The 243,793-nt window shown below is 43.6% G+C and overlaps 9 protein-coding genes and 1 non-coding gene across 26 annotated transcripts in view; 6 read left to right on the forward strand and 4 right to left on the reverse strand.

Moving 5' to 3' along the window:
* P2RY4 (pyrimidinergic receptor P2Y4) overlaps nucleotides 1-40 on the reverse strand; it is a 2,040-nt gene extending 2,000 nt beyond the window's left edge. The window contains exon 1 of the mRNA XM_063804211.1: nucleotides 1-40. This exon is cut by the window's left edge and continues 2,000 nt beyond it. The gene's annotated coding sequence lies outside the window, so the exon portion shown is untranslated.
* Nucleotides 41-9,230: 9,190 nt separating this feature from the next.
* ARR3 (arrestin 3) lies at nucleotides 9,231-21,677 on the forward strand. Its single transcript, XM_054676481.1, has 16 exons — nucleotides 9,231-9,238; nucleotides 9,507-9,537; nucleotides 9,688-9,748; nucleotides 9,945-9,989; nucleotides 15,887-16,122; nucleotides 16,274-16,333; nucleotides 16,510-16,577; nucleotides 17,235-17,370; nucleotides 17,557-17,641; nucleotides 17,907-17,979; nucleotides 18,345-18,482; nucleotides 20,037-20,120; nucleotides 20,396-20,419; nucleotides 20,603-20,655; nucleotides 20,936-20,945; nucleotides 21,513-21,677. The coding sequence occupies exons 1-16, from the start codon at nucleotides 9,231-9,233 to the stop codon at nucleotides 21,601-21,603; spliced, it is 1,203 nt and encodes a 400-aa protein (XP_054532456.1). The 3' UTR covers nucleotides 21,604-21,677.
* A 281-nt stretch (nucleotides 21,678-21,958) lies between these two features.
* On the forward strand, nucleotides 21,959-24,376 carry RAB41 (RAB41, member RAS oncogene family). Its single transcript, XM_054676443.2, is given in 7 exon segments — nucleotides 21,959-22,178; nucleotides 22,370-22,428; nucleotides 22,639-22,692; nucleotides 23,105-23,210; nucleotides 23,350-23,461; nucleotides 23,787-23,880; nucleotides 24,104-24,376. Coding segments are annotated over 7 exon segments (726 nt in total). The 5' UTR covers nucleotides 21,959-22,054; the 3' UTR covers nucleotides 24,281-24,376.
* A 2,056-nt stretch (nucleotides 24,377-26,432) lies between these two features.
* Nucleotides 26,433-29,876, reverse strand: PDZD11 (PDZ domain containing 11). 2 transcript variants are annotated; one of them, XM_016943597.3, is made up of 8 exons: nucleotides 29,704-29,790; nucleotides 29,363-29,434; nucleotides 29,096-29,195; nucleotides 28,268-28,351; nucleotides 27,955-28,011; nucleotides 27,570-27,668; nucleotides 27,114-27,174; nucleotides 26,433-26,954 (listed from the first exon to the last, which is right to left on the reverse strand). In XM_016943597.3, exons 2-8 carry the CDS (start codon nucleotides 29,428-29,430, stop codon nucleotides 26,920-26,922), a joined length of 504 nt encoding a protein of 167 aa, XP_016799086.1. In that variant the 5' UTR covers nucleotides 29,431-29,434; nucleotides 29,704-29,790; the 3' UTR covers nucleotides 26,433-26,919. The 2 variants fall into 2 exon arrangements, with proteins under 2 accessions (XP_016799086.1, XP_001152839.2); XM_001152839.6 differs by lacking the exon at nucleotides 29,363-29,434 and having other exon boundaries at nucleotides 29,704-29,876.
* On the forward strand, nucleotides 29,828-158,829 carry KIF4A (kinesin family member 4A). Of its 3 annotated transcripts, none has more exons than XM_016943591.4 (31): nucleotides 29,828-29,994; nucleotides 30,282-30,422; nucleotides 30,535-30,649; nucleotides 36,826-37,016; nucleotides 38,943-39,032; nucleotides 41,732-41,898; nucleotides 42,136-42,230; nucleotides 68,405-68,521; nucleotides 69,157-69,332; nucleotides 72,631-72,692; nucleotides 80,806-80,938; nucleotides 82,709-82,767; nucleotides 82,883-82,988; nucleotides 91,232-91,288; nucleotides 92,254-92,439; nucleotides 112,719-112,822; nucleotides 113,772-113,916; nucleotides 114,668-114,778; nucleotides 125,200-125,283; nucleotides 125,766-125,879; nucleotides 134,214-134,369; nucleotides 134,492-134,592; nucleotides 140,679-140,808; nucleotides 141,980-142,150; nucleotides 142,830-142,937; nucleotides 143,947-144,024; nucleotides 144,378-144,473; nucleotides 145,012-145,194; nucleotides 155,887-156,003; nucleotides 157,665-157,787; nucleotides 158,066-158,829. In XM_016943591.4, the coding sequence occupies exons 2-31, from the start codon at nucleotides 30,303-30,305 to the stop codon at nucleotides 158,267-158,269; spliced, it is 3,699 nt and encodes a 1,232-aa protein (XP_016799080.2). In that variant the 5' UTR covers nucleotides 29,828-29,994; nucleotides 30,282-30,302; the 3' UTR covers nucleotides 158,270-158,829. The 3 variants fall into 3 exon arrangements, with proteins under 3 accessions (XP_016799080.2, XP_016799082.2, XP_016799081.2); XM_016943592.4 differs by having other exon boundaries at nucleotides 29,889-30,179; XM_016943593.4 differs by lacking the exon at nucleotides 144,378-144,473 and having other exon boundaries at nucleotides 29,842-29,994.
* On the reverse strand, nucleotides 100,024-101,013 carry LOC107971127 (trafficking protein particle complex subunit 2-like protein). Of its 2 annotated transcripts, none has more exons than XM_054676444.2 (2): nucleotides 100,796-101,013; nucleotides 100,024-100,272 (listed from the first exon to the last, which is right to left on the reverse strand). In XM_054676444.2, exons 1-2 carry the CDS (start codon nucleotides 101,011-101,013, stop codon nucleotides 100,086-100,088), a joined length of 405 nt encoding a protein of 134 aa, XP_054532419.1. In that variant the 3' UTR covers nucleotides 100,024-100,085. The 2 variants fall into 2 exon arrangements, with proteins under 2 accessions (XP_054532419.1, XP_054532420.1); XM_054676445.2 differs by having other exon boundaries at nucleotides 100,024-100,386; nucleotides 100,810-100,895.
* Nucleotides 158,830-161,295: 2,466 nt separating the features above from the next.
* On the forward strand, nucleotides 161,296-171,404 carry GDPD2 (glycerophosphodiester phosphodiesterase domain containing 2). Of its 4 annotated transcripts, XM_001153082.7 has the most exons (16): nucleotides 161,296-161,385; nucleotides 162,979-163,092; nucleotides 163,357-163,460; nucleotides 163,768-163,861; nucleotides 164,057-164,116; nucleotides 164,376-164,474; nucleotides 164,653-164,746; nucleotides 164,871-165,016; nucleotides 165,142-165,224; nucleotides 165,318-165,468; nucleotides 167,506-167,727; nucleotides 167,928-168,076; nucleotides 170,327-170,474; nucleotides 170,599-170,681; nucleotides 170,932-170,960; nucleotides 171,054-171,404. In XM_001153082.7, exons 2-16 carry the CDS (start codon nucleotides 162,988-162,990, stop codon nucleotides 171,104-171,106), a joined length of 1,620 nt encoding a protein of 539 aa, XP_001153082.1. In that variant the 5' UTR covers nucleotides 161,296-161,385; nucleotides 162,979-162,987; the 3' UTR covers nucleotides 171,107-171,404. The 4 variants fall into 4 exon arrangements, with proteins under 4 accessions (XP_001153082.1, XP_063660279.1, XP_063660280.1 ...); XM_063804209.1 differs by lacking the exon at nucleotides 162,979-163,092 and having other exon boundaries at nucleotides 161,297-161,385; XM_063804210.1 differs by lacking the exons at nucleotides 162,979-163,092; nucleotides 163,357-163,460 and having other exon boundaries at nucleotides 161,306-161,385.
* LOC101059407 (uncharacterized) lies at nucleotides 165,463-173,313 on the reverse strand. Its single transcript, XM_009439231.4, has 3 exons — nucleotides 172,699-173,313; nucleotides 171,875-172,268; nucleotides 165,463-165,917 (listed from the first exon to the last, which is right to left on the reverse strand). The coding sequence occupies exons 1-3, from the start codon at nucleotides 172,896-172,898 to the stop codon at nucleotides 165,912-165,914; spliced, it is 600 nt and encodes a 199-aa protein (XP_009437506.1). The 5' UTR covers nucleotides 172,899-173,313; the 3' UTR covers nucleotides 165,463-165,911.
* A 9,557-nt stretch (nucleotides 173,314-182,870) lies between these two features.
* DLG3 (discs large MAGUK scaffold protein 3) lies at nucleotides 182,871-243,524 on the forward strand. 10 transcript variants are annotated; one of them, XM_016943698.3, is made up of 20 exons: nucleotides 182,974-183,607; nucleotides 186,962-187,012; nucleotides 187,408-187,532; nucleotides 187,739-187,908; nucleotides 188,218-188,354; nucleotides 188,688-188,832; nucleotides 189,920-190,079; nucleotides 191,690-191,846; nucleotides 192,267-192,369; nucleotides 217,179-217,293; nucleotides 230,155-230,331; nucleotides 230,569-230,644; nucleotides 231,424-231,523; nucleotides 235,226-235,267; nucleotides 236,566-236,616; nucleotides 237,222-237,323; nucleotides 237,923-238,095; nucleotides 238,517-238,626; nucleotides 238,944-239,035; nucleotides 240,199-243,524. In XM_016943698.3, exons 1-20 carry the CDS (start codon nucleotides 183,251-183,253, stop codon nucleotides 240,303-240,305), a joined length of 2,550 nt encoding a protein of 849 aa, XP_016799187.3. In that variant the 5' UTR covers nucleotides 182,974-183,250; the 3' UTR covers nucleotides 240,306-243,524. The 10 variants fall into 10 exon arrangements, with proteins under 10 accessions (XP_016799190.3, XP_016799187.3, XP_016799189.3 ...); XM_016943700.4 differs by lacking the exon at nucleotides 231,424-231,523 and adding an exon at nucleotides 233,452-233,497 and having other exon boundaries at nucleotides 183,197-183,607; XM_016943701.4 differs by lacking the exons at nucleotides 231,424-231,523; nucleotides 235,226-235,267 and adding an exon at nucleotides 233,452-233,497 and having other exon boundaries at nucleotides 182,871-183,607.
* On the forward strand, nucleotides 188,928-189,071 carry LOC112207277 (U4 spliceosomal RNA). The gene has a single exon (XR_002941710.1). It is a non-coding gene; the product is annotated as a U4 spliceosomal RNA (small nuclear RNA).
* Nucleotides 243,525-243,793: the final 269 nt, after the last annotated feature.

Consider the following 243,793-nt stretch of genomic DNA (forward strand, 5'->3'; position numbering starts at 1 on the left):
CTACCTGGTCCCCTTGAAGCTGAGCTCAGCTGACTCTGTCACCCTTCCCCTTGGCAGCCAGAGGGCATATCCAAGGAGGTGGAGTTGGAGGTGGGGCCTGTCCCTCCTCCCACCTGGGAGATTAAAAGCGTTAGAAAGGCCCTTTACGATGACCTAGTCCAACCCACTCATTGTACAGATTGGGAAACTGGGGCCCAGCGAGATTACTATTTAACAGCTTTGAAATGACTGCAGGAGGGAGAACTGGAGGAAACATCCAAGTTTACTGATGAAGAGCCAGGCCCCTGGAGATAGATTACAGGGGGATCATACAAGTCTGTGTAAGTGAGCAGAAACATGGGAAACGAATTTTCACATGGGCAAGTGCAAGACAACACATTGAAAGATTTTAGAAAATCTAAACTACTGATATTTAATATAAATCTCATATGCATATAATTACAAAGAATGCTTATATAGCACTTACTATGTGACAGGCATTTTTCTAAGTGCTTTATACTTATTAATGACCCCATAGGCTCTCTATGAGCTAGATACTATTATTGTCTCTGCTTTGCTGATGAAAAAATGAAGGCACAGAAAGTTTAGGTGTCTTGCTAGTTAGTGGTAGAGTCAAGATTTGAACCAAGACAGGCCTGCCTTTGGATCAGGCTCTAGCATCCATAACTTAATTGCTATGCTTAAGTTGCCTCTCTAAGCCACTGGCTATGATCCAGGAAAGAATCAACAAATATTTATGGCAGACAGAGGCAGGCAGATCTCTTGAGCTCAGGAGTTCAAGACAAGCCTGGACAACGTGGCAAAACCCTGTCTCTACAAAAAATACAAAAAATTAGTCAGGCGTGGTGGCATGCACCTGATGTCCCAGCTACATGGGGGGCTGAGGCAGGAGGAGTGCTTGAACCTGGGACGTTGAGGCTGCAGTGAGCTGTGATCGCGCCACTGCACTCCAATCTGGGTGACAAAGTGAGACCCTGTCTCAAATATAAATAATTTTTTTAAAACCACGAATATTTACTGAGAGCCTACTTTTGCCTGGTCCAGTTCTAGTTACTGGTAGTTCCTTAGGAGTGGACAAAATAGAGAAAAACTCCCACCCTAATGGTGCTTACATACTACTGGAGGATAATAAAATTAATAAGTAAAATATGTAGATTGTGATCATCATTATGGAGAAAAATTAAAGAGGGAAGGAAAAGGGTAATAAAGAGGGAAGGAAAAGGATAATAGAGAGGGTTGTTGTTTTAAATATTAGGAATGAAACCAGGCACAGTGGCTCACACCTGTAATCCCAGTGCTTTGGGAGTCCGAGATAGGAGGATCACTTGAGCCCAGCAGTTTGAGGTTGCAGTGAACTATGGTCAGACCTCTGCACTCCAGCCTGAATGACAAAGCAAGACCCTGTCTATAAATAAATAAATAAATATTAAGGGTGACTTTTGAATAAAGGCCAGGTGTTGTGAGAAGGGGAAAAGTAAAAAATGAGGTCAGAGAGTTTGGCAGGGACCAGATCATGAAGGTCCTTGGAGGCCATTGTAAAGGACTCTGGTGAATGGGAAGGCACTTAGGGTTTAGAGAAGAGAGGTGTCATCTAACTTACATTTTAGAAGGCTCACTGGCCAGCTCTATATTGAGAATAGACTGCAGGGCTGGAGGTACAGGGGGAAGACCAGTCAAGAGGCTATTGCTGATAGAGATGATGGTAGCTTGGATCACAGTGGTGGAGATGATGAGAAGTGGTCAAATTCTGGATAGACTTTTTTAAGTAGGGACAGCAAGATTTACTGATGTGGGGTATAAGAGAAAGAAGAGTCAAAAATTACTCCAAAATGTCCGGCCTGAGCAACTGGAAGAATACAGTTACTGTTGACAGAGACAGGAGTGGGTTTAGGGGAAAGATTGGGAGTTCACTTTTCAGCCTGTAAATTTTGAGATGCCTATTATACATGTAAGAGGGGATGGCCAGGAGACAGTTCATGCCTCCTTAAGGATACCAGCCAATACATTTCCCATACAGACTCTACCCCTTTCTATACAGTACCCCTCGTCTCTCTTGATCACTCCCAGAGACTTGGTCTGAATATAGTGGAGAAGGTGCAGAGAGCAAGCCTAGATGTTTGAGAGCCTGGTGTAGGGAATTGCCAGCAGCTCAGGATCTGGGGCTCCTGAAGCCAACTAAGCCTCCGTAAGTATATGTTAGGCACTAGAGGCAAACCCGGTCTGGAGGACTCTGAGGATGAGGTAAGCAGTGCCTTTGGGGAGGGGTGAGCAGGCTGGAGCAGAATCCACTCTGCATGGAGCTGAGAAGCAATGGGGACTCTGAACTTACTTGATCCTCAGGTCCTGAGAATGTCACCCAGCTGGATCCTGGGAGTGAGAGGAGGAGGCGGACTTCTAGAATCTAGAATCTAGATCTCTCGGAAAGCCCAGAAACCCGGATGGGGAAACTGAAGATCCTTGCCCTGTGGCAGAGTAAGGGGTGGAATAAAAGGTAGCAGTGGAGGACACAGTCATAACCTGAGTCCTGGACAGCTGACTACTGTGACATTACATAAGAGGCCCAAGTTTTTGAAGCCAGACGGGCTGGTGTTTAAATCCTTGCTCTTCCACTTATTAGTTATGTGAGCCTGGGCGCCTCTTTGTAACTTCCATTCTTCACCAGTGAAATGGGAATAATAATAATACCAATCTTTTAGGGTTTCCTGAATATTGAATTGGTTAACAGGTGTGGAGCACTTTGTGAACCATAAAATGCTGCAAGTTTAGAAGGTGTTTTTTGTTACTGCTTTGCTCCCAGGAATGAACCTGGCCTCTGCAGAGGTGGACAAGCGTGTTTTGAAGTTTGGTGTACACCCAAGGAGAAGCACTACACTAGAGAAGCCCCAGCCTGAGCCAGCTTCCTGCTCCTACTGCTTCAGGCTGGTTTACCTCTGCTACACTTCTCCTGACTTAGCTCTGCTACGTTTCTGCATGTCCCGACACAGCTGCAGCTGCTGCTGCTGCCACCACTGCCGCCCAGTGGCTATTTCAGGAAAAGACCTCTCCCAACCCTCCCCAACCGGCACACCTGCCTGGCTTTTACTGTCCTCACCCAGGGCCAAGAGGAACGGAATGCAGCAGATCAGCCTCACTCTCTTCTGTGAAACTCTTCTTTACTTTTGTTCCTGTGACTTTGCTTTACTCCGGTTCTCCTCTTCCTCTGGATGTTCCTTCTGGCCCCTTCCCTGGCTCTTTTTTCCCCTACTTCCCCCACATGTGAGCCTTCCCCCAAAGATCCTCTCCTCCCCTCTCTCCTCTCCTCTCCTCTCCTCTCCTCTCCTCTCCTCTCTCTCCCTCTCCACCATCTCTCTCCCCCTACCCCCACCCTCTCTTCCCCTTCTCTCTTGGAACATCCACTCTCATGATTTCAACTATGACTCAGAGGTTATCAAAAATTGTAATGGCCAAGAGACTCCAGCATACAGATCTCTCTCTAATCAAAATGCATCTCTCCTTCTCTCACACTCTTATCACATTTGATTTCTACAGAGATGGCACATACCACAGGCAGCCTAGAATTATACTCATTTGTGTTTTTGGCCATCTCCTCCTGATCCTCCCACCCCCATACCAGAACCAGAGCTCCTTGAGAACATGTACCTCATTTTACCTCTGTCTTTCCCATAGCCTTCCAGGTAAAGTTATTATAACATATGTTCTAGATATTTCCTTTCAAATTATATTCTCTGCTGTCCCCCAAAAAATGCCTTCCAATTCAGAGTTAAGAAAACAAGTACCTTCCACATAGTACGTGTTCAATAATAGTTGTTGAGTGAATGAATGACTTAATTATAATTTGTTGAACTGAATGGTTCCCACATCTATAATCTAAGCCCTATATATGTTGTTTGCTATAGGACACACACACTTGGGTATCTCATTGATGTCTGGAATTTAGTATGCAGGAAAAGTTTACTATTTTTTCCCTGACAGAGATAAATAAGATGTACAAATACCATTATTGCTGACACCCTTCCATTGCCCTACTCCTCCAGTTTGTTCCAGTCCTCTCCCTGCTGGCCCTTCACATCTAATATTCGTAATTGTCTTGATGACAGTTTCTTTGCAAGGTTTGCTGTTTCCTTGGGGCTTTAAGAAGGAAAGGGGGAAGAGGCATGATTTCTAATCTCTTTCTCTGAGTTAGGAGGAAAGGAAGGAAGGAAGGGAGAGAAGGAGGGAAGGAGGGAGGGAGGGGGGAAAGGAGGAATAAAGGTAGGAAGGGAGGGAGAGGGAAGAAAATGAGGGAGGGAAGGTAAGTGATATAGTGGAAAAAATGCAGGCTTGGAGTCAGACAGACCTAGGGTTGAACTCTGGCTCCATCGCCTGCCGGCTATGACTATGGATAAGTCTTTCTGAACCTCCATTTCCTCATATGTAGAATGAGGATGCTAGCACCTAGCTTGTTGTGAGAAGACAATGAAGCAATGCATGTAAGGAACCCAGCAGAGTGCCCTCATTGTCGTTATTGAGAATTAAAGTATAGGTGTATTTGGAAGGTGTGAGGTCCACTCCAATTGGCTGAATTTTCTTTATGAAGTGAACAAATGGAATTACCTGCTGAGAGTAAGTGGAACACGAAAGTCACTCAATCTCAATGGAAAGGAGTAGTGATCTGAAGCCCTGGATGTCTAAACTTACTAATAAAATCATTGGGAAGTGACTGGCTTCACATAGTTGTACACAAGTTAACTTTGTCCATATGTATTCTCTGTAGTGTGCCCTTTTTGTCTTTCTACATGTCCAACTTTATCTCCAGCAAGGCTGTTAACAACCTTAGAGTGGAGACCAGGACTAGTTTGTTCAGCACCTAGGACAGCACAGGAAATCTGTTTCTGTGATTTAATCCATCTATCTCCGTTCCGTCCTCCCCCACTGAGCTAATGCCTCATCCACATCCCACTTGAATCTTTTGCTATGTTTTCAGTTGCAATAACAGAAAATCCCAACTTAGATGACTGTTTTTAAAAAAGGAAATATATTATCTTGCATATAAGTTCAGTAGTGGGTGGCTTTGGAGCTGATTAATTCAGCAGTTCAACAATGTCATTAAAAAATCCTGATTCTTTCCATCTTTCTGATTTGCAAACCTCAGCATGTTATTTAGCAACTTTCATGGTCACAAGGTGGCTATTGCCGGTCAGGCATTGTTTCCAGACATGGCAATATTCAATGGTAAAAGAGGAAGGCCTTTTCCTGTATGCTTATTTTTATCATTCAAGAAAACTTTCCCAGAATCTCTCCAGCATACCTCCTCTCACATCACAGTGGCCTGAATTTCACCATGCCTATAACTAGGCTGATCACTGGCAAGGGGGATAAAACGACCATGACTGGCATAGAGGAGCACAGACTCATGCGGAGGAGGATGAATTACCTTAAAAATGGGGATTCTTTCCACAAGGAGGAAGAGGGAGATGACTATTGAGTTGGTAAGCAATTCTGTCTGCTACAACCTTTTACTGAATAACCCACTCCTTCCTCATGCAGACATCTGATCATCATTTTCTAACTGGAAGGTCTGGTTGGGGATATTATCCGGGTGTACAGAATGAGGGTGGGTAAGGACCTAAAAATATTTCTTCCACCCATGTATTATAGGGGCCAGAAACTCCATTAGCTATGCATTCCTTTGCCTACTTACTGTTGCATCCTTGTAAAACGCAAGTATTCCAGGTCAAAGCAAAACTGGTGACAGTTCTCTTTGGGAAGCTACTAACTGGAAAGAGGCACAAAGAAATTTTCTGGGGGGATGGAAATGTTCTATATCTTAACCTGGGTGGTCGTTATATGCACGTTTACGCAGGTGTATTAGTTTCCTATGGATGCTGTAATAAATTACCACAGACTTGGTGACTTAAAACAATGCACAGTTCTTCTCTTACAGTTCTGGAGGTCAGAAGTCCAAAATCAGTTTCAATGGACCAAAATCAAGGTTTCAGCAGGGCCATGCCTGAGCAGGAACAGCCATCTTGCAGCCATGAGAGACTTTAGGGGAGAATCGATTTCTTTGTCTTTTCCAGCTTCTAGAGCTGTATTCCTTGCATTCCTTGGCTCATGGCCCCTTCCTCCGTCTTCAAAGCCAGCAGCCTAACATCTTGCTTCAGGCCTCATATTGCCTCCTATCTCAGAGTCAAAACTCTCTCTGCCCCTCTCTCATAAAGAGACTGGTGATTACATTAGGGCCCACCTGGATAATCCAGAATGATCTCCCTATTTCAAGATCCTTAATTTATTCACATCTGCAAAGTCTCTTTTTCATATAAGGTAATGTTCATCGGTTCCCAGGATTAAGACCTGACATCTTTGGGGGCATAATTCAGCTTGCTACAGTAGGTAAAAATTCATTGAGCTGCAGTTAAGATTTGTGAATTTTACCTCAGTCAAGAAATGCACAAACTTCTGGAAAAGAGCAATGATTTACATTCCATCATAATAATGAATTAAAGACCTAGCAGATCTACTCTTTTCCTACCAAGAGGCCCATGGATCTGAGTAGAAAGAGAAGATAAGCGGGATTGAGTACCTAAAAGGGAGGTAGGAGCCTCGAGTGTGGGTCTAAAGACAAAAACAGGCTGACCACTAGTCATTCTAGAGATCTGGGAAAGGTTTCCTGAATGATGAAAATAAGCATACAAGAAGAGAGGCCTTCCTTTCCTGCCATTGAATATTGCCATGTCTGGCATGAAAAGTAGATTCATTCTGACTTTTCGCCTTCCTCGCAGACACCAACCTTGGCATGTATACAAATCTTTCCTGTATGTCCAGCATCAGTTCCTATCCCACTGTGGTACCTGCAGAATCTGGGCTTCTTGCACTATCTGAAAGCCCCTGAGAAGGAGAGAGTTATAGTAACTAAACAACCAGGCCCTGAGGTGCATATTGGCTAGGAATGGCAGGGGCTGACACTGTGAACTGTGCAAAGAGAATATGGGACAGATGTCCAGGGCCCTCAGTGAGGGGCAGGAGTTAGGGAAGGCCCTGCCCAGCCCTCTGAGCCATAGCCATAGCCATCCTCTGAGGAATGGACACCCCATTGTGGGGGTTGGGGTTGAGGGCTGTGTCTATAGATAACTACTAATGTCCAGACTGCTGTAAGGGGAGGTGAAGGAGGTCAGAGTCCTGAAACCCCAGAGCTTGTAGATTCTGTCTCTACATTTTCTATGCCCGTGAAGCCTGAGCCTAGGCCCTGTGGGAAGGACAGTCAAGAAAGGAAGATTACTTTGTTGTTGCTGTTGTGGGGGTCCTGGCAGCTGAAGAGACAGAAATATCTCTAATTCCATGAGCGGTCATACGAGGCAAGAGAAGCTGCTTAGAGCATGGACTTAGTTAGTTTCAGGGATTGGACAGAGTCAAGAGCTGGGGTGAGGAGGTTTACCCTAGGTAGGGGTGACACAGATGTCAACCGCCTATTCCCTCCACATGCATGTCCTGCCAGAAGAACCTGTCCCTGGGCTGGGAATCTTATATTACCTTCCTCTCCAACGAGAAGAGAAGTTCAAGGCTCACAGACATGTGCATACACAGCTCAATGCACTCAGATCCCCCTCCACCACTCCTGCCCCCACTACCTACAGGAGATTGACTCCTGCTGTGCACATAAGCTGGGATAATCAGGGTTTCTAAACATCAGCTTCAAAAGTCCAATGTCCCAAAGTGGTGGGGGGCTGGGGACGAGGTACTCTTTCCCATACCCTTGGCTTTTGTGTGGCCTGGAGCCGCTGATATAGAGATTGGAGTGGGACACGAGGTATTCCTTTCAAAAACACAAAGGCCTATACTTTGAGCCCTCCCATTTCAATCCCCCACCATGCTTCACCTTTAAGACCTCCAACTCCACTTTGATCCCAGTTCTCAGGTTCAAGGCCTCACAAGGCCAAAATCCTGAAGTTACCCTTCTCAAACTCCCTTGCCTTTAACATCATCAGAATCAACCTCCTACCCCCACTCTGTCCCAGCAGCAATAGCCTGCTAATCTTTTAGCCACTAATCTTTTAGGCACTAATCTGCTTTCCAAACTCTTGGCACCTGAACTATTTATAGCAGTGTTTTATGCCCCCCCCCAAGAACCCTATTCTTTTCCGATGACCCCCACCAATCAAAACACTCAGAGGACTGTGGGTATAAGAGGCTGGGGAGGCAGGCATAGAAACCAGAGCTGGAGACTGATGTGAACTTCATCTCTCTCCCCAGGTAATATTCCAAAGCCCTCTACTTCTAGCCCATACTAAGCCCTATATCCCTTGCTCTTAGCATCCCTCTTAATATATCAGGCAGCAGTTGAGGGACACCCTTCCTGACATAGCCTATAGACATTCAGGCCTAGAGACCCTCCAAAGACCTCTGGAAGCTCCCCTAAGCTCACCCCCTGGGCCAGGCTCAGTAAGCATCAAAGGAAAGCACTAGAGAGACATCTCCCTCTCTCTAAGGATTCCCATCCAAAGGCCTAGCCCCTGGGGACCTGGATGGGGATAAGGATGGGAAAATCTAGGAAAGGCAATGAGAGGGATGAGTTGGTTCAAGGAGGACTTTCAACCTCCATAGAGACTTCTGTCACCAAAAACTGAGAGCATGAAGGCACCAACCCCTTCTCTCTCACACTTTTCTCCCTTCTTTGTTGAGAGTCAAGGGCATCATGAGGTGAACTCAGGTTCAGGATCCATTGCAGGAGCAGAAGGAGACAGAATCCATTGATTTGTCCATTCATTCATTCATTCATGTATCCAACAAACATGTCTTGGCACCTAGTGTGTGCCAGGGGATGTCTAGCCTCATACAGACCAAGAAACACATTTTTCTCACACTTTTCTGGATGGAAGCCTCTGTCCAGCCTCTTTCCAGAGAAGTTCCTTCTCTCTCAGGGTTCTCAAGAGTTCCCCAGCCATTCTAGGAAGTTTGGCCCTTTCTGGAGAATACATAGTATGGTTGGTCAATGATTTGTACAAAATAGGAAGGTTTTTTTCCCCTCTTGCCCAAGAAGGGCAAGAATATGGCTGAAGAAGTACCCTTGGCAGAAGGGAGAATAGGAGGTACTTGATGTGGGTGAGGTGTCTGTCTAAGGAGGAAAGGTTACATCACACTAGGTGTATATGGATGGTATGCTGGAGTGGGGTGAGAAGAATAGAAATGAAATGATTGAGCCTTTCTTCTTTCCCTTTTCCCAGAAAAGGCTCAACATCAACTATATAGCCAACATGTCCAAGTAAGAATTCCTTCTAATCCTCTGAACCTGTGAATTGCTCCCTACCCCAATCCAAGTATTTCCCTTTGGGGTAGGGGGATTTCCAATTTCTCCCTAACTTGTGTCCTTGGATTCTACCCCAATTATCCCTACCTTTGCCCCATCCTATGCTCCTGGAGCCTCTTCTCCTAATCCTAAGAATATTTCTTTTTCTCCCTAATTCCCTTATTTCCTCTTCCCTGCACTTCCAATCCCCCTCTCCATCCTCTTTCTGGTTTTCTCCTCATAGGGTGTTTAAGAAGACCAGCTCCAATGGGAAGGTGAGAGAACCTGGCCCAGCTGGGCAAATGAGAGGGCAAAAGGGATAGGTGGGTACATCCTTCAAGGTCTCAGGGGTCTGGGTTGGGGGCTTCAGGGGAATCCATTCAAAAATGATTGTGAGAATAACATGGGAAGTTGTTCCACAACAGCTCTCCATCTACCTGGGGAAACGGGACTTCGTGGACCATGTGGACACGGTGGAACCCATTGGTCAGTGAGTCCAAAAAAGGGAAGCCTGGGGAAAGAGGAATGGAAACTAGGGAGTAAAAGAAAGTCCAGGAAAGACCGTGCAGAAAAGGAGGCAAATTAAAGGGAAGAATAGGAAGAACCATTTCAGGGATCATCCTCTGTTTCATAGTCTGAGAGTTTTTCCTGACCAAAGTGCTGTCTGTCCTTCTCTCCACAGATGGTGTCGTCCTGGTTGATCCTGAGTACTTAAAAGGTCGAAAATGTAAGTGGAAATCCTTGTTGGTCTTTGTATGTTTCAGACAGGTAACCCGATGAGTGGATTGCACCAGAGTACAACAAAACCAGAAAGTGGCAGGAACTGCAAATGCCTTCTCTGGTGGAGGCTGACAACTGGGAATTCCAGCCCAGTGTGGCCAAATTTTCTAATTGTTAATGAGGAGCTGTAAATGAAGCTCAAAATAAGACTTTTAGAGGCCCAAAGTGTGAAAAGATTATGGTGCCCCCTTACCCAAATAATATTCAAAGTAAATATCTAAAGCATAAATTAAATTTTATTTTTCAAAATTACACAAAACTTACACTTGTGCTGAAATTAAAATAGCTTCTTTCAGAATTTCAGATTTTCTCTATTATTACTGGTGGTGCCCCTGCTTGGCTATTGATCTGGATCTTAGACTGCCTATAGAATGATCCAGTAAGTCAGAAATCCATATTTTAAGGCAAATTTCCTGATTTTCAAATGTCAGCAACTCACTAAAAGACTTTAGAAGCCTGGATAGATTATAAACTTTTTTTTTTTTTTCTGTTGGCTAGATGTGACTTTCAGGCTGCCATTTTGTAACCTCTGGTATACATCTTTCCATCTCCTCTTTTTGTGTAGGGAAACTGGCTGACCTTTTATTCAAGAAAAAAAAATCCCAAACAAAGAAACAAACAACAACCATAGGAAGTAACACTAAGAAACATTACTCTGGCAGCAGTATTACAGATCAAGATTATGCTGATTTTTTTTTTTTTTTTTGCTGCTTTTTTTCCTTTTAATTCTCACTATGGATTAACCCCACTGTGATCCAACTAGACTGAAAATTGGGTTTGATTTGAAAAAGGCTCTGAATGGGTTGATGAATACTAGTTCAGATGTAACTGTTAGATATTGGAGAATAAAGTAGCCTAAATCTCTCAGATTAAGCAGTGTAAATAAGCAATCAAATCGGTTTTAAGTATCAGAGGAACTTTGGGATAGACTCATAAATTAACCAACTTATTTAAGGTTCCCAAGAATTCTATATTTCTAAAACCTAAATCATTTTTTCACATTTCTACAAAATCTTCACAAGCTATGGAAAGAAATCTTTAGTTAAAAATATATGTTGTTCCAGGAAGAGATGCATTTTTCCTTTTATTCTAATCTTCTTTTATGTCCCCTTAGTAGAGTTTTATATTACTTTTCATTTAAGTTGTGCATATTTCTTGTTTATTCTTAGTTTTTCAATATGGTTTGTTACCTCTGTGAAGATTGTCTTGTTTGCATCATATTTTCTAATGTGTTTTTCTATCAAGGTACATTTGTGGATGTAAAATATGCTTACCCTATACTGTGGAGTGATAAAGGCCAGTGATAGGGCAGTATATGTGGTGGTGTGAACGAATTGTTGTTTAACAAAAATCTATCTGGAATCTCTCTCTGTATTATTTCTTACAACTGCATGTGACTCTACAATGATCTCAAAATACAAAGTTTAACTTCAAAAAGGCAATGAGAGAAAAGTAAAAAATACCTAAGATGGCCTTGTGTTCAATTATAGCAACAGACAAAGTTGAGAAGCACACATAACAGGTATTAACGGTAGTTATCTGTGGAACATGATATATTATGGTGGAGCTTTGATTTGTCTTTTTGTTTGTATTTTCTGATGTTCAGACAATTAACATATATTTTGTAGAATAAACACAACTATACATTAATAACTTTAGAATAGATACTGACTTTAAAAGAAAATAAAAACAAGCTATTTCCTAGCATGCAAAAAAAAGGACGATTCTAAACTGCTAGAGAGCCAATTAGAGCTTCAGTTGGGGGTAGGAGTTGCGTGATGCAGTTGATGTCTTAGTCTGCTGCCTTCCCAACACAGGAACAGAAAGCGATTCCAAGAACAAGTCATCTGATTAACGTCCTTACCTCAGGTGCTACTAGATCCCCTTCTGCCTCGCCCATCCTGACCTTTTTTCTGTCTCATTCCTCATCTTTTTCATTTCTTCTCTCACCCTGCCTCCTACCAGCCACCTCTGTTCCTCTCCTTTTTACTTTCTGTCTTTTTCCTTTCCTTTGTGCCTTATTTTCCTTTCTTTCTCTCTCCTTTCTCGCACTATAATTGGCCATAATTGAGAACCAAGGTGAATCTATTTGCTGTGTCTTTGAAAATTATTAGGTTTGTCTCCATTGTAGAAAAATTAGAAAACATAGATGAAGGAGAGACTGTGTAACCTTACCATCTTTAATCACTAATCTTTTGATCTTATTTATTCATATTTTCTGTGCAAACATATCTATATTTTCACTAAAAATGCTATACTAAAAATAATATTTTACATTTTTTAAACCTATGTCAATATACACAAATCTATAACATTTTAAGTTGCCTAGTACTATATCATATGGGGATACCACAACGCCCTGTAATGCACATCCTTTTCATACTTGTTCAATTATTTCTTTCTAAGTGCCTAGAAGACGAATTAATGGCCAAAAGGCATTCATACATTTTTAAAGCTTTCTATACCTATTGTCAAATTGCCCTCTAAAATGCTTATACCAATTAAATCTCACTCCTGCAGTGCATGAGGCTTCTCATATTGCCCCAGTCCTTATAAACACTGATATTATCAATACTTTCAGGCTTTGCTATATCTTTTGAATATAGGTTCATTTTTCTCATTCTCAATTTTAAAAGCAAATAATCTGGTGTTTGATGTTTTGAGTTCTTAAAAATACTAAAATAAGTTGCTTTCTACTCAAGTGCTGCTGTTGGTAGTTTTTTTTTTTTTCTTTGGGTCAGAGCCCCTGATAGAAATAAGGTTATCCATTCCTGTTCTACATCTTTCCTTGCCTCAACCTCTGTCACCCTGTACTTGGACAGGTATCCCTCTCTACTCCATTCTACATTCCATTAGCGCATTTCAGATGATTTCTATCTGCCTCTCACTTGATTTCTTTCAAATCTTAGATACCTGTTACAAAGTATGAGTTCAATTATAACTCTTCCATTTCTGTCAATATCATCATCATCATCATCATCATCATCCACATCTATAATTATTTTGAAGTTTCCGAAAGGATTCCTTTTTTTTTTTTTTTGAGATGGAGACTTGCTCTGTCGCCCAGGCTGGAGTGCAGTGGTGCGATGTCAGCTCACAGCAACCTCCACCTCCTGGGTTCAAGCGATTCTCCTGCCTCAGCCTCCTGAGTAGCTAGGATTACAGGTGCCCACCACCACGCCCGGTTAATTTTTGTGTTTTTAGTAAAGACAGGGTTTCACCATGTGGGCCAGGCTGGACTCGAACTCCTGACCTCAGCCTATCCACCCACCTGGGCCTCCCAAAGTGCTGGGATTACAGGCGTGAGCCACTGTGCCCGGCCTCCAAAGGGATTTTGAATACATCAGCTCCTCACAACCGTCCTATGAGTTAAGTTGAGCACCTATGAGCCTGAGCTTTGGAGTCAGACAGGCCTGGGTTGAAATCCTGAACCATTGCTTAATAGCTCTGAGCTCACTTTCTTTGCCTCTAAAGTGGAGATAATAATACTTCAGAGGGTTGTTTTGAGGTCTAAATGGCATATGTAGGGTTACTAGAGCAGTCCTATTATTGACAGGTGTAATAACTGAGACCCAGAGAAATCAAGGGATTTGTGCAAGTCCTATTCAAGTCCAGGTATTCTGACCCTAAATATTATTGTTTCTCTTTTTCATGATAAAATATTTATCAAGGCATACAGAATTATATAATGAATACCCTGTACTCATCACCAAGCTTTAAAAAGAATTACAGAAACAAACTAAAGCCTCCTGTGTGTCCTTCCCTGATCCAGTTTGCCTCCCTCCCTCTCTACTTAACCCTTCTCCTCTTTCTCTCCTCCCTCCCCAGATAACGACTACCCTGAATTTGGTGTTTATTATTCTCTTGATGGCTCCATACTTCTACTCCATATTTATGTGTCTATGATCAACTTTGATATTGTCCTACATGCTTTTAAACTTTATATAACCAGTAACATACTGTACCTATCATTCTGCAGCTAGATTTTTTGTTCAGTAGCTTTTTTTTTTTTTTTTTCTGAGACAGAGACTCACTCTGTCACCCCCACTGGAGGGCAGTGGTGCAATCTCAGCTCACTGCAACCTCCGCCTCCCGAGTTCAAGCGATTCTCCTGCCTCAGCCTCCTGAGTAGCTGGAATTACAGGTGTATGCCACCATGCCCAGCTAATTTTTGTATTTTAGTAGAGATGGGTTATCACCATGTTGGCCAGGCTGGTCTCGAACTCTTGTCCTCAAGCGATCTGCCCACCTAGGCCTCCCAAAGAGCTGGGATTACAGGCATGAGCTACCACGCCCAGCCTTGTTCAATAGCTTTTGAGATTTAACCTTGTTGGCACAGGTCTTAGTCTGTTTGTGCTGCTACAGCAAAATACCTGAGACTAGGTAATTTATAAAGAACAGATATTTATTTTCTCACAATTCTGAAAGCTGGGAAGTCCAAGATCAAGGCTCTAGCAGGTTCTGTTGTCTGATGACGGCTGCTCTCTGCTTCCAAGATGGTGCCTTATTGCTGCATCCTCCGGAGGGGAGAAACATTGTGTCCTCACATGGTGGAAGGTGGAAGGGCAAAAGGTCTCCTTTATAAGGGTCTTAATCCCATTCATAAAGGAATTCATGAACAAAGAAGCCCCATGATCTAATCACCTCTTAATGGCCATCTTAATACCATCACAATGACCATCAAGTTTCAACTCCTGAGTTATGGAGAGGCCACATACAAACCATAGGGCATTCTTTGAAGTTCTAGCTCATTTATTTTAACCTTGGTTTAGTATTCCATTATGTGAATATACCACAAATTTTTTATCCATTCTCCTGTTGATAGATTTTTAGATTATCTCCAGTTTTATGTTCTGACAAACGTTGATGCGATGGCCATTATCATATGTATCTCTCCTGAACAAAAGCTCCTTTAAAGTCAACTTATTAGGTCATACTCTACGAGCAGATTTAATTTTACTGGATAATCCCAAATAGTCTTCCAAATTGGTTGCATTAATACTCCCACCAGCAGTATGTAAGAACTCCTTTTGCTCCACATCTTCATCAACACGTAGTGTTGTCAGATTTAAAATTTTTTGACAATCTCACGGGTGTGAAATCTTATCTCGTTGTGGTTTTAATTTGCATTTATCTGATTACTCATGAGACTAAACATGTTTTCATATGTTATTGGCCATTCCTTCACATACTTTGCACACTTCTGCAAGGGCCTATTCACATTCTTTGCACAGTTTTATACTGGTATTATTGTTGATGTGTGGGAGTCCTTATATATTTTGGACTCTAAACTTCAGTGTGTTATATGTGTTGCAAAGATTTTCTCCCAGGCTTTCCATTTTTTTCTTTGTTTATAAAGACTTTGAATATAAAGAAGACTTTATAAAGACTTTTAACATAAATTTTACTGCAGTCAAATGTATTAAGAATCTTTTCATTTGTGCCCATAGCCTTCAATCTTTTTTTTTTTTTTTTTTTTTTTTTTTTGAGACAGAGTCTTGCTCTGTTGCCCAGGCTGGAGGGCAGTGACACGATCTCGGCTCACTGCAAGCTCCGCCTCCTGGGTTCACGCCATTCTCCTGCCTCAGCCTCCCAAGTAGCTGGGACTACAGGCGCCCACTACCACCAAGCCAGGCTAATACTTTGTATTTTTTTTTAGTAGAGACGGGGTTTCACTGTGTTAGCTAGGGTGGTTTCTATCCCCTGACCTCGTGATCCACCCACCTCGGCCTCCCAAAGTGCTGGGATTACAGGCGTGAGCCACCGCGCCCAGCCAGCCTTCGATCATATTACATCACCTCTCTGTGTCTTCTTGACCCAGTTAAGATTCCCCTTCCCACTCAGGCCTGACAGACCACTCTCTTCCTCCTATGCCTGCAGTGTTTGTCATGTTGACATGTGCCTTTCGCTATGGCCGTGATGACTTGGAAGTGATTGGTCTGACGTTCCGAAAAGATCTGTATGTGCAGACCCTGCAAGTGGTCCCAGCTGAATCCAGCAGCCCTCAGGGGCCCCTCACAGTCCTACAGGAGCGACTACTGCACAAGCTAGGGGACAATGCCTACCCCTTTACCCTGCAGGTACTGACCCCAAGCCCTGGGCAGGCAAGGTCTCCAGGGAAGATTAAGAGAGGAAGCTCAAGAAGGACAACAAGGGAGAGGGTTCCCCATTTCTTTTGTATTTGTTTGTATTCTTTTCTACTTCTTTTCTGATCTCCTTTTTGTCCCCTAGATGGTGACCAACCTGCCCTGTTCTGTGACACTGCAGCCAGGTCCTGAAGATGCAGGAAAGGTGAGGACTGGGTTCTAAGAAAGAGGGATAGGTAGTGCCAGGGAAGAGGAACAGTGGGACAGTCAAGACTGGAGAAATGGACAGCTAAGGAAAGAGGTCAGGCATTTTCTTATAGGCCCATGAGGAAGGGAGGACAGCACTGGAAATGAGCTCTCTTTGCCCTTGTCCCTTTACAGCCCTGTGGGATTGACTTTGAAGTGAAGAGTTTCTGTGCTGAAAACCCAGAGGAGACAGTCTCCAAGAGGTATTCTTTGGTTGTCCCCAAAAATCCCTGCCTCCAGCCTCTGCCAGGAAACAGATCCTGCTCTCAGGACAGAAATAGCCCCACTTCTAACCTCCACAGCATCATCGCCACCAGTGACACCCGGTTCTGAGTCCCCTCTGACTTACCTTCTTTGATCTAGGGCAGGGGTCAGCAAACTTTTCTGTAATGGGCCAAAAAAAGAAATATTTGGCTTTTTGAGCCCTATAGTCTCCGTTGCAACTACTCAACTCTGCCGTTGTAGTGCAATCGCAGCCACAGATAGTATAGAAATGAATGAGTGTGGCTGTGTGTCCAATAGAACTTTACTTATGGACACTGAAATTTGAATTTCATGTAAGGTCCACATGTCACAAAATAGCATTGTTCTTTGATTTATTTCAACCATTTACAAATGTAATATAACCATCCTCAGCTTGTGGGCCATAGGAAAACAGGCATCAGGCCAGATTTGGCCAGTGGGCCATAGTTTAATAACCTTTGGTCTACATACTTACATTAAGGGACTAGAGGAGTTCTCTGAGGGAGGCCTTCCCCTGCTCCCATTCTTAAGCAACAATTGGACTATGGGGGTGGCATGGGAGAGGTCTGTGGGTCTGAAAGGAGGACGCTCTGGCTAATCTCTTGGTCTCTGCTCAGAGACTATGTGCGGCTGGTTGTCCGGAAAGTACAATTTGCACCACCGGAGGCAGGCCCTGGCCCCTCAGCCCAGACCATCCGCCGCTTCCTTCTGTCAGCTCAGCCCCTACAACTCCAGGCCTGGATGGACAGGGAGGTTTGTGACCCCCACTTTTTGCCTCCCACCCCAGAACCCCTCTGATGCCCTTTCTTCACTGATTTCCTACTTGGGCAGGCAGAGATGGGAGCCAGGGTGGCAATAGCGCTAAGGAAGCAGGGGTTCTAGGTCTCCATCTGCGTATTCGTCCTCCAGCCTTGACACGGGTCCCCGCTCCTGCTTTAGGTTCACTACCACGGAGAACCCATCTCTGTCAATGTTTCTATCAACAACTGCACCAACAAGGTCATCAAAAAAATCAAGATTTCAGGTGAGTTTCTTTTCCCATCCCTGTGCACCTGGTCCCAAAGCCACAGGTCTTTTCCCAAAATTCTATCTCACTTACCTGTCTGCATTCATCTAGGCTTTCCCTCTAACATGGGCTTGTCAAAATGCATATCTTGTTTTGTCAATGAGCATGTCTCACTGTATCATGTATAGTGTGCCTATGTATAAGGTCACATCTAAGGACACTGAGCTGGGGTCTCAAGGATGACTGACTGATTATAATCATGTGCTTTTCCTGGCTTGTTCAGTTGACCAGATCACAGATGTTGTCCTGTATTCACTAGACAAGTACACCAAGACTGTGTTCATTCAGGAATTCACGTGAGCTGGTGCTGGGGCTAGGACCAGAGAGCCAAGGGGTGGGGTGGTGGGAAGAGGTCCAGGAGGCAGTTGAGGGGGTGGAGGGGGGGAGAAGAGTGGTGGAAGATTCCAGGGAGGGATTCCCAGGAGAACTAGATGGAGGGGATGCAACTTACCCCCAGGAGTCCCATCACGATGCTGAGCGAGGGCAGGGGCATAAGGATTTCCCACCAGAACTAATTTCTCCCAGTCTTCAGTTAAACATGTTACCTCTCTTGGATACTCCAGTAGGTTCTTGTATAATCTTGTACAAGATACTCTTGGGAGTAAAAGTATGCTTAGTCAGCAAGCCCAGCCTAAATTCTTCTCTTGTTCTTCTTTTGTAGGGAGACTGTAGCTGCTAATTCCAGCTTCTCCCAGAGCTTTGCAGTAACCCCAATCCTGGCTGCCAGCTGCCAGAAACGGGGCCTGGCACTGGATGGCAAACTTAAGCATGAAGATACCAACCTGGCCTCTAGCACAATGTAAGCTCAAATATAACTCTCAGCCTCCATTTCCTACCCCTCAACCATTCCACATGCTACATTTACAGCTCTGAGGTTTCATGTTCAGTAAAGCCTACCTGTTTTTTAAAGTGTCTCTAGGGCAGTGTTCAGAGACTCCTCCAGGCCTAAAGGCCTGCAGCAAGCTCAATAATGCCTGTGGGACCAACGGCAGGCTTAGGTCAGCGGCAGAAAAAAAAGGAAAACATGGAGAGGAAAACAATCCTTATGTTGTATAAGATTTCACAGTTCACAAAGGTCCGACATATGTACTATGCTATCTTTGTGAGAATCCCACTAAAGTAGCCTGGACAGGTGTTCTTATTCCCTTTTACACTTAAGGACCCTGAGGCTCAGAGAGAAGAAGGAACTCACTTAAAGTGGCATAGCTGATAAGTGGTAGATGTAGACAGGATTATATCACATGTCATCTGGCTCTGAATACTGTGATCTCTACAGAAGCTACTCTCTAGAAAAAATAAAGATGGAGTAGAAGACTAGGAGATGAGAAATGGAGGAAAAGGAGGACAAAAAAGGAAAATGATGCAACAGGAATTAATAGAATTCTAGGAAGTCATTCACTTGGTCCTGTGCCTTCGGAGGCCCTAGTGTTAGATGTGTCTTCCACCAAAAACCACCTGCCACCATCTGTCAAGTGTAATCCCTCCATCTCTCCATACGTCTTATCAATCAAGTAGCTATAGACTGTTATTGCTAGAAATACCCTTAGAAATCATCCAAACTGCATTATTTTATATGTAAGAGATCAGCAGCCCAGAGCAATGAAGAGATTTTCTCAAGCTCATGCAGCTTTCGCTGTCTTATTTTTCAATCAGTGGGTTTTTTACTGAACCCCTATTACATGCTCTTTCCTATGCTAAGCAATGTGGAGAATATAAAGAAGTTTAAGACAGTCTCTGCCTTCAGTCAATTTATGGCCTAGATGAGGAACAAAGAGAGATGCAAATACAACCCAACAGTTAAATGTTAGTACACGTGGTTCAGAGTAAATCGCAACAAAGTTAAAAGAAGCCAGGAGAGCTGGTGAGGGCTTCCTGGAGGAGGTAGAATGGGCTAGATCTTGAAGAATGTGAAGGATCTGGATACCAACAGAGGAAAAAAAGGAGCATTGTAGACTAGGGACACAGCATGGGCAAAGGCTAGAAGGTGGGAATCCACATGGCATGTTCTGATCGCGGAGAGAAGATGGGTCTGCTTAGGTTGTATCCCAGGAGTTAGGGGAGAAAAGGTTAGAGAGGCTAGATAGGGCAAGGTTGTTAGGGGTCTTGAAAGTCAGGCAGAGTAGTTGTTATATTCAAAAGGTAGGCTCTTGAGCAGAGAGTGACATGGTAAAAGTGAATGTCAGGAAGAGAAATGTGGTCTCAACGGGTAGGAAAGGTTAGAGCCTGGGAGATATTCTGGGATAAGACTAAACATAATAGGGTGTGGTGATAGGAATGCATGAGAAGAAACTGGGGACAGAATGAATTACTCTTCATGCCCCAAACACCCTAAAACGAATACTACAACCTCCAGTATTAGACCGGGAATGGACAAAGAGCTGCTGGGGATCCTGGTGTCCTACAAAGTCAGAGTCAACCTGATGGTGTCCTGTGGTGGGTAAGTGAGGGTTCTGGGTCTGTCTGGGCAGGGGCTGAAGAGTCAAGGGCTTTTCGCCTCTGTTTTTCTCCCAGTTAGATTGACCCAATCAAACCATTCCCCACCCTTTCTCCCAGGTTCCCAAACCTGTGAGCTCAGTGAGCAAGTCACTTTCCCTTCCAGAAACCCATTCTGTGGCTGGCTCATTAGGTCTTATGATCCCTCATCCCCTTGTGAAGCTAGGTTGCCCCTTCTCTATTTCCCGCTGCTAATTTTGGGTGTCATTCTACCCACAGCATCCTAGGAGACCTGACAGCCAGGTGAGAGACTGTGGGGTGGGGGGACTTGGGCAAGAAGAGGAGGACAAGGGGATAAGGAGAGCAAAATAATGATTGATTCTGGAGGGTCTGAGGGCATCCAAAGACTGGAAAACTAAGGGAGGGAGGTTCAGGGATTGGGCTTGTAGAGAGAGGAGACGTAACTCCACCTTGGGATCCTTGCAGCGATGTTGGTGTGGAGCTACCCTTGGTCCTGATCCATCCGAAGCCATCTCATGGTGAGTGACCAGGTGGAACTCACAGGGACGGCTGTCCTGAGGGCTGGGGTCCAAACCATTCTGATCTCATGAATTGGAGACTAGCAGTTTGCCTGGGGATGGAATAGCAATAGGTAGGCTGGGTGTCTAGGTTTTCAGGGGAAGTGTGTGTGTCGTGTGTGCTGGAGCAAAGGATTGGGAAGTTGGGGGTGGGGAAAGTAAAGATACTTCTTCAGGGAACCGAAGAGCCTCTAATCAGCTTCAGCTCCATTTTTTCCCTCCGTCTCCATGCTTGCTACAGAGGCCGCTAGGTAATGGAATACAAGATTGGGAAGCCCCATTCCCCTCTTCCCATTGCCACCCTCCATGTTATGACGATAGAAATGTGAAAATGCTTCCTTGGGGTGCTTTCAATACATGTGCAGTGGAAACATATGGCTTAGCTTCGTGTCACAGTTCGGTGCTTTTCATATGCCCTCCTTTCCCTTTCTGCATCCCCCCGCCCTCCACCTTCTGCTCTTGTTGGAATCATCCTTCCCCCTCATCCCCTTCCCATTTTTCTTTTTCCTTTTCCCCCACCCGCTCGCCCTTACTTCTTTCGTCTTTCATTCTTTGATACCTTCCCTCCTTCCCATCCCTCATCCTTATGTCCCTTTCAGTGCTCCTGGGGGACTTTTGTGCTGGGAAATTTGGGCGGGAATGAAAGGAAACAAGCCAGAGTGGCTGATGGAAAAGTGGGGACACCAAGAGGGGGCCGAGGAGCCTACCTGGGAAGCAGGGAGGGGATCACTTTTCTGGGATCAGGAAAAAAGAGTGGACACGGAGGACACCCAGAAAGGGGTTCCTAACCTTCCATTCTCTTCTGCTGCTTCTGCAAGCTCTGAGGACATAGTCATCGAGGAGTTTACGCGGAAAGGCGAGGAGGAGAGCCAGAAGGCTGTGGAGGCTGAGGGAGATGAGGGGAGCTGAGCACCTCGCTCTGGTGCCCGTCTGTGTGGGAGCCCCCACTGTAACACTCTAATAAATCAGTTTGTTCAGATGTGCCTAGCGATCTCTTGCCTATTTCCTCTTCCTGGAGGGTCACGGAACTACTGAGAACAATCTTCCCCACCTCCACCCCTTTGCTGTGATTACACTACACTTAGCCCGTGCTTTTCCCCATACGCTGACCCCAACTTCCCTCTGACACGGTCAGTAGCCATCCCTCTCTCCACCCCATGACCCCACTCGAGTGGTCATAGGATTGCGCTGAACACCAGGCGCAGTGCAAGCTGCCAGGAGGGGGCCGAGGGGGCGTGGCCATGCCCAGGCCTGGGTGTGAAGCCAATGGCCGTCAGCCGACGTCAGTAGAGCATGGCGTGAAGTCCGGCGGCTCAGGCTGAGCGTTGGAAGCCATTTTGGCTGCAACCTACCTGAAGCGATGTCTGCCTTTGGTCACGACGTGGCCTGGATGGAGGCCGGAGGCTTTGGTCTGGAGGCTGCCGAAAGAACGGAATACCAGTCTCTGTGCAAATCTAAACTCTTATTCCTGGGAGAGCAGAGCGGTGTGGGTCTGGGTTGGGCTTTGGGGACATGGAGGTGTAATTGGTATGAAATGGGGTGGGGCATTCTCTGGGGAACCGAGTTCCTCCTCGTTGGGAAAGATTGGAGTGGGAGGAGGAGGGAGGGCTCATAGAAACTTTGAGGGGAGAAAGGGCACTGAGGGCGACGATTGGCCTGCTTATCTCCCTCACAGTAGGGAAGACATCCATCATCAGCCGCTTCATGTACAACAGCTTCGGCTGCGCCTGCCAGGTAAGCCCACCACCGAGTCATATGGTACATTTTTGCCGCTCTTCTTGGCGGACTCACCTGGAGATTCTCCTCCTCAAAGTTATGTATTGTAAGCATTGGGAAGTGGAGCCAGGACAACTTCTTGAAGGGTCATTCTCCACTTTGGGTTCTAAGACTGCCTCATATTGGGAATAGAGGGAATGCTGGAGTGTATCTGATTTTCTTTTGCAGGCAACTGTTGGAATTGACTTCTTGTCTAAGACCATGTACTTGGAGGACCAAATAGTGAGTGTTAACTCTCATACCACTAACCCTACACTTCAACCCCTTAGGCCTATTCATCACAGTTGGGTAGCACCATCAAAAAAAACTGAAGCCTCTTCAAATTACCAAGCCCTATGATGTTTCTTGTTCTGTCTGCCTTCATCTAATCTCCAACTGTAACATAAAGTCCAAGAGACCTTGAATCCTTAAATCTGCTGTGCTCTAGGGTCTTCCTGAATCAAAACAGTATATTGAAATTGGTTGGACCTGTCCTAGGACTATAGGCCATTTGGTCTGAGGCTATAGCAGCCACTTCTCAGGGATCCAGTCTACCTGACCTTTTGTATTCTGCCTTTATTAGGTTTGAGCTTTTTTAAAAGGCTAGTTTCTTGTCTACCTTTCCCCCATCTTCTTCCTAAACATTTTTATGCAGGTTCAGCTGCAGCTATGGGACACAGCTGGCCAGGAGCGCTTTCACAGCCTAATTCCTAGCTACATTCGTGATTCAACTATTGCAGTGGTTGTCTATGACATTACAAGTGGGTGTTATGCAATGTTTTATTTGAAAAGGGGATTATAAAGGGATTGATAGGGAGATTGATAAAATTAGCAGAGAGGAAGTGTTCTCTCCAAATCTCTCCTAAATGTTTCAACGCTCTGGAACATATTCTCTTGCAGACATCAATTCTTTTAAGGAGACAGATAAGTGGGTAGAACACGTGTGAGCAGAAAGAGGTGACGATGTTGTCATCATGTTGTTGGGTAATAAGATTGATTTCGATAACAAAAGGTAAAGTATAACTACAACTTCTTCTGGCATACCTAAAATTCAGTCTCTATGGGGAGGGTCAACTGTCCTCTATTTACTTGGGGAGGAGTTACCTTAGTCCCCTCTGCCCCCTACCAGCACTGCAGGATGGGAAGGACAGGGGGGCGTCCCATCAGGGCACAAGGATATGTTGGGGGTATAGGAGAGAGTCCCCACCCTGTAGTCAGAAGGGTCATGGGTTTAAGGCTTCTAGGGTTCCTGGCCCTAGGTAAGCATCATTACACCTCAGAAGAATCTATCCATATCCAATAACTCTGGCCCTTTTCATCATTTCTGATTCGTCCAGACAAGTCACTGCAGAACAGGGTGAAGAAAAATCCAGAAACCTCAATGTGATGTTTATTGAGACCAGTGCCAAAACCGGTTACAACGTGAAAAAGGTAATACTTGTTTCTTTCTATGATACTTTAATTGTGCTCTGTCTGTAGCTACTACTACTGTTTACTCTTTTGGATAAGCTTGGCTTATCTTTTGTGGGATGGGGGTCAAGGTTCATCTCCCCATCATGTATCTCAAAGGCCCTGAATTATCCTAGCCTCTGAACCTGACCTTTTCCCCCCCCCCCTTTTTTTTTTTTTGGTCCCCATTCACACACACACACAGCTGTTCCGGCGTGTGGCTTCTGCCCTTCTTTCTACAAGGACTTCACCTCCACCAAAAGAGGGGAGTATCCTTTTTCCTAGCTTTGCTGGGGTAGGGAGTATACAAGTAGAGAAGGTAAGTTTCCTTGCTGAGTTGATGCCTGAGTGGTACGTAAGGGGAAAATGGGACTACCTTTAGCCCAAAGTAGTTCCTTCGTTTGCCTTTAGGTGAGAGGGATTGTAAGATCAGAATTCCTCTTCTACATCTCCTAGAAGCTGACCTTGGGTGTTAAGATTTGACTCCAGTCACCTCACTGTATTAGCTTCCTTGACACACACTTCAGCGGTTGAAATCGAACTGGAATCCTTCGAGGAGTCAGGCAACAGAAGCTATTGTTGACAGCTTAGGCTTTCTCTGCCTCATTTGATGGATTTCTTACATTTGGGCTTGCCATACCAGTTCTCCTCCCCACCTCGTTTTATGATACATGGCCACTTACTCTCTTCCAATTCCTAGGCTTGGGGTAAAAACAGAACCCCTGAAAGTGCTATCATTTTTTCCTGACCGCATCTCACAGCTACTGGGTGGAAGCTTCTTGCAGCACCTGGGAATTCTACCTTACCTTCTCCGACAGCTAAAAGACATCTGTAGAGAATACAGTTCTACAGCAGCTGACATACTTCAAAGGCCAATACAATTCATTCTCCACTGTTTGTTGTTGTTTACCTACACCCTCAATAAATGGTTCTTTAACCTAAGGCTGTTATTGCTTGTGCTTTCTCCACACTATACCTATATTTCCACAATGCAATTATCTCATGTTGGTGCCCTAACATACAACCAATCCAAGTATTTCAAACAAGAACCAATTTAAGGCAGGAGGGTTTTTGCCTCTTAGGCCCATGGCACCTGGCTGGGACTTTTTACCATGTTTTTCATACTTCTTAGATACAATGTTTTCAGACCTGTTAACCACAGGAAGAGTCTTGGACCTCAACATTCAGCCAAGTCACCCAACATGCCTTTATGGAAGTAACCAAGCTACTATTTTCTTTCTTTCGTGGCCAATGCGGGGCATGGGGTCAGCAAATAGGAGGATAGAACAGGATTTCCCAGGAAGCATAGGGACAGCTACATTAATTCTACCTCCAGCTCTGCTCTCAAGGGATGTTGCCACCTAACAATAGCAGTGAGGCTCTAGAAGAGGTATGCCAGTAGAGCTAGGGTGGGATATATAGGAAGAACCAGACCTTCCTCATACAGTATAGTACTACTATTTAGAACAATGTTTCCTACATTTGAAGACTTATTTACTTATTTCCTTTGCTTCTTTAAAAATCCAGATTTCCAGATTCCACCTCAGACTAACAGAATCATTGTCCAGTAGAAGGGCCTATAAATATATATTTAAGCTCCCCAGGATTCTTTCAAGGCAAATTTTGGGACTTCATCATAGGGGTACATCACCCCACACCACACTAGAAAACTTTTTTTTTTCTTTGAGACAGTCTCACTCTGTCACCCAGCCTGGAGTGCAGCGGCGCCATCTTGGCTTACTGCAACCTCCACCTCCAGGGTTCAAATGATCCTCCTGCCTCAGCCTCCCGAGTAGCTGGGACTACAGGTAGTGTCCCACCACACCTGTCTCATTTTTGTATTTTTAGTAGAGATGGGGTTGCACCTTGTTGGCCAGGCTGCTCTCGAACTCCTGGCCTCAAGCTATCCATCTGCCTTGGCCTCCCAAAGTGGTGAGATTACAGGCATGAGCCACCGCGCCCAGCCTCACACTAGAAAACTTTCAATTCCAAATGGGTATTTTAAACATGCCAGTGGCGATGGCATAGGCATGACTAGGAATCTTGTAATGGTGGATTGGTAACTAAAGATCTAGGAACATGGCAGAATGTTATTTGGGGCTGGGGTGAAGAAAAGGGAGAAGTCAGCAGTTAGCACTACTCAACTTACAAGTTGGAAACTGTGAACCAATTTCTTACTGCTGCCTCAGAAAAGAAATGCATCTAAGCCCCTTCCTTAGTTTATGTTCCAGATCAAAGAATGTGGGAAAGGAGAAGAGAGAATTATATTACTACTGTCCCCTGCAGAGAAATGTTCAAAGCTCCTAGGGGAACGGGCAGTTTCTTTCAGTGCCCCTCACTCTATGCCATTTCTTAGTTATACTGTGGTTAAAGTTCCTTGGCCTCGCTAATGTTCTGGTCAGACATCATAGGTAGTTGCGAGGAAGGTATAGTATTGCTCTGTTCCTTCCAGTGGCTCCTCTCTTTGGAAGAGCTTTTTCTTCCCTCGATAGCATTTTACATCCAATCGGTAACATTCAAAAGTCACACCAATATTTCTTCAGCATTGTGTTTTACTTTTTGGGAGAGAGGCTAGGAGGAGGAAGGGGTGAAAGCAGCGTCTCACTGGAGTCTCAAAAGTGTATGAATCCTCTGGTAGTGCAAGGATGGGATAAGATGGCCAGGGAAGTCAGATGGAAAATCCCCAAGATTCTTTTTGCTACTGATTTCTATAATTAAAATATGACATATGTAAGGGACTAGTGCATGATATTCAATAAATGTCAGTTGTCTTTCCTAACTAGGTTCCTCACAGGCTAGGTTATGCCTAGATATCATCATCCTCCTTTCAGGGAATGAAGCTCACCTAGAAAACTAGGGAACTAAAAGTGCAATATGGTTTGGGTAATGCAGTTGGTTAGCTGTCTCCCCATCCTCCCAACTCACTATTCCAGGGAGGGGCTGAAAATAGAAGTGGCTCCCCTGAAGTCTAGTTAGCATGTCATGACAGAGTCCACATGAAGGGCTGTGGGCTGCAACTTTCTAGTGCACAGTCCTCTCTTTTTGGCGATGATAATCTGAAGGAAAGAAGAAGAAAAGGAGGAACAGAGCAGGTTATCTTCACGCTTGAGCTCCTGATTCCCTATCCCCAACTTGTAGGGCCTCTAGTCATCAGTATTTAAAGAGTTCTTACTTAGGGCCCTGTCAGGAAAGTGAAAAAAGAAAGTGGCACTTACTGTAGGGAAAGAAGCGCACACGCATGCTGATTTCACGAGCTGTCTTCAGGATCTCAACAGCCTGGAAGGAACACAGCAGCTTGTACAAATGAAGAGATATGACCCAAGACAGAATCATAATAGGGGGAAAGGGATTTGCCACTCCAACCTGTGTGTCACTAATAGCTGCTTCCCTCCTGTACTTTCCCAGGAGAGGTGCTTACTTTCTCTCTCTCTTTTTGTTTGTTTGTTTGTTTGTTTTGAGACAGGGTCTTGCTGCATTGCCTGGGCTGGTCTTAAATTCCTGAGCTCAAGTGATCCTCCCGCCTCAGCCTCCTAAGTAGCTGGGATTACAGGCGTGTACCACAGTGCCCAGCAAAATGCTTTCTTATTAAGTTACAGATTAGGCTACTCCTGTCCAATCTGTCCTATTTGAGATGGCTTCTTGCAGCACCACAGCCCAAGTACTGTGCTCACCTTGCTGTGCTCAATATCTTGGAAATCCACATCATTCACAGCTAGAACTTGGTCCCCTTCCTGCAGTCCTGCTCTGTGTGCATCAGAGTCAGGAATCACCTGTTGGTAAAGAGAGAATACATGTGATTGGGATGCGATAATTTCAGAAGACTGTCAGTGAAATTCGGTGCTATTCAAATGTATGGTGCTATTGTTTTTCTGTGACAATGTATGCAGACAGATGGCCTGCCAAATGAAAAGTTTTAAGTGGGAAAGGGGGTGTCTCCATTATACCCCTTCTATGAATCCAGAGTCATCCTCTCAGCCCTTGGGACATTAGGGTTCTGCAATCTGTTAATTTAACAAAGGGAAGTAACGATCCATATTGCCTACTGGGCATAAATACCTTGGAGATGAAGATGCCTAGCTGGGAGGCCTTTCCTCCTCGGATGTTAAATCCCAACTGTAAGACAAGAGCACAGAATGGGGGCTCAATGGAGACCACAAACACAAGAACAACTAGTAGCATCATCGTACAATAGCTCAGCTTGTGTGTCCCTGAGAGGAAAGTCAGAAGTTGCAGAAGTGTTATCTCAGCTTTTCTGTCCACAAGAAGGAAAGTTGCCTCACATCTGCACCTGCTTTCCAATCCATCCCCCCAACACTGCCAATTTGTGGTATGGACGAATCTAGCCTGAAATAAGGTTTCATAAGTTCACCTGAGCTCCAGGAGGCTTCTTCAGTGTGATGGTTCGGGGCAGAAACTGGGTCAACTCATTGTTGTAGTCCGGGTGGTGTACCCTCTGCAAGACACAGCAACCCCAGAAATTTTACCAGTCTTACTTCACACCTACCTTCATCTGGAACACTAATGAATTACCCTGAAGTCAGGAAAAGGAAAGGTCATAGACTTAATTTAAGTAGAACAGATAACACAGACTAAATGAGTAGATGGATAGCACTGGGGCAGCCCAGTAGCTCCCCATTTCTTCACCTTTTTTTTTTTTTTTTTTTGAGATGGAGTTTTGCTCTTGTTGCCCAGGCTGGAGTGCAATGGCTCAATCTCGGCTCACTGCAACCTCTGCCTCCCAGGTTCAAGCAATTCTCCCGCCTCAGCCTCCCTAGTAGCTGGGATTACAGGCATGTGCCACCACGCCCGGCTAATTTTGTATTTTTAGTAGAGACGGGGTTTCTCCATGTTGGTCAGGCTGGTCTTGAACTCCCAACCTCAGGTGATCCGCCTGTTTCGGCCTCCCAAAGTGCTGGGATTACGGGCATGAGCCACCGCGCTGAACCTCTTAACAGTATGGAAATGAAGGCTCCAAATTTCCAGAATTAACCGGTGTGAACAGACCCTAGCAGGAGGCTTCCATAAAGAAGTTCCCAATGGGTCCTGTTGCTCAGAATCCAGCTTCTGGGTCCTCTGGCTACCAGTGCTAAGATTCACTCTCCGTTTTGCCTTCTAACCCTGCTATCCTACCTTTCATGCATCATCTCATGCCCACGGGGAAAAAAACCTCCTACTCTGGAATACAGATGGTTCCCACCTCATGAGGAGGAATCCATGCTGGAGGATTCTCATAGGCAGGCAAGAAAACCACTGGGTAGTCATCATAAGGAATCCGGCTGTCCATCTCGGGCAAGGCCCTGGAAGAGTGAATCAGAACAGACAAAAAGTGGTTCAAAAGGGAGAGCAGCCCAGCAAGTTTCAGACAGCAGCTCCAACCCATTCCAAGGCAGTCAGTCTACAGGCCCAGCCCATATCTAGGTGTTAAGGTTGGAGGAGAGAAGGAAGACAGAAGAAAACTCTTAACTTAGCTAAACATCTTCTGGATGCCAAGCAACCTGTCAGGTACTCTAGAAAGAGGACCTCATTTTTCATAATCCTGCAAAACAGATGTTACCGTCTCAAACCTGGAGAAGAGGAAATCAGGGTCGAGTCTAAAAAGATCTACTTTCGAAGCCCAAGGGAGTGTTAACTATCCGCAGGGACTCGGGGCAAGGCACCGCCCCACATTTCCTAGATGTGATTAGTAATGGTAGGGTCCTTAGATCGACCCTTCCTTCTTCACCTGACCAGCCACCTCCCACGTCCCCGCCCCACATTCTGCCTGAGACCCGCACTCTCAGCCGCATAAACGCCGCACCACCTCACCAGTGGGCAGTCCACAGCGACCTCAGACTCGGCTCACCGACAATTCAGTCTGGGAACCGGAAGCGGATGCTCCGCAGGGTCGAAAAGAGGCCGGGCCAGGGTGCAACGAGCTGACCCTCCCCTTCCCACCGCGCCGGCCTGCGCGCGCCGACGTGCGCGCTCCGCCCTCGGGCAGTCCGCACTGCAATTGGTTGGCGTCTCCGGGACGGATTTGAAACTTGGCGGTTAAAACTCCGGCTGGGACAGGGCGGCGGGAGGCCCAGGGAGAACGGGGAAGGGACATTTAGTTTGGTGAGTTACGGGGGCACACCTTAGCTCAGAACCTGTTTTTACCCAGTACCCTAGGGCTTTGGTTCTTTGTCGCCGTCCCCGTTGGAGTTTTTTCTTTGCCTTTCAGAAGCCCGTGCCCTCTCTTTAGAGTGCAGGGCTGACGGGCGGTCCAGCCCTGGCCAAGTCATGGAGCGTGAATCTCCCAAGTCAGTGTTCCCGCTGAGGAGGGTCGGAACCGGGGAGGACGCCCTCCCACCCCTGCTGACCTACTAACATTCATCAGCGAGCCTTCTTTTTCCCCCTCGCAGAGACGGTGCTGAGATAGGATCATGAAGGAAGAGGTGAAGGGAATTCCTGTAAGAGTGGCGCTGCGTTGTCGCCCTCTGGTCCCCAAAGAGATTAGCGAGGGCTGCCAGATGTGCCTTTCCTTCGTGCCCGGAGAGCCTCAGGTGCGTAGCAGAGTCCAGAGCCTGTGTCTGAACAGCTGGGGCCAAATGGTAACGAGGGGTGTGGTCTTGCCTTTCATTTTTAACCTTACGCCTTGTCCCGTGCCTTCTCTAGGTGGTGGTTGGTACAGATAAATCCTTCACCTACGATTTTGTATTTGATCCCTCTACTGAACAGGAAGAAGTCTTCAATACAGCAGTAGCGCCACTCATAAAAGGTGTATTTAAAGGTAAGGCGATTTGATTCCTCGAACATAACATATATTCCTTGAGCATATACTATGTGCCAAGCACTGTGCTTGGGCACTGCAAATACAGGAATCGATGAATCATGATTCCTGCCTTCAAGAAGCCCTTAGCCTAATAACATTTGTCAACGTCTCTGTACCCTTGAAGCTAGTTTTATTCTGTATTTGCTTTATGTGGTTCTGTTCATCTTTGACTTGTATATGTTTGTTTATCCTGGAACTTCATTAGATTATAAACTCTGTGGTGGTTGCTGATGGTGATAAGTGTGCCAACCTACTTGAGGCTCAGGCACTGCAAAGCTTGTTGAGGGATTCAGGTGATAAATAATATAGCTTCGAGGCCCTGAAGGAGTTCAAAGTCCAGGGATAGGAATGGAGATAGATGACTACATAAATAATTTTGAATATATAAAAATTTTTAAATTTTTTGTACCTATCTTTTAGAAGAAAAATTTTTCAAGTTAAAAATATACAACAGAGTCAGTCCTATGGAAGTAGTAGCTCTGCTCTCATACAAAGTGGTATGAAAAACAAAAGGATGGCTCTAACTCTGGGGAATTTGGGGTGAATTTCACAGAGTGGGAAAACTTTGAGATGGGTCTTGAATAAGGAGTATACTTCTTTTAGGTGGAGAAGGGGAGTGCCTAAAGCCTCTGAATACTATCACCAGTTAATAATCTTTATTGGGGAAGCTAAGTCTTTAATGCTGTTGAGGACCATAGCAGGGTTCTAAAGAAGGGAGCAGTGCCTGAGAGATGTCTAATTATTATTCTAATACAGTGGTTATTCAAGATTCAAAACAGAGGTTCATTTAAAAGAAGTAGAATCATGGCATGCTAGTGCCTTAAAGTTGAAAGAGACATTTGTATATCATCTAGTTTGTTTTTCATCCAAAGAAAAATGCGTTCTAACAATATCTGTTAGGTGAACTGCCAGTGTCTAAAATTTTTTTGACAGGGAACTCACTGACTCACAGGTAGTCCAGTTGAGATTTGGGTTTTGGACAAGTCTAATTATGTTATAAAGATCTTTATAATGAGATGAAATTTGCTTCCTGGTAATTTCTACCCAGTGATGTTAGTTCATTCCTTTAGAAGCCTTCTTCTAGGCAACAGCTATTCACATAATTTTTCACGTTTTTTTGTTTAATGATATGGCTCAAGGAACACTGAAATTTTTGTTTCAAAATTTTAAGATATTAATGCAATAATTTCAAACGTATAGAATGTTGCAAGAACAGCATAAAAAACATTTTTTCCCTGAACCATTTGAGATGAATCATTGGCCTGATAACCCCCCATACTTTAGTGTATATTTCCTACAAAAAAGGACTTTCTTGTAAGTTACCACAATACAACCATCAAAACAATAAAATTTGCACTGCTACATTACTACCATCTATTCCTGAAACCCCATTCAAGTTTCACCAATTGTCCCAGTAAATATTTTATGGCAAAAAGATCTAGTTCAAAATCACGTTTTATTTAGTTTTGCTGTCTCTTTAGTCTCCATTCTAAAACAGTTCTTTAGTCTTTTTTTGACTTTCATGAGTTTGACACTTTGAAGATTACAGGCCAGTTATTTTGTAAACCTTTTCTCAATATTGTTTTGTCTGGCATTTACTTATGATTAGATTCAGGTTGTGTATGTTTTAGCAGGAATATCACAGAAGTGGTGCTGTTTTCTTCTCACTGAAGCCTATTGGGCAGCACATGATTTTGATTTATTCTATTACTACTGATGTTCATTTTGATCATTTGATTAAGGTGTTAATCTGCTGGGCTTCTCCACTATAATCTTTTTCCTTTTTACATACAGTATTTGGAAAACCGTTAAGTGTTTCTACCTAATTCTGTTCAATTATCCCCGCCTTTCCTTTAGCCATTCCTGAAACAATATGCTTTTCAGACCCTTCACTATCTGGTCAGATTCCTCAGGCAATACCTCCACAGCTTAGTAAGAGCACCACAGTTCTACTTTTATATTCTTAACTTGGGAAACTGATAGAATTAAATTATGTTCTTTAAAGGCAACATAAAGTAGAAAGTGATTCCAATATACATGTGTTTGCTTAACATTACCCTTGGTTGCAGAAACAAAGCCAATATTTTTTATAGTCAGCTCAACAGCACCCTCTTGTACTCTGAACTCCTGGTACCACAGAGCCCTAAGTATTTTGTAAAAACTACTAAAACCTCATTTCCCAAGTTATTGCTATCTGCACATATCTGTGGTATTGAATTATGGAATGTTATTCTCTTGCCCCATAGTCATGCCAGCTGATACCAGCGATCTATTACAGTGAAAATCTCAATTTAGCATCTTCTTATGATCCTTCATTTAGACCAACAAGTTTTTTCAAAACTTCAAAGTTTTCATTTAGATTAAAACGTTGTTTCAAAGTTTAAAGGGTTTTTTCCTTCAGACTGCAAAATTATCTTGGTAAATAGCAGATAACAGCTTTGACATAAATATGATGATCATTTAACAGAGAAAGCTTGCTTTGTGTTCCTTGACAACATGTCTGCCACACTAATAAGGAACAGACTTCCCTAAGGTCATTATTTTTTTCACCTTGAAGTAAATTTGCATTTGTAGTTCCTTTTAGGTGCCATGCTTATAGTTTTAGAAGCTACTACTGTACGATTAAGTAGCAAGTTATAATTATGCATCAGTTAACGACAGGGATACCTTCTGAGAAGTGCATTATTAGGCGGTTTTGTCATTGTATGAACATCGTGGAGTGCATGTATACAAACCTAGATAGTATAGCCTCCTATACACCTGAGCCTACTGCTCCTAGGCTACAAACCTGCAAAACATGTTACTGTACTGAATACTGTAGGCGGTTGTAACATCATGGAAAATATTTGTGATCTAAGTATAGAAAAGGTGAGGTAAAAATACAATATGAAAGGTAAAAACTGATACACCCGTATAGGGCAATTACCGTGAATGGAGCTTGCAGGACTGGAAGTTGCTCTGAGTGAGTCAGTGATGAGTGGTGAGTGAATGTAAGGGCCTAAAACATTATTGTATACTACTGTAGACTTTATAAACACTGGATACTTAGCTTACACTAAATTTATTAAATATTGTGTCTTTCTTCAATCATAAATTAACCTTCGCTTATTATACGTTTTTTACTTTATAAACTTTAATTTTTTAAATCTTTTTGACTTTTTTGTAATAATACTTAGCTTAAAACACAAATACATTGCACAGCGGAATAAACATTTTCACTCTGCATCTTTATTCTGTAAGCTTTTTTCTTTTTAAAAAAATATTTTTTTTAACTTTTTAAACTTTTTGTTAAAAACTAAGACACAAACATACACATTAGCCCAGGCCCACCCAGGGCCAGGATCTTCAATATCACTGTCTTCCACCTCCACGTCTTGTCCTACTGGAAAGTCTTCAGGGACAATAACATCCATAGGGCTGTCATCTCCTATGACAACAATACTTTCTTCTGGAATACCTCCTGAAGGACCTGCCTGAGGCTGTTTTACAGTTAACTTTATTTATCATAAGTAGAAGGAGTATACTCTTAAAAATGATAAAAAGTATGGTATAGTATACTAAACACATAAACTAGTAACAATCATTTATTATTATGAAGCGTTACATACTGTACACAGTTGGATGTGCTGTACTTTTATATGACTAGCAGTGAAGTAGGTTTCTTTACCCCAGCATCAACACAAACATGTAACATGTTGCACTGCAATATTATAATGGCTAAGTCAATAAGCAACAGGAATTTTTCACCATCGTGTATACATTCCACATGATTGAAATGCTATTATATGGCACACGACTGTAACAATTGAAGTTAAAGTAAGAATAACCTGTCTATTGTCTAATTGTTTCTTTATAAAATCTTGCTACAGTTGTTTATCTTCCTCTAGCTTCAATCCAAACTTTGAATTTACGGGATAAAATGAAAATGCCCGCTGGGCATGGTCGCTCAAGCCTGTAATCTCAGCACTTTGGGAGGCTGAGGTGGGCAGATCATTTGAGGTCAGGAGTTCGAAACCAGCCTGGCCAATATGGCGAAACTCATCTCTACCAAAAAATACAAAAAAATTAGCTGGGCATAGTGGTGCGTGCCTGTAGTCCTAGCTACCCTGGAGGCTCAGGTGGGAGGATCGCTTGGGCCTGGGAGGCGAAGCCGTGATAGCACACACTGTGCTGCAGCCTGGGTGACAGAGTGAGACCTTGTCTCAAAAAACTGGGGAGGGGGAGTGCTGAGTAACTAGTAATCTGGATTATCTGACAAGAGAAAATATAAAAACTAATCTACAAAATAAACATTTTTACCAGAACTAAGCCCAAACAGAAATATACTTTTTTTTGAAACCGAATCTCCCTCGGTGGCCCAGGCTGAAGTGCAGTGGCGCGATCTCGGTTCACTGTAACCTCCGCCTCCTGGGTTCAAGCAATTCTCCTGCCTCAGCCTCCCAAGTAGCTGGGACCACAGGCGCCCACCATCACACCCAGCTAATTTTTGTGTTTTTAGTACAGATAAGGTTTTGCCATGTTGGCCAGGCTGGTTTCAAACTCTGACCTCAAGTGATCTGCCCGCCTCGGCCTCCCAAAGTGCTCGATTGCAGGCGTGAGCCACCGCGCCTGGCCAATAAACTCAAACAGAAACATATTTTATGGGTCTTTCTGCAAACAGTACTGATAACATAAGTGATAACGAAAAACACAGCCTCTGTTCAATAGTGCCTTCTATTTAATAATTTAAAAAATACAAACGGGGGAAAAGAAAACACAAAAAATTTACCATCCTATGGCTTGGTGTGGTGGCTCACGCCTGTAATACCAGCACTTTGGGAGGCCAAGATGGGCGGATCACAAGGTCAGGAGATCAAGACCATCCTGGCTAACACGGTGAAACCCTGTCTCTACTAAAAATTCAAAAAATTAGCTGGGCGTGGTGGCACGTGTCTGTAATCCCAGCTACTCGGGAGACTGAGGCAGGAGAATCGCTTGAACCCGGGAGGTGGAGGTTGTAGTTAGCCGAGATCGCGCCACTGCACTCCAGCCTGGGCGGCAGAGCGAGACTCCATCTCAAAAAAAAAAAAAAAAAATTTACCATCCTATTTCTCAGAGATAAACATCAAAATAATTAATAATTTATATACTTTTGATCTTTTCCTATCCATACACTCATATTTAACAATTATTTTTAAGCTGCTTTTTTCAGTTAACTATATTGTGAACATCTTTGAATAAATGATTCTTTTTTTTTTTTTGAGACAGGGTCTGCTCTGTCACCTAGGCTGGAGTGCAGTGGCTTGATCAAGGCTCACTGTAACCTCTGCCTTGCAGGCTCAGGTGATTCTCCTGCCTCAGCCTCCAAAGTAGCTGGGATTATAGGCACCTGCCACCATGCCCTGCTAATTTTTGTATTTTTAGTAGAGACGGGGTTTCACCATGTTGCCCAGTCTAATGTTAAACTCCTGAGCTAAAGCAATCTGCCTGCCTCGGCTTCCCAAAGTGCTGGGATTACAGGCATGAGTCACGGAACCTGGCTCATTAATGGATGATTCTTTATCAATTCTCAATAAAAGCAAAGGCATATATCACATTGAATTATGCTTAAATGATGATATTTCTGTAAGCAGCCTGATAATATGGTCCAAATGCATTCTGAGAGTTCAGATATGAAGTAGATGCTTTCATTGACTGTAAAAAGCAATGTTGTTTCCTTTTCAGATAAATACTGTTAATCAAGAAAATACATGCCAGAATCCTTTCTTTTTCTTTAATTTAATTTCTGTAATTTAAAATTGCTTAAGGTAGGAAGACAGAATTTTCAACCTCCAATGGCTTTTGACAGTGGCTTGGCCACCTTCATTTAGTCAGTCATATCTTTTAAGTGTTTGATTTCTTAGCTTCTAAGGGCTATCACTAGGGGGACACATTTTAGGGTTGAGTTTTGTTTTGTTTTTGTTTGTTTTTTGCTTATTTTGAGTAGTGCAAGGTCATGGTACCCACAGAACTTTTCTTTGTGTCTGCCATTCTTAAGAGACTGTATTAAGAGAGCAATCTCAGTTTTATTACAAATAATTGCTGAAGGAAATGGAGTATATTGATTAGATGAAAATATTTAAACACCACTATGCATGTGACGTCTATTTTGTCAGGATATAATGCAACGGTCCTGGCCTATGGGCAGACTGGCTCTGGAAAAACCTATTCGATGGGAGGTGCATATACTGCAGAGCAAGAGAATGAACCAACAGTTGGGGTTATTCCTAGGGTAATACAACTGCTCTTCAAAGAAATTGATAAAAAGAGTGACTTTGAATTTACTCTGAAAGTGTCTTACTTAGAGGTAAGCAATTTATGTTTAATTATTCTGAATTCGAAATTGTCTTTGGGTGGAGAAATAAATCCAAATCAGGTTTTTCCTGACATGACTCAAATTAGTAAGTTTCATTTTAATTAATTGATAGAGAAAACTTACTGACTCAGTTGGATCCGGCTCCCACCCAGTTCTTTCCTTGGTGTTAGAATAGTCTGTTTAATTTGATTGTTGGAGGAATTGACATTGCCATATAAAAGGTGATAGGAATTCTTTAATTCCAGTTTGGCCTCTGTTACTGATTACCTGTATAGTCTGCAGAAGAGTGTTTGATTTCCCTTTACTGTTTGAGACTTAAATGATAATGCTGTTGCCTCATGAAGAATGTTATAAAAACCAGCTGAAATATTGAGCTGTATAAGCGGTGATAGAGTGTGTTTATTAAACAGATATTTACTGAGAACCTACCATGTGCCAGGCCCAATTCTAGGCACTTGGGTATATGAGGTACTTGGTATATATCAGTGAACAAAACAAAAATTCTAGCCCTTATGGGAGTTTGTGTTCTAGTGTATATTAGTATAGTTGTAGACTGGCCAATTATATCTAACTTCATAACATCAAAAACACATCTTTAGGGAACTGATGGCTTCTGGGAAGCTAGCTACTTGATTCCATAGCAGTGATGTCTTATCCTTTAGGGGGTAATAATTAAACTTATATAATTTAAGCATGTGAACACTTAATCCTGAAGTTCAATCTCAACATGCTAACAGGTAAAGAGATGTAGAACTGGAAGACAGGGGATTACATCATTAAGATTAGCCTTCTTGGCCAGGCCCGGTGGTTCACGCCTGTAATCCCAGCACTTTGGGAGGCCAGGGCGGGAGGATCACTTCAACCCAGGGGTCCGAGACCAGCCTGGGCAACATAGTGAGACCTTGTCTCTACAAAAACTTTAAAGATTAGCCAGGTGAGGTGGTGCATGCCCGCAGTCCCAGCTGCTCAGGAGGCTGAGGTAGGGTGGAAGGATTGCTTGAGCCCCAGAGTGAGACCTTAAAGGCAATTTTTAATTCTATTTATTTATTTCTTTTGAGAAAGAGTCCCACTCTCTCACAGGCTGGAGTGCAGTGGCAAAATCATAGCTCACTGCAGCCTCCAGCTCCTGCTCAAGCGATCCTCCCACCCCACCTCAGCCTTCCAAGCAGCTGGGACTACAAGCGTGTGCCACTTCGCCTGGCTAATTTTAAAATTTTTGTAGAGACAGGGTCTCACTATGTTGCCCAGGCTGGTGACAGACCCCTGGGCTCAAGTGATCCTCCCATTTTGGCTTCCCAAAGTGCTGGGATTATAGGCGTGAGTGACTGTGCTCAGCTAGATTAGCCTTCTTGAGTCTCTTGATTAACCTAGTTGTGGCCAACATAATTGAATATCAAAATAACTCCAGATCCTGGTATGTTAACTAATAGCAATAGCAGTAATAGCAAACACATGTAGTGCTTAGATGTGCTAAACACTGTTCTAAGTACTTCAAATTCTGTTTCATATTGAAATATTAGCTGCCACTTCTTCCTTTTCCATCCACCCCCATCTATGTACCTGTTATTCACATTTTAACAAAATGGGTGAATGTAATGCTATTATGATGCCATCAAAGAACTGAATTTGCGTGGCCATGTAACTTTTCATGTGTCTGCTGTTCCTAAGAGACTGTCTTAAGAGAGCAATCTCAATTTTGCTACAAGTGATATGTGAATTCATTCTTATAAAACATCAAGTGATTACCTATAGGGTTATGGTCCTTTTCTTAATTCTACAGGTAATACATGTTCATTATGAACAAATGTTTAAATATAGAAAGTCACAAATAATTTTAAAAATTACCTATGATCTCACCACCCAGAGATTACCACTGTTAACATCTTGTTTTTGCCACTTTATTTTCAACAATATCAGATTTACAATGAAGAAATTTTGGATCTTCTATGCCCATCTCGTGAGAAAGCTCAAATAAATATACGAGAGGATCCTAAGGAAGGCATAAAGGTGTGTTTGTCTCTCATTTGATGTTATTAAAAAATTTTGGCAATTATAATACTAAAGTTCACATCCCTTTTATCTGCCACTGTGGTTTTAAATGACTACTATCATCTCAGTCAGGTTTTCTGTGGTCCTAAGTCCCTTTGTTAATCTAAAATTTCTAGGTGGGAGCTCTTGTGGGGAAGCAAGGAAAGACTCATGTTCAGTTTTATCACCTTCCTGTTACCTAGAGGAATGCCAATATCAATTAAATATTATTTACAGAGTTCTAAGGCTGAGCAGTCCAGTATGTTAGCTACTAGCCACAAGTGGCTATTTAAACTTAAATGAATTAAAATTGAATAAAATTTTAAAAATTCATTTCCTCAGGCACACTAGCCACATATGAAGTGCTCGATAGCTACATATGGCTAGTGGTAACCATGTTTGAGAGCACAGATAGATACAGAACATATCCATGTATTTTCTTCTGGGTCATTGTTAGCCAGCTACTAATGCATGGATATGATTGAACATATCTATATCCAATAGAAAATTCTGTTGGACAGCACTGTAATAGACATTTTGCTGGGCTTTGGGATGATATTTTTAAAATTGAAAAGTTAAACTATATATAATTTTTAAAACATGTAAGTATCATAGGAAGAAGAGATAGCTTATTTGAGAATCTTCTGTCAGATGGTATAGATGCAAGATGAGGAGCTAGAACTGAACAGAAAATGTGAGGCAAAATTGAGAGTTTCCTATGTGGGAGTGAGCCAAATCCAGAAGCCAGTGTTGAAAACAGGCAGAGCTTGAGTATTCAGGAGTGGGAAAATCAGAGGCTGGAGGTAGATGAGGCTAGGTAGTACTCTGGGAAAACTTGGAATAATATCTTCCTCCTGTTCTCCTTCCCTTCTTCTCTTGCACAAAGAAAAACAGAAAGTTGAAGATTTGGGGTACCAGTGAGGGACAGGTGCCTGTGCTCCTGATTTTTTTTTTCTGGGTCATTAAGTTGTTAGCCAGCTACTAATGCAAAGTTTAAAGGATCAGCCCTGATAAGCTTGGAATATGCAAAGATGATTTGGATAGTGAGGATAAGAAACCTGGACAAAATACATGCTATTATACTCAGCCAGCACTTGACCCTGTTTCAAGATCTTTTATATACCCCATGTTAAGGCAGGAATTAAGTCCTAAGAGTTGTTTGAGGTGAGATTTGCAATACAGAGAAGTATGAGTTCCTGACACAAATTGGTAAGGAAGAGTTTGTAAACACTCTTCAGATGGGATGGATAGGCTTTAAGTAAGTAGAGAAAATAAGGATATTCTTATGGTAAGGAATAGCTTTAGCAGGAAAGCAGAAAATATACACCTGAGGGTAATAAGACTACACAAGTCTGTCTGGATTAGAGGATTTGGGCTGGGAAGTAACAGGAGATATGTTAGGACCAGATTATGAAGCCGGGCTAAAGAGCTTAGTTTCTATCCCTGTGAACCATATATAAACTATGTAAAACTTCTGAGTGAGGGATTACTGTGGCTACTTTTACCAGGTTTTTATCTTATGTGTGTATCTCTCCAACTCTGTTACAAGTGGTATGTGAATTCATTCTTATAAGGAATTCACCCTAACCTGGAGGTCAGGGGAGTACTTTGAAATCTCTTTGTATCTTCGTTATCTAGCACAGGGCTTAGTAGGTTGGTGACATTTTAGGAAAACCAAACAGAAATGTATTGAAAAGGAGAAAGACTAGGATGAGGAAGACCAGTTGGGGAAACTGTTGCTTATTTTTTAGGTGTGAAGTAATATGGGCCTGAACTAGGCAAGTAGATGTGTAAAGGAAAAGGAAGTGATGGATTCAAAAGGAGAATGACTAGTAGTTGGTGATAGATGGGATATGGAGGAGTGGGAGAAGTTGAAGGTGATGTGAGTTTTTGAGAATATGAGACAAGATTAATAGAAATGGAGAAGTATTATAGTAGAGAGAATTAGTGTTTGTGGGAGGAAGATGAATTTGGTTTATAATTGACTGATTTCAAAGTGTAAGTGGTAAGGTAGATCATTAGAAATAAAAGACTAGAAATTAGGGCCACAGAAGTAAGTTTGGGAGCTATGAAGTAATAAAATTATAGCATATTGGAGCTAGAAAAGACTTCATAAGCATCTAGTCCAATCACCTCAGAGGCTCCAAGAGATTCAACTTGTATAAGTTCTCCAAGGTAAATACAGTACTAAGCCTGGGGTCCTGTTTTCCTGGCTTCCTAATCCAGTGGAAACTGTACCATGCTATTTCCTCTAGTGAAAATGAGGTTTAAAATGAATCAGAGGTACAGAGAGGAGCATGGGGTCAGATAGGGGTGAAAGTAACAAAGAGAAATGCCATCGCTGTTTGTGTTGTACTTGCTCTCCTTGGGACCAGAATTAACTTCACTTGGGGTTTCTTGGAAGGCACGTAGCCATTGCTACCCTAAAATCTTGAGATCTTTTCTAGCTCCAGTATTGGCTGGCACGCTTATTTCTGAAGTTCCTAAGGAAGATTGGAGACCTTAGTTTCCAGCTATCTTCACAGAGTTGCCAGTTAAAGCAGTTCTTATCACCATGACTGTTCTATTTGAGGTTCTACTAGACTATCAAGGCATTTTTTTAGACCACCAATCCCTATATTTCTGACCAAGCATTTGAAGTATAAATCATAAGGGAATTTTCTCTTTCTTGCAATTAGATTGTGGGACTCACTGAGAAGACTGTTTTGGTTGCCTTGGATACTGTTTCCTGTTTGGAGCAGGGCAACAACTCTAGGACTGTGGCCTCCACGGCTATGAACTCCCAGTCGTCCCGATCTCATGCCATCTTTACAATCTCCTTAGAGCAAAGAAAGAAAAGTGACAAGTAAGTTACAATTTAAAGAGTCAAGATTTTTAGTATTAGTTCTATTAAGGTTAAACATTAGGCCGCTTCTTCAATTGATTTGACAAATCATCAGACATCAGTATTGTGAGCACGAGTGACTAATGGAGCCATTTTGACTGACTTGAAAGAAAATGAGAGCTGACAGGTCAGCTTTGATATTCAGCTACTCTCAAGCTTGTGTACCATTCTCACTGTGTCTTCCTTTCATTATCACAGGAATAGCAGCTTTCGCTCCAAGCTGCATCTTGTAGACCTCGCTGGATCAGAAAGACAGAAGAAAACCAAGGCTGAAGGGGATCGTCTAAAAGAGGGTAAGAGAGTAATTAAGGTCACAGTTGTAGATTAAAAACTTCTAGTACTCTTGTTGGTATTGTTGGTGTTTTTGACTGGGATTTGAGATCACATTCTAACAGTAGCTACGATTCAGATTTGAGGCTGAGTTCAGAAATAGCGAAAAATTGTTTCTTTCCCTTGCTCTCATTCTCTAATTCAGGTATGAGATTTGGATCTGGCCCTTGGTTTGATTTCATCTGGTCCAGGCAAGTTTTAGTTTTAGTTTTGTTTTGTTTTGTTTTACCCCAACTATTTATAATTAAAATCAGTATCCTGATTCTGTCATTTTAAGTATTCACCATCCCTTCCAGATGTTGTCACATATAAACCTCAGCACAATTTCCATGCCTTCATTCAAGTTGTTGAATTTGAAAAGTGATGTAATTCCTAAGGCTAGAAGAACCCTGTGATGTAGGCTATTAGAAACTTTCTTCTAACATTATAGTGACCTGGTAATCTGCATGCCTTGGTAATGATCTTGAAGTGATTATTAATCTCTCTAACAAAAATTAACATCCAGCTCTATATCTCAATTTTGTTCTTAAGGATATCATAAAATAGTTCATCAGATGCCTTGCTAAATCCAGATACACCATATCTACTGTATTTCTCATAGCTACCAGCTTAGTAACAATACAAAAAAGAAATAAGGGATTTTAGCCTAAAGTGCTTTTTCTTGGTGAATTCAAGGTTGGCTTCTAGTGCTTATTCTTCTGTTTTCTAGGTTCTTGCATGCTGTCCCTCTAATAATCCACTCTAGACTTATATCAAACCCACTGTTTGGTAATTTATGGAATTAACTTTTATCCCTGTTTTGAAAATTGAAATTGCATCTGCCCAGTCTTCTAGAATGTCTTTCTCTGTGATTCGTCAAAGATCGTTGACATAGCTTCAGCAGTCTCGTTTGAAATTACTCTATGTTCCCTTAGCTATAATTCATCTGGTCCAAGATATTTGAACTCTTATTAAAGCAGTTGGGTTTACACTTACTACCTCTTTACTCATATTGGGCTTCATTTCTCTCTTGGGAACTGAGAAGGCAGAAGGAAAAATATTAATTGAGGAATTTTATTTCTGTCATTTATCATTATTATACTGTTGGCACTGAGTGCAGACCTGTTTCTTCCTCATTCAGCTTTTTGTTCTGAGTGTCATTCAAAGTACCCTTTTTGTTCTATGTTTGCACTTGAGATTTAGCTTTCCTAAGACTATTTTTAAAGGCTGTAATGCTTTCTTTATCTTCTTTTAGGTGTTCAGTTCCATGTTGTTTTATTTAACAGCTTTATTGAGATATAATTTACGTACTATAACATTACCTATTTAAACTGTACATATCAGTGGATTTTAGTATATTCACAGAGTTGTACAATCATCATCATAATCTAATTTTAGAACATTTTATCATCCCAAGGAGAAGCCCCATATTCATTAGCAGTCACTCCCCATTCCCACCCCTTTCCCTGGCCCTAGGCAACCACTTAACTTACATTTCTGTTTTTTTTATTATTTTATTTTATTTTATTAGTATTATTATTATTATACTTTAAGTTTTAGGGTACATGTGCACAATGTGCAGGTTAGTTACATATGTATACATGTGCCATGTTGGTGTGCTGCACCCATTAACTCGTTATTTAGCATTAGGTATATCTCCTAATGCTATCCCTCCCCACTCCCCCCACCCCACAACAGTCCGCAGAGTGTGATGTTCCCCTTCCTGTGTCCATGTGTTCTCATTGTGCAATTCCCACCTATGAGCGAGAACATGTGGTGTTTGGTTTTTTGTCCTTGCGATAGTTTACTGAGAATGATGATTTCCAATTTCATCCATGTCCCTACAAAGGACATGAACTCATCATTTTTTATGGCTGCATAGTATTCCATGGTGTATATGTGCCACATTTTCTTAATCCAGTCTATCATTGTTGGACATTTGGGTTGGTTCCAAGTCTTTGCTATTGTGAATAATGCTGCAATAAACATACGTGTGCATGTGTCTTTATAGCAGCATGATTTATAGTCCTTTGGGTATATACCCAGTAATGGGATGGCTGGGTCAAATGGTATTTCTAGTTCTAGATCCCTGAGGAATCGCCACACTGACTTCCACAATGGTTGAACTAGTTTACATTTCATATAAATGTAATCATATAATATATTGTCTTTTGTGACTGGCTTAGCCTAAGATTTTCAAGGTTCATCCATGTTGCATCATATATCAGTACTTCATTCCTTTTTTTTTTTGGGAGCGAGAGAGTCTCACTCTGTTGCCCAGGCTGGAGTGCAGTGGCATGATCTTGGCTCACTGCAACCTCCACCTTCCAGGTTCAGGCAGTTCTACTGCCTCAGCCTCCCATAGCTGGGGTTACAAGCATGTGCCACCATGCCTGGCTAATTTTTGTATTTTTTAGTAGAGATGGGGTTTCATTCACCATGTTGGCCAGGCTGGTCTTGAACTCCTGACCTCAAGTGATCCACCCACCTCGGCCTCCCAAAGTGCTGGGATTACAGGTTTGAGCCACCATACCCGGCCTCATTTCTTTCTATTGCTGAACAATATTCCATTGTATGGATATGCCACATTTTGGTTGTTCATTCATCAGTCATATCCAATTTTCTCTGTTATGAACTTCTGTGTGTAAATTTTCACGTGGACAAAGGTTTTCATTTATCTTGGGTATATACCTAGGAATGGAATTGCTAGGTCATATGGTAACTCTGTTTAACTTTTTTTTTAAAAGAATAAAAGATATAATTATATAATTAACATACCATAACACTCACCCTTTTAAAGTATACATTTCACTGATTTTTAGTATGTTCACAAGGAGTTGTATAACCATCACCGCAATAAATTTTAGAATATTTTCATCACCTCAAAAAGAAATCCATACCCATTAGCATTCACTCCTTATTTCCCCTCAATATATGTTCCTCACCTCTCATCCTAGGCAATAACCAATCCTCTGTCTCTGCAGATTTGCCTATTCTGGTCATTTCATATAAATGGAATTATACAATATGTGGTCTTTTGTGACTGGCTTCTTTCACATAGCATAATGTCAAAGTTCATCTATATTGTAGCATGTATCAGTACTTAATTCTGTTTTATTGCCAAACAATCTTCCATTGTATGGAAATACCATGTTTTTATTTATCCATTCATCCCTTGATGGACATTTGGGTTGTTTTCATTTTGGGTTATTATGAATAATGCTGCTATGAACATTTGTGTATGTTTTTCTGTAGACAAGTTTTCATTTCTCTTGAGTGTATACCTATGAGTGGAATTGCTGAATCATATGGTCACTCCATGTTTAACCTTTTGAAGAACTACCATCACACTGTTTTTCAAAGCAACGACATCATTTTATGTTCTCACCAGCAATATATAAGGGTTCCAGTATCTCCACACTTTCACTTGTTACTTATTTATTTTTCAAACTCCTGGGTGCCATCAGATTTGCTTGTTATTATGCCTTTTTAATTATAGCTATCCTAGTGGGTACGAAGTGGTATCTCATTGTGGTTTTTATTTATATTTCACTGATGGCTAATGATGTTGAACATCATTTCATGTTATATATCTTTTGGAAGAATGTCCTTTCATATCACATTTAGGCTTTGACCCATTTTGAGTTAATTTTTGCATATGATGTGAAGAGTGGTCCAGTTTCTTTTGCATCTGTATATGAGTTATCCCAGCATCGTTTGTTGAAAAGACTATCCTTTCCCCCATTGAATTGTCTTGGCATACTTGTCAAGAAGCAACTGGTCTCTATTCCTTTGATCTATATGCCTTACGCCTTATGTCTTCATTACTGTAGCTTTGTGGTAAGTTTTGAAATTGGGAAGTGTGAGTCCTCCAACTTCGTTCTTGTTCAAGATTGTATTGGCTATTCTGGGCCCCTTTCATTTCCATATGAACATTAGGTTCAACTTGTCAATTTCTGCAAAAAAGCCAGCTGGGATTTTATAGAGATTTCGCTGAATCTGTAGATCCACTTGGGAAGTATTGCCATCTTAACAATATTAAGTCTTTCAGTGTATGAACATCAGATGTCTTTCTTTTTCTTTTTCAAATTTTTTCAAATTTTTTATTTTTATCTGTACTTTATTTTATTTTTTGAGACAATCTCACTCTGTTGCCCAGGCTGGGGTGCAGTGGTGTGATCTCGGCTCACTGCAACCTCTGCTTCCCAGGTTCAAGCTATTCTCCTGCCTTAGCCTCCCAAGTAAGTAGCTGAGACTACAGGCACATGCCAGCACGCCTGGCTGATTTTTGTATTTTTAGTAGAGACGGGACTTCACCATGTTGGCCAGGCTGGTCTCAAACTCCTAACCTCAAGTGATCCACCCGCCTTGGCCTTCCAAAGTGCTGGGATTACAGGCATGAGCCACCGTGCCCGGCCTCTTTTTTTTTTTTTTTTTAGAGACAGGATCTTGCTCTGTTTCCCAGGTTGGAAAGCAATGGCTGCAGCCTAAACCTCCCAGGCTCAAGCAATCTTCCTACCTCAGCCTCCCAAGTAGCTGGGACTATAGGCATGTACCACCACTCTTGGTTGATTTTTAATTTTTTTTTGTAGAGACGGGTCTCACTTTCTTGCCCAGGCTGGTCTTGAATGCCTGGCCTCAAGCGATCTTCCTGCCTTTACCTCCCAAAGTGCTGGTTTATAGGCATGAGCGACTGTGCTTGGAGTATCTTTCTTTTTATTTAATTCTTTTTTAATATTTTTTGATAATTTTTTTTTAATTTTCAGAGTATAAGTTTTACACTTCTTTTGTTAAATTTATTCCTAAGTATTTTATCCTTTCCAATGCTATTGTAAATGCAACTTTCTTAATTTCATTTTCAATTTGTTTATTGAGTTTTGTAGATCTTGTATCTGCAAACTTGCAGAACTTATTAGTTCTAATAGCTTTTTAAATAGATGCTTTAGGATTTCTGTGTACAAGATCATGTCACCTGTGAATAGAGATACTTTTACTTCTTTCTTTCTAGTCTGGATGCCTTTACTTCTTTTTCTTGCCTGCTTGTCCTGACTAGAAGCGCCAGTATAATGGTGAATAAAAGTGGTGAGAATGAATGTTGTTATTTTGTTCCTGATCTTAAGGGAAAAGCATTCAGTCTTTGTTCTTCATAGGTGCCCTACCAGGTTGAGGAAGTTCCCTTGTACACCTAGTTTGTTAAGTGTTTTTATCATGAATGGGTATTTGTCAAATGCTTTTTTGTCATCTATTGATGTAATCACATGATCACATTATTTTTGTTCTTTAGTCTATTGATATGGTATACTGCATTAATTGATTTTTGAATGTTAAACCAACCTTGTATTCCTAGGATAAATCTCACTTGTTTTTGTTTGTTTAGTGACTTTCCTGGACTGATTCTGTAAACTGGATTCCCTGTAGTTTGCCATCACAGAAGTGTCTTCTCTGTTAATTTAGTGGTTACTTGATGACTGGTCTCAGTTACTTAAATGCCTTGAACCTATAAATCTTCCACCATTTGCCAAGAGTTTTGTGTCTGTGTTTGGGCATATGCCTTCAACACTCAGGCACTTTTACAACTCTGCCTTAGCCTTCGCTGCTTGAACAGAGTCTCAAAGTCAGCCAGAGATGCAAAATTTATGGCTTTTTAGGTCTTTCCTGAGCATGTAGACAGCCCTATACATTCAGACAACTTTCTAGACCTTCAGAAATATATCTGAACTTTTTAATCCCCACTCCCTCCTGTGGATACCTCATTTCCCAGACCTTTTAAGCTCTTGGCTAGGCTTTTGTTTAACCATGATTATTAAGTTTGGTGTTTATCTTTACCAGATGTTTTTCTGTGCATATGTGTATGTGTGCATATAGTAATATAGTTTTTATATACCTTTAAATATTTTGGCATTGCCTAATTTATTTATTTCCTTTTAACTATACAAGTAATACATGAATAGATTCTCATATAAAAATACAAACAATACAGATGAAGATAAAATCTACCTTGATTTACCACCCAGTCCTAATCCAGAGGTGAACACTTTCATCTGACTGGTGGGTATCATTCAAGATTTTTTCACGTACACATATATTTTTTATTGGTGTTGCTGTGTTTTTAAAGATAAATGTCATCATGCTACACATATTGTTTTTCAACTTGCTTTTATCTCTTCGTGATACAACTTAGATTTTTTGTTTTGTTTTGTTTTTTTTTAAGAGATGGAGTCTCGCTCTGTCACCCAGGCTGGAGTACAGTGGCACGATCTCGGCTCACTGCAACCTCCGCCTCCTGGGTTCAAGCAATTCTCCTGCCTCAGCCTCCTAAGTAGGTGGGACTACAGGCACATGCTGCCATGCATGACTAATTTTTTGTATTTTAGTAGAGATGGGGTTTCACCTTGTTGCCCAGGCTGGTCTCGAACTCCTGAGCTCAAGCAATCTGCCTGCCTCGGCCTCCCAAAGTGCTAGGATTACAGGCGTGAGCCACCACGCCAGGCCTGAGATCTTTTTTGTATCCCGTGTATGTAAGTCTACTTCATTTAAAAAACTGTTACATAGGATTCCACGGTATACAGTCTACCTTGTTTATTCCTATTTTGGTTGACATTTCAGTTTTCCAATTTCTGGCTATTGGAAATTGATGCCTCACTAGATAGCCTTGTACATGATAAACATGTGAGAGTATTCTCTGTTATGTACCTGAAAGAGGAATTGCTAGATTGAAGGGTATACACGTTTGAGTAAATACTATTAAATATTGCACACCAAAATGTCTGCCTCTTTATCCACTCTACCTACAAAATATGATGATGTTTCTCTATACTACTGACAATATTGGATATTATTGACCTTTTTAGTCTTGCCTGTCTTGAATATTGCATGTTATTGGCTATTTCTCTTTCCATTTCTATGAATTGCCTGTTCATACCATTTGCTTATTTTTTCTTCTTTCATGTTGTATTTTTCTTATTGATTTATAGGAGTTGTTTATATATTCTGGATATTAAGCCTTAGTTACATATATTGCATATGTTTTCCTCAGTCTCATTTTTTAACTTTATTGATCTTTTTCATTTGTGCCTTGTGTGTGTATTTCTTCTTACATATTTTTTCTATTTTTGAATGTGTAAAATTGGCTACTTAAGGAGCAATAGCTTTTTTTCTTTTTCAGCCTTATTGAGGTATAATAGACAAAAAAATTGTAAATGTTTAAAGTAGACAGTGCAATACTTTGATATATGCATAAATTGTGAAATGATTACCACAGTCAAGCTAATTAGCATATCAATCACCTCATGTAGTTATATTTTTCAATATGTTATTTCTTGAAGTAAAATTTATATACAATTGGCCTGGCACAGTGACTCATGCCTGTAATCCCAACACTTGGGGAGGTCGAGAAGGGCAGATCACTTGAGGCCAGGAGTTTGAGACCAGTCTGGCCAACATGGCAAACCCTGTGTCTACTAACATTCCAAAAATTAGCCGAGCGTGGTGGCGCACGCCTGTAGTCCCAGCTACTCTGGTGGCTGAGGCACGAGATTTGCTTGAACCTGCAAGGTGGAGGTTGCAGTGAGCCAAGATCACGCCACTGCACTCCAGGCTGGGTGACAGAGTGAGACTCTTTCTCAAAAGCAAACAAAAAAAATTTATATACAGTAAAATGCACATACCTTAAATGCTTAGTTTGTTGAGTTTTGCTAGTTATATACATTCATATATCTACCACCAAAAATATCATATAAAACAATTCCATCTTTCCAGAAACTTCCCTTGTGCCCCTTTCCAGTCAATCCCTCCTTCCCCCATTCCACTTCCAGCAACCACTTTCTGACTTCTGTCACCATAGATTAATTTTGCATGTTCTTAGACTTCATTACAGTGGGATCTCAAAATGGTTGTGTGTGTGTGTGTGTGTGTGTGTGTGTGTGTGTGTGTGTGTGTGTGTGTATGTGCCTGGATTCTTTTGCTCGACGTAGTGTTTTTTGAGATTTGTTCGTGTTCTTGCTTTGATTAGTGATTTTCCTTTGTATTGCTGAGTAGTATTCAATTCTATGATTATACCACTATTTGTTTTTCTATTCTCGTATTGTTGAGAATTTAGGTTATCTCAAATTTTTAGCTATTATGAATAAAGCTACCCTGAACATTTGTATACAGGTCTTTTTGTGAACATATGTTTCCATTTCACTTGGATAAATACCTAGGAATAGAAGAGGGCAAGCGTATGTTTAACTTTATGAGAAAGTGCCTAACAGTTCTCTAACATGGTTTGTATCATTTTACACCCCAGCAGTGTATGAGAGTTCCAGTTTTTTACGTTTTTTTGTATGCTCTGGTACAGTTGATATAACATGGAAATTATCTCTGAAGGTTTCTTGAAGATTTGATTTTCTATATCTTGAGCCAATTCTGGTCATTTATATTTTCTTAGAAGATTGTTCATTTTGGCCAGGCACAGAGGCTCACACCTATAATCTCAGCACTTTGGGAGGTCAAAGCAGGAAGATTGCTTGAGACCAGGAATTTGACAGCAGCCTGAGCAACATAGCGAGACCCCACCATCTCTACAAAAATAAAAAATAAAATAGCCAGGTGTGGTGGCATATACCTGTAGTCCTAGCTGAGGCAGGAGGATGGCTGGAGCCCAGGAGTTTGAGACTGTGGTGAGCTGTGATTGAGCCACTGCACTCCAGCCTAGGCCATAGAGTGGGACCATCTCTAAAAAAAAAAAAAAAAAAAGAAAAAAAAATATATATATACACCTAAAAATTAAATTAACAATAATACTAATGCCTTAAAATTACATATCTAGTCAGTGTTCAAATTTTTAATTGTCTTATAGATTTTATTTATTTGGATCAGGATACAAACAAGGTCCACACATTGTTATTGCTCAATAGGCCTTTTAAATGTCTTTTTTTTTTTTTTTTTTTAAAGACGGAGTGTCACTCTGTTGCCCAGGCTGGAGTGCAGTGGCATGATCTTGGCTAACTGCAGCCTCCGCCTCCCAGATTCAAGTGATTTTCCTGCCTCAGCCTCCCAAGTAGCTGGGATTACAGGCACACGCCACCACGTCCAGCTAATTTTTGCATTTTTAGTAGAGATGGGGTTTCACCATGTTGGCCAGGCTGATCTTGAACTCCGGATCTCAGGTGATTCGCCCACCTCAACCTCCCAAAGTGCTGGGATTATAGGCATGAGCCACTGCACCCAGCCAAGGCCTAAATGTCCTTTAATCTCTAGGTACCTCCTCCATCTCTCTTTACCCCTCAAGTCCCTGGAATTTGTTTATTGAAGAAATCAAGTTGTCTTGTAGAATTTCCCATAGTGTGAATTTTGCCAATTGCATGCCTATATAGTTTCACATGTTTCACTTTTATTCTCTATTTCCTATAAATTGGTAATTCGATCTAGAGGCTTAATCACATTCAAGATCAATTTTTTTCTTTTATTTGCACATACATAACTATGTCTCATTTATTTTCAGTTGTTCTTATCTAAAAAGATATATTTAAAGCTATACATCTCCTCTAAGTACCACTTCAATCTAATCTTATAATTTTGAGAAATAGTACTCTTATTGTTCATGTCTAAATAGGATATTTACTCTTTCATTTTCTCTCAAACCTAAAAGTTATTTAGAAGGTGCTTCTGTCTTTCCTTTTATTGTCAATTTCTAATGTATTGCATTATGTTCAACAAATGTATGTGATTTGTGTTTTTTGAAATTTGGCCTATACTTATTTGGTCTTTATTAATATTCTGTTTATATTTTTAAAAAGTGTATTTTCTCTTGGGTGTATAGTTCTATATATACCTATTAGATGAGCTTGTTACTTGTATTATTCAGATCCTCATGTTCTTTTTTTTTTACTTAATATGTTATTTTCTCACAGTATGACCAAGAATTTGTCCATTTCTCCTTGTATTTCTTTGTTTATATATTTTATACTTTGGAGCTATGTTGCCAACTGCATAAAATGTCATGACATACGTCTTCTTAGAGGATTATATCTATTTTGTCTAATTAGTATTTCTTCACCTACTTTCTCTTTGTTAGCCCTTACCTGGTATGTTTTCCATCCCTATCTTACAGAAACTTTGTAGCTTGACTTCATTAATTAATTTATCCATTCATTTATACCCAATCTGATGGTCTCTCTTTTTAATTTTTTTTTTCTTTTATTAAACTGCTTAGGGATGATGTTCTCTTTTAACAGGTAGTTTTACCCTCTATATTCGTGTGTGTGTTTGGACTTATTTCTGTCATATCACTGACTATTAGTCTATGGTCCTACTCCTGCTCCTGTACCACAACCAGATACCTTGACCATTGTCCCAGGGCTTCCTTCTGTTTTCCGAATCCACTACCTTCAAGTCTGTAGTACTCCTGCAGTTGCTGCCAACTTTTTATATCAGTTCTCTCCTGCATATTTTTTCTTATGTTGGTCTGATTCATCTGCTTTCAGTCTCTCAAGGATTTTGTGGTTTCTGATCCACCAGTGATGGATTCACAGGAAGTTGGTGGCTTTCCCACTTGGCAGCCTATTCAAAGACTTTTAGGGGCTCTAAAGGAATTTTACTCAATTGCGTTAGAGGGTTTTACATACACATTCTGGGTTGCCCATCTTAGCTTCAGAGCTTCAATTTCCTCATTTGTAAAATAGGATTTGAATATATTCTCCAATAGAGTTGTGGGAATTAAGTGAACTCATATTCGTAAAACATTTAATGCAATTCTTAGTAAATAGTAGTCTCTTCATAATTACCAATTCCATCATCTGTGTTTTTACTTGCTCTGAGTGTGGCTAATGAGGAATATAGGGGCTCTACTGATATTTATATACAATCTCAGCTGAACTAAGATCCCTATGAGCTTGCTAAGGTGCTTGTCAACATTTGAGGTAGATTTCGAGGGTGGAAGAAACTTTTAGGGATATGGCTTATACCAGTGGAATTAACTTTTCTTTGGCTACCAAACTGCCATTGTCAAAGGCAAGTCCTCCACTGTTAGAGGGAATCATTTTCTACTTATCAAGAACTAAGAAAGTTGCTAAACCCTCTGGAATATTTTCAGAAGGTGGATATGGCCCGGCAGAATATTGTTACATGTTGCATTACTGTGGATTGGGGGAAAGGAGATGTACCCAAGTGTCAGATTTGACTCGTGAGGCAAAGAAGTTTATGACAGAATCATAGTTGAGTCCTACATCAAGTGGCAGACGCGAAGAGTTGAAGGGAAGCTAGTGAGAAAACAGGAGATAGGTATATAGGAAGCAGACAGCAGATGGAAAGATTTTGGACATGTCAGATTTGGAGTACATATTAGAAAAATCCAGGAAGAAATGAGAAAGTCAGGACAAGAGCTTAGAAGCAACATCTGGGCTAGAGATAAATATTTGGAATCCATGGGTAGGAGAGTTGTGCAGAGAAAGACTGGACAATCAAAGAGCCACTAGTAAATATTAAATAATATTAGTAAATACTAAATATGAGCGAGGGGCACTCATATTTAAGGGCCAAGGGTAAATGAGTCAATAAGAGAAGCTGAAGAGACACTGGAGGATCATAGTATCTAGATAACCAAGGGTTTTTATAAACAAAAAGGACTGTCACCTGTGTCATATGCTTCAGTGTGATTACTGAGAAGAGGTAAATAGATTTGTCCGTTGAGGTTTTGGGTGATCTTTGTCAGAGCAGTGTCGGTCGAGTGGTAAGGAATTAGGACAGGTTGTATCAAACTAAGGGGTGAATTTAGCCACCATTCTAAATGTGGTGTTTATCCTTTCCATTAATTTCTTTATTCTTATATCCTTTAATGATATGTAGTGACATTTTGCATGTTTCTAAACTTAACGTAAGGGGTTTCATGGTATATGTGTCTTCTGAAACTGATTTTTTCCCTCAACATTATGTTCTTGAGATCAATTCATCTTGATAATATAGCTCTGTTCTAACAGGTTTTGTTAACTAGAGGCTTGAGTTTTCTTGGTATCAAATTGTATCAGTAAGAAGAAAGTTACCTCTGCCAATATTTATTCCTTTATTTAATTCTCTTATGTTTCTTAGCAATGAGAAAAATGTCAGCAGATATACCCTGGACTAGTAAAGTTGCTTTCCTCAGGGGAATCTAGTTTCTGATTTAAATCAGAATGGTTTTAATGTTTTATTATTTGGAATGATAATTGCTATTGGTGTTGGTAAATGGTATTTAATTCTTTTAGTTCTAAAGTCTTTTTTAAGTGCAAATTGTCTGTTTCATTCAGCAACTCTATTCATTAAAGTCCTGTTCTAAGTGTTCTGCATGTTCTTTTTGGCTTCTGGGTCCCTTTAGGTGTATTGTTATTTTCCTTGGTCTGCTCTCTGGGACTAAAGTCTAATGCTGGAGTATCTGAAGTCATAGCAGCCCAGTGAGTGGGAAAAGCACAGTGGTTTCTGCCCATGAGCTAGCAGGCGTATTGCCAGTCAGCTTGTCAAACCCATGAGGAGGCATCAGGAGGAGGCCTCTCTGTACTCTTGTTTCCTTGTGCTTTCTTAGTCTCAAGGTAGAGAAGACCCAACCCATCTCATTGTTTTCTTAGCATTTTCAGATGGCGAAACCTGGCACACTCACATAAGCAGTATTGACTTTCCCCCTAGGAGTTCAGAGTGTTATGGGCCAAGCCTTTGCCACAGACCATGTTTCCATCCTTGCACTTTGGCTCTGCTACACCACACTCTTAGCCCAGGGCTTTTCTCTGTTCCAGAGATGAAAAATTCTACATCACCCCTTACTCTCAGGTCTCAGACCCATCCTGCAACCTACTTTTTTGGCTGGCCCCAGCACCTACTTGGCTTAAGAACAGTCAGTGAATCAGGTTTGGGAATAGAGGCGATTTGGAATATTTTCAACTTACTATCTTCCCAAAATTCATGTACCTTTTAAAAATAGATGCTACCAAACTCCCATGAAGGAATGATGAGATTATTCATTTTCCTAAATTCTCTACTGAGTATTATTACCAATTTGATAAGTGAAAAATGGTATGTCACTTTCATTTCTGTAGTTATTAGTGAAGTTGAACATACTTTTATATTTATAGGCCATTTATATTCCTGATTAAATTACCTATTCAAAGTATTTCTCTTTAGTCAGTGTGAGTGCTGTACATTTTCTGTTAAGTTTATCCCTACTTTTTGTTGTGATTTTGAATATAAAACATATTTAGGCCACTGCCAGATAGATTATAAATAGATTACAGATGGATAATAGGTAGATTATTCAATTGAAGTATAATATACATATTACACATAAATATATATTACATATACATATTATGCATATATGTATATTGCATATACATATATGTGTATTACATACATATTATGTAATATAATGATATCAAGTCATCATTATACAGTTCAATGAATGTTCACAATATGAAATACATACATGTAAATAGCACCCAGGTGAAGAAACAATATTCTAAGCATCCCAGAAGTGCCACTTGTGCTCTCTTCTAGTCACTGTCTTCCCCAAAGAGTAACCACTGTCCAGACTTTTAGTCCTAGATTAGTTTTGTAGTATGGATTCCTTCATGTCTGACTTCTTTCACTCAATGTAAGATCTCCAGAGAAAATACAAGATGCCTAGATAAATTTGAATTTCAGATAAATGACATCATTTTGTATGGAATATACCTATATTAGAAATGATTTATCATCTATCTGAAATTCAGATTTAACTGGATGTTCTATATTTTTTTTCTTTTACCAAATCTGATAACCCTAACTCAACATTATGCTTGTGAGGATCATCCATAGTATTGCATGTAGTTGTAGTTTGTTTATTTTTCATTACTATATAGTATTCCACTGATGAATGTACCACAATTTATCCTCTTTACTGTTGGATGGGCATTTGGGTAATTTCCAGTTTGGAGTTGCTTTGAATAATGCTATGAATATTCTTGTACAGGTATTTTGGTGAATATACGTACCTAAATTCCTTTAATCCTGAATCCTCCTGTAACTACTGTCCTATCTCCTTCCCTTTAGACTCAGGCTTCTCAAAAAAGCTTACACTGCTTAGCAATACATGTGATTAACTCTTAGTTTCACTTCTTTGGTGAGACATAGCATACATACAGAACATTGCATAAGTTATGTCATGTATCTAGTTTAATAAATGATTATAAAGTAAGCATCTATATAACTACCACTCAGGTTGAAAACAAAACACTTCCAGCACCCATGCATACCCCTCCGAGATCATGATCCCCTTCCTTCTCTCTCCAGGTATCCATTCTTCTGACTTTTGTGATGTCAATTCCCTTGCCTTTTTTTTTTTTTTGAGACAGGGTCTCGCTCTGTTGCCCAGGCTGAGTGCAGTGGCACAATCACAGCTCACTACAGCCTCAACCTCCTGGACTCAAGCAATCCTCCCTCCTTAGCCTCCTGAGTAGCTGGGACCACAGGCACATGCCACAATTCCCAGCTAATTTTTAATTTTTTCTAGAGTTGGGATCTCCCTATGTTGCCCAGGCTGGTCTTTAATTCCTGGGCTCAAGCAGTCCTCCTGCCTTAGCCTCCCAAAGTGTTGGAATTACAGGCGTGAGCCACCACACCTGGCCCCCCTTGCTTGCTTTCTTTTCTTTTCTTTCTTTCTTTCTTTTTTTTTTTTTGAGATGGAGTCTCACTCCATTGCCCAGGCTGGAGTGCAGTGGCGTGATGTTGGGTCACTGCAACCTCTGCCTCCTGAGTTCAAGTGATTCTCCTGCCTCAGCCTCCCAAGTAGCTGGGTTTACAGGCATGTGCCACCACACCCAGCTAATTTTTCTATTTTTAGTAGAGATGGGGTTTCACCATGTTGACCAGGCTGGTCTTGAACTCCTGACCTCAGGTGATCTGCCTGCCTCGGCCTCCCAAAGTGCAGGGATTACCGGCATACACCACCATGCCCGGCCTCCCCTTGCTTTCTTGATAGCAATGCCACCTGTGTATATATCTCTAAATAGCATAATATAGTTTTGTCTACTTTTAAGCTTTATGTAAGTGGAATTATACTGTTTATAATCTGTTGTGCCTTCATTCTTCCATTTAAAATGATATTTGAGAGATTCATCTACTACATTACATACAGCTGTAGTTCATTTCTTTTCATTTTTGTATAGTAATCTATCATTTGTCTATACCACTATTCTTTCTACTTTTGATGGATATTCCATTTTTTTCCAGTTTTTGGCTATTGTCAACAACGCCCATATGAACCTTCTTGTTTGTGTATCCCAATGCATATGTATAAGAATTTTCTAGGATATGTACCTAGAAGTAGTATCACTGGGTTATAGAGTACATATATACCAAACTATCTTTCAAAGTTTGTTTCAATGTATGAGAGTCCTAATTGCTCTATATCCACTGTTTTGTGAGAATTTTAAATTTTTGCCAATATAGTAGATGTGGAGTGATACTTTGTTATGGTTTTAAGTTTCATTTCCTCAATTACTAATGGGGTTGATCACCTTTTCATATGTTTATCGACCATGTGTATTTTCAGTTAAATGCCTGTTCACGTCTTGCTCATTTTTCTATTAAATGTCTTTTTCCTACTGATTAAAAGTAATTCTTAATATACTATAGATTCTAGTTATTGGTCAGTTATATTTATTGCAAATCTCCCCACCCTGTGTGTTTTGCACATATCTTCTCCCTCCTTTCTGGCTTGTGTTTTTACTTTCTTTTTAATTTTGTGTCTTAAGAAATCCTTTAGGCCGGGTGTGGTGGCTCACGCCTGTAATCCCAGCACTTTGGGAGGGCGAGGCAGGCGGATCACGAGGTCAGGAGATGGAGACCCTCCTGGCTAACACGGTGAAACCCCGTCTCTACTAAAGATACAAAAATTAGTCTGGCGTGGTGGCGGGCGCCTGTAGTCCCAGCTACTCGGGAGGCTGAGGCAGGAGAATCACTTGAACCCGGGAGGCAGAGGTTGCATTGAGCCGGGATTGCACCACTGCATTCCAGCCTGGGCAACAGAGCGGGACTCCGTCTCAGAAAAAAGAAAGAAAGAAAGAAATCCTTTAGTACCTCAAGATCTTAACGATATTTTTTCTATATTATCTAATAAAGGCTTTACAGTTTTGCCTTTCACACTTAAGCCTTTAATCCACCTAGAACTGTTTTTTTTATACATGATATGATGCAGGGTCCAGTTTTGTTTTTCCATATAAATACCCATTTGTCCTAGTACTGCTTATTAAAAAGTCCGTTCTTTCCCTACTGATAAGCAGTGCCATTTCTTTCATATATTAAGTGCCCAAATATCCCTTAGTCTGTTTCTGAGTATTCTATTAAATCAAAATTAAATCTGAGTGTTTTTCCCTGTAGAAGTCTTATACATCTTTTGTTCTATTCTTAGGTAACTTGTATTTTGACAGTATTGCAAGTGATATTTTTAAAACTTTTTATTGAAGTATAATGTGGAAATAGAAAAGTAGACCTACCATAAATGTATAGCTTGCTGCATTTTCACTAACTGAACAAACCCATGTAACCAACATAAATAGAATCTTTAAAAATTATATTTTCTAACTTTGTTTTTTGTGTGTGGAAAATAAAATGTGTTCTTTAATATTGATTTTGTATCCTGCAACCTCATTCACTCTCTCAGCAGTCTGTCTTTACCCACCTTGCCAAAACCACTATGTAAGAGATATCCAGGGATATCTTAATTACCAGAACTAATTTTTTTTCAGTGCCCATCTTACCCAACCTCTCTGTGGCATTAACACTTGAAAATACTCTTTTTGAAACTCTTAATTTGGCTTGTAAAGCCTCACTGTCCTAGTTCTTTTCCTAGCTCAAACTGTTACTTTTCAATCACTTTTGCTTTTTCTTCTTGCTGATCCATTAATCTAATTGCACCCAGCATGATCTCCCCAATTAGGAATGAGTACCCATTACCTGCTGTTAGTTCTTCCTTAGCACCGTGGTAGAGATGCACCCACTTCCAGTCTGTTCCTGCCACCTCTACAAAGTCCATGCCCTCACCTGCACATCTGAACTGTAGCCTTCTAACTTTTTGACTCCTAGAAGGCATTCTATTCTAAATACCATAGCTAGGTTAATCTTAAAATACCCTTTGATCAAAGGGATACATGTACCGCTATGTTTATTGCAGCATTATTCACAATAGCAAAAATTTGGAATCAACCTAAGTGTTCAACAGATGAATGGATAAAGAAAATGGGGCATATATACACAGTGGAATACTATTGGGCCATAAAAAAGAATGAAATCCTGTCATTTGCAGCAACATAGATGGATATGGAGGCCATTATGTTAAGTAAAATAAGCCAGGCACAAAAAGACAAATATTGCATATTCTCATTCATATGTGGGAGCTAAAAACAAGGGTATAATGGACATAGAGAGTAGAATGATAGTTACCAGAGGCCAAGAAGGGTGTGGGGGTGGAGGCCGAGGGGAAGAAGAGAGAGGTTGATTAATGGGTATAAACATACAGTTAGATGGAATAAGTTCTAATGTTTGATAGCAGAGTAGGGTGATGAGTGAACAGCATTGTACTGTACATTTCAAAATAACTAGAAGGGAGGAATTGAAATGTTCCCAACACATAGAAATTATAAGTGCTCAAGGTGATGGATGCCCTAAATACCCTGACTTGATCATTACAATTTCTATGCATGTAACAAAATATCACCTGTATCCATAAATATGTACAAATATTGTGTATCAATAAAAATACATAAATAAATGAATTACATATGTAGCTTTAAAAATACCACCTTTTACATGGCATCTCACGTGAATAGAACTTTGAAGTAGCTGCTTACAAGATGAAGTCTAAAAAACATAGCCAAATCTTCCAGACCGTTTATACCCTGGTCCCAAGCCTACCTCCTCGACCATCTTTCACAGCTTCCCTACCCACACTCCATGCCAGCTGTCAGGTCCCCACAACATGCCCAGCTAATTCTGGTCTTTGCACACTTTCATCACAGCCATCTCCTCTTCTCCCAGAATGTAGTGTGTGCCCCCCAACACACAATCAAACCATCTACAACATAGCCACGTTTTAAGGCTCAACTTAAGTGTTGGGGTTTTCGACATTGCCTTTTTTAATCATGTTATCTTCTAATGTATTTTTTTCTCCTCTGAGATTTCTCTAGTACCACAGGACTACATTGTCATTTTCTGGTGCCTCTGTATTTCTAGCTTCATCTCCCACCATTTTCCCACAAACTACAAGGTTCCAGCCATAGCAGTCTACTCATTGTTTTTCCAAACAGTTCTGTTGTTTCAGATCTCTGTGCCATTACTCCTGTGTGTTTTCTGCTGGATTTTCTCCCCACTGCCTCAGAAACATGGTTCTGTCAAGTACTCCTGCTCCTCCTGTTTTAACTTCTGCCTCTCAACTGACTTTCTGCCTTCAGCATAGAAGCATACTAATTTTTCCCCAACTTAAAATAAACAAAATATTTCATCCTCCTCTTACTACTGCTCTCCTCCCTTTTCCTTTCATTCTGCATTTTTGTCACCCCTCCATCCTCCTCCCATTGAAACTATCCCTTTTGAAGTCAACCCATGACCTGAACAACTGAATCCATTAGGCTCTTTTCAGTCCTCCACTGACTTGGTAATTCTGCAGGTCTGACATCCTGCCCCTTCTTCTGGACAATCTCATTCCTCTTGACTCTGTGATGCTACCCTCTCCTGATTTTCCTCTCACTTTTCTGAAGACTCTTTCACAGGCTTCTCCTCTTCCACTCACCCCTATCTGAAACATAACCCAGGCTTTGTCCTGGGATATTTTCTTTCTCTTCCCACTGTTCATGCCCATCACCCTGTCACCCTCCCCACCAAAGTGGTTTCACCCACTTAGATGCTTATAATTCCTACCTGTATGCTGCCAATCCTAAACCTCTATCTCGAGCCCCTATATCATAAGTCATATTTAAGTATGTAAATATAGTTGACTGTGGGGAGTCTTATGGATGTCCCACATGTATCTCCCATTCCACATGTCCAAAACTGAGCCCCTCATTCCTCCCTGTTGCAGTTTTTTTTAATTTATTTTATTTTATTTATTTATTTTTTGAGACAGAGTCTCACTCTGTCACCCAGGCTGAAGTGCAGTGGCGCAATCTCGGCTCATTGCAAGCTCTGCCTCCTGGGTTCACACCATTCTCCTGCCTCAGCCTCCTGAGTACCTGGGACTACAGGCGCCCACCACCACGCCCAGCTAATTTTTTGTATTTTTAGTAGAGATGGGGTTTCACCGTGTTAGCCAGGATGATCTCGATCTCCTGACCTAGTGATCCACCCACCTCGGCCTCCCAAAGTGCTGGGATTACAGGCGTGAGCCACCGTGACTGGCTCCCTGTTGCTTTAAATGGGTCCCTCCATCACCTGCAGTGAATAATATCAATATCCACCCAGTCACCCAAGACAGAAACCAGGGCATTGTTCTATACTCTTTTTTTTTTTTTTTTTTAATCTGGCTCCTTTCCCCAATCTCATTAGTCACTGAGACCTGTCAGTCCTAACTTTTCATCTTTTACTTCACTCTCTTTTCTCTAACCCTACTACCACTATCTTATGTCAGGCCCTCATAATTTTTTTGATTATAGCAAGAACTGGTCTCCCTGTCTTCAGTTAGGTACCCTTTCAAGCCATTAACCAATCAGCAGCCAGAGTATTCTTCCTAAACTGTATCTCGCTGCTAAGAGCTCTTCCAGAGCTCCTCAGTTTGCACCATGCTGCCTCCTTAAGGCCTTTTTGCTCTAGCCATCCCTCCCTGGCTAGCTTTTCCTCTCCCCACTCTTTCCTTGCAATCTGCTTAGCCATACTGAGTGTGCCTCGTACTCTCTCATCTATGTGTCTTTCTGCATTCTGTTCTCTCTGCGAAATTGCCTTCCCTCTATCTTCATGTGGCTCATTCAAATTTGCGCTCAGTCCCAACTTCATCCCCTTAAAGAAACTTTGTTTGACCATCTCACTTCCCCCAAAGCGGATTAGGTACCCCTCATCTAGTGCTTACCTGTCTTCTACACTAACACTGCCCCAACCGTGTATTACAGTCATTTCCTTAACTACCTGACTCCCCCAGTAGACAGCAAGCCAATCAAAGGCAAGAACTGGGTCATATTCCTCTTTGAATCCCTAGGCCCCAGCATAGCACCTGACATGCCATAGGTCCTCACTGAATGCCTGAGTTCTTTCTCCCTTTTGGTCTGCCTGGCAACTCCTACTAATATTTCAATTCACAATTCATATGTTACCCACCTATGAAACCTCTGCTCTTAGTCAAGATCTTTCCATAAATTCATGCTCACATAGTGGGTTTTCTCTAACATTTATTGATAAAAATTTTCAAAGTTACTTCAAGTTGAAAGATTTTACAATACCCCTATACCTATAGTAAAATTAACATTTTACTATATTTGCTTTATCACAAATCTGTCCATCTATCCATTTGTCAGTCTATATCCATTTTAAAAACACATTTTTAAGTAAATTGCACAAATTAATATACTTCCTCCTAACTACTTCAGCTTGCATATCATTAACTGGCATTTATTTATTTTATTTTTTTGAGACCGAGTCTTGCTTTGTCGCCCAGGCTGGAGTGCAGTGGCGCAATCTTGACTCACTGCAACCTCCACCTACCGGGTTCAGGCGATTCTCCTGCCTCCCAAGTAGCTGGGACTTCAGATGTGCACCATCACGCCTGGCTAATTTTTGTATTTTTAGTAGAGACAGGGTCTCACCATGTTGACCAGGCTGGTTTTAAACTCCTGACCTCAGGTGATCTGCCTCGGCCTCCCAGAGTCCTGGGATTACAGGCATGAGCCACCATACCCGACCAATATTTATATTCTTAATATAAGATGTACAATGAAAAGCACAAATTTTAAGTGTGTATTAGCTGGGTTTTGACAAATGCATTTACCCAAAAGCCTGTAACCCAAAGCCTCATCAAGATAAAGTTACCTCTTTGTCATAGTGTTCTTTCTTTTCTTGTAATTATTTAATTATCTGTTTCCCCCATTAGGCTTTGAGTTCCTTAAAAGCAGAGACCATTTCTTATTTTCCTGCTACCTGTGCCCCGCACTGTGCCTTAACACAATAGGTATTCTATAACTGTTGTCTGGCTAGAAGAATAAATATGTACTTTATTCCTGGAATATTAGTATGCGACTTTATATATTCTCTTCTCTCACGTTTCACATCCAGAAGTTAGCTTAGTCATGTCATGTTTATGTCTTAAGTACTTCTGACTTCTACATCCTTCATTCCTTTTCCACTGCTGCAGTTCTCAGAGATCTGTCATCTGAGCCATTAAAATAACCTTCTAAATGGTTTCTTTCTTTTTTTCAAGGTTTTAAACTTTTTATTTGCACATTTTAAAAATTATGCATTCTAGTAAATAAAATCATTTGAAAAAAAAAAGAATGGTAAAGGGTTTTTTAAACACTAATTTTTTACTCCCAAGTCCACCTTCCAAATGACTAACAAAGTAATACTTATATTTATTTTTCTTGAGACAGGGTCTCACTCTGTCGCCTAGGCTGGAGTGCAGTGGTGTGATCACGGCTCACTGCAGCCTCAACCTCCTGGGCTGAAGCCATCCTCGCACCTCAGCCTCCCGAGTAACTGGAACTGCGAGTGTATGCCACTGTCCCCAGCAAATTTTTGTATTTTCTGTAGAGACAGGGTTTTGCAGTGTTGCCCAGGCTGGTCGTGAACTCCTGGACAAAGTAATACTTATAAAATCCGAAGTTGGTCATGTTTCCATCCTCTTTAAAACCTTTTATTTGTTTCCCGTTGTCTACAACAGATTTTAATCTGCCTTCTTTTAAAAGCATAGGAGCTTTTTAAAAAATAAAACCTTACAACAAATTCTAACATCTGAAATAGATTTAAAAACATTTTAAATTCATGTAAATTTATAAGTTCAAATGTATAACATTAAGTCAATATTAAAGCCATAAGAATATTATAGGTATGTTTATGATCACAATTTCTTTGTTTTTTTCTTAAGACAAAATCTCACTCTGTCCCCCAAGCTGGAGTGCAGTGGCACAATCTTGCCTCACTGCAGCCTTGACCTCCCAGGCTCAAGTGATTCTCCCACCCCAGCTTCCTGAGTAGCTGGGACTACAGGTGCACACCACCACGCCCAGCTAATTTTTGTATTTTAGGTAGAGGTAGGATTTTGCCATGTTGCCCACACTGGTCTAGAACTCCTGGGCTCAAGCAATCCACCCGCTTCGGCCCCCCAAAGTGCTGGGATTACAGGCATGAGCCACCATGCCTGGCCATTATTATTCTTTTTTTTAATTTCAATAGTTTCAGGGTATAGGTGGTTTTTGGTTACATAGATAAGTTCTTTAGTGGTGATTTCTGAGATTGTAGTGTGCCCATCACCTGAGGAGTGTATACTGTACCCAATATGTAGTCTTTTTTCCCTCACCCCCATCAAACCTCCCCCTGGCCTGAGTCCCCAAAGTCCATTATGTCATTCTTATGGCTCTGTGTCCTTGTAGATTATCCAAGTTTTTCTACTCCATTAATAATAACTTAAATATAGACAGCCCTTTACAAATCACATTTGATTTTTATCCCAGTCCCATTAGGTAAGATCGGTATTTTCCCTGTTTTATGGATAAAAGAAAGTTTCAGTGGCTAGTTCAATATTATACACATTGGTGAATGGCAGAGGCAGAATTTTAACTAAGATTCTCTCTCTCCTAATGAAGTGCCTTTCCTACTCTATCCCCTATCGCTGGTTGCCTCTATATGTTTTGTGATCCATTTCAGTAACAATCATTCCCTTTCTCTTTGACCAGGCAGACCATCTATCATACCATACTTCTGTTTTTCACCCTAATTTACTCAGCCATGCTACCTGCTTTAGGCCCATACATATTTTCTTCACACGTAGAGAAGGGTTTCCCAGCTGTGGCACCGTTAATATTTTGGATCAAATAATTGTTTACGGGGAAGGAGGCTGTCCTATGCATTGTAGGATGTTTTACAACATCTTTGGCCTTTACCCGATGAACGCCAGTGGCACACATACCCCACTCCTAAGTTGTGACAACCAGAATGTCTCCAGATATTGCCAAATGTCCCCTATGAAGCAGAATTGCCCCCAGTTGAGAACCACTGCATATAGATCTACATTTCTCTCCTACCTCATTTTTCTTTTTTCTTACAAATATGCTTTTATATTCCAGCTGTAAAACCCATTGTAATGTGCCTCCATGATAGCTGTGAAGTTATATTTCTCTTTTAAAGTTAAAATCTCTCCTTTATTATTTATTTGTTGCCATAGTGAACAAACACCCAAAGGTATTGAGTAGCATTTTTGACTCTCCTTACTTGATCTGTTCTCATTCTTACGGAGAAAACTACTTCATTTTTCTTCATAGCTGTCCTTAATCAGAACTTTTAAGTCTCTGCAAATATGTTCTTCCCCATCTTTGTGATATATATTCCATCTTTGGGAATCATTTATCATTTTAATGTCTTAACAGGAAATCAAATCCTGTTTTGTGGTGATTTATTTCAAGAGAAACATTCATGTCTCTTATCTCCTTTCTATTCTTGAGCCCCAACTCTAATTTGAAGAAGAAGAAAAAAAAAACGCCCACTTTATCCTTAAGTCTATGGTTCTTGCTTGGATCATTGCCATAGATTCTTCTCAGGGTTTGTCTGGAATTTTGTTTTGCTCCTATATGAAACTATAGATGGAAGTTTTGCTCAGCAGCTTTGAAAAACCTCAGCAGTCTCTCCTTTACATCTAGTTGAGATATGGGCCAATAAAATAGCACAATGTTTTGTTTGGCTAAAAAGAGAAGGAAAAGACAGGAATGGACTAACATAGGATTTAGTACAGGTATTAGCAGGCAGGTTTGATAAATCTCAGCAGGCTTTCCTTCATATCCTAGAGAGGATAAGCAGTACCCATTCCAGTTGGTAATAAGAGGAAAACAAAGGGATAATTGAGAAAATTATTTTTGTTTTAGATTAGGGAGATTTGAGCGTGGGTGTAGGCTGAAAAGAAGGAAATAGTGAAGGAAAAAAATAAGTGGAAGATCTAAGAGAGAGGGAGAAGATAAAGGATCAGGGTCCCAGAGGAAATGGAGGGAATAGAAACAGAGGCAGAAGGCAGGACCTTGAAAACAAAGGCAGCTATTTCCTCTGAAACAAGAGGAAGGATGAAGGAATAAGTAATAGCAAAAGAATGAATGTGAGGTGAGGAGAGGGGAGGTTGGGGAGCCCTTGTGGATAACTTTCATCTCTATAAAGTATTTGATGAAATCATCTACCAATAGAAAGTGAAGATAGATTTATATTCTTAAAAATGATGAGTCTGTATAATAGCTGCCATGGTGAATTAGATTAGTTAGATTAGAAGGTTAGTAAAGTAGGAATGAGGAAGAAAAGATGATCAATTGACCAAGGGTTCAGCTAAGGTTAGGTAGCATGTTTATAGTGGATCTCATCTGTTTGGTTATGCTGTTTCTTCAGTATTGTAGCCTACAAATAAACATACACGCACACAGTTGGTTTAACCTATGGTTGAGAATTGACATGGTGAGAATGGTAGAAGATCATATGTCCAGTGAGTTCTTAGGAAAACGTAATTGAAATTTTCAGCCATAGAGTTCAGAGTAAGAGTTGAAGGTCCAGAAGAGGCTGATCTACTGACAGTATTAGAAAGTGTCAGTAAATTGGTAGTCCAAAAAAAGGGTGAAGAACAGGATCCAAAGAAATGGAAGGATAGTAGGATGCAGTCAGGAATTTCGAGTTCAGGATCTCATAAATATAATTGTTTCATGTTCAAAAGATGGCTATATAAAAGGTAGAGTAGAGCTAACAATAATGATGCCATTTGTGCTGCTATAACAAAATACTTTAGACTGGGTAATTTAGAAACAATATAAATTTATTTCTTACAGTTCTGGAGACTGAGAAGTCCAGGGTCATGGTGCCAGTAGAATCAATGACTGGTGAGGACAGACATCCTGGCAGCCTCACATGGCAGATGGGGAAAAGGGATAAACGGTGTGTCCCCACATGGCAGAAGGGGCAGAAGGGCAAAAGCAACTAGCTAATTCTCTCCAGTCCTCTTATCAGGCACCAATCCCATCCATGAAGGTAGACATTTCATGGCCTAATGATCTCCTAAACGTCCCACCTCCTAATACTATTGCATTGGGGGCTAAGTTTCAAACGTGAATTTTGGAGGAGACGCAAACATTTAAACTATAGCATGATTTATTTATCATTTAACTTTGCTTCATATATAGTATCTTAATTAATTCCCTACCACAACCCAATAAGGTAGGTAGATTTGCCTCATTTTATAAAGGAACTTAACCCAAGATCATATAACTAGTCAGTGACAGAGCCAGGATTGTAAGCTGTCTATTTTAACACCAACTATGCACTTAACCATTATACTATATAGCTTTTCCACAGTAAGCCTAATAATGGGAAGTTAATTGCTTCAGCAGAACTTCAGAGGTTATTACAGTGTTTAAGAAGTAAACCTCAGAATTAACCAAAGTGGAAAATAATCTTTATCTTTTTTAAAGCTACAGTAGGAAAGGTATTTCACTATAGTATAATGAAAAGAGCATAGGACTTGACTAAAATCTTGAGATAGAATCTCAGGCCTACCATTTACTAGCTGTTTGACCTTAGGCAGGTCATTTAACCTCTGAGCTTCTTTCTTTATCTGTAAAATGAGAATGATAATAAAAATAATGATGATGATATGGTAAAAAAAAAAAAAAAAACCTGTTCATCCAATTTCACAGCATTAATTTAAAGATTATCATAATGGATATAAAAAGTAAATAACTATACAGATGGTTGTCATGGTGATAGTTATTTATCTATCTGCTTTGTTTCCATGGGAAAGGGCAAGAAGTGCCAGTGGACTCAATCATACATATCCAACATTTGGACCTTTGTCCTTTACTTAAAGAGGCACTCCAAAAAGTGAACAAGATTAAGAAGTTTTCTCAAGATTGATGACTCAATATTTTTATGGGGTCTTTATTTCTTTTCTCTTTCTCAGAAGAAACATAGGTATATGTTGGATGCATTACCAAGCAATTTAAATTTCATTTCCTGCTATTAGGTATTAATATTAACCGAGGCCTCCTATGCTTGGGAAATGTAATCAGTGCTCTTGGAGATGACAAAAAGGGTGGCTTTGTGCCCTACAGAGATTCCAAGTTGACTCGACTGCTTCAAGGTAAGCCCAAAGTGCCTCCAAAAATAAGAGAGTAACTCAAAATGATAGTGCTGAGACAGCAAAGATGAGATAGGTAAAAAGCCAGCTATTTGGACTATGACATACACAGTTGTCTAATTGATAAATACGAGAGAGTGCTGTTGGCAAGCAGGTTTCTAAGATAATGGAAAAATATCTTCATATATGACATTGAGAGCCAAGAAATCTGTAGTGCACCAACTGTACTTTGTACTTTACACCTGAAAGTGAATTTGGTTACTGTTTCTTTAATTATTAGTGCGGCTAAGCAGAATTCCCTGGAGAGTTAAAATCCACCTAGAGGGGGCATCCTAAGAATGTTTAATTCCACTAGTGGCTCCTAACTTACTTAGGCCAGGCCCCAGTTGTTTTAACCTGATTAACTGCTGAAATCACAATCCCTTTTGAGAAAGGGGACACATGCAATAGGATTTAAATGTATATTACATCAGAAATCTTAGATATCTATACATTTCCTATTATTTCAATATAAAAAACACTAAGAACTTTTTCTTATAGCTCTGAATTTTAAGTCACCAACCCGAATGGACGGCTTTGCTTATATCCTACTTGTTTGATTTCATTTCCTTTCGTTATTCTTTATTGTTCTTTTTCAGATTCTCTAGGAGGTAATAGCCATACTCTTATGATAGCCTGTGTGAGTCCTGCTGACTCCAATCTAGAGGAAACATTAAATACCCTTCGCTATGCTGACAGAGCAAGAAAAATCAAGAACAAACCTATTGTTAATATTGATCCCCAGACAGCTGAACTTAATCATCTAAAGCAACAGGTATAAGGGACTTAAAGTTTGATGGGAAAAATTACAAGTATGTGAGTGGAATGATAGAGCTTCTGTTTTCAGTTTCTTCTCTATCAGAAGTTTAGAGATGTTGGTTAGGCATTATTTTTGTTCGGGGACCTCTTAAAATAACTCCTATTAACGTGTTTGCTGTCCATTTAAGATTGGGGGTAGCATTGGAAAGTTCACTGATAAAGAAGAAGTGAGCAGTGAGAGATGAGATGAGAGGTGTAGACAGGGGCTAAATTCTGAAGTTCCTTATATGACTTGTTAAAGAATTTGGAATTCAACCTGAAAGCTATGAAGAGCCATTGAAGAGTTTTAAGTAGGAGGGTGATATGATAAAATGTGTGTTTTGGGGAGATCACTCTAGCAGGTATAGAGAAAATAGATTAGAAGTGGGCATGACTAGAAGAAGGAAAATAAATCACTGTGCAAAACAAAGAGAGTTCTAGAGAGAAGAAACATAGGTAGCAAAGTACAGTTGATTCTCGAACAATAGGAGTTTGGTCCAACAAAACACAGATCAAAAATACAGTATTTGCAGGATGAGAAACCCATGTGTAGACTTTTTATACATGTGGATTCTGCAGGGCTGACCGCAGGACTGGACTATGCATCTACATTTTTGTATACGCACAGGGTCCTGGAACCAATCCCCTGCATATACATAGGAACAGCTGTATAGTGGCCAGGAGCACTGACACTGCAATTAGCCCACCCATGTTCAAATCTTAGCTCTATAACTCACTGGCTATGTACCTTGGGCAAGTTCTCTGTGCCTTGGTATCCCTATCTGTACAGTAGAAATAATAATAATACCTTCTTCTTAGGGTTTTTGTGAGGGTTAAATGAGTTAATACATGTAAAGCACTTGGAACAGTACTTGGCTTATAGCAAGTGTTGGAAGGGTCTGAGATAGGACAGAAGTATAGTGCATTTGAAGAACTCAAAGAATGCCAGTGTGGCTAGAGTGTAGAAAGCAAGGAAAGAGTACAGGCTTACCTTAGGGATGTTGCAGGCTTGGTTCCAGACCACCACAGTAAAGCAAATATCGCAATAAAGTGAGTCACACAATTTTTTTTGTTTTCCAGTGCATAGAAAGTTATATTTACACTATACTGTAGTCTATTAAATGTGCAATACCATTATGTCTTAAAACAATGTACATACCTTAATTTAAAAATACTTTATTGCTAAAAAAAATGTTGACACAGAGACATGAAATGAGCATATGATGTTGGAAAAATGGTGCCAATAGCCTTGGTTAATGCAGGGTTGCCACAGATCTTCAATTTGTAAAAAAAAAAACCACAGTGTCTGTGAGGTGCAGTAAAGTGAAGCACAATAAACTGAGATGTGCCTGTATTCCAGGATGAGGCTAGAGGGAAAGCAGAGGACTGATCCAGGACTCATGGACAATATTAAAAAGGATTTTAAGCCAGGTAGTAACTTGATAATTTACATTTTTAAACAATGGCCTGGCTGCTGTATAGAAATGGATTATAGTAGAGCAAGAGTAGATTCATGGAGACCATTTAAGAAGGTACTGCAGTAGTCTAAGCGAGAGAGAATGATGGCTTGGACTTAGAGTGCTGGCAGTGGTGATAGAAAGAAGTAACCAATGAATTAGATAAAGGAATGACACCCAGATTTCTGGCATGTGGAACTGGATATTCACTGACCTGGGTTACACTGGAAAAGGACCAGGTTTGAGGATACCAGACAACTAAGTGGAAATATCAGGTAGATAGTTGAATATAAAAGTATAAAGTTCAGAAAGATCTGTGCTTGAGGTAAATTTGGAAGTCACCAGTTTCAGGTAATAGAAACCAGAGGCAGAGATGAGACATTCAGAAGAGAATATAAGGAGAATGTAAGTAAGAAAACTCCTACTGAGCTTTGGGGGACTTTACCATTTAAAGGACAAGTGGAACAAAGATGAACCAAGAAAGAGACTTAGAAGATCAGTTAGAAGAATAGAAGGAAAAGCAGGAAAATGTGTCTTGTAAGCCAAATGCTACCAGTCAGTCAGTCAAGTAAAATGAAGACTGGAAAATGCTCACTGGATTTGGTGACATGCAGCTCATTTGTAACTTGGGCAAGTTATTTCATTGGAACGATGTAGGCAGTCATATTGGAGTAAGTTGAGGAGCAACCGAGTGGCGAGCGAAAGGAAATGGAGGCAATTGGTGTATTATTCTCTCAAACTTTGTGAAAAAAGAGAAAAATAGGGCAAGAGAGATAGGAAGTGGGGTTGGGGAGGATGCATTTGTTTTTAAGATGGGAGAGACTTGAACATACTTTAATCTTAATAGGAAGGATCTTATAGAAAGGGAGAAATTGAAAATATAGAAGAGAGAAGGGATAACGGTGTAAGATTCATAAGATGGCAAGAAGAGTGGGAATCCAAAGCACATGCAAGGAGACCAGTCTTGGGAGGCAGAACAGCTCCCCTTGTGTCGTAGGAGGGAATGGGAGAGGATGCTTATACTTGCGCTCTGGTTTAAGATCCATCTCCATGAAGCCTCCCTTTGACTATTTAGGTTTTTGTTAATTTGCTTATTCTGTCTTGTATTATTTCCTACTATTTTAGACTTCAGGCTTATATTTCTTCACTAGATTGTAAACTTGAGAGTAGGGGTCATATTTTATTTTTATATGTCCGTACATTGTCTAGCCCAGTGCTGAGACTGATTTTCAAAAATAGGTACTCAAGGCCAGGAGCAGTGGCTTACATGTGTAAGCCCCGCACTTTGGGAGGACGAGGTAGGTGGATCAATTGAGGTCAGCAATTCAAGACCAGGCTGGCCAACATGGTGAAACCCTGTCTCTACAAAAAATACAAAAATTAGCTGGGTGTGGTGGCGGGCGCCTGTAGTCCCAGCTACTTGGGAGGCTGAGGCAGGAGAATCACTTGAACCTGGGAGGCAGAAGTGCCACTGCACTCCACCCTGGGCGACAGAGCAAGACTCTGTCTCCAAAAAAAAAAAAAAGAAAAGAAAAGAAAAAAGAAAAATAGGTGCTCAGTAAAAACTCATTAAGATGTAGATAAAATGGACAACTCATCTTCTACTTAATAGTTGTTCATGTAATGCTGATTTTCCTGTTATCATTGGATCATCAACTATGTATGATGCCTTTGGTAGTATCTAAGGTATGCTATCTGCCTTAGATTTCATAGACATTTAGTAAAATTACTTTATTGCTAATTGTGTTAATTTTACTGCCAAGGGTTAAGTAGCATTTGGTTGGTGACTAGCTGATTATTTTTCTTTGCTTCTCCCAGGTACAACAGCTACAAGTCTTGTTGCTACAGGCCCATGGAGGTACCCTGCCTGGATCTATAACGTAAGAGTCATAGATTAATTTGAATTGTGTATTCTAGTAGAGGCTACTTTTCCTAATAATAGTTTTTCCCTGGTTTCTGCTAGCACTTGGTGTCACGGTAAGGATCTTACCAATTTTGCTGACTATTTAGGACTTAGTTATGTTTGAAGCAGCCTAATGTAACAGAAGGAGCATGGGTTCTGGCCTCAGAAATTTATTAATTGGAATTCTATTGTGAGGAAGAGCTGTCTCTTCTTCTCCATTTGTTTATTTGACATTTAGTTATATTTGTATAGATTCATGGGTATTTATTTTATTCTATGGGTTAACATCCAGTACTATTATTTGTTTTATTGCTCAAATTGTTCCTGCTTTGTCCATTAGGAGCTCCTTCAGGTTGGCTCTTCTCAAGTTTTTGATCATTTCTACAAGAGGTTCCAAACTCATCTTGTATTTTCCCTACCCCAGTTCTGGAATCAACCATGTCTCCAAGGAACCCTAGTTCCTTTCTTTTTTTGTCGATGGAAAATTGTGTTTAGAAACCAAGATTTGGGTACTAGCGCCAGCTGTGTTTATTGTTACCAGAGTTTTACTGCTTCTAAGCACTCTGAGCAGGTAGAGCTCAGAAATATCTACCTGTGTAGTAACGTACACATACACTTTCATCTATATTTTTGTATATATCTATCTGCATATATATTACAAACCATGAGTTTATACTGACACCTCTGATACCATTCCAATGTGACAGGGTTCATTTTGGCTTTCCCCCTTTCCTTATTTGTAACTTCTTTCTCCAACAGTAAGAAACCCAGCTCTCATCTGCAATCTATTTATTTACTTGTTCAGTTCTACTATACACATAAAGTAGTTTCAGAATTGTTAGCCTATATCCCTGTGGGAAACACTTTCTATGAAATAGATTACAGCATTTATGTACAGTTCTTTTTATCTTTAGGCATAGAGTATCTAAGCAAGATAATGTTTCCCACAGTTACTGTTTGTATTCCCTTTTAGGCACTCTCCCCCTAAATCTTAATTACTTTTGTTTGTTTATATTTTAGGTATGTGAAACATAATGGATCTAAGAGTCAGAGTTACACAAAAAGATATACTCAGAGCAGAGAAATGCAAATTAAAACCCCAATGAGATATCACCTCATGCCCATTAGGATGGCTACTGTTAAATAAATAAATAGATAAATAACTGAAAATAAAAGGTGTTGGCAAGGATGTGAAGATATAGAGAAATTGGAACCCTTGTACACTGTTGGTGAGATTGTAAAATGATGTAACTACTGTGGAAAACAGCATGGAGGTTCCTAAAGAAATTAAAACTAGACTAGACTTACCATATGATCCAGCAATCCCACTTCTGTTTATATATCCAAAATAATTAAAGCAAGGTCTCAAAGAGATGTCTTCACGACCATGTTCATAGTGGCACTATTCACTATAGTTAAGAGGTAGAATAACCCAAATGTCTATCAACGTATGACCTGATAAACAAAATGTGGTATATACATGCAACAGAATATCATTCAGCCTTAAAAAGGAAGGTAATCCTGTCACTTGCTACAACATGGGTGGACATTGAAGATATGCTAAGTGAACTAAGCCAGTCACAAAAAGACAAATACTGTATGATTCCACTTATGTGAGGTATCTAACGTAGTCAAATTCATAGAAACAAAGTAGAATGGTGGTTGCCGGGGACTGGGGGATAGGTGGGAAAGGGAAGTTGTTTAATGGGTATAGAATTTTAGTTTTGCAAGATGAAAACATTCTGGAGATCTGTTTCACAGCAAGCAATGTGAATATACTTAACACTAGTGAACAACACACTTAAAGGTGATTAAGATGGTAAGTTTTATGTTTATATGTTTCCCATGATTTTCCAATTTGTATTTGTATAAATTTATGGGATATAAGTGCAATTTTATTATATGGATGTGTTGTGTAGTGGTGAAGTCTGGGCTTTTAGTGTATCCATCACCTGAATAATGTACATTGTAACAACTTAGAAAGTTAAATACTGGATGTTCTCACTTACAAGTGGGAGCCAAATAATGTGTTCACATGGACCTAGAGTGTGGAACAATTGACATTGGCAACTAGGAAGCGTAGGAAGTTTGAGGGGAGTGGGTGGTGAGAAACTACTTAATGCATACATGTACCACAATTTTTTTCAAAAAGGAAAAAGGATATACTCAGTGAGGTAAATGTCATTCCCTCTCCATCCCTGCAACTCTGTTCCCATTCCTATTTCCCACCCTTATTTCTACCTGTTTTCTACCATTATTCTCGCTACCCCTGTATTTAACCCATCTCTTTAGTTTCTGGTTTAGCCTTCTTGTATTTCTTTTGTACAAATGAACAGATACCTGTGTATTTTATTATATCACCTTTTTTTCTCATATGAATGGTTGGGTACTGTACGTAATGATTGTATACTCTTTGTAGCTTTGCTTTGTTCAGTATTTCCTGGAAATCATTTCTTACCAGTTCAGAGAAGTCTTCCACATTCTTTTTTGCAGGTGCATAGTACTTTTATTGTGGACATGTGCCATACATATCAATTCACCCCCCTTCCTATGTATGCACATTTAAGTTGTTTCCAATGTTTTGCAATTAAAAACATGCTGCAGTGAATAACCTGTGTGTATATATTTTTGTATTGTCAGAGGTTTATCTTAAGGGTAAATTTCTAGAAGTGGGATTGCTGGGACAAAAGGTAAGTACATTTCTACCTTTATAAGGTATTGCCATATTTGCCTCCAGAAGAGATGTACCAGTTTGCATTCCTACCAGCAGTGTATGAGAAAGCCTGTTTCCCCACAGCCTCACTAATGGAATGTATTGTCATACTTTTTCAATTGTTGGCAGTCTGATAGGTGAGAAATGCTATCTCAGTGTTGTTTTACTTTGTATTTCTTGTATTATGGGTGAATTTGAGCATTTTTTCATATGTTTAAGGGCCACTTTTATCCCTTTTGCTGGTGAATTGTCCATGTCTTTTCTCATTTTTCTATTGGGTTTTTTGGTCCTTTGGCCTCTTTTTAAAAATAAATTGTGGTAAAATATACATAACATAAAATTTACCATTTTAATTATTTTAAGTGTACAATTCAATGGCTTTAAATTCATTCACAATGTTGTGCAGCCATCACCACCATCCACCTCCAAAATTTTTTTCATCTTGCAGAACTGAAACTCTATACCCACTAAACAATAACTCCTCATTTCCTCTCTCCTCAGTCCCTGGCAACCACTATTCTGCTTTCAGTATGAATTTGACTACTCTAGGTACCTCGTATGAATGGAATCATACAGTATTTGTCTTTTCGTGACTAACTTGTTTCATTTAGCATAATGTCTTCAAGGTTCATCCATGTTGTAGCATGTGTCACAATTTCCTTTGATTTTAAGATTGAATAATATTTCATTGTATTTTGTGTATCCATTCATCCATTGATGGACACTTGGACTGCTTCTGTCTTTTGGCTATTGTGAATGATGCTGCTATAAGCATGGGTGTACAGCTAGGTGTGGTGGTGCATGCCGAAGTCCCAGCAACTCAGTAGGATGAGGCAGGAGGATTGCTTGAACCTAGGAGTTCAAGGCTGTAGTGTGCTAAAATAGCACCTGTGAATAGCCACTGCGCTTCAGCCTGTGCAACATAGTAATATTCCGTCTCTTTAAAAACAAACAAACAAAAAAACATGGGCCAGGCGTGGTGGCTCATGCCTGTAATCCTAGCACTTTGGGAAGCGAAGGTGGGCAGATCGCTTGAGCCCAGGAGTTTAAGACTAGCCTGGGCAACATGGCGAAACCCTGTCTCTACAAAAAATACAAAATTAGCTAGGTATGATGGTGTGCACCTGTAGTCCCAGCTACTTGGGAGGCTGAGTTGGGAGGATCACCTGAGCCCAGGGAGGTTGAGGCTACAGTGAGCTATGATCATACCACGCACTCTAGTCTAGGCAACAGAGTGAGACCCTGTCTCAAAACAAACAAACAAACAAAAAACACACACAAAACAAGCAACAACAACAAAAAAACTATGGATGTACAAATGTCTGATCATATCCCTGCTTTCAATTCATTTGGGTATATACCTAGAAGTAAATAGCTAGATCATATGGTAGTTCTGTTTTTAATTTTTAAATCAAACCACCATACTGTTTTCCATAGTGGCTGTACCATTTTACATCTCCACCAGCCATGCACAAAAGTTCCAGTTTTTCCACACCCTCACCAATGTATTTCTTTTATAACAGCAACCCTAAGTTTGGCCCTTATTTTTGACAATTCTTTATATATTCGTGATATTAGCCCTTTGTCTGTGGTGTGTGTTACAGATAATTTCTCTGAATTTATCAGTTGTCTTTTACTTTTATGATTTTTTGTCATACAAAATGTTATGATTTTTATGTAGTGAAGCTTATTAATTTTTTTATTGCCTCTGGATTTTTTCAGCAGCTTTATTGAGCTAAAATTTACGTACCATAAAATTCAGTCATTTTATGTGTACCATTCAATGATTTTTAGTAAATTTACAGAGTTGTACAACTATCACCACAATTCAGGTTTAGAACATGTCCATCACCCCAAAAAGTTTCCTCATGCCCATTTGCCATCACTCTCATTCCCACTCCCAGACCAAGGCAACCACTAATCTCTTTTCTGCCTTTATAGATTTGCCTATTATAGACATTTCGTATACATGGAATCATAGAGGATGTAGTCTTTTTTTGTCTGGCTTCTTTCACTTATGTTTTGTGGTTCATCCATGTTATAGCACGTGTTAGCACTTCCCTTTTCTTGCGTAATAGTACTCCATTGTCTAGATAGGCCGTATTTGTCCATCCATTTACCAGTTGATGGAGGTTTGGGTTGTTTCCACTTTTTGGCTTTCATAAATACTGCTGCTGCAAACATTCACTTGCAAGTTTTCATATGGACATGGGTTTTCATGGGGTAAATGCCTGGGTATAGAATTGGTGGGTCATATGTTTAACTTTTTACGAAACTGCCAAACTGTTTTCCAAAGTGGCTATATCATTTACATTCTCTCCATGCTTCTGGATTCATAGTTAGAAAGGCTTTCTCCACACCAGGGTTAAAAGAGGAATTCAGCCGGGCGCGGTGGCTCATGCCTGTAACCCCAGCACTTTGGGAGGCCGAGGTGGGCGGATCACAAGGTCAGGAGATCAAGACAATCCTGCCTAACACGGTGAAACCTCGTCTCTACTAAAAATAGAAAAAATTAGCTGGGTGTGGTGGCGGGCATCTGTAGTCCCAGCTACTTGGGAGGCTGAGGCAGGAGAATGGCATGAACCTGGGAGGCAGAGCTTGCAGTGAGCCAAGACCACGCCACTGCACTCCAGCCTGGGTGACAGAGCGAGACTCCATCTCAAAAAAAAAAAAAAAAGAAAGAAAAAGAGGAATTCACCCATGTTTTCTTCTAGTAATAATGTCGTTTTATGTTTTACATTTCATTTTGGCATTTGGTATTTATTCTTATGTATGATGTGAGCATACTTTCAATATTTTTGTTTTCAATTATTCATTTTTTTCTGATTATAAAAGTGACTAATTGCTTCTAGTAGAACATTTAGAGAAGGATAGAGAATAAAACTTAAAGTTGCTATAATTTCACCACCCAGAGATGACTACCTCTTTCTTCCTAATTTTCCCCCTTTAGATAATTTAGTCTGGGTTTCCTGATTACATTTTATTCTCACTATACTCATTTAGAAGCAATTGACCCATCTTCCTTTCCTTTCAGTTTAGCACAAAAAGTTCCAGACTTCTGATTGTCTAGAATGTGCTAAAGGAAATAGTTTCAGCTGCAAAAGTAATAGATTCTAAGAAACAGTTGATGAATCAAACAATTAAACTTAATTGTTCAATATTTTACAGAGAAATAAAGATGCTCCTTTTCACAAGAATGTATATTTATATTTTTAGAGACATTTTATAAGGCTTGTTAACAAAAAGTACATTTTACATATATGAATGTTTTCACTTTTTGTCCTTAGATTATGTTCTTTTGTTTTTTAACATGTCATTGAAGCTTTTGTATTTATTTTCTGTGAGTGTCGGTCAATTTGCACATGCTCAGTTTACTTGAATTCCTAGCCTTGGCAATTAAATAGCATGTGAAAACATTGGTTTTCTGTTATATTTTCTTTTTCAGTCTGATTTTTGCCTGGCCCTAGTCCTGTTTTTGCTTTACTTTTAAAGATTTTACCCATTACGTGGCTGTCCTATATCACGTGGTCCTATAATATATCTATAATCTTGCCAGGAACTCTTTTTTTTCCTTATTACTGTGAGAGCTTTTATATCCAGGATTCTCTGCATTCATATAGTACCTATCTCTGTAGTCAGCATGGTAGTTAAGAGCATGGACTCTGAAACTAGACTGCTGAGCTCAAATTTCAGCTTCACATTACCTACTAGCTGTGTGGCTATAGGTTATTTAACTTCTTTGTGCCTCAGTTTCCCTAGTTATAAAATGAGGATAACAGTAGAACTTACCTCATAGGGGCTACTGGGAGAACTTAAAAAATTTAATGTATGTAAAGTATTTAGAATAGAGCCTAGCCCATAATGCTATGGAAGAATTAACTATTATTAATTATAGTGGTATTTAAATATTCAAGCATTTGCCTCAAATTACAATGAAGAACCTACTTCTATGTGCTAAATTTTCCTTGGAAAAATCAACAGTTAAACTTAAATATGATTTTCCCATTTAGAGAAATCCTGGAAATTTTTTAGGGAAATAAAAAACTATCGAGTTAAAAGTATCATTACTTTGAAGCTTGTCAGCTTACATGAATGACACATGGAAGTTTTCAGTTTAATAAAGAAATAACGAAATAACACTTAAATTTACTAATAGTTTTTTTTATAATCTGCATTTTAATTGAACATTCCTTCATAAGAGTCTTAGTAAATGCTCAACAGTGTAATATGAGACCTTATTGTGTGGCCTTCCTATTAACTTTTAATAAAGTGCCTTCTAAGATCTTCTATAAAAATTGATGGAGGTCTTAAGATGGGTGAGAGGGCATCTACTCTATTCCTGAAGTCCTTTTCTATCCTTTATTGAGATTGAGAACAGCTGTTCCCTGTCCTTTATTTTTCTGTTTTTCATAGCCTTGACAACTATTCATTTTTCCCCTCAGTCTTCTTCAGATCAAATCTTCATATTTCTTCTGATCTTTTTTTAACCAGTCCTGTTTTCCAGTCTTTTGAACATTTCATCCCAGTGGATTAAAACAAAAAACAGCCCTACTTCGTATTGGTCTGCTTTACTAGTCTGGAACTGATATCAAGTGATATGTATACATCCCAAAGTTTCTTACCTATATGTATTCCTTCAAGCTATTTCTGACCCTCCCTTTTCCTCGTATTTGAAATGGACACCATTGTTGTCATGACTCACTCTAAGTAATTTAAAATTAATAGACAAATGAACAAGAGGCTATGGGTCATAAGTTCCAAGCAAAGCAAGCATTTAGAAGGGAGCACTTATTTATAAAGAATTGTGAAATGTTTTCTGAGTGGCCGCTGGTCATCATTTCAACTTTTTGACTTCTCAAATGCTGTTTCCCTAAACTTTACAATAAATGGGAAATATATTTATGTTGATTAGGTTGAATTTTGACCCTGAGCAGTGTCACTTCTACCTCCCCCATCCTCTCCCTTCTCTACTTCCCTAATCTTTAATTAGGGATTGAGGGTGGGAAGAAAAGGGACAGAACATGTATTTTAGCTCCAGTTAGCTATAACTTCATACCTACAGGACACAAACAGAAAAGATCCTAGCCAAGAGCCAAGATAGAGGTTAGTCATTCCTGTTGCAACCATATCTGGCTCTGAATTATTACCTTTCTCCAAACCACTGAAGTACTTCAGAGATGTGTTTATTGTACATCCAATATTCTACCTGACTAGGAGGATAGATTGGGTTGGACACACTTTTCCCAGACTTTTGTGGTATAATTTTGACCTAATCCCCCTACCTATCCAAAAGGCCTATGGGATATATTTTTATCCACCTTTGATAAAGATATTATCAATCAGATATTTTTCTAATATGTTATTTACTTTGTTTTAGTGTGGAACCATCAGAGAATCTACAATCCCTGATGGAGAAGAATCAGTCCCTGGTAGAGGAGAATGAAAAATTAAGTCGTGGTCTGAGCGAGGCAGCTGGTCAGACAGCCCAGATGTTGGAGAGGATCATTTTGGTAAGCCCCCAAGAATAAACTACTAGCAATCTGAACATTTACTAGCTTTAGTTTCCAGAATATTTAACATGCATCTCATTATGAGAGACAGGTTATATTGAAAGAAATGTATTTGTATTACCATATCCTCCAGGGAGCCCCTCTGGGGTAAATATGTGGGCTTATAATCAAACATACAGAAAAGTTAAAAGAATTGTACAGTGAACACCTATGTATCTACCACAAAGAATCTACATAAATCCCATTTTAAAATAGATTCATTTAAAAATACCAGAAAGTAAAGAACCAAGTACCTCTGTCACCTTAAATCCTGCCTAATCTTTATCCATAATACCAAGTAACCATTCCTTCTCCAAGATTTTAGTTATTTTCCATCTCTCTTCCCCTAATGTTGTCACATTTCATATCCCATACTAACAGCTGCCATGGTGAGATACAACAGCTGGGAAATTAATTTTAATTCATTTTCCATGTGATTGATTTCCAAATAGTGGATCACTATATAACTGATTACACGAGTTCTGACTCCTACTACCTGCTTGTCTGTCAGTAACCTCCTGGATCAGTGCATGCTGACTCTATCACTAAGGTTTTTCTACTAGTCTAAATACAACTCAATCTTTGATAGCACGACTGTTGCCAGAAGCAAAAATAACTTTCCACCAAAATATAATTGAACCTCTGTAATGTATACACCTTCGTGCATCAGTGTGCTCTCTAGTCAAGGAAAGATAAGCTGCTTAAAGATTTCTTTCAAGTGGGCTAAATCCTACGTCCATTGTATTGTCCATTACTAACGGAGGGTGAAAATGGGATATAGGGGATTTTTATATACAGTTTTCTGTCTCCAGTGCTGTATTTATGCTTTGAAGTAACTCTAGAAGCTGTGTTTCACATGTATGTGAATGAGGCTGATGTAACAGAAACTACTTCTTATTCTATCCACATACTCATCCGACCTTTATAAGGTTGTTACAGTGTCTGCCTGATAGGCTTATTATTTGATATCCTGTCAGAACTTCATAACAAGCACAACATTTTTGTCCTATATAAACGATTCTTTCCAGATCTGTTATAGTATCCAGCATGTTACAGATACTGTGATTGAAATAAAACTGAAAATATCAATCACCCTTCCCAAAACGTAAGCTGCCTTCTGCTGTTTCTTCTTTCTCTACCATCATTCTTGTGCCGTACCCTTTTTCTTGCTGTCTTTTGCTAAAACTAGCCTACCATATCAAATAGTATAACTTAAAAAAAAAATCTCAGCTCAAATTTAGTGTGAGGCCCTTTTATGTTTTAAATGCCCTTATGCTGGGGCTAGGGAACAGCGTAGTGTAGGAGGCAGTTTAAAGTAAGTGGGGTTTTTTGTTTGTTTGTTTTTTGTCTTTTTTTGTTTGTTTTTTTTGTTTGTTTGTTTTGCAAACAGCAGGGACTAACATGCCAGGAAATATTGCTTTTTCCCCTCAGTTGCAAAGTTCTCTATGGAATTAAGGCTTCACACTCCACCCCATAGTCTGAGTTTCATGGCAAGCATAAAACCTAGCTGCTCGGATGCTATTTTTAGTAGCTCATGTTGACTGAAGGGCTAATTTCCATGACTCTTTTAAAAAACACATTTTTCACTAAATAACCAAAGCCCACTAAATCCTCTGTTACAGCAAAGGAGACAGCCTCTCTACCTAGCTTTTAATTCATAGGAGTAGGAGAGCATAATTATGTGAGGCTGTCAGGCACCGCCACTGATGATCTCCTGGGTCTTTGTTGCAGACAGAGCAAGCGAATGAAAAAATGAACGCCAAGCTAGAAGAGCTCAGGCAGCATGCGGCGTAAGTTGCCCACCAGATATTTGTTAGCAACCTATAGCATCTTAGTATATAATCGTGGAGCCTCTGGCCTTTGTCATATGAATAACCCTTGGGTTCTTTTTGTTTGAATTTTCAGCTGCAAACTGGATCTTCAAAAGCTAGTGGAGACTTTGGAAGACCAGGAATTGAAAGAAAATGTAGAGATAATTTGTAACCTGCAGCAATTGATTACCCAGTTATCGGTAAGCCAAGTAGGGGCAGTGTAAATAGGCATATCACTTTCATTTGTTTCTCTTGACACATACAAGCCTTTCTAGCTCTGTGCCTTTTGCTGAAACAACTAGATTGTGAGCCGCTTGAGGACAGAGGTCGTGGATCATTTGATATGATCTGAATATTCAGTTTGTTAAAACACTCATAGGTTACATATACAATGCACATTAGTATTTCAGTATTCTAATCAAATAACAGAAGCAACAACATAGCAGTGCAAAATTGCCTAGGTAGCAAGAGCAGCAGTCATTGATTTGCTGTCCTCACAGTGTAGGCTAACTTAAAAAGAGGACTTGTACCATACCCCAATTTTAAGTAAGCTAAATTCTGACAGATAGCTTAAGGCAACCAGGGAATACCATAAGCCTCTTTTATAACCAATAATAAGTAAGTTTGAATGATTGTTCTACCATAAGTTCCCATTTTTGTTTATTTTTAGAACCATTATAGTAGTGGCAGGTGTGTTTTGGGGGTGGGGGTGGTTATTTGTTGTTTTTCCCAGAAGAAAAATTTTCACAATCCCACTATCCCTAAAAATCTATTTTTGTTTTGGTGTTCCATCTCTTAGTCCTTAGGCATATATGCTTTTAAAAAAAAAATTGAAATCGTACTATAACATACTATGTTAAGTGGTAATGGTTGGTTTTGTTCTGTCTACACTCTGTTGTTTATTATTCTGAAACAGTAATGTGTATGCAGATGCCTGGTGGTAATTCCTAGCTCTTGGGCAGAGATTTTAATTTTACCAGAACCATGAGACTGTAGTCCCTGGTCTTGCCCAATGTTTTCTAGAGTTGTCAATAGTGTGTCACAAAATTATCCACACATAGATTTATTCTTGAAGAGAATATTTTAAAAATGCCATACAATATTGTCAGGACTCGTTATGATGGCCAGCTCTAAGAAATTAAATGAGTAAACTCCCCAAAGACTATTAGGCAGTGTTTTAGAATAAGGAGTACTGTAAAGCTATCATGAGCAGTCCAAGATGACAGCTCATTTATCCAACAAACAGGGTACAGTAATTGAGAGCCTGGGCTCTAGAGCCACACAGACCCTGGTTTGAAGCCAGTTCTGCCACTTCCTAGCTATGTAATCTTACTAAATGCTGTATTACTATCAAAAGGAAAGAATTTAAGTGATTCAAATAGGGGTTAAAAGCATTATTCATCTGGGCGCAGTAGCTCATGCCTGTAATCCCAGCACTTTGGGAGGCCAAGGTGGGCGGATCACCTGAGGTCTGGAGTTCAAAACTAGCCTGGCCAAAATGGTGAAACCCCGTTTCTACTGAAAATACAAAAATTAGCCAGGTGTAGTGGCGTGCACCTGTAGTCCCAGGTACTTGGGAGGCTGAGGTAGGAGAACTGCTTGAACCCAGGAGGTGGAGGTTGCAGTGAGCCGAGATTGTGCCACTGCACTCCAGCCTGGATGACAGAGCGAGACTTCATCTCAAAAAAAAGAAGAAGAAGAAGAAGAAGAAGAAGAAGAAGCATTATTTAGCTGATGCACTCAGGGTACACTTGAACTCCAGGTAACTTCCCAAGTAAAGCAAGATTGGAGCTTTATAGAGTAAAGAGAAGAAAGGGTTGTATGTCCGTGTGGTTTAGCTCAGGTAACAGTTTTTAATGTTAATTGATGTGAAACTTTTGGTTGGAGATTGTTTCATTTTTTTATACCTCTTCCTCAGGAATATACTGATGCAATCCTATCCGGATAACTGTTATTATATTTTGAGAGTTGTTCTTACAAGCCTTGTAGTTTCTCAGTTGGTCAAGGTTCACAGGTGGGAGAGGTGGCAAAATAGGGGTAACGGGGAAAGGAGGCGAGGGTTGAAGGCAAGGAAAATTGGGAATCCTCTCTCATGTGTGCTTTCTTTTATATCAGCAATGTAAGCAAAGTGCAGTGGGATCATAAAACAAAGGATGATTAACTGTTAGTCCAGAAAATTCAGGAAGGCATCATAGAAGAAACTGGGTCCTAAAAATGAACAGGAGTTTGCCATGCAGACAAAAGGGAAGGGACAGGCCAACTCTGGGCACACTGCTTATGAGTTAGCCCTGCTCCACCAGGAAAAATTTAAGAGCTTTTATATAAAATAAATAAGGTTTTTTAAAAAGGGACTAGACTATATATAGAGGAAAAGATATATATAAAAGCAAAGAGGTATGAAAGTTTAAAAAATGGCAAGAACTTCAATGTGGCTGAAGTATAGAGTACTTGTTAGACAACGGCTATCACAAGGTTAAATTTCACAATTATAATGCCACTCAAATGCAACTGAAACATCTGATACATGAAAACCTTGTGTGAGCTGCCTCAGAATTAAGATAATCTAGGCTGCAGAAGCCCACTGGAGCCAAAACTTACAAGCTCAGAAATAGTGACCCAGGGTACCCACCATTGTTGATGGCCATCACACCAATCTTAGAGGATTAATACCACCTCATTTCTGGGGCTTCAAGTCACATAGGAAAGATGAAGGAAACCCGTGGAACCAAATTAATAAAATAAAGCATCCTCAGTGAGAATCTGGCAATATGACTGGTGCCTGGTGTGCCTGTAGAGGGAGTTGCTAGTGGTGGCTGGCTCAGAGGAACTCCGTAGAATCGCTGTGTCTGCCACTTAAATGTACTTGGCACACACAGTAGGAGGGTGCTAAAGATTGCCACAAACTGATAAAGTTCCTGGCTTCCATCCACTGTCACAGTTAGGCAGAGTAAGCCCTTTTATCCAGGAGTCCTGCTGGACTCCTGAATCAGAGTTCTCCACATCTATTGTTCGGAGACCCTCCCAGCTATATATTTTTTGGAAATACACAACAATGTATCCCATGGCTTTTATTAAGACTCACTACAGTGAAAGCAAAATGTTTCAAAAGTAAGTGCTTGTGCCCTTCATTCTGGATTAAAACTATTTTTATTTTAAGTGACTAGTGAACACCCCCTTTTCCATTATAAAGGCAACCATTGTTCCTAGATATTCTTCCTGGGGCTTTAAGCGCTAAACTGTACCATTTCTTCCTTTAAAATATAATTCAAGCAAACCTCCTTGTGCAGTTACCTGTGAGGAAATTCAAGCAGTCCTTTCAGTTCCTACAAAATCAAATGATCTTTTTTGTTTATATCCCCACCTCCAAGACCAGTTCCATAAAAAGCATTTTGCATGCCCAGTAACGGTACCACCTACAAACACAAACTTCATCTTGGAGGATATTGCTGGTTAATGTAGCACAGTGTACCCTGGCCTTGTTCCCCTAACCATCACCTTTATGAAATCACGTTTTATTTTTAAGAGGTTCTTGGTTACAGTCTTAGAATCGGGGGAAAGAGGGCTGTGAGACTGAAATAAATCTTATTGTCATATATTTACATTTAGGATTATAGAGGCAGAATTCTGCCATGTTCATGCAGAACATGTCACCATTGCCCTAAGCTTAAACCTTAGTATTGTAAAATTTCACTGGGCCAAAAGCCAAAGATAAACCCAGAGTAACAACATATCTTCTTCAAGGATTAACCCATCTACTTTTGATCCTAACTCTGGAAGGTACTAGAGAAAGTCTCCAAAGGCCAGTGTTTTAGGCCCTAATAATCTAGGACAGGCCTCTGATTAGTCCTTATACTGAAAATTGAAACATGGGAGGGAGGAAAGGGTAACCATTATAGATTTTTTTTAATCCTTTTTAAGAATAATTTAGTATGTCCTGCACTTGGAGAATCACCAGTACTACAAATCATCATGAGAAAGGATGTGGGAATACTGAAGCTTCCTTTAAATTCTCTTTGAGCCTCACTGGTTGGGAGTTTCTGAGCAGAATAAGGGAAATGCTTCGTAAATAGCACTTATTAAGGATCTCTTCAGGCCAGGCGCAGTGGCTTATGCCTGTAATCCAAACTCTTTGAGAGACCGAGGCAGGTGGAACCCTGGAGCCCAAGAGCTTGAGATCAGCCTAGGCAACACAGTGAGACCTTGTCTCTACAAAAAAATAAAATAAAATGAGACCATCCTTCATGACGTAGTGAGACCCTGTCTACAAAAAAGTTTTTTGTTTTTTTGTTTTTTTGTTTTTTTTAGTATTTATTGATCATTCTTGGGTGTTTCTCGGAGAGGGGGATGTGGCAGGGTCATAGGATAATAGTGGAGAGAAGGTCGGCAGATAAACACGTGAACAAAGGTCTCTGGTTTTCCTAGGCAGAGGTCCCTGCAGCCTTCTGCAGTGTTTGTGTCCCTGGGTACTTGAGATTGGGGAGTGATGATGACTCTTAACGAGCATGCTGCCTTCAAGCATCTGTTTAACAAAGCACATCTTGCACCGCCCTTAATCCATTTAACCCTGAGTTGACACAGCACATGTTTCAGAGAGCACGGGGTTGGGGGTAAGGTTATAGATTAACAGCATCCCAAGGCAGAAGAATTTTTCTTAGTACAGAACAAAATGGAGTCTCCTATGTCTACTTCTTTCTACACAGACACAGTAACAATCTGATCTCTTTCTTTTCCCCACATTTCCCCCTCTTCTTTTCGACAAAACTGCTATTGTCATCATGGCCCGTTCTCAATGGTCGCTGTCTCTTCGGAGCTGTTGGGTACACCTCCCAGACGGGGCGGCCGGGCAGAGGCGCTCCTCACTTCCCAGACGGGGCAGCCGGGCAGAGGCGCTCCTCACCTCCCAGATGGGGCGGCCGGGCAGAGGCACTCCTCACCTCCCAGACGGGGCGGCCGGGCAGAGACGCTCCTCACCTCCCAGACGGGGCGGCCGGGCAGAGGCGCTCCTCACCTCCCAGACGGGGCGGCCAGGCAGAGGCACTCCTCACATCCCAGACGATGGGCGGCCGGGCAGAGGCGCTCCTCACTTCCCAGAGGGGGCGGCTGGGCAGAGGCGCTCCTCACTTCCTAGACGGGGTGGCGGCCGGGCAGAGGCACTCCTCACATCCCAGACAATGGGCGGCTGGGTAGAGGCGCTCCTCACCTCCCAGACAGGGTGGCCGGGCAGAGGTGCTCCTTACTTCCCAGATGGGGTGGCCGGGCAGAGGCGCTCCCCACTTCCCAGACGGGGCAGCCGGGCAGAGGCGCTCCCTACTTCCCAGATGGGGCGGCCGGGCAGAGGCGCTCCCCACTTCCCTGACGGGGTGGCCGGGCAGAGACGCTCCTCTCTTCCCAGACGGGGCGGCTGCCGGGCAGAGGCGCTCCTCACTACTCAGACGGGGCGGCCGGGCAGAGGCGCTCCTCAGTTCCCAGACGGGGCGGCCGGGCAGAGATGCTCCTCACATCCCAGATGGGGTGGTGGCCGGGCAGAGGCGCTCCTCACTTCCCAGACTTGGTGGCGGCCGGGCAGAGGCGCTCCTCACTTCCTAGACGGGGTGGCGGCCGGGCAGAGATGCTCCTCACCTCCCAGACGGGGTGGCGGCCGGCCAGAGGCGCTCCTCACTTCCCAGACGGGGCGGCTGGGCAGAGGCACTCCTCACTTCCCAGACGGGGCAGCCGGGCAGAGGGGCTCCTCACATCCCAGACAATGGGCGGCCAGGTGGAGACGCTCCTCACTTCCTAGATGGGGTGGCGGCCGGGCAGAGGCGCTCCTCACTTCCCAGACAGGGCGGCCGGGCAGAGGCGCTCCTCACTTCCCAGACGGGGCGGCCGGGCAGAGGGGCTCCTCACATCCCAGACAATGGGCGGCCAGGCGGAGACGCTCCTCACTTCCTAGATGGGGTGGCGGCCGGGCAGAGGCTGTAATCTTAGCACTTTCGGAGGCCAAGGCAGGCGGCTGGGAGGTGGAGGTTGTAGCGAGCCGAGATCACGCCACTGCACTCCAGCCTGGGCAACATTGAGCATTGAGTGAGCGAGACTCCGTCTGCAATCCCAGCACCTCGGGAGGCCGAGGCGGGCAGATCACTCGAGGTCAAGAGCTGGAGACCAGCCTGGTCAACACGGCGAAACCCCGTCTCCACCAAAAATACAAAAACCAGTCAGGCATGGTGGCGCGTGCCTGCAATCCCAGGCACTCGGCAGGCCGAGGCAGGAGAATCACGGGAGCCGGAGGCAGGGAGGTTGCAGCGAGCTGAGATCAGGGCAGTACAGTCCAGCCTCGGCAACAGAGGGAGATGGGAGAGGGAGAGGGAGAGGGAAAGGGAGAGAGGGGGAGAGGGAGAGGGAGCTGGGTGTGGTGGTGCACACTTGTAGCCCCAGCTAGTCAGGAGGCTGAGGTGGGAGGATCATTTGAGCCCGGGAGGTGGAGGTTGCAGTGAGCTGAGATGGCAGCACCACATTCCAGCCTGAGTGAAAGAGCGAGACTCTGTCTCAAAAAAGAGCGAGGGGAGAGGGGTCTCTTCACTTCTCACATTAAAGGTACTAAAAGTTAAGTTTCAACAACTATGTAATGTTTCATAAGGGTGATATAGAGACTCCATGTACTAACCCTAAATTCTTAGCTGTTGAGCTAATAGCTTTTTCACCTATGACCTCCTTAAGTACATGACTTCCTGGAAATAATTCTTTTTTCCCAGGGCTTTGAAGAATCACTTACACAGAAGTGGTAATCCATATCTTACAATACCAAATAAAGCCTAAATTCCAGTGGTGAGAACAGAGCTTGCTAATATGATAGCCTATAAACAAATTAGTCCTATTAAGTAGTTTTAGTTTTCCCTTCTAGGTGGCATTTGTTTGAATGCCCCAAAAAATAATTTGCCAAAGAATTAGTGCTTACCCTTTTCCTCCTAGTTACCTGGAGTAGCACCATATCATCTGTTCTTTTTTTCCCTTTTTTCTTTTTTTCTATTTTTAGATTTAGGGGGTACAAGTGCAGTTTTGTTACATAGATATATTGGGTAGTACCGAAGACTGGATTTTTACTGTAGCCGTTACCTGAATACTGTACTTCGTACCCAATAAGTAATTTCTCATCCCTCACCATCCCCCAACCCTTTCACTCTTCCAAGTCTCCAATGTCTGTTATTCCACTATGCCCATGTGTACACATTATTTAGTTCCCACTTATAAGTAAGGACATGCAGTATTTGACTTTCTGAGTTATTTCACTTAAGATAATGGCCTCTAGTTTCATTCAAATTGCTGCAAGAGACATGATTCCATTCTTCTTATGGTTGAGTAGTATTCCATGGTGTGACTACTACTATTCCAGTAGTAGTCCATGGTGTATCAGTGGATGATCGGATAAAGAAAATGTGGTATGGTATACACACACCACATACACACTTAGATTGATTCCATATCTTTATGATCAGTTCTTATTTACATGAGGGACAGAGGCTGCAGTACCTTTATCTGACTTCAAGAGCACATTTTTCTGGGAGTACCCATCTAAGGCATTTATTTCTTTCTGTTTTTTGTTTTTGTTTTTGTTTTTGTTTTTTGATTTTTGTTTTTTCTTCAAGATGGAGTCTTGCTCTGTCTCCCAGGCTGGAGTGCAGTGGCACAATCTTGGCTCACTGCAACCTCCGCCCCCCAGGTTTAAGCAATTCTCCTGCCTCAGCCTCCAGAGTAGCTGTGATTACAGGTGCTCGCCACCACGCCCGGCTAATTTTTTTTGTATTTTTAGTAGAGACGGGGTTTCATCATGTTGGCCAGGCTGATCTCGAACTCCTGACCTCGTGACCTGCCTGCCTTGGCCTCCCAAAGCGCTGGGATTACAAGCATAAGCCACCGTGCCTGGCTAGGCATTTATTTCTTTAGAGAGGAAGATCCTGCTACCTTGACTGACTATAAAAATAAAAAATAACCATTCTATTTACTTTTCTGATGCATTGCCATTATTTGATATGTCTGTTCGTAGAATGGTATGTCCCCATAAGAACTGGCTAGGCTTGTACATTAATAGAGGTATACTAAGCGGTAGATGCATAAAAAGAAAGGGTAGAGTCCATAAAATGGGTTAAACTTTGGCCTGTTGGAATGGCTAAATGTTTCACTCTGGCCCAAATGTCTCTGGCAGGGCAGGAGAAGTGCAAGAAATATGTCAGTTGCCACATGACCTTATTTTTTATAAGAACTACACAATTGTCCTTTATGAAGAAGAAAGACTCTTGAGAGATGGGAAATGGAAACGTGACTATTGGGGTTTCTGTAACTATAAAATGGGTCCAATATCTTAAACAGTCTCTGTATACACTTAAAAAAAATTAAATAACCAATATAAAATCCACCAGTAAGCTTTACTTCAGACTCTTTCCCTAAACCAAAACATTTGTTACTGCAGGATGAAACTGTTGCTTGCATGGCTGCAGCCATTGATACTGCGGTGGAGCAAGAAGCCGTAAGTAATTGGCCCCTTTGTGTAGAACCAGGAGCTCTAACTGCCGTTTCCTATAATTTATCACTCAACTGAAAAAGAGAACCTGTGATTGTTACCATCCTCCATAGAATGCCTGTTAAATCCAGAAATCTTTAGTGTAAATCTCAGCTTCATAAAATCCCTACCTTGGATAGGCTCTACCACTAATAGTATAACTGGTAATGGGGGGCAGGACTTCTCAAGAATGTAATGTTCCATATTTGCAACCCAGCTGACTGATTTCTTGTTAGAGGCTAGTATTCTGCATCAACCGTCCAGCAAGTTAAAAATGAGGAGAGGAAAAAATGAGGAAATTATGGCAAAGTCAAAAAAGCATTAGAGGAGAAACAGAAGAGAATTTTTTCTATGGATGAGATATTAGGGGCTAAAAGAACCAAGGAAAATAATTTAGGTGTTCAGATCACAAGGATAGATAAAATGTGTTAGATGTTGACTAAAGGTTATAAAGACAAAATGGAAGGCTGGATGATGGATTGCTTGAGACAGGCTTTTCTCCCTAAAATGAATCTATGTCAGTAGTTTTCACATTCTGAAAGAAGGAAAATACTAGATCAGGTACTAGAGGTCAGCTGTGTGAGAACAAATGAACCCTTTTCTCAATTTCCAGGACCTTCTCTCCTGTAAGAACCCCTTGGAATGAGGTAAAAGTAAGAAATGCCATCCAGATCAATAAAGGAAAGAGCAAAGAAAGTTAGTTGATACTAAAAGAGTCCATTAAAGTATATAAGAAATAAGGTGCTTGAGAGAGCAGGGAACTAGGCTAGCTATTTATTTCAGATACTTAAAACAAATGTATGCAGAGCCACTGTTGTAAAGGAACAGAGATATTGTTAATGGAGAAGTGCCTGTGAGACTTGATGAAATAGTGCCTAAGGAACTCCATTTGCTTGTTTCTCTTATAAATCATTATCCTGATTTTTTTCCAGCAAGTAGAAACCAGTCCAGAGACGAGCAGGTCTTCTGACGCTTTTACCACTCAGCATGCTCTCCGTCAAGCGCAGATGTCTAAGGAGCTGGTTGAGTTGAATAAAGCGCTTGCACTGAAAGAGGCCCTGGCTAGGAAGATGACTCAGAATGACAGCCAACTGCAGCCCATTCAGTACCAATACCAGGTAAACTATTTCCTAGGGCAGTATTTGTTCATGTCTACAGTCTCTTAAACTGAATGGGAAGAAAACAGCAAGCATACAATTTTTGATGATGAAAAGACAACAAAACGTATATAGTATAATGGGAGTTGTACTGTTGGTTTAAAAAGAGGATACATTCAGGACAGGGAGCGTGTAATTTTGTTCCATTTAATCTATCTAATGCCTTACCTTATGCCACAGGTATTTAATAAATAGTTTGATAACATTATAATAAATGTGGTCCCTGCTTATAGAGAAATTATATTCTAATAACTATGCTTGGATTCTGAGAAAAAACACATCTTTTGGTAAATAGTCTGGGTTATAGTATGAATTATGAAGACACTAGTGGATGTCACATGACTTGACAAATGGCTAAACTTTTTTCTGATGATAGTTCTAAGTGGCCTTTGCCAATTAATAGTCAGGTCTTTACTTAAAGGCAAATCCTTGGCTTTCAGGTTACCCACAAGAAATGGCCCTTGCTCCAGACTTATTTTCCCTTGCAGACCAGTGTTTCTCACTGTTTGTAATTACAGACAAAGGGATATTAGGATGGGTGGTAGGGGGAAGAATGGGTTGTTTTCCCGTCCAGCTATATCCTACTACTCCCAAGGTATTATGTGCTTATATTGAGGAACAGCTCTAGTATCCATGCTTTCTTATTCCCCCATGGAAACTGTTCATATGACATACTTTATTTCCAATCTACAACCATTAAAAACACTTTATTAGTTTACACTGTACAGTTGTTCTCACATCTGAAATAAGACACAGGGGCAGGGAGAGCTTTTGGATTGGACTGCAGTTGTCCTAGCACCCGATCTATCCTGGGAAGTAGCCTTTTGAAGACAGAAGTGGGGAGGAGAGAACAGTGGACAAGAGAGGTGGACAGTTGGCCCAAGGATGCCCTTGGTCCCTTCCCTCCTGAGGGCCTTTTCCAGGGGATCCCCCAGGGCCCACGACTGCAGGACCTTCACCAGGAAACCAGGCTGAATGGGAAGAGGGTTCACAGTATTGGCGGGGGCTGGGAAGTGGGGCCAGGATGAGGAGGAAGGACAGCTTCTGGCTTTCTTCCCAGCTGCTGGGGGTTGGAGCTGTTTTTTGGCACTGTCTACAAGGTCTTCCTGGGGTTGGGAGGAGGAGGAACTGGGGGTTTAAGATTCTTTCCTTGTGGAGTTAGGATTCTTTCCATTTGAAGAGGGGCCATCTGGTCTATGGTGAGGTTCCCAAGGCATAAACAGTCAGGGTCTTCTGCCTCCTGCCTCCCCAGGACTTCCACCCCTGCCTGGCTGGCATCATCTAAACAGCCTTTTGTAAAACCAAGACAAGTGAGAGAGGTGAGCAGAGCTGGAACCAAGCCAGGAGCAGGGAAAGAAAAAAATGTATGCTTTCTCCAGGCCCTCCAATTTATCTTCCTCTTCCAAGAGGAGAGACTATAGGGTTGGTTTTTGTTGGTGGTGGTTCCCAATCTCAGAAGTCCAGATGAGGCTAGTGTTTTCTACCTGTTCTTGGTCTAGACAGCCCCAGTCCCTCCCCAGGCTACACTAATGGCTGGCCTAGATCAGTAGTTGGCAGATTCTCATGCATCTCAGAATCATCCGGAAGGCTCCTTAAAACCCCAGCTTGCAGGGCCCCATTCCATAAGCTCTAATTCAGTGGGTCTTGGGCGGGGCCAATAATTTGCACGTCTATCAAGTTCCCAGGTGATATTCCTGCTGCTGGAATGCAATACGAGAACCACTGGCCTAGAATGGTGCCCACAGTCACATCCTCAGCAACCTGGTGTCCCCTGGGCAGTACTAAGGAGCTGGACCACAGCTGGCAAAGCCCAGCCTTAGGGGTACCAACATCACCTGGGAAGCTGCTGGGAATGGTCTTGGGGTGAGCCCCCGGTGCAGAGAAGTAAACTAAGGCACAGAGTTCAGCGGCAGAACTGGGAGAGGAGCAGGATACCAGGGCCCAGTAGAGAACGGATGGGGCTGCAGGACCCTACAACAAGTACTCATGCTTTTTTTAAATTGCCAGCTCTCATACGTTTTCACAGTAAAGACAAAAAAAGTGTTTCTGCTAATTAATTTTCACCACTTTTTCCCCCTAGGTTAGAGGTTGCTTCCAAAATAATAACTGAGTTGCCAATAGAGATTTTTTTCCCTTTTGTTATCATGGTCTTTTTGAACTTTTAAAAACTTAGTTTTTTGTAATGCCAGCACTTTGGGAGGCTGCAGTGGGCAGGTCACTTGAGCCCAGGAGTTTGAGACCAGCCTGGGCAACATGGCGAAACCCTGGCTCCACAAAAAATACAAAAATTAGCCGGGCCTGGTGGTGTGAGCCTGTGGTCCCAGCTACTTGGGAGGCTGAGGTGGGAGGATCATCTGAGCACAGGGAGGTGGAGGCTGCAGTGAGCTGAGATCACACCACTGCAATCCAGCCTGAGTGACAGAGTGAGACCATCCCAACAAAAAAAACTTTGGCTGGGCATGGTGCTCACACCTGTAATCCTAGCACTTTGGGAGGCCAAGGCAGGTGGATCACTTGAGGCCAGAAGTTCGAGACCAGCCTGGTCAACATGGTGAAACCCTGTCTCTACTAAAAATACAAAAATTAGCTGCATGCCTTTAATCCCAGCTACTTGGGAGGCCGAGGCGGGAGAATCGCTTGAACCCGGGAGGTGGAGGTTGCAGTGAGTCCAGATTGCACCACTGCACTCTAGCCTGGGTGACAGAGTGAGACCCTGTCTCAAAAAAACAAACAAACAAAAAACTTAATTTTTATCTATGTCAAACAAATGCATATATATCATTTTTTAAAGTCAAATACTATAATACTTAGAAAAGTCAAAGCAGTCCTCTATTCCTATTCTGACATTTACCTCCATATTTCTAGATAAGAATTGGCAGTATAATTATGTTACATTTTTTAGATAAATATCTATTGACCTCCCACGATGGAAGACAAGAACGTAGCTCTCTTATCCCACCACCTGTGCACACTGCCTCACCTTCTTCTTTCAAAATGGTTATATCACCCTTTTTGTTTAAATGAGTATTTAGTGTTTAAATTTTTCTGATTACATAAATATGTTTAAAGTTGAGCCATATAGTATGATTGCATTTCCTTGTATAGCTCTTTGTCTTTGCTAGAGATAATAATCTCATTTTTTCCATTTACTTAGTTTTCGATATACCTGTCAATAATTTTATCTCCAAACTTCTTGACAAAACTGTAAAACTCATCCCAGCACTTTGGGAGGCCGAGGCGGGCGGATCACGAGGTCAGGAGATAGAGACCATCCTGGCTAACACGGTGAAACCCCGTCTCTACTAAAAATACAAAAAATTAGCCGAGCATGGTGGCGGGCGCCTGTAGTCCCAGCTACTGGGGAGGCTGAGGCAGGAGAATGGCGTGAACCCAGGAGGCGGAGCTTGCAGTGAGCCGAGATCACGCCACTGCACTCCAGCCTGGGCGACAGAGCAAGACTCCATCTCAAAAACAACAACAACAACAACAACAACAACAACAAAAAACTATAAAACTCTTCATTGATAATTTATCAATCCGTTTCTTTCCTGAAAACAACCGTTCTGGAATCTTCTGTCCTGATTTGCTTTCTCTAGGGCTGTTGCCCACTCACCAGTTTGGGACCATCATCCTGGGGATTTGCTTCACTTCTTTCTCATCTCTGTGTTGACATGGATTTCATGTCTTCCTCCTCTTTAGTATACCCCTTTGCTTTGGTGGAGTAAAACCCCAATAGCTTTCTGAGAATGTATACATGAAAGGGAAATACATTAAAGCTTTGCATGTCTGAAAATTGCTTCTTAAAAATTCTTTTACTTGTTAGTTTGGCTGGGTTTACAGTTCTATAGAAATGTTTTCTTCATTATTTTGAAGGCCTTGCTCCATTGTCTTCTATTTCCAGTATTGCTGTTGAGAAGTCTATTATAATTTTGGATTATTTGTTATAGACCTATTTTTTTTTACTTTGGAAACTTTCAGGATCTTTTCATTGTCCCCAGGTGTTACTTAATTTCACAATGATGGACCTTGGTATGGTTTCCTGTTGTTTTGTTGTTGTTGTTGTTGTTATTGTTGTTTTTATAGAGACAGGGTCTTGCTCTGTTACCCAGGCTGGAGTGCAGTGGTGCCATCACAGCTCACTGCAGCCTCAACTTCCTGGGCTCAGGTGGTCCTCCTGCCTCAGCATCCCAAGTTGCTGGGACTACAGGCATGTGCCACCATGCCTGGCTAATTTTTTATTTTTTGTAGAGATGGGGTCTCACTATGTTGCTGAGGCTGGTCTCAAATTCCTGGTCTGTAGTGATCCTCCCAGCCTCCCAGTCCTAAAGTGCTGGGATTACAGGTATGTACCACCACACCCAGCCTTCTTTTCTCGTTTATTGTGCTTGGTGCTCGACTGGTCCTTTCAATCTAGAAATTTGTACTCCTTTCTGGGCGGTTTTTTTTCCTATCATTTCTTTGATAATGCTGTCTCTACATTTTCTCTGTTTTCTCTTTCTTGCACTTCTCTTAGTCAGATATTGGACCTCTTAGATTTAGTTTCTGCTTTTCTGATCTCTTTCTTCCTATTTTCTATTTCTTTGTCTTTTTATTCCACTCTGAGAGATTTCCCTTCATTCTTAGTGAATTATTTCATTTGGCTATTAATTTCCAAGGTCTCCTTTTGATCCTGTAATTGTTCCTTCTTATAGCCTTTTATTCTTTTTGTGTGGATGCATAGCCCATCTCTAAGAATAGGAATTAAATTTTATCAAGGTTTTCTTCTTCTCCCTGCCTTGCCTTTGTTTCCTCCAGATTTCCTTTCTCTACTGTGTTTGTTTTGGTCTGTCTTTCAGGTAAGATACTTTCCTACAAATTCTAGTGAGCCATGGCTATCCATTCATATTTAAGAGGGAGGCACTAAAAGCCGATAGCAAGTTGTATGTGCATGGATTTCTCTTAGGCTAGTCAATTTCCAATAAAGAAATCTTTTATTCTTTTGCCTAGAGTTGTATGGGCCTAGTGGTGGTATGCCATCATTCTAGTAACCCAGACAAAATAAGGGAGTTGAAGTCTCTCCAATCATAGACAGACTTTTATTTAATCCCTGTCAGCAGTATGGTACTGCATCCCTGCTATTAGCTGTGTCCAACCTGTTAGGTTCGGCCTCTCCAGAAAGGAAGCCTCTGCTCTACTCTGTGGCTCTGTGGTACATATTGGCATGCTTCTTCTTGATGTTTGTCCTGTAGGAGTTATATTTTAGCTTTTTCCACTCTGGACGTCAGTTACTGCTTATCCAGCTGTTTTCTTCTTCCAAAAGTTTGTTGATATCTCTCAAATGCTTTCCTTGTCTCTTTTCATTCTCGTTGATTTATACCTCCTTTTTTGTTCATTTTCATGGGATTTCAGGAGGGAGTAAGTTAAATATGTAGCTCAATTGTCCATGTTAATAGGACATACAGTGCAGCCTCTTTAAGGTCAAATGTATTTTGGCTTTTCCAGGATAAACAAAGGATTACTGGTAAGGCTGAGAAGTGATTCCTCCTTTCTTGTACTCTTGCCTAGAAACATGGGGATATGTGTTCCCCCACTGTATTTCTTTCTTTCTTTCTTTCTTTCTTTTCTTTCTCTCTCTCTCTCTTTCTTTCTTTCTTTCTTTAACCGGAGAGGGGTATATTTATTTTCTCACATTTAAAAAAAAAAAAAAAGCTGAACATAAGTAGTCTGGGGCACGTACAGCAGCAGAGGCCCAGGATCCTTCCTGCTTTCTGCTTCCTTGGCCTTAGGGTGTGAATCTTTTCCTCATGCTCTCAAGACAGCTGTCTCAGCACCAGCCATCACATCCACATTCCAGGCAGGAAGAAGGCAAAGGTGAAGGGTACTGCACATGTCAGCTGAGCTCCCTTTACAGGGTCTTTCCTGCAAGTCTCTCCCGACATCATCCACTTGCATGCTACAACTGCCCACCCTGGGTTGTGAGGGAGGGTAGGACATGGCTTTTGCCTGCCCGCTTGTCAGAATTGGGCAGAAGCACTGGGATTCTGTTAGTAGGGAGGAAGGAGAATAGATGCTGGGTTAACAATTTGCAGTCCCCGCCACAGCCAGGACTTAGGCAGGGGTGATTCCCACTAAAAGCCAAAGGTTTCATGCCTGGCTGCAGGGGAGAGGTGCTTGGGCTGGGGTCCTGCCTTGTCTTAACAAATACGAGGCTCTTGTTAAATATTTAACCCTGTGAGGGTGGCTTGTGGCCCACGTGCACCCGAATCAGCTGCCTGGCATGCCTCAGCCCACTCCAGGGCTTCCAATTCACCCTGGGGCAGGGGAGGCCTGGGGCACGCGGTTTTCACACACACACTCCTAGTTGATTTCTTTTTCTTCTGTAATTTATAAAATTAACACTGCACTTATTGGAAGACATGAAAATCCAAAGATGGGTAGAGAAAAAGTTCACCTCCCTGTGCCCTGCCCCTGACTAACCCACGTTAACAGTCTTACCTGCTCCCAGGGGATTCTGGGATCATGGAAAGTCCTTGAGAAACTCTCTAGTCCTAGACAAGTGCTGGGGGGTGGGAGGATGGGCTGGGGAGAGAAGGGCTCCTCAGCAGGCCGAGCCTTGGTTGCTCAACCCTGCTGGTACTGACTACACATGGAGCGAGGAATGTGCTGAGGGCTCAGCCACGTGGGTGGTCCTTGTGGCCTCTGCCACTGCCCTGGGTAGTCGTCACACAGCCACGTCAACAAGCGACATTGGGGAGGCAGGCCTGGGCCGCCTGAACCGTCACCTCAGTCCTGGTTGACACCTCAGGCCTGGTCATTATCTGAACTTTGGCTGCAGGGCTTCTGGGCAGAAAGGGCAGATCCAACTGGCTCGTCCTAGCCATGTGCTCCCGGAGCAGCCTGCCCAGGGATCTGGAGAGCAGCAGCCGGATCCTAACCTACTCTGCACCAACAGGCAGGAAAGGGCGCCTTGAGTCTGCCACTGTAGGGTTTCAGAAGCAGGCTGACCTGAGGCTTTCCAAATTTCACGAGGGCTCCTTCTAAGGCCTGGGCTGTGTCCAGATGTTGGACCACATGCAAAGAATGGAGGCCGAGTCCAGAAAGAGGAGGGCCCTCCCCCATGGGAATGTGCACGTTGGAAGGGCTCCCCATTTGCCCCTAGATCCTAGGCTGGATGTGGGCTCAGGAGGCTAACCCCTATGGACCAGCCCACCCGTTCAGCCAATGGGCAGCCACAGCAAGGGCAGAGGGTGCAGCAGAGGCAGCCCACGTGGTCACAGGTCCCGTGGGCTCCAGAGCTCTCAGCTCCAGGCACCCCTGCCTGCCCCGCTTCGAGCCTATTGGGGGCAGACTTCCTGCTGTGTCTGGTCACTAACCTCTGCCCACACCACTAAAGGACTGTAGCTGAATTCTCCTTAGTTAAATCCTCTGCTAACACAAAAGGAAAAAGCCAAATCTCATCTCACAAGAGCTTTATTTGAGGTGCAGCATGCATGGGGCCTTGCCCCAAATGCCATGGGCATCACATTCAGGAAGAGGCAGACATCCCCACAACAGTCACATGCTGAAGCTTCTGTCTGCAATGTCTGGTGGCAGAGCTCTCACTCAGCAGACCTGTATCATTATATACATCACCATGTTATCAAAGTCCCTGGACTGGATATTGTCCCCGGGTTACAGAAGGGGTTGCACATCACATCTATGTAGGAGTTGTGCAGCTTCCAGAACATCCTGTGAATTTCATTGTCTCGAAGAGCTGTGTTGGAGGAATTCACCACCATGACAAACTTCACCTTGGAGATGGTAGTGTAGCCCTGTCTGCATAGCTGGTTAGGGAATGCACTTGTAAGACAAGGACTGCTGGGACAGCAGGTAAAGAACCTGCCAGCTGAGGGCCCTCTGTGTGCCCTCAGTTTGGAGAAGCCTGGCAACCTTGAATCACAGGAAGTGCCCAGGCTGGGCTGGTCCTGCAGTGACCATACTGGGTGCATGCCTAGATACTTCACTGGGATGACTGGTGTTTACTGGAGAAGCAAAGGGCAGGCAGCTAAGCCTTACCCAATTCTGGCTCCGGAAGCTGAGCCATTCAGACTCTGAGTCTCTGTGTGCACCTGGGATGCCTCACCCTCTTTGTGAATCAATGCCTGGTCCAGAAAGTTAACTGCAAAACCAGAGACTTCATGAATAAGGCGGACCTCCTCTGTAGAGGCCATGTTTTGTAAAATAGTGGCTACTGGTAAATGTCACCGTGGACAAGCTACATTACTGCTCTTGGAACGTCTTTGAACTCCATGGTCTCAAGTGATTTGTCCAAAGGGACTGGTCGAGAGTCTCTAGTGACTTATGAGGCAAGACCTTGTAGTCCTCTGTGGGGTAGAGCAGGTCCAGATAGACCTCTCTCTGGTTGACCAGGGCCTTCCCCATTGAGGAGATCTTCTCATCCACCACATCCAGAGATGTGTGCACCATGTACTGGAAACTCAGCTCTTTCTCCGTGGGGGTGCTGCGGATGTAGAGAGGGTAATTCTCCTTGGTGATCACCGGGATGCATATCACCATCTTGGGAGGACCAGTGCTGGGTGCCCCGCCCATTGTATTCCTAACTCTACAAAGGGGTGCCAGTAAGGAGCTATAGCTATAGTAAGAGATCTAGTCTTTTTCCCCATGGCATCTAGTCCTTTTCCCCATGGTATCAAACATGCTTGATTAACTTAAGAAGAAATAAATTTTTTTTGAGACAGAGTCTTGCTCTGTCACCCAGGCTGGAGTGTAGTGGCGCAATCTCTGCGAACTGCAACCTCCACCTCTTGAGTTCAAGCGATTCTCCTGCCTCAGCCTCCTGAGTAGCTGGGATTACAGGCCTGTGCCACCATGCCTGGCTAATTTTTGTATTTTTAGTAGAGACAGGGTTTCACCATGTTGGTCAGGCTGGTCTTGAACTCCTGACCTTAGGTTATCTGCCCACCTCGGCCTCCCAAAGTGCTGGCATTACAGGCATGAGCCACTGCACAAGGCCTGAAATAAATTCTTAATATAATCAATATGTTTTAATCACATGTGAATCACCATCTTTTTTTTTCTCTAAGAAATAAAAGCAGTTTTTAATTCAATTATTTATTTATCTAGAGACAAAGTCTCACTCTCTCGCCCAGGCTGGAGTGCAGTGGCATGATCATAGCTCACTACAGCCTTGACTTCCTGGGTTCAAGGGATCCTCCCACCTCAGCCTCCTGAGTAGCATGGTATTTTTCCTATCACCTGTAAAGAATTGCCAAAGAAAAATAGGGGGAGGGATAGGTTCTGATTAATGAAGATTACCATGAGTTGTAGTAAACCAGGACTCAAATTTTTGAATAATTCCCCCTTGTGGAGTTGGTAAGACAATTAGGGACTAAATGTGGTGTATATAATGAATAGAAACTAGTTTTCTTTTTTTTTTTTAACTATACTTTAAGTTTTAGGGTACAGGTGCACAACGTGCAGGTTTGTTACATATGTATACATGTGCCATGTTGGTGTGCTGCACCCATTAACTCGTCATTTAACATTAGGTATATCTCCTAATGCTATCCCTCCCCCGTCCCCTGACCCCACAACAGGCCCCGGTGTGTGATGTTCCCCTTCCTGTGTCCATGTGTTCTCATTGTTCAATTCCCACCTATGAGAATATGCAGTGTTTGGTTTTTTGTCCTTGCGATAGTTTGCTGAGAATGATGGTTTCCAGCTACATCCATGTCCCTACAAAGGACATGAACTCATCATTTTTTATGGCTACATAGTCCATGGTGTATATGTGCCACATTTTCTTAATCCAGTCTATCATTGTTGGACATTTGGGTTGGTTCCAAGTCTTTGCTATTGTGAACAGTGCTGCAATAGACATACGTGTTCATGTGTCTTTATAGCAACATAATTTATAATCCTTTGGGTATATACCCAGTAATGGGATGGCTGGGTCAAATGGTATTTCTAGTTCAAGATCCCTGAGGAATCGCCACACTGACTTCCACAATGGTTGAACTAGTTTACAGTCCCACCAACAGTGTAAAAGTGTTCCTATTTCTCCACATCCTCTCCAGTACCTATTGTTTCCTGACTTTAATGATCGCCATTCTAACTGGTGTGAGATGGTATCTCATTGTGGTTTTGATTTGCATTTCTCTGATGGCCAGTGATGATGAGCATTTTCTCATGTGTCTTGTGGCTGCATAAATGTCTTCTTTTGAGAAATGTCTGTTCATATCCTTTGACCACTTGTTGATGGGGTTGTTTGTTTTTTTCTTGTAAATTTGTTTGAGTTCATTGTAGATTCTGGATATTAGCCTTTTGTCAGATGAGTAGGTTGCGAAAATTTTCTGCCATTCTGTAGGTTGCCTGTTCACTCTGACGGTAATTTCTTTTGCTGTGCAGAAGCTCCTTAGTTTAATTAGATCCCATTTGTCAATTTTGGCTTTTGTTGCCATTGCTTTTGGTGTTTTAGACATGAAGTCCTTGCCCATGCCTATGTCCTGAATGGTATTGCCTAGGTTTTCTTCTAGGGTTTTTATGGTTTTAGGTCTAACATGTAAGTCTTTAATCCATCTTGAATTAATTTTTGTATAAGGTGTAAGGAAGGGATCCAGTTTCAGCTTTCTACATATGGCTAGCCAGTTTTCCCAGCACCATTTATTAAATAGGGAATCCTTTCCCCATTGCTTGTTTTTGTCAGGTTTGTCAAAGATCAGATAGTTGTAGATATGTGGCATTATTTCTGAGGGCTCTGTTCTGTTCCATTGGTCTATATCTCTGTTTTGGTACCAGTACCATGCTGTTTTGGTTGCTGTAGCCTTGTAGTATAGTTTGAAATCAGGTAGCATGATACCTCCAACTTTGTTCTTTTGGCTTAGGATTGACTTGGCAATGCAGGCTCTTTTTTTGTTCCCATATGAACTTTAAAGTAGTTTTTTCCAATTCTGTGAAGAAAGTCATTGGTAGCTTGATGGGGATGGCATTGAATCTATAAATTACCTTGGGCAGTATGGCCATTTTCACAATATTGATTCTTCCTACCCATGAGCATGGAATGTTCTTCCATTTGTTTGTATCCTCTTTTATTTCGTTGAGCAGTGGTTTGTAGTTCTCCTTGAAGAGGTCCTTCACATCCCTTGTAAGTTGGATTCCTAGGTATTTTATTCTCTTTGAATCCATTGTGAATGGGAGTTCACTCATGATTTGGCTCTCTGTTTGTCTGTTATTGGTGTATAAGAATGCTTGTGATTTTTGCACATTGATTTTATATCCTGAGACTTTGCTGAAGTTGCTTATCAGCTTAAGGAGATTATGTGCTGAGATGATGGAGTTTTCTAGATATACAATCATGTCATCTGCAAACAGGGACAATTTGACTTTCTCTTTTCCTAATTGAATACTCTTTATTTCCTTCTCCTGCCTGATTGCCCTGGCCAGAACTTCCAACACTATGTTGAATAGGAGTGGTGAGAGAGGGCATCCCTGTCTTGTGCCAGTTTTCAAAGGGAATGCTTCCAGTTTTTGCCCATTCAGTATGATATTGGCTGTGGGTTTGTCATAGATAGTTATTATTATTTTGAGATACGTCCCATCAATACCTAATTTAATGAGAGTTTTTAGCATGAAGGGTTATTGAATTTTGTCAAAGGCCTTTTCTGCATCTACTGAGATAATCATGTGGTTTTTGTCATTGGTTCTGTTTATATGCTGGATTACATTTATTGATTTTCGTATGTTGAACCAGCCTTGCATCCAGGGATGAAGCCCACTTGATCATGGCGGATAAGCTTTTTGATGTGCTGCTGGATTCGGTTTGCCAGTATTTTATTGAGGATTTTTGCATCAATGTTCATCAAGGATATTGGTCTAAAATTCTCTTTTTTTCTTGTGTCTCTGTCAGGCTTTGGTATCAGGATGATGCTGGCCTCATAAAATGAGATAGGGAGGATTCCCTCTTTTTCTGTTGATTGGAATAGTTTCAGAAGCAGTGGTACCAGCTCCTCCTTCTACCTCTGGTAGAATTCGGCTGTGAATCCATCTGGTCCTGGACTCTTTTTGGTTGGTAAGCTATTAATTATTGCCACAATTTCAGATCCTGTTACTGGTCTATTCAGAGATTCAACTTCTTCCTGGTTTAGTCTTGGGAGGGTGTATGTGTCGAGGAATTTATCCATTTCTTCTAGATTTTCTAGTTTATTTGCGTAGAGGTGTTTATAGTATTCTCTGATGGTAGTTTGTATTTCTCTGGGATTGGCGGTGATATCTCCTTTATCATTTTTTATTGCGTCCAGTCTATTTGATTCTTCTCTCTTTTCTTCTTTATTAGTCTTGCTAGCGGTCTATGAATTTTGTTGATCTTTTCAAAAAACCAGCTCCTGGATTCATTGATTTTTTTGAAGGGTTTTTTGTGTCTCTATTTCCTTCATTTCTGCTCTGATCTTAGTTATTTCTTGCCTTCTGCTAGCTTTTGAATGTGTTTGCTCTTGCTTCTCTAGTTCTTTTAATTTTGATGTTGGGGTGCCAATTTTAGATCTTTCCTGCTTTCTCTTGTGGGCATTTAGTGCTATAAATTTCCCTCTACACACTGCTTTGAATGTGTCCCAGAAATTCTGGTATGTTGTGTCTTTGTTCTCATTGGTTTCAAAGAACATCTTTATTTCTGCCTTCATTTTGTTATGTACTCAGTAGTCAGTCATTCAGGAGCAGGTTGTTCAGTTTCCATGTAGTTGATCGGTTTTGAGTTTCTTAATCCTGAGTTCTAATTTGATTGCACTGTGGTCTGAGAGACAGTTTGTTATAATTTCTGTTCTTTTACATTTGCTGAGGACTGCTTTACTTCCAACTATGTGGTCAGTTTTGGAATAGGTGTGGTGTGGTGCTGAAAAGAATGTATATTCTGTTGATTTGGGGTGGAGAGTTCTGTAGATGTCTATTAGGTCCGCTTGGTGCAGAGCTGAGTTCAATTCCTGGATATCCTTGTTAACGTTCTGTCTCATTGATCTGTCTAATGTTGACAGTGAGGTGTTAAAGTCTCCCATTATTATTGTGTGGGAGTCTAAGTCTCTTTGTAGGTCTCTAAGGACTTACTTTATGAATCTGGGTGCTCCTGTATTGGGTGCATATATATTTAGGATAGTTAGCTCTTCTTGTTGAATTGATCCCTTTACCATTATGTAATGGCCTTCCTTGTCTCTTTTCATCTTTTTTGGTTTAAAGTCTGTTTTATCCAAGACTAGGATTGCAACCCCTGCCTTTTTTTGTTTTCCATTTGCTTGGTAAATCTTCCTCCATCCCTTTATTTTGAGCCTATGTGTGTCTCTGCACGTGAGATGGGTTTCCTGAGTACAGCACACTGATGGGTCTTGACTCTTTATCCAATTTGCCAGTCTGTGTCTTTTAATTGGAGCATTTAGCCCGTTAACATTTAAGGTTAATATTGTTATGTGTGAATTTGATCCTGTCATTATGATGTTAGCTGGTTATTTTGCTCATTAGTTGATGCAGTTTCTTCCTAGCCTCGATGGTCTTTACAATTTGGCATGTTTTTGCAGTGGCTGGTCCCAGTTGTTCCTTTCCATGTTTAGTGCTTCCTTCAGGAGCTCTTTTAGGGCAGGCCTGGTGGTGACAAAATCTCTCAGCATTTGCTTGTCTGCGAAGGATTTTATTTCTCCTTCACTTATGAAGCTTAGTTTGACTGGATATGAAATTCTGGGTTGAAAATTCTTTTCTTTAAGAATGTTGAATATTGGCCCCCACTCTCTTCTGGCTTGTAGAATTTCTGCCAAGAGATCAGCTGTTAGTCTGATGGGCTTCCCTTTGTGGGTAACCCGACCTTTCTCTCTGGCTGCCCTTAACATTTTTTCCTTCATTTCAACTTTGGTGAATCTGACAATTATTTGTCTTGGAGTTGCTCTTCTCGAGGAGTATCTTTGTGGCGTTCTCTGTATTTCCTGAATCTGAATGCTGTCCTGCCTTGCTAGATTGGGGAAGTTCTCCTGGATAATATCCTGCAGAGTGTTTTCCAACTTGGTTCCATTCTCCCTGTCACTTTCAGGTACACCAATCAGACATAGATTTGGTCTTTTCACATAGTCCCATATTTCTTGGAGGCTTTGTTCATTTCTTTTTATTCTTTTTTCTCTATACTTATCTTCTCGCTTCATTTCATTCATTTGATCTTCCATCACTCATACCTTTTCTTCAAGTTGATCACATCGGCTACTGAGGCTTGTGCATTCGTCACGTAGTTCTCGTGCTGTGGTTTTCAGCTCCATCAGGTCCTTGAAGGACTTCTCTGCATTGGTTATTCTAGTTAGCCATTTGTCTAATCTTTTTTCAAGGTTTTTAACTTCTTTGTCATGGGTTCGAACTTCCTCCTTTAGCTTGGAGTAGTTTGATCATCTGAAGCCTTCTCTCATCTTGTCAAAGTCATTCTCCGTCCAGCTTTGTTCCGTTGCTGGTGAGGAGCTGCGTTCCTTTGGAGGAGGAGAGGTGCTCTGATTGTTAGAATTTTCAGTTTTTCTGCTCTGTTTTTTCCCCACCTTTGTGGTTTTTATCTACATTTGGTCTTTGATGATGGTGACCTACAGATGGGGTTTTGGTGTGGATGTCTTTTCTGTTTGTTAGTTTTCCTTGTAACAGTCAAGACCCTTAGCTGCAGGTATGTTGGAGTTTGCTGGAGGTCCACTCCAGACCCTGTTTGCCTGGGTATCAGCAGTGGAGGCTGCAGAACAGGGGATAGTGGTGGACACCAAATGTCGCTGCCTGATCATTCCTCTGGAAATTTTGTCTCAGAGGAGTACCCGGCCGTGTGAGGTGTCAGTCTGCCCCTCCTGGGGCGTGCCTCCCAGTTAGGCTACTCAGGGGTCAGGGACCCACTTGAGGAGGCAGTCTTTTCGTTCTCAGATCTTCAGCTGTGTGCTGGGAGAACCACTAGTCTCTTCAAAGTTGTCAGACAGGGACATTTAAGTCTGCAGGGGTTTCTGCTGCCTTTTGTTTGGCTATGCCCTGCCCCCAGAGGTGGAGTCTACAGAGGCAGGCAGGTGTCCTTGAGCTGTGGTGGGCTCCACCCAGTTCGAGCTTCCCAGCCTCCTTGTTTACCTACTCAAGCCTAGGCAATGGTGGGCGCCCCTCCCACAGCCTCATTGGTGCCTTGCAGTTAGATCTCAGACTGCTGTGCTAGCAATAAGCGAAGCTCCACGGGTGTAGGACCCTCTGAGCCAGGTGTGGGATACAATCTTCTGGTGTGCCATTTGCTAAGACCTTTGGAAAAGCGCAGTATTAGGGTCGGAGTGACCCGATTTTCCAGGTGCCGTCTGTCACCCCTTTCCTTGGCTAGGAAGGGGAAATCTGTGACCCCTTCCACTTCCCGGGTGAGGCGACGCCTCGCCCTGCTTCGGCTCACGCTTGGTGCACTGCACGCACTGTCCTGCACCCACTCTCTTACAATCCCCAGTGAGACGAACCTGGTACCTCAGTTGGAAATGCAGAAATCATTTGTCTTCTGCATTGCTCACACTGGGAGCTGTAGACTGGAGCTGTTCCTATTCAGCCATCTTGGCTCCACCCCCTAGAAACTATTTTTCATCTATCAGATTGGTAACAGTTTTTAGGTGTAGCAATATCAAATGTTGACAAGGGTGCAAGCAAAGTACTCTCATACATAGCTGGTAAGAGTGGAATAGCCCCTTTGGATGACAATTTGGCAGTATCTATAAAAAATGAAAATGTATATCCTCATGACTCTGTAATTCCCACTTCTCTCTACCCTAGTAAAACCTTGCACATGTGCACAGAAATCATGTAGCAGAATATTTCATTATGGAAAAAAAATGAGGCAGATCTGTATATGCTGATATAAATAAATCTCCATGACTAATTAAGTTAAAAATGGCAAGTTACAGAATAACATATATATATATAAAATTCTATGTTTAACACATTTTATTTGGTATAAACACACACGTGTGTGTGTGTGTATATACTATATACTTACATCAATTATATATTCTAGTAATGGATATTATGTGATATGTCATATATAATACATTTGTTTAATATATAATCATGCACCAAATAATGACATTTCAGTCAATGACAGACCATGGATACAACGATAGTCCCATAAGATTATAATACTGTATTTTTACTGTACCATTATGTTTAGATACAAAATACCATTATGTTATAATCGCCCACAGTATTCAGTACAGTCACATGATGTACAGTCACATGATATACAGTTTTATAGCCTAGGAGCAATAGGCTATACCATATAGCCTGGGTGTATAGTAGGCTATACTATATAGATTTGTATAAGTGCACACTATCATGTTCACACAATGATGAAATTGCTTAACAATGCGTTTCTCAGAATGTATTCCTGTTATTAAGTGACATATGACTGTAAATGTCTAGATATGTAATATTTGACTATGTAAATGTCTACAAAAAATGGAAGGTATGCATCAAGCTGATAACAGTGCTTACTTCTGGAGGGGGACTGGAATTTTGGCAGGGTTGAGGCAGTCAAGGAGACTTGACCTTTACAAGTATTATCTATTTTTTTATATAAATATATTTATATGTTACTTCTATAAGTAAAAATATAGAATATATTTTTCTATAAGTATAGATAAATATAGAATATATGTAATATAGAATATATGATATACTATATATAGAATATATGTAATATAGAATATATCATATATATTCTATATGTATAGAATATAGAATAAATGTAGAATATATCAAATAAAGAATATATGAATATACACATACATACATACACACCCATGTTATTAGTGGTTTTAAATATGCAGGGTAGTTTGGGCGTGGTGGCTCATGCCTATAATCCCAATACTTTGGGAGGCCAAGGGAGGTGGATCACTTAAGCTCAGGAGTTCGAGACCAGCCTGCCAACATGGTGAAACCCTGTCTCTACTAAAAATACAAAAATTAGCCAAGTGTGGTGGCAGGTGCCTGTAATCTCAGCTACTTGGGAGACTGGGGCACAAGAATCTTTTGAACCTGGGAGACAGAGGTTGCAGTAAGCCGAGATCACACCACTGCACTCCAGCCTATGTGACAGAGCAAGACTCTGTCTCAAAAAAAAAAAAAAAAAAAAGCAAGGTAACTATAAAGATTGATTTTCATTGGTTATACTGAAGTGACTGAGTACATTGCTTGGAAAACAGCTCTAGGCTATTTAGAAAGCTTCTCTGATATAGCCCCACCTAATCTGCCTCTGCTTCTTTGTGTCAGTCTAATACTGGTCTAGGGCGTGCATATAATCTTCTTGGCTGCCAACTACTCATCCAGTCAGTTTTCTCCAATCTTTTTTGGTTATGAGAATAGGATGGAATTTGGGTTTTCCACTGTCAAACTTCAGTTTCTAGACTTCGTTTTCTTTTTTTTTTTTTTTTTTTTCCATTTAACCCTGAGTGGACACAGCACATGTTTCAGAGAGCACAGGGTTGGGGGTAGGGTCACAGATCAACAGGATAAGAATTTTTCTTAGCACAGAACAAAATGAAAAGTCTCCCATGTCTACCTCTTTCTACACAGACACGGCAACCATCCGATTTCTCAATCTTTTCCCCACCTTTCCCCCCTCTCTATTCCACAAAACCGCCATTGTCATCATGGCCCGTTCTCAATGAGCTGTTGGGTACACCTCCCAGACGGGGTGGTGGCCGGGCAGAGGGGCTCCTCACTTCCCAGTAGGGGCGGCCGGGCAGAGGCGCCCCTCACCTCCCGGGCGGGGCGGCTGGCTGGGCGGGGGGCTGACCCCCCTACCTCCCTCCCGGACGGGGCAGCTGGCCGAGCAGAGGCGCCCCTCACCTCCCGGACGGGGCGGCTGGCCGGGCGGGGGGCTGAGCCCCCCACCTCCCTCCCGGACGGGGCGGCTGGCCGGGCGGGGGGCTGACCCCCCCACCTCCCTCCCGGATGGGGCGGCTGGCCGGGCAGAGGGGCTCCTCACTTCCCAGTAGGGGTGGCCGGGCAGAGGCGCCCCTCACCTCCCGGACGGGGCGGCTGGCTGTGCGGGGGGCTGACCCCCCCACCTCCCTCCCAGACGGGGTGGCTGGCCTGGTGGGGGCTGACCCCCACCTCCCTCCCGGACGGGGTGGCTGCTGGGCGGAGACGCTCCTCACTTCCCAGATGGGGTGGCTGCCAGGCGGAGGGGCTCCTCACTTCTCAGACGGGGCGGCTGCTGGGCGGAGGGGCTCCTCACTTCTCAGACGGGGCGGTTGCCGGGCGGAGGGGCTCCTCACTTCTCAGACGGGGCGGTTGCCAGGCGGAGGGGCTCCTCACTTCTCAGACGGGGCGGCCGGGCAGAGACGCTCCTCACCTCCCAGACGGGGTCGCGGCCAGGTAGAGGCGCTCCTCACATCCCAGACGGGGTGGCGGGGCAGAGGCGCTCCCCACATCTCAGACGATGGGCGGCCGGGCAGAGACGCTCCTCACTTCCTAGATGGGATGGCGGCCTGGAAGAGGCGCTCCTCACTTCCTAGATGGGATGGCGGCCGGGCAGAGACGCTCCTCACTTTCCAGACTGGGCAGCCAGGCAGAGGGGCTCCTCACGTCCCAGACGATGGGCGGCCAGGCAGAGACGCTCCTCACTTCCCAGACAGGGTGGCGGCCGGGCAGAGGCTGCACTCTCAGCACTTTGGGAGGCCAAGGCAGGTGGCTGGGAGGTGGAGGTTGTAGCGAGCCGAGATCACGCCACTGCACTCCAGCCTGGGCACCATTGAGCACTGAGTGAACCAGACTCCGTCTGCAATCACGGCACCTCGGGAGGCCGAGGCTGGCGGATCACTCGCGGTTAGGAGCTGGAGACCAGCCCTGCCAACACAGCGAAACCCCGTCTCCACCAAAAAAAATACAAAAACCAATCAGGCATGGTGGCGCGCACCTGCAATCGCAGGCACTCGGCAGGCTGAGGCAGGAGAATCAGGCAGGGAGGTTGCAGTGAGCCGAGATGGCAGCAGTACAGTCCAGCTTCGGCTCGGCATCAGAGGGAGACCGTGGAAAGAGAGGGAGAGGGAGACCGTGGGGAGAGGGAGACAGAGGGAGAGGGAGAGGGAGAGGGCTAGACTTCGTTTTCTAAATGCATGCAGAACTGCAGTTGTTATTGAGTAGATAAGTTTGAAAGTTCTGAATATAAGAATATTTGTGCAGCTCTTTACAGTTTACAAAATGTCTACCTTTTTATCTTATTTGATCTTCCCAACAACCCTGTGAGGTAGGTGTTATTATTAATTATTGACATAGATAGGGAAACCTTTGGGAGTCCCCAAGAGCTCCCCTAGATCAAATGATTCACTAGGAGGACTCACAGGACTCAGCATATAGTCATACTCACAGTTAAGATTTATGGGGCTGGGTGCCATGGCTCACGCCTATAATCCTAGCACTTTAAGGAGGCCAAGGTGGGAGGATCGCTTGAGCCCAGGAGTTTAAGACCAGCCTGGGCAACATGGCGAAACCCCATCACTACAAAAAAATACAAAAATTAGCCAAGTTGGTGGCAGACTCCTGTAGTCCTTGCTACTCAGGAGGCTAAGGTGGGAGGATCACTTGATCCTGGGAGATAAAGGCTGCAGTGAACCATGATCATGCCTCTGTACTCCAGCCTAGGTAAGAGTGAGACTCTGTCTCAAAAGAAAGAAAGAGACAGACAGAGAAGGAGGGGGAGAACGGGGAGGGAGGGAAAGGAAAGGAAGAAGGAAGAAGGGAAGGAAGGAGGGAGGGAAAAGAAAAGAAAAAAAGAAAGAAAATAAGCAAATGAAGAGCCAGATGTGGTGGCACACACCTGTAACCCTAGCACTTTGGGAGGCAGAGGCAGGAGGATCACTTGAGCCCAGGAGTTCAAGACCAACCTGGGCAACATATATATATATATATATATATACACACACACACACACACACGTACACAGACACACACACACACACACACACACACACACAAACTCTTTTCTGAACAGAAACCAAAACTAAAAGATGAAGTGACTTTCCTTAAAGATACTTATATAGTAAGCGTGGCGGTCAAGATTAAAACCCAGACCCTCAGATTCCAAACATTTCCTACTACATAATTTTAATCTCCATCAAATCAAGAATAAATGTTTTCAGCGTGCAATTGAAGTGGTAAAAATTAATGCATAGTTCCTTGAGACATGGAATGCTGAAGTGATTTTTCTTCCTGTGCCATATAATGTCTTCTTTCTCTTTGACCTATAACCTTTCTAGGATAACATAAAAGAGCTAGAATTAGAAGTCATCAATCTGCAAAAGGAAAAGGAAGAATTGGTTCTTGAACTTCAGACAGCAAAGAAGGATGCCAACCAAGCCAAGTAAGAATAAAGTTAATAAATGTTATTTCAAGTCCCTACTATGTGTGAGGAGCTTTGCAAGAAATAGAGAAGTAGAAGTTCCATTTACTGCCCCTAAAAATTTAAACCTAATTATGAAGAGGAAACCTAAACACAAAAAATGATTAAATAATTGCAATTTTAAATAGCGTCTCAAGTTGACAGTAAAAGAATGTCATAACACAGCACATGATTAGTAGCCAAATAAATTTCTTAGGCAGTAATTGTGTTAAGAGTTCAGAGACGAGAAATATCAATTCAGGCTACCATGATCAAGGAAGGCTTTGTAAAAAGTTAGCATTTGAGCTGGCTTTTGAAAGATTATCACACTTACTAGATAACAGCAGTTTCTTTGTCCCTGCACTAATGGTAAATTAGCTTGTGAATGGAATTAATGTCCAGGCTAGTGATTTAAAAAATCAATCTAGCCATCTCTTACCAGTTAAGAATAAAACCAAAGCAGATAACCATAACATCCTACTCTCCTTCAGACCTCTGCCATATGGGCTATCCTACCTTCTTTTTACTCAGTGACTCCGTTTTATCTCTCAGTTGAGTCTAAAGCTCATGTTTGTAAAAGTTATGCTGAATGTTTACTTTCTATCTCAGACTTGTATAATAATCATCAGAATTATTCTTCATAGCTAAAGTGAAGTGAAATGCCTTCAAAGAACCATTTTGATGCAAAAGGGGCGGTGTATATTGAGGCAGTTGCATTGCTGTGTACTAAAAGTTGTCTTACTCTTTGTATTAAGCTCCTATTATTGAGACAGGTTTGGTTGTTTGGGTGGTATTCTTTTTTTAAGATGGCTATGTGACTAGTCACCTATTTTATATATGTCAGTGTTGTAACTCTGGGAGTCTAGTATTATGTCTTTTGAAGTCAGGCTTTGCTGCTGGTAGTCCTCACTTCTACAGCATCTGTGTTTAGGTTGAGTGAGCGCCGCCGCAAACGTCTCCAGGAGCTGGAGGGTCAAATTGCTGATCTGAAGAAGAAACTGAATGAGCAGTCCAAACTTCTGAAACTAAAGGAATCCACAGAGCGTACTGTCTCCAAACTGAACCAGGAGATACGGGTAATAAATTCTCATCCTTGCATTTACCCCCATTGGAATTTACAAACATAGGTATTCCATTTAGAAATATACTAGAGGTGTTTTCAGGTGAGAAAATAGCAGGCAGAGCAATCATTTCAAGTGTGTGAATCTCCACAAATGTCCCTTTTGCAGAACATTGTGCTAGTGGTCATCTAGGATCTGCTTAATAAAACGTTGCTTTGACATTCAAAATTTAATGTTAGAGTCTCTGAAACCAAAGAACAAAGACATCTCCATACTTAGTGGGTTATATCCTGATCACCTTCCATGATCATGCAGCATAATTTCGTAAAGTAGTAACAAGATGACAGACACCTAGAGAAAATTCTCAGTTACTGAATGTTCAACTTGTGGCACCAACAAAGTGGTGGTTACAGGCTACTTGTACTGAAACCTTTAGAATACAATGGTTACTAGGTGGATTTGTCCTGGAGGCTTAGTAGATGTTTCCTTGAAATTTCATTTGTATACAGTGAATTTAGGGCTGGATTTAGCTTGTAGGTACATTTTTATTTAATTTCTTCTCAGTGTTCACTTGTATAGTCTGTACTTGGAAACCCTGTGCAAGCATAGCAAGGGGTATTGTAAGCCTAATCAGGGAATCTGTTGGGGACTGCTTTCCCAGCCTAGTTCTGGCTTTTCTCTCTTCTTAATGGTAAGTCTATCCATCCGCACCAGCCTAGAATAAAGTGCAGATGACTAATGCTTTTGCTGGTTTTTGTTTTTATAGATGATGAAAAACCAGCGGGTACAGTTAATGCGTCAAATGAAAGAAGATGCTGAGAAGTTTAGACAGTGGAAGCAGAAAAAAGACAAAGAAGTAATACAGTTAAAAGAACGAGTAAGTAACTAAAACTTCTTGAAGGCCTAGGTAATAAACCCTTCTCTGAGCTGACTAACAATTTTAATGCTTCTCTTCAAACACCTCGTGTCTCCAAAAGTGTGACATTCTCATGAATTTAACAACTTTGTATTAAATGTCTACTATGTCTATTATGTGCAAGGTACTATCTACTAGGCACTATTAGAAATAGAAAAATTAGTAGTATATAAGCTCTGCCCTTGAAGAATGTCTTACCTAAAGGAGATGGTAAGATATAAGCATGGATTTCTCAAATACAAGGAAGAAAGAGATTTGGGCTATAAGAATAAAATAACAAAGTAACTAAGAGAAAAGAAAGCAAATTTGCAGTTGGAGTGAAAAGATGATGGTTGAATAGGCCCTGAATAATAGGAAGGGTTATGATAGAGATAAGTACAAGCATTCCAGATAGATAGATCAAAGAAATAGAGATGACAACTTTGTAGACACATTCAAGGAATGGCAAGTGGTCCAACTGGGGTGAAGTATAGTAGTGGACCATTCCATTGGAAAGGCAAGTCGAAGCTGGATTATTAAAGATCCAAGAAGTTTGAACTCATTTTGTTAGTAGCATAAAGATTTTTAAGGGTTTTTAGAAAGTGATATCAACAAAATACTGCTTTAGAAAGATATATCTGGGAATAATGTATAGAGCAAACTGTAATATTGAGAAACAGAGGCCAGAACACAAGAAGATATTGTATAATCCAGAAGAATTATAAGGGCCTGAATATACATCTGACAACAGAGCCCCCAGAATATATGAAGCAAACACTGACAGAAATGGAGAGAGAAATAGACAAATCAACAGTAATAAATATTTGGAGACTTCAATCCACCTCTTTATTTTCTTTCTTTTTTAGATATGGGGTCTTTTTCTGTTGCCCAGGCTGGAGTACAGTGGTGCAATCATAGCTCACTGTAGCCTCAAACTCCTGGTCTCAAGCAATTCTCCCACCTCAGCCTCCTGAGTAGCTAGAACTACAGCTGTACACCATCACACCTGGCAAATTTTTTATTTTTTGTAGAGATGGAATCTCACTATGTTGCCCAGACTGGTCTCGAACTCCTGGGCTCAAGCAGTCCTCTCACCTCGGCCTCCTAAAGTGCTGGTATTACAGGCATGAGCCACTGAACCCAGCCCCTACTTTAATAATGGATAGAACAATAGGCACAAGATCAGCAAGGATATTGAAGACTTCAACAATATAATACCTAGCATTTTCATATCTACATTCATAAGAGATATTGGTCTATAAGTTTATGTAATATGCTAGATTACACACTATACCTAACAGAATCTATAGACTACGCCAACCAACAACAGCAGGATATACAGTCTTCCTAGGTGCACATGAAACATTCTCCAGGATAGACCATATGCTAGACCTTTTATGCCTCAATAAATTTAAAAGTATTGAAACAGGCCATGCATGGTGGCTCACTCCTGTAATCCCAACACTTTGGGAGGCCAAGGTGGGCAGATCACCTGATGTCAGGAGTTCAAGACCAGTCTGGCCAACATGATGAAACCCCGTGTCTATTAAAAATACAAAAATTAGCCGGGCATGGTGGCACATCTGTGATCTCCAGTATTCAGGAGGCTGAGGCAGGAGAATCGCTTGAACTTGGGAGATGGAGGTTGCAGTGAGCTGAGATCGTGCCACTGCACTCCAGCCTGTGCAACAGAGCAAGACTCCGTCTCAAAGAAAAAGTATTGAAAATAATACAAAATCTGTTCTCTAACCACAATGGAATGAAATTAAAAATCAGTAACAAAAATAAATTTAGGAAATTCACAAATATGAAGAAATTAACATAATCCTAAATAAATAATGGGTCTAAAAGGAAGTCATAGGGAAATTAAAAAATACTTTGAGATTAATAAAAACAAAGATACAACATACCAAAACTTATGGGATACAGCTAAAACAGTGTTTGGAGGGAATTTTATAGTTGTAAATGCCTATATTAAAAAATGCAGAAAGGCTCCTGTAGCCCCAGCTACTTGGGAGGCTGAGGTGGAAGGATCACTTGACACCAGGAGTTCAAGACCAGCCTGGGCAAAATTGTGAGACTGCATCTCAGTTTTTTTTAATTGAAGAAAGATCTTAAACCAATAACCTAGCCTTCTACTTTAAAACACTGAAAAAAAGAGAGCAAACTAAACCCAAAGCTAGTAGATGAAAGGAAACATTAAAAGATTAGAGTAGAAATAGGCTGGGCGCGGTGGCTCAAGCCTGAAATCCCAGCATTTTGGGAGGCCAAGGTGAGCAGATCACCTGAGGTCGGGAGTTCGAGACCAGCCTGAGTAACATGGAGAAACCCTCTCTCTACCAAAAATACAAAATTAGCTGGGCATGGTGGTGCATGCCTGTAGTCCCAGCTACTTGGGAGGCTGAGGCAGGAGAATCGCTTGAACCCAGGAGGTGGAGGTTGCAGTGAGCCGAGATCGCACCATTGCACTCCAGCCTGGGCAACAAAAGCGAAACTGTCTCAAAAAAAAAAAAGGATTAAAGTAGAAATTAATGAAATATGAAATAGAAAAAAACAGGGAAAATCATTGAAACCAAAAGTTGGTTTTTTGAAACGATCAACAAATACTGACAAACCTTCAGATAGCCTTAATAAGAAAAAAAAGAGGCCAGGCGCGGTGGCTCACACCTGTAATCCCAGCACTTTGGGAGGCCGAGGCAGGCAGATCACAAGGTCAGGAGATCGAGACCATCCTGGCTAACACGGTGAAACCCCATCTCTACTAAAAATACAAACAAAAAAAAAATTAGCCAGGTGTAGTGGTGGGCGCCTGTAGTCCCAGCTACTCAGGAGGCTGAGGGAGGAGAATGGTGTGAACCTGGAAGGCGGAGCTTGCAGTGAGCAGAGATCGCACCACTGCACTCCAGCCTGGGCAACAGAGCGAGACTCCATCTCAAAAAAAAAAAGAAAAGAAAAGAAAAAAGAAAAAAAAGAAAGAAAATTTAAATTACTAAAGTTAGGAATGAAAGAGGGAATATCACTACTAGTCTTGCTGGAAGGAAAGGATTATAAGGAATTACTATTAACAACTGTATGCCAACAAATTAGATAGCCTAGATTAAGTAGACAAATGCCTGGAAAGACAAAAACTACCAAAACTGACTGAAGAAGAAATAGAAAATCTGTATAGACCCATGACAAGAAGTTAAATTAGCAGTTTAAAAACTTCCCACAAAGAAAAGTCCAGGCACAGATGGCTTCACTGGTGAGTTCTATCAAACATTTTAAGAAAAAATACCCATTTCTTGGCCAGGTGCTGTGGCTCATGCCTGTAATCCCAGCACTTTTGGAGGCCGAGGCAGGCAGATCACCTGAGGTCAGGAATTCGAGACCAGCCTGGCCAACATGGTGAAACCCTGTCTCTACTAAAAGTACAAAAATTATTTGGGTGTGGTGACACACACTTGTAATCCCAGCTACTTGGGAGGCTGAGACACAAGAATTGCTTGAACCCAGGTGGCGAAGGTTGCGGTGAGCCAAGATCACACCGCTGCACTCCAGCCTGGGCGATAGAGTGAGATTCTGTCTCAGAAAAAAAAAAAAAAAAGACAGAAATACCCATTTCTCAGAAACTCTTCTGAAAACTAGAAGCAGTGGAAACACTTCCCAACTCATTCCATGAGGTTTGTGTTCCCTGATACCAAAACCAAAGACATCACAAGAAAAGAATACTACAGACCAATATATCTTAATATAGGCATGAAAATCCTCGACAAAATTCTAGCAAACTAAATCCATCAACATTTAAAAAGGATGATAGGCTGGGCGTGGTGACTCACACCTGTAATCTCAGCACTTTGGAAAGCCGAGATGGGCAGATCACTTGAGGTCAGAAGTTTTGAGACCAGCCTGGCCAACATGGCGAAACCCTGTCTCTACTGAAAATACAAAAAAAATTAGCTGAGCATGGTGGCATGTGCCTGTAATCCCAGCTACTCGGGAGGCTGAGGCACGAGAATTGCTTGAACCCAAGAGGAAGAGGCTGCAGTGAGCCAAGACCGTGCCACTGCACTCCAGCCTGGGCAACAGAGTGAGACACTGTCTCAAAAAAAAAAAAGGATGATACACTTATGACCAAGTGAGGTCCATCTGAAAAATGCAAAGTTTGTTTAATATATGGAAATCAATTTATGTTATATACTGTATCAGTAGGAAAAAGGACAAGAACCACATGATCATCTCAATAGACACAGAAAAAGCATTTGACAAAAATCTAACACTCATGATAAAAACACTCAAGAAACTAGGAATAGAAGAGAACTTCCTCAGCGTAATAAAGGGCGTGTATGAAAAACCCACAGCTAACATCATACTTAATGGTGAAAAAGAGCATACTTTTCCCCTAAGATCAAGAACAAGACAAGGATGTCCACTCTTGCCATATCTATTCAACATTGTCCTGGAGGTTCTAACCAGGAAGTTTAGGGAAGAAAAATATATAAATGGCATCTAAACTGGAAAAGGTGAAGCAAGACTATCTCTGTTTATAGATGACATGATCTTGTATATAGAAAATCCTAGAGAATCCACTAAAAGTCTATTAGAATTAATATATGAGTTCAGCAAGGTTGCAGAATATAAGATCAATATAAGAAAATAAGTTGTGATCTGGCACAGTGGCTCAAGCCTGTAATCCTAGCACTTCGGGAGGCCAAGGCAGGCATATCACTTGAGGCCAGGAGTTCGAGACCAGCCTGGCCAACACGGTGAAACCCCGTCTCTACTAAAAATACAAACATTAGCCAGGCATGGTAGCACATGCCTGTAGTCCCAACTACTTGAGAGGCTGAGGCACGAGAATCATTTGAACCCAGGAGGCAGAGGTTTCAGTGAGCTGAGATCAGGCCACTGCACTTCAGCCTGGGCTACAGAGCAAGACTCTGTCTCAAAAACAAACAAAAAAAAAAACAAAAGGAAAAGAAAAGAAAATCAGTAGTATATTTATATACTAGCAATTAACAATTTGACAATGAGATTAATAAAACAATCCCACGGCTGGGTGTGGTGGCTCACGCCTGTAATCCCAGCACTTTGGGAGGCCGAGGTGGGCAGATCACAAGGTAAGGAGCTCAAGACCAGCCTGGCCAACATAGTGAAACTCCGTCTCTACTAAAAATACAAAAAATTAGCTGGGTGTGGTGACAGGCACCTGTAATCGCAGCTACTTAGGAGGCTGAGGCAGGAGAATCACTTGAACCCGGGAGGTGGAGGTTGCAGTGAGTCAAGATCATGCCACTGCACCACTCCAGCCCAGGCAACAGTGCAAGACTCTGTCTCAAGAGAAAAAAAGAAAGAAAACAATTTCATTAATAATAGGATCAATACAAATAAAATACTTAGGAATAAATTTAGCAAAAGAAGTGTAAGACTTGTATACTTGAAAACTACTGAACATCATTGAATTTAATTAAGGAAGACTTAAATAAATGGAAGGATATCCCATGTTCATGGGCAGGAAGACTTGATATTCTAAAGATGGAATACCCTTCAGATTGCCTTACAGATGCAACACAATCCCAGTGAAATTCCATCTGGTTTCTTCACAGAAACTCACAAGCTGATTCTAAAATATATATGGAAATGCAAGGGACCTAGAATATTCAAAGCAATCAAGGAGAAGAACAAATTTGTAAATGTCACATTTACTGATTTAAAAACTTTCTACAAAGCTACACTAATCAAGACTGTGTGGTACTGTGTAAAGATAGACATATAGGTCAATGGAATAAGATTGAGAATCCAGAAATAAACTTACACACTTATGGCCAGTTGATTTTCAACAGTAATGCCAAGAAAATTCAATGAGGAAAACAATTTTGTCTTTTCAACAAATAGTCCTAGAACAACCGGGTAGTCATATGCAAAATAATGAAGTTGAAACTTGTGGCCAGGGACAGTGGCTCACGCCTGTAGTCCCAGCACTGTGGGATGCCGAGGCGGGTGGATCACTTGAGGTCAGGAGTTCAAGACCACCTGGCCAACATGGTGAAACCCCGTCTCTACTAAAATTACAAAAAAATTAGCTGGGCATGGTCGTACATGCCTGTAATCCCAGCTACTCTGGAAGCTGAGGCAGGAGAATCACTTGAACCTGGGAGGCAGAGGTTGCAATGAGCTGAGATCACGCCCCTGCACTCCAGCCTGGGCAACGGAGTGAGACTCTGTCTGAAAAAGAAACTTGCTCTCATACCATATACAAAAATTAAAGCAGATCAAAAACCTAAACGTACGAGCTAAAACTATAAATCTCTTAGAAGAAAACATAGGTGTTAATCTTTGTGACTTCGGATTAGACAATGATTTCTTAGATGTGACACCTAAAGTACAAACAGCTAACCAAAAAAGAGTTAAATTAGACAAAATTAAAAGCTTTTGCATTGTAAACAATACCATCAAGAAAGTGAATATGATCAGGCATGGTGGCTCATGCCTGTAATCTCAACACTTTGGGAGGCCAAGGTGGGAGGATTGCTTGAGCCCAGGAAATTGACCCCACCCTGGGCAACATAGCAAGACCCCATCTCTAACAAAAAAAAAAAAAGAAAGTTAATAGCCAGTCCATAGATTGGGAGGAAAATATTTGCAAATCATATAGCTGATAAGAGTCTTATATCCAAGATAGATAAAGAACTCTTACTATCTGGGCACGGTGGCTCACACCTGTAATCCCAGCACTTTGGGAGGCCAAGGCGGGCGGATCACCTGAGGTCGGGAGTTTGAGACCAGCCTGACCAACACGGAGAAACCCCGTCTCCACTAAAAATGCAAAAAAAGTGGCCGGGTGTGGTGGCACATGCCTGTAATACCAGCTACTGGGGAGGCTGAGGTAGAAGAATCGCTTGAATCCGGGAGGTGGAGGTTGTGGTGAGCCGAGATCGTGCCATTGCACTCCAGCCTGGGCAATAGAGTGAGACTCCATCTCAAAAAAAAAAAAAAAGAACTCTTACCAATCAACAATAAAAATATAACCCAGTTTTAAAATGGGCAAAGCAATACGTACATGAAAAGGTGCTCAATGTCATTTGCCATCAGAGAAATACAAATCAAAACCACAATGAGATGCAATTTCACATCTACTAGGATGGCTATAAACAAAAAGACAGATAATAATAAGTCTTAGCAAGAATGTGGAGACACTGAAAGCCTCATACATCTTCAGTAGGATGGGAAAATGGTATAGCTGCTTTGGCAAACAGTTTAGCAGTTTATCAAAAGGCTAAATAAAAACGTAGAGGTACCATATGATCCAGCAATTCCACTCTTAGTTTTGTCTACCCAGGAGATACGAAAACATGTCATATATGCAAAACCTTGTACCCAGATGTTCATGCAGCAGTAGTCATAATAGCCAAAAAGTGGAAAAACCCAACATGTCCATCAACTGATGAATGGGTAAATAAAATGTGGTCTATCCGTACAGTGGAGTATTATTCAGCCATACAAAGGAATGAAGTACTGATACATGCTACAACATGGATGAGGCTTGAAAGCATTTTGCTTAGTGAAAGAAGCCAATCACAAAAGACCATGTATGATAGGATTCCATTTATATGAAATATCCAGAGTAGGACATTAAAATCTGTAGAGACAAAAAGTAGATTAGTGGTTCTCTAGGGCTTTGGGGTGGGGTGATGGGGTTGTAGGGTTATCACTAAACAGTGTATTTCTTTTTCTGGTAATGAAAATGTTCTAAAATTAAGTGTGGTGATGTTTACATCAACTGTGTGAATGTGCCAAAAGCCATTGAATCATGTACTTTAAATGAGTGAATTGTATGGTATGTGAATTATATCTCAATAAAACTGTTAAGAAAAACAAAAGAAGAAAGGAGACATCTCTATAAAGTGATGACAACTTTACATTCTACAGGAATATATATTCCACATTGACAAGGATCTTTGTTTTGCTCACTTCTGCATTTCCAATGGCTAGAACAGTGGCTGGCAAGTAGTGGGCACTCAATAATGTTTAGTGAATGATTTTAATCATAATTAATGCAAAATCTACCTTTCAAAAAATGAAGGAAGTAGGGCAACAAAAAGTACCGCGGGCTTTTCAGTGACTGTAAAGTCAGAGGAAACAGCTAGTTTGAAGAGACAATGTTGGTTTTAGGAGAATAATCTTTGGGATGGAGAGACCTAGAAAATATTGGATGTTGGCCTAGAGTTCAAGGGAGAAGTTGGGCTGGACTTTGCAATTAAGAGTTGTCTTTGGGAGGCCAAGGTGGGTGGATCACGAGGTCAGGAGTTCGAGACCAGCCTGACCAACATGCTGAAACCCCATCTCTACTAAAAATACAAAAAAAATTAGCCAGGCATGGTGGCACATGCCTGTAATCCCAGCTACTCAGGAGGCTGAGGCAGGAGAATTGCTTGAACCCGGGAGGTGGAGGTTGCAGTGAGCAGAGATCGAGCCACTGCACTACAGTCTGGGCGACAGAGGGAGACTTCGTCTCAAAAAAAGATTTGTCTGCATAGAGGTGAAAAATGAAACTTTGGGAGTAATGAGATAATGGAGACAGAGAATATATAGAAAAAGAAGGCTAAGAAGAGAATCTCTTTCTTTTCTTTTTTTTTTTTTTTTTTTGGTCTCACCCTGTCATCCAGGCTGGAGTACAATGGCACCATCTTGGCTCACTGCAACATCTGCCTCCTGGGTTCAAGCCTCCTGAGTAGCTGGGACTACAGGTGCATGCCACCATGCCTGGCAATTTTTTTTTGTATTTTTAGTAGAGACAGAGTTTCGCCATGTTGGCCAGGCTGGTCTTGAACTCCTGACCTCAGATGATCCACCCACCCCAGCCTCTCAAAATGCTGGGATTACAGGCATGAGCTACCATGCCCAACTGAGAATCTATTTCATGTATAAGAAAATGAAAAGAAGACAATGAAATTTGTAAGGTAGAAAAATAATTAGGATGGTATGGGGAAGTTATTGGTAGTGCTAACGATGCTGGGAGAGAAGCCAAAGAAGATAGTGACTGTAAAAACACCACTGAATTTAAGAAGTAGGAAATTCCAGGACAATTGGTAGGAACTACTTACAAGGGGATTATGGAGTGACCAGTAATGACAATTGGAAGCACTAAACATAGACCTCTCTTTCAAAAAGTCTGGTACTAAGAAGACTGTTGACTTTTCTCTTTCCACTGGACTAGCTTAGTCCTCTGGCTGTGTTTCTTTAATTACCTTGACTTTTCATTTCAACACACATCATATTTTATTATAATTGTATTGCATGTTGTTTGTATTCTCTGGTAATCTCTGTAGGAGTAGTAACCATGTCATATTTATCTCTGTATCCTAGACACCTAGCCCAGTGCCTAGTGTGTAGTTGATGGCACAGTAAATATTATATTGTTGAATGAAATGAATTGTTCTAGTATGCCGGCAAAGACATGACAAAAATGGCTGACCATTCTATCCAGATTGGATAGGAACAAGTGAAGCCAGAAGGAGCTTAATGGATTATTAGAAGAGGGAAATGGCCAAGAAATCAAAGCAGTTAAATATTGTGTGCTCAGCTGAAGCAGGTGATACCCCATAGTATTTCTTGGTATTCTTTATCTTTAATCTCTGGGAAGAAAGAGCGCATTCAGTAATAGCCTGTTTTTATTTTTATTTTAGATTCAGGGGGTACAGGAGCAGGTTTGTTACAAGGGTATATTGTATGATGCTGAGCTTTGGGCTTCTACTGATCCCATCACCCAGATAGTGAACATAGTACCCAATAGGAAGTTTTTCAGCTCTTGCCCCCCTTTCTCCATCCCTCCCTCCTTTTAGAGCCCCCAGTGTCTATTGTTTCCATCTTTATGTCCGTGTGTACCCAGGTTAACCTTGTTTTTTTCAAAAATGAGAAACCTCTTTTTTTTTTTTAGCTGAAGTTTACTTTAATTTTATAGGTGGTTGGCTATGTGATAGACTTTCTCTTTTTTGCCAGCCACCTGGGTTTTGTAATGAATGGACAGGTAGGGTTGATGGGAAAAGAATACTGGTCTATTTTTCAGGAGACCTGAATCCCACCTCTGTCAATAACTACCTATGTGGAAAGGACTGTTCATTAGATGATCTTTAAGCTTCCTTCCAGGCCTCACATTCTAGGATATTATTTCTAGTAGTTGATTTATGACTGAGACTCAAGAATTTGGCCACAGAGCAATAAGCCAAAGGGAAAAACCACTTCCCCTCTACACACAAACATGGTTTCTAGAACTACGAGTTTTTGACTCATATGAGAAGATGAAGGCAGCTCACTGTATTGTAGTTAACCTTACAAATCAAGGATGTCTTGAGAGACACCTTATAGTATAAGGTTTTATTTTAGCTAGCTGAACAGCAGTTAATATCTGACTTTTTTCTTGTCAGGACCGTAAGAGGCAATATGAGCTGCTGAAACTTGAAAGAAACTTCCAGAAACAATCCAATGTGCTCAGACGTAAAACGGAGGAGGTAAGAAAATTCAATCTGCTAGGTCAAGTGTATTGTCATCTTCAGGCTTAAATGCTTGCAAAGTAATATCCTTTAAACTAGCAAGCGTCCTGAGAAACCAGGGATGCCAATCTTCACAAGCAATTCCTAAATCTTGATCACTGTTTATATGCCACTGTGAGCAGATAAAAACTTGATGAAAAATGGTACTGTTCAAATAAGGATTTTTTCCTAACTGGACCTGAGCCTTTCCTGAAAAAACAAAGTGATATTGATATGTGACATTTCTAGACACTTTTAGTCTGCAGAACTTCCTTGAAGTGTGTTCCTCCCCTAGGCACCAAAGCAGTAGCTGTTCACCAGTGTTATGTCCATGGAAGTTTATAAACCTGGTTCCTATAGGAACTCAAACCCATAGAATTTTTATCTTTACTAATGTGCTAGAAATTGGATTTTTTTTTTTTACCATTCATTCAACATTACTATGTGCCAATTTTATTTAGGCAGCAGCTGCCAACAAGCGTCTCAAGGATGCTCTCCAGAAACAACGGGAGGTTGCAGATAAGCGGAAAGAGACTCAGAGCCGTGGAATGGAAGGCACTGCAGCTCGAGTGAAGGTATGAACAACTTGAACTGCCATTTCTCTTGTGGACACTGGGAACAGGAAAAAAGGAGAAATAGTTTTTTTTTTCCTTTTTTTAGAAGTAAACACTGCAAAATCTAAAGTTCTACTTGAAAGCCTTATTTCCTAAAGATAGCAATGTCTTTGAACTGTTGTTAAAGACCAGGAGTATAGAACTCTTTCTATCTTTGCCCCTATTGAGGTTCAGTTACTTTTTTAAACAGCTTCATTGAAGTAGAATTGACATATTATAAATTGTACATATTTAAAGTTCACAATTTGGCCGGGCATGGTGGCTCACACCTATAATCCCAGCACATTGGGAGGCCGAGGTGGGCAGATCACCTGCGGTCAGGAGTTTGAGACCAGCCTGACCAACATGGTGAAACCTCATCTCTACTAAAAATACAAAAATTAGCTGGTTGTGGTGACAGGTGCCTGTAATCCCAGCTACTTGGGAGGCTGAGGGAGGAGAATCGTTTGAACCTGGGAGGCGGACGTTGCAGTAAGCCAAGATCGCACCATTGCACTCCAAACTGGGTGACAGTGAAACTCTGTCTCAAAAAGAAAAAAAGTATACAATTTGATGAGTTTGGACACGTGTATACACCCATGAAATCATCACCATAATCAAGATAATGACAGTGTGCTTCATTGCCTAAACTTTCTTTGTATCCCTCTGTAATCCCTTCTTCTTATCCCTCTGTAATCCCTTCTTCTCCTCCCTGGTCTACCCGTCTACTCCCCATTTCATATATATTTCTTTATATCCCCACAGTGGTTCCAGGCAACCATTAATCTGCTTTCTGTCACTATGGATTTGTTTTCATCTGGAATCATACATTATGTATTTTTTTTCTGGCTTTTATTCACAATTATTTTGAGATTCATCCATGTGGTTGCATATATCATATACAACTTCTTTCCTTTTTATTGCTGAGTGGCATCCCATTCATTGTATGGCTATACCATAATTTGTTTTTATATCCATCTGTTGATGGATACTTGAGTGGTTTCCAGTTTTTGGCTCTTACAAATATTGCACTGAACATTTGTGCACAAGCCTGTGTGGATTTTTTTTAATTTCTTTTGAGTAGATAGCTAGGAGTAAAATGGCTTTCTTGTATGGTTGGTGTATGTTTTAACTTCTAAGTGGTTGCCAAACTGTTTTCCAAAGCAGTTGTACCATTTTACATTCCTACTAGCAATGTATAAGGGTTCTAGTTGCTACACATTCTTGCCAATAATTAGTATGGTCAGTCTTTTGAATTTTAGCTATTCTGTGTGGGTGGGTAGTGGAACCTCATTGTGGTTCTAATTTTCTTTTCTGTAATGACTAATGATGTTGGACATCCTTTCATGTGCTTATTTGCCATATGTATGTTTTCTTTTGTGAAATATGTGTTCAAATCTGTCCCCATTTTTAAATTGGGTTGTTTATCTTTTTCTTATTATTGAATTAAAATTCTTTATATATTCTAGATATATTTAACAGAGGACTTCTGTGTTTTACAAATATTTTCTCCCTGGCTGTGGCTTGCCCTTTTCAATTTGTAACAGTGTCTTTTGAAGAGCAAACATTTATTATGTTAATGCCATCCAATTTATTGATATTTTTTTCTTTAAACAGTTTTCATATCTTGCTTAAGAAATCTTGGCTGGGTGTAGTGGCTCATGCCTATAATCCCAGCACTTTGGGAGGCTGAGGCAGGAGGATTGCTTGAGGCCAGGAGTTCAAGACCAGCCTGGGGAGCAAAGTGAGATCCTGTCTCTACAAAACAAAATTTTAAAAAAATTAACCAGACATGGTGGTGCATGCCTGTAGTCCCAACTACCGGGGAGACTGAGGTGGGAAGATCACTTGAGACTGGGAGGTCAAGGCTACAGCAAGCCATGATCGCACCACTGCACTGCAGCCTGGGTGACACAGCAAGATCCTGTCTCAAAAAATTTTAAAACAGAAATATTTGTCTGGCCAGGCTCAGTGGCTCATGCCTGTAATCCCAGCACTTTGGGAGGCCAAGGCGGGTGGATTACCTGAGGTCAGGAGTTCAAGACCATCCTGGCCAACATGGCAAAACCCCGTCTCTACTAAAAATACAAAAAATTAGTTGTGCACGGTGGCGTGCGCCTGTAGTCCCAGCTACTCGGGAGGCTGAGGTGGAAGAATCGCTTGAACCGGGAAGGCAGAGGTTGCAGTGAGCCGAGATCGTTCCACTGCACTCCACCTGGGTGATAGAGCGAGGCTTCGTCTCAAAAAAATATATATATTTGTCAAACCCATGGTCGCTAAGATTTCCCCCTAAGTTTTCTTCTAGAAGTTACATATTTTTAAGCTTTACATTTAGGTCTTTGATTCATTTTGACTGGACACCTTTGTCAAAATCAAATATCCATACGTCTATTTCAGATTGTTTCATTGATCTATATGTCTATTTTTATGCCAATACCAAAAAGTCTTGAATGCAGTTGCTTTTTAAGAAATCCTGAAATCAGGCAGTGTAAGTCCTCCAAAGTTGTTGTTCTTTGTCAAAATTGTTTTGGGAAAACTGGGTCCTTTGCATTTCCATATACATTTTAAAATTATCTTGTTAATTTCTACAAAACAGCTTGCTGGGAGTTGGATTAAGATTGCATAGAATTTATAAATCAATTCAAGGAGAATCAACATGTTAAGAATATTTAGATACACGAATGCAGTATATCTCTTTATTTAGGTTTTTAATTTCTCTCAGCAACATTTTAGTTTTTAGTGTACAAGCGTTGTACATCTTTTGTCAAACATATCCCTGAGTATTTCATATTTTTATGATATTGAAAATGGCATTTTTATTTCCATTTCCAATTGTTTAGATATTCTTGTTGGTTCTCAAAGCTTTTTTGTAGAGTTCTTAAGATTTTCTACCTAGAAAATCATGTCATCTGCAAATATGGACAATTTTATTTCTTCTTTTCTGTTCTGTGCTTTTTTATTTTTTTAACCTTTGTCTTGCCTTATTGCACTTGCTAGAACCTCCAGTACAATATTGAATAGACTAGGTGAGAGGCTACAACCTTGCTTTGTTCCCAGTCTTGGGCAGAAAGCATTCCGTTTTTCACCATAAAGTATGATAATAGCTATAGATTTTTTGGTATATGTCTTTTATCAGGTTGAAGAAGTTCCTTTTTTTAGCTTGCGAAGTTTTTATTACGAATTGATGTTGGGTTTTTTCAGGAGCTTTTTTTTCTGTTTCTGTTGAGATGATCTGACTGTTGGTTGATTGGTCAGTTTTTATTCTGTTATATGGCAAATGGCACTGATTTTTCCCTAATTTATTCTGTCAAGGCATAACTGACATACAATAAAATAAACCCTTTTGTTGTATAGTTCTATGTGTTTTGACAACATGTACAGTTGTGTGACCACTACAACAATCAAGATACAGAATAGTTCTCTTATCCCCAGAAACTCCCCTATATCTCTTACAGCCAATTCCTCCCACAACCCTGGCCCTTGACAAACACTGATCTGTACTCTGTCATTATTGTTTTCCCTTTCCATCAGTGTCATAGAAATAGAAACATACAGTATGAGTTCCTTCACTTAGCATAATTCGAGATTAATTTGTGTTGTTTGTGTATCTGTAGTTTGCGTGTTTTTGTTGTTGTTGTTGAGTAGTATTTCATTGTATGGATATACCACAGTTTGTTTATCCATTCACCTGTTGAAGGATATCTTAGGTTTTTCTTTTCCTTAGGTTTTGGCAATTACGAATAAAGCTGCTGTTAAAAACACATACACGTTTCTATGTAAACTAATTATTTCACTTGGGTAAATACCTAAGTGTGGGACTACTGGGTCATATGATAAGTATATGCTTAATTTGTAAGAAACTGCCAAATTGTTTATCCAGTTAGTTGTTTATTGCTGATATATAGAAATACAATTTATTTTTGTATATTAACTTTTATCTCATGCCTTTATTATTCTACTAGCTCTTTTATAGGTTTTTAGGATTTTCTATGTAGACTATCATGCTGTCTGTAAATACAATTTTATTTCTTCCTTTCTAATCTGTATGTCTATCATTTCTCCTACTTGCCCTATTGCATTGGTGAGAACCTTCAGGATGATGATGAATAGGAGTGGTGAGAATAGACATCCTTCTGTTCTTCCTGATCTTAGGGGGAAAGCATTCAGTCTTTCACCATTAAGTATATTAACTGTAGTTAATTTTTTTGAAATACTTTTTGTCTCTAGTTAGTTGATTTGGTGAATTATTTTGATTGATGTTCAAATATGGAACCAACCTTGCATTTCTTTTTTTTTTTCTTTCCAACTTTTACTAGGTTCAAGGATTACATGTGCAGGTTTGTTTTTACATGGGTAAATGGCATGTTGCAGGGGTTTCGTATACAGATAATTTTGTCACACAGATAATCAGCATGATACCCAATAGGTAGTTTCTCAGTCCTCACCCTCCTCCCACCCTCCACCCTCAAGTAGGCCCTGGTGCCTATTGTTCCCTTCTTTCTGTCCATGTGTACTCAATGTTTAGCTCCCACTTAGAAGTGAGAACGTGTGGTATTTGATTTTCTGTTCCTGCATTAATTCTCTTAGGATAATAGCCTCCAGTTGTATTCATGTTACTACAAAGGATGTGATTTTGTTCTTTTTTTATGGCTGTGTAATATTCCATTCCAACCTTGCATTTCTTGGATAAACTCCATTTAATTGTGATATATCATCCTTTTTATGTATTATTAAATTCAGTAATACATAAAAAAACTTGTTTAAATTTTTGTATCTGTGTTCATGAGGGATATTGGTGTGTAGTTTTTTGTAATACCTTGGTCTGGTTTTGATATCAAGGTAATACTGGCCTCAGAATGAGCTGGGAAGTGTAGTCGTTTCTCTTCAAATGTCTGGAAGATTTTGTGCAGAATTAATATTGTTTCTTTCTTAAAAATTTGATAGAATTCATCAGGAAAGCCATCTGTGGCTGGAGAGATTTATGTTTCTTGCTTAGTTTTGCTTTTTGGGGAGAGGGATGTTAAATAAAGTTTTAAAAATAGATATAGGATTGTTCAAAGTTATATGTTTCTCCTTGAGTAAGCTTTGGTAGTTTGTGTGTTTCAGAGAACTTGTCTGTTTCATCTAAGTTGTCAAATGTATTGGCATAAAGTTGTTCATCATATTCCCTTATCGTTCTAATATCTGTAAAATCTCAGCCAGGTGCGATTGTTTATGCCTGTAATATTGGCACTTAGAGAAGCTGAGATGGGAGGATCACTTGAGCCCAGGAATTCGAGACCAGCCTGGGCAACATAGCAAGAACACATCTCTATTTTTTTTAAATTAAAATTTAAAAAATCTGTAATGATGTCATCTATCTCATTCCTGTTTGTATGTTTCGTCCTTTTTCTCAATCAGTCCAGCTAGAGGTTTATCAAAGAACCAACTCATTCTTATAAGAGGTAAAATGGTAATTTTTATGTTATATATATTTTACCACAATAAAAAAATTCAAAACAACTCCCAATTCATTAATTTCCACTCTGATCTTATAATAATAATAATAATAATTATTATTATTATTATTTTGAGACGGAGTCTCGCTCTGTCACCCAGGCTGGAGTGCAGTGGCGTGATCTTGGCTCACTGCAAGCTCCGCCTCCTGGATCTTATTTTTTTTTTTTACTTCTGCATACTTTGGATTTATTTTGGTCTTCTTTTTTTACTTAAGGAAGAAGCTAAGGTCATTGATTTCTTTCTTTTCTAATATAGGCATTCAGTGCTATAAGTTTCCCCTTAAGTATTCCTTTAACAACATCCCACAAATTTTCATAATGTTATATTTTCACTTTCATTCAATTCAAAATACATTCTAATTTTCTTATTGATTTTTTTTCTTTGACCAATGGGTTATTTAGAAGTGTTATGTAGTTTCCAAATGTTTGGGGATTTTTCCAAATGTCTTTTTGTTATTGATTTCCAATTTAATTCTAATATGGTCAGAGAACATACTTCATATGACTTGAATCCTTTTGAACTTATTGAGACTCATTTTATGGCCCAGAGTATGATCAATCTTAGTAAATGTTCTATGTGTACTTGAGAAGAATGGGTATTCTGCTGTTGTTGGATGGAGTATCTATAAATGTCAATCATGTCAATTTGATTGATTGTGCTGTTAACATCTATTGTGTCCTTGCTGATTTTCTGCATACTCGTCCTATCAATTATTGAGAAATAGGTATTGAAATCACCAACTATAATTATGGATTTTTTCCTTAGAGTTCTACATTTAGGATTAATTGATCCCTGTATTATTATGAAATGGACTTCTTTATTCTTGGTAATATTCTTTGTTCTTTGTTCTAATATCTACTTTGTATGATATTACTGTAGCCCCTCCAACTTTCTTTTTATTAATGTTAGTATGTTGTTGTTTTTTTTTGTCATGGTGTATTTAATGTTAACGTATTTGTGCCTTCATTTTTAAGGTGTGTTTCTTTTCTTTTCTTTTCTCTTTCTTTCTTTCTTTTTTTTTTTTTTTGACAAGATCTTGCTCTGTTGCCCAGGCTGAAGTGCAGTAGCACAGTCACAGCTCACTGTAGCCTTAACCTCTTGGGCTCAAATGATTCTACTACTTCATCCTCCCAAGTAGCTCAGATTACAGGCACATGCCACTACGCCTGGCTAATTTTTGTGTTTTTTGTAGAGATGGGGTTTCAACATGTTGCTCAGGCTGGTCTCAAACTCCTGGGGTCAAGTGATCCACCTGCCTCAGCCTCCCAAAGTGCTGGGATTACAGGTGTGAGCTACCACACCCAGCCAAGGTGTGGTTCTTATAGGCAGCATATATTTGGGTCTAGCTTTTTTTTTTTTTTTTTTCCATAGACAGGATCTCACTCTGTTACCCAGGCTGGAGTGCAGTGGCGTGACCATAGTTCACTGTAACCTCGAATACCTGGACTCAAGTGATTCTCCCATCTCAGTCTCCCGACTAGCTGAGACTACATTCATATACCACCATACCTGGCTAATTTTTCTACTTTTTGTAGAGACAGGGTCTCACTATATTGCTCAGGCTGGTCTTGAACTATGGGCCTGAAGTGATCCTCCCAAAGTGCTGGGACTACAGGTGTGAGCCACTGTGCCCAGCCATGTCTAGCTTTTTTAATCCAGTCTGAAAATCTCTACAACTTAATTGGGGTGTTTAGACCATTTACATTTAATGTGATTATTGATACAGGTAGGTTTGAGCTATCATCTTGCTATTTGTTTTCTATTGTGTCATCTGTTCTTCATTTTCTTTTTCCCTGCTTTTTCCTTTTTTGGATCAGTTGAACATTTTTATGATTTATATTATCCTTGTTTACTTGTACATGATTTTGTTTCATGTATTTTGGTGCTTTGTTATTAGGGACGTAAACATTAAGGATTATATTCTATTGAACAATCGGCTCCTTTATCATGAATCCTTTTTATCCCTAGTTTTATTTTTTGATAGGAATTCTACTTCATCTGATTCTAATATAATCACTCTGGCTTTCTTTTGATTACTATTAGCATGGTATACCTTCATTAAAAGCAGAAATATTCTCAGGGATAGTTACTGTTTCAAAAAGTGAATTTTGGCTGGGCATGGTGGCTCACACCTGTAATCCCAGCACTTTGGGAGGCCAAGGTGGGTGGATCACTTGAGGCCAGCAGTTCAAGACCAGCCCGGCCAACATGGTGAAACCCCATCTGTACTAAAAATACAAAAATTAGCCAGGCGTGGTGGCACGTGCTTGTAATCCCAGCTACTTGGGTGGCTGAGGCACAAGAATTGCTTGAACCTGGGAGGCGGAGGTTGCAGTGAGCTGAGATCACGCCACTGCACTCCAGCCTGGGCGACAGAGCGACACCCTGTCTAAATAAATAAATAAAAAGTGAATTTACTGAATTTTGTTTCCTTTTTTAAAAATCCCGTTCATCTACTTTAAAAATTAAAAATGGATATTTATTTATTAAATAGAATAGATCATAAAATATTCAATTTTTTATTATGTTAAGGGCAAAGGAAAAAAATGAAGAAAATAAATAACAGGGCACATAGAAATACTAGGAATCTGGAGAAAGATTTTCTGGAGAAAGCCTCTTTCTTGTGACCTTTTGGCATGTTGCTGTTAAAGGCTCTTCGAGAGGTACTGACATTTTTGGTAAGTGTAGGTATGAATGGATATCACACTTGTAGTTACTTGGGCTCTGGTCCAAATGAAGTTAAGTCTGGAGCTGAATCTAGCCCATGAGCTAGTGATTCCTCATCCCTAACACAGACATCACTGATTTCTCTTCCAGAATTGGCTTGGAAACGAAATTGAGGTTATGGTCAGTACTGAGGAAGCCAAACGCCATCTGAATGACCTCCTTGAAGATAGAAAGATCCTGGCTCAAGATGTGGCTCAACTCAAAGAAAAAAAGGAATCTGGGGAGAATCCACCTCCTAAACTCCGGGTAAGTACGCTTATGAAAAAATGTTGCCAATAATCAGACTCTACATTCCCCAGAAATCCTCATAGCTTTGGAGGATTACTTTCCTTTTAGTATTTCACCCTTGTTCTCACTATTATTTACAGAGGCGTACATTCTCCCTTACTGAAGTGCGTGGTCAAGTTTCGGAGTCAGAAGATTCTATTACAAAGCAGATTGAAAGCCTAGAGACTGAAATGGAATTCAGGTAACAGGGACTATCTCTAAGCCATTATAAAAATTTATGCCTGGAATCAAAAATTGAACCTATTAATCTAGTGATTCAAAAGCCTTGTGATGGTGGAAAAACACGAGAAAATAACAATTTTTTTTAAACCAGACACTGTACTAGGTATCTTAGATACATTTTCTTATTCAATCCCTTTGATGCCTTATGAGGTAAGTATCATTCTTCTCATGTTAGAGATCTAAAATTAACTTGGTCATATGGAAGTGGGTTATCAGAACTTATTAACATTAGTGTCACTGAAGTTGGTATACAACCCCCTCGCTGCTAAATTTGACTGGCTTTTTAATAAATAACTGGTTAATTGGTTAATTTTTAAAAGGAAATTCAGCAATCTTAAGAAATTTGCCAAAGGTAATTAACTGGCTAACAAACAACAGAGATGGGATTCAAAACACACTCTAATTCCAAAGCCCATGCTTTTTACAATACAGCACAATTTTTTCTCTTTATTTTTTTAACTGATAACTAGAGAGTCAGGCACCATAATTTTTGATGCAGTAGTGTCTCTAAGATGTAGAACCAATAACAGAATTTTAGAGGAACCAAAGAAATGATAATAGAAGAGCAACAACACAGAAGGTGAACTTTAGAGATCATCAAGAAAATAGCTCTAACATGGTAAGTAAAGTTGTCATGAGCATTAAATGAAATTAGTAAAGTGCATAACAGTACTTAGCATATTAGAAGTGCTCAATGGGCCAGGCGCAGTGGCTCATGCCTGTAATCCCAGCATTTTGGGAGGCTGAGGTGGGTGGATCGCCTGAGGCCAGGAGTTCAAGACCAGCCTGGCCAACATGGTGAAACCCTTTCTCTACTAAAAATACAAAAGAAATTAGGTGGGCATGGTGGCGGGCACCTGTAATCCCAGCTACTCGGGAGGCTGAGGCAGAAGAATCGCTTGAACCCGGGAGGCAGAAGTTGCAGTGAGCCGAGATTGCGCCATTGCACTCCAGCCTGGGCGATAGAGCAAGACTCCATCTCAAAAAAGTTAAAAAATGGCCAGGCACGGTGGCTCTCGCCTGTAATCCCAGCACTTTGGGAGGCCAAGGCAGGCAGATCACGAGGTCAGGAGATCGAGACCATCCTGGCTAACACAGTGAAACCCCATCTCTACTAAAAATACAAAAAATTAGCCAGGCGTGGTGGCACGTGCCTGTAGTCCCAGCTACTCGGGAGGCTGAGGCAGGAGAATCACTTGAACCCAGGAGGCAGAGCTTGCAGTGAGCCGAGATCGTGCCACTGCACTCCTGGGCGACAGAGTGAGATTCTGTCTCAAAAATGAAAGGCAGACAGACAGAAAGAAAGGAAAGGAAAGGAAGGAAAAAGAAAGAGAAAAGAAAGAAAAGAAAAAGAAGGAATAGAAGTGCTCGGTGAAGGCCGCACTTTCTCAGGACCTCTTGAGACTGTGTTCCCTGTGCCGTGGTCGCTCGTATTGGCTCTAAAAAGTAAAAAGAAAAAGAAGTGGTCAATGAATGTTCTTCTGTCCCTCATCTCCTAGCTCTAGACCAGAAATTATGCTACACAGGCTCTTCTAATCATGATTATTTTAAGCAGTTTATGAAATCTAGAAGGAACAGAACCTTGACAGAGATTTTATCGTGTTTTAGGATAATAGAACCTTGGGATCATTTAATCTGGTTTTAGCAATACATACTAACTTTATCTTGGGATACATCTATAAATCACTTAACCTTTGCGTTCCTGCTTTGTGCTACACTGGATGCGGTTGGGATATACAGAAAAAATAGATGACATTGCCCTTGCTCTCAGGTGGAAATAGTATCATTACTCACACTGGTGTCCTGGAATCATTTGCTAAAATGTCAAGAATGTTGTAAACCGTTGTTAGTTTACAATTGATTATGGTGAGAATTTTTACACCACAGAAACTGACAAAAGTTACAAACCAGGGCTGGGGTTTTTGTTTGTTTGTTTGTTTTTGTTTTATGTTTGTTTGTTTTGAGACAAAGTCTCACTCTTGCCCAGGCTGGAGTACAATGGCGCGATCTTGGCTCACTGCAGCCTCTGCCTCCCGGGTTCAGGTGATTCTCATGTCTCAGCCTCCCAAGTAGCTGGAATTACAGGCACATGGCACCATGCCTGGCTAATTTTTGTATTTTTAGTAGAGACAGGGTTTCACCATGTTGGCCAGGGTGGTCTCGAACTCCTGGCCTCAAGCGATCGGCCTGCCTTGGCCTTCCAAAGTTCCAGGATTACAGGCGTGAGCCATTGTGCCCAGCCAAGGGCTGGCTTTTTAAGTGCTGGTTGTTAAAAATTTACCTACATACCATATGCGTAAGTAAATGATTATGTAAATGTAGGGCTGGTGCCAAGTAGAAGGAATTAGAGGTGAGTTTAGTTAGGAGAATTTTTTTAGAACTGATGAGACTTAAACTACATTTTGGAATAGATAAGGGACACGAATTGTCAGAGAAGGCAGGAAAGGGCCAATGATAGGTGACAACTCTGAAGTGTTGTGCCCCACCTCTTCCAGAAGCCTTCCCTGACTTTTTAATCCCTCACTAATCTTCCTTGTTCTCTAAACTCTTTCAGAACTTATGATACTCAATTATGACATACTGCTGACATGTTATCTTTATGTTTATTGTTTTATGTTTATTAATTTTGTCATTCTAAAGACAGACTGTAAGCTTGTTGAAGGAAAGGACTCTACATTAGACCAGGGTTTTCAAAGTGTGGGCCGCAGATTACTGGGGAGCTCATGAGCCAGTGATCAAAACTATTTTCATAATAATATTAAGGCATTATTTGCCTTTTTTGCTACATTGGAATTTGCACTGAAAATGCAAAAGCCATAGTGGGCTAAAGTGCTGACACCCTAGGCTGAATGAAAGCAGTGGCACCAACCTGAACTAGTAGTCATTGTATGCTTCACCACTATATACTCTCAGGTTTTAAAAAAACAAGCCAGTCTTAATTAAGAGTGGTGTTGCGAAAGCAGTAAAAGTTGTTGATTTTACTAAATCTGGACCCTGGAGTTCATGTCTGTGTTACATCCTGTGTGACGAAACAGGAAGAACACAGAAAGCACTTCTACTGCATGCTGAGTATGATGGTCGTCTCAAGAAAAGCACTGCGATTGTTTGAGGTGTGAGCTCAATAGGCCTCTTTTTTCATGGGACATCATTTTTACTTAAATGAACAACTGACAGACAAACTGTGGTTATTAAGACTTGGTTACTTGGCAGACATTTTCTCAAAAAGAATGGAGCGAGCCTGTTGCTTTAAGGAAAACAGCTGACAGTGTTTGTTACCTAAGACAAAATGTGAGCTTTCAAGCAAAATTTGGATTTGGAAAACTTGTATCTGCCACTGTGAACTTGACAGTTTTTCATAACTTTTCTGATAAGACCAGTAGTGATATTAACAAGTGTGATTTTAAAAATATATATTTTATAGAATGAAATCTGTTAACATTTGGAAGATCTGCATGACTCTGGAGTAATATTGTCCAAATGGCACTTTATAGAATGATGTATTCGTAAATGAGCCATTCAGATTGCAAGATAGACTGATGAATTTTAATATGAGAGAATACAAAAAAGTTTATGGAAATCATCATTCTCAGTAAACTATCGCAAGGACAAAAAACCAAACACCGCATGTTCTCACTCATAGGTGGGAATTGAACAATGAGAACACATGGACACAGGAAGGGGAACATCACACTCTGGGGACTGTTGTGGGGTGGGGGGAGGGGGGAGGGATAGCATTAGGAGATATACTTAATGCTAAATGACGAGTTAATGGGTGCAGCACACCAGCATGGCACATGTATACATATGTAACCTGCACATTGTGCACATATACCCTAAAACTTAAAGTATAATAATAATAAAATTAAAAAAACAACAACAACAACAACAAAGTTTATTAATAAGTTTCAGATTCAACATTGCAACTAACTCTTAAGGAGGTACCGCTTGTTGAGTTTTAGTGTAGTCTCAAAGAAGACTATTTGCAGTTATCTGAAAAGGCTATTAAAATACTCCTTTTCCCATCTGCATATTCATGTGAGGCCAGATTGTCTTCATTTACATCAACTAGAACAACATGTCACAAAAGATTGCATACAGAGGGAGACATAAGAATCCAGCTGTCTTCAACTAAGCCAGACATTACAGAGATTTGCAAAAGTGTAAAATAATTCCTTTTCTTACTATTTATTATCTCAGAAAATGCTACTTTTCAGAAAATATGTAATGTATAATAGGTTTATGTTTTTGTTTTTGTTTTTGTTTTTTTGACAGAGTCTCACTCTGTCACCCAAGCTGGAGTGCAATGACGTGATCTCGGCTCACTGCAACCTCCACCTCTTGGGTTCAAGCAATTCTCCTGCCTCAGCCTCCCAAGTAGCTGGGATTACAGGCACCTGCCACCAGGCCCAGCTAATTTTTTGTATTTTTAGTAGATACGGGGTTTCACCATGTTGGCCAGGCTGGTCTCGCTCCTGACCTCAGGTGATCCACCTGCCTCAGCCTCCCAAAGTGCTGGGATTACGGGAGTGAGCCACCGCACCCCGCCAATAGGTTTATGATTTTTTTTTTTTTTTTTTGAGATGGAGTCTTGCTCTGTCGCCAGGCTGGAGTGCAGTGGCACAATCTCAGCTCGATGCAACCTCCGACTTGCTGGTTCAAGCAATTCTCCTGTCTCAGCCTCCCGAGTAGCTGGAATTACAGGCACACGCCACCACCCCCAACTAATTTTTGTATTTTTAGTAGAGACAGGGTTTCACCATGTTGGCCAGGATGGTCTCGATCTCCTGACCTCATAATTTGCCCGCCTCGGCCTCCCAAAGTGCTGGGATTGCAGGCGTGAACTACCTCGCCCAGCCTAGGTTTATGATTTTTAAGTGAATTAATTTTTTTTTTTTTTTGAGATGGAGTGTTGCTCTGTCTCCCAGGCTGGAGTGCAATGGCACGATCTCGGCTCACTGCAACCTCCACCTCCCGGGTTCAAGTGATTTTCCTGCCTCAGCCTCCCAAGTAGCTGGGATTACAGGCACCCACCACCACGCCTGGCTAATTTTTGTATTTTTAGTAGAGCCGGGGTTTCACCAGGTTGGCCAGGCTGGTCTCGAACTCCTGACCTCAGGTGATCCACCCACCTCGGCCTCCCAAAGTGCTGGGATTACAGGTGTGAGCCACTGCACCCGGCTAAAATTTCTTTCAGTTGTACTTTCTAATACTATAAATCTCTATAGGTATAACACATGTGAACAGAATGTCCTAGATGTCTTCAATAATTTTTAAGGGTGTAAAGGGGTCCTGAAACCCCAAAATTTGAGAACTACAGTCTTAGATTATTTTCATACCCATCTTCCTTATAGTACCAAACTTATCACTGCATATGAAGCACATGCTGGTATACTCTTTCTCACTAGACACAGAAGAAATTTGAGAAGAAAGCTATTAATGAAACTGAAATACTGTGTAGACTTTGGTCTAGGACATACTTGATCAGAAAGTACCCGGAAGCTATAACCAGGGTCAGAATATCTAGTCTTCTTAGAAACTTCTCTGTCTTGTGGCAGGCACATCAAGATAACCTCTCACAATGCCAGCCATTGGTATCATTTTGGTACTTGATTGTAGTAAAGAGCATATCTACCTGTTCTTTTGAGCTTTTTCCTTCAAGTCTCCAACCTGAATCTTATCCTTGCATGGGTGGACCATCATGTCACAGTCTGAGCTTATATGGCCTCAAGACAAAGTAACATATTATACTTAATCCACTACAACAAAAGCCTTACTGTGATAAGTCTTTCCAAGTCCCACTTTATGACCCATTTATTTCAACCAGTATTTAATGGAATAAAACCATTTAAATAGTCTCTTAGAGTCCCTTTGTTACAAGATTTGCGATACTATGTAAAATCCTAACCAGATGACTCAAACATTATTTAAATGATATTTAACTGATAGCTCCATCCATAAAATTATTTGGAGTTTCTCCTCAGAGCTCTTCCCCCTTCTTGATGTTCAGGCTACTTGCAATAAGGCTTACTGTTTCTTTCCCTGAAGGAGTGCTCAGATTGCTGACCTACAGCAGAAGCTGCTGGATGCAGAAAGTGAAGACAGACCAAAACAACGCTGGGAGAATATTGCCACCATTCTGGAAGCCAAGTGTGCCCTGAAATATTTGATTGGAGAGGTAAACATCACTCTAACCAGCAGTTAGGAGGCTGGCTGTGTAGGTTGAAATGGGATGTTAGCCTTGAAATATTGTCAAAGTGTTATTGCCACTTTTCATGGTAGAAACCCTAATAACACTAACATTAGAGAGTTTAGTAGATAAAGGTTGGTGTAAGCAAGTACAGGCCAGTCACTTACAAAAATATAATATGACTCACAAATTGATGATGCCCGTTGTGACTGGCCTATAGCAAGTGCTGAATGCATGTTAGCTGTTGTTATTAGGAAAGACCAGAATGCCATAGTGGGTCACTGGCTAAACATCAACTGTTATACTGTACTACTTTTTAAAACCCCTATGAGATGTATATTCAAAAATTTAAGATCCAGTCTAGAAAAGGGAAAACCTAAGCATCTTTTGACATATAAAGATTCATTTTAGGGAAAAGCCATCTTTGCTGACCTTAAAATGATATGTCACCTTACGTTGTCACAAGAGGAATGAAAATTGATTGCCTCTGGTGATTGAAGCATTTTCACTCAAGACAAGCATACAAACTCCAAACCCACAAGTTTAAACAATGCTACCCTTTATACATTTTTGTGTTAGCTTAGCAGATTTGTTCTACTAAGGAAATCTTGATCAGTCTTGTGAACACTGGTACTTATGATGTTCACCATCTGGGCTAGTAGTGAATGTAAAACTAGGCCAGTGTAGGATATGTAGCCTGAAGAGCCAGATCTGCAGTCTCAGTCTACAAGTTCTAACATGTGAATATAGACATTCTGAAATGGGACATAATTGGCCATAAGGGTGTGTCCTGTGGATTTTGCTTAAAAATTAAGGAAGAACTTCTTAAATATCAGAATTTGTAATTGTCAGATACTATTCGGGTTAGGTTTATTCTTGCCTTGAGGCAGAGCAAGAAATAAAATGGCCTTAGCAGTGGCTTCTAGCCCCAAGATACATGTCTCAGCAGAAATGTGGACTCTTGGCCTGGGAATAGAACAATAGTATATTTACTATTCAATGTTGGAATCCATATGACATGAAAAAATAAGAATAGACTTGAACATGGAGGAATTTTTCTCAGACCCTTTCAAGAAAGCTGACATTATCCTGCCTGTTGAAAGGGGGAAAGAAAGGTGGTCATTCTTCAAATAAACTGATCTTCTTTTATTCCTTCCAGCTGGTCTCCTCCAAAATACAGGTCAGCAAACTTGAAAGCAGCCTGAAACAGAGCAAGACCAGCTGTGCTGACATGCAGAAGATGCTGTTTGAGGAACGAAATCATTTTGCCGAGATAGAGACAGAGTTACAAGCTGAGCTGGTCAGAATGGAGCAACAGCACCAAGAGAAGGTAAACTCTAGCAAGTCAAGAAGCTATACTGTGAAACTATCATTGCCTTGTATTGTTAGTTTTAAAAAAAAAGTGGGGATATGAAATTTCTTTCAAAAGTCCACGTGGCCTTTTCTAAATTTTGCAAATAAGAAGAAACCTGAAGCAGAGACGTGATTTGTCTAACTTTATACATACCAGTGACAATGGCTCTGGGTTTCCAACTTAAATATGAATATTAACAATATTAACATGCTGAGAAACAGGCCCAGCGTGGTGGCTCGTGCCTGTAATCCCAGCACTTTGGGAGGCCAAGGCAGGCAGATTGCTTGAGTCCAGGAGAGTGAAACCCCATCTCTACAAAAAATCACAGGAAATTAGCTGAGTGTGATGGTGTGCACCTGTGATCCCAGCCACTCATAAGGCTGAAGTGGGAGAATCGCTTGAACCCGTGAGGCAGAGGTTGCTGTGAGCCATGATCGTGCCATTGCACTCCAGCCTGGGCAACAGAAAGAAAAAAAAAACTATGCTGAGAAACATCCATGCTGTACTTACTACTTCATGCCATGACAGCAAATGAGAACAGTTTACTTCTAAATCACAAGAGAGCAGTCACCTGGATCACTGCTTGAACTAAGTCAAAATTTCTTTTTCCCCTTGGTACCTTTGTTACCACCCATTGGGTCGTGTCTTTCTCTAGGTGCTGTACCTTCTCAGCCAGCTGCAGCAAAGCCAAATGGCAGAGAAGCAGTTAGAGGAATCAGTCAGTGAAAAGGAACAGCAGCTGCTGAGCACACTGAAGTGTCAGGTATGATCACGAGGGAGAGGTCTCCAGAGATGAGTTTCACAGTACTGACTGAGAATCTTGTCTCATTTAGACCCTTGTACTTGCAGCAGAGAGTAATTAACTACTGGAAAAAGTATTTATAATGGTAGCCTCTACTGCTTTTAGGCCCTATTTGATCAGGTTAGGGGTGCTTAGAGTGTAGCCATATATAGGAATAACCTCATTTTGGGTACCAAAATGGCAGCACATACTCCATATCAGACTCTGAGGCCTTGTGGTTCTTGGCCTCAACCCTGAGCTCTAAAGAGTTGAGGAAGTGAAATCATCCAGTAGTTACTTAGAATCCTAGGGCCATTCAAATGGTATGAAGAGCTTGTTCTTCTGTGCTGAGACCTGACATATTTGTAAAATGCCTGGGGTCTGAATTTCTTCCAGAGGCTAGGAACACCACACCCTTTAGTAGCATGTTGTAGCACTATTTTAGTCTAACTTAGAATCTTTTTCCTGAACCACCAGTCTGTAGGGTTTCCTTGGCACCTTCCATCTAAGACATAAGCAAACTAGTTAAGGTTGTATGCATGAATCTGGGTGTCTTAAGTGCCAGGTAGTTCGGTCAGGCTTACTAAAGTAGCAAGTAAACTGCCTAGTCTGTGTTGAGAAGGGTAAAGAGAAGCATCTATAGACTTCAAGAAAATAGAGCTAAGTTTCTGCGGGTTTCTTAATCAGCATCCGAATGTGAATAAGGGATATGAAGCTAAGGAATGGAAAAGAATAAGGAAGGCTTGTCGGGCAGAGTCCATGGTTCCTATGAATGTGGTCAGAGCTGCTGGGGAGCATTGGAATGGAAGTGGCATTCAGGGCACCTAGGAACTGGGAATCAGACATTTTTCTGGGTGCCAATGCCTGCTGTGCAAAAACCATCTGCTGCCAGCAACTTGGCAGCAGTATGTTTTCATCTATGTGAGTTGTTTGGTAACCCACATGTAGTGCCCAAAATAACCCCATATATCACTGCACTATCTGGAAATAGGATGAAGAACTTGAGAAAATGCGAGAAGTATGTGAGCAAAATCAGCAGCTTCTCCGAGAGAATGAAATCATCAAGCAGGTAATACAGTTTCCCACCCACTTGATAAGCCCTAAGAGACCCCGTTGCTACTGAGGCCAGCTCTTGGGACCAACCCCCATTGTGGTGACTTGGCTTTATTTCATGAGGTCTACATTTAGTTTCCATGTGACATATGCATTTCAAAGTGGAATAAACATAAGTTTTTAAATTTGCCATTTTCTGAATCTAATATTGTTGATATTGGAAAGTGGGAGTCAACGTACTCTACTATAATCCTGCATCACTTTACTATGGTTTAACATTAAGCTAGCCTACGTCTGGTATCTGTTTTAGCCATGAACACTCCCAGAAGCTGCCCTGCATTATATACTTTGTCTCTTCTTTTCAAATAGAAACTGACCCTCCTCCAGGTAGCCAGCAGACAGAAACATCTTCCTAAGGATACCCTTCTATCTCCAGACTCTTCTTTTGAATATGTCCCACCTAAGGTAAAATGATCAGTGCCTGTGATACCTTTGCACAGCTTAGGTTTGGGGTGAGTGTGCTAAAATTGCCCTTTATAAGAGGTTGACAGTTAAAATTCCCAAATTCTAGCATCTCACTTTTCTTTGGAGTCCCAGATAAAACTACATTTCAATCCTAAGGAAAGTAGGCATTCTTACTCCTCAGAAGGCTGACTTTGGGCCATGGACAGGCATTACCTAACACAACTGAGGAGGAGGGACAGGAGAAAAGAGCAATAATGTTCAGCTGTCCATCCAAAGATACTTATCTCATCATATCATGAGTTTCCCTTTCCTCCCTCAGATTGGTCAGCCTGCAATTTCACTGCCTTCAAAGACTCTGCAAAGCCAAAGGCTAAAGCAGAATTTCTTCTGATTGGTAAAGCCAAGTGGGGTGGATTTGAGAGAGTCTGAAATCTTTGCTCTGAGAATATAGCTGGCAACAGCTACTGGGAAGATATGATGCATATATAGTTTTTAATTTTTATTAAATAACTAAACTACTCCAAACCTTTTTTCTTAGCCAAAACCTTCTCGTGTTAAAGAAAAGTTCCCGGAGCAAAGCATGGACATCGAGGATCTAAAATATTGTTCAGAGCATTCTGTGAATGAGCATGAGGATGGTGATGGTGATGATGATGAGGGGGATGACGAGGAATGGAAGCCAACAAAATTAGTTAAGGTGTCCAGGAAGAACATCCAAGGGGTAGGAGCCAGCTCTTCAACTTTTTTTTTTGTTTTGTTGTTGTTGTTTTTGGAGACAGAGTCTCACTCTGTCGCCCAGGCTGGAGTACAGTGGTGTATTCTCGGCTCACTGCAACCTCTGCCTCCCAAGTTCAAGTAATTCTCGTGTCTCAGCCTCCTGAGTACCTGGGATCACAGGCGTGTGCCACCACCGTGCCCGGCCTAGCTCTTCAACTTTGTCAGGGGTTCTAATTCTTAGTATTCATTCACTGCCACTGGGATAGTTTTCTGAATCTAGGAATGTGTTGGCCCCATACCCTTTAGCTATCATTTAGAGGCACTGACTCCACTAAAGGGGGGCTTGTTGGGCCATCTTTGTGTAGAACCTGGGGCTAGTATAGAGGGCTGCTTGAGTGCACAAGTTGGCTCTCTTCTTGTTTTCAGGTTCTTATCAATTTGAATAGGTAATGTTCCATACCATTTCATTGAAGCTGATCCCAAAATGATCATAACAATTCTTCATGTTTTTATAGCACTTTACAGTTTATAAACCATTCTCATATATATTACCACTTTTAATCACCACAAAAAATCCAGTGAAGGGCCAGGCGCAGTGGCTCACGCCTGTAATCCCTGCACTTTGGGAGGCCAAGGCGGGCAGATCACCTGAGGTCGGGAGTTCGAGACCAGCCTGACTAACAGGAAGAAACCTCGTCTCTACTAAAAATACAAAATTAGCTGGGCCTGATGGCGCATGCCTGTAGTCCCAGCTACTCAGGAGGCTGAGACAGGAGAATCGCTTGAACCTGGGAGGGTGGAGGTTGCAGTGAGCCGAGATCATGCCATTGCACTCCAGCCTGGGCAACAAGAGTGAGATTCCATCTCAAAAAAAAAAAAAATCCAGTGAGATATTTACTATTTGCGTTTTCCAGATGGACCCCCGACCCACAGGAGGGAAATGACCTTGCCCAAGGTCGTAAAACTAAGTGATAGTCAGGACTTGAAACCAAATATTCTGACTCCAAGTCCAGTTTGTTTCCCCCACATCATGGTTATGTCAGTAAAAACCATAGACCAGAAGTTGAGTGGGTACTTTATCTTTGCCTAACAGAGTAATTTTACTCTCTAGGCTAAGGAACAAAAAGAATTACAGAAAAAGCTAATAATTAAGATCAAACACACTAAGTTAAGGCTACTTAGGAACAATCCGACTTAGGCATGCTTTATTTTCTTATACAATGATAGTCCTACTCAAACCTAGATGTTTTATGTTGAAACATTAACTTCCCAGGCATTACAGTTCAGCACCACTACCCCCAACTGTGCCCTGCAGCCACATTCCACTTAAAGAGAACAGTTCACAAGTTATCTTAGCTGGCTTCCTACATTATTTGATTTGATTAGCCTATAGCTCATCACCTGGGGAACTAAGCCTTATAAACCCACACCACCAGGATGAAGCAAGTCATAAGATATAGACAGCCATGGTGGTAAGTCATTTGGTCAGTCAGAATCATCAAGAATGCAACATATCATGTGCTCATAGTGAAACTAAGAGCTCATCCTTAGCTTCAGAGAGTTTATAATCTAATGGGAAAACAAGGTAAAGGAATAGAAGCCTACCATAGAACCTCAGCATATTCGTCTCAGGGAGATGGACCGGGGAGTTTTTGGTTTGTTTCTTGTGTTTTTTCTTTTGAGACAGAGTTTCACTCTTGTTGCCTAGGCTGGAGTGCAATGGCACGATCTTGGCTCACCACAACCTCCTCCTCCCAGGTTCAAGCGATTCTCCAGCCTCAGCCTCCTGAGTAGCTGGGATTACAGGTGCCCGCCACCATGCCCAGCTAATTTTGTATTTTTAGTAGAGATGGGGTTTCTCCATGTTGGTCAGGCTGGTCTCGAACTCCTGACCTCAGGTGATCTGCCCACCTCGACCTCCCAAAGTGCTGGGATTACAAGCATGAGCCACCGTGCAAGTTTTTAAGAGTGACTATAAAGCCAAACCAAGGAGGTGTAATTTAAGAAAATGCCATGAAAGAGGTGACTATTGCTGCGTTGTAAGACAGAAAGGGAAATACAGTCTTGGGAGCAACTGGGATACATTTCTGGCACAATGAATAGCATATTCCTAAGACTTGAAGATGGTAGTGGAACAGAGAGTTGGGACACTTAGAGAAAATGGGGCAGAGCGTGTCTCTTTCATTCATTTACTCAACAAACATTTATGGACGTTTTACTATAGTTGAAGTAGAGAGCATGAGCTGAATGTAGATTAAAAGGTCAGCTAAGTAATAGGAGGCAGAGTTGAGAAGTACACACAGAAAAATGGTAGAGGCCAGGCGTGGCTCATACCTGTAATCCCAGCACTTCGGGAGGCCAAGGCAGGCGGATCACCTGAGGTCAGGAGTTTGAGACCAGCCTGGCCAACATGGCGAAACCCCATCTCTACTAAAAATACAAAAATCAGCCAGGCATGGTGACGCATGCCTGTAATCCCAGCTACTTGGGAGGCTGAGGCAGGAGAATCGCTTGAACCCAGGAGGTGGAGATGGCAGTAAGCTGAGATCACACCACTGTACTCCAGCCTGGGATACAGAGCAAGACTGTCTCAAAAAAAAAAAAAAAGAAAAAGAAAAAAAATGGTAGAGGGCCTAAAGCTCTGGAAAGGAATTTCCAAATATAAGGCGAATACAGGTATACTTGTCCTCAAGGAAAGCTTCATATATTTATTAGAGCACTGTTGCCCTAAGCTTAAAAGGGCAACATAGAAGTATAGCAAATATTGCAGTAAATAATATTTACTATTAGTGATAAATCCTACGTCTAAAACAATGAGGAATTACTGTTTTCTAGGCTTTTCCCCTGATTTTATAATTTGGAAAGTGAATATAACTGGGCTTTAAAGGGAACAAGTTAGCATAAAATCTGGTTTCTCTAAAGTTACCTTTTGGCAGTCTGAAAGTACATGGATACTATGACTGCTCTTTGATCAGACTGCTTGCAGACATATTACCTGTAGACCTTGATGCTTCATAGAGGACCTTTATTATTACTGCTTCAACCCAGCTGAAGCTGGCTGGGACTATCACTAGATTACTGAAAAGGAGACTGAAGCAGGCACCAAAATGATGACTTGTCCAGAGTTAATGGCTTCCTCACTCAGCCACATTTCCTATATGTACTAAGGAGATGCTGGGGGGTAAGTCATGTGCTATCATAGAAAAAGTAGTAACCTAGAAGCCAGATAGACATGGGTCTTGAGTTTGCCACGGGTTCATTGAGTAACCTTGAGCAAGTCAGTCTCCCTGGGCCTCAGATTCCTTACCTATGCAATGCAGGGTCTAGAACAGCGGTCCCCAATCTTTTTGGTACCAGGGACCGGTTTCGTGGAAGACAGTTTTTCCACGGACTGGTTGTGGGGGTGGTTTGGGGATGAAACTGTTCCATCTCAGATATCAGGCATTAGTTAGAATCTCATAAGGAGTGCGCAACATGTGCAGTTCACAACAGGATTCTTACTCCTATGAGATTCTAATGCTGCCACTGATCTGACAGGAGGCAGAACCCAGGCTGTAATGCTTGCTCACCTGCAGCTCACCTCCTGCTGTGTGGCTCAGTTCCTAACAGGCCACTGACCAGTACTGGTCCCCAGCCTAGGGGTTGTGGACCCCCTGGTCTAGAACAGATTATGTATAAGGTTCCTTCTAGGACTAATATCCTGAGTCAAAGTAACAGTCAAAGTTGTGTAAATGGGTTTTAATAACAATGCTTTTATATGGTGTTATATGGTATCTGAAAAGTTAGGAGGAATATATGCAAAAGCACCTTGTGAAGGATACAGTATCATGCAGATATTGTTGTTAAAGCACTGTAAGCATTTTACAAATATTCTCATTTGTCACATTTGGCAGAAAAGAGGAAGCAGGTATTCTTGCCTCTACCTTACTGATGAAGGAATAGCCTGGGCACGGTGGCTCATACCTGTAATCCCAATACTTTGGGAAGCCAAGGTGGGAGGATCACTTGAGCCCAGAGTTCAAGGCTGCAGTGAACTATGATTGTGCCACTGCACTCCAGCCTCAGTGACCGAGCAAGACCCCATCTCTAAATTTAAAAATTAAAAAAAAAAAAGAATGGAGATTAACTTGGATGAAGTGACTTGTCCAAGGTCATGCCAAGCATTAAATATAGGACTAGAGCCTGAGTCTCCTAATTCCTAGTCTGGTATTCTTTGTTTTTTGTTTTTGCCACAGCATCACTTACCAATCCTGGTATTTTTTTTTTTGGACCAGATCTCATCCTTCTGAAGTATGAGGTACAGTGTAACACTGAGCTTGGTGCTAGAGGAATTATGGACTCTAAAGCAGTAGTTCTCAAGTCTAGCCACACATTGGAACCCCCAAGGGAGCTTTTAAACATGGAGCCTGGGACTCCACCCCCAGATATTCTGATGTAATTAGTCTGAGGTAGGACATGGACTTTTTGAGAAGCTCCCCAGAGATTTCTTATGTGCAGCCAGAGTTGAGAACAACTGGCTTAGGGGAAACCCAGACTCTGCTTTCCACTCTCTACAAAGAATCCCTTGGCCGGGTGTGGTTGCTCATGCCTATCATCCCAGCACTTTGAGAGGCTGAGGTGGGAGGATTGCTTGACGCCAGGAGTTCAAGACCAGCCTTGGCAACATAGCAAGATCCCATCTCTACAAAAGAAAAAGAAAAAAAAAAAAGAGTCCCCCTATTACTTCTCAACTACGGTGCTGGGACATGCTGGTGGGTTGCCAGCAGTTGTGATACACACACACACACACACACACCACCCTGTATACATGTATTAAATACATCTGTAGTTATGCCTGTGATAGGGACACATTCTGTCTTTGACATTCTAATCTGCTTCTTGGTGTGAGAGAGAATAGGATGAAGTTACAGCTCATGTACCTGGCATTCACGCAACTACATCTGTCATGTATGTCATGACTGTGCTATAATACCACTACCAGGTGTTTATCTAACCTCCTCTTGCTTGAAGACTTCTAGTAGGGGGAAGCTCACAGTCTTATAGGACAACCCATTGGATTCCACTAATTGTTAGAAAGTTACTTCTTGTTTAGCTGAAATGTGCTGTCCTATACATCATCCCAGTAGGTCTTGGCTGTGTAAGAGCCTAATCATTCTTTATGACAGCCCTTCAGATACTGCTTTCATGATATTATCCCTAGGATAAAATAGAGAAACATGGATGAGGTAACAGCATTTTTGAAGCATTTAGATGAATTTGTAAATGGCCAAAGGACCATACCCAGGCCGTAGCAATCAATGGATCACTGTCATCCTGGTGAAGTATCACCAGGACATGTCATAGAACTCCATCTTTCATCCTGTCTTAAAGCAGCAAAGATTTTTTATTATGATAATGTCTAGCGTTGGCAAGGGTGACTAAGAAGGGCACTTCTGGCTGGGCGCCATGGCTCACACCTGTAATCCCGACACTTTGGGAGGCTGAAGTGGGCAGATTACTTGAGCCTAGTAGTTTGAGACCAGCCTGGGCAACGTGGTGAAACCCTGTCTCTACTAGAAATACAAAAGATTAGCCTGGCATGGTGACACACACCTGTAGTCCCAGCTACTCAGTGGGGGCTGAGGCCACAGGATCACTTGAGCCCTGGAGGTTGAGGCTGCAGTGAGCTCTGTTCATGCCACTGCACTCCAGCCTGGGTGACAGAGTGAGACCCTGTCTTAAAAAAAAAAAAAAGAAGGGCATTTCTGTATTGCTATTAGGAATATAAATTGGTATACCTTTCAGGAAGGCAACTTGAAAATACGTATCAGTAGCCTTTAAAATGTTTCTATCCTTTGACCCAGTAATTTTACACATACGAATTTATACTAAGGAAGTAGACATTGGTATGTAAATGTATTTATTCGTTTGACAAATTTTTTTCTGAGCACCTATGTGCCAGGCACTGTTTCTAGATGCTGAGAAGACATGAAACAAGGCAGGTGAGATTCTTTACCCTCATGAAACTGGTATTCTTGTGGGGAGAGACACATAGTAACCAGAAAAATAAAATAATTTTAGATAGTGATGAGTGAAAAAGAAAAGAAAATATAGTGAAGTCATAGAGAATGTGGGATGGGAAAAGAGCACTTTAGATGAGTGCTTGGGGCCAGGCGCAGTGGCTCACGCCTGTAATCCCAGCACTTTGGGAGGCCGAGGTGGGCGGATCACTTGATGTCAGGAGTTCAAAACCAGCCTGGCCAACACAGCAAAACCCCATCTCTACTAAAAATATAAAAATTAGCCGGGCGTGATGGCGCACGCCTGTAATCCCAACCACTCAGGAGGCTGAGGCACAAGAATTGCTTAAACCTGGCAGGCAGAGGTTGCAGTGAGCTGAGATCTTGCCACTGCACTCCAGCCTGGGAGACAGAGCAAGACTCCATCTCAAAAAAAAAAAAAAAAAAAGAGTGCTTGGGTAGGCCGGGCACGGTGGCTCATGCCTGTAATCCCAACACTTTGGGAGGCTGAGGTGGGAGGACTGCTTGAGGTCAGGAGTTAAAGACCAGGCTGGGCAACGTAGCGAGACCCCATCTCACTAAAAACAATTTTTTTTTAAAGAAGAGTGCTTGTGGAGCTCTCTCTGAGAAGGAAATATCTAAGCTGAGGCCTAAACAGTGAAGAGCAAGTCAGGAAAAGCATCAGAAGAACATTTCAGGAAAAGGGAACAGAAAATGTAAGACCTCAGGGCAGGAATGAGCTTAGTATCTCAAGGAACAGCTAAAAAGGCCAGTGTGACTAGAATGTATCAAGCATAAGCTACAGTCAGGGGATGGGTAGTCAAGGGCCAGATCATGGAGGGCCTTGTCAGTCGTGGTACAGTTTAGATTATATTTCTATACAAGGATATCTACTGCAACATGATTTATAATAGTGAACAATTTCTTTCAAAACAATCTTAATATTTAACATTAGGGGACTGGTTAAATAAATCGACATTATCCCCATGAGGAAATATATACAACTATTAAAGTCAAGTTTTTTGATTTTCAAATTTTGTAAAGTGATATATATTATTCTGCTAATCAGAAAAAAAATGTTATTGTGGTTTCTACAGAGCAACTACAGAGCAAAGGTGATGGTTCTCATATGAAAAAAACTTAAAGGCTTGAATTTGACTATAAGCTCAGTATGAATCCACAAAGATGTGACAGGAAAAATAAAGCAACTGATTTTAGGCCTCATGAACAGGACTACTGGGTCCATAACAAGGGAGGTGTTTATCACAGTCCACCTCACAGTGGCCACACCACATTTAGAAAGTTGTGCTCATTTCTAGATCTCACAATTGAAGAACTTTGACAAATTGGTGTATAGTCAAGGTGGTGAGGATACATGAGAACCATGTCATGTGGCGAATCATTGAGGGAACTAGGTACATTTAACTTTGAGAGGATTTGGACAGAAGGGGACTGGGGAGTAAAAATTACGTTCAGGGTTTGAACAGTTATTCTATAAAAGTGGGGTTAAACTGATTCCATGTCATTTTAGATGGCAGAATTGGGTCCTATGATTAGAAGTTATATAGAAACTATTATCACCTCAGGATAAATAGAGCTTCAGATAATTAGACCAGGGATGTTAAGAGGGGCTTCATACATCAAACCAGTCTTTAGGTGGTCGCTGAGGTCTCTTCTCACTCTGTTCCTTCATCCTGTGAGCTCAGCCACCTCTGTCTTTTCAAAGCCAAGCTATCCCACTTTCTTCTACGATTTTTCTTATAGCATTGCTTCCTATAATTCTGATCACTCACCTCTTTTTTGTTTAACATCCTCTTTATAAAACATACACACTGACTTCCTGAATGTGTATACAAGAAAACATGCTTATTGATTAAACTGGTTTAATAAATGGAAAGCCCTTATAGCAGTGCCTGGCACACATTAATGTTAGCTATCACTACTGCAGCCTTGTTTATAAGAATGGAAAATGGCACTATCAGGAGAATGGGTAAATTGTGGCAACTTCATAGAGTGAAAATGAATGGAATTGAAGCTATATGTATCAACATATGTCATTTATACAAAGTTTAGAAACGTGTAAGACAATTTCTTGTTTTTGTTTTTTTTACAAAAACTCTTATGTGTGGCTAGGTGCTGTTGCTCACGCCTGTAATCTCAGCACTTTGGGAGGCTGAGGCAAGAGGATTGCTTGAGGCCAGGAGTTCAAGACCAGCCTGGGCAACATGGCGAGACCCTGTCTCTACAAAAACAAAAAATTAGCCAGGCATGGTGGCATGTGCTTGTGGTCTCAGATACTCTGGAGGCTGAGGCAGGAGGATCACTAAGTCAAAGAGGTTGAGGCTGCAGTGAGCTATGATTGTGCCACTGCACTCCAGCCTGGGTGACAGAGCAAGACCCTGTCTCCAAAAAAAAAAAAAAAAACTAATGTGGTAAGAGACATACATAGGAATGATAAACACCTAATTCAGGAGACTGTTTATCCCTGGAAAGGGGGAGGCAAATAGGATCAGGAAGGAGTGCATAGGAGACCTTGGTTATATCTGCATTTTACTATTAAGGGGGGTTAGTGGGGGCATGAGTGAGGTTTTTTATTGCTATTGTCTATGCTTTTGTACACATGAACAAAATTATGGTGCCCTAAAATAGGATGCATTATTTCTTTTTTTTTTTTTTTTTTTTTTGAGACGGAGTTTCACTCTGTCGCCCAGGCTGGAGTGCAATGGCATGATCTTGGCTCACTGCAACCTCAGCCTCCTGGGTTCAAGCGATTCTCCTGCCTCAGCCTCCTGAGTAGCTGGGATTACAGGCATGCGCTATGATGCCTGGCTAATTTTGTATTTTTAGTGGAGACGGGGTTTCACCATGTTGGTCAGGCTGGTCTTGAACTTCTGACCTCAGATGATCTGCCCGCCTCGGCCTCCCAAAGTGTTGGGATTACAGGCGTGAGCCACTGCGCCCAGCCAGGATGCATTATTTCAAATGGGATCCAATTGAGCCAGGGTACAATGAAATAATTACTCCCCATCTTTTCTGAACTCCAAATTTCTACCTGACTGCATTTGCTTTGGGACAGCCATTTCAAGCTGTTGACTCACAGAGCTTGCTTACACCTCAAATCCCTAGGCCCTTTTCTGCACAGTCTTTTTTTTTTTTTTTTTTTTTTTTTTTTTTTTTAGACGAGGTCTCACTCTGTCACCCAGGCTGGAGTGCAGTGGCGCGATCTCAGCTCACTGCAGCTTCCACCTCCCAGGCTCAAGTGATCCTCCCACCTCAGCCTCCTGAGGTTGACACCACGTCCAGCTAATTTTTTGTATTTTTGGTGGAGACAGGGTTTCAGCATGTTACCCAGGCTAGTCTCAAACTCCTGAGCTCAAGCGATCCACCCGCCTTGACCTCCCAAGGTGCTGGGATTACTGGCATGAGCCACCGCACGGTCTACTTTTAAGCTAGATCACTCCCCATGTTGTATTTATATGGCTGAGTTGAGGGGAACCTAAATACCAAACTTACAAACTTACTTTCTTTCTACTTTCACCCCTTAAGTCCAGCCTGTCAAAATATTTTTGAATTGTGATTCTTTTATCTTACATATTACTAATCCTTCCAGCTTTCTGTCATTGTTAGAGCTGATAAATATGCCTACCTTGTAGACTAGTTATGAGATTCAAATGAGATTTTGTATTTATGTACATGAAAGTACTCTGAAAACTGTAAAGTGCTATCAAATGTAAATGATTTTATTTCATATCATCAGTGATTTATCAAAATGTGTGAAGGACAAAGCCCAGGCTAACACTGGACAAAATGCAGAAATGTGAGCTGGATGAAAGTACAGCTTGGTAATTCTAAAAATACTGAGCAACTACACTTAGTTTTTAAATGTACTTAACTATACTACCATCCAGCTCACAGTGCTTCACTTTACCCATAAAGTTGTCATAAGAGTCTTTGTCAGTTGCCATGCATTATTATGCTATCCCTCTGATCTGTCCTTCAAGTATTCTGTCCAAAAGAAAATGGATTTTTCAGCCAGGCGCGGTGGCTCACGCCTGTAATCCCAGCACTTTGGGAGGCCAAGGCGGGCTGATCACCTGAGGTCAGGAGTTCGAGACCAGACTGGGCAACATGGTGAAACCCCCGTCTCTACTAAAAATACAAAAATTAGCCAGGTGGCCAGGCACGGTGGCTCACACCTGTAATCCCAGCACTTTGATAGGCCGAGGCAGGTGGATCGCCTGAGGTCGGGAGTTCAAGACCAGCCTGGCCAGCATGGTGAAACCCTGTCTCTACTGAAAATACAAAAAGTAGCCGGGCATGGTGGCAGGCACCTGTAATCCCAGCTACTCAGGAGGCTGAGGCAGGAGAATCACTTGAACCTGGGAGGCGGAGGTTGCAGTGAGCGGAGATCGTGCCACTGCACTCCAGCCTGGGTGACATAATAAGACTCCATCTCAAAGAAAAAAAGAAAAGAAAAGAAAATGGATTTGTCTGGCAAGACTTGTTCTCTTTAAACCTATGACGGTTCTTGGTGATTATTGTTTCACCAAAGAAGAGAGGACTAAGGAGATTGAAGCTTGGTAGATAATAGTACTTTCCATTTTTTTTCTAGAAAAGCTTGCAAATGAAGGGAAGTCATTTTAAACTAGTCTTCTAACCCTTTCAGTAATGTGTCTTTCTGCAAACCTGTTTTGCAGTGTTCCTGCAAGGGCTGGTGTGGAAACAAGCAGTGTGGGTGCAGGAAGCAAAAGTCAGACTGTGGTGTGGACTGTTGCTGTGACCCCACAAAGTGTCGGAACCGCCAGCAAGGCAAGGTAGGATCAGTGCTGTTTCCTCTCCCCTTCCCTTCAGACCTTCCACTAGTTTCCACCCTCTTTTTCTGCCTTCCATCCTGAAACCTGGAGTCTCCTGCATAGCTCTTCCAACCCTTCTCCTTCCCTCTGCACCCAGAAAAAGAGACAGACAGTTCACTTCTCAATCCTTTTTCCTTGCTGCTTGCCTGTTCACATACCCCTTTCAGAAACCACAGCACTTCCCAGGAGATTCCCAGGTATAGAGCTCTCCACCCCCAGGCTTGGCTGTAAAGTTTCTGTACTGTTTTTGAGATGACAAAGACAAGAAAGCAGGCATTCACAGGCATAGAGACATGCAGGATCAAATTAGTCCAGAGGTTTAACTGGAACTGTAAGAGCCACGTACTGAGGTAGCAGCTTCCAGGAAGTTAATCCTTTTGACATCTCGAGACATTCGTTACCTAGACTCTCTCCATGGCAACCAGCTAGCTATTCCATGGCTCTAGAAAAAGACCCACAGGAACCAGGCCTTTCTAATAGTCACTGTTGTAAAGCAAGTTAACCTAAATGTCCTCTTAATATTGCTCCCAGGAATAGCAAACTCAGGAAAACCAAATGTTCCCTGGGAAGAGCAGCACCAAGCAGGTCAGATCCCTATACCTGCCTTACACCTACCTGTGCAATAGCAAAAATGCATTACTACAGCTCTATATGTGATATACAGTAATTCTAGCAAGCACAATCTAATGATGATTCATCATGCATTTCTTGAACATCCACATGTGAAGAGTTTCAACCTGCATCTTCTATTAAAAAGACCTCTGGCCGGGCACGGTGGCTCACGCCTGTAATCCTAGCACTTTGGGAGGCCGAGGCGGGCAGATCACGAGGTCAGGAGATCAAGACCATCCCGGCTAACACAGTGAAACCCCGTCTCTACTAAAAATACAAAAAAATTAGCCAGGCGTGGTAGTGGGTGCCTATAGTCCCAGCTACTCAGGAGGCTGAGGCAGGAGAATGGCGTGAACCCGGGAGGCGGAGCTTGCAGTGAGCTGAGATCGTGCCACTGTACTCCAGCCTCAGCGACAGAGCGAGACTCCATCTCAAAAAAAAAAAAAAAAAAAGACTTCTAACATAGATAGGCAAGCTAGAAGTCAGCTAAGAACTGTAGAAGTAGCAGAGACCTTAAGGATCCTCTATTCCTGTGGTTTTTCAGTTTGCGTTCAAGAGTCATGTAGTAGCTCCATGAAAGGGCCTCCAGGCAGAGGGGCATGACCCCTTCCTCCCTCCTCCCATCTCTATCTGTCTCTCTCTCGGACTCAGTTTCCTTAACTGAAAGGAACACCCAGTATGGATGCTAAAAGAGATATTGCAAATTGTAGAGAGGGGGAGTTTAGTCAAACAAATGACCAAGGCTTGTCTTTGCTTTAAACCTGGCCTTGTGAGATGTCCCATGCAACTACCTAGTCTTTGCCTTCAGAGGCCACCTACAGGCATTGCTCCATTCCTTCAGGGACAGAGCGTGTCAAACACTATGACCTCCCCAAGCAGGGCCTCCCTAAGACTTGCTTCAGCTGACTAATCAGGCACTTAGAGCTGTTACCTCTTTGTTGAATGGGAGCAGACTGATTTTGTAAACCTGGCAGCCAAATTTATAATATGCCTGTCTGCTTGATTTTCAGGATAGCTTGGGCACTGTTGAACGGACCCAGGATTCCGAAGGCTCCTTCAAACTGGAGGATCCTACCGAGGTGACCCCAGGATTGAGCTTCTTTAATCCCGTCTGTGCCACCCCCAATAGCAAGGTAAGTGGGCTAAAAGGCAGGCATTGGAAAACTGGATTAGCGTCCTTCTCTGCATTATCTATGATAGACCAGTAGGAGAGAGGCAGGTGGAGTAAAGGTGTAATCAGCTTGCTGGGAACTAGGGATCGGGCATAGACTCTAGTCTGGTTTTTTCCATAGAATGATCTTAAAGAACACTTCATACTACTGGGAGTATGTCGAGCATCTATAGCAGCTCGGCTGGGCTGAGCTTCTGCCCCTTTCTAAAGTCTATTCATACCTGTCTCTGTCCCTCCTAGATCCTGAAAGAGATGTGCGATGTGGAGCAGGTGCTGTCAAAGAAGACTCCCCCAGCTCCCTCCCCTTTTGACCTCCCAGAGTTGAAACATGTAGCAACAGAATACCAAGAAAATAAGGCTCCAGGGAAGAAAAAGAAACGGGCTCTGGCCAGCAACACCAGCTTCTTCTCTGGCTGCTCCCCTATCGAAGAAGAGGCCCACTGAAGTTGGAGTCATCATCTCTACCCCCAGTCTGGCTTGGGAGATGCTTTCAGGTTGCAGCCAGAAGGGGTTTTTTAAATGACTTCTCTGGATTTCAGGTTTCTTGCTGTTGAAAAAAGGAACAAAGCGTTACTGAAAAGAAGGTAACCTTTGTTGGATGTGGGCCTTAGCCTCCAGGTCCAGACTACTACTCTTATGTTCTCCAGAAGGGTGCTAAGTCACCTACTGAAGAGAGAACCAACTGACTTTCCTATTGACTCATCAGGAACCAGTCCTCAGTCTGGTCAAGTTGTTTCTTATTTGTGAGCAGTTCAGGCTATCTCCTGATGGGGATGAGGCCAAGGCTTTCTTATCTTTTGGTTGTCTCTGCTTAACGGAGGAGCCTGGCCTAGGATGGAGGCCTGGCTTAGATCTTTCATTCCACCTCAGGAATGAGGTTGTGATCTTTCCTGTCCTGACCCTCTCTGAATTATGTTTCAATAGTACTCTTGATTGTCTGCCATGTTGTTGAAGCAAATGAATTATTTTTAAATGTTAAGTAAGTAAATAAACCTTAGCCCGTCTACTGTTTGTGAAGATCCTTCTGTGCTAGAGGGAGAAATAAAATTTCAACCTGTGTTCCTCAGCCCCTGAGGAAGCTATTAAGGGGATTCATTACAAGCACCTGAGCCTCCCTGCCTTATTGTAGCTGCCCTCTTTCCCAGAGGGTATTGTGGAGTGTGATGTGTCTTTATGTTGCTGTGCTACCCTAGGAAATCAGAATCGCGTTAGCAAGGCCAGTGGCCTGACCTCCACTGTAGAACCTGCCTGGCTTCCAGATTTGGGAGGAAGAAACCGCATTTACTAACCATCTCCATGTTCTTGCCACAGTTTTATTTGTTCTTCATACACACACAAAAAGGTCAACATAGATAGATGTCCTTATTTTGCAGATGAGGAAACTGGGGTATAAAGAAGTTAAGTAACTTACCCAAAGTCACAAAGCTAGTGAGCAATAGAGCTAGGACCTGAATGCAGAGCTACCATCCAAGCTTCACTCTAGCCAACTCTCTAGAGTGCCAGCAGCAGCCACTTCTAATGCCCTGCAGCCTGATTTCTTAGCGTAGGAGGGGCGTTGCACCACACTGCTGTCCAGTCCCAGGACAGAACAGCACTGGCTCCTTGCATTCTCCTTTGAAAGATGCTTACGCCTTACAGTCTATCAGTGTTCTCTATCTCTGCTTAAAGCTAAAAGTGGGCCAGCCCTGGAATGCCATACTCAAGCTGCTGACTGGCCTTGTAGCCTTCTGAGGTAGGTGCTCACAAGCCCTGCGCTTCATATCCATGCATTCTGAATCCCAAAACCCTTCTCCCCAAAAAAGCTCCCAAACCATCCCCAAACACTCAAAAGCCAAGACTCCTCTAGAATCCACCAGAGCCCAAGCAAAAGAAATTGAGCAACAATCTGCCTAGAATGAAGCCTGCCATGGACTAGGTGACCTGCTGGTCCTCCCTGGCCTCCTGCCAGCAAGCAGCCCTGCTTCTCTTTGCATTTTAATGCCGAGGGAGCAAGGGAGCCTCTGCCATTGCCAACTAGAGCCTCTGGATACAATGGGAAGCCTGAGTGGGAGGGGGGCCAGCTCTTGGCATAAGAGAGCCAGTCTTCCTTCTCACTGTTTGAAATCCAGTGTGTGTTGGGGGAGGGGTAAGCAGGCTTATCCCCAGAGAAAACATCCTTTCCCACCAACACTGCACTAATAGCCCCCAGACCTCGAGTCACCGCATCAGGCGTAATGTAGAGGGAGAGGTCAACCAAGCCAGCCCCTGGCCCCCATCCCACCCAGACCCCTGTGCTTTAGCACTAAGCAAACTATAGTGTGCTAGCCAGCCCTTCCCTGCTGATGCTGATGCTATAGTAACAGCATCTTTTCTATGTGTTCATCTTCCAAAAGCCTGTGACCCCAATATACTCTACACTCCTCAAAAGATTCTTGGAAAGAGACTCATATGCCTTAGGGACAAGGCAGCAGAAATGACACAAGTCCTGAATGAGCATCTCCTGTCTGGAGTGATGAGGGAAGGTGGGAGAACTGCTAGTGTCACCCAGGATCCAGAAGGCCCACGGGGACCTCTGGTCCAGAAACGGCAACTTGCTATCCAGAGTTCAGGAAGTAGCTTGCAGCTTCTGTTGCCCAGGCTGGAGCACAGTAGCACAATCTCAACTCACTGCAGCCTCGACATCCTGGGCTCAAGCAATCCTCCCACATCAGCCTCCCAAGTAGCTGGGACAAATGACCAAGGCTTGTCTTTGCTTTAAACCTGGCCTTGTGAGATGTCCCATGCAACTACCTAGTCTTTGGTAGGTGCACACCATCATGCCTGGCTAATTTTTGTATTTTTTGTAGAGACGGGGTTTCACCATGTTGGCCAGGCTGGTCTTGAACTCCTGACCTCAGGTGATCCACCCGCCTCGGCCTCCCAAAGTGCTGGGGTTACAGGTGTAAGACACCGCGCCAGGCTGCAGCTTCTTATACATGCACCTTGCTGAATTAGAAGTAGGAGCTCAATAGGGGAGGGAGCCTAATGAATCAAGGCTGTATTCCCAGGGAGCTTGAGACTTGATGTTAGGCTTACACACACACACACACACACACACATGCCTTTCCAGTGGGCTGGCTGGGCCTCTTCTCCTCACTGCCAAGTTGCAAAGTTGTGTGGTCACCTCCCCCCCCCCCCACCAGCTTCCCGCCAGCCTGTGCCCTCAGCCCTCGCCTCCCTGAGCCAGGACAAAGCCCCGGCAGTGACTGGGAGGGGAACAGGAGGAGGGACAGAGGGATGGGAAAGCCTGCACAAAGGAATTCCTCACCCCAAGCCCCCTGACCGCCAGCGAGTAAAGAAGCAGATTTGCTCTCCCTCCCGCTTCCTCCCTCCCATCTTCCCACCCGGGCTGTGCCCAGGCCACAGAGCAGCTGCAGGCCTTGGGAGAGGACCCACACAGCCTCCTGTAGGTGGCAACAGTGCCACCTGTTTGACTCATAGGGCTGAACCGAGGACTGAAAAAGGGAGGAGGCAGACCACTCGGAGAGGAGCTGGGAAGCAGTGCAGAGAGGAGAGCGGAGCGGAGCTGCCGCTGAGCAAAGGTGTGAGGGTTCGGGAAGGCTGGGGGGCTACAGGTGGGAGCTGTGGAGCAGAGACCAGCTCCATCCCACTGGGATTGGGCCGGGGGATTGAATGGCACCCCTGTCAGCTCCCCTACTTGGGGTTTTCAGGCTGCTCAGACCCTGATCCCATCCTACAGACAGCTCTTGAAGGGAGGGGACTCTGGAAGGCAGTGTCTGGGGTGCAGGGGTAGGACCCCAGGGGAGGCAAGAGCTTAGAGCAGGCTATCAAACCAGCTCCAAGATGGGCAGAGGCAAGGGCTTCCCTTTGGGTTGGCTTTTTACCGGGAAGGGTCTCGTAGAGGGGAGGGGTTTCCTTCCCCCAGCTCCAGCTCCTCACCCCTACCCTAACCCTCCTTTCCCAAGGCAGCATAAAGAGGGCAGTTCAGAAGCAGCCACACCTTCCTGCTTACCAGACCCACCCACCGTGCACCCCTCTAAGACTCCATAGCCTCGGGAGAGCTCTGAGGAGAAGAGGTCCTGTCCCTCAGCCCGCACGCACACATGCTCACACACTTTGGGTGTATCCAGGGGCTCCTTTACATACTCAAAGTCACCTAAAATCATATTGTACCGACAGCCAGTTGTGCTGTCGCGTGCAAATGCTGACACAAATCACATACCGTCTCGCGTAGAATCAGTCACGTACCCAGCCAAGTCTGGGGATCAGCTCAGTCAGCCAAACCCAGAAGCATAAGGTACAGGGGTCCCCTGCCCCAAGACAACCACACCCCGCATACACACCTTTGCCCTGCGTTTGTTGTACTTTCACCAAAGCTAACTTAGAGGGTGGGGCTCCTAAAGGCGAGTCTGGGCTTCTGGTTGGGGTTGGGGGATGACTGGGCAGGAAAGGGCAGGACTTGAGGGGAGGCTCTGTATGTTGAAAATCCAAAGATTCCTTTAGAAGACTGGGAGTGACCCAGGCAACACGTTCACCTCAAGTCTTTCTCTTTTTGGCAGTGCCCTTTGTCCCCTGAGAGGTGGACACAGAGAATCTTTCAGGGATTTGTGATCTGAATAATCTCTATATCCATAGCAACTGGCCAACTAGCTGGGCCTTCCTTAGCCCCAGGTCAGAACTGGAACCTTTGCTTCAGGTTACTCCTGCTTCCTGGGCTGGAAAGCAATTCAACATGGGGTTGCCTCCAGCTTGGCCAAACCTGCTTTAACTTGCTGAACTGAGTTTGTCCCACCCTGGGCAGTTTCTCTTGAGTTCTTACCCCCAGGGCAAGCACTCCATCCCCAGAGGTGTGTGCTGTTAAATGGGGAGGAGCTGGAGAGAGTGGATATGAATCCTGCCCGAAAAGAGGCTGGACCTCTTGGGTGTCCCACTGACTCTCCAGGTAACAAGATTAAAGGGAAACGAAGGCTCTGGAGACTGTCTCCCATTGCCAGGCTTGCAGCTGGGGCTGCTCGCCTCATCCACTCTGGCACTCTGGGCCTGCCCCGTGACCTCCGTTGCTGAGCAGCGGCCCAGGCCTCTGCCCCTCCCCCGGGCTCCTCAGATACACTAGGAGGGAGACTGGGATCTGCCCTCTGCCAGGGTCCCTGATGGTCGAGTGTCCCTTCCCCCAGGCCTTCACCATGGCCGAGTCCCCCGGCTGCTGCTCCGTCTGGGCCCGCTGCCTCCACTGCCTGTATAGCTGCCACTGGAGGAAATGCCCCAGAGAGAGGATGCAAACCAGCAAGGTGGAGTAGGGATGGACGGGGGAGGCTGGAAGTCAGAAGGCAGAGGCTCACTGGAGGGGATAAGGAGGCCAATTGTGCTCATAGACAGCTTGGGGGAAGGGGCTCTCTCTCCCAGGAAGAAAATCTCCCTCAAATATGGAAAGAGCTGCCCCCCGAGCAGAGCAGCCCAACACGGGGCAGGCAGCTCCCTTTAGCTGCCACCCGTTGGGGACTCTGAGTTTGAAGTAGGTATTGGTTGTGAGTTTCTCTCCTGCCCCTTTGCAGTGCGACTGTATCTGGTTTGGCCTGCTCTTCCTCACCTTCCTCCTTTCCCTGAGCTGGCTGTACATCGGGCTCGTCCTTCTCAATGACCTGCACAACTTCAATGAGTGTGTCATGGATTCCCCCTGCTTCCCCAGCATACATGTCAACCTGCTCCCCACCCTGGGACCCCGGGGTGCCCCACTGTCAGTCATCCCCCAGCCCTGCCCAGCTGCTCAAACCCAGCTCTGCTGCTACCCAATCTCCTTAGAAAATCCCTCCACAAAATCTCCTCAATCCTTGGAGCCCCTGGCCACGTGAGGGGCTTTCTCCTCACTCCCTTCTAGTCTTCCTGGATCCACCCACCCCACCTCCCCTCAGGCCACTATTGACACCCCTTCCCCCACTTGGACACTTCCCTCTCCCCTCCCACAGATTCCTCTTCCGCCGCTGGGGACACTGGATGGACTGGTCCCTGGCATTCCTGCTGGTCATCTCTCTACTGGTCACATATGCATCCTTGCTATTGGTGGGTCTGGAGGCCGCTGGCCTAACCCCACCTCAGCCTTCCTTCCTGCTTAGTTTTAGCTCCCTATTCTCATCCTGGCCACTGAGGGAGGGGGCTAATTCTTGGGTAGGAGGGAAATACCAGCCTGGGAAGCCCACCTCAGTAACCTTGCTCCCCTCTTGGCACCCCATAAGTCCCACCGCTCTCTTCCTCTAGGTCCTGGCCCTGCTCCTGCGCCTTTGTAGACAGCCCCTGCATCTGCACAGCCTCCACAAGGTACAGTAGGGATGGGAGTGCATGGGAGAGGGGGCCACTGGGCTCAGCACTTGGCTGGCTATTTGCTGAGGACCTCACTTTTATACCCCCGGGGGGTCAAGCCCAGGACCTGAAGCCCAGTAAGTGTTGAGTGAAAGGAGGAAAGCAGATGTGTCAGGGGAAGGGAAGGGTCGGGTCCCATCTCTATAGAGTGAAGGAGCAGCTCACCAACCATGAGCCCAAATTGACCAAGAGGCCTCATTCATCCCTGGCCCCCCAGGTGCTGCTGCTCCTCATTATGCTGCTTGTGGCCGCTGGCCTTGTGGGACTGGACATCCAATGGCAGCAGGAGTGGCATAGCTTGCGTGTGTCACTGCAGGTGAGTGGCCAACCTCCAGTGTCTAGACGGGAGCCTTGGCTTGCAGCCAACCCTAGAACATATCTCACTCCCGTTCCCCCAAGACTGCAGGTAGCTCTGAACTCCAGCAGTCAGGCCCTAAGAGGAAAGCGGGGAGGGGCACTGGAGAAGAGCCCACCTCACCAGCTCTTGTCCACAGGCCACAGCCCCATTCCTTCATATTGGAGCAGCCGCTGGAATTGCCCTCCTGGCCTGGCCTGTGGCTGATACCTTCTACCGTATCCACCGAAGAGGTGCCAACACTGCTGCCCCACTCACCCTTGCTGGCCACTCATGCTCTGCCACCTGCACTCTGCCTTCCATCCCCAGAGCTCTCCCCTTGCCCATTCTTGAAAGCCTGTCCCCCACTCCCCACAGGTCCCAAGATTCTGCTACTGCTCCTATTTTTTGGAGTTGTCCTGGTCATCTACTTGGCCCCCCTATGCATCTCCTCACCCTGCATCATGGAACCCAGAGATTTACCACCCAAGCCTGGGCTGGTGGGACACCGAGGGGCCCCCATGGTGAGTGTTGGACAGAATGCTGGGAGGGTGGGGAGGGTCTGCTCGTCTGCACTATAGCGACCAGGCCTGTGGGTTCCCAGTCTCCCACCCTTCCCTGCTACCTCATCACCTATTCCCTTTCCCAGCTGGCTCCCGAGAACACCCTGATGTCCTTGCGGAAGACAGCTGAATGCGGAGCTACTGTGTTTGAGACTGATGTGATGGTCAGGTGAGGGAAGCTGGGGCTTAGGGGATCTGGGGGGCTGAAGGACATGATGACTAGCCCCAGAGCTTGGCCCTCTGACACCCCTTGTGCCCTCAGCTCCGACGGGGTCCCCTTCCTCATGCATGATGAGCACCTCAGCAGGACCACGAATGTAGCCTCTGTATTCCCAACCCGAATAACAGCCCACAGCAGTGACTTCTCCTGGACTGAACTGAAGAGACTCAATGCTGGATCCTGGTTCCTAGAGGTGAGGACAGCCTCTGCAAAGAGGCAGCCACCTGCAGGGACACTCAGAGAGGGCAGAGTTCATTCTGTTGATAAGCATTTGCTCAGTCCTGTGCTAGGCAATAAGAACATAGTCTGTGCTCTCAAGTCACTTCCACCTAGTAGAGAGCCTAGGCAGCAGACGATTCAGGAAACCCAGAGCAATAAAAACATTTTCCTGCCTGGAAGAGAATCAGGAGTGGATTCATACAGGAGAGGATGAAAGTCTTCTTCTAAGATGCACAAAGCAGGGAACAGGAACTCCTTCAGAGGGAAGAGGACACGTAAAGCCCAGAAGTCTGAAAAAGGGTGTTTCCAGGAATAAAATGTGGCTGAATGTAACTGAGAGAGACAATTCATGGGAGTGGTAGGGAGCAGAGGCTTGGCCTTGAAGAGCTCCGAATGCCTGGCCCAGAAGTGTCAACTTCAATCCTGTAAGTGGTACAAAATATTTAAAAGGATATTGAATTTTTTCAGTTCCTCTTCCCCTGATTGTAAAAGTAATACATGTTCATTGTAAAAAGTAAAACATCAGAGAAATAAGAAATAACATAGAAATCAAAGTCTCCCATAATCCAATCCCTCTGAAATATTCACTGTTAACAGTTGGATACACACACACACACACACACACACACACACACACACACTCACACAGTCCCCGATTTATGAGGTTCCACTTAAGGATTTTTTTACTTTATGATGATTTGAGATTGATATACGTTCAGTAGAAACTATACTTAAGAGTACCCATACAACAATTGTTTTTCATTTTCAGTACAATATTCAATACATCACATGAGATATTCAATACTTCATTATAAAATAGGCTTTGTGTTAGATGATTTTTGCCTAACTGTAGGCTAATGTAAGTTCTGAGCACACTTAAGGCAGGCTAGGTTAAGCTAGGATATTCAGTAGGTTAGGTATATTAAATGCATTTTTGATTTTCAATCTTTTCAATTTAAAATGGGTTTATCAAGACACAACTCCATCATAAGTCAAGGTGCATCTGCATACACAAACTCTCTCTCTCTCTCTATTTTGCACAGACAGAATCATTACACAGACTCTTTTGCAATTTGCTTCTTTTCCATTTAACTCTTTACATCATATCAGATCAGAGTGATTAACAGCAAAGGATGTCTGGGTTTAAACCCTGGCTATACCACTTACTGGCTGTGTGACCCGAGGCAGGATTTCTTAGTCTCTCTGTGCCTCAATTTTCTCATTTGTACAATGGGAATAATAACAGTACCTACCTTGTAGGGTTATTGGGAGGATTAAATCAGTCAATGCACATAAAGTTCTTAGAACGCTGCCTGGCACATAGTAAGTACTTAATAAGTGTTAGATAGCTAGCTTTATCCATGTCAGCAATTAGGAAGTGAGGTCATTCATTGAGAATAAGGAGAGGAGAGTAGCAGAGGCTTGGAATAACACTAGGGGGAATGGGAGAGGGAGCAAATCAAGAGCAAGTAAAAGGATTGTTAAGCAGCGCTGAGAGCGAAAAATAAGGACTGCAGTGCCAACAGCCCACATTGTGTACTCTGCCCATGGCAGCGCTCAGTCCCCAGTTCTAGGGGTGGAGGAGGCAGACAATTGTAGAATTGAATCAGAGTCTGGGAGTTGTAGGGCAAGTGGGACAGAAAGGGAGCTGAGAGTGCTATGGAAAAGTAGTTCAAGCTGTGGATGGACCATGGGTAAGGGATGTAGGTGCGGCTAGAAAGGGGCTGATGAACTGGGAAGAAACCAAAGGGTCAAGAATGCAGAGGTCTCCTCGAGACCAAAGAGAAGGTGTAGTGGGAGAGAGAAAGTTAGGAAACTGGAAGGGTAGGAGGTTGAGGTCACAGAGTAAGATGGTAGACGGTCTGGAAGAAGGCCACAGTTTGGAAAAAGGCCCTGGCTCAGAAGTGGAAAGAAGCTGGACACCAAGTGGAAGATATGAGTGAAGATAGTGAGGATGGGGGCAAGGCCTGGAAGCCTCTTCTGGTCTTGAAATAATTGTTCTTTCTTATAGAGGCGACCCTTCTGGGGGGCCAAACCGCTGGCAGGCCCTGATCAGAAAGAGGCTGAGAGTCAGACGGTACCAGCATTAGAAGAGCTATTGGAGGAAGCTGCAGCCCTCAACCTTTCCATCATGTTCGACTTGCGCCGACCCCCACAGAACCACACATACTATGACACTTTTGTGATCCAGACATTGGAGACTGTGCTGAATGCAAGGGTGCCCCAAGCCATGGTGATGTTGCCAGGACCCCCTCTCCCCACCCTGCCTTCCCTAGGCCATGATGATGAGGATGATTTTGAGGCTGCCCCTACCCCCAGGGCCCTGCCCCAGCTCACATACCCCATTCTGTGGTCAAAACTCTTTGCCCCTGTCCCTGCCCTTGGAATCCCTAGGTCTTCCCCAGCTTCACACCCATCCTTCCTGAACCACAGGTCTTTTGGCTACCAGATGAAGATCGGGCTAATGTCCAACGACGGGCACCTGGAATGCGCCAGATATATGGACGTCAGGGAGGCAACAGAACGGAGAGGCCCCAGTTTCTTAACCTCCCCTATCAAGATCTGCCACTATTGGATATCAAGTGAGTGCTAGAGGAAAGGAACCAAGGGGATCACATGAGGCTTAATGGCAGGGAAGAACCAGTTCAGGGAGAGCAAAGCCTCTTGATTCATTCACTCACACAAAAAGTATTTACAGAACACTTGCCATGTATCAGGTAGTATTGCAGGCTTTGGGGAAACAACACAGATAAGACAGACAAGGTTCCTGCTTTTGTGGAATACATGTACTACTGAAGAAAACAGAATAAACCACTTAACAAAATACATGCATATTGAAAAGTGAAAAAGTGTTATGAAGACAAAACAGAGAGATGTAGAAGAGTGGTTAGGTTTGGGAGTGATGGGCTGGGGCAGGGAGGTGGGTGCACCCACATTAGGAAGGCTGGTTAAAGAGGTGATATCTAAGCTGAGACCTGAATGGTCACAAGGAGCTAACTATGAGCTGCAGAACAGGAACAGCAGTCTAATGAGCAAGGGGAAGGGGAAGCTAGAGAAGCAGGCAGGGGCCAAATTGGGTAGGACCTTGTAGGCCACGGGAAGGATTTTATTCCACAACAGACATCAGGGTAAGAGAGCATGAATCAGGGAGAGTCCCAGATGTGAGCTGAGCCCCAGAAGCTGACCCAGCTGAACCATGACAGACTTCAAAGCATCTGGTTGCTAAAGCCTCTTATAAGGTCCTTGTGTTCAGATAGAAAAATGTGAACTGAATGATAGCCCAGTTATCATACATATTTCTTTTTTTAATTTGAATTTTAATTAAAAAAAATTTTTTTAGAGATAGAGTCTCACTCTGTCACCAAGCCTGTAGTGCAGTGGCCTGATCAGAGCTCACTGCAGCTTTGAACTCCTGGGCTCAAGTGATCCTGAGTAGCTAGGACTATAGGCACACACCACTATGCAAGGCTATTTTTTTTTTTTTTTTTAGAGACAGGTTCCTACTACCTGCCCAGGCTGGTCTCAAACTACTGGCCTCAAGCAATCTTCCTGCCTCGGCCTCCCAAAGTGCTGGGATTACAGGCCTGAGCCACTGCCCCCCTCAGCCTCCCGGTTATAAGCATGAGCTATCTCACCTAGCTATGTAAGTATTTATTTCCCCGAGTTATCACCAAAGAGGAAGACATGACATAGGGTTTGGTTCTCACCTTAGTCTTGTCCTGGTCAATATCAGCTGCTAATCAACTGCTGATCATGTTTCCAAAAGATGTGAATTGGTATTGAATACACTGATGATGGAATCGAGGCCCTGAAAGGTCTAGGTGCTGTAAAAAGATAGGCCAAATCTAGCAAGATGAAATGCACCAGGGATAGATGGAAAGACCTCTATTTGGGGCCCAAAAGAATTTCAGTTGCACAAAGACCAGAGAGGAGACACTGGCATCAACAGGAACATGTGTGAAAAAGACCAGGGCTTTCATTGAACAGTATACATAGTGAGTCATCAGTGGGATGTAACATTGCCGAAGGCTAACCTGACTCTGGGCTACCTGAATACAGGCATAGTGCCCAGAGGACAGGAGGAGATAGTTTTGCTCTATTCAAAGGTGACCCAAGCTGGCTGAGCATGGTGGCTCCCACCTGTAATCCCAGCACTTTGGGAGGCCAAGGCAGGAGGATCACTTGAGCCTAGGAGCTCAAGACTAGCCTGGGCAACATAGCAAAACCCCATCTCTATAAAATAAAATAAAATAAAATAAAATAAAAACCAGCTGAACATGGTGGTGCCCACTTATAGTCCCAGCTACACTGGAGGCTGAGCCTAGGAGGTCAAGCTGCAGTGAGCCAAGACTGCCACTGCACTCCAGAGCAAGATCCTGTCTCAAAAAAAAAAGGCTGGTCCAAGCCCATCTGGGATATTATTTTCAGAGACGGGCCCCATATTTTCAAAGGAACATTGATAAATTGGAATATATCATATTAGAGAGGCTTGTACAGGGAAGGAAATAATAAGAGTAATGGCTGAAGGAGCTGGGGCTGTGGGGCCTAGAGAAGAGAAGGCTCAGGGAGACAGGGCCTCTGCTCAGGACCCAGGGGAGAGACACATTGTGTGGCCCCAGATAGCAAAGCTAGGACCCATGGGTGGAATCCACCAGAAGACAGAGTTCAGCTATGAAAGGAAAATCATTGTTGGTCAGGGGCTGCTATGGAAAGGCAGAGCTGATACCTCCTTGGCAGTGGCACTGTAGATTCAAGCACAGGCAGGGGGCTGCCTCCCATGTCCTGTGCACCATGATTCTGGACATTCCCTATTTTCTTTCCCACCTTCACAGGGCATTGCATAAGGATAATGTCTCGGTGAACCTATTTGTAGTGAACAAGCCCTGGCTCTTCTCTCTGCTTTGGTGTGCAGGGGTGGATTCGGTCACCACCAACGACTGCCAGCTGCTGCAGCAGATGCGTTACCCTATCTGGCTTATTGTAAGGGCTCTGGGACTGTCACCTCTCCTCTTCTCCCATCCCTGGTTTTCCTTAACCCTGTCCCTCTCTTCCTTACTTATTTCCCCTGACATTCTACCCTTGGGGCCTTTTCCTATTTTCACAGACCCCTCAAACCTACCTAATCATATGGGTCATTACCAATTGTGTTTCCACCATGCTGCTTTTGTGGACCTTCCTCCTCCAAAGGTGAGTGCTTTGTGCCTCAGCTTTCTGGGTCCTTACTTTCTCCAGGGCCCTGGTGATGAGGCTGCTTCAGGCTCACATATGCTGCCCAAGGCTTGGGGTCTGTTTAGCTCCTTTGAGATTCTTAGGCCCTTCCTTATACTATCAAATTGGCTTGAATGTAGGAAAGGCAGTTGGGGGGAGCAGGTGTGGGGGCTGGAAGGGCCTGCTTGAAGCTAGCTGAACTCATAATGGGAAGCTTTTCTCCCCACAGGAGATTTGTTAAGAAGAGAGGGAAAACTGGTAAGAACTTTCTCCCCTCACCTCATGTTTCTCCTCCTGTAGCTTTCCCCTTGCTTAACTCCCTAGATGACCCACCCTCCCCCTCCTCCCCAGGCTTAGAAACAGCAGTGCTGCTGACAAGGATCAACAATTTCATGATGGAGTGAATGCCCTGCCCTGCTTCCCCACCCAAGCCAGTCTACATTGCCCAAACAGCAAGGGTTGGAGAGCGGCTTAAGTGGAATGCTTCAGGGGTGGTGGGTTGCAAGTGGGGGGAGCTTTGCCAACAGGAGGTTTTGAACCATGAGGGCCCTCTGCCCAGGTGATGGGCATTCCCTAAGCTGCTATGGAATCTGCTCCCTTTGGGGTTTTGACCTGAGATGTTTGGGAAGACAGTGAGTAATGAGAAGTTTCTCCCCAAATGAAACTAGAACAGAGGAAGTAAAAGGGAGATTGCTCGGATAATGTCTCAGACTTGTGTGCACGTGTTCTTGCATAGAAGGCACAGGGTGTGTCGGGGTGGGATAGCTTGGAAGAGGGACTGAAGGAGATAACGAAATGGTCTTTTCCGGAGAACTGTAAGATGATAGAGACACCATCGCCACTCCACGATGTACTGTCTTCCTCGACCCTTGCAGCTTAGCTGTTTTCCTGCCTAGAGGCTAGGAGCTGAAGAGCCCGTCTAGCCGTGTAATTCTGTGCTTACAGGTGGCTTTTTGCTGTGCGCAGCCTTTTCTTCAAGGCAGGTTGGTTCCTGTATCTTGTCTTAATCTGTTACTCAACGAATGTAATCTCCATTTGGTCACAGCCTAATCTTTTCGGCCCAGGGGCTGGGGAAAGGAGGCACCTTCCATCTACGGTTGGATGGGACACGACCTTGAGGGGCCATCATGGGTAGATGGGAGGAGGTGGGTTGGAGGTGGGAGGAGAATCACCTGCGGCAATGAAGGACTCGCGGGAGGCTCGCGGGAGGCCCGCAGGAGAGCAGCCACCTCGGGGGCGTCCGGAGGCCGGGCGCGCGGTGCAGGGTTGCACTGTAGCTCCACCTTGTGGCCGCCCCAAGAGGAGGGCCGCATCCGTCGTCGCCGTGACGTATTTGCTGAATGCCACCTGTTTTCCGTGCCGCTTGGGGACTCGTGTCCTTGACTCAGGACTCCGAGGGCAAGGTCCGATTTCCACAAGTTTTCGCTCCTCTGGGCTGCGCGCAGGGTCCAATTTCCGGCCCAGCCTTCCCTTGGAGGAGCAAGTTCCCCAATGTGTTTGCGGCTCGGGAGTCCCTGGGCTCCGCAGCTAAGGTGGCCAGTGCGGAGCTGACCGAGGATGAAGAGTCTAGTAGAAGAAGGGAGGGGCTAAGCCAAAAATGGGGACAAGAGGGGCTCTGTGGTGACCCCACAGTCTTCCGCCACACCCACATTCGACCTAGTTCGTATCTCCACACGGAGGGAAGTAGAACTAAGGAGTCGGCCAGGTAGGGAGGTCGGGTTCTCGGTTCCTCCTCTCTCGCCAGACTGGGACCTGGGGCAGCACTAGCATCCTCGGGACAAGACCCGCCCCCCACCCTCGGTTGCCGGGCAGCCGCGGGAACTACAATTCCCAGTGAGTCCCCGGCCATTTCCGGTATCTGGCTGGACGCAGGCGAGTTTGAATCCGTGTTCCCGCCCCCTTCTCCCGGGCCCACCCCTTTCCTTTCTGGCCGCCCCGCCCTCTCCGTGCGCATCCCTGCACACTCCGGCTCCGGCGGCCGGCCGCGCCCACGTACCTGACCTGCAGCTGGCGCGGTGGGCGGGGGTGCCAGCATGCGACGCACGGGGAGGCTGGAGGCGCGCGGAGAGCGAACGCCGCAATCCGGTCCTGGTCCTGGTCTTCCTGGGAGTCCACGCCGCTGTGTACCGGGCAGGTCTCTCCTACACTCTGCCTTTTCGAGCAGCATTTCTTTACTTTTCCTGGTTCCCGATCCATCCCCTCTCTTTCAGGCTGGCTACCAGCCTTAGCTCTAGGGCCCCCAGTCTGCCTGGTACTGCCGGGCTGTCACCTCTCAGCACGTACCTCCTCCCCCATCCCTACTTTTCTGTCCCTTCCCAATCGCCCAGTCTCTTCCTCCCCTCACCTCCCAACCTCACCCTGAAGACCTCCAGCAACTCCATCCCTGCAGCCCCAACCTCTCAGCTCTCACACTCTCAGCTGCGGCCCTCTAACCCCAGCGTCTGGCCCCCCAACCCAGCGCCAGCCTCTAACCCCTTTCTCCTAGCCCCTAGCCTTGGGTACGCAGCCTTGAGCCTGCCACCGGAAATCCTCACTCTCTTCCCAGGAGAACTGGACAGCTAAAGCGGTTTAACCTATAGGCCCTGGGCCCTGGGCTGGAGACTGACACTGACAAAAACTTAAGGGCGGAGGACCCGGGGGAGCTGCTCATTGGGGTTCGGATGTAGTTGCTCTTCGTTATTTTTAGCTGCTGACTCACAGCTCCTGGCATCCGGGTTTGGGGCTAGCAGGCTGGGCTAGGGGGCTATTAATAGAGCAGGAGCACAGCCCCGACCCAGTTCAGTTTGGAAACACAGAGAGCAAGAAGCGTCCCCTGCCACTATGCCCTGTGGAGATGTGGACTGAGCAGTGGCTGGGCCAGATGCTGTCTGGATGCTAGTTACCTCACCCTGGTATCTCTACCTTGGAACTCTTGAGGGAAACCCCACGAGGAGACTCCTGGGCACAGCTCTCCCCTAAGCTCGCCGTGGCTTGGGGCTCTGCCACAATCAAGCTTCTGTTGTACTAGCCGAGAAGGCAGAGATGCGTCCCAAGTGGAAAGATTGTTTTGGTCATGGCCTTGGCCTGCCTGGACCCACTCCTGGGCCAGAATGCTAGGTTACTAGAAGGAAAAGCTATGGATTTCTGGTCCCCCACAGCCTTCATAAGGATGGAGTGCTTCAGCATGGTCCTAACACAGGGGGCACAGAGCTGGGGATCCCCAAACCAGACACAGAGCTCAGAAGCTGCCAGATTCTGTGCTTATCACACCCCCAACCCCGCCATTCTTTTTATTTCTTTCCATTTTGTTGAGCTCTGTCCCAACTCACAGGGATTTACAGACCTCATGATCTCTCCCTTGTCTGGAGAGAAACCGTATTCATGAAAGCCACTGAAAACTTGTCCCCAATGAGGTATGAATGATCCTTTATATATTGTCATTCCCATTGACCTTTTTATTTTAATGGGCTAACGTAAGAGTTTCCTAATGTATACATTGGGAATCGTGAGGAAATCTTGATGGACTGATCAAAATTATTCCCACGCAAGCTCAATTTGCTAGAATTCCCATTGACTAAGGGTGCACACCCACAACAATGCTCCTCCCCTCCTTGCAAATCAGAAACTTCCACCTTCATCGACCCGAGTCTCCAGCCCCCAGATGAAACCACATTTGGGGCAAGAGTGATCGTTTCACCACGCACAATATGGAGGTCACTCAGTGAAGCTCTATTTTCAAGAATGAGCCCAGCTTATCAGACAGACAGCAGCAGACCGCGCGGTCCCAACCCCGTCTACTTGCTGAAGGAGCCGGAGTGGCGGTGGAAGGGGAGAGAAATGGTCTCTCTGCTTGAAAATCCGTTCCTGAAGTCCTCCATCGCCTGGTTGCCTAGCAACCAGAGCTGCCTGCAGCGGTGTGGGGCGCTTTTGGTCCGTAGGGGGCGACTGTCTCCCTGGGGTCTCAGGCTGGAGCCCTAGCAGTTGGGAGGGAGGTTCCCTAGTTAAGTGTCACAGTGTCTCAGTGTGGCTGACCTCCTCCCAGCCTTGTCAACCCAGTCCGGTCTGAGCGGCAGGGAGCCTATGGAATGAGGAGAAGCCCACTATGAGTCTGAAGGGATTTTGCTCACAATCATTAAAAAATGAAGAGAGAGAGGGTGGGAGGAAGGGAGGAAGGAACCTGTTATAGGGGATAGGGCAAAAAAGGGGGTAAGGAAGGGGCCTGAGGAGGGTAGTTTGACCCTCTCCATTCAGTCGAGGCTTATCAATGCTTATTTTTCAATCAGAGCAGTTCAGAGGTTGAAAGGAGTCTAGCAATCTCTATTGACAAACTGTTAAGCATATAAAAGACTAGGCTCCTGGGTTACCAGCCTAGCCTAGATTTGGTCATTAAGGAAGATATTCATTCATTCATATGACCATAATTAACACTAACCCACTATGTACCACGTGGTGTGCTAAGTGTCCTACATTTAACCCTCACAAGAACACTGTGATTATTTCCTTTTCACAGATTACAATACCAAGTCTCAGAGAGGTTAAGTAATGTCCAAACTCACAAAAATAGTGACTGGATTGGGTCTGATTGAGCAATCACTGTGTGCCAAGTCTAGGAGTACAGAAAACAATACATTTCTTTTTTCTGTCTAATGAACGCCCAGTCGCCCTTTGGGACAAAACTGAAAATATCATCTCCTTTGTGAAACTTTTCTTAAGTCCCCTTCCCCGCAACAAGCAGAACTGATAACTTGCTTTTCTGTACACCCTCCTGAAATACCACTTTTCACAGGTGTGGTAATGATCTGCTTCCATATTTCCATTTCTTTCACTTTGAGCACCTTGGTGGCAGGGCCTGTGTTCATCTCCAATTGGACATCTAACAAACATCCCAAACTCAACATGTTCGTTTCTGAACAGCTGACCTTTTCCCCCAAAAATGACCCCTCCTAAAACTGTCCTCATCTCAGTTGATGGCAATTTCACATTTCCAGTTGTCCTGGCAAAAAATTCTTGGAACCACACCTTGTATCCAATCTGTCAGCAAATCCTGTCAGCTCTCCCTTCAAAATACACCCAGAATCCAACCACTTATCATCTCTGGTGCTACCACGCTGGTCCAAGGCACAGCCACCTCTCAGCTGGATCACTTCAGCAGCTGCCTGACTAGTCTCACTGCTTCCACCCTCGCCCCTGTGGCCTATTCTCTGCAAAGAAGCTATACCAATCCTGCTAAACCCAAGTCACGTCATGCCAGTTCTCTGCACGAAACCCTCCAATGGCACTCCATCTCTCTGAGAGGAAAGCCAAAATCTTTACAGTGGTCTACAAGGTCCTACACAATCTAGTCCCTTATTCAATCTCTGATCTTGTCTCCTGGCATTCTCCCCTCCCTTACTCTGTTAAAGCCACTTGATTCTCCTTGCTGTTCCTTGAGCAAGTCGGATGCACTCCTTACCAGGACCTTTGCACTCCTTACCAGGACCTTTGCACTGGCTTCCCCCTGCATGGCTCACTTCCTCACCTCCCTCAATTCTTTGCTGAAATGCCACGTTCTCAGTGAAGCCTACCCTGACCAACCTATTTAAGATTCCCTCTATTTTAATTTCCAGTTTACAGTAAATACAGGGTACAATAGTCCTCCTTTATCCATGGGGAATATGTTCCAAGACCCCCAGTGGATGCCTGAAACAGCAGATAGTACCAAACCCTATATATACTATATTTTTCTGAAGTGATAACCAAGATGGCTACTAAGTGACTTATAGGTGGGTAGTGTATGCAGTGTGGATACACTGGACAAAGGGATGATTCACATCCTGGGCAGGATGGAGCAGGACAGCACAAGATTTCATTACATAACGGCATACTATTTAAAACTTATAAATTGTTTATTTCCGGAACTTTCCATTTAATATTTTCAGACTGCAGTTGACCATGGGTAACTGAAACTATGGCAAGTTAAAACCATGAATAAGAGGGAGAGTACTGTATAAAGGAACGAGATAAATGACACCATGAGGAAAAAGACAAATCCAAAACAATTGACTGGCACTCTTCAAAAACTCAATGTAGTTAATTTTTTAAAAAAGATGGAAGACTTCCAGTTATGGACCCAGTTAGAATAGACACACTTCTCCCTATTCCTCACACTAAGTACAGCTAAAACTCTGGACATTATATATAAGACAAACATAAGAAGACTATGAAAGAAGAGGAAGGGGGCAGACTAACTAGGAACCCCAGTGACCTGAACTCGAGGTGATGAGTTCCCTGGGTTTTCTCATTGTATCAAATATTCCAGACCAGGTACTGGAGAAGCCAGCAGCCTGGAAATGCCAATGGGCACAGACAAAAAAAATGCAAACACCAGTAACTGGCCTATTGTCTCTAGCCATAAGACCAGGAAATGGAGTTTAGCCAGACAGAAAACTCTTAGACAATAACCACCACTGCAACCACACACCACAGGAAAAAAAAAAACAAAAAAAAAACAAAAAAAAACTGCAGCTGCACCCAAGCCAGCAAAGGCCAAGTAGATAACCCAGATTTTCACTCTGGCCAGGCTCCCCCGTACTCTCTGGGGTAGTGTCAGAGAAGGCTGAGTAGAGAGCCTAAACTTCCATCCCTGAGGGGTAACAAGAACCCCTTCCTGTTGGGTGGTGTCAGTGTCAGAGAAGCCTGGTGGTGAGTCAGGACTTTGACCACAACATATCATTTGATGAGGCCATTAGCCTCCCTCTCCTCCCCTCCCAAAATCTCTCCACCTCCTGACTGTGGTGTTAGTGGAAGCCCACCTGGGGAACAGTAAAAAGGCACTTCTGCCCCTTCCAGCTAGAGAGGCATCAGTGGAGGCATAGTAGGGAGCTGGAATTTTTACCCCTGCACAGTAGAAAGGAGAAGCCTCCACCACACATACCAACCAAGACCAAGGAGGGAAATTGAACTTGAACCTCTACCCGGCAGTAACCAGGCAGTGGCCCTTTCCTCTGATGAAAATCGTGTCAGAAGAAGCCTACCAGAAACAAAAGATGTAAATGAAATCCAGAGTCTCATACTATAATATCCAAAAATTCCCAGGATGCAATAAAAATCACTCTATATCTAAGCCCAGCACCTATAGTCCCAGTTATTCAGGAGGCTGAGTTGGGAGAATCACTTGAGCCCAGGAGTTCAAGATCAGCTTGGGCAACATAGTGAGACCCTGTGTCTTTTTTTTTTTTTTTTTTTTTTTTGAGACGGAGTCTTGCTCTGTCGCCCAGGCTGGAGTCAGTGGCGCGATATTGGCTCACCGCAACCTCCGCCTCCCGGGTTCAAGCGATTCTCCTGCCTCAGCCTGCTGAGTAGCTGGGACTACAGGCACCCGCCACCATGCCCAGGCAATTTTTGTATTTTTAGTAGAGACAGGGTTTCACCATATTGACTAGGCTAGTCTCGAACTCCTGACCTTGTGATCCACCCGCCTCGGCCTCCCAAAGTGCTGGGATTACAGGTGTGAGCCACTGCGCCCAGCCGACCCTGTGTCTTAAAAAAAAAAAAAAAAATTCACTCATTATACCAAGAACCAGGAGACCCTCAATTTGAATGAGAAAGAGAAAGATTTCAACTACCTGACAAAGATTCTAAAGTGGCCAACATTAAAAAAAAATGCTTCTATGAGCAATCTATGAGCAATTACAAACAAGGTTAAAATGAATTTAAAAAATAGCAAGTCTTGGCAAAGAAATGAGATATAATGAAGAATCAAATAAAATTTTAGAACAAACTATAATAACCAAACTAAAAAACTCAGTAGATGAGCTCAAAAGGAGGATGGAGAGGACAGAGGAAAGAATCAGTGAACATAAAGATAGAGCATTAGAAATTACCCAATCTGAACAACAGTGAGAAAATAATAGACTTAAAAAATAAATGAACAGAGCTGGGCACAGTGGCTCACGCCTGTAATCCCAGCACTTTGGGAGGCTGAGGTGGGCAGATCACTTGAGCCCAGGAGTTCAAGACCAGCTTGGGCAACATGGCGAAACCCTGTCTCTATTAAAAATACAAAAATTAGCTGGATGTGGTGATGCACACCTGTAGTCCCAGCTACTCAGGAGGCTGAGGTGGGAGGATCACCTGAGCTTGGGAGATCGGGGCTGCAGTAAGCTGTGATTGTGCCACTACATTCTAGCTTGGGTGACAAAATGAAACACAGTCTCAAAGAAAAAAAAAATGAACAGAGCCTCAGGGATGCTTGGGACTATAACGAAGGACTTAACATTCACATAATTGGAGATGTGGAAGAAGAGAAAGAGCATGGGGCTAAAAAAAATTACTCAAGAAATAATGGCTGAAAATTTGGCAAAAGACATAAATGAACAGGTTCAAGAGGTTGAACAAACCCCAAATAGGATAAACTCAAATTCACCCCAAGGCACATCATAATCAAACTTCTGAAAACTGAAGATGGGAAACTTGAAAGCAGCAAGAGAGAAACAACACCTTACCTACATAGGAAAAGGAATTCAAATGTGGCCAGGTACAGTGGCTAACACCTGTAATTCCAATACTTTGGGAGGCCAAGATGGGAGGATAACCCAAGGCCAGGAGTTTGAGACCAGCCTGGGCAACATAATGAGACCTCGTCTCTACTAAAAATAAAAAAATTAACCAGGAGTGGTGTGCGCCTATAGTCCCACCTACTGAGGAGCCTGCTTGGGAGACTGAGGCAGGAGGATCACTTTGAGGCCAGGAGTTTCAAGGCTGCAGTGAACTATGGTCACACCACTGCACTCCAGCATGCTATATCTGGTGAAAATATCCTTCAGGAATGAGGGGGAAATCAAGACATTCTCAGACAAAGGAAAGCTAAGAGAATTTGTTGCCAGCAGACAAAGAATGGCTAAAGGAAGTTATCAAAACTTACAGATGAATAATGGAACCATTTACATGTAATGAAACTTACATGTAAATGGTTCAGAAAAAGGGATAGATAGATAGATAGATAGATAGATAGATAGATAGAGCAATAACTGGGCATGGTGGCACACACCTGTGGTCCCAGCCACTTGTGAGGCTGAGGTGGGAGGATTGCTTGAGCCCGGGAGTTTGAGGTTGCAGTGAGCCATGATCACGCCACTGCACTCTAACCTGAGTGAGTGAGCAAGACCTACTCTTTAAAAAATATAGATAGATGGATAGATACATAGATACATAGACAGAGCAAATATAACAATCAAAACAAGTCAAATTGTCGACTTGATAAGGAAGACATACAGTGGTGTCCATTGTACTATTCTTCCAATATTTTTGTATGTTTGTAAATTTTCATTTTTAAAACTGTTGGAGAGGATATGTGGAGGATAGATATATGATAAAGCAAGCATAGCAAAATGTTAATGAGAATCCTAGGCAGTGGGTAATTGGGTGTTCACTGTAAAATTCTTTGAATTTTTCTGTATGTTTGAAAACTTTCATATTAAACTGTGGGGGCAAAAAACTTGAAAAAAAAATCACAACTTGGTATCCTCCCCTACCATTCCCAATCCATCTTACTGTGCTCTACTTTTTATTTTTTCCATGGCACTTATCACCATATACACAGCAGGTGTATATGCTGAATAATGTTGTTTTCTTCAACATCATTTTGTTTTAACATTGATGAGGGGGAAAAAAAAACAACTAAAACGATTCCTGGCCAGAGCCACTGTCTGTGTGGAGTTTGCACACTCTCCCCATGTATGTGTGGGTTTTCTCCGGGTATTCCAGGGTACTGCGCTTCCTCCCACATCCCAGTGCACGTTAGGTGAATTGGCGTGTCTAAATTGTCCCAGTGTGAGTGAGTGTGGGTGTGTATGTGAGCGCACCCTGTGATGGAATGGCATCCTGTCCAGGATTGGTTCCTGCCCTGTACCCTGAGCTGCTGTGATAGGCTGTGGCCACCCTTGACCCTGAACTGAAATAAGCAGATTGAAAAATGAATGAATGGATGGATGGATGGATGGATGGATGGATGGATGGATACAAAGTATTGTAAAATAAAAATTTGTCAAGTAGTTGATAATCATACAAATGCACAATAAACTATGAGGTAAGAAAGTGCTCATCGAGCTCACCATATTCGTGATTGTTTGCTTTTGAACTGCATGGTGGTAGGGAGGTACTCCTTACAATTTTCACTTTGCATACATTTATTCCTTGATTCAACCCACCACCACTTCCACTGCTGTCACTCACTGGTTCACCAAAGGTTAGGTAATTATTTACTTGTTTTCATTAATCTTTCTATATGTATGCATAGCTCATATTTATTTCAATGTTCAATATCAGAAGTGTTTTGGGTCTTTATGTGGAAGCTGGGTGATGTTTTGTGACCAGAAATATGCTGTAGGAACTTAGCTCTTGTTTATATTAATTAGCCTGTGGTAAAATTGGTTTTGTTATACGTTGTTTCACTTAGTCCCAGTTGCCAAGGACCTACCAATGATGTTAAATGAGGACCTACTGTACTACATAATTCACTTATTTATTGTGTTTATTTTTGTCTGTGTCCTCTCACTAGGAGGTAAGCTCCTCAAGGGCAGGGATTTGTTCTGTTTGTTCTGTTTTATTTTGTTTCCTGCTATATCCCCAAATCCTACAACAGTGTCTGGCACACAGCAAGTGTTCCACACATATTTGTTGAATTAAGAATGAATCTCTGAGGGCCGGGCACAGTGGATCACACCTGCAATCCCAGCACTTTGGGAGGCCAAGGTGGGTGGATCACTTGACGTCGGGAGTTCGAGACCAGCCTGGCCAACGTGATGAAACCCCATCTCTACTAAGAAAATACAAAAATTAGCCGGGCGTGGTGGCAGGAGCCTGTAGTCCTAGCTACTAGGGAGACTGAGGCAGGAGAATCATTTGAACCTGGGAAGCTGAGGTTGCAGTGAGCTGAGATCACGCCACTGCACTCCAGCCTGGGTGACAGAATGAGACTCCATCTCAAAAAAAAAAAAAAAAAAAAAAAGAACCTCTGTATCCCTAATACCTAGGTCAAGGTCTTGCACAGAGTAGGTGCTCAATGAATATTTGCTGAATTGAACTGAGATGTAAATTCTGCAGGAGAACTTAGAATAGACCTGTTGTACTAGAGTGGTTCACAGCGTGGACTCTGGAGTCAAATAATCAGGATTTGCATCCTGATTCTGTCACTTCCAGCTGTGTTACCTAGCTGTGTTAACATCTTTGAGCCTCAATTTCTCATTGGTAAAATGAAGATAATAATAGCATCAGCTTGGTAGGATTTGGGTTTACATGTTATGCAATTAGGACTTTGTAAAGACCCAATAATTGGTAGCTAAAAACAAAACAAGAACTGCAAAAAAGATAGTCTTTCTTGTATGTCATCCTTCCTCCATTCCCCCGACAAGCTGAGCCAGGAGAGGGTAAGGAGATGTCCTTGGACAAGTATTCCTAAGCTCTATTCCAGACCCATAGAAGGGTTTCTCTCTCTTCAAATCCCTTCTTACCTTTTCACCTGTCCTGGACTTTCATCTTGATATCCTGAAGTTCCTTCCCCCATCATAACCATGCAGGGGTGGAGTGGAGGAGATAGGGGTTTGTGGGCCAGGGACAAGGACTTAGAGCTTTCTGTTAATCCCTTTTCTAGGGTTGAGTTCTTTACTGGTGATGGTAGAAGGTCAAGTGTGAGGTCACAGTAATTTCAGGGCCTAGAGACTGAGAGAACAATAGTCTTGTGTAGGAGGCATTGACAGGACAGCGGGCCTCATATGCTGCCTTCTTCTTTGGTCCCCTGTAAGAGAAAGCACCTCCCTCACCCTGCTCCAACGTCCTTTCTGTCCATCCTGCTACCTCGTCTTTACTTCTGGTGGCCCCAGCTCAGAGCAAGCCTGGGGACCCATTGAGCATCTCCCTGCAACTCCCTCTTGGAAGTGGGGTGGGGTGGAGTGGGCAGAGGACAGGCTAAAACTGGCGATATAAGGGCACAAGATCGGGTGCCTGAGCTTTCTGGCGGCCCACGTCCTCTGCCCCCGCCCTTAGGGCCAACAGTTCCCTAGAGATTGGGGGAGCTGGGGCTGAGCCTGGGGGCGCCGCTGCCTCTGTTCCTTTAAGTAGCCGCTGTTTAGCATTCCTGCCGCCGCCGCTGCCGCTGCCGCTGCCTGCCTCTGCGCGCTGATTGGCTGGAATCAACTGAGAAGGGAGCCAGGGAGAGATGCTCTTGACTCCACTCAGATCCATCCTGGGGACCAGAGCAGAAGCGGTCCTCACAGCACCCATTCTCTGCTTGAGCTCCCGCTTCTTCTTTGCCGCTGGGCCTCGGCCCAGAAGCCACGACGGGCGACACGGAGCCGCCAGTGCTGGAGGGGGAGCCGTGGGTGCGGGGCAGCGTGGGGGCCGAGGCCCCGGGACGCCCGCCCGGCCCCAGGCCCCGCTCAGCCCGGGCGCCCCCACGGGTGCCCCCCCCTTCTTGGTCCGAGCAGTGTGAGTGTGCCCGGGAGCCCGGCGGCGGCGGCGGCGGCGGTGGCGGCGGTGGCGGCGGCGTGGAATCCGGCGTGGGCTGGGGGGTCCGAGCCGCGGGGGGCAGTGCCATGCACAAGCACCAGCACTGCTGTAAGTGCCCTGAGTGCTATGAGGTGACCCGCCTGGCCGCCCTGCGGCGCCTCGAGCCTCCGGGCTACGGGGACTGGCAAGTCCCCGACCCTTACGGGCCAGGTGGGGGCAACGGCGCCAGCGCGGGTTATGGGGGCTACAGCTCGCAGACCTTGCCCTCGCAGGCGGGGGCCACCCCCACCCCTCGCACCAAGGCCAAGCTCATCCCCACCGGCCGGGATGTGGGGCCGGTGCCTCCTAAGCCAGTCCCGGGCAAGAGCACCCCCAAACTCAACGGCAGCGGACCCAGCTGGTGGCCAGAGTGCACCTGTACCAACCGGGACTGGTATGAGCAGGTATGGACCAGCGGAGGGGGGAGCGGTGGGGCAACCCAGAAGGGCTGGAGAGTGGGGGCCTAGAGGCCTGGGATGCAGTAGGGGTCGCTGGGGCTCCAAGCCTGTGGACCCCGAGCCCTAGCATTGCAGCTGGGCAAAGAGAGGCGGTGGGAAATGTGTGGTTCCCTGTGTGTGTCTGTTTGGGGGTCTCCATTAGAAGACTGGGAGGAGCCGTGTGTCAGGGGGTAAGGGCATGGCGGAGGGGCACATTTTCCTGTGTGGGGGAATTGGGTTTGTCTCAGTGTGGGGGTTTGGCAATGTCTCTGTGTCTGGCAGGGGGCGGGAGGTTCTGCGGGGGCTGTGTGTGGTGTGTCTCCACCGGAGGGGAGGAGGGGGCATGGTGCTCTGCGTAGGGGGGACATATGTGTGTGTATGTATGTTGGGGTGTGTGGAGGAAGGCAATGGAGCTGCCGTGAATCCGTGTGGAGGAGCCCATGTGCCCGGCTCGCTGAGCTTCATCCCTCGATGCCATGAGTCCCTCTCCGTCCCAGTCCCTTTGTGTGTGAATGTGCACATGGATGTGTGGAGATGTCACTCTGAATGTGGAGAGGTCTCTGTAGAGGAGGCTGCAGGGATGGCTGTGTTTGTGTGTGTGGCTACATGTATATGTGTGTGAGCATGTGGCTGCAAGAGTGTGCACGCGTGTGCCTGGTGTGTGTGTGTGAGTGTGTGTGTGTTTGTATGTGTTGTCTCTGGTGAGAGGCGCTTGACAGGCAAGGGAGGGGAGAGGAAGGAGGCGAGAGACACGTCCCAAGCAAGGCTGAGAGGCTGCTGAGAAGGACGGACTCTTTTGTCCAAGCAGCTCTGTAGTGTGTGTGCCGGGGTGGGGTGGCGGGGGGCGGGGGGAGATTTGAAGGAACTGAAGCAAGCTTCCTCGCTCTAGAGCAGGCATGGTGCCTGGAGCCGGCAAGGGGCAGCTGCCCTGGTGCAGGGACTGGCCCCAGTGGGGCATGTCCCCCTTGGGTACCTCCAGATGTGAGAGGGCTTAGCCCCCCAGCCCTGACTTGGCACAGCTTGGGAGCCCCTGGGTGCTGGGCACAACTCCGGCTTCCACTCCCAGCCTAAACTGCCAGCTTAGAAAATGGAAGGAGCATCTGTGGGAGAAGCAGCAAAATGGAGGCTGGGCTGGCAGAGCCAGGTCCCTGGCACGCAAGGCGGAGGGCCTGTCTGGTTATCCGGCTCTGCAGCTCCTAGGGTGGGGAGAGAGGAAGAGGAGGCTTTGCTGTCGACGGCAGGTGATGACTTCCCCAAGCTGGTGACCGTTCTGGCTGCCTCTGTCCTCTGGGGATAGGATGTGCTCTCACTCAGAGGCAAAGGTGGGGACTTCCTGGGAAGAAGAGCCCTCAGTTCTGGCCTTCTGTCTGTCCACACTTACTGCTTTCCCACATCCCTTGCCTTGGCCTCTTGCCCTTTCCAGCGAGTCCCTCTCTCTCCTTTGCCCCCTCTCTGTCCTGGAGGCCTTTCTCTTGCAAACACCCTCTTATGCTTGTCCTGCCCGCCTGGGAGACAGGTGGCAATCCCAGGCTGGGCCAGTTGGCCAAGGTTTCTTTGCCAGGGCTGATCCCTGGATGGCTCCTGGCCCTGAGAACAAGGTCCCTGAGTAGGGGTGGGGGCTAGAGCGTGGACCACTGGGAACGGAAAGCCTCTGGGTACCACTCGGGCTGGGCTTGAGGCATGGCTTGTCACATGTGGGCACACATGGTACACCAAATGCACACAAGAGCCACATGGGTGTCCCTTTGCTTATGTGTCTGTTGCATGGTACTTAAGGCAGCTGTGTTGGTTTCGGGTCTCTAAGGAGCCTTCAGTTCTTCTTCCTGGGGTCACAGACCAGGGTAAGGCTGTAGCTGGAGTCCTCCCACCAACTCCCACAGCTGCAGAGCCAGCCCAGAAATGGTGGAGGCATGATGAGCTAGTCCTCTCTCCCTCTCCTCCTCTCTGCTTCTTGAAGCCAAAGCTGTGTGGGGTGGAGGTGGGACGGGGGAAGCACAGCAGGACATGTGGAGGAGCCCCCACCCTGGTTTCTAGCTCCCCGCTTCTGAGGAGGAGGCTAGAGGTCAGGGAAGGGACAACATAGCCAGAGAAAGGTGGGGGAGGGGTGCCAGGGTACCTGGGGAGACAGGCAAGAGGGCTTCTCCATTCTTGGAGGTGAAAGTGGGAGCCAGCAGGCAGGTGCTGCTTGTATGTCCAGAATCACATTTTCACTTGACAAATGGATACACACATGTCCTGTCTGGGAGGCCATCTCTGTGGGTTGGCCAAATCACCCCTGTGTTTCTGACCCCTTCCCTTGCCTCTTCTTGCATGGCTACTACATATTGAAAACCACGGACTCTGCTGCCAATCAACCTGTGGGTCACCAACTTCTCCCTCATGGGGAATCTTGTCTACCCTGCTCCAGTCCCACCCTTGGCTTTGTCTCTGACTCCTGACCAGATCCCACCCTCGCCCTTTCTGCTGGGAAACACAAAGGGCTCAGAATCAAAAATCCTTTGGTAGAAAATGGATTAGGACTTTGACTCCTTCTGCCTATTTGAGGAATTGGGTTCCTGGAATCCAAGAAAGAGGTATAGAGTGAAGACTCACGAGGTGCTCCAAAGTGGGGCAACTGTCCTTTTTCCCATGAGCTCTGCTGGGGTACGGGGATGAGTGACCAAAACATCAGTGGCCTTAAGAGCTTACTGTAATCAAAAGAACACCTGGATATCCCATTGCTCTGTCACTAATTCCCAGTGTGCCCTTAGGCACATCCCATGTCTTCTCTGGGCCTCCGTGTCACCTACTGTCACATAAAGGGGATAGGACAAGATGATGTCTGCTGTCCTTCCAGTTCGGACACAGTGGGAGTCTATGATCCCCCAGTCAGGGAGAACTGTGGTTCAGAAGGGGAAGGGTTATCTGTCTAGGCCACTGGGTATCCCCTATGGACACTGGGTGTGGCATGGTTTGCCTGCCATGCTCCATCTCTGCCATCCCCCTTAGGCCAGGCCTGTACCCCTCCTAGTGAACCCTGAGGCACTGAAGCACAGCCTCTCGGTGAGTGCACCACTGGCTGGCTCAGTCTCAGACAATTGATCTGGGCTAAATGAGCAGCTGGGTTTGGGCTGATATGGTTGGAAGCAAAGCAGGGGTTGGCGGAGTGAGTGAGGAGCGGCCTCTTCCAGGTCAGCCTGTCCTCATCTGTGGCCAAGAGGTGACCTGGGGTGCACTTGGGCTCTTCTACTCTGTGGGAGTAGGGGAGGAGGCAGGTTGACTAAGGGGCAGATGGCTGGAAGGGCAGGGGGCACTAAGGGAACTGCCTGTGTCTCCCCCTAGGTGAATGGCAGTGATGGCATGTTCAAATATGAGGAAATCGTACTTGAGAGGGTGAGTCGGCCAGTGGGGAAAAGCGGAAAGGGAAGGAGAGGGTTGGAGCCAGGATAAGGGAGACCCCTGAATCATGGTTTCAAGACCCATGGGGGGACCTGCATTTAGAGGATGGTGAAACAGCGGCCCTCAGAGGCCGCTTCACTGCATCAATCAATCAACCCACTAACAAATATTAATTGACCTTGCTCACTGAGGCCTGGGGAATTGGGGAGGGGATGGGTTTCCCAAAATGATCAGCAGAGGCTGGGTGTCTGACAAATGTGCCCAGCCTGCCATGGCCCCTTCTGAGGCCTGGAGAACTAGCTCTGGGATATAAGGGGAGATGAGGTACCCAGAACTCTCCTTTGTGCCCTCAGAGTGAACAGACTGTGCCTTTCCACCCACTTCTGCAGGGCAACTCTGGCCTGGGCTTCAGTATCGCAGGTGGCATCGACAATCCCCATGTCCCTGATGACCCTGGCATCTTTATTACCAAGATTATCCCTGGTGGAGCAGCTGCCATGGATGGGAGGCTGGGGTGAGATGGCCTGGAAGCAGGGTTGTGGGTGGCAGGGACAGGATCGAGATGAGGGGAGGAAAGCCTGCCTGGCAGGATGACCCTTCCATTAGATCTGAGGGCGGGGTGGGAGGGCAGAGGAGGGGAGGACAGAGAAGTGGGAGGAAGCAGGAGAGGGGGTGGAGGGGTGGGGGCACAGTGTCATGCCTCTCGGGCTTCCCCCACAGGGTGAATGACTGTGTGCTGCGGGTGAATGAGGTGGACGTGTCGGAGGTGGTACACAGCCGGGCGGTGGAGGCGCTGAAGGAGGCAGGCCCTGTGGTGCGATTGGTGGTGCGGAGGCGACAGCCTCCACCCGAGACCATCATGGAGGTCAACCTGCTCAAAGGGCCCAAAGGTGCGGCCCTCCAGGTTCCTGTGCTCCAGCCAGAGCCTTAGGCCCCAGATCCCATCTTGCCCCATAGGGAATTGGAAGGGAATGGCCTTACTCCTTGCCTGACTCCCCCTGTTCCAACTCACAGCCTACTTTTTTGACCTCAGGCCTCACCCTTACTCATCTCAGGATGGCAGCTTAGCGTTTGGATCCCCCGGGGGGAGCTCCTGTGGGGCCAGTGGGTTGGCTGGGGGAGGGGGTTTGGATTTGGGATCGACAACACTTTAACCTCTCCTTGTGGCCCTCTCCCACCTCCTGCTGGCTCCCGCTCAGGCCTGGGTTTCAGCATTGCTGGGGGTATTGGCAACCAGCACATCCCAGGAGACAACAGCATCTACATCACCAAGATCATTGAGGGGGGTGCTGCTCAGAAGGATGGACGCCTACAGATTGGGGACCGGCTGCTGGCGGTGAGACAGACTTCATGGGGATGCCCAAATGGTAGGGTAGGGAGGAGGAGCTCCAGTACCCCTTACTCCGCCTAAACCTCACTCAGGGATGAGGCATCATGGGGGAATTTCAAGAGTTATCATCTGTGTTGTGTTTGCCCAGATACAAAGGCCCTAATTCTTTCTGTGGCCAGGGTCTTGCCCTATCCCCTACCTCCTGCCTCTGCTCCTCACAGCACTATACTTGGGCCTCTGTTAGCATGCTGTTGAATTTCACTGAAAAGGCATCCCTCGAGTTCCCTGGAGAAGCCTCTCCTTCTTCCAAGTCCCAGCCTGAGGCCTCTCCTCTTCTAGGTGAACAACACCAATCTGCAGGATGTGAGGCACGAGGAAGCTGTGGCCTCACTGAAGAACACATCTGATATGGTGTATTTGAAGGTGGCCAAGCCAGGCAGCCTCCACCTCAACGACATGTACGCTCCCCCTGACTACGCCAGCAGTACGTACTCATCAGCCCCTGTCCCTGGTCTAAAGCTCTGTCCCCTGGTTTCTGGAGGGGAAGAAGTTCATACCCTTTGTTAAGAGAGGGCAAGCAGCTTTGCTCAGTGGTGGCACTGTAGCAGCCAATAAGGTTTATCTGAGGCGCCATTATTGCTAATTGAAAACTTTGCTCAGTACCCCATCGTGAAGACTTGCCATAGAGTCAGCATTGGCAATTTTTGACAATTTCTATGGAGAGTGAATTTTAAAAAGAGGAGAGAGAGAAGCCGCAGAGGATAGTGCACAGAACTGAGTCCAGATCCCAGTTCTGTCTTTGTTTTTTTGTTTGTTTGTTTGTTTGAGACGGAGTCTTGCTCTGTCGCCAGGCTGGAGTGCAGTGGCACGATGTCAGCTCACTGCGAACTCCACCTCCTGGGTTCAAGCAATTCTCCTGCCTCAGCCTCCTGAGTAGCTGGGATTACAGGTGCCTGCCACCATGCCTGGCTAATTTTTTGTATTTTTAGTAGAGACGGGGTTTCTCCATGTTGGCAAGGATGGTCTCAATCTCCTGACCTCGTGATCCACCCACCTCGGCCTCCCAAAGTGCTGGGATTACAGGCTTGAGCCACCGCGCCCGGCCCCCAGCTCTGTCCCTTAGAGCTGGGTGCCCTTAGACAAGTCCCTTTCACCTGTTTTTTGTTTCCTCTTTGGCAAAAGGGAGCTAATGATGTATGTGCTGCCTTCCTCATAGGACTGCTGCAAGGATCAAATGAGATCATGGATGAGAAAGCCCTTGGAAAACTGTATTAGGCTATAGAGATGTGAGGGATTATTATTAGTCACACCTCTAGTCATGCCTTTCTTTGTAGACTGCCTTGACTTCAGCTCTTTCTAAGACTCACAGGAGTGAGCCAAGGATTTAGAAAGGGACTGCGGAGGAGGAACCCTGGGTGGCGGGTGGATGGAGTGGGGAGGTGCGGCCTGAGGAATCAGCATCCCTTGGTCTCTTTTGCATCTGAAGTGGGGTGTGGGGGAAAGTCCTTGAGGAGTTTGGGGTACCTCCCTGGACCAGTCTCTGAACTTTTCTCTCCCTTTCTTGATTCCAGCTTTTACTGCCTTGGCTGACAACCACATAAGCCATAATTCCAGCCTGGGTTATCTCGGGGCTGTGGAGAGCAAGGTCAGCTACCCTGCTCCTCCTCAGGTTCCCCCCACCCGCTACTCTCCTATTCCCAGGCACATGCTGGCTGAGGAGGACTTCACCAGGTAAGACCCCGCCCCCAACATCCCATTCAATCTACCCAGAAATTGGGGAGGGGAGGAATCCGTTTCTGGCCGGCCACAGGCTCCTTGTAGTATGGCAAAGAAGAGGATAAGGCCCTCATCACTCCCGGCTTTGGGGTCCGAGGCCCTCTCTCAGGCCTTGGGGACCTAGAGAGGGACAGAAGTGGCTGCAGGGACAAGCTCTACCATCAGGGGGAGTGCCGAGTGAGTGGCCCCGGTCCAAAAGTGCAGATAAAGAAAGGATGGGGTGGAGCGTTTAGGGGGCTGAGGAGGTGAGGGCAGCGGAGTGTCCTGCCCTGAGATAGTTGCAGCTCGCTGTGCTGCAACCATTTCAAATTAGAGAAGAAAGCAGTTCAGCCGGTGGGGCTGGCGGGACTCTGACCGGCCCGGTGGCCTCGCCGGCAACGGCCCCGCCCCGCTGGCGGCAGCGGCGGCGGCAGCGGCTGCGCGGGGCCTGGAACTGGTCGGGCCGGCTGGGGTTCCGGGGGACAGGTTTGCAGGGTGGGGCCCGAGAGGCTGGCGGGCAGGCAGCAGTGGAGCCGGAAGGGTAGGCGGCCAGGGGGGAGAGAGAGGAGCTATGGAGAGGGCCCGCAAGTTCTCGGGCTCCGGCTTGGCCATGGGCTTGGGCTCCGCCTCCGCTTCGGCCTGGAGGAGGGCTTCGCAGAGGTGGGCCTGGCCGCTCCGCTCCCTGCGGCCCGGAGGGGATGCCAGGTAGGAGTGGAGGGCTAGGAGCAAGAGCATCCGGGACTCAGGGAGGGAGCCTCGCCCCTGAGACTGGGAGCAAGAAAGGAAGAGTCTTGCGTGGGGCTTTGGGCTCCTCCGAGGAAAGATGCTTGTAACAAGTGAAGGCGGTGGGCCGGGAACGTGCCCTGGGAGTTGGGCCGATGACACTGTGACCTTTTACAGAGGGCTTCCTTAGATGTGGTTAGTTTTACTCGCATTTCTCATGTGCTTGTCTGCTCTCTTCAGTTTGGATTCTAAACTCCTTTTGGGGACCTGGGATCCCCCTAAGAACCCAGGCGCTGCAACCCCCTGGGGCTACATAGTGTTAGCTGCTGATTAAATATGTTGTTGGGGCAGCAGGTAGGAGGGGTCATAGTTGATGGGTGAGATTTTGAGACTGCAGAAGAGTGTCTGTGAAGTAAGTGTGCACATCCTGTGGATGATGAGTGCAGTCAACCCCAGGGTGACTCCACTGCCCCTAACTGCTTCCTCTTCTTGTGGTCCAGGGTCCATCACACGGGTTGGTAGGATAGGAGAATCTGGGAAGGAAGAGGACCAGTGAGTGGGCCTGAGATTTGGTCTCTGGAGTTCAGGGTAGGGATTTGTTCACCCGAGAGAGTAGGGGACTGTCCACTGGGAAGCTGACTGCAAGCCCTCGGGAAGAAGGGAGGGAAGAGGAACTGAAACTTGGCACCTGACAGAACAGCAGCCAAGCAGGTTTCAGGAGACAAAGGGAGGCTCAGGGTATCATACATAGGGAACCACGTCCTTACTCCCTACAGCAAGTATGGACCTTGTTCCAGGCTGGCCCTCAAAGGACAACAGTCCATATCTACCTAGTCCTGACTCCTCCACTCCTTTCCCACCAGAGAGCCTCGCAAGATCATCCTGCACAAAGGCTCCACAGGCCTGGGCTTCAACATCGTAGGAGGAGAGGATGGAGAAGGCATTTTTGTCTCCTTCATCCTGGCAGGAGGCCCAGCTGACCTGAGTGGGGAGCTGCGCAGGGGAGACCGGATCTTATCGGTGAGGAGACAAAGGAGAGGTGGGAGGATGGGAACTGTGCCAGTCTAAAATGGAGAGCGAGAGACCTTACTTCCTCCGAGGAATGCTTCTTGAGATGAGGGGAGGGCTAAGGACTGGAGAAAACTTATCTTGTTTTTATAGACATCCTTAGTGACAGGGACCGGGACCAGACTTATCTTTGAAGAGGAAATGAATGCCTATTGGATCTTAACCCTGATTGGCATTTGACCTTTATGAAGATAATTGTTACACTAGAGATGTCGTATCCTTTAGGCCTTGTTTTAGGGGCAAGGTTGGAATATTGGGAAAGGCATCTAAACAGGCTTAGGGGTGGGGTACCCATCTCCCTCTCCTAACTGCTAGTGCAGAGGACCCCCTTTCTTGCTTTTGGGGTGGCTCACAGCTTCTCTCTTTGGACAGGTGAATGGAGTGAATCTGAGGAATGCAACTCATGAGCAGGCTGCAGCTGCTCTGAAACGGGCCGGCCAGTCAGTCACCATTGTAGCCCAGTACAGACCTGAAGGTAGGAGAAGGGAAGGTGGGAAGAGATGATGTGGGGGAGTTAGACTTATATTATGTGTTGGCTTTTTGCCATCCTAGGTAACAAAGCCACTTGACCAGGTCCCTTCTACCTAGAGCAGTAACCTCTTCCTCTCTCCTTTTCCTGCTGGGTAGGGGTTGGTTTGGGCGGCTTGAAAGCATCAATTAAGGCTGTGCTCAGAGCCTGCTGATGTGGGCTGCAGTGCAGGAGAAGGCCAGTAGTGGGCAGCAGCCTACTGGAAGCAGCATCCAAAGATTAGGGCGACTGGAAAAAGGGGAGGGGGCGGAGGGCCCACAGGAGAAGACTGGGAACTGTGTGCCCTGGAAGAGGAGAGCAGCTCTTGGTTAGAAGGACCTCAGGTAGAAGAGATCCGACCTCTTAAGAGATCTTGGGCCAAACCTCTGTGACCCCCACTCCCCTCCCCTCATCAAGATGACCGTGAAAGACCCATAAACGCGCTGAAAAGGTGATACTATGCCCTTGGGATAGGCCAACTGGAGTCGACTCCCTCCCCTCCGGGGGGCCTTCTTTGTATTCTCAGTGAGCAGTCCTTGGCTGGGGCGAATGGGCGGGGCTGGTCATGCAAATAAAGGCGTTTGATTGGCTGGGGCCAACCGAGGCCCAGGTGCAGAGGTGAGCCGCGGGAAGGCGCGCCCTAGCCTGCGGGCCAGTGGAGTGGCCATTGGCCGGCTGAGGGCGGCCTCCAGCCGCATGCCCCGCCCCCTGACCCAGGAGGAGGGCGGCAGGCGCCCCTCCTTCCCCCCATCGCGCGCCTCAGGCGTCTCCTCCTCCTCCCTCCTTCCCCCTCCTCTCTCCTCCCCTCCTCCCGCGCGCCCCGCTTTGTGTCCGTGGTCTCCCGCGCGGGACGGAGGGACTGGCCGGAGCTGGCGCTTTCTCAGCACTAGATCTGGACTCCGACCCGGCGCCAGGTGAGGTGGGGCGGACGGGGGTCAGGCCCCCTCGCAGTCCCCCCTAACCTCTCTACGGCTCTGTTCTCAGCCTCTTTTCCAACACTGCGTGCCCCAGTTCTGCCCTCTCCCCCGAATGCCTTCGTTGCGTGTCCCCAGGCTCCTTCTGAGACCCTCCTCAGGGCCCCTCGGAGCGCCGCGCGGGGCTCAGCGCCCGCTCACCCTACACTGGGCCCAGTCTGGCCTTCACCTCTTAGCCATCACCTCTCCCCCACAGCGAGCTGTGCCCCCTTCTCGCCCCAGGGCCTCTGTCCTGTCTCAGCCCCCTTCCTGCTGGCTGCTGCGCCCCCAAGCAGCTCCCTAATCCCTTGCCCTAGAGGAATTTTCTAAATCTTCCCCTCCCCCGACACCCATTTCTCCACCCAACCTGTCCACCTCTGAGAACAGCCGCGACCGGCTTGGTATTCTGCCCCCTCCCTTTTGTTTGCAAGGGATTCGTACCATTCCCGACTTCTTTCGCCTCCTCCTCCCCTTTGTCCCCTAGGGCTGCAGCGCCTGGGCTCCTGGGACACCTAGGCCCTGTGGGCCGGTTACTAAGGTGGAAGGGACCGACCTCTCCCTGGCAGGTGCTCTATTTCCGCGATGAGAGGGGGAGAGGCTGGGAGCCCCGTCGCCAAGCCGAAAGGGATGGAAAGCGCCTACCTTTGTCCTTTCCGTTCCCCTCCCCCCATGCTCCTTCAGTGCCTCAAGATCCTGAAGGGAAAGAAGAGAGAGCCTGCGACCTTTTCCACGAGGCTCTTCTGATCGAGGACAGAAGTGCAGGGAGGTAACTCACAGGAGAGAGAGCTTGTTGGTCTGAGGTAATGAGAAAGAGGGATGCAAATGGACACTTTGAGTCATTTCTCTCCTTGTTTGGTTTTCAGCTTACTGATCAGGAACGCACCTTAGGGATATTGTTTTTTTATGATTTATGTGTGTGCTGTTCGCTTTCCAGTACAGAGCTAACCGTCTGATTTTTATTAGCAACTAATATTTGTGCATTTCATGCCCACAACTTAGACAACACAGGTTCTGCAAAGGAAATGGTTTTTCTTGCGTATTTGTGTGTGTATGTTGTAGGAGAAATTGATGTTTCTTTCGGTTTTGCTCTCTGATGTTGGGCACATGGAAACAATACTGTGAATTGTGTGTGGTGGGGGTATGCTGGATACTAGTGACTACATATTTCTATGACTTGTTAGGGGAATGCACCTGGCTTGCATAAAAAACTGCAAGTTGTCCAGGGTAAGGGGATTCCTGCAGTGTTTATTGCTCTCTGAGCATATTTCTGAGAGTTTATAATGTAGGTTGAGGTGCTGTTTTATGCCAGTTCTTTCTACTACTTGCCAAATAAGGCCTTTCTTCTCTTAGGATTTAGGTGAACCACTGTTGTTAAGGCTCTGCCACACCAATCAATCTTACTTCCTCCTTTGGTTTGGTAAATCCAGCAAGTCCCCAACATGCAAAAGCTTTTTTTTTTTTTCCCCTTTTGAAAACAGATCCCTGGAGACTGGTCCAGAGGGACTGTCAAGCATTCTGTGTTGGGCTCTAAATTTTCTTTGGTAAAGTGCTAGTTTTTAAAAATAAGGACTCCATGTTGATCAATTTATAAATAAGTGTGGTTCTTCAGAGGATTACATCACGGTGGGTATTTACAAAATGAATAATCCAAATACATGTATGTTGGTTGGCAAGAGACTTTGCATGTGATTGGCCAAGTAAGTGTTCATTACTTGAATTTTTTTTTCTTCACGTGAATGTGAGAGCTGGAAAGGATCAAGTGGTCCAATTCTTCATTGTGCATACTGAAACAATGACAAGAGAGCCAAGATATAACTTGTCTAAGAAGGGAAAGTTGCTGAAGGTCAGCATCAGAGGGTCAGCAAATCAGCTTAATCCTGAGGTCTACCAGTTGGGACAGACCATGCTTGTGAACACCTGAGGGACCTAACACCTAGTTAAAAGTGGAGGAGCAACAGGAAGGAGACTGGGGAATTAACAGAGGAGAGACTAGGAAGAGTGTAAGGGAAAGAAAGATGGATGTGGAGGGGAAGGTTAGAGTGATCTCCATGGTGGCCTCTGAGGCACCTTTGCCAAACCAGTGCAGCCTTTAGCATGAGAGATTTAAAAAATAGGTTTGACTAATAGAACAATCAGAATAAGACAATTTGTCTCCTTTTTAAAATGGTGTTATTGAGAGGTAAGTCATTTACCATACAGTTTCCTCATTTAGATATATATTTCAGTGACTTTAGGTACAGTTGTGCCTCCATCACCACAGTACGTTTTAGAACTTTTTTTTTTTTTTTTTGAGACGGAGTCTTGCTCTGTCGCCCAGGCTGGAGTGCAGTGGCACGATCTCGGCTCACTGCAAGCTCTGCCTCCCAAGTTCAAGTGATTCTCCGGCCTCAGCCTCCCCAGTAGCTGGGACTACAGGCGCTCGCCACCACGCCCGGCTTATTTTTTGTATTTTTAGTAGAGACGGGGTTTCACCGTGTTAGCCAGGATGGTCTCAATCTCCTGACCTTGTGATCCGCCCGCCTCGGCCTCCCAAAGTGCTGGGATTACAGGAGTGAGCCACTGTGCCCGGCCTAAAACTTTTTGTGTGTGTGTGTGAGACAGTGTCAGGCTCTGTTGCCCAGGCTGGAGTGCAGTAGCACGATCTCGGCTCACTGCAACCTCTGCCCCTCAAGCTCAAGCCATCCTCCCACCTCAGCCTCCTGAGTAGCTGGGACTATAGGTGTGCACCAATACACCTGGCTAATTTTTGTATTTTTTGTAGAGATGGGGTTTCACCATGTTGCCCAGGCTGGTCTTGAACTTCTGGGCTCAAGCATTCTTCCTGCCTTGGCCTCCCAAAGTGCTGGGATTACAGGTGTGAGCCACCATGCCCAGCCTAATTTTTGTATTTTTAGTAGAGATGGGGGTTTGCCATGTTGCCTAGGCTGGTCTTGAACTCCTGAGCTCAAGCAGTCCACCCACCTTGGTCTCTCAAAGTGCTGGGATCACCGCTCCCGGCCTAGAACATTTTCCTTACCCCTCTTCTTTTAATACATAAAAGGTGTGCAAACATTAGAAAGATGATGGGTTTAGGACAATTGCTTCCTAATGTTCCTCCTCTGGATTCTTAGAGGCTGGTGGCAACTTGAGAATGCTCTAACTGTGAGATTCTTTTTTTATTTGTTAATTTATTTGTAGAAACAGGGTCTCACTATATTGCCCAGGCTGGCCTCGAACTCCTGGCCCAAGTGATCCTCCCACCTCGACCTCCCAAAGCACTGGGATTACAGGCGTGAGCCATAATGCCCAGCCAAGATTCTTTCAAATACCTGGTTTGCTTAATGTGGGTTTAACCCATAATGAAGTATAGGAACTGTGTCTTTCTATTTGAACTTTGTATTGTGCCTAGCATGGGTGCTTTACAGGTGTTTTTCTGATGAGGCTTTGGAAAATATTAAAATAGAAATAGAAATGCTAAATGATAAGATACCACAGTAAGAGATAATATTTAGTGGTTTCACTCCTGATTGCTCTAAACGGTTATGGACACAGCAATCCTACCTATTAGCTAAAAATAGCATGATGTTCTTGGACATGTATAATACTGCTTAAAATTCAATTGAAAATTTAAACAACTGGCTCTTGGCAAAGGCTCTCTTAAAATCTATTCTAAAATGAAAAATATTTTTCTGTGACTTGTGGAATTGTCCCACCAAGGGAAGGATGGGTTATGTGTTAGAACATTTTGAGATCTCCTACATTTTCCCCGTAGTGACTTTATATCAGCCTCTGTTTATAAACTGATCTAGTATTTTTCTTGAAAGCCCTTTTGTTTTTAGAGTAGAAACTGATCTCAAAAACAGGAGGTGAGCCAGAAATTGGTCATTAAGGTAGCTTAACTGGGAAATGATCCTTTATGACCAGTCTTTTCGGGAATGTAAATCCAGGCAGGCTGGGGGTACAAGGAGTGAGAGAGAATGAGAGTATTTCTGTAAGTTATTTTAAGGTGCTGAATAAGCATACTTTTACCATGGAAACACCTTTGGGTAAGGCCTGGAAGAGTTAGAAATCAGTGGTGATAATAACTTGAAAGCATAAAAGGGATATTTTCCCCATAACATTTAAGTAACCATTCTATCTCCACCTTTTTGAGAATGAAGGATGTAAATGTAACTGCTATCCTATCAGCATTGAAAGCACAAAGGTGAGAGTATACCAAGGCAGGGAGTCAAAGTTCTGAAATTCCCGTTGTCATCCTAAAAGAAGGCAAGGTAAGGAAGAAAGAAAATGATTTCCTATCAGCAGCATTTGTACACTGTGAACAATTTGAAGGCAGCTAGTATTACATTTATCTTTGTGTCCCCAGCGTCTAGTATGGAGCCTGGCAAATAGTTTGTTGAATTATTATCTCTGTTTCAGGTAACTTTTATAAGCATTAATCTTCAGAATATCCCTGTGGATTAGGTGGCATTATCCCCATTTTACAAATGAGGAAAGTGAGGGTCAGAGTGGTTGAGTGACTTGCTCAGGGTCACACAAGTCTGTAAGGGACAGAATAAAAGTTTGAGTACAGATTTCTGGAGAACTTCTTTGAGTCCAGGGCTTTTGTCACTAGGCCACAACTATCTCCCTACCCAGAGACATCTGGCTACAGCAGAAGATATCACTCTGAGACTCTTCGAGTGCCAGAAGCTGTCAACAAATGCAGTATAAATGAACTCCCAGGCCGGGCGCGGTGGCTCACACCTGTAATCCCAACACTTTTGGAGGCCAAGGTGGGTGGATCACGAGGTCAAGAGATCGAGACCATCCTGGCCAACTTGGTGAAATTCCATCTCTACTAAAAATACAAAAATTAGCTGGGTGTGGTGGCATGCGCCTGTAGTCCCAGCTACTCAGGAGGCTGAGGCAGGAGAATCGCTTGAACGCGGGAGGTGGAGGTTGCAGTGAGCTGAGATCGTGCCACTACACTCCAGCCTGGTGTCAGAGCTGAGACTCTGTCTCAAAAAAAAAAAAAACAAAAAAACTCCCAAATCTCAGCTTTTCAGTCTTGATGACCATAAACAGGAAGAAGTAACTTGAGGGTAGATGGCCTGCTGGGAAGCCTGAGGGAGATCCCTTCTCAGGCAGAAGGAAAGTGGATTTAGGAAGACTACCAGGGAATGATACTGTTGGGGGAACCCCAGGAGGAGCCAAAAGATGGGAGTTGGTTTGCCTGACTTAATAGTAAATGTGTGCAGGCTTAAGGATATTAATGGAATAAGCAAGCATTCATTTTTTAATTCTTCAAGTGAAATGGAGTTGTATTTGTCATTCATTTTTTATGACCTTACGATTCATTCATTTAAGAGTATATACTTAAGCGGTTTTTAGAATGTTCACAGAGTTGTGCAACCATCACCACAATTGATTTTAGAATTTTAATCACCCCTGTACGCTTTAGCTGTCACCCTTCATCTCCCCATCCCCCTCATGTCTAAGCAACCACTAATCTATTATACTTTTTGTCTCTATGGATTTGCCCAATCTGGACATTGCATATAACTAGATTCATATAATATGTGACTGGCTTCTCTCACTTAGCATAATATTGTCAAGGTTCATCTGTGTCGTACATGTATCAATACTTCATTCCTTTTTATAGCTGAATATATATCATTATATGGATATACCACGTATTGTTTATCGGTTGATGGACATTTGGGTTGTTTTCACTTTTTTGCTATTATGAATAATGCTCTGTGAACATCTGCGTGCAAGTTTTTGCATGGACGTGTTTATATTTCTCTTGAGTATACATACCTGTGAGTGGAACTGCTGGATCATATGACAACTCTGACCTTTGGTGGAATGGCCAGGCTGCTTTCCACATTTAGGCTGCAACATTTTACATTCCCACCAGTAGTATGTAAGGGTTCCAATTTCTCCACATCATCCCCAACACTTATTATTGTAAGTCTTTTTGATTCTAGCCATCCTGGTAGGTGTGAAGTGGTATCTAATTGCGGTTTTGATTTGAATTTTCCCCCATGGCTAATGTTGCACATTTTTCATGTGCTTATTGTTTGCTATTCACTTTTGTTTTGCTTGGTCCCCTGATTTGATTCTCTTGATTCTCTCTCTGTTTCCAAATTGACTTGAGACCAGAGCAAGCCAACTATGTTATTAGGCAACTAGAAAGAACCAGGAAGATAACTACTTCTCACTGCTTTGTGTGCTTGGGGGGGTTTAAGGCTTTGGGCGTAGATAATTTTAGCTTAGGAATGCTGATCTGATAAAAATGATAGGGCCCCCCCCCCCTTTTTCTTTTTTTGAGACAGAGTCTCACTCTGTCACCCAGGCTGGAGTGCAATGGCACAATCTCAGCTCACTGCAACCTCCGCCTCCCAGGTTCAAGGGATTCTCCTCCCAAGTAGCTGGGATTACAGTCACCCACCATCATGCCTGGCTAATTTTTGTATTTTTGTAGAGACGAGGTTTCACCATGTTGGCCAGGCTGGTCTTGAACTCCTGACCTCAGGTGATCCGCCCGCCTTGGCCTCCCAAAGTGCTGGAATTATAGGCATGAGCCACCATGCCCAGCCAGGGGCCTACCTTTTTAACAAAAAATTGCTGATTGAGATATAATTCACATGCTACAATGCACTCATTTAAAGGGTACAACAATTTTTAGAATTTTTAGAGTTGTGCAACTATCATCACAATCAATTTTAGAACATATCACCCCAAAAAGAAGCCCTGACCCCATTAGCAATCACTCCTCATCCCCCCCCGCCCCCCCAGCCCTAGGCAACTACCAGTCTACTTTCTGTTTTCATAAAGTTGCCTCTTCTGGCCAGTTCATATAAATGAAATCATGCAGTATGTGGCCTTTTGTGTTTGGCTTTTTTCACTTAGCGTAATGTTTTCAAGATTCATGTGTATTATAGCATGTATCAGTACTTAATTCCTTTTTCTTTCTTTCTTTCTTTCTTTTTTTTTTTTTTTTTTTGAGACAGAGCCTCACTCTGTTACCCAGGCTGGAGTGCAGTGGCATGATCTCGGCTCACTGCAACTTCTGCCTCCCAGGTTCAAGCGATTCTCCTGCCTCAGCCTCCTGAGTAGCTGGGACTACAGATGTGCACCACCATGCCCAGCTATTTTTTGTATTTTTGGTAGCAATGGGGTTTCGCCATGTTAGCCAGGCTGGTCTCAAACTCCTGACCTCAGGTGATCCACCCACCTCGGCCTCCCAGCCTCCCAAAGTGCTAGGATTACAGGCGCGAGCCACCATACCCGGCCACTTGATTACTTTTTATGGCTGAACAATATTTCATCCTATGGTTATGCCACATTTTGTCTATCCATTCTTGAGTTGATGGACATTTGGGTTGTTTCCACCTTTTGACTATTGTGAATACTGCTGCTATGAACATTAATATACAAGTTTTTGTATGAACATGTTTTCAGTTCTCTTAGGTGATATATGCTTAGGAGTAGAATTGCTAGGTCATAGGTAACTTAGTGTTTAGCATTTTTGAGGAACTGTCTGGCTTTTTTTTAAAGTAGCTACACCCTTTTAGGCCCAGCCCTGTTCTATATACTTAGAAAAGAAAAAAAGATTAAGTTTTCTTTTCAATTTTGCCCCCTGGAGCTGAACTTCATATGTGTGTGTTTGTTTTGGGCTTTTCTTTATTCTATGTAACCCAAGGACATGGTGCTAGATTTAGTAAAGCACTCTGAATTTAGCTGGTCAGGTGCTTTCTCGTCTTTGTTAGATGGTTTGAGGCAAAATCCTAGGAGCTTTGGTGTCTGTAAAACATCAGTTTTTCCTGATAGGGTAGAATGATTAGAATAACAGTAATGAGAATGAGTTATTTCTTTTTATTTTATTTTATTTTATTTTTTTGAGACGGAGTTTCACTCTTGTTGCCCAGTCTGGAGTGCAGTGGCGCAATCTCAGCTCACTGCAACCTCTGCCTCCTGGGTTCAAGTGATTGTCCTGACTCAGCCTTCCAAGTAGTTGGGATTACAGGCATGAGCCACCATGCCCAGCAAATTTTTTATATCTAGTAGAGATGAGGGTTCATCATGTTGGCCAGGCTGGTCTCGAACTCCTGTCCTCAGGTGATCCACCCGCCTCGGCCTCCCAAAGTGCTGGGATTACAGGCTTCAGCCACTGTGCCAAGCCTGAGAATGAGTTATTTCTTACTTAACTGTAGCTTTTTAGGATTTCTTTTTGGTTTAATATGTTGCTTGTTGAAATCTTGACTCTTATATTGACACTGTTCCTTTGTTTAAAGCTTTAGTCTTATATTGCACAATAGGGTAATTGTTTTTTGTAAAATATATCGGTTTTGCTCCTTTTATGTGAGAATGTATATATGTATGAAATCTATATATATATAAAATCTTGGCAGAGGAGCCAAGGCCCTGGGTTCTGACTTAGAGTAGCTGAATGATCTTAGACTAGTCAACCTTCCTCTTAGGGACTCAATTTTTTGATCTATAAAATGAGGAGACTGTGCAAAATGGTCACTAGTGTGTACCTCAAATTCTGTGTCAGATAAGTGGTCATGAGTTGTGAATTCAATTTACAATTTCCTATTTGTACCTGGACTCTTTTATTGTTTAAATTAGGGATGGGGTCTTGCTGTGTTGCCCAGGCTGGTCTTGAACTCTTGGACTCAAGTGATCCACCCACCTTGGCCTCCCAAAGTGCTGGGATTACAGGAGTGAGCCACTGCACTCAGCCCCTTTTTAAATTTTAATTTTAATTTTATTTTTTTGTATAGAGACAAGATCTTACTATGTTGCCCAGGCTGGTCTTGAACTCCTGGGCTCAAGGAGTCCTTCCACCTCAGCTTCCCAAAGTGCTAAGGTTACAGGTACTGCACCCAGCATAGACTTTTATTTCCTTCCTTCCTTTTTTCTTTTTCCTTTCCTTTCCTTTCCTTTCTCTTTCCTTTCCTTTCCTTTCTCTTTCCTTTCTCTTTTCTTTTGTCTCACTTTGTCACCCAGGCTGGAGTGCAATGGTGTGATCATGGCTCACTGTAGCCTCAATTTCCTGAGCTCCAGTGATCCTCCCACCTCAGCCTGCCAAGTAGCTGGGACTACAGGTGCATGCTACCACACTCTGCTAATTTTTGTATTTTTTGTAGAGACTGGGTTTTGCCATGTTGCTCAGGCTGGTCCTGAACTCCTGAGCTCAAGTGATTCCCTCGCCTCCGCCTCCAGCAGTGCTGGGATTACAGGCTTTGAGCCACTACCCCCGGCCAAGACTCACAGAGTCTTGAGCTAGTAACAGTCTTGCTTATGAGGGTCTTGTCTTCCCCTCTTGAAATGGACTTTTGTTTATTTTTTGCTGAATTTAGGTATCTTTAAAAAAGCAGGCCGGGCGTGGTGGCTCATGCCTGTAATTCCAGCACTTTGGGAGGCCCAGAAGGGTGAATCACTTGAGCCCAGGAATTCGAGACCAGCCTGGCCAAAATGGTGAAACCCCATCTCTACTAAAAATACAAAAATTAGCCAGGCGTGGTGGTACACCCCTGTAATCTCAGCTACTCAGGAGGTTGAGGCAGGAGAATCTCTTGAATCTGGGAGGCGGAGGTTGCAGTGGGCTGAGATGGCACCACTGTGCTAAAAAAGCAAAGGCCCTAGAGATTTTATGATTTTTCTACTTGATGAAATTAAGTGATAAAAAATTTGACTAGAAAATTAACATATTTTGTATAAATATGTACATTAGGGGCCTAAGTAGACGTCCTTTGGATTTTCAAAAAGGAGAGAATTTTGCAAATTTTGGGTTAAATTCCAGGGTAGATTAAGAGTTGTTTTGTAAATATTCAGAAAAAGAAGTGGTGAGCACTAGGAACTGGTATTGGTTCACCAAGGACAAAAAAGTCTTGTCAGCCTGATCAAATTTTCTTGATGGACAGGGTTACTGGGCTGTAGATTAGGGAAATACGGTAGATGCACCATATCTAGATTTCTGCAAGGCATTCACAAAACTTCTTTGGTCTACTTTTGGATAAGATGGCTGGGTGATAATGGTGATAATATGTTTAACTGGACTTGTCTGGAACTGGTTGAATGAATAGTCCCAGAGGAAAATGATTAATGAAGCCAGGAGCAGTGTGGAGAGAAGTTTCTAGTGCATGTGTGTCCTGGCTTTGTCCTTGAGCCTATCCTGTTCAGTCTACTTTCCCATTCTCTTCAAATTATATTTTTCTCCTGCATTTAAAAGTATATTACATTTAGATTTGTGGAAAATTGGAAAATACAGAAAAATACAAAGTAAAGTAAATTCAAATCATCTGTAAAACTATATCCAGAGATAACCACTGTTGTATGTGTATATTTCTGTGTATTTCCCTCTAAACTTTTATATATTTATATTACATATATCATATAATATGTTTGTATCTATCTGTTTTAAGAAGGAGATTATTGGCTTTAAGCAGTTTTATGTTCTTCCCATTAACTTATGTCATGAACATTTTCCTAGATCACCATATATTTTTTGAAAAAAATGGTTTTTAATAGTTAAATAATATTTCATCATGTGTGTGCCATAATTCGTATAACCATTCCCCTGTTGGTGAACATTTAGATTATTTCCAATGTTTTGATATTACACAAAACATTCTGATTGATACCCTTGTATATGGTTTTTGTGAATCTCTGATTATGTTCTGAATAGATTTTTTTAAGGTGGAATTAATTGGATCAAAGGGTATGAACATGCTTAAGGTTTTTGATGTATTTGGCCAATTAGCTTCCATTTCCACTGACAGTATAAGAATGTCTATTTCAAGATCCTCACTAATGTGGAGTATTATTTTTTAAGACAATTTCTGCAAATTTGATAGGTTAAAAATGTTATTCTTTAATTTGTATTTTAATTTGTATTTCTTTTGTTAATAATAGGGTTGAACATTTGTGTGCAAGTGTTTCTTGGTCATTTGTGTGTGTGTGTGTGTGTGTGGATTGCCTGTTCATACCCTTTCCCCATTTTCCTATTGGGGTGGGTTCATCAATTCTTATTGATATATAAAAGCCTTAATATGGTTAGAATATTAATTCTTTGTCATATATATTGCAAAGACTACTCCCAGTTTATAGTTTGCTTTCTTTTTTTTTTTTTTTTGTGATTGAGTCTTGCTCTGTTGCCCAGGCTGGAGTGCAGTGGTGCGATCTCAGCTCACTGCAACCTTCGCTTCCCAGGTTCAAGCGATTCTCCTGCCTCAGCCTCCTGAGTAGCTGGGACTACAGGTGTGCGCCACCACACTCGGCTGATTTTTGTATTTTTTAGTAGAGAGGGGGTTTCACCATGTTGGCCAGGCTGGCCTCGAACTCCTGGCCTCAAGTGATCTGTCCACTTCAGCCTCCCAAAGTGCTGGGATTACAGGTGTGAGGCACTGTGCCCAGCCTGTTTTTTAAATTTTATCTTGATGTACAGATGTTTAATATGTTTTTATGTGGTCAAATCTATTAATGTTTTGTATATTTTGCCTGTGCCCAGAGGTTTAGAAGGGCCTTGCCTACCCGAGGGCAAATAAATACTATCCGAGTTTTATTCTAGTTATTTAATATTTTTGTTTTTGTATTTGTTATTTTTTTAGAGACAGGGTCTGGCTTTGTCACCCAGGCTGGAGTGCAGTGGCACGATCATAGATCACTGCAACCTTAAACTCCTAGGCTCATGTGATCCTCCTGCCTCAGCTTCCCAAGTAGCTAAGGACCACAGGCACATGCTACCAAGCATGGCTAATTTTTGTGGTTTTTTTGTAGAAATGGGGTCTCACTGTGTTGCCCAGGCTGCTCTCTCAAATTCCTGGCCTCAAGTGATTTTCCTGCCTTGGCATCTCAAAGCACTGGGATTACAGCCAAGAGCCACTGTGCCTGGCCTGTTTTTGTGTTTAAAACCTTAACTTGCCTGGAGTTGATTTGTGATGTAAAGTAGGGTACTAACTTAATTTCTTCCAAATGTTAATGAATTACCTCAGTACCATTTGTTAGATAATCCATCATTTCTCTGCATTTTTGAAGTACCACCTTTATTATAAATAAAATTCTTTTATACACACACACACACGATTTGGACTTTAATATTTTACTCTTGGATTATCAGTTACTGAAAAATGACCATAGGTGTTTTGACAACTTAGATGAGAAGAGTATTTCTCCAGGTCCCATTTTCTGAGTTTCTTCCACAGAAACTTGACCTAAAGGAGATTCAGTTGAGTTTGTGATCCTGTGGGTGTGACAACTGTGAAGAACATTTGAATCGAGACTCTCCATTGACCTGGTAAAACATAGAAATTGGTTACATTAACTCAAGTTGTCAAACTTCATCATAAAATGTGTGTGTTTTAGTTACTGTGTTATAGTATCTCTGTTAAGTGGAAAAGATTCTTCTTATCAAGTGTACCCACCACCTGGAGAACAGGGAAAAGGTACAAATCTGTCTTTATTCTCATGTCTTTTGGATGAGGTATTTTGTTTTGGTGGTCTTTATGTATACTTTGGCTTATGGGTTGCAAGAGCCAAAGACTCTGTTAATCTTTCATTTGAATATGCTATATGAAATTGCTTTAAGATATAGAGAAGGCCCTATTGAGGCTTTTACCCTGATCTGCCGGGTGATCCGGAATAGGTGAGAAGGCAAGATCCTGTGAATACTTTTTCTTAGTTTGATGTGAGATCAAGGCATTTTTCATTCCAGTCATTTTAGACCAGGTAGATTTTTTTTTGTTTGTTTGTTTCATTTTTGTTTATGAGATGGAGTCTCACTCTGTCGCCCAGGCTGGAGTGCAGCGGCGCGATCTCGGCTCACTGCAACCTCTGCCTCCTGAGTTCAAGCGATTCTTGTGCTTCAGCCTCCTGAGTAGCTGGGATTACAGGTGCCCGCCACCATGCCCAACTAATTTTTGTATTTTTAGTAGAGATGGGTTTTCACCATGTTGGCCAGACTGGTCTCGAACTCCTGACCTCCGGTGATCCGCCCGCTTTGGCCTCCCAAAGTGCTGGGATTACAGGAGTGAGCCACGCGGCACCTGGCCTAGTATAGCATTTTCACTCAGTAGCTCTTCTTGCATCCTCACTAAGCTCTTTGGGGGACAAAAACATCCAGTCAATAGGGATAAACTGGAAATTTTTATGGCATGCTGATCCGGCATGTTTTGTTTTCTGTTTTCTTCTCAGTATCCTTCAGGATGGTATCCAGAACCCTGGCTATGTGTGTGTATGGCCGAGGAAGCATACACAGTGACAGTGCAGGGACCAGAATAAGGACACCCAGCTTTCTGGGTTAGTCATAGTTCCAAACCATTATTCTAAAAGTAGAACTGAAATTATTTTTCCTCAAGCAATATTTGCCCATTGAAGCCTATTTGCCATATTTCTGCCCTCTCACATAGCCTTGAGAAATATTTTTGGTAATTTATGTTTATTGATTTGGTATTGTTTTTACCCAAAGAGTTTAGAATTATTTGCAGATTTGAAGATTTCCCTCTCTAAATTATATTTAAAAATTAAATCAGACTAGTTCTAACTTTGATTCCGTATGGACCTCATTGATTTGGTCATAAAATCATAATGATGTCATAATTAGAAGGGATCTTAGAAATTATCTAGTTTTAGAGGTGTTAGACAACACCTCTAAACAATGGACCCATCATTAGAAACTAACCCAAGTAATAGGCTTCATTATTATTATTTTCAGACAAGGTCTTACTCTGACACCCAGGCTGGAGTGCAGTGGTGTGATCATAGCTCCCTGTAGCCTTGAACCCCTGGGCTCAAGCGATCCTCCTGCTTCAGCCTCCTGAGTAGTTGGGACTACAGGCGTACACCACCACGCCTGACTAATTCTCTTATTTTTTTTGCAAAGACAGGGTCTCAATATGTTGTGCAGGTTGGCCTCAAAATCCTGGCCTCAAGCAATCCTCACACCTTGGCCTCCCAAAATGTTATGATTACAAGTGTGAGCCACTGCATCTGGCCCCATAACTATTTTATAAAGACAAGTTTGTGATTCCTAGAAATGTTCTGATATTTGGCAATTCATATACTTACTCCATACTAACAAGTATCTTCTTGATGGGCTTATTTTACTTTCACCTCCATCCATTTCTTTCTTTTTTTTTTTTTTAAGATGGTGTCTCACTCTGTCACCCAGGATGGAGTGCAGTGGTGCAGTCTCGGCTCACTGCAACCTCCACCTCCCAGGTTCAAGTGATTCTCATGTCTCAGCCTCCTGAGTAGCTGGCATTACAGGAGCCCACCACTATGCCTGGCTAATTTTTTGTATTTTTTTTTAGTAGAGATGGGGTTTCACCATGTTGGCCAGGCTGGTCTCGAACTCCTGACCTCAAGCAATCCACCTGGCTCAGCCTCCCAAAGTGCTGGGATTACAGGCGTGAGCCACCGCGCCAGCCCATCCATTTCTTTTTAAAATATGAACCATAGTGTGAAGGTTTATACTCCAAAGGCAACTATAGGACCCTAAACCACAATTCATACTCCTCAAATTCTGTGACTCTCTTCTGAGGCTGTAACTTCACTTCCACCAGAGTTCTGTTATTTTTCACAATTGGTGACTTATTTCTTTGAGCCTCAGGGCAGCTCAGCAATGGCAAATGAGGGCTGTATGAGTTTGAGATTTGAATGTCTGCACTTCCATAAGATGGAAAGAACTTTTTGGGCAGCAGTTGATTTATTTTGAGGTTATAGGCAACTAAAACACGAGCCATTATTCAGCCATGTCTTCCCTACTCAATATTTGTGTGGGAACTCAAGGTCAAGAAGATACAGTTCTCTATTTCACTTTATTTTTATTTGCATCTTCTGATTCTTTCTACCTATCATAATCTGTGTGTTTGAAGTCTGTCATCCAGTTGCTTCCCCAGTGTCATCGTCATTTCTAATTTTTTTTTGAGATGGAGTCTTGCTCTGTTGCCCAGGCTGGAGTGCAGTGGTGTGATCTCAGCTCACTGCAACCTCTCTGCCTCCTGGGTTCAAGCGATTCTCGTGCCTCAGCCTCCTGAGTAGCAGAGATTATAGGTGTGCACCACCACGCCTGGCTAATTTTTGTATTTTTAGTAGAGACAGGGTTTCACCATGTTGGCCAGGCTGGTCTCAAACTCCTCATCTCCAGTGATCCACCCACCTCGGCCTCCCAAATTGCTGGAATTATAGGAGTGAGCCACTGCACCCAGCGTCATTTCTAAATTTGATAGGCAGGATGTTATTTTGTAGCTTTTCCCTTTTATATCTTCATTCAAGTCATTGGTAGTCTATACTATATGCAGAATAAATATCGTCTGTTGCTACCACTTGTTTCCTGTCTCTACAATATTTTCCTGCCTATAATCAAATAGAACCAAATAAACAATACAGGTTGAGAAACTGAGCACCTCTCAGCTTTCCAAATTAATAAAAAATGTCATCTTTAATTTTTGACAATTTTCCTGTCATTAGGGAGGTAGATGGATTTGGAAGCAGAGGCTTAGAGGAGAGACGGACTTGGAAGCTTGGGTGTGTGTCCAGTTCGCAATAGGGAACTTGTAGTTTCAGTCCCCTTTGATGCCGTATTGGGCTGTTAACTATATCTTGAAACCTCTGACATGTTAGTGTTTTGCAGAAGTGGTTCGTGGTTTTGTTGGTCAGTTTTTAGCATGTTTGGGTGGGTGAAAGGAGAAAGTTTGTATTCCTTTTTTTTTTACATTTGTTCCTGAGGAGCCAAAATTTGAGAATCACAGAGTCCAGGTTTGTCCTGTCAGACCTCTATATCCAGTTGGCACATTCAATAAATGTTGACTCAACAGGGGTGCAGATCGCCACACTAAACCTTGAGAAGGAAGCAAAAACCACATCAAGGAGCTTATATTTTAGTAAATGACATCACCACTAATTCTGAGCACTAGATTTTAAAAGGGTGAGGTAGTGGAGGGTTAGGAAACTATGTTGGATGAAGAATGGTTAAGGAAATAACAACATTTAGCCTGGAGAAGACATAACTTTTTTTTTTTTTTTTTGAGACGGAGTCTCCCTCTGTTGCCCAGGCTGGAGTGCAGTGGTGCGATCTCGGCTCACTGCAAGCTCCGCCTCCTGGGTTCACACCATTCTCCTGCCTCAGCCTCCTGAGAAGCTGGGACTACAGGCGCCCGCCACCACGCCCGGCTAATTTTTTGTATTTTCAGTAGAGACGGGGTTTCACTGTGTTAGCCAGGATGATCTCGATCTCCTGACCTCGTGATCCGCCCATCTCGGCTAAGACATAACTTTTTGAGGACATTCTTGAGATCATTCTTCATTATGGCTGATATTATCCCACCTTTTCCATGTCTCCAAGGAAAAAACTCAGATTCTTTGCCTTTGATCCTTTCTCACTCTACATCCAATCAGATGTCAAATTTTCTCCCTTCAAGCCCCAATATATTTCTTTTTTGTCTTTCTCCACTTTTGAAGGATCCAACATATTTCTTGATTCCTGTCTCTTCTTTCTGTCTTCATTGCCCTTATACTATGTCAGGCCTTTATAATTATTGTCTGTAGTAGTAGAGCAGCTTCCCGGTCTCTGTTATCTCTCTCTCTCTGTCCTCCAATTCTGTCTTACACTCCCAGAATAATTTTCCCTCAAACCTAGTTCTAGTTGTATTACTTTCCTGTTTAAACACTTAAACGCAGTTCCCATTGCCTAGTAAGAAAAGTGCTATCTCAAGCACTTATAATCTGGCCTGCAACCTACCATTACTTCCCCTTCCCCTGTTTGCACTCTGCCATCTACTCCCATTTTATTCAGTAGCCTTGTTCCAGTCTTTTCCAACTCTTTGACCTTCTTTAAACTATTCCTTCACACTGTTTTGAAGGAAAGAACCCATCATGTTTTATGCTGTTTTAGACACGAAAATTAGGACCAGCTGGCAGAAGGGATGGCGCTAAACCAAAAAATTTTCTCGGCTGGGTGCAGTGGCTCACGCCTATAATCCCAACACTCTGGGAGGCCGAGGTGGGTGGATCACTTGAGGCCAGGAGTTTGAGACTAGCCTGGCCAACATGGTGAAACCCCGTCTCTACTAAAAATACAAAAAAATTAGTTGGATGTGGTGGCGGGCACCTGTAATCCCAGCTACTCCGGATGCTGAGGCACAAGAATTCCTTGAACCTGGGAGGCGGAGCTTGCAGTGAGCCGAGATCGCACCACTGCACTCCAGCCTGGGTGACAGAACGAGACTCCTGTCTCAAAAAAGAAAAAGAAAAAAAAAAAAAGAATTAGAGAGCTTCCCAGTATTGGACATGTTTGAGCAGAGGCTGAAGGGCTAGCTGGTTTGGATGCTGTAAAAGCAGGGGCTTCTTATACTAGGGGCTGTGGAGAATACACAAACATAGAAAGCATGTGCTTCGTCTGTCAAGAAACTTAAATGTAGATATAAGACACTTCACTTATTCTCTCCACAGTAGCCAAAGTGACACACATATCTGATCATGTCCTTCCTTTCCTTAAAATCATTCAATGGCTTCTTTCCATTGAGAAAGAATTTATCTTAGGATAAAAGCAAATAACCTGTCCGGGCGCAGTGGCTCACACCTGTAATCCCAGCACTTTGGGAGGCCGAGGTGGGCAGATCACCTGAAGTCAAGAGTTCAAGACCAGCTTGGCCAACATGGTGAAACCCTGTCTCTACTAAAAATACAAATATTAGCTGGGAGTGGTGGCAGGCGCCTGTAATCCCAGCTACTCGGGAGGCTGAGGCAGGAGAATCGCTTGAACCTAGGAGGTGGAGGTTGCAGTGAGCTGAGATCATGCCATTGCACTCCAGCCTGGGTGACAAGAGCGAAACTCCGTCTCAAAAAAAAAAAAAAAAAAAGCAAATAACCTTACCATAGTTTACAAGGCCTTGTATGATCTGACCCCTGCTTACCTCTTAGTCTGATCTCCTGCCAGTATCCCCTTGCTTTCCTGTGTTCCATACATTTTGTACCCTTACATAATGCTGTTCCTTCTGTCTGGAATGCTTTCTTCACCAGCGTCCTTTCCCTGAACTCAGCTTAAATGTCACTTCCTCAGGGAAACCTTTGTTGAACTCCACCCCCCTCCCACAGGTAGGTTAAGTCACCCTATTAGTCTCTCTCTTAGCATTTTCTTCATCACAGTTATCACAATTGTAATTAAATAATTGTTTGTTTTGTAATTGTAATTTCTAGGGACCATTTTGATTACCATTATATTCTCAGCAGCTAGCACAATGCCTGATACACAGTAGACATTCAGTAATTTTTTTTTTATTTTTTATTTTTAGAGACAGCATCTCACTCTGTCACCTAGGCTGGAGTCCAGAGGTGTGATCATAGCTCACTGCAGCCTCAAACTCCTGACCTCAAGTGATCCTTCTACCTCAGCCTCTCGAGTAGCTAGGACTATAGGTGTGCACCACCATGCCCAGTTAATTTTTGAATTTTTTGTTGAATTGGGGTCTCATTATATTGCCCAGGCTGGTCTTGAACTCCTGGTTTCAAGCAATACTTCTACCTCAGCCTCCCAAAGCATTGGGATTACAGGTGTGAGTCACTGTGCCCAAACTTAGAAAATATTTGAATAAATAAATGAATGAATAAAACTTCTTGGAATGAGGTAGGAAAGATGGTGAAGGATGTAAAGGTTGTTCAGTGTCAGGCAGGGGAGAAATGTTTCAGGAGCAGGGAATAACAGGTAGAACTGAACAAGCTGTATTCAAGGGGTCCAGGCAGGCTAGCTCAAAAGAAGACCTGTGTAATTCAGATGTGGGATAGATAGGCTGGCTGTGATGGGAGGATGGTTGTAGCAGTCCTTGAAAGTTTGGCTGACATAGTAAAAGTAAAATTCTTTAGTGCTCATTGAGTCGTTATAGATACTTGGACAGGGGGGCTACAAATTCAAGCTTTAGGAAAGCTTTTCAAATAAGAATCTAATCTGGATTGAGTTTGTAAAGCCTTGGGGCAGAAGACCAGTTAGGGAGGTACAGCAGTGGCCCAGAGAAGAGATAATAAAATAGTCAAGGGAAAATTAAGACACGAAATCAACAGTACGGCAATGACAATTAAAAGTATAAAGAAATAGATTGAGGAAGCAATTAGGAAGAAACATCAGCAAAATTTGAGGAAACACTGGTTGTATGCAGGGAAAAGGGGGTGTCGTTTACAGTAATGGGGGTTTGGCATGAGGAAAAAAAAGGCTTGGTTTTCAAGTTGGGGGCAGATGTAATGTAGTCAAATTAGGTAGATACTTATAGAGGTAGATATAGTGTCATGTAGGTGGAACAGCGTCTTAACTCATGGTTAAACAGGGCCAGGGAAAGAGGGAGAGAAAGACCTGTGGACTAAGGCCTAACCTGGAGAACCAGCAACTCCACTCACCAAGAGGACACCTTTTCTATTATAATGCAGACAACATTTTAGCTCCTCTGTGTCCATTCCAGAATAAAATCTTTACTTTTGCATAACCAAAAGGCTCATTAAACTGTTTTTCTCCAAACAAAAGATCAATTTGTCCTCAAAGGTAAATTCTGCCTCCACTTCAGAAACAGAAAAAGTGCTGGAAGAGTGGAATAGTAGTTTATCCTTAGTCAGAAAGGTTTCAGAATGTTGGGGTTCAATTTGGTAGTGCTAATCAAAAATTTTAATTTGCATATAATTTGACCCTGCAGTTTCACTTGTAGGAATCTATGCAACAGAAATGCTCAAACAAATATACAGTGCAGGCTGGGCATGGTGGCTCATGCCTGTAATCCTAGCACTTTGGGAGGATTAGGCAGGTGGATTCCTTGAGGTCAGGAGTTCGAGACCAGCCTGGCAACATAGTGAGACCCCCCATCTCTACAAAAAATAAAATATAAAAAACAAAAAAACCCCCCACAAATACACAATGCAGCATTGATTGTAATATTAAGAATTGTAAACAACTTAAATGTGTATCAATTGAAATATGACTGAATAAATTATGGTCTGTCCATAGTATGGAATCCTATGCAGCTATTAAAATGAAGTCTGTGTACTGACATGGATGATTTTTTGTTTGTTTGTTTGTTTGAGACAGAGTCTTGCTCTGTCACCCAGGCTGGAGTGCAGTGGCGCGATCTCGGCTCACTGCAACCCTCGCCTCCCAGGTTCAAGCGATTCTCCTGCCTCAGCCTCACTAGTAGCTGGGACTACAGGCGTGTTGCCACCACACCTGGCTGATTTTTGTATTTTTGTAGAGACGGGGTTTCACCATGTTGGCCACACTGGTCTTGAACTCCTGACCTCAGATGAGTCACCATGCCTGGCCAACATGGATGAGTTTTCATGATGTATCAGAAAATGAAAAAAGCTTGTGTGTGAATTGTGAGTACATGTATATAAGCCATATATGCATGGAAGTAAGTCTGGAAGGACACATACTAAAAATACCAACAGTGGTATCTTCTGGGGAGTGGGATGGAGAAGTGATACAGAATTTTTAAAAAGTGTAAACTCAGCAGCTTTCTTTGCAGGCACATAAGACTGTGGCATCTTTAGGGCTTTCCTTTCCTGAAGGATTTGCAATTGTATTACCAAGTTTTATTTTTGAGAGCTTATCCACTCTCTGGCCCCACCTTTCTTTTCAGAGACACTGCAGGATCCAATTCTGTAAGTTAAGACCAGCAGCTCCAAACTTTATCAGAATCACACTGATGCTTGTTAAAATGCAGATTCCTGGGCCCCTGCTCAGTAGATTCTGATTCTGTGTATCTGGGATGGGGTGCCAAATCCTGATCTTTTAGAGGCACCCCAACTTGTCAGTGACTGGGGCAAAACCCTTCTTCGGTACTGACTTCTGATTGTGCCCCCTCCCACTTGTTTCTCTGTGATTAGCAACTGGGAAAAAGGAAAGAGGGCGATGACTGGATATCTTTGTGGGTCACAAACAGTTGGGTTCATCTGAATGGGAAAAAACAAAGCAGTTTAGTAGACTTGAGATTTTAGTATACTATTAAGTGTTGCTTCTTTGAAGTGGGCCCTCTGGGTTAGAGGCTGGTCAGATGGGCTTCCTAGGCAGTGACTTTGGCCTAGGAGATGTCCTCCAGCATTGGCTGCGATGGCTGTGTTAGTGACAAATCGGAGGGAAGGAGGGAGCTTGGCGAGTCCTGAAGTCTTAGAATTGAGATGCTTTTTAAGGGAAGCTTTTGTCCTGGGAAAATGATACCTCTAATATTTAAGATGAGGTAGTATCTAAGTCTATTCTAAACAGTTTTTTGTTAGAATGATTTTTCTTTGTTGTAAAAAGTTGTTAATCAGCCGCCTATTGTGGGTTGTTAACATCTCAAAAGGGTGTTTAAAAATAATAAACCCCAATTGCTCCCAACAATTAACCTTGGGAACAAAAGTAAATGTGAATGCTTCTTAACTACCTTTCTAAGCCCTCAGTGAAGCTGGCAGCCATCAGTTAAATAAACCATTAAGTTTATTAGTTTAAGAATGGAAGTGTCAACTTGGACACAGTTTTCTAATTTGCTCCTCATTTACCCAACAATCATTTATTCAAAGGCTGCTCTGCCTAGTAGACTTTAGATAAATCTACAAATAAAAGCCAGAGACTGATGGGCAGCTGGAACTCTAAGGGGATCATCCAAATGGAAAAAAAAGTGAATAAAACACAATTTAATAAACTTGAAATTTTAGCAGCACATGTAAAAACAAAAAGCGTATGCCTTAGAGCAATAGCTTTGTTCTCTTTCTGTAGTCTATTTTAAGTGGGCCCTCTGGCCCAGAATTATCAGCCTTGGATTAGGAGCTTTGAGGAAATGGTGGTTTGGTGGTTGTTTTTTAAAGGATTTTTAAAGAAATGTAGTTACTAAGCAACTGCCATGACCTGCTGCTAAGTTGGAGTTCAGCGGGCAAGTCGATTCCAAAGAAGGGAATATATAAACAAGTTTCAAGAAGGGGAAAACATGGCTTAAAGATAGTTTGGGTGTACTTTTTTTGTTCACAGTTCAATGCATAGTTCTTTCTCTCTCTGACTTATCTTCCCCTAAGAAAGGGCTGCCTGGTCAGAAATCTTTGTCTCACACGGTTCTGCCCATAGCCGGTGAGCTCAGAGGAGGGCCAGAAAGGAACAAATGAGAAACAATCCCCACCCAGTGTAGAGGGCCAAGCCCTGGGGTGGGGCCAGCACCCAGGCGGTCTCCAGAGGTAGACTGGCCTGCTGTTGTGCTCTAGGACAGTCCAGGGCTTAGGTTGGGGCACCTCATTGATATTGATGGGTTGCCGTGTAACCCTCAGAACAGGAACATTGTCCAGCTGTTGTCTCTCTACCCTCCGCCACCCCACCCCCCGCAACGTTTAATGGGTGAGTCAGTGACTTAACTGCTTCCTCCAGGATTTCAGGAACAGGAGTAGGTAATGAGGACAAATCACCATAACACCGGCGTGTGATGAATGAAAGAGCACACAAATTTAACCAGTTGGTTAAACTGATATCACAGTGAACAAAAGAAACTTTGTTGAGAGGAGGTTATTTGCCTCACTCCATTCCTTCCCCTTTAGGCTTTAGCAATTCCCCTTACACCCAGTTGAAGGTCAGTCTGGTTGCTTTGCAGAGGGAAGGGGAGTGTCAGGTGCTGGAACAGGTGTTTTGTTTTCTCCTGTAGAGTCATACGGACTAGGTGGGGATGCTTCTTGCCAGCCCTCTATGGTGCACGAAATTGCTTTTGTGGAATTTTTTCCCCTGGAAGTGTGTTTGTTTTTTAAAGCAGTTTCCCAACCTTCAACCCCTAGTATAAATTTTGACTCGCTGCAAAGTCAGCTTGTCATAGTGAAGTGTGCCTGTTTTCTAGCATTTCCACAGCCTGTGGCCTTAGATATACCCCATTTTATGCGGCAATTATAGGCCTGGAAAATGTGTAATTGTGTGTTTGGTAAGTGTGAATATTGTATTTTAAGTGTCCTAGGAGAATGTCACAGCAAAGCAGCCCTATAAAAAGCCTTTTATAATAATTGTACAGCTAGAGTTAATTTTCTTATATCAGGTTTTCTTAAATTCGGCATAAACCTGTATTACATTTCCAGAGTGATAAGGCTGTTTCCAGCTGTTGTGATGGTCTCAATGGGCTATAAGGTTAGGGATGGACTTATGACCTCACTGACTGGATGATTTTGGAGGTGAGAGGTGTCAGCCGACTTCTCGGTTTGGGAGAATTTATGTTTTAATGTATGCTACTGAAGCCAAAGAGGCTATTGGTTAAAAGGGAAATAACTCAGGAGAGCTTTAATTCTCCTCATATGGTTGTTACGGTTGTGAGGTTTGTTTGTTTTTACCTCTGTACTGGGTTCCAATATCACCCCCCTTCACCCCAGCCAAAAAGTCATCCTGAAAAAATTGTCTTCTTGCCTAACAATGATATAATTGACCTCAGGTCCTTTCCAGCCCCTCCGCTCTGCGTCTCAGGGCCATCTGTTCTCTGCAGTCCGCTTTTTGGGAAAGTCTCCTTTCCCATCTGCTCTCCTTGGGCCTTAGTGTCAGCTCTAAAGATTTATAAAGGTTGCACTGGAACCTCTTTCCAGTTGTTATTTTTATAAAGGATCAGTGATATTTTGAGGCAGATAAGAGCTTTGTGCATTTGACCTGCCCAAATGCTACTCCCTTTTCAGGTGCATTCTTTCCTTCTGTTAGTCTGGGGTTGAAGGGAAGTCTGTCTTTCTGTGCTTAGGAGGAGGGACTTTGCTTATCAAAGCAAAGACTGAGTGGGCTGGCTCTGGCTGCTTTTAAGCCAAGGGGCCTTCTGGCTTTTTGGCTGCTGGCATGCAAGCTCAGAGGCGCTCCTTGAGTTCATTCTTTTCCCATCTTTTCCCTTGTTTCCGTGACAGAATACAGTCGCTTTGAATCGAAGATACATGACTTACGAGAACAAATGATGAACAGCAGCATGAGCTCTGGGTCTGGGTCCCTCCGAACAAGTGAAAAGAGGTCCTTGTATGTCAGGTAAGTTGCCCTTCAGAGCACTAGCCCTTGTGCTGGACGAGGAGAGCTCCATGCCAACCCAGCCCTTCTTATTTAACTAGTGGGCTAGGGAGTATGTACTCCCAGTTCTAAAATAACGCTTCTCACTGTATGCTTAGGTTGTGTATTTTATGGTCAGTGTCTCCTCCCTTTTGTGAGCTGGCTTCTTCCTTTTAGCTCATGAATGACTCAGTATGGGAAAATTTCAGTTTGCTCTAATTGTAAAAGACTGTTGGGTGATTGTTGCTAGTCAGCATTCAAATATCAGTCAGATGTTCAAAGTACTTTGCTTGCAATCTGTGCTTTGAGGGGAAACTTGCCACCCCCCCATCCCCTTCCATGTATGCATAATAGACATCAGGATTTGTATCTGAGCATAGCAACTATCGCAGTGTTCTGGTACAGGATCTCTTCTAAGAGACCAAAGAACTGACAGGTTGCTGCATTCTGGATGTTTTATTGTGATTCCATTCCCCCCTCACCACCCGCTGCACTGGTCTGCTGTATCTATGAATCATGGGATGTATAGTGTATGTGCCCTAGGAAGAGGGAGGGGGTGGAGGGAACAGATAGGTAGCATGGAGTATATTGCTGCTGAAAGCTATTCGGAGATATTTCCAAGGTTGAGCTTCTCTGACCCTTGAGGCATAGCATAATACTTTGTCAGGTCAAAGTACAAATCTCCTGGGGAGTTGGAGTGCCAAGTGAATACTGTGGACTCCTCATAGAATTAGGGATAGCTTCCTTCTTCCTGCTTTGGCTTCTTGGCAAAACTCCAAAATCTGGTGCCAAGTACGTTGTATCCTCCAAGGTTAAAGCCCTTAGAGAAAGGTGGTGGGGATTACTCTCCTGAGCCAGAAGTCGCTACAGTATTGTGTTTAATGCTTAGGTGTGGGGTCATATCAAACTCTTGGGCTGAACTTTTTCTAGTGGCCTCTGATACCTGGCTGGGAAGTTGCACTTGCTAGTTGCTTGGCAACGTGACAACTGCTCTGTCCTTGGGGTGTGAGAGGACAATAGTGAAGGGATGTCAACGCTAATTGCAGTTTTTCTCATGGTGCTTGCTTTTCTTTTTCCCCAGTTGGTGGTCCCTGACTCTACCGCAGGGAGTGGAGCTAAAGGAGCCCATCTCTGAGCCTGAAGCCCACTAGAACCCTTCACAATCTTTTCTAATGTGAACCCTCAACTCCACCCCTTGTGTGTTGAAAGCATGTGCTATGCTTACCTCCCGCTGTGAAGGGAGAATGGTAGGAAGGCAGGACTAGTCACTGGTCATTTTTCCAATTCCCTGGAAAAGAAAGTTTTGTTTTCTGTCACTAAAGCCCTTGCTCCCAGTCTGCAGCCTGGATACTGGGGTGCTGATGGGTGAAATCAGAAATGAACTGTCGACCCCCCAAAATAGGTAACGGTTATATGACTTGGTCAGGATTGTTCCGTTCGTGCTTCCAGCCCCCGCAGATGTGGCACTCCAGTGTGCGTGGGAAGCTGCTCTTTAGGCAAGACAGTTTCTTTGGAGAGCTTTATTTTTAGATTTCCCCTCTCCGCCTATCCTGTGTTAGAGTTCTCTCTGCCTGGGCAGGGGGAGTGGGGCATTGGCTCCCGATATGGAGCACTCTTCCCTGGCTCAGGCAAGGGAATTAAAGGGATACATTTAGCTTAACTCTGGGGCGAGGGTGGAGACCATGACTGTGTCTAGTGAATCAGTTTATATAATCTGCCCGTAACCTTCTCTAGATAAATTATCTGTATCCTCTGAGGAAAGTAGATGTGGTTAGGAAAATAGTAACCATTTGCGATCACTAGATTTAATCAGGGGCACTTAATGTCTTATGGCTAAAGCATTGAGCTGAGGCCCTTTGCTAAGCTAACCCCTTTATCAGAACCTGGCTTGCTCTCTTCCCTTTTGTTCCTGATTTTGGCCCTTCACTCTACACTTGGTTCCTTTTCTTCAGCATGTAAACATATTTAAGCTTCTTCCATTCTTAAAAAGAAGAAAATATCCCTTGATACCAATAGTCCCTTAAACTATTGTCTTGTATCCCTTTGCTTACTGCATTTGCCAAATTATTGGCCAGAAAACACTAGCTCCTCAAGATATTAGTAAGTATTGTGTGAAAAATCAGTGGTTTAGTAAGTTGGGCAAATGCAGGCTTAAACAGAGGAAAATGGGGCTCTTTCCTGTGATTAATCTCCAGGAAGGACTGTACTAGGCAGTGTTTCCCCAAAAGATAGAGCATGGGAGCCTTATTTGAGAAACCTATGTCAACATCCAGGTTGGGAAATGTTGGAGTACTTGCTGCTGCTTCAAATCACTTCTCTTTCACTAGCCCGAAAGGAAGCGTGCATCTGCTTTTCAGTGTGGTAGTGTGGCTCTGAGCAGCTCTGGAAAGCTCCAGGGGAGCAGAAACCTGACTCTCTGTCAGGGATCAGTGGGTGACTTCTTAGTCTTCAAATTTAGTGACTGGTTCACTGGTTCTCTGACATTGTTCTGACCTCTTCACCACATTTGTTTCCATGAATTACCTGCTTTCTTCTTTAAAGGCTCTCTTTCTACCCTGCTTACCATTCCTTAATACCTTTCATTAGCTCTGCCCCCCCTAAATGGCAATGTCATTTATTTTCACAGCTTCAAATCCTGCCGTATAAATGACATTCCTGATCTCTTTACTGAACTACAGACCTGCATATCTACTACTTGCTGGACATGTGCATAAATAAAACTGCCCTCTCATCGCCTCAAACAAGCGGCATGTACTTTCCTTATCTAAGTTAATTGCCTCACCCTATCATGTGGAAAAGGGATTAGATTTGTTCTGTCACCCAAGGCAGATCTCTGCTCAACATAAGGAAGGAAGAGCTAATGATTAAAACTGTCTGAAAATGGAATGGACTGCTTCCGGATATAGTAAATTCGATCTTTAGTCACTCAAGGTGTTACAGAAGAGGCTGGGCAACCATTTGCCTGGGTATTGCAGAGGGGGTTGAAACTAAAGCAATAATCTGAACATGATCTGCTCAAAAGCTTTCACTAGTTCCTCAGTGTCTTCAAGATAAAGGGGAACAAACATTTAGGGAACACATTGTTCATCAAGACCTTTGTTATTCTCTTTAAATGGCTTTTAATATCCCTTTAATAATCCTACAGAGTAGATATTATGATTCCCATTTTGCAGATGAGAAAACTGAGACTCCAGTTAGATAGCTAAGAAGTTCCAAAACTGGAACTTGAACTTGGTTGCTCTGACTATAAAGTGTGGTTCTTTCAGTGTTTCCCCAACTTCCTCATAGGAATCAGCTGGAATGCTAGTAAAAATACAGATTCCCAGGCTCCTTTTCTAGTGCTTTGGATTCACCAGGTTTGGGAAAATACATGTGTGGTGTTTTTTTTTTTGTTTGTTTGTTTGTTTTTTGTTTTTTTTTTTTGACGGAGTCTCGCTCTGTTGCCCAGGCTGGAGTGGAGTGCAGTGGCGCGATCTAGGCTCACTACAAGCTCCGCCTCCTGGGTTCACGCCATTCTGCCTCAGCCTCCCGAGTAGCTGGGACTACAGGCACCTGCCACCACACCCGGCTGATGTTTTGTATTTTTAGTAGAGACAGGGTTTCATCGTGTTAGCCAGGATGGTCTTGATCTCCTGACCTCGTGATCCGCCCACCTCAGCCTTCTAAAGTGCTAGGATTACAGGCATGAGTCACCGCGCCCTGCCCAGGAAAATATATGTTTTTAACAAGCAATCAAGGCTGGGTGTGGCAGCTCACACCAGTAATCCCAGCACTTTGGGAGGCCAAGATAGGAGGATTGCTTGAGCCCAGGAGTTCGAGACCAGTCTGCACAACATAGTGAGCCCCGCTCTTAAAAAGTAAAAAGTTTTTAATTAGCCAGGTGTGGTGGCATGTGTCTGTAGTCCCAGCTACTCAGGGGGCTAAGGCAGGAGGATCACTTGAGCCCAGGAGGTTGAGACTTCAGTAAGCTATGATCATGACACTGTATTCCGTCCTGGGTAACAGAGCAAGACCTTGTCTCTATAAAAAATTATAAAAAATAAACATCACACTTACTTTAGCTCCTACTATGTAGAAAGCAGTAAAACACAAGGCTAAGAATTTGGGCACAGTTGCAGGGTATATTCAAGGAAGCAGCGGGTATGGTCCCTGCCCTCTGGCAGTTCGCCATCTACCCAGAAAAGATTTAAGCGGCAGGTGGTTAAAGTGAGGGAACCCTTTTTCAGTTTGGGTGTCACCTCTGATTATTTTGCTGTCGCTTTCCCTATGACATAATTATTTTGCTTTCCTTCCCCTCCCCTGAGTATCTATCTCCCTTTGGTGTACATGTGTTTGCAAAGCTATTTTGAAGTAAATAACACTCTCTTAGAGCTGCAACAGAGGCTCTAACAGGTGAAACCCTAGGGAGCTGCAGCTGTACTAACCACAGGGGACGTGGGGTTTGTAGAGCAGGGAGCAGGAGGAAGAAGGAACGAGAGCAGTATTTGGAGAATGAAATTTGATTTTAAAGTCATCAGTGACTTATTTGGAAGGACCTTCCTCACACTTCACTATGCTAGAATTATCTCTTAAGTAGATGACCAGGATAAGCACAGCACCTCAGTCTGCCCAGCCTAGGGCTTTTGCTCTGCTGGAGGATTTGCCTTGCCCACTGGAAGAGTCCACAGAAATAAACCTCTCTTGAACTTCTTGCTTAGGGTTGGGATGGGTAGGTGTTTAACTCAGACCATTCTGATGTGAAGGCAGTACAAAGACACTGAGTAAGTTAGAGTTCCAGGGATGACCTTGTTCTATACTTGTATTTAATTTAATTTAATTTAATTTATTGAATGAGTAAAGCAAAGACCCTTGTGCTCCAAAGGTTGCCAAGAGGCTCAAGAGTACAGTTGTAGAAATAGCTTTTGAAAGTCCGTTCGGGCTAGCCTGGCTGCATTCTTTGCAGCCATAGGACGGCATTCAGGTAGTTTGGGAGTCCTGGCCTCCTGACTGGCCATCTGCCATCTCAGTCGTCTTAGGAAGGAAATCATGTTAGAGCATCTGTAGTCTTGATTCAAGAAACAATGTCAGACATATTGGCTTGTTCATTAAAGAAGGCTGGAGAATGCTCATTCCTGTCAACAAGCAGACATTAATTGTGCAACTGCTCTGCTTTGCCCAGGGTGGTGCTTGGTGGAGCCTGACTTGGTCTTGCTTGTTAATGAGTTTCAATAGTGGATTAAGATGCCAATGGGGAAATATTGGCAGGCTTCACTATCTGATAGAATTTGGGGGTGGGGATAATATGCATTTTAAAAAGCAACAATAATGTATGTAAGTGTTCAGGGCTACCAGAGGGTGGGGCAGAGCTTCCTGCATCAGTGATTTCTAGAACTGCCTATTCCCAAACACTAGTCCTGGGCTTGCACTCATAATCCCTCAGCTCATCCTATCATCTGCAAGTGCTGTGAGCCCCAAACAGTCGTTCATTGCGGGCTAATTGGTCCTTGAATGCCTCTCCAACATCATAATTGCCATAAGGCCTGACACTTTGAGACAGAGACAAAGGAGGAAGGTGCTCTTAACCTGCTCTCCATGCACCTTTCTTCAAGATACACCAGGGAGGCCCGATCACTCCTTTTGTGTTGTCCCACACTGTGCCTGTCTGAGTGCTCGGGTTTGTGCTGTTAGGCTGCTCTTCAGAGGCTGCTGGAAATTTAATTCTTACTAAGGTCAAGGGCTGATGAGTGACTGTTGCTTTATAACTTTCTGTGCATGCTTTATACAGACTGGGCAAGGGATGGGCTGCTTAGTTGTCAAATAATGTGTGCCCTTTATCCAGTACTTTCTGGCCAAAGGAATAAAGTGATATCTTAGGCCCCAGTTACTATGGGAGGGAACACTCTCAGGGTTAGAAACTAGGGAGTAACTGGGAGGGTCTTCTGTGGACACTCCATCCCCTGTAGCTAGGTCTCACCCACCATTCACAAGGATTCAGAATCCCACATGAAGCATAAGACATGGTCTCAGTTTTCAAAGGGCTTCCACTTTGGCGGTGTAATATGAAACATTAAAAAAACCTTGCAAGAATTAAATAGCAATAAGTAGAAAATATAAAGAAAGGTTGCTGCCAAATGTGGTAGCAAATACAGTATGGATTTAGAAGAATGAAATTTGGAGTGGGCAGGATCACAAAGCTGGGAGAGACTTAGGCTGGGCCTCAGAGGAGTTGCTGAGCTGGGTGAGGGGACTGACGGAGCATCTCAGGCTATAGACAGATGGCTCGAGCCACAGGTAGAGAGGTGGGCACAATACTAGGTTATTTTAGCAGAAGCAACCCCTTGCCTTTGAGGCTATAGCGCTAAAATGCTCATTTGCTTTGCATCGAGAAACCTGCTTGACCAGTTTCCTTCTTAGTTACCATTTGCTTTGCGTTCCGGTTCATTAAGACATCACGGTGGCTGTGCCAAGTGCTTATAATTTCTCTGGATCTTTCCAACCCAAATCTCACAATTTAGGATCTCAACTGCAAGGACTTTTGCCTGATAATCTGTTTACTTTGAGCTGGTTATATTCTTGCTTTTCCATCCAGCAGAGAGGACCCAGCTGAAAGGAAGACTGGACAAAGTCCTCTAGAGCACGTACATTATCCCTGTGGGTGGGTGCATGCATCCCTTCGAGGATATTTTTAAAGGTCACCTCTTAAACAACATTGTCTTTCAAGACCTTTGGAAACACTTTCTCCTTAGGGAGACAAGCAGCAGCCTTGAGAGCTAGAGTGCTGAAGATGAGCTCAAGAACTCAAACCTGCACATCCCCTGGAAGTTGCATCTGCTCTTCATGGTGGTATGACAGCTCTGGAAAGCTGTTTTGTAGCCTACCATCACTTTGTTTTTACATGTCACATTTTCCCTGGGCTACACTCTTTCCCTTGCTCTTAAATAATGTAATATTTTTCTGGCCCGGCGTTGATGTTTGAAAAGTTGCAGGAATACCCAGGCTCTGGCTCTCCCTGGCTTCATAGAGATATGTGGCCATAACTAAGAAGTAACATATTCAGGGGCAGATCATCTTTCTTGTACATCAAGCACTGTGACTTCAGGCTGGGGATGGTAATATATTTCCATGAATTTTATTCTCTCATGGCACAGTGTTTCCCTCTGATGTGACCAGTCCCTAACTTGGAGGCCTCAATGAAATTATTTTTATCTTAAGTACAGAAGGAATATGAGTTTTTGAGACTTCCTTCTACTCTCCCAACACATTATCTTGTCAGATAAGCTGAAACACACACAGATATGCATGCATGTGCGCATGTGCACACACACAAGCACACACATAGTGAGACCAGGGTGGCAGTTGGTTAATTGCGGCCTTTCTTTAGGTATTAAGAGACAAATACCTTTTGCTTTTTTTTTTTTTTTTTTTTCATGCTCACTCTAATTTTGAGTCAGGTTGAAATGGTTGGTTGCTATGTCATGTGGGCCTTGCATGTGTAGGACTTCCGTCCTGGGACAGTGGTTCAGCCTGATTTGAAAGGGGAGTATCTGCCTTGACTTTCTCTAGTGCCTGCCCTAAGGATAAAAGGAGGAAGAGGAGGATATATCAGTGTTGTGGAAAAAGGTATTCCTTCTTCCTCTCATCAAACCTACCATGAGCCATTTATTTGTGAGAGGTGCCAGTCCCTGTCACTTCATTAGGATTCCAGGGTGTTCCTAAGACAGACTGTCACTGCTAGATGGCCACAGTTTAGCTGCTTCTTAAAGATCTTAGGAAAGCAGTCAATATTTTTTAAAAAATTATTAAGGTCTAATTTACATACTTTTTTGGTTACACGAAATATATCTCATGGGAGAAGTTGTTTGACTTTAGTACGCTGGCCTACTCTCTTTTACTGGTTTTATTTCCACATGAAAGTTTAGCCTGATAATGGGATAAGAAAGCTGAGGTAATGAAGTTGGTCCCATAAAGCCTACTAAATGAATGTCAAACTCCTTAGCTGGACAGTGCAGGCTGTCCACAGTCAGGCCCCAACCTGCCATTCTCTGAGGCCCAGCCAGACTTCGATGCACGGCTGATCCCTGAAAATAACCCTGTGCTTCTTGCCTCCAGACCTTTGCTTACACTGTTCTCTTTAGCTGGAAGGACCTCTCCCCAGCTCTACCTTTTGAAATCCTAAATCTTCATTGAGAACCAATTCAAAAAGCAGTATCTCCTTGTAGCTTCCCCAAACTAGATGTGATCTGTACTCCCTGTGAATCCTTCTAGGCCTTGGTTTGTCCTCCTTTTGGGCTTCTTGCTACAACATCCTTAGTATACTATACCCTCTGTCACCTAGTAAGCTCCACAAGACAATAAACTTTGCTCTTGTATCTCCCATGTATCTAACACATACTCCGTGTAAAGAAGACTAAGTAGTTTTTCTTTGAGACAGAGTTTTGCTCTTGTCGCCCAGGCTGGAGTGCAATGGCGCGACCTCGGTTCACCGCAACCTCTGCCTCCTGGGTTCAAGCGATTCTCCTGCCTCAGCCTCCCGAGTAGCTGGGATTACAGGCATGCACCACCATACCCAGCTAATTTGTATTTTTTAGTAGAGACAGGGTTTCTCCATGTTGATCAGGCTGGTCTCGAACTCCCAACCTCAGGTGATCCGCCCGCCTCAGCCTCCCAAAGTGCTAAGATTACAGGTGTGAACCACCGCACCCAACCAGACTAAGTTATTAAATAGTGGAAGAATGGTATTTTTCCACATGTAGCTGAGTGAAGAATTAGCTTTTTTTTCTTTTTCTGAGATGGAGTCTCGCTCTGTCACCAGGCTGGAGTGCAGTGGTGTGATCTCGGCTCACTGCAACCTCTGCCTCCTGGGTTCAAGCAATTCTCCTGCCTCAGCCTCCCGAGTAACTGGGACTACAGGCATGCACCACCACGCCCAGCTAATTTTTGTATTTGTAATAGAGATGGGGTTTCACCATGTTGACCAGGATGGTCTCCATCTCCTGACCTTGTGATCCGCCCGCCTCAGCCTCCCAAAGTGCTGGGATTACAGATGTGAGCCACTGCACCCGGCCGATAATTAGCTTTTTTTGAAAAAAGCACATGTGACTGTGACTTAGGCCTTATGAAATTTTCTGAGATAGAAGAGCCCTGGTCTGAGAGTCACCCAGTGTGCAGTTCTAGATGAGGCTGTGTGCATATCTGGGCCTGGCTTTCATTGTCTTTGAGGAAATTTTCTAGCTTAGTCAAACAAAATTTAAGCAGGAAAAAGAGGCAAAGTAGATTTAGAGAAAATCCACATCATGGGTTTGGAAAACAAATAAAAGTTATGACAAAGGAAGGGATTGTTGAGGGAATTGGGAATGTTTAGCCTGGTAGAGAAGATCTAGGAAAGACTCAGACTCATTAAATACTAGAGCTGGAAAGAAACTTAGAGAGTATCTAAGGGATTTCCTTTATCAGATAGAAAGTTGGACAAAATGACCTCTGAGGCTTTAGCGGTCTGCAAAATTCTTTTTCTATTTGCAGTTCTGATTGATAGAAAAGGAAATTCTTGTTCAATTTTTTTGCATTCTCAACTGTGAATAATAGTCTAGTTCAGAATCTCAAACCTCAGATACTACATTTCTATGTCTTTTACAAAACCATAGCTTAAAAAAGCATTGTCCATCCTGTTCATATTTCTTGTCCATTCAGTATTCATAAATTCATCAAACAAAATCCAGATAGACTTGGGTACCATTTTTTATTGGGAAATTAGACTTAGACAACTTCCTTTTTTGCCTTGTTTGCCAGGGAACTTAGAACCAAACGTGTTCCTCATCTGAAGTAAATGACTCAAACCAGTGCTTGATATATCTGCTTCCCCACTTTTTTTTTAATTGACTTAATGTTTTTTGAAAATTGTGAAAGGAACACATGCTGTGGTTAAAAACATAAGCCCGAATAGTACAATTCCCAATGTGCAGAGTTAACTACTGGCAAAATCTTTTTGACTTTGATCTGTGTTTATATTGTTTTTACTTAGCTTGTGCTGTATGTGTTTTAATTTTTTTTTGTTGTTTTATTTTGTTTTGTTTTGTTTTCGAGATGGAGTCTCAGTCTGTCACCCAGGCTGGAGTACAATGGCACAATCTTGGCTCATTGCAACCTCTGCCGCCTGGGCTCAAGCGATTCTCCTGCCTCAGCCTCCCAAGTGGCTGGGATTACAGGCGCCCACCACCCCGCCCAGATAATTTTTATATTTTTAGTAGAGACGGGGTTTTGCTATGTTGGCCAGGCAGGTCTCGAACTCCTGACCTCAAATGATCTGCCCGCCTCGGCCTCCCAAAGTGCTGGGATTACAGGCGTGAGCCACCCCACCCAGCCGGAAGTAAACTGTTAACATCAATTTTATGTGAAGCTCAGATATTTAAAAAATTACAAACAATTGGATTCCCGGCATCTAGAAAACATGTTTACGTCAACTCTACTTTATACACTTCAGCTTGTTACTGCTGTTGCCAAAGGTCAAGCATGGTTCTGGGAAGTGCTAAAATGTATCTTGTGTTTTAAACTTACAACCAGTAAACTCCGCCCTCTAATCGTCTACAAATTCATCCTAACTCCCCTAATTCATTTTATTTTATTTATTTATTATTTATTTTTTAGACAGAGTCTCGCTCTGTCACCCAGGCTGGAGTGCAGTGGCGCAATCTCGGCTCACTGCAACCTCTGCCTCCCAGGTTGAAGCAATTCTCCTGCCTCAGCCTCCCGAGTAGCTGAAATTACAGGTGCCCGCCACCACGCCCGGCCAATTTTTGTATTTTTAGCAGAGACGGGGTTTTGCCATGTTGGCCAGGCTGGTCTCGAACTCCTGACCTCAAGTGATCTGCCTGCCTCAGCCTCCCAAATTGTTAGGATTACAGACGTGAGCCACCGCGCCCGGCCTCCTAAATTCATTTTAACATCTTCCTTCCTTCTCTCACCAAACTAATTTGTGCTTAATTCAAGTTCTGTTCTTTTCCTTACTATATTTGTTCTAATCTTTGAAACCCATAATGACATCCAGTGTTTCTCATTGTCACTGAGAATGAGGTTGCTTCATGATGCTCTTCTTAGTAGGAGTGGCTGACAGAATGTCTTCCTTGCTTTAGGAAATGCAGGACTCAGGCAGTGAGAATGCATTCAGTTTTGATTCTGTCACACATAGCCCGGAATGCACCTCTCGGACAGCACCTCCTTGTCTGCTGCCTCTGCCATTCTCCTTACTGCTTTGAGTGTGTAAATTGAGGGGAAAAAAGGGCTTTTTGTTAGAGTTTGGGTATTTTCATTTTCAAATCATCTGACGCTGATTTTTAAGAACTCTGTTTCAAGAGCTGTAAGCAGTAGGTGGGTATTTCACTCTTCATGGTTTTACTACATCCTATCTCATTTGGGCTTGCATATGGTAAGATAGTGTGTTTTACTTGCAGCTTCCAACTGAGCCAAAGGCCACAGTATTGCAGGTAGAAGTCAAAGTCTTGGAACTAGATTTTGGGCTGTGTGTGCAAAGGTGTGAAAACACCTCTATTAACAGAGAATATGAAGAAGACAGCCTAGATTGCAGGTAGAAAAATACAAACTTCTCACTGATATCACCCATTTGTGGTGACTCCATATGAAGACAGGTTCCACTGGATGTGAAAAGTAGAAACTTTTTTTTTGGCTTTTTTTTTTGAGACAGAGTCTTGCTCTGTCGCTTAGGCTGGGGTGCAGTGTCGTAATCTTGGCTCACTGCAACCTCCACCTCTCAGGTTCAAGTGATTCTCCTGCCTCAGCCTCCCGAGTAGCTGGGACTGCAGGCATGCGACATCACACCCGGCTAATTTTTGTAGTTTTAGTAGAGATGGGGTTTCACCATATTGGCCAGGCTGCTCTTGAACTCCTGACCTCAGGTGATCCACCCGCCTCAGCCTCCCAAAGTGCTGGGATTACAGGCGTAAGCCTCTGCGCCCGACCTCCTAAGGCTCTTTTGATGTGTCACTCCTCTCAGATTTCCAGGGGCCACTAGATCATGTCTATTCAAGGGCTTCCAAAATTTGCTTCAGACCTTTATTTCCAATACCATTTCCTAGGACTTCTAGCAGCAGCCAAGCTGGTGTCCTTTTCCATAAGCCTGGATTGTATAGCTCCCTCCCCACCTTCTCCCACCTTCCCTTTTATTTCTTTACTCTGCATCATTTATAGCATGTCACAACAGCATGTCTTGTCAGAAGACCTGGGTTTTGTCCCAGGTTGGTTAGATGTATGACCTAGGTCAAACTATTTTTTCCTCCCTGAACCTCTGTTTCCCCATATGTAAGAGAAAGAGACCGCACTAGGTGACTTCTATGGTCCCATTGGTCTTTTCAACCCTACCATTCTGTGCTTTTTCTTTGGCTGCCCGAGGACATAGGGCCCTTTCTTTAGTGCTTCAGGAGTGTTTACCAGTCATTGTTTGGGATTGTAGTTAACATTTTTTGTCCTCTCTTTAGCTACTTTTTGAAGATATGTTTGTGAACTGAGAAAGCGCCCTGCTAGAGCTAGTTTCCTAGGATGTGGGTGAGGGAGAGGGCTATTGAGCGAGTTCTACTTTGGACTTTTATCTTGCATCCAGAAGCCAAGAGGAGATGGGGTTTGTAAAATATTTTCTCTTATGCTTCTTATTGGGAGAATGAGATGTTTCTTTGAAAGTGGGTGCATATTTACCACTTTGGCTCAGAAAGAAGGATGTGGTCTCCTGGAGACATCCTTCTAGTATACTGTGAGGCTGCTATGTCTGTGCTGTTTGGGTTGGCCTTCCATCTTTTCAAGGTGCCAGTGTCTTGGCATTTAGGGTTGGATGATCACTTCATCTTTCACTGTGCCTTTCAGGGCCCTGTTTGATTATGATCGGACTCGGGACAGCTGCCTGCCAAGCCAGGGGCTCAGCTTCTCTTATGGTGACATTCTGCATGTCATTAATGCCTCTGATGATGAGTGGTGGCAGGCAAGGCTGGTGACCCCACACGGAGAAAGTGAGCAGATCGGTGTGATCCCCAGTAAGAAGAGGTGAGTCGTCATGATCATGAGCAAGGCCTTTCCTGCCCTCTTGCTGGTATTTCTTTCTTGTTTTCCTATTAGAAGTTGCTTGAGAGCAACGTTTGTGCCTTGATTCCTTTTTGGTAGAGTCGGTACTCAACATGGTTTTTACTCAGTGAGCCAAAAAAATGGCTGCTCTGCCTGCTGCAACCCACTGCTGAGACCATTTACTGGCAGTAACAGGACTTCTTTCTGATTCCAAAACAGGGTGGAAAAGAAAGAAAGAGCTCGATTGAAAACTGTGAAGTTCCATGCCAGGACGGGGATGATTGAGTCTAACAGGGTAAGTGGGGATCCCCAAGGAAATCAGCCAGTAGGTAAAGAGGGTTGAGAAGCCTGGAGTTTAGTCTGATGTGTAGGAGAACTGGGGAACACAAAAGAAAATCTCTTTTTCAGGGGGCTGGCTCTGTCCTATCAGAACATTGACTGCTTTTCAGAAAGCAGAGAGGGAGCTCTTAAAGTTCACAGCCAGTCTGTGCTCCTTTCCCCTGGGTACCGGCTCTTGAAGATGTGTTAGAGTTGGACTGTCTGGAAGGCTGACTCGCTTGGGGAAAATGAAACCACTCGTGGGTGTCTCCCTGGCTATAGATCCTGTCAGAGCATCCGGCCAAGAAGCCCAGCTCCAGAGCTCCCACCTCCCTTCAGACCACCTGAGGCAGGAGGGTTCTCCATTCACCCCTTTTTTTCTATGAGCTTCACAGGCCAAAGAACTTCTGGAGCAGTAGAGGGAAGAGAGACGTGGAGTAGATGTGTATATCAGTGGTACCTTAGGGCATGTGTCCAGGAGGCTACAGTGGCCTTTGTTCTTTAGGAAGTACCAGTGAGTGTTATGAGTGTCTGGATTAGGTAGAAACTTCTAACATCCCTACAACATTTTCTCGTAAACATAATTTTCCTCTTACATCAACTTTCATTTAATCTCATAGACTCCATTTGTGAGAGATGGTCTTTTATTTAGCTCACCGTTGTCTCCATTTTAGTTTTTCTTGCATGCTTTAAAATCCATTGTTCTGTTTTTTTTTTTCTTCTGTCCTTCCCCTCCATCTTCATGTTCTTTCACAGTCGATCAAAACGAAACGTAAAAAGAGTTTCCGCCTCTCTCGAAAGTTTCCATTTTACAAGAGCAAAGAAAACATGGCCCAGGAGAGCAGCATACAGGAACGTAAGTAGCAGCAGAGTCCAGAGAGCAGGCCATCTGCAGCCCCATCCTCTCATCCTCAGTTGCCCTTCCCTCGAGAGAAGCCTGGGCAGGGCCACGTGTGGCCTCGTGCCTGCCTGTGTGCGTGTGCACCTGCTTATCTACAGAGTCAGGGCAGAAATTGCTCTGCCTAAGGAGATGTTGGGTTTTATTTGTCCTGCTCCTCAGTTAGAATGAATGTTGGAGGCACTGAGGTGGGACTGGTCCCAGGGTCAGCCTCCAGGAAGTGCCTGGCACTAGCAATGGAAGTGCCAGACAGAGCTCTGCTGTGGTGGTGAGGAACGGTTTTTCAGCTAGACTGTCAGGGTCAGGAAAATGGTTTTTCAAGAGAACAAGGTCTAGGGACTCAGTGTTGCTCTCCTGGTTTCTTCCTCTTGTGTTTTCTTTCCCTTAACTTCACTCATGTATGTCAAGAGAAGAGCCTTTTCTTCCCAGGATCCCTGGAGTTGGGGCTACTTCTGGAATCCCATGCACGTGCATAAGCATACAGGATATCCACACAACTCTCAGCAGACTCGCTGTCATCCTAGAGTGCCTACAGAGCCAGTTTTCCCAGGAGAATCCTTCCTGCTTAAATGAGTTGACATGGAAGGAGTGTTGCTCCACATTGTTCAAATAAAGATCTATTGAGAAACACAAAGTTGGTTCGGTAGGAAGAGCAGTCACACTGAGCTAAATTCAACGGAAGAAGAAATTTAATCCTGATAAATCTTCTTGCTCTACCATGTGCCTCAGCAATTAACTGCTCCAACCTTAACCTTAAACACCAGGTCTGGCTTGAAAAATGTCTTCTCACTTGTCTCATCATGAACAGTAAACATCTCTCATTTACCAGTGACTCCTCTGTCTTACATGGAGGGATCTTGGGGTCTTGGTCTATTGGGGCTGGCAGGAGACTGGTTCTGATAGGAAATGTCCTTCTGTCAGGCCAGCTTGGTCCACGGTCATGGTATGTGTAAGTCATTGCTATCTGGGGTGGTACCTGGTGGACAGAAGGGTGCCCTCATCTAGATGGCAGCCACGGCTCATCATCCTGGAGTAGTTCAATGAGAAGCCATAGACGAGGTGGCTCTGCTCATGAGCAGTTAGGAGACAGTCTGAGTCAGAGGCCTGAGGTGATGTCACCATAGTTTCATCAGATGAGTCCCAGAGTCCCTCCATGCCAAGCCCAGCCTGGGGAGGTGTTCATTGCTCAGTGGTCCTGCCTGGTGGGCGAGGGGGTATCTACTGGATGACAGAGTTGAAAGTGCCTAGTGCTTCTCCAGAAGCTGAGCTCATCCCCCAAGATCTGTCCAGCTCAGGGCAGCTTTGGAGGCCATACTCTACACCATGCAAAACTTTTCCTGAAGGGTTTGAACAGAGTGAATCAGTATTGGGCAAAAGCTTCTTGAGGTGATGGCAATTCTATCTGCCTACCTGGCACACGCGGACATTTGCTCTTTCACGCACTGCAGAGGGAAATGGTGATTTCAGGGGCAAACAGAGACCTAGGCTCCACAACCAAAATTTAGTCAAAGCAGGTGCTCTAAGCCTTGGAGTGTCACCTGTCCTGTCCCATTAGCCTACAGCTGTAGACACCTCAGAAAGCTAGTCTACTCCAAGGCCCTCTGGCAATGAATTGGGCAGCATGAAGTCTTGATGTCTTATCTGCCCTGGGATGTTCTTTCTGTGGCAAAGTTCCTGGCCTCACTATAGTGCTAGGTCTTCATGGTGTTTCATAATTCTGTCACTAGTGCTCACCTACCTCTGTATTCTTCCTCCCCCCTTGTCTTTTTCTCTATTTTTTCTCTTCTCCCCAAATCTCTCCCTCTCTTCCATTCCCTCCCATCCCTTCCCCTTCCCCCCTCTTCTCCCCGTCGTCCTCTCTCCGCCCTTGCTGTCTGTGAAATCAGGACTTCCCGGGGTTAAGTGACGATTATTATGGAGCAAAGAACCTGAGTAAGTCCAACTTACACACCGTTCACTGTACTTGTGGCATGAATGGAGATAGTGGGGGTGGGGCTATTGGGGACATGGGTGAGGGTGAAGGGTGAGGGGAGGGCAGTGTTTGTGAGCACTCTGACATCACAGCAGGAAGAAGTGCATGTGTGGCTCCATATGTTACATGTTTGCTATGGATCCCTAGTACCCAAATAAGTCCATATCATTCATGCCTTTGTTTACCTTTTGCTACTCAAAGTGGGAGGGCGTAAGCATGGCGTCCCACCTTAGAAGTGAAGTAGGCTTGAAATGTTTCTCCAAGGTAACCACTCAGCTAATCTCTAGCCTATTGTCGAAGGGAGGGGTGCCTGCTGGTTGGATTCTTCTCCCAGTGATACCACGCTAAAGAATTGGGTGTAGGAATTGCAGCTGTTAACAGTCCTCTAACTAGGGGCAAGGGTACTGTGACCCCTTTTTCCCAACCTGCATCTGGGATGTCCCAGCAGATCCCGGGCCTCAGCAAACAGCCACTGTTTGGCTTCCCACAGAGCACCTGTAAGGGGTTGAGCTGGTCTGCTAGGGGCCTCAGCATCATTTATGGACCATATATACTTAGTGCTTTATCTCAGGAAAACTCCAACCTCATTTTCCTTTCTGGAAAAGAATCCTGGAGTGGAAAATGAAAAAGACCTAGATGATGAGGCCTTAGTGGCCATCCTGCTGCGTGCAAGGGTGCACAGACACCAAATGGGTTCTATCAGCATATACTCTCCTTCAATAAATAATACAGACCAAAGGCAAAGGAGTTGCCCATGGGGATTGTTCAGGAACTAGCCATGTGTGGCAATTCAGCCAGTCCTTTCTGGGTGGGGGGGCCACAGCATATCATGGTCTGGAACAGTGTGGTCTTGGCTGAAATGAGCAGCATCTCTCTCCATAGTTTGCTGTGTCCATGTCTCATCTTCATTCACGTGTCATCTTGGATGGGCGGGCTTTGTTTGTGCCTCCTACAAGCGCTGCTCCTCCGCCTGAGCTTTCTTTTCCCTCACCACTAAGAGATGGGCAGATCCCAGCTGTGTGAGACAGGAGGGCTGCCTTGTCCTCAAGGTGTTTTTGTTGGTTTTGTTGTCTGTGTTTTGACATATGTGTCTGGTGGTGGATGGAGATGCTTCCCCTCTCACCACTGAAGCCAGGCTCTCCTGCTTTGGAGTGGTGGCAGGAAGGCTGGGGAGCCCACCGAATGGTCAGAGCAGCGCTCCCTGGTGTCTGCTTAACCCATCCAGCGTTTGGCCTCTTAGTTGTGGAGTGCCACATGGTTCTGTACTTCGGGGGCTCTGTTGGGCGGGGGACACCCATGAGCAGACTGGTCCCTGGACTTCTCTTTGCTCCTGTCACTGTCTTTTCTTTCCTGTTGTTAGCCTTGGGAGATGCATTTTGAAATACGATTTGGAAACCATCCAGGTCAATTTGATTCAGATGAAGAGGATGCTGCTGAAGGAAGTATGGCTTGTAGTACATAGGGAGGGACTTGGCAGACCAAGAGGGCTCTGGGGACAAGTACGAGAGGGCCAGGGGCTCAGGATTGGAGCTGTGCCTCCCAGTTGGTAGCCTGGATGTGGCAGGCCTCTGGTGGCCTGACTCAGTTGGCAGCTCAGTGTCTCGCTCCTGGAGCATTTGAGTTTTGTGCTGCATGTGACCTCTCAGTGGTGTGTTCTGAATTGGAGTCTCTTTCTTGTTGGCTTGCAGAGGGAGTGACATCCAACACCAGTGACAGCGAAAGCAGTTCCAGTAAGTGTGTGTCATTCCTTCCATGTCGTGTAGCTCCACCGTGTATCCCAGCCATCCTCATTCCAGTGTTGCACAGCTGCCATTGCTGCTCAGAGGCTGGTGCTTCTTTTAGCCATGTACACTTTGAGATCCTAGAAATGCTGTGGCCAGTTCATTCTCCTTATGGGTTGGGGTTCACCCCATGGATTAAAGGAGAGTATAAGCCCTATAGTGCTGGCCGGGACCTGACTTAAAAGCATCCCTGGCACTGGGAAGGGTAAACTGCCAAAGAGTAAATCCCTGCCATGGGTACTGTGGGCCATAGGTGCTGCCAGGTTTATAGATTTGCTCAGAGACCAAAAGAAAAATGGCTCCTCTAGGACACTGCCCTAAATCTGCCTTTCCAGGTCATTAGGACCTCTTTGCCTTTGGGGCCAGTTAAAGGATGAGGTAATTGCCAAGTTCTCCTTGGGAGATCCTGTGACCAGACCAGAGAAACCGTAATGCAAACCTCATGAACTTTGGGAGCACTGGTTTTTCAGGAGCTATGGTGGCTAGAAGCCTTGTAAAATCTGCCCAGGAGTATTAGGCTCAGAAGAAACCTTTTAGCAAGCATTGTGTGCCTTGATGCAAATATCACTGTTTTCCCTGGGACTGCCATCAGCCACTTTGGGACCTCCAGGCACCCAGCACCGAGTGGCTTGACGACTGTTTTAGGAAAACCTCAACATTGCTAGGCTCGACATGGGGCTCCACCAGGAAGAGACAGCAGGTTCAGCATTGCTCTTAAAGGGCACTGGGGACCTTAGCAGAGCCATGTGCCACTTTTCTGGATGCTGCTTCCAATGCAGGAGGTGGGTTGGTAGACCTTTAAAAGGGCAAAGTTAGGCTGCTTGGGGACCTGGGTGTGTGCCCTGACTCCCCTGCATGTTGATGAAGGGGACTCGGGCAAGCATCTCAACCAGTCAAAGTGTCCCTGTCATTCTTACCAGAGCAAGGGGGCTAGTGCACACAGCTGACTTGTTACCTACAAGAAGAGTTCCCCACAAATTGGGGTGGTTTGGGGTGGAGGCTTCATGGCTTCTGGGCCTTGGCCCTTTGCCCAGTGATATTTCACTGAACAAGAGAACTGCTGACTCCTGTCTCAGAGCCAGTGAGGGGTTTCATGTGCTTTCTCACCAGCAGAAAACAGAAAGGATCACAGGTGGTGGCAAGGACCACCTGACAAGGCTGTGTCCTGGCAGGGGAGGGGTACGGGGAGTGTTGTACAGAAGGAGGCAGATCATATGGTGCTAACCTATCTCTCTTTTTTGTTGCAGAAGGACAAGAGGATGCTATTTTGTCATATGAGCCAGTGACACGGCAAGAAAGTAAGCCTCCTCTGAGAGCCTTGTCTTCGTGCTGGTCTCCTGGTCGTGGGGCTCAATACAGTGGGTGGCTGTGGCAGCAGAGGGAGGGACCTGGAGGAGGAGGAAGGCTTGACTCATGGCACATCCAGCCCATGGGCTCCTTCTTCTCTATGCTTCTTCCTAGTGTCATAGGGAAGGGGGTGCATCCAGTGTGCACTTCTCTCTGTGCCTTTGCCTGCTGCCAGGACACCTTCCAAAGGAGGGGGCAAATTTACAAGGAAGGTCTATTTCAGTAGATGTAGCCACTGCTAAAAGAGAGGTCCAGGTTCTTCCCTTCAGTGGCTGCTCTGCAAAAACCTTGCTCAGTTACTGGTGTCAGTGCAGAGATTTTTTCTGACTCTGTTAGAAGGGGAGCAGCTTCCGGTTTCAGACTTGCCTTGAACTTAGATATTCTCAAATTAAAGGCTCTTTGATGTCTTTCTGTTTAAAAGCCAGACAATGGCTGAGGATGCTTTACCCTGTCTGAGTCTCTGCTCCAGAGCCTCTGTGTTCTAGCCAGACTCAGGGGTAGGACAGGCTGTCTGGTGGGGGCCTCTGTTCACTGTCTCGATGCTCTCCCTCTCTAGTTCACTATGCAAGGCCTGTCATCATCCTGGGCCCAATGAAGGACCGAGTCAATGATGACCTGATCTCCGAATTTCCACATAAATTTGGATCCTGTGTGCCACGTAAGAGTCCAGGAAGGCCCAGAGGAGTGAGGCTTGGTGCCCTGGGAATTGTTGCTCTAATGTTTTATGGAAAAGGTCTGGGATCAGATTCTAGGGCTATTTGGGGACAGGGTACATTTGACACCCTGGAAAAGAGTAGGTGGCAATATATTCCCCAAAAGCTGATGGGGTTGGAGAGATTAAGCCATCAGGCTTGGCTGCTCACTCTTGAGGGGAAGTTTCAGTGGTGATGGTTGAGAATGATTGGACAAATACGGAGGCCCAGCCAAAGTGGTGTTGATGTGACTCCATTAACAGTTTGTTAGGTTCACTGTCTCCTCTACCAAGTTTGGCACCCTCTGCCATGCTTTAGCTCAGGAAACCCCACCTTTCTAGTCCAGTTTAAGCTAAAGCAAATAGCCCCCTGTGTGAGACCTGGAGATTGGAAGAGAAGTAGGCCAGACAAACTGCTTCCCAACTGCTTGTTTTCTCCCACTTACTTGAAAAAAAAAATGGAGTGGCCCAGTGACCCACCCAGATGAGAATGGACCAGTCAGTATTTTTTGGTTTGGGGCGGATCACTGCCCCTGGGCCACAAAGCATTTCCTTTCTTCCTTCAGATACTACCCGGCCTCGACGTGATAATGAGGTGGATGGACAAGACTACCACTTTGTGGTGTCCCGAGAACAAATGGAGAAAGATATTCAGGACAACAAGTTCATTGAGGCGGGCCAATTTAATGATAACCTCTATGGGACCAGCATCCAGTCAGTGCGGGCAGTTGCAGAGAGGGTAAGTGTACAGGAGATGGCCTCAAAGGGCAGGCCAATGCTTATGCCAAGGTTCCACTTGGATCCTTATCCTTCCAACACAGGAGCTGCCCAACAGTGCTGCTGACCAAAGCCATAGCACCTCTGCATACTCCCAGCGCCTTGACGAAGCTATCTGTCTCCTTCATACAACTCACCCCAGAGCATTACCCAACAGGGAATAGGGGACCCTGGACAGATATGGCCTTTTCTGGGTAATAGGAGCAAAAAGTAGGGCCTGTCTACTTCAGAGATCGAATTTCTTAGGCCACTTTGGGTGGCCCTCGTGCCCCTCCCCTCACCCCCACCCCCGGCCAAGGTGGATGTTTAGAATGTCACTGGATTTCTGCTTGGGGCTTGGTGAATAGGGAGTGGCTGGGCTGATACAATCTCTGCTTTTTCAGGGCAAGCACTGCATCTTAGATGTTTCCGGCAATGCTATCAAGAGACTGCAGCAAGCACAACTTTACCCCATTGCCATTTTCATCAAGCCCAAGTCCATTGAAGCCCTTATGTAAGTGTTTAACTGAGAACTCAGACACACCAAGCTAAGATCGGGTCTGGAAGGGAAATGGAGAAGAAAGTGATTTGCTGGGCAGAAACTTGAAAGAAACTCTGTACCCCAGCTCTGGTCACTGGGTGCTCCTGTTTTGAGGGCTTGTGCATATGTTCATGGTTGGACTTTTGAACGCAGGTTTGAGGAGTTAGCCACGGGCCACTGCTGCTCTGAGAGGGCAGCTTAGCAGATTTTTAGGGATCCTGGAATAATCCTTTATGGTTAATCAGAACATAAGATCTGGTTCAGAACTATTTTTCTTCTGTCTTTGGCAGGGAAATGAACCGAAGGCAGACATATGAACAAGCAAATAAGATCTATGACAAAGCCATGAAACTGGAGCAGGAATTTGGAGAGTACTTTACGGGTAAGACTCCTGCTGCCCTGCGGGGGGTTCTGGGGGACTAGCCAGGTACCTGTTTCTGTAAGTGTCTCAAAGAGGTGTAGACAGAATGTAGAAACCTTGCACGGAGTTTCCAGTTGCTTTTAAGTTTTTGAGCACAAACCTTTCCAAAGCACCCAAGTTCCCCGTGTCCAGCCATAGCAGTTCAGCCAGTTTATAGCATAAACCACTCACCAAATGCTTCCTTGAATTGTTGGTTTGTTCATTTTGTCTTGTCCTTACTAGATTGTAGGCTCCCTGTATTACTCTGTCTCCCTCCGTTTCAGCTCCACTCCCCCTCCCCCAGTACTTTGCTTTGCATGTTTAGGTGCTGAATAAACGTTTGTTGATGATGATGATTCCTCGGTGTGGTGTTCAAGTTGTCTGTTGGGGTGTCTGTCTGTCTGTGTGTGTGTGTGTGTGTGTGTAAGGTCAGTTCCTGAAACATTGGGAAGGTTTCTATGTAATACGTTCTTCACCTTTTGAAGTACAGTGACATATATATACATAAATATATGCAAGGCAGTGCCGAATCCATTCTAGCTGGTGGTGACAGTAGGTTAACTGTGTAAAGAATTCATAAATGTCCTCACACACCTTGGGTCTTCAGAGCTCCCTTTACCATCAGCATCCATGTCCTTGTTTGCTGGGCTGACCTCTGACATACAGCAGATGTGATGGGCCCAGGAGCGCTGCCTCTTGCCAGAAATTGTGGCTTTCAGTTCTTTCTGTGGAGAACTGCGATTTTCCAAATCTTTTAGTAAGGCTGCTTTAGAATAACAAGCTGCTGGCCTTATGGCACCCAAGAACAACATGAACTGCAAGGTCTGGCACATAGTGGGTGCTCAATAAACATCTTTTGAATAAACACATTTTTCTGGTCATTACTACTTAGTCTCACTGTCTCAGTGAGTTGACTTCAAGCCCTGGACTTGGGGTACCTCGTTGGTTGCCCTTACGGCCCTGAACACACAGGCAGCCAGCCAGTGAACCCAAGCCCAAACCCATACTCCTGGGAACATGTCCTTCATGTGAGGGGTGAGGGGGTGGAGGGGGGACTTGTAGGATTGTTGGGAGAGGCAGGATTGCTGGGTTTGGGGGATGTGCTATGGACCACAGTAATAATTTTGTTTTCCTCTTCACTTTAGCCATTGTACAGGGTGACTCACTGGAAGAGATTTATAACAAAATCAAACAAATCATTGAGGACCAGTCTGGGCACTACATTTGGGTCCCATCCCCTGAAAAACTCTGAAGAATCCCCTCCAACCATTCTCTTGTGAACAGAAGAAATCAAGTCCCTCTTCCCTCCTCCCTCTTCATTCCTGTCCCCATGGGGAGAACAAATGCTACTGTTCTTGTCCCCTTTTTTAGATATGTCAAAAAAAATTAAGTTTTCTAGTCCTGTTCTTTTTTTTTTAAGTTTTTGTTTGTTTCAGTTTATTTTTTGGGATGATGCCATCTCATTCATCATGTGACTGTGCCCATTCCTGCATGGACCTTTCCCAAGCGCTAGCACAGGTGCAAAATCCATCAGAGCCATTGTTTTCATAAAAACCAAGCAGAAGTGAAGAGAAAAGAGGAGGACTGATGGAAAGACAGACTCTGGACAGCTGCACGGCTTGTGAAGTGAGCTAAATGCACCACATGATGAGATGCTCCTGGGCATTTCTCCCTATCTGTACTGCTGTCTTGCAGCTCTGAACGGTGCAACGTAATGGCGACAGAAAGTATCTTATTTATATATAGATATATATATGTAATTTATATAAAATATATAGAAATTATTATATATATATATTATACACTCTCATATAATATATATATATTCACACACATTTGGGTTAGAAAATCTATGGAGACTTCATCAATGGTACTATGTTATTAGAGAAATGCTTTAATTTTCATATTCCAATCAGATGGCATCTTCTATCCCAGCTGGTTGGGAAGGGATTGAAGATGGTAGCAAGTGCTGCACTAAGGGCACTCGCATTTGGTCATTCTCTTGAGAGCTAGGAGGGGTCAGCCTGAGGCCGGAGAGGAAGGGCTTTTGCCTGGGGTGAGAGGGTGAGAGACTTGACCTGAAAGCAGCTGCTGCCCCTGAGGTGCAGCCAGAGTCCTGTGTGCGGACAGAGAGAATGGCTAATGATGCTCCGCGTGGAATTGCCTATTGTTTTATGCCACCTGATGTGTCTGCATGAGAGGTTTCCTTTTTGTTCCTTTTTAAGCTGCTGTTAAACCAAAACCATGTTGTGCTACTGTGTCAGCCTTTTCATTATTGCAAATTTTACTTTTACTATTTAAGTGAATGCATAGAATCCAATTTGCCAAGGTTCTAAAGGCTTATGAGGTCCTGAAGGAGCCAGGCCTTGTGATGGAGTAGGTGACACAGGCCTGGTTGTCCTGTCAGCAGAAGGGAAAGCAGGGGCTGGGCTGAGAGGAGGACACGGAGGGCTCTGCTGAGGTTCCTTCCTGGGTTCCACCAACAGGGACAGGGAGTCACTTGCCTTCCAGTTCTGTGCTGGGATGGCGGGACAGCACTTGGCTTGCTTGGCCAGCTGCGTCATGAGTTTGATTTGGTTTTTTTTTTTTGCAGCTGCTTCATATGCTCTGCTCCAGCCCCTCCCCAACAGCTGGTAGCTTATGGTTTCTTCAAGAGGAAAGTAGACTTTATGCTGTACATTTGAGCTGTAGAGCTAAGATTCGCTTACTGGTGAGCTGTGAAATCTTGTTGCTTTTTCCCAGAGTCTGATGGCAGTGACTGTGGTCAAGGGAATCTTCACCGCCACAAGTGCAGGCAGCAGGTGTGGTTCAGGTCCCCCCCCACCCCACTGTGCTCCTTTGAAGCCAACGTGCCTCCCTCGCCTCCATACTGGAGGGACGACGCAGGGGAGAACAGAGAAGTGCTTGGCCCTAGGATTGAGGCACTTGTTTCCTAGCCTGCTGGGTTAGGGCTGGTGCAAGCGAGGCAATGTTGAGGATGCTTTAAGCACTACCAGCCGAATCCGGGAACTCTGTTAACAGTTGTCCAACCAGCAGAATGAGGCTAACTGTATAAAGCATGGGACCCAGGATGAGGATAAGGAAAGGACAGCGGCTTTCCCTGGGCAGTACAATGGCTTGAAGGCAAAAAGGGATAAAGTGACAGCCGACTGTGACTCTGGTGAGGAGGGGTGAGCAGGGAGGTTGATTCTCTGATGTTAACTAAGTGGCAAAGTCTCAACCATGCTCAGCCCTCCCCCTCCCAGGGAAGAGAAACAAAGATTCAAAGTAAGCATGATACTAGTTGTTTTACCAGTGTTTCTTCCAAGGAGACATATATTTTTTAATAAACGATAGTTGCAATGAACTGTGGCTCAGAGACCTTCTTGAAGTAGTTGAGAAGGGAGGGCGTGGGCAAAGCAGTGGGAAGAACATCCCAAACTTTTGGGGGCCAGAGGGCTCTCTCCTTAGTGATGATCAGCTAGCCGAGCTGGGCCGTCCTGGGGATCGGTACAGCTCCCTGGGGTGGTGACAGGCCCTTTGTGAAAGTTGTGTGCTTGGTCTTCCACCCCAGCCCCAGACACTGCTTCAAATAGCACCAACCAGATGGGAGTCCACATCTGTGGTGGCAAAATGCTGACATTTTCCCAAGAGGTACACAAGGTGGGAGAGGCCTGCTGTAGCAGAGGTGTGTGTTAGAGAAAGCAGGGGCCTGATTTAGTAGCAGAGAACTGGGTGAGAAAAATGGCCAGAGAAAGTGACCTGCCAGCTACCAGTGTTTCCGAAAATGAGGGTGGGATGGGCCCATTTGCAGAGCAGGACAGCAGTCATCCCCATAGCCCTCTGAGGAGGGGAGGGATGCTTAGAGCAGGCAGTTCTGGCAGTTCTGACGTGGCAGGTGCCATTGCAACTTGTGCGGAGGAGTCTTAGGAAGTGCTGTCATAATTCATAAGGTCAAGAGCAACATCTGGATGAATGAGCCACCTGAAATGTGTGTGGGCTGAGCCACAGGAAGGGTGAGTCCTCTTGCTTGTGGTGCTTTATGGTGTGCAGGTTGCTTGCTTTCCCACATTCTCTCATTTGCTTGAAGGCAGCCTAACAAAAGGGAGTCCCCAAAGAGCTCCATGAGAGCTTAAGAAAATTCATCTCCTGAGGACAAAGAGAACAAAGATCTGTCCTGTGGTCACACTGTTGAGGCTCTGTCTTCACAGCTGATGTTCTCCTAGTGGAGGTACAGCTGAAGAACATTCAGCCCCAGCACGAGAAGATACAGAGCAACTTGGAAACCCCAAAGGGAGACACACCCTTAACACTGTGCCGTGCTGTGCTGTGCCGTGTCCTGAAGGAGGAGAGAGCCCTATCTCCTCCTGGTTTTGTTGCTGACATTGCAGCTGATCATGCCTTGACTCCTTCATCTCTAACAGAGGAAGAACTGTATTATCAAACCTTATGGTCTACCCATGAATAAATAAAATATTTGTTCAATCACAAATGACCAGCTTTGTCTTAAGTCGAAAGTGCTTCTAGAAATCAGCTAATGAAAACAAAATCCTTACCTGCAGCAAGTGTGGAAGTTGAGTAGCTCAAGGGCGGAGCTAAGAAAGATGCAGAAGCAAGTGGGAGTTGAGCCGCAGGTTTGGGAGGAGCCTAGAGGGGAGGGGAAGTATCCTAAGCAGGCCAAGGCCAAGCAAAAAAGTGGGACTGAGAAGGGGTGCCAGCTCAAGCAGAAAAGCCAGCACTAAGGGCCAGTGGAGCCCTTTC

Source organism: Pan troglodytes, chromosome X (genome assembly GCF_028858775.2).
Source record: "Pan troglodytes isolate AG18354 chromosome X, NHGRI_mPanTro3-v2.0_pri, whole genome shotgun sequence".
In the NCBI taxonomy this organism is placed as follows: Eukaryota; Metazoa; Chordata; class Mammalia; order Primates; family Hominidae; genus Pan; species Pan troglodytes.

Coding starts and splice junctions, on each gene's coding strand:
- KIF4A (XM_016943591.4), top strand. CDS start 30,303: ATGAAGGAAGAGGTGAAGGGAATTCCTGTAAGAGTGGCGCTGCGTTGT. Junction 91,289..92,253: donor CTGCGGTGGAGCAAGAAGCC/GTAAGTAATTGG, acceptor ATTTTTTTCCAG/CAAGTAGAAACCAGTCCAGA. Junction 142,938..143,946: donor TGAGCACACTGAAGTGTCAG/GTATGATCACGA, acceptor ATCTGGAAATAG/GATGAAGAACTTGAGAAAAT.
- ARR3 (XM_054676481.1), top strand. Junction 17,371..17,556: donor AGGCCTGGATGGACAGGGAG/GTTTGTGACCCC, acceptor CTCCTGCTTTAG/GTTCACTACCACGGAGAACC. Junction 17,642..17,906: donor CAAAAAAATCAAGATTTCAG/GTGAGTTTCTTT, acceptor TGGCTTGTTCAG/TTGACCAGATCACAGATGTT.
- LOC107971127 (XM_054676444.2), bottom strand. CDS start 101,013: ATGGTGATATGCATCCCGGTGATCACCAAGGAGAATTACCCTCTCTAC. Junction 100,273..100,795: donor TACAAGGTCTTGCCTCATAA/GTCACTAGAGAC, acceptor CCAGCTATGCAG/ACAGGGCTACACTACCATCT.
- PDZD11 (XM_016943597.3), bottom strand. CDS start 29,430: ATGAAAAATGAGGTCCTCTTTCTAGAGTACCTGACAGGTTGCTTGGCA. Junction 28,012..28,267: donor AGAAGCCTCCTGGAGCTCAG/GTGAACTTATGA, acceptor CTTGTCTTACAG/TTGGGATTTAACATCCGAGG. Junction 26,955..27,113: donor TGTGCGCTTCTTTCCCTACA/GTAAGTGCCACT, acceptor TCTTTCCTTCAG/ATTATCATCGCCAAAAAGAG.
- DLG3 (XM_016943698.3), top strand. CDS start 183,251: ATGCACAAGCACCAGCACTGCTGTAAGTGCCCTGAGTGCTATGAGGTG. Junction 230,645..231,423: donor GGATGATTGAGTCTAACAGG/GTAAGTGGGGAT, acceptor GTTCTTTCACAG/TCGATCAAAACGAAACGTAA. Junction 235,268..236,565: donor TGACAGCGAAAGCAGTTCCA/GTAAGTGTGTGT, acceptor TTTTTGTTGCAG/AAGGACAAGAGGATGCTATT.
- GDPD2 (XM_001153082.7), top strand. CDS start 162,988: ATGGCCGAGTCCCCCGGCTGCTGCTCCGTCTGGGCCCGCTGCCTCCAC. Junction 165,017..165,141: donor GACACCGAGGGGCCCCCATG/GTGAGTGTTGGA, acceptor TCCCTTTCCCAG/CTGGCTCCCGAGAACACCCT. Junction 165,225..165,317: donor GAGACTGATGTGATGGTCAG/GTGAGGGAAGCT, acceptor TTGTGCCCTCAG/CTCCGACGGGGTCCCCTTCC.
- LOC101059407 (XM_009439231.4), bottom strand. CDS start 172,898: ATGGATCGGGAACCAGGAAAAGTAAAGAAATGCTGCTCGAAAAGGCAG. Junction 172,269..172,698: donor CCGCGCCAGCTGCAGGTCAG/GTACGTGGGCGC, acceptor TTCTTCTACTAG/ACTCTTCATCCTCGGTCAGC.